The sequence below is a fragment of the Rhinoraja longicauda genome, chromosome 30 (assembly GCF_053455715.1).
Source record: "Rhinoraja longicauda isolate Sanriku21f chromosome 30, sRhiLon1.1, whole genome shotgun sequence".
Lineage (NCBI taxonomy): Eukaryota > Metazoa > Chordata > Chondrichthyes > Rajiformes > Arhynchobatidae > Rhinoraja > Rhinoraja longicauda.
Window position 1 is genome coordinate 20,687,003 of NC_135982.1, and position 267,076 is coordinate 20,954,078.

General features: G+C 42.6%; 1 protein-coding gene across 1 annotated transcript; it reads left to right on the forward strand.

The window, feature by feature from the left end:
- Positions 1 to 67,512: 67,512 nt before the first annotated feature.
- Positions 67,513 to 231,271, forward strand: LOC144607934 (ski oncogene-like). The gene is made up of 7 exons (XM_078425084.1): positions 67,513 to 68,929; positions 210,328 to 210,456; positions 211,361 to 211,485; positions 212,482 to 212,750; positions 213,413 to 213,711; positions 220,654 to 220,884; positions 226,868 to 231,271. The coding sequence occupies exons 1-7, from the start codon at positions 68,021 to 68,023 to the stop codon at positions 227,054 to 227,056; spliced, it is 2,151 nt and encodes a 716-aa protein (XP_078281210.1). The 5' UTR covers positions 67,513 to 68,020; the 3' UTR covers positions 227,057 to 231,271.
- The last annotated feature ends 35,805 nt before the right edge of the window (positions 231,272 to 267,076 follow it).

Sequence of the window (267,076 nt, forward strand, 5' to 3'; positions counted from 1 at the left end):
CACAATTCTACAAAATAGCACATGAATCGAGTCTCACTAATTGAGTCAATATAAAAAGCACTGCATTGCAATAGTCAGTTACAAGGTTTGCCAGAGTTATTGGCATATAAGCAGGGTTCTATGATATTTCAAATCATCCTCGCTATTTATGTCTGACTTTTTCATTAATATGAACAGTTTTATTTCTTAGAACTGGATCAAAGTCTTCAGGTACTCATAATATTGTTCCGCAGACGCCAATCACCTTGAGTACTGATAATACCATAATAATAAAAAGAAAACAATTAGCCTTACGGATCAAAACTCTAACATTTTGCAGAGTATGAAATCAATACGAGAACAAGTGGATTGAAAGATGAGTCAAAATATGCCAAACTATGGGAGTGAACCAATTTAGATCAGAATTTCAATCACACCCAACATGAATGAGCATTGATTTTTTTCACAGATGAAATGCAAAATTGAATCTTTTCAGATTGTTTCATTTCATTCCAGAAATTGGACTTGCCACTACAAGCATAAGTCACTCTTGCAACTCAGTGCAAGTTCCTCTCTAACCCTGCACTGCAATATCCACCCCCACTTCCCTCTTCCACCAATCTCCATCATGCCACTGAGGTGGTTTCTTGCCGTAATGAACTTCAAGTCTCTGTAGTGAAGATATTCCCTCACTGCTATTGAATAGGGATTTGTACCCAGTGAAGATGAAGAAGCAGTGATATACCTCCAAGTAAGGAGGCCATGTGACTTGGAGAGGAGATACTGTTGGTGGCATCCCCTGGTCCTTCCAACATGTTCTTGAATTTGAGACATGCTGTTGGAGTAGCCTTGGAGAATAATTGTGGATGATGCACACAGCGTTTATGGTACAGTGGTAGGGAAGGAATTAATTGCTTAGGAGTATGGATGAGGCCCCTACCTTTTTATGAGAAGCAGCAAACAGAATTGAACATTTTGCAATTAAACAATGATCATTTGCACTTCTGACCAAATATATATGGAAAACCTGTGCTGAAGCAGATGAGGATGGATGGGCCTAGGATACGGCACTCAGGAGCTCATAGAGTGATATCTTTTATCTGAGATGATTGACCCACAACAACAAGCATCTGTTTTGTGCAGTGTATGACCCCAACTATTGGAGTGTTTTCCTCAGGATACCCATTGACCAACTTTACAAGGGCTCATTGACCCATATCACAATAACTGTGAATAAGACACTCAGTCAAAAGCTGCATTGATGAATCACCGATGAGGTAGTGGACCTAAATGAAAAAATGTGCCACGACACTATTGAGCTTATCTCAGTGCCCATCACCTTTTTGCCAGGGTGCATTGTGTTCAAAACTATCCACACCAAGATGGAGAAGATCACTAACTGCAGGATTCTGAAGGATGTTCACTGAGCATTTTACCTTCCCATTTCTCTCAGAGTCAAGCAAAAGAATGAGAACAGATCTTACATTTCTTCGCACCTCTCATGACCTCAGATTAATTGGCTACTGTAAATTTTCCTGAGGGTCAGTGGGTGGCAGAAGAGCCAGGAACACTTGGTGGACATGAGAGTGAGAATGGATTGCAGAAAATAAGTGGGAGATTGGGATGGACTCATTGGCCCTCTCTCTGTGCCTAAAATGCCATCTCAAGTATGTTACAGCCTAGGAGCTAGTTTTGAAGTGCTGTCGTTTTTGCAATAAAGGTGAAAATCAGAGAATAGGTTTGGCCTGTCTGCACCAAAGTTATCCTCATGCTATACTTCTGTAGCTATTTCAGATTGGCATTAGTCACACCTTGGTACCTCGTGATTAAAATACAAGTTATTATTAGATCTGAAGTGTTATATGTGGCCCAAGCCTATATCATCACTGATCCTATCCCCCCATTATCAACCTCATTCCCAACCACTCAACCCTTTCCAATAAATCCCCATCACCCAACTGATCTCCTATCCATTGAGTGTGTAGGAAGAACTGCAGATGCTGGTTTAAACCGAAGACAGACACAAAAAGCTGGACTATCTCAGCGGGTCAGGCAGAATCTCTGGATAAAAGGAATAGGTGACATTTTGGGTTGAGACCCATCTTCATCTGACCCCTACCCATTGATCCGTCCAACACTCACACCGACCAGAGCCTATCTGCCTACAATCCCCCGACCTACTTGCACATGAAGAAGGGTCTCAACCCAAAACGTTGCCCATTCCTTCTCTCCAGAGATGCTGCCTGTCCCACTGAGTTACTCCAGCATTTTGTGTCTATCTTCGATTTAAACCAGCATCTGCAGTTCTTTCCTTCACAACACTAAAGCTGGTCACAGCACCACCTAAATTTGCTCTGCATGTTCCTTATGGCTGAGTCTACAAAGTAAAGGCTTTCAATGTACATCCCAGTTGGGGATGATACTACACCTTAGGCCTCAGGCATCATTGAATTTTCCATGATGGATCTTAGCAAACCTTCTGACCAGCACTCCTTAGAGGGGTGGCAAAATGTGGAGGTAAATTTAATGTTGATGACTTGGTAAAATCTGCGCAATGAATCACCAAGATTATGAATCAACAACTCTTTCCATGGCATTGTATGGACTGAAGTGGTTACTTTGAAAGGGGGAGGGAGAGGAGCAGAATAAAAGGAACTTACAGAAAAACATAATTGAAGTGTTAAAAGTGGAGAATCAGTATCATTATGAGTAAGCTTGAGTTGGGTAGAAAAGAAGAGAAATCGGTTACATTTTTTTAAATAACCTTGAACAGGAAAAAAAACAGCATTGCTAATACTTTTGAAATATTGTCTGCGTAGGTTGATCACAAGGGACAGAATCTGTTTCGCTGGTGCCAGTTGGAAACAGTCCTGATATGTGATTCTGCATTGGGAAAAAAAAAGTAGAAGGACAGATCAGGAAGGAAAGGTTATATCATGATGATTTGTGGTTCAATGTTATGATCGGTTGTCATGGTGATAGGAAGGATGAGGGCAGGCAAGAACTGTACAACTAGCCTGGCACTGTTTCCAAGAGTGCTGCTGAAAAACAGATGTTCAACAGAATTTCTCCTTCTCTTTCAGGGACTGGAGGAATAGTTCACCGATTCCAAAAAAAATGAATTTGTTATGGTTACAGTTTGGGAAATTTTTCCTTGTCTGCACTTAGCATTTTTACATGAGCCGCATGTAACACTTCAGATGCATTCATCGCTTTGATTTTATTCCAGGTGGAAAACACATGCATCAACTATGCTGAGCTCACTGGGCATAACTGGAAAAAATATATAATGAGCCGTATAACTTATGTTAGGTAAGCTGGGCTTAGGGCCATGTACAAAAGAAGAGCAGTTCAGGGGCATTCAGAACTAGTCAGAAGTCTTTTAACAACCTAAATGGGAACTGTTTTCAGGTTTGAGATGTGGTTATTATGCTTAAAGATTACTAATTGTTGCAAGATTTTCCTACATTGCATCGCTCCGTGTGACTTGTATTTTGAAGCTAGCTTTCAAAGGAATAAAGAAGACTAAGGGAATGCATTTCTTCTTGATGGCCTGCATACTTTACTCTTGAATACTCTGAAACCAGAGCTGTTGAATCCCTGATCTGCTGTCAGTCTGACACAGTTGGGCCTCCAGAATGCCAAAAAAAACTGCAACTGAATCCCAATCCCACTAATGACTCAGTCCTGTTCCCAGGCAATGACTGAATCTCAGCAGACCTTGGCTGGATTGTTGAACAGAGTACCATGTGGTTTTGTTTTGAAGTGTGTTTCTACAAAATGCCTGGAGTTACTGAGACATCTGCATCTGGCAAATTTATGTTTTCGCATCTAATGGCAGGATAACTAAAGTGAAAATATTGAAAATATTTTTAAAGCTGATTCTCACTGCTAAGCAACAGTGACTATCCACTTTGGTTTCAGTCCCACTCCAGAGACATGAATAGACACCAGAGATTAATACCTCAATGCAGTCTGATAGCACCCTGCACTCTCACAACTGCCCCTTTTATTGATGCAGACATGAAGAGCCAGTCCTCTCAAGAAAACACAAAAAGATCTCACTGAGGTGGCCAATATTTCTCTCTTTATGATTAAAAATAACAGATTGCCCGGTCATTTATCCCATTACTCATGACCTTGTTGGGTGCAAAATGGTTGTCACTGTGGAAGTATCTCATTGGCTGTGAAGCACTTTAGGATACCTTAAGAACATCGGCAAATGTAAGTTTTATCCTAAAGAAAGCTATCAAGTGGCTCGGCAGTCACTGGACCCTTTCAAATACCTCCATATCCTTCCTGCAATGGGGCAACCAATACTGCACGCAACACTTCAAATGCAACCTAACCAGTCCTGTAAAATGACATCATGACTTCCTGAATCTTATTCTAAATGCCCCGACCTATGAAAGCAAGCATACAATGTGGCTTCTTTACTATTCTAACTAGTTGTGTTGCCAGTTTCAGAGAGTTGTGGACTTGCACCCAAAGGTACAAGTCAATAGTGTTAAGGGCCATGCATTAATTGTATATTTTCCCCATACATTTGACTTCCCAAAGGGCAACACCTCACACTTGCTTGGATTAAACTTTGTCTGCAATTTCTCTGCCCATTTCTGTACTTGATCTATATCCTGCTGTATACTTTAACAACATTCCTCACAGTCCGCGACCCCAGCAATCTTGGTGTCATCTGCAAACTCATTAAGCAACCCATTTACGTTTACGTGCAAGTCATTTCTATACACATATTACAGACAGAAGATATCCCAGCATAGATCCCTGAAGAACACCTCTGGTCACAGACCTCCAGCTTGAATATTATCCTTCTATCACAACCATCTGTCTTCTATCAGTAAGCCAGTTCTGAATCCATACCACCAAGTCACTGTTAATTCCGTGGATCTTAATCTTCTGAATCAACCTACCAAGGGGGACTTTATCAAATGCCTTACTAAAATCCATATGGACAACATCAATCACTCTACCTTCATTGATCACCTGCGTCACCTCCTGAAAATCAAGTTAATGCAACACGACCCATCATGTGCAAAGCCATGCTGACTGTCCTTAATATGCCAAGGAAGGATTTTACGAAAGGAGGAAAATCCATCCCCAAGAATCCCTCTCACTGAGGTGAGGCTCGTACACCTATAATTACCCAGATTTTCTTTACTTCCCTTCTTAAATAAAGGAATAATATTAGCTACACTCCGGTCCTCGAGTGCCTCACCTGTAGCTAGAGAAGATGCAAAGATCTTCGTCAAGGCTCCCACAATCTCCTCTCTTGCCTCTCTCAATAACCTGGGATAGCTCCCATTAGGTCTGGAGGATTCATAATAGTACAGTAAATAGTACCAATAAATTAATAACAGTAATACTAAGTAACAATAATAGTACAAAACTAAAGTCTGTAGTGCAAACAAAGATACCGTTCATTGAAGATCATAGTTGCTGAGGTTAGTGTTGTGCAGTGTTCAAGGGCCGGAGAGCTGTCGGGAAGCAGCTGTTCTTGAAGCTGGTGGTCACAGTTCTCAGGCTCCTGTACATTCTTCTGAAGGCATGGTTTCCGTTGCCCGGGTTCCATCATTCTGGAATTCCCACATTCCTACCCTTATACTCAATCCCCAACCATTAGTTGAAGAAGGGTCTCGACCCAAAACGTCACCCATTCTTTCTCTCCAGAGATGCTGCCTGTCCCGTTGAGTTACTCCAGCTTTTTGTGTCTGTCCCCAACCAATGAAGGCAAGCTTACATATGCTTTCTTTATCACTCTATCTACTTGTGTCGCTACTTTCAAGGAGCTGTGGACTTGGACCTCAATATCCCACTCTACATCAAAACTGTTAAAGGTCATGCCATTAACTGTATACTTTCCCCTTGCATTCAACCTCTCAATGTGCAACACCTCATAGTTGTTCAAATTAAACTCCACCTGCTATTTTCCCCGCCCATTTCTGTAGCTGATCTATATCCCACTGAATACTTTGATAGCCTTCTCCACACCAACATTGCTGGTCATTGCAACTCCAGCAATCCTGGTGTCATCTTTATCTACGTTAAAAAAAGGCACAAAGCGCTGAAGTAACTCAGCAGGTCAGGCAGCATTTCTGAACATGGAAGAAGGGACCCAACCAAAAAAAATATCATCTATCGATATTCTCCAGAAAGGCTGCCAGACTGTGAGTTTCTCCAGCACTTTGTGTCTATTTTTGTGAACCAGTATCTGCAGTTTCCTTGCGTCTTCATTTAAGTCCAAGTCATTTATATACATCACAAACAACAGATGTCTTGGCACAGATCTCTGCAGAACTCCACTGGTCGCAGACCTCCAACCTGCACAGAGAGCCCTTCTACCACAAGCCTCTGCCTTCCATCAGTATGCCAGTTCTGAATCCAAACAACCAAGTCACTGTGAATTCCGTGTCAATGAGACTCAGTTTATAGCTATCTGAAATGCAACGATGTTATAATTAATTGTAGTGTCATCACTGAAGCCCAGCCTGTGGTTAATAAATTAGCACACACATTGAAGATCAAATGTAGGGTGTTCTCTGGTATGTGTGGGAAAGAACTGCAGATGCTGATTTACATCGAAGATCGACACAAAATGCTGGAGTAACTCAGTGGGACATGCAGCATCTCTGGAGAGAAGGAATGGGTGATGTTTCGGTTCAAGACCCCTCTTCAGACTGGTCAGGGGAGTGGGCGGGACAGATAGAATGTAGTCGGAGACAGTAAGACTGGTGGGAGAACTGGGAAGGGGGGAGGGGATGGAGAGAGAGGGAAAGCAAGGGCTATTTGAAGTTAGAGGTCAATGTTCATACTGCTGGGGTGTAAGCTACCCAAGCTAAATATGAGGTGCTATTCCTCAAATTTGCGCTGGGCCTCACTCTGACAATGGAGGAGGCCCAGGACAGAAAGGTCAGATTGGGAATGGGAGGGGGAGTTAAAGTGCTGAGCAAATGGGAGATCAGGTAGGTTAAGGCGGACTGAGCGGAGGTGTTCAGCGAAACGATCACCGAGCCTGCGCTTGGTCTCACCGATGTACAGGAGTTGACAATGGATACAGTAGATGAGGTTGGAGGAGGTGCAAGTGAATCTCTGCCTCACCTGGAAAGACTGTCGGGGTCCTTGGACGGAGTCGAGGGGGGAGGTAAAGGGACAGGTGTTGCATCTCCTGTGGTTGCAGGGGAAAGTACCTGGGGAGGGGGTGGTTACGGTGGGAAGGGCGAGTTGACCAGGGAGTTGCGGAGGGAATGGCCTCTGCAGAAAGCAGAAAGGGGTGGAGATGGGAAGATGTGGCCAGTAGTGGGATCCCGTTGGAGGTGGCGAAAATGTTGTAGGATTATATGCTGTATGCGACGGCTGATGGGGTGGAAGGTGAGGACAAGGGATCTCTGTCCTTGTTATAAATGGGGGGAGGGGGAGCAAGAGCGGAGCTGCGGGATATCGAGGAGACCCTAGTGAGAGCCTCATCTATAATGGAAGAGAGGGGAACCCCTGTTTACTAAAGAATGAGGACATCTCCGATTAACTGATATGGAAAACCTCATCCTGGGCGCAGATGAAGCGCAGATGGAGGAATTGGGAGTAGCGGATAGAGTCTTTACAGGAAGCAGGGTGGGAAGAAGTGTCGTCTAAATAGCTATGGAAGTTATATGGGAGAGATATTTTCTGGTATGGTAGGCTCATGTATATAACTGATAAACTTCTACAACATTAACAGATGAATTGAGTTTTCTATAGGCTAAGCAGTGTAGATTATTAAATTTAATTCTTAATAAGGAGACACCACGAGCACAATCAGAGAGAAAATTGATAAAAAGGACATGCAATTTAAAATGCATGATCTGGGAGTGCTGTCATTTGATGGCTTGGCCACTAGGTGGGGTGTTTCTTCAAACCAAAGGCTGACCACACTACGGCCAATTCCAAGAACCTCAAGCAGTAATCATTGTTTTCATCGTAGATTACTAAGAGTTAAAAATTGACAAGAGGGGATTTTGAGCCATTTGTGTGTTGTTTCAATAATCCCTCCTACCCACATTACTGGCTACAGAGACAATGAATGGACTCTGCAGGAAAATATATATATATTTGTAGAATGCTCAGCAAGGAAAACATTTCAAAACTAAACTAATGACATTTAACAATTTAGAAATTGGATTCTGAACAAATAAATGTTTCATCTTTTCTCAAATAAACAGTTGAGATAAGATGATGTAGGTCAAATCACTTGAAGTAGTGAAAATCTTTACAGAAAACAATAATGTAAATTATAAATAGATTTAAGTGAATGAAACTGGGTTTATATATTTCACAGTAAGTCACATGGATGTTAGTTTTTCGGAGCAAAGCTGTCGCAGCCACCAGAAATAACTAATAATTCTGCAAGTCAGCAGCTTAATCAAGTCAAAATTTACATAAATTGGGTATTCACAAAAGGTTTATTTGCAATCCATGAGGATGTAATTGGGAGTAGCATTGCTGTGAAATTCAAGATGACGGAGTTTACAATTCTTCCTCAAGGAGTCAGACCACCAAAAAGCAAGGAGTAGGTTGTTACTTTGCGAGAACTATGCTAACATTAGTACCTGTGCACCAAGCATGGCAAAGGAACGAGAAACCAAAACATGAACTCTGTTCTGCCTGATAGCAGACAAGCCAGGAAGAATGGGGAGCTGGCGCTGGCTGAAAACTTGTACGATTCAATTTAAAAGATACAAAGAGTGCCTAAAGACCTATCTTAAAATAACATAGAACATCAACTGAGAGCATAATCTTTGTGACAAGAGATTGTGGCAAACAGTGATCACCAACAGCACAAGAAAGCTTAAAGCAAGTTGTCTCACGCCTGTCAAGCATAGAGTGCTCAAAGACAACCAAAGAAATATCAGTCCCAGGTTAATCTGACATCCAATTGCTAAATGTGCAGAAAAACTTTCTTCTTGCAAGAGAAATGATGAATTGGATTACATTGGAGGTGCGTTAACGGCTACCATATCTGCTATATGGTTCAAGCAATCACAAAGGACATGTCATTGTGCATAAATGATCTGTACAAATCACTGGTAACTTGATTTACTGAAAGAAACTAACAATATGTCTGTTCTTGAACTAGCAAACAGCTCCTTTGATCAGGAGTGGCAGAATGAAGATTTCCTTTCTTTCCTCTGACCTTGACAGGGCACATTGCAGAAATTTTAGAACATAGTGCACCTTTAATGTAGCAAATCACTTCCCTCGCCTTTATGCACCTATCACTTGCCAGGTTTTGCCCCATCCCACCTCTCTTTCCCAGCTCCCAGCTACTCTATCGGTCTGAAGAAAGATTCTGACCCGAAATGCCATCTGTCCATTGCCTCCACAGATGCTGATTGACCCACCGAGTTTCTCCAGCCCTTTGCATTTTGAATACAGAAAGAAAGTTCATATCCTCAAAAGGTCTGCTCACCATTGTTTACACATTGAGTGGCGATCCCCACAGGAAAATGGATTTCATATGAGGTGCCATTCTTCAGGAAGTATTTAATTGGAATGGGGATTCATTCAACGTTGTATTTATAATCAGTGCAGGTGGATTGCAAAACAGGATCCGAGGGATTTTGTGAATCATCTGGGCCTCCGCCTGATTATTAATGAATTATGTTGGTTATGCTTAGAGTATGGAGAGATTTGCATTAGGGACGATAGATTTTTCGAATCATAGTAGCACGCTTATCTTACAAACAGTTAAAAATATGAATGTGTAAATCAAGCTGTAGATGTGCACGATAAATACATGCTGCATGTTGATGCTATGAATTTCTAGTCAATGCTAATTAATGCCATTTGCTGGGGAGTATTTCAGAATGTTCATGTAAAACCATAATTACCAGGAGACATTTTCTTGATTATTTACTTTCCTGGTCAAGTAATAGTTTGTGGGTTATTCTCAGACTAAACACAAACATTTATCTATAATTTCCGGTTTAAAAAAAAAAGACCGATCTGATTTTCTTTCTTCGCCATTTTTGGGTTGTTAAATCTTATAATCCACATCCCACATAAGAGAGAAAAGAAAACAAGAGACTCAGACCCAATTATCCACCAATATCACATTTCCACTTCATTTGCTTGAATATTCTTTGGTTATCAGCAAGTTTTTCAGTTACAGACATCATAGTCAAATGTAACTTTATCCCAATACAATGTTTATAAAAATATATTTCAAACACGAATAACTAACAATAGCACATGTTTATATAATGCGTTCAATGTAAACGCATGTTCCCAAACACCAGTGAATTTTTAAAATGGCAGAAATTGACTCTGAGGCAAAGAAGGAGGAAGTAGAGAGATAACTAAAAGGGACAGGTTTTAAGGGGCATCAGAGTAGGGAGAAAATTGCAGAGTTCAGACTCTGGTAGACTGAAGGCCAATATCACAAATGTCAGAGTGAAGTGAACAATGAACATGTTTAAGTTTATGGTTATTATTTTCACTTGTACCGTAGGTGCAGTGAAAAGCTTTGTTGTGCATGTTATCCAAATGCTATCCGCATTAGATACGCTATACCTAAATACAATAAAGTTCAACTCAAGTACAATAAATAGAGCAAAAGGGAAGATACAGAGTGCAGAATATAGTTCTCAGCATCGTAGTGTAACAGTTCCACAGACAAAGGCCAATGTCCACAATGGAATAGAGGTAAATCGGGCAGTACTCTGGCTTATGGAAGGACCAGTCAGCAGCCTGATAATAGAGGGGAAGAAGTTGGTCTTGAGTCTGGTGGTGTGCACTTTCAAGCTTCTGTACCTTCTGCCTGATAGAGGCTAGAACTGAAACAACACAGAGTTCCTGGAGCTGGAAATCTGGACAAAAGAAGTAGAATGAAGGATAAGTATGAATTTGAGGAACAGAGTGATTAGAGAGTCCGAGTGTGTAGAGGAACATGGTGAGGTGTGGTTGTAGGGCTACAAAGGTAAGGAAATATGTTGAGGTCAGAGAGTGGTCATCAATAGGAATTGTGGTTATGTTTCCACTGCATGGCCTGGGTGCATTGAAACTTACAGTGAAACAGCCATCAGCACACTCTTGCTATGGTCTGCTATCTCTGTTAACTTCACTAGTTTCCATCACTCAGTTCCATATGTGGAAGTCGCTGTAGCCGTTAGCCATTCCAGGAGCTCAAGGCAAAATGTGAAGCGACTTCTGAATTGTATGAGAGATAAAGTGGATTCAAACACTTGGCCGAGCATTGTGTATTTCAGTGCCACAAGAATGAAAATGCACTTTGGATGGAGTGAAACATGATAACAAAATTTTCCAGATCATTTCATGTCTCTCTGGCAACTCGACCAGGCGCTGACCGGCATAAGTTGCATTTGAGGATCTGTTGCAATTTCCGTGTCATGTGGGCATCAAGTGATATAGTTGGCCTATTTTAACAATAAACTTTTCCAGACAAATTAAGCTGCATTGTCCCAGGGATGATCATTATTAGTCACTCTGGGAACAACCCTAATTCATTCTGCAGTGCTGGAATGGGATCTCAAGAAATATCTGTCCCAGACACAGGAAAAGTGCAGGTTTGATCAATACTATTGAAATCAATACTGCTTGGATCAATGCTCTTGAAATCGACTTGGATCAATACTACTGAAATTTGCCATGGCAAACGAATGACAATATTACTCACAACTGTTCCACACAACATCTTAATAGTGTACCTATAACAGCATTCAATAATATATAGGCCGTAAACAATTTAGATCTAAGTAATATCAGCAGGGTGAAAAGACCTCCTACGTTACAGAAACTGAAAAATCTTTTGTGCAAATATTTAGACAAATTGGCAGCTGCGGTTCAATGATGTAGACTTCAAAACAGATGCAAGAAAAATATTTTCGACAAAGTGCCTAAAAGTTTGTGAAGTTCATCCATATCATTGAAACACTAGATTTTCCTCACATTCTATGTCCCTATTCTCCAATGACTTCTTTGAATATATTGTCTGCCGCTGATAGTTGGTATGACCAGGCTGAGAAGTGACAATGGCATAGATGTGGACTTCAACAATCATTTTTGGATACTATTCTGAGATGCATATAATGTAAAAAAGAGAGAGCTTTTTTGCACCAGCAGTTGTCTGTAAACAGTTACATTTTATGCCAGGGATACCAAAGACAAGTCATAAGTACTGCAAAATCCATTGCTACTTCAGTTCTTTTCTTTTTTTTAAATTCACACGCAGCAGTAGAGTTGCTGCCTCACAGTGCCAGAGACCCAGGTTCGATCCTGACTATGGGTGCTGTCTGTACAGAGTTTGTAGGTGGGTTTTCTCCAGGTGCTCCAGTTTCCTCCCATACTCCAAAGACGTGCAGGTTTGAAAGTCAATTGACTTCTATAAATTGCCTCTAGTGTGCAGGATGCGATAGTGGAATAACACAGACCAGGTGTATGGGTGATCGTTGGTCGGCGGAGGCCAAAGGGCCTGTTTCACGCTGAAGAATATCTGATGAAGTGTTCTGACCCGAAACGTCACCTATTCTTTTTCCCCAAGAGATGCTGCCTGACCTGCTGAGTTACTCCGGCATTTTGTGTCTATCTTCGGTATAAACCAGCATCTACAGTTCCTACGCATCTTACAATAACAGTATATGACTACATAACAAAATCAGAAACATTACTGGCTGTGAAATGCTTGTTGATGCCAGTAATTGTACTTACTGGACTGATTGACAAAGCTCTAAGACATTGCTTTTGAATATTTTGTGTCCACAGAACAACTCACCCTTAAGGCCCTGTCCCAGTTCGGCGATTTTTTTGGCGACTACAGGCGACTAGGCTGTCGCCGCACGGTCGCCGGGGTGTCGTGGGCATGGTCGTGAGTTGTCTCCAAAGAGTCGTAGCGTTTTTCTGGTCGTCGCAAGAATTTGTGAAGGCATGACATTTTTTGGCGACTGTTGGTTTGACGCCAATGGGCGTAGCTTGACGTCTCCTGACGTGGGCACTGTCGTAGGTTGTCACCAGGTTGTCGCCTGGTGAAGTAGGTTGTCGCAGGTTGTTGCCAGGTGATTAAGGTTGTCGCCGGTGCTGACTTCAGCGAATTCCAAGTGTGGACTTGATCTGATCATCCATCATTGTAATGTGTCCATAAATGATGTTAGGTTTTGTATGTTTTTGCACTTGTATTCTGTTTAAAGTTTGAATTTTAAAAGTTTGAAGTTTGAAGTTTATTGAAATTTATTGAGGTTTATTACAATATTTTTGTATGCAATGTTGTATGTTCTTACCAACCTTTTAAAAAATAGGGAAAGTGAGTGAAACGTGAATTGTCTTCAGTTGTCTTCAGTCTTCAGGGTCATAGCTTGTCATAGCTTGTTGCGGGTGGACGTAGGTTGACTTCGGTTGTCAGAGATTGTCGCCTCTGTGGTGGTAGGTTGTCGTAGGTGCGGTTGTAAGTGGACGTTCCACTTGCGACGATTGGGTCGCTGGTTTTCGGTAGCTTGCCGTAGCTTGTGTTGACTAGGTGGTAGGTTGTTGTAGCTTGTCGTAGACATTGTCGTTTGGGGGGTCCAGTCACCGTTTTTTTGGCGACCTGCTACGACTATGACAGTCGCTGGCAGTCGCCTTAAAAAACGCCTAACTGGGACAGGGCCTTTAGTCTTAAGAAAGTTGTATATGGACTTAGAATCTCTGGTGTACAACAGAGGGAATGTGTGAGGTCAAACCAAGAGTGATCCCAAACTATAACAAAGTAATTGAAACTAGGATGTGCCATGATTTTCATTTACAGAGGAAAATTGTGCCTGAAATTTGCTTTGCCACTGCAGCATACCATTTGGCATGTGTTGGTTGCAGAACAATGTCCTTCGAAGGAAATATCGCCTTTAGTAAAAGAGTAAGAAAACTGATGTTAAAATGAAATGAGTCCTCTTTTTTAAAGCCTGACAAATTTTATCAGTTCTATTTTTTCCTTTGTTGCCAAACTGAAATGCTAAAGCTGTAGTCCTGATGGTGGAATGCATTATGGGACAGGACAGATTATCCCTCTGGCACTATGGAGAGAGACAGAGCCGAGCTTGAAGGGACTGATAAAAAAAAGGATTAAGATTATTGGGACATGTTTATTTTACCATGGGTTTTAGATGAAGTGTCAGAAAAGAATGTTTCCATTTTTATTTTTCAATGTTTCCTGAGTGTCTCCACAATATGTCCAAACATAGTTATTTACTGACCACCGGTCAGAATTAGCAACAATGAACATGGAGTCGTAAACTAATGGAGGAAAATCTGACAATAATTTAAAAAAGGTTCATTCGTATGATACAAATATGATGATATAAATAAATTAATTTGGCAATCATACTTAAGAGATGGCGGAAAGAAGACTAGAGTAAAAACTCGAATTATGCATGATATTGGAGTGAGTTTTTTTTAGTTACTATTCGAAGACCATATTAAATGCATATAATGTCAGAGAGAGGGGGCTTTTCTGCACCAGCAGTTAGCTGTAAGCAGTTAGATTTTATACCTGGGATTCTAAAGAGAAGATATATGTACTGCAAAATCCATTGCTATTCAGTCTTTCTCTTTCAAACAAAAATTCACTCACACAACTAAGTATACTTGATTTCCACAGCTGAAACCTATTGGAAACTGACAAAAAGTTTGAAAAGCCTCTTCAGCAGGGAATAAACAAAAGAAAATTTAAAACATAAATTGACAGTGTTTACTGTGTTATGAACGTAATGCCTTAAGAAGGAGACATTTTCCAGGAAACACAATGGCCCAGTGAAGAGGGACTGACATATGACCGGAAACATTTTGTGAGAAACTGTGAGTTGTGTAAAATGGTCTCTGTTTGAGAAAAGCTTATGAAGCAGAATTCCATTCTTGAAATGTAACCCACACTTCCCACTGCAAAGCTCCCCGAAAAAAGGCTAAGATAACAGGAAGCCAGGTTTTTTCCACCATGAACAGATTCTTCTGTTCTGTAAAATTGGCCTCTCAGTTACCTTAGATACTTTACAGTGCCTGTGTAATTTTTAATGTGAATCGAATTATTCACACTGCACATGTAATCTCTTCTTGTAAGCAGTGAGTGTTTATTCTGTGACACAGCAAAATTATAATGTTGTGTTTCCAGGAAAGAACTCAAGTGGGCAATTGGAAGGGCCAAAATGGAGCTATGAAATGCCATTGGTGAGTCAGAATTTTACAGCAAATTCCTAGGGTTTTTATACCTACATTAAAAACAAGCGAGTAATCAGAGACAAGGTATGCTTGGATCTGAGGATGTAGGCAAGATACTAAATTAGTACTTTACATCTGTATTCATTAAGGACAATTAAATCAGTGTGAGGAAGACTGATATGCAAAGGCAGTTTTAGATCAAGAAAGCTAGTGGTGTTGGGGCCTGAAGGGATCTATCCCAGGTTATCACAAGGGGCAAAAGAGGAGATGGGGTGGCTTTGATAAAGATCTTCTCTTGCCACATGTGAGCTCCAGGAGGACTGGAGAATAGTCATATTGATCCTTTGTTTCAGACGAAAAGTAGAGGGAATCCAGGGAATCATAACTGGTGAGCCTCAAGTCTTGGAAGCCATTGGAGAGGATTTTTCGGAATGGGATTTACTCGTATTTAGAAGAGTAGGGGCTAATTAAAGACAGTCAGAATGGCTTTGTCCATGGGAGGTCATGTCTTATGAACGATTGAGTTTATTGAGGGGGTGATGAAGATGATTGATGAGGGTCGAGAAGTGGATGTTGCCTACATGGATTTTAGTATGGCATTTGATAAAATCCCTCATGGTAAGTTGGTCCAGTTTATGATGCATGGGATCCACGGTGACCTGGTCGTTTCGATGTAGAACTGGTTTACTCATAGCAGACAGAGGGTTAGAGTGGATGGGTATAATTCTCGCTGGAGGTCTGTGACCATTGCAATTCTACAGGGATCTGTGCAGGGACCTCTGTTATTTGTGATATATATATATAAATGAACGTGGACGTAAATGGAGATGGGTTCGTACCTTTGCAGAAGACCAAGAATGGTGGCGTTGCAGACAATGAGGAGGGTTGTCAAAATATACAACGGGATATAGATTAACACTGAATGGGGCAGCAAAATGACATATGGCGATATGGATATGACACATGATAATGTCGATGGCTGCAACAGGCCTTTTTGGCCAGCTGCAGCTGGGACTTTGAAAATGGTGCCAAAACCTGGCGACTCTTACATATGGACTCAGTGGGCTGTTTCTATGTATTCTATACTTAACTGGGGATTGTTCTTATGTATGGCAATAATCTTACCGATCTGCACGCAAAAAAAAAATCACTGTACCTTGGTACACGTGACAATAACTAACCATTGAACCAGGAGGAGTTGGCTGCGCCTAACGGCTGCGGCTCTCTGGCAGTCTGTTGTCTTTTTTTCTTTTTTTTTGTTTGTGTCGGTGTTGGGATGGTTTTTGTTTCTGTTTTTGGCTGTGTATGTGTGGTGGGGGTGTGGGGTGGGGGGGTGGGGGGGTGGGGGAAACCTTTCTTTTATTGGGTCTCTTCCCCGGGGCGCGGCTCGGCTGCGGGCCTTAACATCGCCCGGCGCGGCTCGGCTGTGGGCCTTAACATCGCCCGGCACGGCTCGGCCGCGGGACGTTTCAGTGCCCGGTGCGGCTCGGCCGCTGGACTTAACATCCCCCGGTGTGGCCGCGGGACGTTTCAGTGCCCGGTGCGGCTCGGCTGCGGGACGTTTCAGTGCCCGGTGCGGCTTGGCCGCTGGACTTAACATCGCCCGGTGTGGCTGCAGGACGTTTCAGTGCCCGGTGCGGCTTGGCCGCTGGACTTAACATCGCCCGGTGTGGCTGGGGGACGTTTCAGTGCCCGGTGCGGCTTGGCCGCTGGACTTAACATCGCCCGGTGTGGCTGCGGGACGTTTCAGTGCCCGGTGCGGCTCGGCCGCTGGACTTAACATCGCCCGGTGTGGCTGCGGGACGTTTCAGTGCCCGGTGCGGCTCGGCCGCTGGACTTAACATCGCCCGGTGTGGCTGCGGGATGTTTCGGTGCCCGGGGCGGCTCGGCCGGGGGGCCTTCCATCCCCTTGCGGGGGCTGTGCGTGTCGTTTGCCTCGGTAGGGGTCGAGCTGCCTGTCCGTGGGTGCGGGGGGAGGAGAGGGGAAGTTTTGTTGCCTCCATCACAGTGAGGGGGTGTTTGGAGTCACTGTGATGGATGTTTGTGTTGGGGTCGGGTGTCCTGTGTTCTTTTCTTTTTTGCTGTGTTTTGTGTGACTGCTGAAATTTCGCTCGGTGTTGTGCCGAGTGACAATAAAGTGTTGTTATGTTATGTTATGTTATGTTATATGGGGTTTAATCCAAGCAAGTGTGAGGTGTTGCACTTTGGGAAGTTGAATGTAGGAAAATCTACAGTTGATGACAAGACTCATAAAGGCATTGTTGTATGAAGGGCACTAGAGGTCCAAGTCTATGGTGGCAACACAATTAGATAGAGTGGTAAAGAAGGCATATGGTATGCTTGCATCAGTCGGGGCACTGGGTATAAGAGTCAGGAAGTCATGTTGCCGCTTTATAGGACTTTGGTTAGGCCATATTTGAGGTATAGTGTGCAGTTCTGGTCGCCCCATTACAGGAAGGATGTGACTTTGGTGAGGGTGCAGAAGAGGTTTACCAGAATGTTGCCTGGATTAATGGGTATTAGCTATAAGGAGAGGTTGGACAAACTTGGATAATTTTCTCTGGAATGTCAGAGGTTGAGTGGAGACCTGATAGAAATTAAGACAGGCATATATTGGGTAGACAGTCACAATCTTTATCCCAGGGTGAAAATGTAAAGACTAGCTTTTAGGTGAGAGGGGCAAAGTTTGAAGGAGATGTGCAGGACAAGTTTCACACACGGAGAGTTGTGAGTTCCTGGAATGCACTGCCAGGGGTGATGGTGGTGGAGGCAGATATGATAGTGGCATTTAAGAGGCACATGGGTATGCAGGAAATGGAGGGAGGTGGATTATATGCAGGAAGAAGAGATTAGTTTAACTTGGCTTCCTTGGCAGCACAGACATCATGGGCTGAAGGGCCTGTTCCCGTGCTGTACTGTTCTATCTCCTTGTGGTCATTGGTCATAAATGCTCGTGGGCATAACTAGACTGTGATTAGCTATAATGATTCCTATTCTGAATGGAACTGTGTCATTTGATTTGTATAAAACAGTCTTCTCAAACATGGTCACATACCTGTGGTATGGGAAAGCATGACTGTACAGTAGACTAGTTGATCTGACTGACAGTAAAAATACATGCACAGATTATATCTCTCTATGCTATGTTACTGAGGTTTCTCCCGCAACTGCTTTAGGTCATGAGAGTCTTTATTGTCAAGATAAATCTTCTGAGATGAGACATTTGAATAGCTGAAATTATGCAAGATGTAAAAAGCACCTCTCTGACCTAGCAAGCTGCATTCACTCCAGCATACTTCCTGATTGTTACTAGCTCCCAAATCCCACTTTAGACTTTAAAGACCCAGTGCAGAAACAGGCTTGTCAGTCCATCGAGTCCACGCCAACCACCGATCATCCCGTATACCAGTACTATCTTGCACATGAGGGACAATTTACAATTTTTAAAAATTAAAGCTAATTAACCAACACACCTTCAAAATCTGTACGTTTTTGGAGTGTGGGAGGAAGATGAAGCATCTGGAGAAAACCCACGCGGTCATGTGGAGAACATGTGGATAGCACCCGTAGTCAGGATCGAACCTGGATCACTGGCGCTATGAGGCAGCAACTCCACTGTGCTGTCCACACATTTAACAAGTCTTTAGTGGTGGTATGGATCTTATTGCAGTCCACAGCTGGAGTCGTGGGGGAAAAGCAAAGGTGTTTTCAGCTTTGGCTGCATGACTACTTTCTCAGCAGCTACTCAAGAGCTGCTTCACTGCCACGACAGGCATAGTTGTCGTGTAATGCCTGCAGTTAAAATGCTGGCTTGTGGGAAAGTCAGATCTTCTTGTGCTGACACAATACTGGCTATTGATAAAGAGTATACATCGTAATTATGAGTGAGTCATTTTGGATCTTAAGGAATTATGGCATCTAGAAAATATATAGGTGTTCCATCATGTTAACACTGGCCCTCTATAAATCGAGGATGAAAGTATTAGGAATGGAGAACAATGATTTGATTGATACAATTGTGTATGACTAGCTGATTCATGTGGAAAGATTCCATGGTAGAGACGTTTGCTGGCGACGTTAACATTTATTAGTACAAGTAAATATGAAGAAATTAGCTTTGGGAAAAGAGTACGAGAGTGAATGAAGAGTCCTCTTGAGCAGGTGGCACTGACCAAATAACCTTTCTCTTTTTTATCGGAATTTCGTGTATTTGCTGAAACCGTCCTGCTGTGCAGAGCAAAATTCAGCGACAGCTTTCTCAGTAATGCAAAATCTCCCGCAAGACACAACTCATCAGCAAATGCAGGCAGGAGGATGGCTACAATGTCTCCATGGTAGAGCCTCACCCATTTTAGTCTAGTTTAGTTTAGTTTAGAGATACAGCGCAGAAACAGGTCCTTTGGTCCATTGAGTCCCCACCAATCAGCTATCACCGCAGATTAATACTAAACTACACACACAAGGGATAATTTACACATACCAAGCCAAATTAACCTACAAACCTGTACATCTTTGGAGTGTGAGAGGAAACTGAAGATCTTGGAGAAAACCCACACAGTCGCGGGGAGAACGTACAAACTCGGTACGGACAACATCCGCAGTCGGGATCGAGCCTAGCCCTCTGGCGCTACAAGCGACGTAAGGCAGCAACTCTACTGCTACACTATCGTGCTACCCAGTTGCTGTCTGGCTCAATCTAGAGTGGAGAAGAAGAGCCAAATATATATTTTCTCTCAAGTGAAGGAGAGTGGTAAATAATAGCTTAACAAGTATGACAGAAACAGTTGGAAAAGTAAGTGGCAAGACTAAAAAACATCAATCTGAACATCAGGTGATGGCTTTAATCGTTCCCTTAAATTTAGCCCCACGACAGGTTGTTTCATAAAAATCATGAATAACAGTCTGAAACAGGAATCATTACAGATGACTGCAAATGAAGCTTGAATTGTAAAATGATATATTTCACACATCACACATTTTCTGCTTATAAAATCATACAGAATGAAAACAGGCCTTTCGGCCCAACTTGCTGATGGCGACCAACTTGCCCCATCTACATTAGTCCCACCTGCCCATGTTTGGCCCATATCCTTGTAAACTCTATGTTATTCATGTACCTGTCCAAATGCTTTTTCAACATTGTGATAGTAACTGCCTCAACTACCTCCTCTGGCAGCTCGTTCGATATACCCACCACCCTTGGTGTGAAAAAGTTGCCCCTTAGGTTCCTATTAATCTTCCCCCCCCCCCCCCCCCACCTTAAACCTGTTGTTTAATTATTGACTCCCCTACCCTGGAAAAAAGACTATGCAGCTACTCTATCTATTCCTCTCATGATCTTATACACCTCTCTTAGTTCACCCTTCATCCGCATGCAATCCAAGAAATAAAGTCCTAGCCTGCTCAACCTCTCCCTATAGCTCAGCCCCTCAAGTCCTGACAACACCCTCGTAAGTCCTCTCTGCACCCTTTCCAGCTTGATAACATCTTTCCTATAACAGGGTGACCAAGTCTGAACACAATACTCCAAATGTGACCTCACCACTTCTTAAACCTTATTAACAAGCACCTCTCCAAAATTAGTCGGGTGGATCTGCCATCTGTGGAAAATTAGCCAGGCACAAAAAAGACTATGCAATATAGAAAAACGAGCCCAACAAACCAAGTGCTTGGTAGGAAATCCAAGCCATATGTAAAGAATGTCATTTTAGGCGAGGTCCACTCGGTGGTAAAACAACATTGCAAGAATTAAATAACTTCAGCAGGACGTAAAGCACTTCACAACGAATTGAATAATTTTGGAGTGTATGTGTCAGTCTTGCAATAACGACAAACAAACTTGAGGGATTAACATTGTCAGAAATAGAGAAAAAATATAAGAAAATTGGCAGTGAGTGACCATCAGAAAGTTGTTGCACAGTGATTTGTGGGAATCACTGCATCTTGAACTCAGCCTTTCCACTGCAGCTGTTTCAAGAACTTAACCTGCCCAAAACATATTTTAGATTTCCCTGACCTCCACCAGAAAAAAAAAACAAGGTGACCAGAGAGGAATTTCCAGTTCAGAAAAAATAAGCAAAATGATGGTGCAAATAATTTTAAAGATGCAATAATCTAAAAGACATGCGTCTCTTTCTCAATTCCATCTTGTTGCCGCGGAAGACAGTGACTTAATTGGTACCACATTGAAAAGATGTTTCTTTAACTTTCATCAATTTTCACTGCCAATTTTTTTCCAGGGATTGTGAAGGAGTGAATGGAAAGGTTGAAGGAAATTATTCCATAAAAATAAATTGGAAAAACTGGGTGATTCTTGCGCAGAACTGTGTATTTCAGTTGATATCTAGACAGTGTCTCACAGTGGCTTGACATAATGCCTAGTGCAATGGACATGAGGATTTCAATTGTGAAGGTATGATTGGTGGCTAAAATGTGGATCACACAATACCAGCGAAGGGAGGAGCAAAATTAATATTTCAGGTCAATGGCTTTAGAGTCACAGAGTCACACAGCACAGAACCAGGCCCTTTGTCCCAATTTACGCATACCGACCAAGATGTCCAATCCACACTAGTCCCACCTGCCTGCATTTGCCCTTATCCCTCTAAACCTTTCTAATCCACATACCTGTCCAAATGTCTTTTAAATGTTGTTATAATAACTGCCTCAACAACCTTCTCTGGCAGCTCATTCCATATACTTGGTGAGACCGCACCTGGAGTATTGTGTGCAGTTTTGGTCTCCTAACCTGAGGAAAGACGTTCTTGCCTTAGAGGGAGTACAGAGAAGGTTCACCAGATTGATCCCTGGGATGGCGGGACTTTCATATGAGGAAAGACTGGATAGACTGGGCTTGTACTCGCTGGAATTTAGAAGACTGAGGGGGGATCTTATAGAAACATATAAAATTCTTAAGGGGTTGGAGAGGCTAGATGCGGGAAGATTGTTCCCGATGTTGGGGGAGTCCAGAACCAGGGGTCACAGCTTAAGGATAAGGGGGAAGTCTTTTAGGACCGAGATGAGAAAACATTTCTTCACACAGAGAGTGGTGAGTCTGTGGAATTCTCTGCCACAGAAGGTAGTTGAGGGCAGTTCATTGGCTATATTTAAGAGGGAGTTAGATGTGTCCCTTTTTGCTAAAGGGATCAGGGGGTATGGAGAGAAGGCAGGTACAGGCTACTGAGCTGGATGATCAGCCATGATCATATTGAATGGCGGTGCAGGCTCGAAGGGCCGAATGACCTACTCCTGCACCTATTTTCTATGTTTCTATACCCACCACCTTATCTGTGAAAGGTTCCTATTAAATCTTTCCCCTCTCACCTTAAACTTATGTCCCCTTGATTCGCCAACCCTGGGTAAAAGACTTTGTGCATTCATCCTATCTATTCCCCTCACGATTTTATACACCTCTAAAAGATCACCTCTCAGCCTCCTGCCTCCAAGGCATAAAGTCTTAACCCTACCCAATCTCTCCCTATAGCTCAGGCCCTCAAGTCCTGGCAACATACCTGTAAATCTTCTCTGCACTCTTTTAAAATTAACAATATCCTTTCTATAGCAGGGTGATCAAAACTGAACACAATACTCCAAATGCGGCCTCGCCAAGGTCTTGTGCAACTGCAACAGAACATCACAACTTCTATGTGTAGGAAGGAACTGCAGATGCTGGTTTAAACCGAAAATAGACGCAAAATGTTGGAGTAATTCAGCAGCACAGGCAGCGTCTCTGGATAGAAGGAATGGATGACATTTTGTCATAGTTGTCTATCACAACTTCTATACTCAATACCCTGACTGATGAAGGCCGATGTACTGAAAACCTTGACCATCCTATCTACCTGTGACTTCACTTTGAGGGAACTATATATCGCTACTCCTAGATCCCTCTGCTCTGCAAAACTCCGAAGGACCCTGCCAATCACTGTGAAGTTCCTACCCTGGTTTGATTTCCTGAAATACAACACCTCACACTAAACTGTATTAAAATCCATTAACCATTCCTCATTTGAAGGCTCCCCGTCAGTTTTCTCTGGAGTTTAGAAGGATGAAGGTGAATCTCATTGAAACGTACTGAATAATGAAAGGCCTAGATAGATTGGATGTGGAAAGGATGTTTCCAGTAATAGGAGAGTCTAGAGGATGGCACAGCCTCAGAATAAATGGATGTACCTTCAAAATGGAGATCAGGAGAAATTTCTTTACCCAGAGGGAGGTGAATCTGTGGAATTCATTGTCACAAATGGCTGTGGAGGCCAAGACATTGGGTATTTTTAAGGCAGAGATTGACATATTCTTGAGGGTGTCAAAGGCAGGAGCGGCACGGTAGCGCAGCGGTAGAGTTGCTGCTTTACAGCGAATGCAGCGCCGGAGACTCAGGTTCGATCCTGACTACGGGTGCTGCACTGTAAGGAGTTTGTACGTTCTCCCCGTGACCTGCGTGGGTTTACTCCGAGATCTTCGGTTTCCTCCCACACTCCAAAGACGTACAGGTATGTAGGTTAATTGGCTGGGTAAATGTAAAAATAAAAATAAAAAAATTGTCCCTAGTGGGTGTAGGATAGTGTTAATGTACGAGGATCACTGGGCGGCACGGACTTGGAGGGCCGAAAAGGCCTGTTTCCGGCTGTATATATATGATATGATATGATATGAATTGGGTTGAGAGTGGAAAATAGATCAGTCATGATTGAATGGCAGAGCAAACACAATGGGCTGAATGGCCTAATTCTGCTCCTATGTCTTATGATCTAATATTCTGGAGGGTTGTCATGGGTTACAGTTTACAGAAGTAGGGAGAGGTGAGGCCATAGAGATATTTCAAAATAAGGGAAAACCTTTTAAGATCAATGCATTGCTTATTGGGGAGCACTTGGTAGTTTGACAAGGTGGCGATAGTTGGGCAAGACATGGTGCACGTTAGGGGAGTTTGAATCACTTCAGGTTTCCACAGCGTGGGAAGACAGCCAGACGTTTATTAGAATATTCATGGCTACATGTAACACATGCAGGGATGAGCATTTCAGAGCAGTTCCTGAAATACAACAGGTGGGTGGAGTGGGTTGGTGGAGGGGATAGAGTTGGTCTGATGTTAATGAAACTAGGCATGACACTAAGATGGCAATAAAACTAGTTCAGCCACAGATAATTTCCAGAAAGAGGGACTGAGTCAGTGGCTGGGGAAGAAAATTTGTAAAAACCTCAGAACATGCCTTTAATCTCAATATTTAGTTAAGAGCATATTTCCACTCAAAGTTTTACAGGCAAGCTAATCTGACAGTTTGGAAGTGCGTGTGTGCGTGTGTGTGTGTGTGTGCGTGTGTGTGCGTGCGTGTGTGTGTGTGTGTGTGTGTGTGTGTGTGTGTGTGTGTGTGTGTGTGTGTGTGTGTGTGTGTGTGTGTGTGTGTGTGTGTGTGTGTGTGTTTGCATGTATGAGTGTGTGCGTCCATGTGTGTGTGTGCGTGCAGAGGGTGTGTGTTTGATTGTGTGGATGTATGTGTGTTTGTCACTCCCGCGTTGGTCTCTTCAGCTACAAGCGACGCTGCTCTAGCCGAGGTTTGGAGCAAGCAGCCAACAACTAGGATGCATCACCCATGGTCAGCCATGACCGAGGGGGCCTACTGCTACTACTGCTGTGTGTGTGTACATCTATGTGTGTGTGCATCTGTGTGTGTGGATCTGTATAATTTTGTGCACGCGCGGGTGTGTGCAATTTTGTGCACATGCGGGTGTGTTTGTGTAATTGTATTCATGCATGGGTGTGTATGAATGGCAGTACTTCTGTGTGAATGAGCTAGCACGTGAGCATGCGGTGGAATAGGGGTTTACATGTGCAACTGTGCGTGTGTATATCTGTGTGTGTGTGTTTTCCTGGGGAGAATGGGCCTGTGTGTGTGTGTGTGTGTGTGTGTGTGTGTGTGTGTGTGTGTGTGTGTGTGTGTGTGTGTGTGTGTGTGTGTGTGTGTGTGTGTGTGTGTGTGTGTGCGTGGTTGCGTAAATGTGAGTGTGTATGTATGTGTGCTGGGGAGGGGGCTAAACATTGCTGATGGTGGTGATGGAGTGTTGAATGGCATCAGTCTAAATATACAAAATGAAGCTTTATTTTCATGTGATGCTTCTGAGAGACAGCGTGTAGATGAGAATTAGCAGAAGGTCAAAGATAGATCTCTAGGAGGACACCTGAGGTCACAGTGCTGATGTGTGAAAATAAGGCATTGCAGGTGTTCCATTGGCTGCAAGCAGATAGTTACAAATAACTTTGGTGTGTACAGTTCCACCCATCATGATGATGGTACTGGATAAGGAAGCACAGTCAACCACTGATAATTGCAATCACCATGAGAAAGGTGAGGAGGTATAGTTTTTCTTTCTCACATTTACATAGGATAAACTTTGTGATTTTACCAAGAATTGGGGCAGCATGGTGGTGCAGCGGTAGGGTTGCTGCCTCACAGGGCTAGGGACCCGGGTCCAATTCTGACTATGGGCAGTGCCTGTACGGAGTTTGTACATGCTCCCTGTGACTGAGTGGGTTTTCACTGGGTGCTCCCATCTCCTCCCATATTCCTGAGACTTACAGGTTTGTAGTTTAATTTGGCTTCAGTAAAAAATGTAAATGGTCTGTAGTGTGTAGGATAGTGCTAGTGTAGGTGATCGCTGGTCGATGCGGACTGGGTGGGCAGGTGCCTGTTTCTGCACTGTATCTCGAAACTAAACTAAATTACTTCAGAACTGTGATAAAATAGAAGCTTGTCAGGTAGGTCTGAGCATGAAGGTAATTCTACACTGGCACGTAGGCTGGATGGGATGTGGTGGGCTGGTTGTTGGTCACGCTAATTGGTTAATAAATGAGAGGAGCAATCAGTGGCGGGAAGCCAGGGGACGCTTGGATAGCTCATTGTATAAACTTGTCGTTTCCAGGGAGGTTGGGATGTAAACATTATTTGGCATGTCTCAAGATCAATTATTGGCAGAGATTAGGATCAGAGCCTTCGTTATAGGATGTACAATGACTCGGGAAGGAGTTCTGGAAAGAAGGAAGGAAGTTGAAGAGTACATTAGAAAATATGACAATTTTTGGTACAAATCGTTACTAGGCAGGGGTAAACCTCATGTGAAAGGTTGCTGCTATATCATTGTTCTGTAGGGGGCACCATTCTTTAAAAAATGGGTTTAAAATTTCACTGCAGACACTACAAAGAGAAAATCTCCCACTAAACTAAGAATTGCTATACTTTTATTATTTGTGATATTCTTTGTAATGAGGGTCAATTTACCCTTATGTAATCTGGTTACTTATATAGAGTAATACCAACTAAATGCAATTTTTGACTGTAAATTTAATTTCACTATTTTGTTCTCATGTTTCCTCCACAGCTAGCTAATATAATAAAGTGAAACAAAAACTGCAGATGCTAGTTCACAAAAGAAGACTCAGGTCTTTTGGAGTGCAGGGGGCACTCCTAAGGACCTTCTACAACACTGTGGTGGCATCAGACATTTTCAATGGAGTGGTCTGCTGGAGCAGCAGCATCTCAGCAGCGGAGGGGAAGAGACTTGACAAGCTGATCAGGAAGGCCAGCTCTGTCCTGGGTTGCCCCCTCGACTCAGTACAGACGGTGGGAGAGAGGATGATGATGGCAAAGATAACATCGCTGCTGGACAACGACTCCCACCCCATGCAGGACACTGTCACTGCACTGAGTAGCTCCTTCAGTGACAGATTCCTTCACCCCAAGTGTGTGAAGGAGAGATATCAGAGGTCCTTCCTTCCCGTGGCTGTGAGACTGCACAACTGCAAATTTCCCCGGTGTGGGACAAATAAAGGAATATATATTATTATTTTATTACAAAGTGCTGGAGTACCTCAACGGGTCAGGCAGCATCTCTGTTCTCCAGAAGGATAGATGAAGTTATGACTTTAATCCTTCTGTAGACTGATTGGAGGGGGTGAAAGGAGGGGCAGGACAGAGCTTGGCAGGTAATAGGTAGATACAGGTGAGGGGGGGTTTTGATAGGGACATTGTTCTCAAAGGCCAGAGATGAAAAGATATAAGGTGTGAGACAAAAGTATTGAAGAGTTGCAAATTGTGAAGAGAAAGGAATGTAGGTGGAAGGAGTTGGGGGGAGGGGAGAAATAGATGTTGGTCAGGTGGGGCAGATGGGCGAAGGAGAAGGGAGCTGTTATATGGGGGAAGAAGGTGGGACCCTGGGGAAATGGTGGTGAATAAAGGGGTGGTTTTATGGGGGAATCCTTTGGCCCTTCTTTCTCCCCCCCCCCCCCTGTGTTTCTCCTTTCACGTGGCCTCACCAATTTCTCCCCTCCCCCTCCCCTTTCACCTACATTCCTTCCTCTAACAATTGTTAATTGCTTCAGAATTCACAACTCTTCAATCCTTTTTGTCTCACACCTTCTGTCTTTTCATCACTAGCTTTTCTCCAACCATCTGCCTATCAAAAAATCCTCCTCACCTGTATCAATCTATTACCTGCCAGGCTTTGTCCTGTCCCTCATGTCTTCCAGCTTTCCTTCCTCCCCTAAAATCAGTCCAAAGAAAGGTCCTGACCCGAAATACCACCTATCCATATTCTCCAGAGACGCTGCCTGACCCGCTGAGTTACTCCAGGCTTTATGTATTTTAATATAGTTCGTGACTTGTTTCAGCCCATGTGCTACAATGTCACTTGAATAACATAAGGAGTATTTTTTAAACAAATTTTCAGAATAAAAAATATATGCAAAACGAAAACTGTGCAAAAACTCTTCAGACATTCTCAGTGTCTATGCATTTATTAGTATCATATTAAGTAATGTTTGCATGTACCTTTAAACACAACACCCTTGTCACATCCATGCCTCCCTGGAGTGATATCCCTCCCTTTGACGGGTGTTCCCATCGGACTCTGACCATCCTATCAGTGGAAGGACCCTGCTACAGTCTGGAATGGGCCAGTCAGTAACATTCCCTGATGGACATCTCGCCATGTTGGGAGGCGATGAGTTTCGGACAGACCAAAGAGCGTTGATCATCTTCCAGCAAAACTTAATGTGCATCTTCAAATGTGTCCCTGGGAACAGCCTGTAAATCAGAGAGTCCTGTGTTATGGAGCTGTTCGGGATAAACTGTGACAAGGACCCTTGCATCATTCTCCAGACCCTCTTCACAAATCCACACTCTAAGAGGTGGGCAACCATCTCCTCTCCATAGCAGCTGTACCAGGGATTGCGTGCATCAGTGGTAAGATTCCGACGGTGCAGGAAGGAGCTGACTGGGAGGGCTCAACGTTAGCCCAGCGAGGTCTTAGTGCTTGTTGGTGAGTTCTGGAGATGAGGTATTTCGCCAGACAAACTGGGCAGACTGCTCAGGGAACCATGCCGTAGGATCCATTGAGTCCTTGTCCTGCAGTGCCTGCAGGATATTCCATGCTGACCGCTGCCCGGTGGACTTGAGCTGAAAGGTGTTGGTCTGGAAGAACGTTTCCTCAAAGAACAAGTAGTGTGGCAATGTCCAACTGACTGGCACATTGCCCGGCATTGGTGCCAGGCCCACCCTTGGCAACACCAGGAACAGGTAGAATCTCAGCAGGTAATGACACAGTGCCCACATGCTTTGGCTCTACGCACAGCCTGATGCAGTCACACACTAAGGTGGCCATCAAAATGAGGGTGACATGGGCACGATTTTGTGCATTTTGACCCATTTTGACCCATCGGACCAGCTCCATCTTTGATCCCCAGATGAACTGGATGACAGCCTAGATGATCGCCGTGACAGAGGAGCGGGAGATGGGCCACATGTGCGCCAAGTACATCAGCCCCATGAGCCCCTCACAACTGATGACCAAATTTTGCCCGATTATCAAGAGAGAATGCAATTTGCACTGTCCCGATTTTTGCTTGGCGTTGGCTATGCACTCCAGCCAATTCTTGCTGCATGCCTCAGCCCCTCCGAACCATATCCCCACCACCTTCAGGTAGTTAAACCTGATGGTGAAAGGGATAGAAGATTGGTCAGGACAGTTGCGGTAGAGCATGGCCTCGCTCTTCCTGCGGTTCACTCTGGCTCCCGATGCCAACTCAAACAGGTCACCAATGCTAATCAACCTGTTCAACGATCATGGAGCCTAGCACTAGACAGTGACAGCGACATGTACAGAGAGGTTTTGATCTGAGTGTTCCCACTGCCTGGCAATGTCACCCCTCCTTATGCTCTCGTCCTTTCTTATGGATACAACATAAGGTTCTATACTTGGTGCCCACATGCACACAAACAGGACAGGGGAGCGTGGGTAATCCTACCTGACTCCACTCCCTGCCCTAAGCCCATTTTGGAGAGCATGTCCATCATGCATGTGTGCAATATCCTGTCAAAGGCCTTTTCCTGGTCCAAACTGACCAGGCAAGCATCCACCCCTCTGTCCTGCACGCAGAAGTGGTATCCTTGAGCATCGCTTAGGAAATATTCCTGGTTCTCACTGATGTCCCAGATGGAAGGGCTCTGTGTGGACAGCTTTGTTCTTGCATCTGATGGCCTCATGATTGGCACCATATGCCCAGGCCTGGAAGATGACATCTTTCGTGGTGCCAAAGTGACTGACCATCTGTGAAACCACAACTCAGCGAGAACTGGCACCTTCTGAATTATTTTAATTTTCTGTAACAATTAGAGATTTACTACAAGATACGATCAATGCAACTGAAAATCTACTTAACATTTCACCAATGCAGGCGATAAAAATACTCTTTTATTTTGCAGCTAGACTTTCATTTCACCAAAATTTAGATGAAAGCTGATGTAACAGCCTCTGTCGTAATGACATGAACGAGCCTTGCTGCAGGGTTGATAATGTTCAAATACTGGTCGTGTTATCTCATCTTGAGTTTAATGTTAGTTTTTCTATGAACACCACTAACTCTGATCATGAGCTTGACCACTAAGCGACTTTATTTTGCTGATTAACGCCCCACCAGTGCAGGATCTAAATGTGCTTTTCTTGGATAATAAGGGAGTTCTCTCGCCCTATCACATGACATTGCTACTAATAAGCTGCACAACGGCACAAAAATAATGCTAATTATTTCAATAGTAATAATACACATCAATTATTTCCTATAACCATATAATGTTAAATAAACAGTTTATTAAAGTGAATATTATAGCCACAATCATAGATTATTAATATAGTGTATACGTTACATTTGTACAGGAGTTTAGGGCCCCAGTGTGATTGCATATAAGTCATACTGGAATGGCACATCAAGGTAGCAATATTTCTGGTATAATGGTGCTGGGGATGAGGGGTTTAGTTTAGTTTAGCTTAATTTAGTTTTCAGCTAGATTTCAGCCGTAAGGGTTACCTGGACAGGTTGGGGGTTGTCCTCCTTGGAGAAAATCCTTGGAGATTTGACAGAGGCGTGCTTGCACCAGTTGACAATACCCTGGCCATGATCTCATTAGGATATAGGAGCTTGTAAACTGTAACGTCCAGGAGCAGCTTCTTCCCGATAACCATCAGGTTATTAAACACAACAACCTCCAAATGGGCTCCAAATTATATAGACTTGGGGGGCATTTATTTATTTGTCTGTATAAAAAGTTCAGTATACATACATTTATATATATAACTTTTTTGGTGTTTATTATTGGTTTCACAGAGTACTTTGTTTACATATCTGTTGTGCTGCTGCAAGTAAGAATTTTATTGTTCCGTTTTGGGACATATGACAATAAAACACTCTTGACTCTTGAGACAGAATAAATAAAGGAAGGATGTTCCCATTAGCAGATGGTTCAAAGGGGCAAAGAAGCATAGGCTGAAAGCAAAGGGCTAAAGACTGGGGAAGTCAAGCAATTTTTTTTTCATATATGATTGCAACTGTAATGTACCAAGTCGGTCAGGGGAATTAGATAAGCAATTATGGGAAAATAAGTTGCAGGACTTTTAGATTACTCTATAGTTCACTGGCATGGATTGGTTGGGCCAAATAGTCTCCTTCTGCACCGTGGTGATGCTCTGATTGCATATGGTACATTGAACAAAAAATAAATAAAATGTGCCTTGTGCTACTGTGACCTTTGAAGTTCCACCATTGTTCTCCATTGGTACTGCCACTCGTCATTTCATAAACACTCTCAAACTCATAATCCAGGTTCCATCAACTCTCTTCAGTTGCTGACATAATACTGACCAAAGTTTGCACCAAATACATCCCTGTCTCCCCACCCTTTGGTCAATCACAGCCCAGCCAAGTAACAGGCCTATTTAACTGTATCTCTATTATGGCTGAATGTACATTAATCACAAAAAAAACCTCAAAATGTTAGAGTAAATCAGCATCTCTGGAGGACATGGATAGGTCATGTTCCGGGTCAGGACCCTTCTTCAGAATGGTTGGCTTGTTTCTTCCTTGTTTCAACTTCCTTAGAAGATCGTGGAAACAAAAACTCTTGAACCTCAAACCTCCACAGGTGTACAGTAGAGAGCATATTGACTGGTTGCATCACAGCCTGGTTGGTAACTCGAATGCCCAGGAATGGAGATTACAAAAAGTGGAGGTCACAGGTACTGACCTCCCCACCATCTAAGTGATCTATAGAAGGCACTGCCTCAAAAAGGCAGCCAGCATCATCAAAGACTAATACCACACTGGCCATACTCTCATTTCACTCCTGCCATCGGGACAGAGGTATAGGAGTCTGAAAACTGTGACCACCAGGTTCAGGAACAGCTTCCTCCCAACAACCATTAGACTCTTGAACACTACAAAACACTAACTAAACTATGAACTGTCTTGATTGCACTCAGTATATCACACGGACTTTCTTCACTAGTATTGAAGTTTTTATTTATTTGTTTGTTTATCATGTTATCTATAACTAATGTATTTACTGGCCTGTTGTGCTGCTGAAAGTAAGAATGTCATGGCGGTTCCATTGGCAGTACATATGACAATTAAACACTCTTGACTATTGCAGTTAGACAGGTACATGGATAGGACAGGTTTGGAGGGATATGGACCAAATGTTGGCAGGTGGGTCGTGTGTGGGACATGTTGGCTGGTGTGGCAAGTTGGGCCGAAGGACCTGTTTCCACACTGTATCACTCTATGACTCTCTGACTCTTGACTCTTGTTTCTCCTTTGAACATCAATGGTTTCATTGCAGACACACCAGAAGACAAGATCCTACATTGTAATTGTATTGTAATTAATTTATTGTATTGTAATCAATTAGCCAAGTATGTAAACATACAAGGAATTTGATTTTCCAACAGTCATACAAAGAAGCAACAAGGTACATAACCACATAAAAGGTAAACATAGACTTAAACAGCCACCACACGGCATGTGAGAATCCCCAGGGCACACAGCATAAGCGGAGACTCACAGCCATCAGTTCAATGTCCGGGCCACACGTGCGCTCCTTCACCGTGATGTGACTAGAGTTGTACCGACCGCTGTCACTCTCTCTGCAGTCCCTGTCCACCCGAACAGTGAGAAAGCCGTCCACACTCGCACTAGACTCCGGGATGTCCTCATGGAGCCATGCCCCGGAAAACACCGAGATCACTGCACTCACAGCATTCCCTCCGAGTCCTCACCAGTGCAGGCAGCACGCCCATCTTGTTTTTTCAGCGACCTCACATTCCGCACTGTGATGTAAGGCAAATAACTTATACCTTCTTTCCTCCTTTTCTCCCGCGGTCAGAGCGATCGAAGCTCCCGCATCGGGGCGATCGAAGCTCCCGCGATCGGGGCGGTCGAAGCTCCTGCGGTTGGAGCTCCCACAGTCGATCCCTAACAAAGGGACCGCCAGCTCCACGGTGTTAAAGCTGCAGTGCAGACGGAGATACGATGGGAAAAGTCGCATCTCCATCGAGGAAAGAGATAAAAATGGTTTCTCCCCAATCCCCCCACATAATACAAAAATTAAAGGTACACTAAAAACACACGTAAACAGTAAACACAGACCAAAAACAGCAAAAAAAGAAAAGGACGACTCAAGCTGTTAGCACGGCTGCCATGTACGGCGCCACCTTGATGATATATATGATATATTCAATGAAGATCATGTACCTGTCAAGTTTGGAGCAAATTCTGTCCTGGGTCATTCAACCAGGAATCAGACTTTACTGTTTCTATTTTGGGATTCAAGATGAATGGTAAGCCTACATTCAGGAATGAAATTAGGAAGCATCTTTGCACAAAATGGCAGATGGGGTAAACTCGTAACTCTTCATTAATTGAACATTTTCAGACCAAGGAGGACAGATTTGTAATGAGGTAATGGTACCAAGGGATATGATCAGAATGAGATAACTGAGACTATCTGAAGAATGGAGCAGCTCAAGGAGGTGAACAGCCTCAATCTGTTCCTAGATTTCAAGCAATACCAGCCGTGGTTGCAAGTCAGATTACTCCAGCAGAAACTGACTTGCACACATAAATATCTAGTTTGAGAGCAACCAACTGATAAACTGGAATCACTGGTTTCCCTAGGTCAACTTGCTAGTATTTGAGTAAAGTATATGCATGCTGTGATTATGTTGCTTCTCAAGATGTCAGAGCTGTGCCAGGGGTATTCACACGTGCAAAGTGCTGTATAACTCAGTTATACATTCCAACTGTTTTGGAATTGAATATCATTAACCATGTATCGCATGGCCTTTTAGTGCAGAACAATTCGAACAAAGGATGATGGAACATTAACCAGCACAGGCAGTGAATAAAAATGATGGTTAACTTTTTGAAGTGAAGGCAGACTGAAAGGTGGTATCAACTCAGATGATTTTTGTGTTTAATGAATTACATCTCACCCTTTCTGATTATCTGCATCACTTTTTAATTTCCTCTCCACTTTCTTTTCCCTTAATTCTTTGAAGGCATGGCTGTGCTGGGATAATCTCCATGGCTGCAGATTTCCTCATGAATTTCACCCAAGTGGCCACGTATCACAAGTGAGTTTAGACAGTTGGTGTCAGAAAGTGATTCAATCGTGGGGAAATCAGCATCCACACATGTACAATTCCATCAGGGATCGCTGTATAGTAACTAGGAATATAAACCTGGCTACTCTTTATGGACCCTACATCATGCCTTTGGCCATTTCCCTAGACTGCCTTCATGTGAAATATGAAATATCAAACTGCCATAAAAATCAATGTTTCTTCCTGTGCTCCAAGATGCCTCAATGAACAGCACCCTCTCCCTGGTGTCCTGGTGTGATATAATTTAACGATAAGAGCAACAGTTCTGTACTTTCTTTAACCAGAATAGATTAACTATCCCAAAAGGACTCTCAAGGGAATTGAGGATAATTGATAATACAGAATTGCACAGGGTTGGGATGGGGGAATGGAAGGGGATGCTTTAGAGAAATCACCCAATTTCCTTTGAAGCCAGTTATTTTAAGGTGTTTAAAAGAAAAAGGTAATCTGAAAAAGGAGACTAGTAATGGTGACCTAAACCGTACAGAGGAGTGTAAAGGAATAGAGGAAGGGAAGGAGAGCAAATCTGGATAAATCAATTAGACATGTGGCAAAGTGAGAGTGGAATGTCTCGGAAGGATGCAGAATGTGGGGAGGAGGGCACAAAACGAATATATTGAAATAGCAAGATGAAAACCATATATATTTAATACTATCATATTTAACAAATGTAACTCTATAATGTACAGTACATTCAGAAAGTATTCAGACCCCTTCACATTTTCCACATTTTGTTATGTTACGGCCTTATTTTAAAATGGATTAAATTCTTTTTTTTAATCATCAATCTACACACAATACCCCAGAATGAAGAAGCGAAAACAGGTGTTTAGAAATGTTTGCAAAGTAATTAAAAATAAATAACTAAAATATCACATTTACATAAGTATTCAGACCCTTTACTCAGTACTTCGTTGAGGCATCTTTGGCAGTGACTACAGCCTCAAGTCTTCTTGGGTATGACACTACAAGCTTGGCACACCTGTATTTGGGTAATTTCTCCCATTCTTCTCTGCAGATCCTCTCAAGCGCTGTCAGGTTGGATGGGGAGCGTCAATGCACAGCTATTTTTAGGTCCCTCCAGAGATGTTCAATCGGGTTCAAGTCGGGGCTCTGGCTGGGCCACTCAAGGACATTCACAGACTTGTCACAAAGCCACTCCTGTGTTGTCTTGGCAGTATGCTTAGGGTCATTGTCCTGTTGGAAGGTGAATCTCCACCCCAGTCTGAGGTCCAGAACGCTCTGGAGCAGGTTTTTATCAAGGATCTCTCTGTACTTTGCTCCGTTCATCTTTCCCTCGATCCTGACTAGTCTCCCAGTTCCTGCCACTGAAAAACATCCCCACACTTAATGCTGCCACCACCATGCTTCACCGTAGGTATGGTATTAGCCAGGTGATGAACGGTGCCTGGTTTCCTCCCAACGTGACGCTTGGCATTCAGGCCAAAGAGTTCAATCTTGGTTTCATCAGACCAGAGAATCTTGTTTCTCATGGTCTGAGAGTCCTTTAGGTGCCTTTTGGCAAACTCCAAGCGGGCAGTCATGTGCCTTTTACTGAGGAGTGGCTTCCGTCTGGCCACTCTACCATAAAGGCCTGATTGGTGGAGTGCTGCAGATATAGTTGTCCTTGTGGAAGGCTCTCCCATCTCAACAGAGGAACTCTGGAGCTCTGTCAGAGTGACCATCGGGTTCTTGGTCACCTCCCTTCCCCCCCGATTGCTCAGTTTGGCCGGGTGGCCAGTTCTATGAAGAGTCCTGGTGGTTCCAAAGTTCTTCCATTTAAGAATGACGGAGGCCACTGTGCTCTTCGGGACTTGCAATGCTGCAGAAATTGTTTTATACCCTTCCCCAGATGTGTCTCGACACAATCCTGTCTCAGAGGTCTACGGACAATTCCTTCATCTTCATGGCTTGTTTTTGCTCTGACATGCACTGTCAACTGTGTGTGCCTTTCCAAATCATGTCCAATCAATTTAATTTACCACTGGTGGACTCCAATCAAGTTGTAGTAACATCTCAAGGATAATCAATGGAAACAGGATGAACCTAAGCTCAATTTTGAATGTCATAGCAAAGGGTCTGAATACTTATGTAAATGTGATATTTCAGTTATTTCTTTTTAATTACATTGCAAAAATTTCTAAACATCTGTTTTCACTTCTTCATTCTGGGGTATTGTGTGTAAATTGATGATTAAATTTTTGTTTTAATCCATTTTAAAATAACGCTGTAACATAACAAAATGTGGAAAAAGTGAAGGGGTCTGAATACTTTCTGAATGCACTGTAAATCTTCCATGAAAATATATGACAAATCACTCAGCTTCTGCAAAGCGAGATCAATGGTAACATTTTAATGTTACATTTCTGTTATTTGATGTTTTTGCATTCTTTTCCATTTCAAGACAAAGTAAATGAAGAATTGCCTTTGCTTCACTTACTTGTAATGTCCCGTTATAGTGTATTCTCAAATTTTCAGTAATACTCCCATCTTCCTCCACCTTCTTCCCCACCCCAACCCCTCCCCATGCCCCACCACTCCCTCCCCCTGCCCCGCCACCCATAGCCCACCTGGGCTTGCACTGAATTCTCCCCTTCCATTCCCTTCCACCTATATTCCTTTCTCTAGCTTCACAATTTGCAACTATCCAATACTTTTATTTCACACCTCTGTCTTTTCATCTCTGGCCTTTGTCCAACCATCTGCCTATTAACCCCTCTCTCCCTCCCTCCTCCCCACCCGTAGCAGCATATTACCTGCTAGACTCTGCCCTTTTTTTGTCCCACACCCCTCTACAATTTGTTTGAAGGGTCCCGACCCAAAACGTCATCTATCCATGTTCTGCAGAGATGCTGCCTGACCCGCTGTTATTGCACCACTATGTGTATTTTACTACTGTAAAAATGACTGTTCTTCCTTCAATATTACCACGATTTCAAAGAAAATGCAGCAAGTGACCCATTTGTTGGGCTGATCTAAAAGGTAGTCTTCATGTGACAAACTTACATGGGAAAATGGAATTTGCTCCCTCAAATATGTCTTACTTTTTTTTAAATGCAAACAAAATATCCTGGACAGAATAGTTTAGGGTTGGGTCGCCTGTAATCGCCTGTATCTGCTGTAATCGTCGGTAGACATGTTTTGACTACCAGGCTATTTGCCTCACTGACATCATGTAAAAGCCATCAGATAAGTCTTCCTCCACCCACGCCAGCTACTTTTGCAGAATAAATAAAAAGTAAATTCGTTTCGTTTGTGAAACGAACTTGCACAAGACCGAAAATGCAAATTAGCGAGTTAATGAGTGGGTGGATGTCGCGAAAGTTCAGCCCTGCAAAAGTACAAACGTCTGCTTTTTCATTTAGTTCAACAGTTGAGGGGCGTGTTACTGTTTAAGGGTAGCCTTGAGGCTACGAGAAATATTTAGTTTGTCGTCCATGCCGACTCGGCAGCTGGGATGAATGTTTCGTTGTGTAATTTGTTCTCCCGCACCACCCCCATCCCCAGGCATGACCTCCCAAAAAAACTTGCCAAAGCTTATTGTTAGAAACATAAATAAGTTATAAAGAGATATATAAATTATTTTAAATTGATATTTATTTATTCTTTACGGACTATGATTAGGAATCAAGCTATTGGGCAACATTTTCTGAATTTCTTCACCTCTTGAGTTCTATCACATACTTTCAATCGAGGATGCCTCCTTACAAGGGATATTATGTTTTCTGTCATCGCCTACCTGATTTTTATGTAGTCAAATAAAACAGATGTAGGTAAATTAATCTAAAATTCAATCACAATGAAGGGTTTGTACAGAATAATAATAATATTCATTTATTGTCATTGCAACGAGTACAACGAAATTAAAAAATAGCCAATCCTGACGGTGCGTAAAAACATATGCAATAAATGCAAAAACAAATAAATACAATTATATTAAGTACAAAAGATTTTTTAACAGTGTTGCCTAGTGCAGAAGGTAGTGTTCAGTTCTCGTATGGCCCTGGGGTAAAAACTGTTCTTAAGTCTGTTCGGGATTTGATCGACCTGAAACGTCGACCAGAGGGCAGATGAACAAACAGACGGTGGCCGGAGTGGGATGGATCTTTTATTATTTTGCCTGCTCTACTGAGGCAGCGTAGGCTGAACAGGTGCTCCAGGGAGGGCAGTGAGCAGCCGATGATCTTCTGGGCCGTCGTGATGACCCTCTGAAGGGCCTTCCTGTCCTTTTCTGAGCAGCTGGCATACCATGTGGTTATACAGTATGCCAGCACACTCTCGATGGAGCAGCGATAGAAGGACATCATGAGCTTCTCCTGCAGGTTGGTTTTCCTGAGGATCCTCAGGAAGTGGAGTCTCTGCTGTGCCTTCTTCACTGTGGTGATGGTGTTGGTAGACCAGGTAAGATCCTCTGCGATGTGCGTACCCAGGAACCTGAAAGCGGGTACCCTTTCCACACAGACCCCATTGATGTAGAGTGGGTCGTATTCTACACTGGTTTTCCTGAAGTCAATTATAAGTTCCTTTGTTTTGGAGGAGTTCAGGACAAGATTGTTCACTGAACACCATGCTGCCAGCCTTTGGATTTCATCCCTATAGGCTGTCTCATCTCCTCCTGAGATGAGTCCATCTCCAGTTTGCATTAAAGGATGGCATTTGACCAAAGTGAGATAGGAAGGCAAGGTTCAACGAGAAGTCTTTATTGAGTCACAATCTCAGTTAGACAGTTGATACTACAAGAACTTCAATGCATGCATAATATTTTAAAATATTGTTTTTTAAAAAGAAAATTTAACTGACCTTTTCAAGGGTTGGGGTGATTAGGGGAAATGCCTAACAGGTAAATCTAATTAAATTTTTACAAGACTTCTAAAAACTGAGTGCGACCTAGCATGGGTTAATAGGTTAATTGGCTGTTGTAAATTGCCTCTGGTGTGTAGGTGAGTGGAAGAATGTGGGAAGAATAAATATGATTCGTGGATACAAACTAAAGGGCCTGTTTCTGTGGCAGTATGATTCTATTAGGGAGCTGCAAGAAGAGGATTCTATACAGTAACTGGGATAAATCTGCCATGGGGGACAGGAAATATGCATGGTTCCAAGATTAGGATATGAATTGGAACATATGGTTAGAAAAGATTGCAGTGATAGGAGATGGCAAAGGCCAATAATTTATTTAAGAGTAATTTTGAATTTGCTGTGAAGAGCCAATAGATAAACTGTACTGAAGCAGATTTCTGTATCAGCATTGAATGAGCTCAACTTTGTGCAGTTCTGAGAGACCAACCACTTGTGTGCAAAGAATGTCAGATCTCAAGGGTACAAATGCATTTACCTTCAGCAACTGCAGATGTACAAGAGGATAAATATAACCTTCAGAATTTCCCCAACTTATCGCGATTCACTAACCTTGTTACTGGGATTACCCAACGGCTGAGTAGCTAGTGACAGTTATTGTTCAGACTCCTATGCGAAGAGGTGTTGTAATTGTAGTACTATCTATTCACTTCTTTTGAACTAGAACCAGGCAACTTCAAGTGTATGCCAATTGAACAGAGAATGTCACATGCCTGATTACTGTATGCAAATATTGTAATGATTTTGCAATTATGTTCCAGGTACACATAGAATCATGAGATTTATGTTATGTTTGCAGTATGAACTGAAGTTTTCTTATTCACAGAGCTGAGAATCAGAATCATAGAAATGCAGAGTTCAGAAAGCAGCAATCACACTAGGTCTCTCGCAGCCACTTCTACTCTCCATCTTTGGGTATCTGTTTTAAATTATTTATGGGTTCAGATTCCCCCTGTTTTTATAAAACTTTCCAGATCCCAAAAAGTATAAAGATGAAAAAATTTCTCCTTAAGCTTTTAAATCTGTGGCCTCAGTTATTAACACAATTGCAAGGAGAATAATATTTCTCTATTTATTCTGTGAAAACCTTTGATAATTTTAGAAACCTGTTTTAAGAAGAGTCTTAGGTTATCCTACCTTTCCTGCAACTGAAGTTCCCTGACCTTGGTAGTATCCTGGTAAATCTCCACAAAAAGCTTAGCGTCTTTGCTTTAGTTTGGTGCCAACATCTCTGCTGAAACATGGTGTTGAGAATGGTCCCCACTGGTGATTTATAAACTAAACATGGTGCTGAAGTAACTCAACGGTTCAGGTAGCATTTGTGGAAAGAATGTATAGGCATTGTTTTGGATTGGGACTCTGGAGGTGATTGGAACCTTAGATATGGATGGGGAAGTAGTGGTGGCTGACAGAGGATATGACATTTGTGAGGGAGATGGATCTCAATTGGTGGAGGAAGCATGATGGAGAAGTGGTAAGTAAATGGACATCTGGAAGGATTGCCAGCCTGGAGTATCATTATTAAAATATAGTTGTTCCAAGAATGTCCAAATAAAATTATAAACAGACACCCTTTGGAATGAAGATAGGCACAAAAAGCTGGAGTAACAGCAGGACAGGCAGCATCTCTGGAGAGAAGGAATGGGTGACGTTTCGGATCGAGACACGTCTTCAGAGGGTCTCTTCAGACCCTTCTTGAGTCTGAAGAAGGGTCTCGACCCAAAACGTCACCCATTCCTTCTCTCCAGAGATGCTCCTGTCCTGCTGAATTAATCCAGCTTTTTGTGTCTATCTTTGGTTTAAACCAGCATCTATGGTTCCTTTCTACACCCTTTGGAATGACCTGCACTAATTTCTCTATGAATTCACTGACTTATGAGGCATAACGGTAGCGCAGCGGTAGAGTTGCTGCTTTACAGCGAATGCAGCGCCGGAGACACAGGTTCGATCCTGACTACGGGTGCTGCACTGTAAGGAGTTTGTACGTTCTCCCCGTGACCTGCGTGGGTTTTCTCCGAGATCTTCGGTTTCCTCCCACACTCCAAAGACGTACAGGTATGTAGGTTAATTGGCTGGGTAAATGTAAAAATTGTCCCTAGTGGGTGTAGGATAGTGTTAATGTACGGGGATCACTGGGCGGCACGGACTTGGAGGGCCGAAAAGGCCTGTTTCCGGCTGTAGATATATGATATGATATGATAGTGCCATAAACATTTCTGAGGCCATCAGATCAGCTTGGAAATGAAAGTATTTTCATTACAGTTCAGTAAAAAATATTATTTTTAGACATTTGGAGCTGAAGAAAACCCTAACATTATGTGCTTTAATTGCAGGATGTCAAGGTAAAGATACTGAGTCAGGAATTATCATTGGCAGGACACTACTCTTTGTCAAAACAATGCCTTCTATCTGATAAAGCACATGAGGCATTGGTTAAAACACATGAGGCATTGGTTTAACATTCCTCTCCCTCAGTATTACATTGAGGGAGAGTTTGCTGCTCAATTCTCTGGAACAGGGCAGAAAACCATTACTCAGTTGAGATGCTCCTAACTGAAACATGGATGACAATGTTAAATCATGGTCTCCTGATGCAATAACGATATGACTGTTGCAGTAAAATTCATCAAATAGATTGTATTATCACCTGTGAAGATGAGGGTGTACTTCACAATTATAATTGATTGTAGTTGCGTGGCAGTAGGACTAGAGCAACAAATTGGAACATTGAGCCAATTGGCGTCGTAAGCTTTAGTTTGGTTTGAACTCTGCCTGATAAATTGAATCTGAAATAGAACTGAACCAGAAACTCAAAATACAAGCAATAAATACTTTGTGACTTTATCACGGGTAAATGCACTATTGTTCATTATCAAGCAGTATTGGAACACTGGTTTAGAAGGGTGATTCATCACATGATGGAGTTTCTCCTCCTTTAACAACTTGGTTCAACTGATAACCATCAAATCTCTGAGTCAGAAGGGTGTTCATTATGTCCCAACCCTGGTTTTATAATCTAGCCTGATTCTCCCACTCATTTATACATTGTCAGAGGTAACTTCCTTTGAATGAGACTGAAACACCTGTGACACCCCCCCCCCCTCCCCCCCAGGTATTTTATCCAGGTTTACAGTCACACAAACATAACTATATTTTAAGATCCCAGAATTTTCCAAATACACCTGCCAACCTCCCACAACCAAATTCACCCATCATAAAATTTACCACATTTCACAAAGTGTAATTCATTCAATGTCTGGCACTTTACAGCATTTCTAAGAAGAGGCTATTTTTTTTCATTTGGCTCCATGGGACAGAGGTTAGGGTGGTTGGTGGGAACAGAAGGAAAATTGAGACCTTAATTAAAACAGTTCTCCACATAGCTTTCAAAGTATAACTGATGGGAAGCTACGCAACAGATGTCCCCCTGTCATTTCATAGGAAAATTATAATGCACTTTTCCGAATTGTATTAATTATTTCCCATTTGAATAAAGATGACAAAGATGGAGAATGGGTATCACAGTGGCTCAGCTGGTAGAGCTGCTGCCTCATAGTGCCAGAGACCTTGGTCAATCCTGACCTTGGTGTGGAGGTTGCACATTCTCCCAGAGACCACATGGGTTTCTTCCCACATCCAAGACACATGGGTTGGTAGATTAATTGGCCTCTATAAAATTGTCCCTTATCTGTTAGGACTGACTTAGAAAATGGATTAACATGGAACAAGTTTGAATGGGTAATCAATGGTCGGTTTGGACTCGGTAGGCCAAAGGGCCTGTTTCCATTGCTGTATTTCTAAACTAAACTATATAAAGTGTGCGAGTAATTTACTTTCAATGCTTTATGATCACTAAATAATGGTGAACGCAATGGACCAGGAAGCAATCCTTTCATTACTAAATCATTTATTCAAATTCACCGATGACCAAAAGAGGTTCAAAGAAGATGGTAGCCGAAACAGAATAAGTGTATCATTGTTAAGAACAAACAAATGTTGTCTGTATAATCTCATATACATATATTAAAATAATTTTACCTATGTACTCTCCTTTCAAATGATTCATGTCACATGTTTACATTTATAACCCATCATACACAATGCACACTGCCAAGTTCATATTCCAGCCAAATGACTACGTATTACATGGTGCTTCCTCTATTTCCTGAACTCCCATACATTTTCCTGTTCAACTATAGGGAATACTTTAGGCAGTAATATTTAAATAGGGACAGAATGAATAGTATTACAATAGCTATTCCATGAGGTCTAGTCCACCTTGTCCAAAAATAAGTCTCTAATCTTGTTTGTCTGACAGCCACATTTGCTCATGAGTCTGTGTGAAATCCTGCAATCAACCTATTTATATTTAAAAGACTATGCTTTAAAAATGTATACTTGCACACACATGCAGCTATTGGCATTCCCAGACCACGATGGTCCTTACTGATGGCGCACATTTGCAGTTCCAGTATCTTCTCCGTTTTTTTCATTTTTCAGAATCAGCCCAATATTCATTGCCTTTCCTAAACAACCTTTCAGAAGGTAGGTATGCACCTCTGATGTATTCATGATGAAGGTATGCCAAAAATGCTGCTAGGTAGGGGGTTTAGGATTTAGATGATGAAGAAATGGTGATATATTTCCAAGTCAGGATGGTGGCAACATTTAGGGCATCTCTTGCGGTGGTATGCCAATTAACTTGAAACCTTTATCCCTCTTGGTATATGACTTGGGTTTGAGAGGTACTGTGGAGGCAAGAACTGCAGTATATTTGTAGATATTTCAGCCAGTGAGTGCAAAGGCAAAGAAATATTTAAGGTGGTGGATGAGGTGCTAATCAAACTAGCTACTTTGCCTTGGATGCTGTTGAGCTTTTGGAGTGTTTATTGGATCTACACTCATTCAGGCAAGTGCAGATGAATCCATCACACTTCAGATGTGCTTTGTAATTTATGGAATGACTGGACCAGTTGAGATTCTGTTTAGCCTTGACACCCAGGATGTTGATGTTGTAGATTCAGCAATGGTAATCCTGGATAATGCCAGAGGGTCTGTGGTTGCACACTTCTTTTCAGAGATGGTCACTGTCTAGCCCTTCAATGGCAAGAATGTTAATTGTCATTTATCGATCTGTGTTGTCTAGGTCTTGCTGCCTACTGATGAAAACTAGGTTATTTGCTGTGGAATTGTGCACAGAAGTGAACATTGTATAATCATCAGCGAGCTTATGGTGGAAGGTAGGCCATTGATGAAGTAGCTGAAGATGTTTAGGTCTAGGGCATAGGTCTGAGGAACTCTGGTATTGACATACTGGAGCTGAGTTGATTGATTTCCAATTGTAGACCCACATACCTTTTTACAAGATATGGCTCCATCCATTAGAATGATTTCCCTTTGATGCCCATTGGTTTCACTCTTTCCAGGTTCCTTGATGTCATACCAGGTTAAGTGCTGATTTAATTTCAAAGACATTCACTTCCTCCTTACCCGCTGTAATTCAGTTTTTTTGTACGGATTTGGACCTAAGCTGAGGTGAGGTTTGGAGCCGTCTGGCAAAACCCAAACAAGACATTGGTGAGCAGGATATCAGTGAGAATTTTCACTTGACAGGACGGTTGATGGAATATATAAATCATTTTACTGATGATTGAAAGTAGAAGAATAGAACAGTAAATTACTGGTCTGCTTTTTATGAACAGGACACACCCGAGTAATTTTCTACGATGTCAAATAAATTACAATGCAGTGTGCAATTTGACTAGAGGTGCTCAGATATGTGCAGCATTGACCCTCAAAACTATAACTAGGTGAACCAAATATCTTTGAATAGATAAAAAATTATAGTACATAAACAAACTAGCAAACCTCAAGTACCCATGTAGGTATTTATGCTCCTACTATGGACAATCATCTCACTAATTGCTTTCCCTTTTATTCTATTTTCCTTGTATTTATTTAGTTTCTTCTTAAGGGAATATCGAAAGAATAAAATGAAAGAACAAATTGACAGAAGTGTCAATGGATGAGCCATTTTGGGACCAGCACCCACAGTTCTATCAGCTTTAGAATAGTTATGGATCAGGACAGGGCGGGCCCACATGTTAAAATTCTAATTTGGGCCAAAGCCAACTTTGATGGTATTAGTCCGAAACTTGCTAAAGTTGATTGGAGTAGGTTACTTGTGGGAAAAGCATGATAGACAGTGGGATTTCTTGTCACTGTCTATCTTTGTCACTTTTTTCATTATATTCATTTTTTTTATAGTGTTTGTCTTTAAATATTTCTCAGATCACTCTTGGACATTATTAACTCATCTTTTCACTTATGGCCTTGCCACTTCATAGGGGAGAAAATGCTGGATATATTCAAGAGGTCCTGCACCTTTCATGGATTAAGCAAGGAAGCCCACGTTTCAGGTTGTCACTTAGTTGCCTGGTTATTTTCGCACAATGAGCTTCACACAAAAACACATACTCTCAAAACCTGCATCTGCATATCTGTATTGTCAACGAGATACAGTGGATAGCTATCAGGAGACAATGATCTGGAATAATTTGTCCTTCAGTAGTGCAAAGATGCTGTAATTAATTGCAATGTCATCACTGAAGCCCAGCCAGTGATTAGTTATCTCAACACACACATTGCAGATCAAATGTAGGATATTCCCTGGGAATAGGCTCAGGTATATAATTGATAAACTCTCTGCAGTATTTATTTTGGTGATTAATTCATGGTTATTAGCAAATCTATGAAATTGGTCCCATATCTGTACTTAGCATAGGTTTACTGCGAAATATTCCTTTCTCGAATGCAATATTTTCACTTACATAATGGCAAAAATGGATAAATGCAACAACATTGCTAACCACACAGTCCTAGTTCGGGAGACAAATGGTGTTTATGGAGTGGAAATCAGCGTTCTGCTCATTATTCCTATCAGGTATTGAATGGAAAGTTCACTTCAGTCGGCTGTGAAATCAAAACAATATCCTACAGGTGAGAATGGGAGAATATTCATGTGAAAAACTGGGAATGCCACATGTACATGTTACACATACTCCCTTGGTGCCTTCATAATTAACAACTGGTCCCATCAAGTATGTGACTATACATATGGAGAAATTGTTCAACAAACCTGCCTGTAAACTCCATATGCATCCACCATGTAAATGCTGGTCTCTGTGCAAGCATTATTCAACTTTTGTAAACTTCCAGGGAAGCTAAAATGTTAAATGATATCAATCTACATGCACACCCATCTCCAATGTAAATCTTCATAATTATAGATACAACATGGGTATACATTTACACAACCTCTTGCTCCTTAGTGCCTTTTAAATTTGGTTGACATAGAATCAAACCTCTGGCATTCAAGAGATTTCATATTTAGTTTCCTGTTGCAACCTTAGACTTTTCACTTTGTTTTTCACTGATGGGTTGTCACTTTGACACCTACTAGTTAAAGTATACAGTCCTTCTTTCAATATCTAAGTGCCAGTGCTTCTCCTCATATTACACACTAGCAAACCAACAAAATTATAATTAGGTCAGGTCAGATAAAGTTGATAATATGCCATTTTAAGGTTATACCAACAATGACCACCAGTATGTTAATTTAAGTTTTACACTATAAAGTTTATTTGCTGTCTTTTCCATTACAGTAATTGTGCTCTGAAGTATTGTATTTAGTTTAGAGAAACAGAGTTAAAACAGGCCGTTTGGCCCACCGAGTCTGCCTGACCATCGATCACCCATACACTAGTTCTATCCCACACACCAGGGACAATTTGCAGAATCCAATTAATCTACAAACTTGTACATCTTTGGAATCTAGGAGGAAAGTGAAGGACTCAGGGAACACTCATGCAGTCACAGGGAGAACTTACAAACTCTGTGCAGACAGCACCCATGGTCAAGCACGAGCACGGGTTTGCGGTGCTTTAAGGCAGCAACTCTACTGCTACACCACTGTGCCAACCTTGATTGTTGACTGCAAAGGTAAATTGCCCTCATAATAAAAATAACTACAGTTATAATCAATTCAGTGGCTCAAAATGATAAGATTAAACATTTAGAATTGACTGTGGTCTTGTCTATCGGTTCTATTACAATAATTATTTAATAAAATTAAAATATCAATGTTGTGTAACATAGAAAAATTATTTTCCAGGCACTAACCTTACATTCCTTGAGAAGATTTTAATGAAGTAAATGAAAGATAGTCATAATGAAAAATAAAAGGAAAATTAAATTAAGTATTTATCGCTGCCACTAATAATGAAATGTGCAGTTAATTAGTTAGCCACGTGAAAAAAAAAGTGTCAGCAAGAGCAAGGCAAAATAAAAATGATTTGCACATTATGTGATGAAAATAAAGACCCCAAGGCAATTTGTAGAAGAGTGATGTGGGGGTTCGGCAGACTGGTGGTGGTTGTGGAGGATCTCATCAAAGTTATGGAGATGGGAAGGAACAAGAACACCAGGGGCATTTAACACACTGTTAAGAATTTCAAATTTCTAACACAGGGGAACCAGGGTACAGTGTGGGTCAGCAAGGAAGGAGGTAATGAGAATGCGGAATGTGGTGAGCGATAGGATGTAGACAATATTTTTTTGGATGAAAGAACACAAAGTGCTGGAGTAACTCAGTGAGTCAGGCAGCATCTCTGGAGAACATGAATAGGTGATGCTCTGGGTTGGGACCAAACCAGAGATACTGCTTGACCCACTGAGTTACTCCAACACTTTGTGTCCATATGTGTAAACTAGCATCTGCGGTTGCTTGTTTCTATATTTTTGGATGAGCTGAAGTTACCAGAGGGCAGTTAAGAAAGCACTGAAGGAGGGCTGTCTGGAATTAGTAAGGATTCCTTATGTTTAAGAGAGTATGAAGGGGAAGCTCACTCTAAGTCTCATAACTGGCAATAATATAAGATTGGTCAGAGAGAAAGGAATGAAGTCATTGGTATGAGTGTGGAATTGGTGGATATATACTATTAATATAGTTTTAAACGTTCATTGGCCTAATAGCAAAATACTACATTTCTTGGTGGGATTAACAGTTTTCCATTCATGAAAATTGGGTTATTTTAGCCTCATTTTTATGCTAACTTTAATCTTCAAACGGATGTCCTTATCCAAAATCAATGACCCTTCCTGTAATAGCTTCTTTCTCATGAGGTAATTGATAACTCTGCAGTGGGCCATAATAAAATATTGCAATTAGTTGGTATATCGATGCCTGGAAAAGATTACAGTATTATTATTTAGAATTGTTACTCTACATGAAGTAAGATAAGATTATAGTATTTTTATTTTGAATAATTAATAGTTTGCCAAAGGCGCCAACCAGTTTGTGAAAATGGTCATTTGACCAAGAGTTTGACTTGCGATTGAACTGTGGTTCTGTGTGTAATTACGTCTTGAAGAGTGAAATAAGGTACGAAAAGGTTTGAAAGTATCACCCTGCTATTGTAAGGGAGCATGTACTGGTGAGTTTTGCATTCATGAGAATTGAATGTCAGGTTCAATTTACAACTAACAGGTTCTACTTCAGCAATTGAACACTACACACAACCTCTTGAACGACATAGATTTTTTTCTCATTGCTTTATGCACTGAATTTTTTTTGGCAGTCTTTTATTCTTTTTTCTGCCTTCCAGACTTTTTGTGTAATTTATATATAATTTATGTTTTTGTGTGTTGCCTGAGTTTATGTGCCTGTGATGTTGCTGCGAGCAAGAGTTGCATTGTACCTGTACCTCACTGCGCTTGTGCATGCGACAATAAATTCGACTTGACTTGACTTGAGCGTTTCATATAGTTAAACTTTGCAAGGTTTGAGGGAGATACGTCATGATATGCAGGTTATTCTACCCTTTCATGCTTCCCATTTTGACTTTAAGGTGAAGAAATATTGTTAGGCAAACAGCCAAAGAGCAGTTAAAGCAGATAATCGTTTCAGACTGACATTTTGAAGCTCCAATGGTTTTTCCTTTTTCCCATGAGAATAAATTACTGAGACATTGAGTCTACTGACCTCACATACTCCTTGACATTTCCTAAAAGCCATCATTTACTTTTAAAAATAAATACTTGATTGTTTGTGGTTGTTTATTACTTCAATTAGACGTTTTAAGCTTTCCCAGAACCTCTCATACAATTCCTATAAAAATAACTATTTATGCAGACATGGCACTGCAAATGCAATGAAAAATATAATTTGTACCCTGCATGTATCCTTTCCTATTCCTGCTCATTTCAGTTTTGCAAGAGTGTAGCCAAAAAGCATAGACCTAAAACTCAAGGGCAGCCTCATAGATGGATCACCCATTGGGTCTCTGCTTCAAACTCAGAAAAAGTTCCACCCAGTACCTTTTGGGGGGTGGAGTAGAACATGTCAGATAGATGGTCAAGGCACAATGAAAGCAAATATCAGAGGAGATGGCAGATGGTCATCGGGTTAGAGGAAATTCATACAGCGTGGGTCAGGCCCAAAGGGTGAAGGGAATTTAGTTGTTGGGAGTCCCAGCCTTGCAAAGAGCTGGCAACCAAGGTTGCCCTGAGAATGACACAAAAAGCTGTAGTAACTCAGTGGGACAGGCAGCATCTCTGGAGAGGAGGAATGGGTAATGTTTCGGGTCGAGGCCCTTCTTCAGACTGAAAGTTACGGGAAAGGGAAACGAGAGATATGGAACAATGAATGAAAGATATGCAAAAAAGTAACGATGATAAAGGAAACAGGCCTTTGGTTAGCTGTTTGTGAAAATGCCCTGAGAATGCCCAGTAATGGCCACATTGGAAGAAAAGGAACATTGTATGTGGAGTGGAGTGGAGTGGAGTGGAGTGGAGTGGAGTGGAGTGGAGTGGAGTGGAGTGTGCATCAGTTTGTAGTTGAGCTGGGGCACGATGACTCACTTCTATATTTGATCACATTTCTGCGGTGACCCAACATGACCCAGAAGTAGTTGCACTCACATTTCCCTCAAGAAGATGTCTTTATTTTAAATCATAGAACTCTGGAGTGAAATAACACCATTGTGTAATTGCATTTCCAGACAACGTTGATCCAGTTAATCCAATCAACCTCCAAACAGAGGTCTATGGAAGCGCTTATTTGTAACTCTTGAAGGTGGATAAATTTGGCATGGAAGACTTTGAAAATACTGATCACTATTAAAATTGAAAGATTTATTGATGTGAAATAACAATGTCACCAAGCAAGTAGATACCAGGTTAACAGGATTTAATGCAACACAAAGAGTTTTAGATGGTGTCAAATTTACAGAAGGTTGAATGAGAAAGGCCAGTAAGGAATGCGTTGGAATATGTAATGTACATAAATAACAATGGCAGAGTGAAGGGTTACCGCAGCACATGAACTGAGGCAGGGTTGGAAATACATCTTGCTGTTTAAATCCATTGTTTCTCTTAATTAGACCTCAAACATTTTTACTTGGCATACTTCATAACATTTTATGTGATTTATTATTTTAAATGATGTGGGTGCATAGGTGGTTATGTAAAAAAGAAAGTGTTCTGTGACGTTGAGATCACTTTTACCACAACACACGTCAACTGTGGGAGTAAAATAAGAGTTTTTCCAGTGTGATGAGTCAGAAAGTAAAAAAGAGACTGCTGTTTAAAGAGGAAAAATAATACTCCTTCAAAGCACTTGCAAGGTGTGTACATTCATTCATTGCATCTCCAAACTGAGGATTAAGATGTGTTGGCCTGGAAACTAGGCTACATGGCGCAGTTTCTTTCAGTGTGTACGGTGCCAGGTTTCCTCGTGATTTAATCTGCAAATCCAGATTGCACCATTGAGACATTCCTTATGATACCAATTGGGTGGAACAGCCGGGTTTCATGGATGTTGTGCCTGAATGACAGAAGAATAAACATTTGATAGTTGGTGACGTCAGTTCTCTTGCGCGTCAATTTGATATTAATTCTGTCTTTCGACTTTAGAGATACAGTGTGGAAACAGGCCATTCGATCAAAACGGACCGCATCCATCCAGCTAGTGCGTGCATGGGAAAAGCAGGAAGTACCTGCAGCACATGTGATGTGAACAAGTACTCAATTATTTGCAGATTTATTAGTGTTTGACAAGGTTGGGGTGTTCATTAGAACTGTACCATGTTGCTTATTTTAAGGAAGACAAAACTTCCAAGGTGCCAGTGCCTCCTTTCTGACCAAGAAATGGAAGCTTCCATTATAGAGCTGCTAATAGTTTACCGTGACCATAAGGAGTAGGTGTTTAGCATCTCCTTATTAAAAATGAAATTTCGGGATGACAATACCAAGCAGTGGAGAAACTCCGATCAAAGCCTTTCTGTAGATGGACGACATCGCAGTTATCTGGCTACATCCAAGGTCAGTCCGTACATTCATCAGTTTGAATTGGTATAAGGGCAAGAGTCAACCTCAGGAAAATGAGGCTATGCTTTTCAGCAATTGGCCCGATTGTTCCACTGTCCCCTTCACCGTCAGATCTGACTACCTAAAGGTGCTGAGGATCTGGTTCAGAGCAACTGAAGAAGATAGGCAGGGTTAAATGAAAACTGGGAACTGTGAGGTGGTGCTCTCTCATGAAGCAAGAGTCTGGTTATCAGTATTGCTGTACTTGGTGCTGGTGGGACCCATTCCCTGCTCCTTTGCTACGCAGTCACCTGAGCTGTTTTCCGTTTCACCCGGGGACCCAAGATGGAATGTGTTTGCGGGTTGTAATAATAATAATAATAAACATTTATTTTTTATAGCGCTTTTCCAAATGCTCAAAGACGCTTTACAATACAGTCAAGACATAAAAACAAACAAACGAACTGTCCTGACGGAGAAGCGGCGAACAAATAGCGCCAGCGTCCTCTCACGTCAGGGTCCGGCAGTAGACAATAAAGAACACAAGACACACAATTACAATTTTAACACAAACAGCCATCACAGTGATTGCTCCAGGCACACCCTCACTGTGATGGAAGGCAAAGAAAAGTCTTATCTCCTCCTCATTCTTCTCCCGTGGTGCCACGAGGCGATCGAGGCTCCCAATTTTTGAAGCCCCCACCGGGCGATGGAAAGTCCCAGGGCCGAGTCGAGCAGGCCGATGAAGGTCCTGAGCCCCCACCGGGCGATGGAAAGTGCCGCGGCCAGGCCACGCAGGGCGATGAGGGGCCTGCGAGCGGGTCAATCAAACCTCGCGCTTCGGGGCGGTCGAAGCTGCTACGGCTGGAGCTCCCGAAAGCCGGTCACCAGCCAGGGACCTGCGAACTCCCGATGTTGCGGTCTGCAGGGCCCACGGCCGAAGCCTCCGAGATGGTAAGTCCAGGCTCTGCGACCGGAGTCTTCAAGGTCGATCCCAGCTGGAGGCTGCTCAAGTGCCCAGATAACAGGGCTGTAAAAGTATACCCAACATCTCCCTTGATGATGGCAACCTGTATCCACCTATTACCTGCCTACTTTGTCTTGCCTCTCCTCTCTTCCAACTCCCCTCACCTCCCCCTCAACAATCAGTCTGAAGGATCCCGACCAGAAACATCATCTATGCATGTTCTCCAGAGATGCTGACAGACCTGCTGAGTTACTGCAGCACTTTGTGTCTGTTTTTGTAAACCAGCATCTGTTGTTTCCTCATTTTATCCTCTCTACATTCCCTTCAACTTCCCTTTGATTCTACCACTCACCTGAACACTAGAGCAATCTACAGCAGCCATTTAATCTACCAACCAGCAAATCTTCATAATGTGGGAGGGAACCGGAGAACACAGAGGACACAGCTGTACAATACATTGGTGAGGCCACATTTGGAGTAATGTGTTCAGCTTTGGTCACCCTGCTATAGGAAGGATGTAATTGAGCTGGAAAGAGTGCAGAGAATATTTAAGAGGATGTTGCCACAACTCGAGGCTTGCGCTATAGGGAGAGATTGCGCAAGATAGTACTTTAATCCTTGGAGTGCAGGAGACTAAGTTGATTTTGTAGAACTGTAGAAAATTATGGCGGCAATTGATAGGGTGAATGCACAGAGCCTTCTACCCAGGGTAGGGAAATCAAGAACCAGAGAACATGGGCTTAAGGTGAGAGGGGAAAGATTTAAAACAGAGAACACTACAGCAAGAGCAACAGGCCCTTCGGCCCTCAATGTCTGTGCCAAATATGATGCCAAGACCAACTCTAATCTCCCTGCACATAGTCCAAGTCCCTCCATTCCATACATATCCATATGCCTATCCAAAAGTCTCTTGAATGCCACCGTTCTATCTGCCTCCCCTGGCAGTGTGTTCCAGGCACTTACCACCATCTGTATAAAAAAACATCCCATACATCTTCTTCAAACTTTACCCCTCTCACCTTGAAACTATGCCCTCTGGTATTTGATTTTTCCATCCTGGGAAAAAGATTCTGAATATATCCTATCTATATTTCTCATAATTTTGTATACTTCTATCACTTCTCCCTGCAGCCTCCCTCGTTCCAGAGAGAACAACCCAAGTCAGTTCAACCTCTCCCTGTAGCTAATACCCACTAATCCAGACATCATTCTGGTAAGCCTCCTCTGCACACTTTCCAAAGCCTCCACATTCTTCCTATAATGGGGCAACCAGAACTGCACTCATTACTCCAAATGCAGCCGAACCAAAGTCCTATAAAGCTGCATCATGACTTCCTGACTCTTATATTCAATGCCCCAAACTATGAAGCAAGCAAACCATATGCCTTCTTTACTACTCTATCTACTTGTGTTGCCACTTTCAGGCAGTTATGGACTTGGATCCCAAGATACCTCTGTACATCAATACTGTTAGAGGTCATGCCATTAATTGAATTAAATAAATTGAATTGAATAAAAATTTATCAGCCAAGTATGTATACATACAAGGAATTTGCCATGGTGTTTTGCTCGCAAAAGGACAAAAACACGATATACAGCAGACAATTAAAAATAAAACATTGTGTATTTTCCCCTTACATTTGGCCTCTCAAAGTGCAATACCTCACACCTGCTTGGATTAAACTCCATCTGCCATTTTTCTGTCCATTTCATGCAGCTGGATTTATATCCTGCTGTATACTTTAGTACCCTTCCTCGCAGCAATATATAGAAAATTGCACACTGAACCATTTTTTCTTGCACTAATGATATTCCTAAGCACTTATCTTTGAAATTGAACAATCCAATACTGATTGTTATCAGGAACACAGTTCCTGGAGTAATGTGTTCAGCTTTGGTCACCCTGCTATAGGAACACAGTTTAAAATAACATCTCAGGAGAGAAGAAAGAAGAGGTAGAAAGATGTAGACAGGGAATTCAAAAGCAAAGGTAAGCCAGCTAAGGCCACTGTCTTCAGTTATGAGTGATTACATTCAGGATGGAATAAAAGGCCAGAATTGGAATAGGGCAAAAACCTTGAAGGGATGGAGGAAGTAATGGACCAGGAGAGCTGAGATGAGTCAAGTTAAGAGTGTTTAATTGGCATATGCACTGGGAATGGAACAATTATATTCTTCTTGGTATTGGAGGATTTTGAAAAGAAGGGTGAGAATTTAAAATGTCAAGATGCTGCGAGACACGGAGTCAATATATGTATGCCAGAATAATCACTGACAGTGTCATTGATAGAATCCATCAGTCAAATGATAATAATCACCAACAAGAAGGCCCCAGGTTCAATTCTCCAACATGGGCTGATTAGTGTCTCTCAACTAAGGAGATTAGGGAAGAAAAATAAATGTCAGCCAGTGTTCTGCTCATGATGGTCATTTAATGAATTGTGTTGGAAATGTGCAGATGTGGACATTCAGTGAATGAATCTTTGAGTTTGGCTGTGCTGCCTTCCCGAATTAACTAGTTTCCCAATGCAAACTGTCTAGGTTCATACCTGGATAAGGCATGGATGGATTCCTATAGACCTGCAACCCAGAAGAGAAGGGGGAAATTGGCAACAAAAAAAAGAGAAAATAAAAGAATACAATGTTTATGTTTATTACAATGTTTATGTTTATTAAAGAAAAACTTTTCTGTAAGCAATCACCTTATGGAGGTTTTAATATTTAATAAACTGCCAGTTTTAGTGTCTGCATTTATGATTGTTGGTGGCATAATGATACACAGATCCTCCCTCCTGGGTTCAATTCTGACCTTGGGCGTTGGCTGAATAGAATTTACACATACTCTCTGTGACTGTGTGATTTCTGCTGGCATATTAAAGAGGTTGATCGCTTTATGAGCCAATGTAAATCAGTGGACGTGAGTGGGAGGAGGATCATGGAGAATTGATAAGGATATTTTCTTATTTCTAAAAATAAACTTTATTCAAAATAAAAAATATAAACCAAAATCTGTGCAAAAACTCTCCAGACATTCTCAGCTACTACACGTTCATTAGTGTCATACTCAGTTGAGTTTGTGCCGATCTTTAAGCAAAACAAAATACCCTTGCCACTCATGAGGCACCCCTGGGATGATATTCCTTCCCTTATTTGAAGGGCGTTCCCACCATTCTCTGCCCCTCAATGCCCAGCAGTGAAGAGACGCTAGACTATGGTCCAACCACACAGAGCCTTGGTGTTGGCTGCACCAAACATCAATGAGTCTCTCAGCATGTACTCCTGCAGTCTGGAATGGGGCTGTCGGCAAAGTCGGCCAGAAGGTACCAATGATATTGGTAGAAAAAGGAATAAGGTCCTGCAATGTGAAAGCTGAGTTAGGCAGAAGACTAAAAGAACCTTAAGGGTTGTAATCTCTGGATTACTCCTGGCGCTATGTGCTAGTGAGGGTAGGAATTGAAGGATAGGACAGATGAACACATGGCTGAGGAAATGGTATAAGAGAGAGAGAGGGTTACAGGTTCTTAGACTATTGGAATCTCTTCTGGGGCAGAGATTACGTGTACGAGAGATTGCACCTGAATTGCAGGGGAACGAATATCCTGGCAGGGAGATTTGCTAGAGCTACTCAATAGATCTAGGTCAACTGGGAGTGGGCAAAGGAATGACAGAAGGAATTTAATATAGACAAGTGCAAACTGATTCATTTAGGGAATTTAAACCAGGGCAGGGCTCATGTAGTCCCCTGAAGAGAGATGTGGAATAGAGAGATCCAGGAGTACAAGTACATAGTTCTCTGAAAGTGACAACAAAGTGATGAAGAAGCCATGTGGCACACATGCTGTCATTGGATGTGCATTGTGTGCAAGGATTGGGACTTCATGTTACACCTTTTTAGCAATTGGTGAAACTATACCTGGAACATTGTGTGCCACACCATACTATAGATAGTATTTGTGTTTAAGCTAGAGGTGGTGCAGAAGAGATCACAAGGATGTTGCCGGAACTGGAGGGCTTGAGTCATGAGGAGAGACTGGATCAGCTGGGACTTTTCCCTGGAATAAACAAAGGTGAGCAGTGACCTCAAAGATGTTTGTAGACTCATGAGGGTCATATGGGGCATATGGAACAAACTTCTAGAGGAAGTTATAGAGGCAGGCACGATTATAATGTATAAAATACATTTGGACGGGTTCATGCAGACACTGAAAATCTGAAATAACCAGAAATGCAGGCAAGGCACCATTTTCAGTAAGAACAAATTGGGCCAAAGGGCCTGTTTCCATAACACATTACTTTATGACTTTGTCAATGTAACTGATTGGTGTTCTGAGAGCTGGCATTGACTGGGTGGACTGAATGGCTTCCTTCCGTGTCACAAGGAAATATATGAGAACTCATTCTAGTCTGAGTGTTAGGTACAGTTCAGACATTGTTTTTCCTAAAACCAAGCCGTAAAATTGAAAATGTTGCAGATGATCAGCAGGTCATGTGGTGAAAGAAAAGCATAATGTCTCAGGTTGCAGTCTTTCATTCCAACTGAGAAATGCTAACTCTGAGTCTGAAACACTAACTATGTTTCTCTCTCCAATGATACAATTTGACTTGCTATTTTCTGTTACTTCAGATTTCCGGTGTCTGCTGTATCATGTTCTTTAAAAAATGCATTTTTTTAAGCATTATCGTGATCAAAGATATCACCACAAGGAATTGGAACTATTTCCATACGTAGCACTTGGCATCAGCATCAGGGACACATCAGAATTATCAACAGACTGAGTAAAATTATGGTGGTTCAGAGCAGATTCTGAAGGAATGCAACTGGCTACTTGATTGTTGTCCTCTTGCACTAGTTCAGTGAAAAGTAAACTTTATGAGTTCAATTTTCCAAATGCATACATTTACTTGTATGTGTGTTAACATTAATTATTAGTCACAACTGAGTAAATTGCTACTTATAGCATTTAAAAAAAATTAAAGCACAAATGTACTTTTAGAATTGCAGCACATTTCCCAAGCACACTGGTGCCAATGGTTGAACTTCTGCATATTATGTGTTGATTTAAAATCTTTGACTATTTTGCTTACAAATATGACGTAATAAAAAATTAACATCTGTCCCTGTTCTAGCTGGAAATGTAGAGATGCATAATAGGATAGGCATCATCTGTGAACTGTGGAGCAGAGTTAGTGTTCCAAAAAGATATTAAAGATAAATATTAAAAAGCTGTTCTTAAATAACATCCATGTGTTCTGGTTAAGGAACATTAATTTGACACTTTGGCTCCAACATTTGCAATGAAGGTGGGGTGGGGAGTGGGGGAAATAGCTGAATGCATCCTATGAACCCAGTAACCCTGGGGATGTATATGTCCTACTGAGCAATTCAAGAACTCATTATTTCAATTTCTCATCTCGCCATTTGCATGAAGAAATCAGCAATTTTGGCTTGAAATTCAGAATATTTCCAATTTCTGAAAAGGTAAAGAAGCCCAAGAGGATTTGAATGTTGAGAGAGAGAGATTTGGGGCTCAAGAATGGAGTTAGGAAACACCTCAATGGGTAGAACACATTAATGGGAGGAATAGTGATCAGGAGAGTGCTTCAAAACATCCCTGAGAGGATGACAGGGTACTGGGGATGATGTCACATTCTAAGATTTAATTTTTAACTTCATCTTCTCCTGTCTCTTCTTTTCCAGTTCTGATGATGGATCATTGACCTGAAACATTAACTCTGCTTCTCTCTCCTGCGAAAATAGTTCTAACAATTTCTGTTTTTATCTCAGATTTATCACATCCGCTGTTTCATGATTTTCTTCAGTCAGTCATTGGGTTGCCGTTAACTTTATTTCTTGCTCCATGGATGCTGCATGACCTGCCAGGTGTGTTTTATTTTAGTGATTTCTGCTTATTTCAGATTTTTAGCATGTACAAATTTATAATAAAACCGTTAGTGAAAATGTCATGTGGCGGTTACACTTTCCTGAGTGTGGAGAGGGGGAAGTAGAAATTAAACAGATGCTATTAACAGATGCACCATATCATAAAGGTGAGATGCGTGCACCATTCTCATCTTCCATGACTGGCTAACTGATGTTTCTCTTTGGTCTCTTGCAATGGAAAATATAGGACTCAGAAACAAGAAATCTGTAGTGGATCCACAACTAAATATACCATGAATTCTGATCATTGGATTACCAAGAGGGTTCCTAATTCAACTGAAATTCAGTGAAAAGTAAAATTTATGAGTTCAGTTTTCCAAATACATACATACATTTATTACGGGTTAACATTAATTATTAGTCATTACTGAGTAAATTGTTACTTACAGAATATTTATTTCTAAATTAAAGCACAAATGTACTTATAGAATTGCAGCACATTTTCTCAGCATACTGGTGCAAATGGTTGAACTTCTGCATATTGTGTGTTGATTTAAAATCTTTGATTATTTTGCTTACATATATGACATAATAAAAATTTAGTGTATGTTAGCTGATCTTAGTTTGGGCCACACTGGAGAAAATACAATTCATTCGATGATTGTGGGCAATGAATCATAAACAAAATGAACCAGGGTTCATGTACCTAATTGCTATCCAATGATTATTTAATGTGTACAAGGGTAAAGAGAAGCTAGACACATGCTTATACTACTTACAATCACTGTTGCTATCAAAAATATATTATACCAAATTTGCAAAACGCCTCGGAATGCTTTTATACCCCAGCAGGAGTCACTGTTTCAAAAGAAATATTTGAGAAAATTTGGAAAAGTGAAAGTGGGAAGAAAAAGTGTCTTGATTATAGATTATTTGTGACATCCTAGCAAATCTTTAATTGTTCACAGATGCAGATGGATCTGCTATGTGTTTTCAGCAAGCTTTGTGTTAGTGATTGTGCATGCTTGTTAAGGAGGCTGCAAAATTGATCTCCTAAGTGTCTGTTTCCTTGATGTTGTGGCTGTTGATTTGCCTTCACTTCAGTGCATTTCTCAGATACATCAGATGTATACAATCATAAACTTATTTCTTGTGTAATGCTGATTTAATATCAGTAAATTAAATTATTCCAATAGCGCATTGTTTCTTTGATGCATGTTGCTCATCGATGTAATCACAAAAAAAGCTCACAAAGCCTCTATAGACAATAGACAATAGGTGCAGGAGTAGGCCAATCGGCCCTTCCAGCCAGCACCACCATTCAATGTGATCATGGCTGATCATTCTCAATCAGTACCCCGTTCCTGCTTTTTCCCCATACCCTCTGACTCCGCTATCCTTAAGAGCTCTACTTCCTCAGACGTTTGAGGAGATTCGACATGTGGCCAACTATTCTATCGAACTTCTGCAGCTGTACGGTGGAGAGCATACTGACTTGTTGCATCTTGGCTTGGCTCAGTAACTCGGACGAAGGCACAAGAATGAAGGAGGCTGCAGAAAGTAGAGAGCATTGCTCAGTCCCTTGGGCATTGACCTCATCATCAAAGGGATCTACAGGAAGGGCTGCCTCAGGAAGACAGCTAATATCATCAAAGATCCACATCATTCCGTCTGCATTCTCTTCTTCTGCTACCTTCAGAATGAAGGTAAAAAAGATTGGAAACCATAACCACTAGGTTCAAGAACAGATTCTTCACAGCAACCATCAGGCTCTTGAATCACCCTGCACAATTGTAACCAAAACCCTACCTCAGCATCGATCTACTACAGACTTTGTTTAGGTGGCACTCTGTACTTTAGTTTGCACTGTTATGGCCTGGTTACTTAGAATTACTGATAATGTATTGTATATTTGATTTATTGTATTATTGATTTCTGTACATTTATTAATTGTCTTGTGTCAATGTTTGTGTAAAGCTGCAGCAGGTAAAAAAATTATTGTTCAAATTCCTATGCATGTGCCAATTAAACACTTTTAACTCTTGTGTTACTCATATAAGGAAAACCTGGTGTTTAGCAGTAGAAGAACCCCTCTGCTTCTCTGTTTGAAAGATCCTCAATAACTTGCAGTTTTGATGAATGGTGGATAGATTATGCACATTTGCTGGTTTTATTGTTAGACATGGCTGGAATTTCAAAAATAACTCAAGAACATTCTTAAATGCATAAGTTTCTAAGAAGAAGCAAGAAGTTTGGTGGCAATACCTCTCCTCTTTCATTATGACAAGAACAGGTGAGAGACTTCACATTGTGGATACATGCCCCAGGAGGTGGAAGGAGGAGTTTGTAGGTGAAGAGCTCTGAGGATCAGGCCTTATCCACAGTGAATATTCGAAGGCCACTTCTCCTGTCTTAAAATGACAGAGTGATACTACCGCTAACTTCATTTGTCCAAATTAAGCTCTATGGAAAACAGCCACATATTGTAACATACCTGCAGTAACCCAACAGGTCCCGAATTTGCTTTGACAGTCAAGGTAATGCTGATTCTGAATTTGCATGCCTATGGCTCTTTCCAAACTGGTGCTGAGCCAAGTCACTTCGACAAGTGTGCAATGTATTGCAATACATTTGCAATGTAAGGAAGATTATGGTAGTTCCCAATAAAAGGATAGATGAGTTCATTTTCATCTATTTGGGTAAAACCTTCAGGCAGAGAGAACAGAGTTTGGTTGGTAGCATGGTGGCTAGGATGTGGAATTTAATCATGCTTTTGTTGATCTTGACCAAGCATGAAGTTGTGCCTATCCCTTCATGTTATTAAGGTTTCTGCTGCTCTAAAACTTGATTATGATCTACACCCCTCCCTCCCCCTCTCCCCACACAATATCCCCATCCCCTCAGAGCCCTATACTTCTAACCACTGCTGCTTTGCTGTGGCCTGCAAAGGCTTTCTGCATAGGAATCCTTTCCTCTGTCTTATCAACCTAGATATTCAGGGCCAAGGCTTAAAATTCAGAAACATGCTCATATCTGCGCTCCTCCGTGGCATCCAGCCAGCTCACAACATTTAGGGAATGACTCGCACAAGTGGTCACAGGGAATTTGGATTTCTACTTTAAGTGGCAGTGATGTAAGTTTAATCAGTACTAACCTTTTTCAGTTGCTGCTAGCTGCTCACACCATTGGATTCCACAGCCGTGCACCAAAGTTTGTCACAGTGCAATTGGTGGTTGACACCAAAATTATGATGATGAGATAGGAGTAGTAATTTTGAATCCAGGTGAATCCAAGACAAACAGGCCACAGGCATAGGTGGATCCACACACTGTGGGTCAATGCTATGCCAGACACAACTCCCCTCCAGCCTTTAACTTTAACGAAAGACTTTAATGAGATATACGTCATGCAATAATGCAAGCACCCTATGTTCTTGTGCAGAGCAAGAGAACATAAAATACAAATCAGGCACACTGACATCGATCTTGGTTTTCTACTCCCTTTGTTTGGTGCTGGTAGACAGGAGCAGAATTTCAACCTCTTTATAAAGGATGTTGGATTCGTATGCAAGCTCTGCTGAATCCAACACCTGTTTAAATATTAATGAAGTCATACACAGACATTGAATGTTGCTTTATCTCAGAGGGTCATGATTGTTCATATGCTAATGTATTCATGAGAATAAGGAGGGTAATTCACATTTAAAGCTAATTGTGAAAAGGTGTGTTGGTATATAAAATTCAGATTGACAAAATTACGTAATGCATTTTAATCTAGATAATAATGTATCCAATTAACATGATCAACTACATTTGAATGTAAGATAAAAAGTTACATACAAATTATTTAATAAAATGAAATTTAAATTTTTTGATAATATGCACATGAACTGATTCCAGTTGTGGATGTGAGTAATAAGTTTATAACTAGAAGAATAACTAAGTTAAATGAAAAACTTACAAAATGATGTTCAAGCAACTTATGGATACTATTATTATTGCCATTATACCTGCACGTTATAATCTTTTGATGTGTCTCCTCTCTGTGGTATCGCAGCCTCAGAATATGTGTAGCTAGAGTTCATGGTATGTGTAGTTGGAAAATGAATTTCAAAAGACAGCAGGATTTTCACATATATCTTATTTTTTTAAATGTGAACTCCCTCCTTTGTTCAATGATTTCAAAACTTTTATATTTCCCCCACCTCCTACCAATTAAACTGAAATGGGAACTATTAGCAGAAACAACTAATGGGTATCTTCAAGTTGCTAAGCAACAATACACATACTACGATTAGCTTCAGGTTCCAGATTCCTTTCTTTGCAAGTGTTATCTTGAAGATTATTCTGGCACTCACCTTGATTGCAATATACATGGACTCAATTGAATGTAAATATAGTCCACTTAGATACAGACAATTGTGGCAAGGTTTGCATATGCTATGAGGGGCTACAAAGTGAAGTCATGCAGAATTGCTGGCAACGCACATTCCTCCTTGACAAACTCAATGCGTTCTATGCTCGTTTTGAACAGAAGGTCGGCGGAATGACAACACTCATTCCAACAGCTGTGGGAGTACCTGTACCCACGGTCACCATTGCAGTGGAAGGCAAATGGCCCGAATGGAGTCCCTGTCCATCCTTGAAACTTGCATGGACCAGCTGCAGGAGTATTCTCAGTTCTTTAAACCAGTCCCTACTCCAATCTGAGGTTCCCACCTACTTTAGGAAAACCACTATCACCCCAATGACATATGTAAGACAAAGTGGAATACCATTACAAAGTGCCTCAAGAGGCTAGACATGGTGTCCATCGATTCCAGCATCCTGGACCACTTTGATACACTGCACCTGGAACATCTGCATAACATGGACACCGATGCCAGGCTCCTATTTATTGACCATAGCTCTACCTTCAAGACCATAATTACAATCAAATTCATCTCCATACATCTGGACCTAGGAGTCAGCAAGCCGTACTACAACTGGATCCATAACATGCTGATACATATACTGCAATCAGTAAGGATAGGTGACAAATTATCCCCCACATAATACTCGACACTAGTATCCCACAAGGCTACTTTCTCAGCCGCATACCAATACGCTCACAACTGTACAGTCAAATTCTGCTCTAACTCTATTTTCAGATGATACCACTGTGATGAATGAGCCAATTCTCAAACAATGATGAGAGAGAGTACAGGAAGACGAATAAGACATCAAAATGAGGGAGCTAGACATTGACTTCAGGAAGCCTCAGTCTGTATCAATGGTGCCAAAGTGGAGATGGTTGAGAGCTTCAAGTCCATTGGTGCAAACATCACCAATGATTTGGCCTGGTCCACTCACATTGACACTGTGGTTAAGAAAACGTACCATGCCTCTTCTTCCTCAGAAGCCTAAAGAAATTCCAATGACATGCCAATTTCAAGAGTCAAGAGTGTTTTATTGCAATATATATTCCAGATAGAACAATGAAATTCTTACTTGCAGTAGCAATTTCTACAGATACACACCATAGAAAACCTCCTATCAAGATGCTTGACAGCCTGGTTTGACAACTGTTCGGCCAAGACTGCAACAAATTAAATATAGCCCAGCCCATCATGCAAATCAGCCTCCTCCACCATCCCCCCCACCCCCCTCCCCACCCCTTTCCATTAACTCATACTACACATCACACTGCCTCAGAAAAGCCACTAACATAATCAAGGTCACTCACACCCTGGTAATTCTCCCTTTTCCCCCTCTCCTGTTGGGAAGAGGAATACAAAAGCTCAAACGCACATACCACAAGATTCAAGAGTAGCTTCTTTCCCACTGCTATCAGACTCCTGAATGCATCTCTCATATGCTACCTCTCATATCTCTGTAGATGTAACACTACATTCTGCACTCTATTTCTTTCTTTCGCTCTGCCTGATGTACTCATGTATGGTATGATTTGCCTGGATAGCTGCAAACCAAAAAAAAATTCTGTACGTTGGTACATTTGACCAGAATAAACCAATATCAAACTAATATCAGTGAGGGTTCCCAATGAATTCATGCTTTACTGATCTAGCTCATGATAGCATTCCAAGATCAGGGAAGTAGACGTGAATGACGGAACTGCAGATGCTGGTTTAAACACAAACCGCAGATGCTGGTTTAAGATAGACACAAAAACCTGGTGTAACTCGACAGGACAAGCAGCATCTCCGGAGAGAAGGAATGGGTGACGTCTTGGATCGAGACCCTTGTTCAGGGAAGTAGATATCAGACTGAACTTCCAATCCTAATTACCATCCAGTGACTCTTATTGAAACGCATATGAGTGAATATCAGGTGAGTTACAAATAGAAAACAATAACTTATCCAATCTTTCCTTATGGGTCAATTTTTCTAATTCTGGCAACATCCTCATTAATCTCTACACCCTCTCCGATGCAATTACATCTTTCCTGGAAAGTGGTGATCAGAAATTTATGCAGTATTCAAAACCCTGGCTTAACAAGTGTTATATGCGGTGCTCACATAAACAAGGGTCAAAAGGCTTGTATTCACTGGAGTTTAGAAGGATGAGAAGGGATCTTATAGAGTCATATAAAATTATAAAAGGACTGGACAAGCTAGATGCAGGAAAAATGTTCCCAATGTTGGGGGAGTCCAGAACCAGGGGCCACAGTCTTAGAATAAATGGGAGGCCATTTAAAACTGAGGTGAGAAGGAACTTTTTCACCCAGAGAGTTGTGAATTTGTGGAATTCTCTGCCACAGAGAGCAGTGGAGGCCAAATCACTGGATGGATTTAAGAGAGAGTTAGATAGTGCTCCAGGGGCTAGTGGAATCAAGGGATATGGGGAGAAGGCAGGCACAGGTTACTGATTGTGGATGATTAGCCATGATCACAATGAATGGCGGTGATGGCTCAAAGGGCCGAATGGCCTCGTCCTGCACAAATTTTCTATGTTTCAATCTTTCTAAAATAACTTACTGGTCAAATTTTTCATGGATGGAACATTTGAGGAAGAAACTTTAGTGACATGTTGACATAATGAAAATATTATAAGTGAAATGCGAGGACCTGATTGGTTCCATGAGTGAAGATAGTGCATAGCATGGTGTATAACTATATATTATGTGAACAAAGGGGGTGGGAGATGCTTTACGTCCTCGTCGTCCACCCTGGGTAGTTCTACAGAACTGGCAAAGTTTGCAGCAAAGCGTCATCTACAGTACTCTGAAGCACCAATTACCACTTTTGATTGTTGTAGTTGACATACGAAAGAAAGAAGAAGATGTGAACAAAGCATATTTGGGAAAAAAAAGGTCTTCCATTTCTTCCCAGCACAGTTACATCTGAAACACATCTTCTGTCATTTTCTCCTCAGTACACTACCAGCCATAACAACTCACTTTCATCTAGGAGCAGAACCTCTAATATTATGTCATGGTTAATAAAGAAAAGCCTTCCAAAAATGCTTTTCCATGACATCTGGCCTACCACCTTTTGAGGATCTGTGGACCTACACTGCAAGGTCGCTCTGTTTAACACCTCACAGAAAATTCCTATTTATCGGATGTTCCCTTGTGCTGTTTTTCCTCCTGAAATGAGTTACCTCACACTTCTCCAGACTGAATTCCACTTGCAAATGCTTTCTTTCCTTCTTTTATTGTTGTTACATCCCACATGTTGAACAAAAAATCTTTACTCGATAGACCTGTGAAATGTATAAAGTAAAAAAATAACAATGTGTTAATCACACCAATTCAAGACAGACTGTTTACACTTCAGGGTGAGGAAGGAACAATTAAACAATCTAAATGCAGCAAGCTATGTGCTGCATTTTCACAATACTCTGATAGATCACTCTGGGATCCATATCAATTATATTATATACTGTGTCCTCAAGAAGATATCAGTGCTGATACCAGTGGAAACGATTGGTTGCAGAGACCCAGTGATGCAGTCGTTTGGACACTGGTCTTTTGGCTTGGCATTCTTGATGCAAATTTAGTTAGATTGACGGGGTGAAATATTTTTCTAACAGCTGAAAAGTGAAGTTCCTTCATAAAATATAGTTATACCGGCCTTGAAGACAAACTGATACTGTTTGAGAATGTTGCCAAGAAGCCCAAAATGAGCAAATATGGGAAACGGAAAAAACAATTTTACTTTGGGAAAATGCTAGAAGCTATTATTAAGAATGAGATAACAAGACACTCGGAAAATATAAACAGGATTGGATGAAGTTAACACGAGTGAGTGTTCCATTGAGCCAAATGCAGGCAAATGGGACTAACTTAGATAGGCATCTTGGTTGGCACATATGAGTTGGTACTATTTCTGGAAAGCTATTCAGGTGCTTCATATTTGCCATATACTTGACATACGACTTTAAAACTCCTGGACTTGGTAAAGATTGGGTAAAAATAAAATCCATTCTGTTACTTTCCCTGTGGTGAGGTTTAATGGCTTCTGATAATGCTAAACAGCCAGATGATTGAAAAATAATTAAAGAGCTTGGACTGATACTTCCCTCCCAAACCATGGATCATGAAGGATTTTGTTACATGAATGGGATGAGCTGAGAGGAGAATGCAGATTGAAATGACATATTCTTGATGTACTATCCACTGTGCTACATTCACCAAAGCCCAATAAAAATTCACAGGAGCTGATAAGTATTTTGTCTATGGCATTTGTGATGGAGGAATTGGCCTGGACGTCTATGTGATATTGGAAATGGGTTTTATGACATGCAAAATAACATATCTAAATGTTGTAAATATGATGTAAAGTCTGGTTGGAATGGCGATACGGGTGCTTCTTGAGAGTTTAGAAGTGACAATGCTCCATGGATTTCCAGCAGACATCTTAAATCATTCTGAAATTTTGGACATAAAGTATCTACAAAATATATTATCTTTATTAGTATCATGGGATGGGCGACTTTATTCAGTTTATATCATCCTGACATTTCTTTGCTGAAAGAGCGCAGAGGCAGTCGAACACACATATGTGTAATAAATGGGGTTTATTTTATACCTATATATATATATTATTTTTTTTAAGTTGTTGATTATCCATGAAAACAATTTTGTTTGATCACATCACTATTGTTCGAATTGCTGAAACAAAAATATTTCCCTCTCACGTTGTGTTGTGCAGACTGATGATCTACAAAACACAAAATAGCGTGTTGTGTAAAAAACTACTGATGACTAATCCTGAGAATAAATGATATCGAATGAACTTTGGGGCAAAAAAAACCCTCCTCCCTCTGCCTTGTAGATTTCACCGCGAATGATCTGTGAAACCAGTTATTGCATGTTTGTAGGCTGCTGTTGGAATCGGTGGGCAGTGTGCTGGTTCCTGGAAGAGCCCTGGGGGAGTCAGACGCATTCTTGGCTGAGATTCAATGCCTGACCTAGACGCCGACAAACAGAGGGGAGAAGGCAGTCTGAGCTGCAAGGTCGTATTGTGTGGATGTGCTGGGTCTTCACGCTTGCAGATTGTGGAGCGCAGAGGAAAAAGGAAACAAAGTGCAGACTCTGAAACAAAATTGGGGACTGGATTTCGGGAGGACTTGTTTACTGACCGTCTGTTTGAAGAAATCTTTTCGAAAGACCACGGTTGTGGGTATGTTTGAAGGCAAGAATACTGCAGAAACACAGCACGCCTGAGAGACTGGATTTCATGAGCTACTTTAATTCCGTCTGTGCTGGTGGGGCAAACTTGGACGCCGCGGCTTTTTAAAGAAGGGTTTATCTGATTTTTTTTACAAAACGGGTCTGCTTTTGAGGGTCCGGAATCATGGAGACTCTACCAAGATCTAGTTTTCAGCCTCATCCAGGGCTTCAGCAAACCTTAAAGCAGTTTCATCTCAGCAGTATGAGTTCGCTCGGTGGACCGGCGGCTTTCTCTGCCCGATGGGCTCAGGAGATGATGTACAAAAAGGAAACTGGGAAAGAAACTGATCAGATTATACATCTACCCATACAGCCCCCTCCTGTAATGCCGGGCCCCCTCTTTATCCCTTCGGACCGATCAACGGAGAGATGCGAGACCATTCTGGAGGGGGAGACCATTTCTTGTTTCGTAGTTGGTGGGGAAAAGAGGCTTTGCTTGCCTCAGATTCTAAACTCCGTCCTGAGAGATTTTTCTCTCCAGCAGATCAATTCGGTATGTGATGAATTGCATATTTACTGCTCTAGATGCACGGCAGACCAGCTGGAGATCCTGAAAGTCATGGGGATTTTGCCTTTCTCAGCTCCATCCTGTGGCTTGATCACCAAGACAGACGCAGAGAGGCTTTGCAATGCCTTACTCTACGGAGGAACCTACCCTCCCCATTGCAAAAAAGAATTCTCCAGCACCATTGAGTTAGAGATCACGGAAAAAAGCTTCAAAGTGTACCACGAGTGTTTTGGGAAGTGCAAGGGACTCTTTGTGCCTGAGTTGTACGGCAACCCTCATGCTGCGTGCATCCAGTGTATGGACTGCAGGCTGATGTATCCTCCTCACAAATTTGTAGTGCACTCGCACAAATCATTGGAAAACAGAACCTGCCACTGGGGTTTCGATTCGGCCAACTGGAGAGCCTATGTTCTGTTGAGTCAGGATTACACAGGAAAAGAGGAGAAAACTCGATTGGAACAGTTGCTGGATGAAATAAAAGAGAGATTTGACTACAGCAATAAATACAAAAGAAAAGCACCCAGGGTAAGTATTTCTTCTAACTTCAGACGCATCCCTTACTAAAGATAATAATAGTGGATGATTTCCCACTGTCGTGTAAAAGAAACCAGGTCACAATAGCGTTAAATGTGCTTAATTAAAATAACTCAATTCAAGTTTTCTTTAAACCCATTATGGTGAGTCATGGGTTGGTTGAGATAATTCTCAACCCTTTCTGCAAAAGTTTCCACATTTCACGACGAAAAAAGTCACATTATTTTCGGTTTCACAAGCAGCGAAACTGGACACGCTTGTACTGAACACGCTTGTGCAGTTTCTTGCATTTTGTTTAACATTAGCTCCGTAGTAAATAAGCATACATCTAAAAATACTTATTTTTCTTCGCTTGATGGGGACATTTTAAATCATGAATGATATCTTTAAATACTCGAAGGTGTGTATTTTAATCACTTCCCATTATAGATAATGACGTGCTAAGTTGAGGCATTAAGTTGACTACAGGCTGCTCAATATGCAGGTTTCTGAGCTGGGTGTGTTTCCCTCTTCACTAATATGTGGGAGGGGTTTTGCGTGATGTGTATAGGGAGAGCTGTCGGTTAACTCCGGGCATGTCCTGTGCAGAGCAACGCTTTATCCAATCCACATCCACCCAGCAGATTTCGAGGAGATTTCTTACCGAAGGGCTATTTATAAAGCGAATTTGGAAGCTGCTTAAGTTGATCTTTGTTCAGTGTGAACATAGTTGTGATCAGATTCGTACACGTTTCAACTAGAAATTGCACACGCATTTGTACTGTCTTTGACTGGGGACACCCGATTCCGGGTAGTGAAACTTTGAAAGCATGCTAACGTTGTAGTTTAAAAGTCTCGAGTTCCAGTCAGTTTCCCTTGGCTCACTTAAGATCTCGATGTTGATGTAAAAAAAGACGGCCATCGGGTTGGAATTAATTACATTATTTGTTTGCGCGATGCCTTGTTTTATTGCATTTTTAGATTGGGACTGGCGGATCCTGCGCTGATATGTAGCTGGGTAAAGGTTACGGCCGTGAACCCAGGGCTGCCTCTTTACTGAATGGAAAAGGACTGTTCATTTGCATCAATTGTTATGAATTAAATAAAAGCAGCGGAGCGGGTATACTTGGGACATTGTTTGACGAGAGCACTGTTTGACTTTCAATGGGCTAATTCATTCCCTTGCGCCTTTCGGGGGTTGCCACTCTGAAGACTGTGCATATTACACGGGTAATTACAGAGCCTCTAGGAAGCTGAAAGCCAGCAGCTGAGGCAAAGAATGCGTCGGGTGTGTCACTCAACACTTTTAGAAAACAACAGTATCCGAAAGGAGAGAGCTAACTTAAAAAAAGAATTAAGTTACTGCAGTGTATTTTCCATGTTTGAAAGTTGTAACTTTTAAAAGGAGTGATTAAAACCAAAGCAATCTATTTGCTTGAAAAGTAAAATATTACGCCTAAACATTACTATTTCAATACTGTGACCCATCTTGTATACTTGTTCAAAACTATGCTATTAAATAACCCATTTATAAACGCACGATTGCGGGGAAATGACTCGTCCTTTGTGCCACCTGACACGACTGAACTTTGCATCCAGTTTTAAAGGCCATAGGAAATGTTTTATAGGAAATTACTCACACAGATAATTGTATGGAGAAATCAGTTACACCTTTTCTGTATCCTTCGTGTCCTTTCTACACACTCATGCAATTTCGTTTCGTTTGTGTGTAATCTTCAATTTGCTGTTTTGTAATTACAATTGAATCGCACCAGCTTCACATTGCTGCACAAAATCAGCCAGAAATTATGGGAAAATCACGTGCAATAAAGACAGGAAGTTGTGGCTAATGAGATTTGACGGGATATTGTTACAAAGCCTCGTGTTCAGACTTTGTCAATATTAGACTTGAGTTATAACTTTCACCTATTTAATAGATTAGAGTAGATGTCTGTTGAAAATAGTTTCCATCCCTAGTTGTGAAATTTGATGGTGGGAATATGTAAAATTGCAATATTTTCCCAAGTCTTTTTTTGGTACCTATTTAATGCAGGACCCAATGTTCTCTTGAGTATTTCAACAACAGTATTTCACACTCTGCAGTATACATTGGCTGGGAAGACAAAATTCTGGAAAAAACGCTGCACATTTGAAATTAAAACAAAAAGTGCTGAAAAAATTAAATAGGACATACAACACTTGTTTTCTGATGAAGGCTCCTACCCTGAAACATTAATTGTTTCCTCCTCCACAGATGCTGCCTGACTTGTTGAGTTTTCCCAATATTTTGTTTCTAAAATAGAAATTTGTGTAGTTTTAGTACCACATCTCTGAACAATTGATATTTTGAATAAAGTGTGGCCTAGAGATTAATTATCCAGTATAAAAACGTTCAAAATTTTTATACTAATTTCTGAATGCTATAGCTTCAGTAGACATTTTAAGCTGCAGGTTTCTACATGTGTAAGTACTCAGGCAGGAAAGTTAAAAGTGACTTTTGAATGCTCCGTCTCACAGTTTGTCTTGTCTGCCTTACCAAGCCTTTACTGTCTGGTTGTAAGAACAGATATACACCCAATAAGAGTTGTTTCAATGAGCAATGTGCCAGATGACCTGATGGAAGCTATGTGCTTACTCCCACTTACAATTAACATGTGTCCAACCTGATTCGTAAGGGTGTTCGGGTTATGGGGAGAAGGCAGGAGAATGGGGTTGAGAGGGAAAGAAAGATCATTGAATGGCAAAGTAGACTTGATGGGCTGAATTGCCTAATTCTGCTCCTAGAACCGGGGAGCAGAATTAGGCAATTCCGCCCATAGCTCATCATGGCCATGAGGTACCACGCCACCAGAACTATCTCAAGAGTCAAGAGTGGTTTATTGTCCTATGTCCCAGAAAGAACACTGAAATTCTTACTTGCAGCAGCACAACAGAATATGCAGACATAAAAGACAGACACAGAATGCTGGAGTAACTCAGATACTGCCTGTCCCGCTGAGTTACTCCAGCATTTTGTGTCTATCCTCGGTGTAAACCAGCATCTGCGGTTCCTTCCTCCACAGAATACGTAAGCATAGTACTCTATAAACAATATAATAAGCGAGGGGAAAAAGTTCAGTGTGTGTGTATGTATATATAAACATATACATAAATATCGCGTCATCGTTTAGTATTAGTATCAGTGTTTTGAGATTCCACGTTTTCCAACCTTTGGGGCTGTTGTTCGGGAGGTTTTGTTCGTGCTGTGAATATTTGTCATATATGCCCTCTGCCCGATGTTCTCGGTGAAAGTCAAAGTTGATTTTTTTTTAACTCGCCGCTCGGTTTGAGGGGGGCGCCCGGCGGCCGTTGGGGAGCGCGGTTGCCGTGGTGACGGGGCCGCTGGTGGCGGGGGGGGGCGCGCGGGGCCGTTGGTGCCGGGGGGGGGGGCGCGCGGGGCTGTTGGTGCCCCGGGGGGGGGGGGGGGGGCGCGCGGGGCCGTTGGTGCCGGGGGGCGCGCGGGGCCGCTGGTGCCGGGGGGGGGGGGGCGCGCGCGGGGCCGTTGGTGCCGGGGGGGGGGGGGGGGGGCGCGCGGGGCCGTTGGTGCCGGGGGGGGCGCGGGGCCGTTGGTGGCGGGCGAGCGGGCTGTCGAGGGCGCCGTGGAATGGCCGCAGGTAGTCTGGCAAGTGGCGCTGCCTCAGCCGCCCCCCCCCCCCCCCATCCTCATCAAACACGTCGGGAAGGCTTGAGTATTTGCTTTAAAACAAAATGCTTTGTGGCTCCTTTTTGAAGTGTCAAAGATAGTAGACGCTTTTGTAAACCAAGAAGGGACAAGCGGGTCTCTCTCTCTCTGGGGAAAATCCCCATCTCTCTCTGGGGAAAAGTTAGTATGAGTTTGTCTGAAGAAGGGTCTCGGCCCGAAACGTCACTTGTTCCTTTTATCGAGAGATGCTTTCTGAGCCGCTGAGTTACTCCAACTTTTTGTGTCTACTGTTTAAACTAGTATCTGCAGTTCCTTCCTAAACGGGGACATTTTGGGTGCTTTTCCCAGGCAGCGTGAAGTGTAGTGTAGATGGAGTCAGTGGTGGGAAGTCTGTCTGTGTGATTGATTGATCTACAACTCTGCTTTCTTGTTGGCTTGGTCAGAGGGCGGCACGGTGGCGCAGTGGTAGAGTTGCTGCCTCACAGTGCAAGAGATCCTGGTTCGATCCTGCCGACGGGTGCTGACTGGAGTTTGTATGTTCTCCCGGTGACCGCGTGGGATTTCTCTGGTTGCTCCAGTTTCCTCCCACACTCCAAACATTTACATGTTTGTAGGTTAATTGGCATGGGTAAAATTGTAAATTGTCCCTAGTGTGTAGGATAGTGTTAGTGTGTGGGGATCACTGGTCGGCGTGGACGGTGGGCCGAAGGGCCTCTTTCCATTCTATATTTCTAAACTAAACTAAGGGGCAAATTGCTGCGCTGTATTTAGCATTTAATGAAAGGGTGCCTATTTTGTTTGATTTTGTCATTGCACAGATAAAGGCCTGTGAATTTTTAGCACTGTTCAAATAAAACTAAATTATGATGTTGATACCGTTAGTTTTATTAGGGGAAGAAGTCACCATGCATTCAAAGCAGTTCATTAGTCCGAAGTGGTTTATTTTCACACCGCCCACAAGAAGATCATCAGACATTAATATATCATTCAATGTGACTGGATTTACTTTCATAATTTAAAGATCTTTTCATATTGTAGCAAATAACTTCACAAAGTTTGTGTCTTCTAGAGTAAAGAGGAGACTTCGTAGATCCACCCTTTAAACCTTTGAATGAACCATATTTGAGGGTGGGAACTATTTTCAGATAATTTTATTTAAAATTAGTTAATACAACTTATTTGCATTGATTGGTTTGACCATTTTGTAGAATATTGGACTTCTCCCAACATTTCACCCAGTCCATGCTGGTTCTCTGTAACAGCAATTAAAATCCCATGACCTGCACCTCGGAGCCCCACCATTTTATCCCCTTCAAATACTCAGTTAAATCTGAGTATAGTTTATAGTTAAATCTGCTTCCATAACTCTTTTCAAATAATAAATTCTGGATCCTGACTATTTGCCAATTGAAAATTTATTCCACAAGTCATTCCCTGGTTTCAAAAAGTGCTTTGTTCAAAGCATTATCCAAAGATTGGTACAGACAGTTGGAATATACAATGTTAAAATGTTTTATTCTACGAATTAAAAGATTTAATTCCTCCTCAACTGATATTATAGTATTTTAAAATACTATTGAACAATTTAATGCACACTTTGAAAGACAACTCACTGCTCTTAAACTTATTAGCTACAATTAAGGTACTTAAAAAAATAGTGTTGAATAACATAATAGAAAGGATTGTTTTTAATATTGGAGTTTCTTTCAATATTCATTTGATGATCTGAAGTATAATTCGTGACTTTAAGTTTACATCCAATCTTAAATGAGATACTGTATGCATTGCTCTAAATATTTAGTATATTGATGTGTCTATAAAGAATTTTTAATTGTTGGAAAGCTTCAATGATATGTAAATGAAGTCAATTATATGTAGGGTTTTAATTAGCAGCTAGGTTCATGTGTGAAGTACATCAGATTAATTATGTGGCACATCTGCTAATAATTTACTACTTTTCTGCAGACCCATCAAAACTGTGAAATTTGCATCCTTAGGTAGTTTGACAAGAAAGAGCAGAATTTGCCAACAAATAAATGATGTAATGCCTCTGTCTATGTTATGTTTGAAATTGTTTTGGTTTTGTAATAGGTTAAATAAATTGCCTCATTAAATTGTAACTTGCTTAATTTCAGGAGTAATTTGTGCACAATTTACCTTGCACGTTGATGTGGATTATATATATTTTTGAAAATCTATGTCCTTAATATACATTTCTCATACATGATGTTTGGGTGAATAAAATACAATTGATTATATTTCACCTCTAAAGTAAATTTGACCTAACGTTTTTAAGTGAAAAAGTTAAAAGTTGCCTTTTCAGGTTTTCTATATATTGATTAAGTAACACCAATTCATTTTGTCTTGCCTGTGTGTGTTTTGCAGGAGTGATGGGGACAAATTTAATCTGCCCCTGGGAAATAACTGTTTTTGCACAAGGGAGAAAGATATGAGAGGGATGGGATGTTACCAAGTGGATTGATCCAAAGGGAGTAAATTTTAAACTGATATATACAAATGGTGAATGTGGATGATTTTCAAAAACTTGTATTTTCTATTAGAATTACGTCTAGAGTAATTTTAAGTGCTGTCTATAATATTTGTAGTAGAATAGCATTGTAATTTGAATATGTGAATTTTAATCTCTTGAAAAGGAGTGTCATTGACAGCAGCCCAAAGTGATAGCCGCAAGGGAATTTGAAGATGTAACAGAGTGGACATTATGCATTAGATTGTTGACTTGCCTGAAGTCTTTCAAAATTATATTACGATATGCCATTCCTGGGAGCTCAGTATCTAATCAAATTATAAATTCATTGTTTGATGACAAGATCATGTGCATTTTTTTAATACTCTGTATGAACGCGCTGTTATGACATTGACCAACAATAGCAGTCTTTGCTTAAAATGCACAAGATTATATCATTTTAAGTTTTGAATTATATTGACGGCTTTGTTAGTGTCATTCACTGACACCTGTCCGAGGAAACACCAACTCCTCAAGTAGTTCAAATAGCCCGTCAAGTTTTCCACTCTTTATTGTAACCCTGGTGGAATTAATGTGTTGATGTCAAATGCAAACAGGCCTTGGCACAAATAATGGTCACTCAGATGGGTAGCAGATAGGCACCCTATCTGTAAACCTCTTCCTTTCCATTAGAAGAGGAAATACCTAGCACATGATTTTTGGTGCACTACAATTTCTAGATCACTATATGTATAAAATACATTTCAGTTCCAAGAATCTAGACAAGAAATCAATATTTAATTTGGTTCCTTTCTTCCTTAAATTGGCATAAAATCTAAATAACTGACAATGCAGTTGAATGGATTATTTGTACAAGGAAGTTGCAGATCTGATCTTATTAAGCGTAGATGTTGTTTCAAAGTTTAACCTGTAATTCATGCCAGTGGTTCTCAATATTCGTGAGTGAAAACCAACTGGTTCACATTCAGTAAAATATGTGCACCCCCTGAAATTACCGAATAACATCATGGGCCACTCCTTTTAATGAATTAGGGCTGCCCTGGGTATTCTCAGGGATTGTTCATGGTGCTACAGCTGGGGCAGCTGTTGTACCAAGTATATTTTTATATATTTGTACTTTTTGTGAACTTTCTTACTAAATTACCTCAATATTGTTAAAGGCTCAATGTGGCTCTTCCTGAGCGGTTGTCCATCCCAGATTTGGGGGAAAATGCTTTATAGGTTGTGTCCAGGGTAACTAAAGATGATTAAAGTGAGCTGACATTTTCTGCCAACCTTCAATAAAGCAAGCTTTTTTTTTGTCTTTCACATTTTGGTGTATGTTTCTATTTCAGCTTTTAAAGAAACAACTCGGGTTTCTTGGGAAAGGATTGATATTTGAATGAATTTAGTGTACAGGAAGGATTTATTTTTCAAGTATTTGTTTATCTTCATAACTAGAATTGATGGTAAAAAAATTGCACTGGTCAGAATTTTAGGAAAAGCTGTTCAGTTTGTGAGATTGAGGGGGTAATCTTTTCATGTTTTGGGATGATTGGTATATGTATAGATTTTGTTTTCTCTGCCTCATGCCAATATTTCTTAAAGGAAGTACATTAATTGTCTTTTTATAATTCAAACCATAGAGATTTAAAAGAATTGTCTGCAAGCATAACTTCCTGCACATGTGTAGTCTGGTGAAATGATTTTTTTAAATCAAACAACTTTTGCCGGGTGATCAAAGTTATATAGCAGTCATATTTAGAATTGATAGATTTTCAAGATATTGAGGGGAAAGTAGACGTGAGTTTGTGCAGGAAAGTGGCAGTAAAAATAATAATCATCTTTAATCCTATTGAATGATGAAGAAGGCAGGTGGGCTGAATGGCCTACTACTTCTGTTTATGTTCTCATCTTATCTCTGGTTGTTATGATAAGGACAAACAATTCTTGAATGATTTTTGTTTTAAATAGTGAAGTATCTTGATATTTATTAGCTGTAATACAGGTCCTCCCAGGGTTACAACAGCGATCCATTCCTGAGAACTGGTCGTAACCCAAACAGTTTGCAAGTCAGAAATGCAACCATCCAGCAATAGATTCAAATAAAAACACCCAGCAGCCAACGGCAATTGCAGTTAAACCATTCAGATGTTGCTGTGAACAGAGTTCCCACACGGCTAAAGACGTCTGAAGCCTCACAGCAGTCAGCACAATTGGCCCGCCAGTCTCCCATGCACTCCCTCGATTGTCCAGGCTGTACATAGCCTGGGTGTTCATTACCTGGGAAAGACCTGTATAAACTCTTGAAAACAGTTTCATGTGCTTTTATTATTTATATAATTTAAAACCAATTAGGGCAGTAAATAAAAGTGCAAGTGAATGGACTTCTGTGTGTATATACATCTCTTTGTCCAAGATTATAGCAGTAATCATACAGAAAATGTGGTGTATTTGTTACTGCAACACTTTTTTTGTGAGTTTGTACTTTTGGCAGGCTGTTGTTAAAGATTGATTTGAATCTGCAGTGGTGTAGTGTCTGCCAGGGACAATATTATGAACTCTAGTCAGTAGCCAGTCTGTCTAGCTTGTAGAAGATATTCAGTAAGCTTCTAAATCATATGTTGTTTTATGACTAGTTGGTAAAATCCTCTTTCTTGACTGCGGCAGCTTGCTGACAGTATGTTCCAGACATTCTGTCAGAATTTTGCTGTTTCAGCCACAATGGCTTTTGTGCACTGATGTCAGTTTTGATTCCCATGTCTTCCTGGGGCCATTGACATATGACCTGAATGATACAGTTTCTCTCACCCCCAAGGTGCCTGAATATCCCAGATGGTAGTGTGGTGGGGGGAGGGGTGGGGCAAAAGATCAAAAACCTCATGAGAAAAAAATGCTGGGATCATGTGGTAGCTCCAAGATGAAAGTAGCCATGTCTTTAATCTTAAATTTAGTTGCTTTATTTTCAAGAAAAAAAAGTGACATTGAATGTTGTATATTTCCATTGTGGTAAAGATCTCCTTATTAAGACTTCTTATTATCACAACATGAATTGTCATGCGCATTCTTTTACTTCTTTCTTTATATCCTTACCCTGTCAGTTTGCAAGACAAAACTAAATTGGAAGAAGAAAATGGCAGTTTTGCCTTGTTTATTTTTCATTGTGATCATGTTTGTGATGGTAAAATAACACAAAATGAAAGTTAAATAGGGATGAGGATGCTCAGTTACTCATATTAGTTCATTCTCCAGAACTTTCTCGTTTGCTCGCATTATTTGTTTGAGGAAATCCCTAGAAGTCCTAGAAGTATCATTACTAGCTTGAAACTGGGTCCCTGTGTTTTCTCTCCTGCTTTTTCCTTTTTTGGTGACTTTTTTAATCTTACGAGACCAAGTGGACCCATTGGGCCCATTCCTCGTAGAAGGGGGACAGGGAAGGGGAGAGGGTGCCACTCACCTTAGCCCCGTGGCGCCAGCGCTGCAGCCAGAGCGAGCCGTGGACCTAAAACCTCTCCTGTATTGGTGTAGGACCCTCACCCCCACCACTCAATCCCCCTTATCCCTTCCCCCCACTCATCCACTCCACCCCCCTACCCCACTCCCCTCCCCTACCCCCTCACCCCCATCCCCCTCCCCTTCCCCCCCCACAGTCCCTCATCCCGGGCATCAGTCAGACCCCCCACCCCTGCAAGAGATTAATATATATTGAAAGATATACAATATAGCATTTAATATTCTTAAATTATTGTTTTTTAAGTATTATTATTATTACCCTGTGTGTGTGTGCGGTGGGGTTGTAGTCCGGTGATTGTCCGGTGCGCTGGGGCAGGGGGTGGGGGGAGCTGGGACTACACCTCCCGGCGGGCAGCCCACTCTCCAAGACCCCCTTTCCCCTCTTCCCCACCCTCACTCTCCCCTGACCCCCACTGTCCCCCTACCCCCCACTCTCCTCCCCCCACCACCACCCCCTTCCCCCACACCCCCTCTCTCCTCCCCCTCCTTTCACTCTCACTGTCCCCTTCCCCCCCACACCCTCTCTCTCCTCCTCCCCTTTCACACTCACTGTCCCCTCCCCCCCACTCTTCCCTGACCCCCACTGTCCTGCTGTCCCCCTCCCCAGTCCCACTCTCCCTCCCACCCCCACTCTCTGCTCCTCCCACCCTCCCCCCACTCTCCCCTCTTCCCTGACCCCCACTGTCCCCCTTCCCACCCACCTCCACTGTCCCCCCCTCCCCCCCACTCTTCCCTGACCCCCACCCTTCCCTCCACCCACTCAGCCCCCATGTCCACTCCCCTCCGTGGAGCCGTTGGCGGCGAAAGGCACTTACCGAGCGTGCAGGGAGGAGGTGGGAGCGCCGGACTACTCAAGTCGGGCAGCGGAGGTGGGACTACACGAGGCGGGCGGCGGAGGTGGGACTACTCGAGGCGGGAGTCGCCGCGAGAGTGGTGATTAAGGTGGCGCAACAAGTGTGGCGCTATGGTTTACCGTTTTGGCAAAATCACAGAAAAACTTATATTTACATACGGATATATAGATATATATATATACAAGGTCTGAGTTTTAGTGGTATGTATGTATATACTAGACCAAGTGGACCCGTTGAGTCCAAACTACCCCTGCATTGGTGCAGCACCCCCTTCACCCCTCCCCCATTCCCTTCACCCCTTCCCCATCCCTCCCTCCCATCCCCCATCCCCTCCCCCCCCATCCTCCCCCGCCCTCCCCTCCCCATCCCCCCTCCCTCTCCCCCCTTCCTCCCCTCTCCCCCTCCCTCACCCCCCCATCCCTCCCCCCTCAGCCCAACCGTGGAGCCGTTGCTGGGCGGGGAGTACCCCCGTGGGCGGGCAAGGCGGCTCCGTTTCTCCTGAGGGCTTCTCCTTTGTGGAGCCGAAGCGTCTCCTGCAGCTCGGCTGCAATCTGCGACGGGGAACATGGCGAAGGCATGGACCGGTTGCTGGGCGGGGAGCGTCTCCTGGGGCTGTGGGTGGGTGAGATTGAACAGGGAGAAGTCACTGACTTTGGCCCCATTTCTCCTGCTGCGAGCGGCGGGTGACGGCCATCTTGTTAGACCCTCTACTGCCGCCTCTGCAGCGTGCTGCAATATGGGAGGAAGAACAGTCTCGGGGTACACCGGGATGGGCGCCGGTCCTCCTGCTGGTCCTCCCGGGGGAGGGAGGGAGCGCATTTATTAAAGTTTATTAGGTAAATTGTTTTTAAAAAGTAACAAAAGTGGGTTTATTCACACCACAGGGGAATGGTGAGTAGGGTGGGCCTAACATTGTCGCGCTATCGTGTACCGTTTTGGCTGTGTAGAGGGCAAGGTACACACATAAACACAAACAAACAGAGTTTTAGTAGTAGATATATATAAAGATAGATAGATGACCATTTTTCAAGTCTTAGCATTAAATTATTTTAATGAAGTACTTATATTTGCTTTTCAGAAAACTACTTTATGCCAACAAAATATGAGAACAAATACTTCACTCTATGTACAAAGGTTATAAAATATGAAGATTATTTTCTAAAAAAGGCATTTGTAAAGATAGAAGGATAGGAAAAGTTTTGTCTGTGGGCCAAATGCAGGCAATTGGGACTAGTACAGTATGCCAAATCGGAAGCATGAACAAGGTAGGCTGAAGGGCCCGTTTCCATGTTGACTCTATATAATCTTTAGATTTGTCTTTTACTTTGCTTCCTACATGATATTTCTATAATATGACAAATGTGTACATTGCTGGTTCACTTACTTTTCAAAGGGAATTGGAAAAAAATATATACTTGGAAAATAAAAAGTTTGCAAAATTGGGATGGGGGGATGGAAAAGAAAACAAGGGATGAGATATTCTTATTAGAATTTGATTGAACAAGCAAATATAATGGGCCAAGTGACATCTTTCTTTCTTGTATATATTTTGGAGTTCATAATCAAAAGCCAATGTTAAACTTAAATTTTCTGCTGCAGTTAGGAGAATTTTGTAATTAGTTTCATAAAGCTCGATATGATTTATAAGCTTATTGAATGCCTTCCCTGAAACTTTTCCAGGGCAACACCAACCTAAAGAAATGAAGTAGAATTGTTTTATCTTAATTCTGGTGATTATTATAGGAATCATTTCTGCAGGACATTCTGTATCAAGTTTTGTAATTTCTGTTCTCCAGCTGTCATAAAATATAATAGTGCCCAGATTGCTGGAATATAAAGACCAGAAATTAATAGGCTGGTATGCTCCATTTGAGTTTAACCCTTTTTTCCAGGAAGAGTTGAGAAATTAATTGATTTCATTGGAATTATGTTGATGATACTGTTTCTGAGTCGATTGCATTTCTTTCCAAAGATTATTTCAAAGATTTCACTCACATTTTTGGCTGAGTCAATTTAAAATTATTTCGTTAACTCAGTATTTAAATATAGCCGATACACATGCTCAGTATAAAAGTGATTGTTAAATTTAAGTGTTCCTTTCACTTGTTCCCCCTTACAAAGTTCAAACATTTTCTCTTATAATCTTAGAAAATTACCATTGAAGAACTGAAATATTGAGAGAATGATTGAATTCCCAGGGATACCAGTCTCCTATTCTTTCTTTGTCTGCTTGTTTGAATATTAAAGAAGTGAAGAGGAGGGGTAGCATTTCACATGCAACTCTTGAAAGGTTCCCCATTCAGAGCATTGTGTTAGGACTGTGATGTTGCCAGGTTTCTGCATGGCTTTCCAGAGCGATGTCTTAAGAGACCAGTTTAATGTCGAGGCTTGGATTTAACTGTTTCCTGCTTTGAACAGCGAAATATTAGTAGCAAACAGCCTATGTGTTTGCAGACACTAAAACTCTTCCAGATGCACAATCTAATAATTAACACAACTTTTAAAATGTATTTATCATGGATTTTTTTTCATGACCATTATTCAGTTTGCTTTGCAGATTAGATTCCAGAAATTGCTATGATCCTTCATGAAAAATATCAGGTTATTTCAATTTCCATGCTATGAAAGTAATTCATACTCATTGTGCATTATAAGGTCTAGGGAAAATGGTGGACCACAAAATCTGATGCAACCCAAATTGTATTTTAAACTGTTAGAGGAACAATAAAGGAGCATAACATGGAGATTAATGAAGACTTGGAATATAGGATAACCTGACTGAAAGACCATTTGTGAAGTGCCGACCCCACTGCCATAGAATGGAAACAAAATCAGGGTTCTTATGGTCTTATGGTTCTCGTCTTATTTAGTGCAACATGGCTTATGAGCCATGAGTGAAGATGGTAATGACTCCTATCGTAGAAAATTATGCCTGGACAGCCCACAGAGCATGGTGCTGGCTGACAACTTTTAAAAGACTTGGTATCATATAATCATGAGTGATTATAGACCATATCATATTAAAAGATAACCTAAAAGAACATGTGATGGTCCATTGCCATAGTCAGTAATGGCTTACTTTACTTTAATTACCTGACTTGGTTTAGTGACTGAGCTGGAGATGGTTAACAGAGAAAATTAGTTGCAACCCATCCCCCATCACATACTTATTTACTTGTAGTAGCTGGAGGGAAGGGGATGTAGTAAGACTTTAGATGGTTGGATAGAATAATGATTGTTGTTGCTAAATGATGTATGCTTTCCTATATTCCGTATTAGTTGTGTTGATTCATGAGTGTTTTGAGTCTGACGAAAAAATGTGATGGCATTGTCCATTTAAGAAGTGAGATCATTTATAATGATTGACAGACTTTTTTTAAGGGGGGGAAGGTTGTAGGAAATTATAAATGTTAAAAAATGATTATGAAGTTTCACTATAAATGTAATGCTCAGCTACCATTATATGTACCATATCTTATGATTTCCCTCTTAAACCCAGGATAATAACCTACTAAAACATGATTTCACCATTTTTTTAAATAGCACATGAAGTTCTATAAATCCTATGATGCATTTGTATGTTTGATTGCAATCTGTATTAGTGGAATAAACCTTTTGGTTTCCTGTGATATGTTTTTCTAGAAGAGCCTGAGAGGACCCAACTATATTTTCTAATTTGATATAAAAAAAGTCCCCATGCTTGACTTTGGTTTGGGTCAGATCATAATTTATATGCAAACAGATTCCTACTTCTTGGAATTAGTGGGTAATTTGCTTTCTCTGCCCATTACATTTTCAACCAGTCACGCCTTTGTGAGATGTAAAATAAGGGTTAAAAAAAACTCAGTGTGACTAGTAGTCCGAAGAAGAGTCTCGACTCGAGACGTCCCCAGATGCTGCCTGATCCGCTGAGTTCCTCCAGCACTTTGTGTTTTGCAGTGTGACTAACTGTACGAATCGTATACTACCTTACCTCCTGATAAAGAACTACCTGGCGGGCACTCAGACTCTGCTGTAACCCCTTGGTGTATAAGTGAAACAACTAGGTTAATTAAATTTAGTTATTGGAATTTATAATAATCAGACACACTACCCTGTACCAGTTAGATTTTTTAATTAATTGAGGCTCGGGATAAAAAGTGGTATACCTGCTAGGACTTGGCACAGTTCTCACAACCTTTCTTAGTAACTGCGATCACAGAAGCAAGAGTACTGGTAAGTTTATAATATTTGCCTCAATTCAACAAATGAAATTAACAAGGAGCATTTTATGAATGAAAAAGGAAAATGGTGTAGTAAAAAAGAAAACAAATCCATTTGCAGGTATAAAGAAATAAAGGAGGTGCAGACTAAAGGGATAGTAGACAGATGGGGAAGGAATATGAATGTAAGATGGGGGAGGTCAGTCTACCAGCAGTCTTTAGTGAATAGAGGGGGAAATGCAGGCAGAAAACAAAAGCTGACAGGCAGCCTTCAACTCCAGTCTAACAAGAGTGTATGCATGAAAGATTAAGCCTATTCAGAGTTTTGAAGGGAAATCTCTGGAGGACCACCTGAAAGATTTGGAGAGGACATTATCTGCAGCTGGGATTTGAATTAAAAAAACAATTTAGAAACAAATGCCTAAATTAGGAGTGAGAACAAGAGGATTACAGTTCATTGATGCACAGCTACTTTAGGGATGTGTTTACATATACCAGAAATGACATTTGCAAACAAATGTCTTAGGCAAGATTTTTAAAGCAAAAATAAACAATATATTTTTCTAATTCATCTGTGACTATCTGGAACAACAGAAAGTTATTTAATTTTGATCTTTATTATTTGGTGTTTAAAAGGATCCATGCAATAATTTTGAAAAACGAGACAGCTATTCTATGCATTTGAATCATTTCAAGAAAGGGATTTTTTTACTTTCTAGAGAATTGAGATCAAAATATGAGATTTGGATAAAATTTGTGGATGTTTTTAAAGGACTGAAAATTGCCAACGAGTCTTCACCAAGATGTTTATGTTTAAAAGATACTTCTGGTTATGGAAAACAAATTTGAGTTTTCCAAATATCTTTTTGCAGCTATTAAATATTAGATCAAGGTCATTCCTGTTGCATTAACTTACAACGTGGATTCCTAAGAGATGTTGCACCTTTTTACAAATGTACAGTCCATCGATGTCATAAATTGATGTTCTTTTTATTTCTTGTCAATCAATAAACCTTGTTCCACATATGCCCTTATAAAGAGAACAGGAAAAGAAGAGTAAATTGATTAGCTAAGAAGAATACTGGCAAATTTGTTGAATATTTAATCTTGCAGAAAGGAAAATACAATCATCACTTTGTTTTTTGTCAAACTTACTTTTGAAATGATTGCTGGATATTTCAAGACATGTATATTGTGGAATTGGTTTATTATTGTCATGAATACTGTGAGACAGTGAAAAACTTTGTTTCACGAGTTATCCAGGCATGTCATATCATCTGAGTTCTTTAGTTGAACTAAGGAATTGTGAGATGCCTCTTAACAGTATTTGTGAAATAAATAGCAGATTTACTTTTCTCCCAAATTGGGATTCAGTCGGTGACCAGAAAGTAGAAGTACACTGCAAACTGCTATGTGATTATGACCTTGCTTGGCTGCATTCAGCTGCAAAATTGAGCAATATTTATGTGTTGGGTGCCCTTAAAGCTGCTATTAATTTTAGAACAGCCAAGTTTTTCCAAAGCTAGATGATAATTTCATACAAAGTGTTAAGACATATCCAGTAACATTGCATAGAAAACGGAATTTGTGGTAATAAAATGCCTTTATAAGGCAGTCTGCTGTTTGTTTTATTCATTCTGTTGTAGAAATTATCTTGGGCTTGTAGCAACTTGTTTTTTAAGTTGTACATTTTAGAAGAGTACCAGGGAACAATTTAATATGTGACAACTATTGAACTTGCATAGATCTGTTCGTGCATTGAAGCTTTTTTGGCTGACTGTGCTGAAATTGAAATTTTAAATTGCAATGTAAAAAGCATTTAATTATATCACAAATTTTTTTGGCTGTGATTTTGTAAATGGAATTTAGTATTTGCTGTGAAAATAGATGTAAAATATCTTGGACAATGTGTACAAGTTAAGTTAGCTTATTCCTTTTAACCATTTAAAATCTGTAGGCATGTCATTAATGCTAATGAAACATAATGGAGTTTCAGCTGTGTTTTTGAAGTGAATTTTAGCTTTATTATTGAAACAATTCCTCCTCTGTCAATTCTATAATTTTTGTTACCGGTATATACCTGGGGAAATACCTATTGATACCTGGGGAAAAAAACTGCATTGCTTGTGCCAAATAATAAAGTTTGTATCATCTTGTAGATTTTTATTAAATAACTGCAACAAAAGTAAACCGATATGGTAGGATGTTTTTTAAATAAAAAGTCTTTAAATAAATATTATAAGGCATATGTTGCTGAAAAAAATCTGATTTGAAGAAAGGGTAATGAAATAAGTGTATTTGTTGCAAAGTTGTTTTTAGCATTTTTTTAAAAGAGTTCAGTGATTTGGTTGGGTAATGCAGGAGGAGAGGCTGCTTGCTGTCCTTTCGGTGCAAAGGGCACAATGTCTGTTTGCATTATTCATTACTCTGAAATATACACATCTTTGGCGTCTTCTCGTTCTCTATATGGCCAGTCACACCGTCTGCGCTGTCTGACATTGGTCGAATCAAGCTATGGTGATGAGGCTAGACACATGCAATATGATGCTGCAGTTATATTAAGATTTGTTGTAATCTAGACTTGGTCTATTGAGCAAATACAAACAGTATAAGATGTTATTTAAAAATAACGGCCTTGCAATGTAGTGTGTCACAAAGACATGGAACACTTCAATAAAAAGTGATAACCTGGTAGTTATAGTCGCTGATGGAAATTTTAACTGTTACATAGGAAAGCTGTTCATTGCACAAGCAGCCCATCTGGGAGCAGTGATGGGAGGCCCAGCCGATTTTTAACTGCTGGTTCTCATTAATGAGCCCCTGACTGAGTTAGGCTGAGAAGTTAGCAGGAATCAGATGGCCCGGAGGCTGCCCATCAGGCTTTGGATAAATGTGCGGATGTGGATTCTGAGCAGCCAGGGATTCTGTAGGGGGTGGGAGCCAGGCAGGAGCCAACGCCCCTGGAGGACATGAAGGGGCACTCTTACTCCTAGCCACACAAAGGTTTGATAGACTCACTAAGTTCTTGGTGTTTAGACTGCACAGATTGACCGGATAACTTACCAGCCCCATTCTTGGTATGCATATGGGTTTTTGCGGAATGAGGAAAATTAAAATTCCACAGAATTTAACTTTCAAGACTTTAACCTGAAGGAGCGAATTGGCCACACAGTAAGAGTGAACAGCAGTAACTGGAGGAAGAGAATAAATAGAAATGCTGCAAGTTCGATGGGGAAAAGTAGCTTCAGGGCTGTAATGAAAAGGACTTGGACTAAAGCAGAATAAGCAATTTAATTACCAGTCCAGTGCATAGGTGTTTGGGGGAAGTTAATATTAATTTGAGTTTCCATTATCTTCTAACATTTGAAGTAGCGTACCTTTCTTAATCTGTTTGCCGACCACATTATTTTAGTAATAAGAATGTTGACGCTTCATAGAGCCCACGATCTGCAATTTTCTGATAGAGTTTGACTTTTGAAAATTTTGTATAAATTTATATCCTTATGGTAGACAAAGTTTAAAGTTGGAGTTGTGCATGATCATAGCCTATACAGCATGGAAACAAGCCCTTCGACCCAACTTGTCCATGCCAACCAAGATGCCCTATCTTCGATAGTCCCATCTGTTGCCATTTGGCCCATATCCCTCTAAACCTTTCTATCCATGTACTTGTCCTTGGTAATATAACAGATTTTTATTTTGTCTATTGGAATTTCAATCTTTCCCTTTCTCAATGTATAATGTTGAGTTAACCAAAGATAGGTATTCACCTTTGAATATAACCCTTTGTATATAATGAATATAATTCCATGCAGTAAACTTAACAGTCTGTTTCATAATAATAATTTCTCATTTATCAATGGAAAATTCTTCATTTCCAAATCATTCTGATATTGGTTCCTAGTTTTAATAAGTGTTATCAAAGAAGATTACAGAGCATCATTCTGTAAGCAAGACATAATTGAAATGAATTGTATTAAAGTAGATGAAATAGTTTTAAAAAAATCAAAATTTAGTTCCAGAAATATATTTTTAACTCAGAAATTTAAAATGACACAGAGGAACTGTGGATTTAATTGCTATTTTTAAAAATCCAATATTTGATTCTGTCAGAGGAATTATTGCTGGAAGTTACTTGGATTTTCTTTGTTTATTCTCTGGGTATTTTAATAGATCTTGCAAAGTGCATAGTAAATATAGATAGACAGTAAAGAAAGAAGCTGGTCATGACTGTCAACCTAAGCAAAGGAAGGGGGTGGGGGGGAGAACTTTTGAAAGCTCTCAATGACAAAAGGAACCTTGTGCTGTTTTGAAACTGCTTTCAAGACACACAGTGACGTCTAATTGGTGTGGCCCAGCTCAGCAAAGAGACCTCTGTCTGCTCTGAGTAAAAGCAACACTGTTGACAGCGTAACACCTGGCTGTGCTCCAGAATCAGTCTGGCCTTGGAAATGGGAGCACATTTTATCGCTTGATTTTCTGCTGCATCGTAAGTATTTGAGCCTTGTGAATGGCTTATGATTATTCCTCAATGCCAAGTGACTGCTGGAGTTCAAGTGAAGAACAGAATGTACAGAGCAACAATCGATATACTAAGTAATCACCCAACACTGGGGAAAGGGGTGGTGGTGTTTTTGTAGGTTATGGTGAACTTTGTAACATGACCCTGCTGTTTTATCAGTAATGCACTTGTAAACATTCCACAAATATACGAGAAAAACACAAAATTAGTTTATTTTGTACACTGGCTAGAAAGTGAAGTGAAAAGTAATATTCTGAAAATTCTGCATGCGGTTGTATTTGAGGGTTGAAGAAGATTTAAACATGTATTGTAGGCAATATGATATTTGCAGCATTATTCTGTGGTTTCTTTGTTTTTAAATATTTCTATGTTTTGGACAGTGCTGTCACTTTTCCAAATCTCCTTGGTTTTGGTTGGTTTAATGTACAATTAAAAGCAATGAGCATTCTTTGGAAACTTTTTTTTTAAACCAAATTGGTAGAGTGAACAAAGCAATTGAAAAATACCATATATATAATTCATTAGTATTATTTGTGAAATTAATATAGGCTTGGAATAGATTATTTCACACTGAACCATTCAAATGCTATTTAACCCTTTTTTTGTTTTTGTTAAATTTGTTTTGTTGTTTGAAGTTTCCAACAGAAAGATTAACCCTGCTACAGATATTTTTGAATTTTGTATGATTTTATCACTTCTGCTGATTTTTTTGTTGGTCTCATTTTGAATACTACTTTGAGCAGGTAAGTACAGATGAGGAAATGGAACAAAGGACAGTGGTAACATTCTAGACTTCCCAAAATTCTCCAAGCATCTGAAGAAATTATTGAAAGCCACAAATTGTACAACACTTAGAAATTAGTGATGTAAATTAATCTAGAATAATATTTTCCCCAAGTCACAATTTTATTGTTAATCATTATATAGGTTTGAATGATCAGTCTATTCAGGTATAGTGTTTTGTGTCTTTACACTACATTCTCTGTTGCATGAAATTATGGGTTTGATTAGTTCATTGTCATATCCTCAAACTCAACTGCAACAAATCTGAAATCATCATCATTGGTCCAAAAACGCTCACCAAATCCACCCAAAACTTCATCCTCAATATTGATGGTCTCCCAGTATCCACCTCCCCTCACATCCGGAATCTTGAAATCATCTTTGATCAAACCCTCTCCTTCGACAAACACATCAAACACATCACAAAGACAGCCTTCTTCCACCTCAAAAACATTGCCCGTCTCCGTCCATCCCTCTCCTCCACAGCTGCAGAAACCCTCATCCACGCCTTCATCACCTCCCGTCTGGACTACTGCAACAGCCTCCTCTATGGCGCACCCTCAAAAATCATCAGTAAACTTCAATACATTCAAAACTCCGCTGCCCGTCTACTCACCCACACCCCGATCCGTGACCATATCACCCCCGTCCTTTACAAACTCCACTGGCTCCCCATCCCCCAGAGAATCCAATACAAAATCCTCCTCATGACCTACAAAGCCCTCCATAACCTGCCCCCATCCTACCTGACTGACCTCCTCCACAGGCACACTCCCACCTGCACCCTCCGCTCTGCTGCTGCCAATCTCCTATCCCCCCCCATCCGGACCAAACTCAGATCCTGGGGGGACAGGGCTTTCTCCATCGCTGCTCCCACCCTAAGGAACTCACTACCCCAAACCGTCAGAGACTCCTCCTCACTCACCACATTCAAAACATCACTGAAGTCTCACCTGTTCAGTACTGCCTTCAACCACTGAAGGTCACCTCACCTTCTGTCTCCTTTCTCTGTTCGTTTACTTATTTATCTATTTATTCACTTCCCTATGTTCTTTAAATCCCTGTAAAGCGTCTTTGAGTGTATGAAAAGCGCTATATAAATGTAATGCATTATTATTATTATTATATATGTGAATGTGCAATGAAATTCCTTGTTCACATGAAACTCACAAAGTAAGCAAAATACATACAGTAATGACAAACCAGCAATAAATAAATGACGTGAAAATCACCAGAATGCAGGGCAATTGTAGTGTAAAATCCAATGAGTGCAAAAAATGATTGAAGTGCATAATGGAATAACTGAATGAGGTTCAAGTTAAGTATAAGCATATGTGACATACCTCCAGGAATGAGGTGCGAAAGAGGTGATTGGTTCAGGAGACATAGGAACTGCACATGTTGGAATCTTGAGCGAAAAACACAAAGTGCTGGAGTAGCTCAGGCAGCATCTCTAGAGAACATGGATAGATGATGTTTTGGGTTGGGACCCTTCTTCAGCCTGATTGTAGTTGAGGCAAAAAAGCTGGAAGAAGGCTGGATGCAGGACAAAATCGCCGCACTGCTGTTGGAGATGGATCCCTCACCCGTGTGTTCTCTGTGTCCTTTAGTTCTGCTCTCACTCTTCCCCCCAACAGAATGGAACGGAACAATGGTAGAATTCCCCTGGTCCTTATCCTTATCTTTCACCCTACCAGCTTCGGCATCCAACACATCATTTTCCAACATTTCTGTCACCTTTAACGTGACCCACCACATCTTCCCATCCACACCTCTTTCCGCTTTCCACAGAGATCACTTCCTCCACAACTCTATGGTTCACTCATTCATTCCCACTCAAACCAACTCTTACCCAGGTCCTGTCAGTACAGAACTGATCAGAGCAAACTTCATTGGTTTTATTGCATCGCTGAGGAGGCCCCAGAAAGCTGAGTTTAAAACTATTTTGGTCCAGCCGAGAAAAGAAGGATATTCTTCTCTTAATGTTTTTTAAATTCATTTATTAATTCATGGATGTGGACATTTCTGGAAATTCTGACATTTATTGACCACCCCTAATTGTTCCTGATCTGAGGAGACAGTTAATGCTCAACCTGATAGGACTGGGATCACTTATGGGCCAGACTGGGTAAAGACAGCAGATTTCCTCCTCTGCAGGACATGGGTAAATCTGGTATTTTTGCAACTATCCAGGAGATTCCTTAAAAACCCCCCAAATTACTTCTATTTCACAGCTGCTTTGAAGAGATTAAACTAATGTCTCTGGCTCCAAGAACTGTGGCTGCAAGACCAATAATTTAATCACAATGTGCCAGATTGCAATTTTGGTCACACAAAAATAATCTGTCCTCAGACCTCACCAAAAATTTGACTAATTCCTAGTTTTTCCTAATTCTTTAATATTATGGTACCCCAAGGCAAATGGGCATTACCAGAATAATTACAGGAATCAAGAATCAGTCTGAAGAAGGGTCTCGACCCGAAACGTCACCTGTTCCTTCTCTCCCGAGATGCTGCCTGACCTGCTGAGTTACTCCAGCATTTTGTGAATATTTCAATTATGGGGTTCAACTGATAAACTGGGGTTAGTTGTTTACATTGGAAAAGGAGGATATGACAGGGTTATTAAAAGGGTATTGACAGGGTCGATGAAGAGAAACAATCCCAATGGGGCAATTATCTCGGGGACATGAAATGAAGGTGATTGGTAAAAGAATCAGAACTAACATGAAAACCTGTTGCATATAGCAAGTGGATGGGGTTTAGGGTTGCTTTGCTAGGGAGAGTAGTGGAGACAAGCTCAAATGTGACCATTCAGAAGGGAGCTGGATAAGTATCTGAAATGGAAATATTTCCAGAACTAAGTGCAGTGGATGAGATAATTGGGGCTCTCTGGTTGAATATCCATTAGTTAAACTTAGGATATCTTGTACTTCTGGAATCATTCATCAGAGTGAATTTTTTTTGTTTTTGTTTTCCAAGATTCTATTTTGCTTGAACTAATGTGGGAATGGGCATGGATGTGGGATCATAAAATCAATCATAACCTCTGTGGGACACTGCAATATTGGATACCTCACTACCAAATGGGATATGGCTTTTGTTTTCCTGTTATTAATTTTCAGACTTTTAGATCATATATCTTGCATCTGCTAATACCTTTTATATAGGTTCACCCACTAGGAAAGGAGATGAGATTCTAAAAGGCAATGGATACTCGTGGAATCTATACACCAGTGGAAGTCAACATCATTAACAGAGGATGAGAGAGAAAATCATCAAAAGCGTTCTCAGTGTATCAAAGAGCCTCCTTCACAACTGATTTACATTCATTGAGATTTAATCCATTGCAGGAATGCAGACAATAGGGATTTCCTAGCCTGATAAAGTTTCCCTGATAAAGAAAATCACTATCTTTTAAATGAAGAAGATCTGTTGTTTTCTGTTTTCACTGTTTAATTTTGATTTTGCATTTGACCAATTTAAACTAAAGCTAGCAAGTCTGACATGTCCAGACATAAAGATATGAGTTCTTGTGACCAGCAGTTTGCACTTTGGCCACAATCATCAATCTAGGTGCAGTTTACATCCGCAATAGTAATAATTTGGAGAGTTGTTCTTTTCCTCACTGAAGTATCTACTTAACTTGTATGTAATTTAATATGTAACATATGTAACAAAGCAATGCAAATTGAAGGCTTTGGGCGTAAATGGGGAAAAATATCTACATTTAAAAAAATACTATTAAGAGTAGCATTTTGGTACAGTTCAACGTGAAAGTGAGACCGTTGCAAAAAAGAAACTTCTTAATCAGAGTTTCTGTGAGTAACTTAAAGTTATCTTCAATTGAAACCCTCTTTTTTTTAAGTATCCCCAATGGAAATTCCAGACACAGTTTTCAATTCTGTATTTTATTAACTTTGGATGACCTGGTTATTTTCATTATTTAACCGTTTTTGAATAGAAGAGACACCAACAAATACAGAGTTAGTTTGGTTTTAATTTAAAAGATCTATATGGAAAACTAAACAGCTTCTGTTCAGTGCATGTTATCTATACTGTATTAACTAAATCTGCCTTGGAGTGGTCTTTACTAGCAAACATGCCATTTTAAGAATTCTGATGTCACCAATATGGTTTTCATTGAGAGGAATAAAATAAGTATTGATAAACACTAGTAACCTGGCAGTCTAACATTTGGCATTTGTCCTTTGATTTAAATGGAACTAAATGCGAGATGTCAGCAACATTTAGAATTTTAGGAGTTCAATTTATGAGCCAGATGAATCATTCAACCAGCCTAATCAAAGCAGATCAGATGGTTATGTATTGAATAGCGGGATTATGCTGTGTCAGGTGATTGCTGTATCTGGGCAAATAAATCATTATTTCTGGAAGGCTTAAGATTGGAAAAAGAAAACTATATAAATGCAAGTTCTTGTTTTTATAATTTTTTTAATAAAATTGTATTTGCTAATGGTCATAAAGAATTTAGCCATGCTATGCAAATAGGCAACATGGGCTTCATTGATTTGTGTGTTATAGACAGCATTCTGGTTCAAATTTAATGCATGTACAAAATGTTAATGCACCTTTGTCTGACTGCCATTTTAGTAAAGGACTCTTGATAGTTTTTACGCATCAATGGCCCATGCGATGTTAGGCCTGGACTTACCCAAGTTCATTGTGATACAAAAGCACGGAAACAGGTCCTTCATCCCACCAAGACCGCACTGACCATCAGCTACTCATTTACCCATACCTAACACAGGCTTTTGGATGAAGTCTTGAGTTCTTTCTTCCCAGCATTGGATGGAAGATATCTACAGCAACACAAATAGCATCTTCCAGCATTCAAATGCCACAGCATGTATCCCCATTTTTTAAATTCACCAAGCATTCTTATCAACTACTCAATATTCTACCACTCTCCCATATACTAAGAGCAAATTACTGTGGCCAATTAATCTACCAATCCCATCTGCTCACCTGTAGACCTGCCACGGCATCAGATGTTCAACTGTGCATGCGCATCTATCCCCTTCTATGGCTGCGTCATATGTGTTACGCTTGACTCATGTCTTGGCTGCAGGCCACATGCGACCAGTTACTTCGCTATGGAGATCCTATCCATATAAATCTTTGGAGGAAGAAAAGTGTTAATGTCTGGGCTGGTTACTTCAGCGTGAGTGATAGTGTCATCGCAGGCATTTCACTCCTTGGTTGTCACCACCTGGAATAAGGTGGAATTTTTGTCCATGTTCAGGTAAGTGGTGGAAGACAAATGAGAGCTATGTACTTGCGTACTCTGGTTTGCTTTGTGTAAATTGCATGACTATGAGATGTAGATGAAGAGAAAAAGGATGAAATTTGAGCATTCTTTCGTCATCTCAGCTTTTCAGCTCGTCACATACATCGTTGTGATGAGTTGCATTCCTTGGGGTTAACAATTGTCGTGCTAGTTCACAACTGATTATCTGCCACAAGTGTCATTTTGAAAATAAATTTCATTTTGCATTGTGTAAGCCTCGCTGCCAAATTGCATTGATGGCGCATATCTAATTAGCTTTGAGGAAGTGGTGCTGATCAGCTGTCTGGAGATGCTGCATTCTGTCTGAACCCTTTGCCAACTTTGTATCTCTTGTGGCTAAAAGGGCGGCAAGTTTTGGTGAGTACCTTTTGATATGTTTGAATGTTGTGTCTGTCTTATTGTGTGTTCAGGTTGAGAGGTTGAAGCTTGGTATATTGGTATATGTATGTGGTATATTGGAATGAATATGCATTTGAACATTTGGTCAGAAGACTGCAGATAAATCATGTATGGCAGCTGCAGAGGAAATTTGCTGACCTCTTCTTGTTTTGGTCCCTGTCAGTTAAGGGTTGCTGTTTGAAATGCAATCAGCAAAGGTCTGGACAGGTGATGCCAGTTCTTTTGGAGCATTGCAAGGACAAGCTAATCTGCATGATCCTATGACTGCCAATCATCGGCAACACTTGGGAAGACAACGACAGCACAGCGGCACAGTTTAGTAGAGATAGTCAGAGAATGGGTGACCAGGGTCAGGAAAGTGGGGGGAGGGAAAAGCAAAAAAATGGGATGCAGTGTTTCCTAGAATTGGACAATTCAATGTTCATTCCATTGGGTTGTAAGCTACCCAAGCGGATTATGAGGTACTGTTCATCCAGTTTGTGTGTAACCTCACTCTGGCAATGGAAGGGGCCCAGGATGGAAAGATATTTAGCAACCGGGAAATCCAGCAGGCATTGGCAGACCAAGCCCGAGTGGACATAGGGTGCAAGTTGAATCAGGAGATAAAATTGGCGTGTCAAAAATGTAATGCTACGGTGGTTATGGGAGATTTCAACATGCAGGTAGACTGGGAAAATCAGGTTGGAAATGGACCCCAGGAAAGAGAGTTTGTAGAGTGCCTTCGAGATGGATTCTTAGAACAGCTTGTACTGGAGCCTACCAGGGAGAAGGCAATTCTGGATTTAGTGTTGTGTAATGATCCTGATCCGATAAGGAGACTAGAGGTAAAAGAGCCATTAGGAGGCAGTGATCACAACATGATAAGTTTTACTCTGCAAATGGAAAGGCAGAAGGGAAAATCGGAAGTGTCAGTATTACAGTATAGCAAAGGGGATTACAGAGGCATGAGGCAGGAGCTGGCCAAAATTGACTGGAAGGAGGCCCTAGCAGGGAAGACGGTAGAACAGCAATGGCAGGTATTCCTGGGAATAATGCAGAGGTTGCAGGATCAATTTATTCCAAAGAGGTGGAAAGACTCTAAGGGGAGTAAGAGACACCTGTGGCTGACAAGGGAAGTCAGGGACAGCATAAAAATTAAGGAGAGGAAGTATAACATAGCAAAGAAGAGTGGGAAGACAGAGGATTAGGACTCTTTTAAAGAGCAACAAAAGTTAACTAAAAAGGCAATACGGGGAGAAAAGATGAGGTACGAGGGTAAACTAGCCAATAATATAAAGGAGGATAGCAAAAGTTTTTTTAGGTACGTGAAGAGGAAATAAATAGTCAAGGCAAATGTGGGTCCCTTGAAGACAGAAGCAGGGGAATTTATTATGGGGAACAAAGAAATGGCAGACGAGTTAAACCGTTACTTTGGATCTGTCTTCACTGAGGAAGATACACACAATCTCCCAAATGTTCTAGGGGCCGGAGAACCTAGGGTGATGGAGGAACTGAAGGAAATCCACATTAGGCAGGAAATGGTTTTGGGTAGACTGATGGGACTGAAGGCTGATAAATCCCCAGGGCCTGATGGTCTGCATCCCAGGGTACTTAAGGAGGTGGCTCTAGAAATAGTGGAAGCATTGGAGATCATTTTTCAATGTTCTATAGATTCAGGATCAGTTCCTGTGGATTGGAGGATAGCAAATGTTATCCCACTTTTTAAGAACGGAGGGAGAGAGAAAACGGGTAATTATAGACCAGTTAGTCTGGCATCAGTGGTGGGGAAGATGCTGGAGTCAATTATAAAAGACGAAATTGCTGAGCATTTGTATAGCAGTAACAGGATCATTCCGAGTCAGCATGGATTTACGAAGGGGAAATCATGCTTGACAAATCTACTGGAATTTTTTGAGGATGTAACTAGGAAAATTGACAGGGGAGAGTCAGTGGATGTGGTGTACCTCGACTTTCAGAAAGCCTTCGACAAGGTCCCACATAGGAGATTAGTGGGCAAAATTAGGGCACATGGTATTGGGGGTAGGGTACTGACATGGATAGAAAATTGGTTGACAGACAGAAAGCAAAGAGTGGGGATAAATGGGTCCCTTTCGGAATGGCAGGCAGTGACTAGTGGGGTACCGCAAGGTTCGGTGCTGGGACCCCAGCTATTTACGATATACATTAATGACTTAGACGAAGGGATTAAAAGTACCATTAGCAAATTTGCAGATGATACTAAGCTGGGGGGTAGTGTGAATTGTGAGGAAGATGCAATAAGGCTGCAGGGTGACTTGGACAGGTTGTGTGAGTGGGTGGATACATGGCAGATGCAGTTTAATGTAGATAAGTGTGAGGTTATTCACTTTGGAAGTAAGAATAGAAAGGCAGATTATTATCTGAATGGTGTCAAGTTAGGAGGAGGGGGAGTTCAACGAGATCTGGGTGTCCTAGTGCATCAGTCAATGAAAGGAAGCATGCAGGTACAGCAGGCAGTGAAGAAAGCCAATGGAATGTTGGCCTTCGTAACAAGAGGAGTTGAGTATAGGAGCAAAGAGGTCCTTCTACAGTTGTACCGGGCCCTGGTGAGACCGCACCTGGAGTACTGTGTGCAGTTTTGGTTCTCAAATTTGAGGAAGGATATTCTTGCTATGGAGGGCGTGCAGCGTAGGTTCACTAGGTTAATTCCCGGAATGGCGGGACTGTCGTATGTTGAAAGGCTGGAGCGATTGGGCTTGTATACACTGGAATTTAGAAGGATGAGGGGGGATCTTATTGAAACATATAAGATAATTAGGGGATTGGACACATTAGAGGCAGGAAACATGTTCCCAATGTTGGGGGAGTCCAGAACAAGGGGCCACAGTTTAAGAATAAGGGGTAGGCCATTTAGAACGGAGATGAGGAAGAACTTTTTCAGTCAGAGAGTGGTGAAGGTGTGGAATTCTCTGCCTCAGAAGGCAGTGGAGGCCAGTTCGTTGGATGCTTTCAAGAGAGAGCTGGATAGAGCTCTTAAGGATAGTGGAGTGAGGGGGTATGGGGAGAAGGCAGGAACGGGGTACTGATTGAGAGTGATCAGCCATGATCGCATTGAATGGCGGTGCTGGCTCGAAGGGCTGAATGGCCTACTCCTGCACCTATTGTCTATTGTCTATTGTTTGGTGCAACAATCGCATACTCTACACTAAAGAGGGAAGACGATTAGACTTTACTGCCTTCCATCACAATGAGGAATGTGGAATCTGCTGTGGTGGATGTTTATGTTAACTTTTATGTAGTTGTGTGTCTTGTTGCTTTTTTCTGGTATGACTGTATGGTAACTCAAATTTCACTGTACCTTAAATGGTACCCGTGACAATAAAGGACTGTTGAACCGTTGGTCTCGCCGATGTAAAGGAAAACACATCGGGAGCACCGTGTGCAGTAGATGAGATTGGAGGAGGTGAACGTGAACCACTGCCTCACCTGGAAGCACTGCTGTGGTCCCTGAGCTGAGGGAGGAGGTGTACGGGCACCTTACTAGAGCTGCTGCCTTCACTGTCATGGGCTGGTTGTCCGAGAATAACGCATAATTCATTGGAAATTCCTTGTTATGGTATTGCATTTAATGTGCCTGCCAAGCTGTAACAAATAGGATTTAATTGTCTTGGTGCATACAACATTTGAACATCTTGACGACTTGACTAAGTATGATCAAATAAGACATTTTGTAGGACTGGTATTTGCTGCGCAATGCAAGTTCTAGCTTTGGAACAGTAGAACAGCTTGTAACTTCTGAAATTTTCCTGTAATTTCTTATTTTTATTTTCCCCTCCACTCTGACACCACTCTTCAATGTCATTCTAAAACTTTTCTTTGAGTAGAAAGTCTTAATTTTTAGGTGTAGTTGGTTGATTAATGTCTTTTACCATGTTGATTCATCTGCTAATTGATTTGTGATCCAAAGGCAAAAAACCATTACCTGTATTTTTTGTTTTGCGGAGCTTAATCCTTTTGTGGAATTTAAACTGATGCTGAGATAGTTTTGTGGGCACTTCAAGCTGACTCAAATGTCTTTTTTTCCTTTAGATGTACACAATGGAAAGTTCTGTGTCTCTTCCTGATTATATTATATTGCCTGTGCATTATAAAATGTTGATTTTTCGGTCAAAGAACTTAATTTCACTTTCTCATTGGTGAAGAGGGTATTCAGGCTGCTTTGCTGGTAGAGGTCTTATCAAGTATAAAATTAAAAACCTGATCATAGTCAGTCCTAACCCAATCTCAGCCCAAGGACATGTATAATGGGTTCAAGACTGGACCCAAAAGCATTTCCAGAAAAATGCTAAAAAGACTCGCCATACTGCATGTACATTGCTGTATATGCTGTTGATCAAAAACAGAAGAACCCTACTATTATAGTGAGCATAACTCTGATCTGAATGAAGCTCTGAGCTGCACTGAACCTAGATGTTTTATCAGAAAAGATGCTTGGAGGGAGTCAGGTCACATCAGACACAGGGCGTGCAGCCAGATTCTAATTCTTTGCATGTGCAGAATGGCTGTGGTCGTTCCACAAGTTCTGGTGCTGCAGCAATGTTGGGTAATGCTATTACTAGTAAATGCTCTTTTGCTGAGGGAACAGCATGCTTACTGCTCCCAGGATGTTGGGAGGACCTGGTTTAAATAAAGTTATTTTGGATTACAGACTTAAAGATATTCTATGTTATATATAGCTCGCAGGTGCTCCTGGGTGTAGAAGATGTTCATCTCAGAAACTAATAGAACAAGAAAGAGGTGTATACAACCATCAGTAAAAAAGCCCAATCTTATTTTACAGCAATACACTTTCTAACAGAAATATTAAGGGAATTGAATCAGAGTTTTTGTATTCTTTGCCTTGTGGGGTGGAATTATAATCACAGTTCCAACCTAGCTGAAATCAGAAACTGAACAAGACAGGGTATCCTGATTGGGCTCTTCTGTTTGTGTGACTTGTCTCACAAACAGAAGAAGTCTGTAAGATTGCATCTTACAAAGTCATTCACTTGTATTTTCCCTTTTAAAATTGAACTATGTTGGCATTATTGTTAATAATGTTATGCTATTTGAGCCCCAGGTGTCAATCTTCTAAAATTTAAGTATACATGTCTTCCTTTTCTAACAAGGGTTAAAAATTCTCCAGATGTTTTTGACTAGAAATAGTGCTGCCTTTCTTGGTCCTTTTTGCTGGAATAATGGCTCCTTATTCTAAATAAAAACTTTGCAAACCCCACATACCCAGAAATATCCCCACTCGCATTACAGAATCTTTGTATTATTTACTCTAGATTAGCGTCCAAATTTTTCCAGTTTGCTCCAAATTAATGAAATATTGATTCAACTTTAAAATCCATTGCTTATTACATATTTATCTTAACTCATTTATGCGTAAAAAGGTGGGAATATTGCCTCCTCGAACTCGTCACTTGAATAAACAGCGTACCTTTTTGTGAGTCATGTAAATGTTAACTGTGTGACAGTCATACTACATAACCAGCAGTTCTAAAGCATACAACTCAAGAAATGCAAACAGTTACATTAAAGTGTTAATACACAGACCTGCACAAGCATTTATGAAACCAATATGTTTTGTTTTCCTGTCAGGTTTTATTAGTAACAGGATGTGGGCAGTTGAAGGCCACATGAGGGTCAGAGGAACAAGATTATTACATTGGGTGTTTGAGAGGAACCTATTGGTACTGTTTTGATTAGCACAGGAATGCATTCAGGATTACGCCCTGTTTCAAGAAAAACAGTAGATGGTTTCACATGAAGTGCAGAATCCAGTGTACACCGATCCTTAGAAATTGGATCCATTTGCCTGGAGTTTTTTTTGTGCGCAAATCATGACTCCTTTTACCACGGCTGACATTTGCTTGGCGTCAGTCAGCTAATAATGTCATAGGTCGCCTGGCACACATTTCCTCCACTGCCGGCAGAAAATGAATTTTTGAGGGGGAAACCTATGACCTTCACTGTTCACTCACTAAAAAAGGAACACCAGAGTGTGATGGCAGTGAAAGGTTCTGCATTGTTGCATCAAACTCTGGTACACAGTGCTTCCCAGACTCATTTTTCAATGGGCAGCATTCTACTACAGAATTCACTGGAGCTGTGATGACTGCCTCATTCTTCAGCTGACAGTGGCGGTGGATCAGTCACAATATGATAGTCGATAGGACGGTATCTCATGGGGTGTTGGGGGAAGAGGCCCCAGATACACCCCCAGTTCTGTGTCTACCCTTAATCCCCAAACCACTCATTTCCTTGGAAGCCTTTTCCGTGCCTGCCATGTGGAATGTTCTTTTTAAATGCTTTAACATATAACATATAACAACTACAGCATGGAAACAGGCCTGTCCGGCCCTACCAGTCCACGCCGACCATTCTCCCTGACCTAGTCTCATCTACCTGCACTCAGACCATAACCCTCTAATCCCCTCTTATCCATATACCTATCCAATTTACTCTTAAATAATAAAATCGAGCCAGCCTCCACCACTTCCACCGGAAGCCCATTCCATACAGCCACAACCCTCTGAGTAAAGAAGTTCCCCCTCATGTTACCCCTAAACCTTTGTCCCTCAATTCTGAAGCTATGTCCCCTTGTTGGAATCTTCCCCACTCTCAAAGGGAAAAGCCTACCCACGTCAACTCTGTCCGTCCCTCTCAAAATTTTAAAAACCTCTATCAAGTCCCCCCTCAACCTTCTACGCTCCAACTTCTGCAGTCAGTCTGACAATAATGCAGCAGCTGCAAATGTGTGTGCTAAATGCACTCTTGCCGAATGTGATGTTTTTGTTTAATAAAGGAACCAGAGTGAGCATCAGCGCTATACATTCTAAAACGCCAAACTCCATGTCGCCGCAAAATATTTTCATTTCTCTGGTTGGTTTTTAGTCTACGTGCATTTTACCTTTGAATTGAATGGAATGCAAAATTGGATCAGGATTTTGAAAATGATAGGTATTCGGTAATAATAGCCATGAAATAATAACATGTTAGCAATATGAATCAAACAAAAAAAGGTACAAAGTATTTTTAAATTATACTAAATTAATGACCAGTGAAGTCAGTAATCTTTTCCACATTTTACTAATGCTGCAGGAGGAAGTATTAAGCCGTTGTGAAGTCACTTATAGTGAGCATAAGGTGGTGTGGCTAAAAGTAATGGGGATAATGTTTTTAATAATGGTCTATTGTTGAAGAACTTTACAATTGCTCTGCTGTCAGAATCTTAATTGACAATGTGTGTTGCTCCTAACAGGTTGGGAATATCTTCACAGCTTTATTTCTTGTAACCTGCAAATTCGTATCTCTGGAATAATGTAATGTTGTGCAGTAGTGCATTGTCCATCCAGATTTTTTAACCTTAAGTGCACATTTTGGCTTCTTGAATTGGCATAAAGTTCAAACTTAGAATTGGTATTCATTTACTGCAGGGATTGTTACAAGAATCTCCCAGACTGTTAACAGCAAGTGCCAAGCAGGACCTCTGGAGGGTCTCACTAGTACCAGCCTGTCCGTGTCCCCAATATCCCTCTTTTCTTTTTGCTGCAGCATCCTTTCAATGGCAACTCTGTCCTGTAGTAGGAAGAGTGTTGATGTGTTGTGGTGTATCACTATATATTGTTTTGGGTTAGGTAGGGACCTACTAGCCTACATGCTTGCAGATGACAAAAGCTGTTCTGTGAAGTTCAGAATTGCAGTTATTTTTATGCAGCTTTTATAAAACCGGTCGGTGCCAGAGTAACCCACACTGCTGTTTTAATGTTTAAAAACTGGCAAATTATAATTTTGAGCCAATTTTCTTTAAGCATGTCCATGAAGATTGGTTCAGTTGAATGAAGCACTGTAAGATTACTGAAATAGGGAAGGAGAAGTTGGGGTCCAGATGCAACTATACTGCAGAAATGAAGACAGACTTGCTTTTGTAGACATTTTGTTGAAGAAAGAGGTATACTATTTCCACCAATAACTTACTGTTTTGGCAGTGTTATCTGTAGTTCTTTCATCTGCCAAACCACTGATCAGATTTAATACTGTCATATTAAAGATGGGACAGTATCTTTTTTGTTAAAACTGGATTTTATAAATCTTTTAAAGAATCAAATGGTTTTCTCTTGATTTGAAGTTGAGTTAAATAAGCAATCAATTGGTTTTAAACTTCAGTTTGTTTTTCTTAGTTGGAAAGAACAATAAATTAAAATTGAAACAGTATGAATATTGAATTCTCCAATTTTATGTAACCCCCAAATCACCCTCCTTTTCTCCCCCCCCCCTCTTTCCTCCCTCTCTCCCTATCCTTTCCAGGGCCCCACTGCGACTCTCACCTGTTTCTCCCCTCCAACCCTTCTCTCTACCACTACTTTCCTCCCCCTGGGGTCACAATCCGCAATTCTTCAAACCTGTTCACACCTATTGTTCTCTGGCCTTTGTTCCAACCATTTAGTTGGTGGGAATGCAAGGTGCAACATTTGTGATCTTTGGGAATTGAATCCAATTGATTGCATTAGGAGTACATATTCTGATGTAGCATTTGAACTAGATTAAAAATTTTGATGTCTGCCATTGTTGCCTTGTAACTAGGTAAGAAATGTTTACTCAGTTTTACTCAGTTTTTCATAAATGCCTGCAGACCTTTGCATACCATGGCACTCTGTACCCCTTAATCTCAGTCTGAACGGATTACTTTGAAATACTGGCTTCTTATCCAGGAGAGGGATAGTTTTCAAAACACCTAATTGAAAATTGTCATGAGGAATTCACCATGAGGAATTCATGTTTTGTTGGGAAATGCAGCAAAATTTACTTATTGTCAGAGTGTTGTAGTCTGGTTGGAGCTATCCATGGAAAAGTGGAAAATAAAACTGCTAAATGGTAACACGATAAATTGTTTGATCCAGATGCACCCAGACCAGGTTATTCTGGGCTTGGTTGCTGTTGCATGCTGAATTACCTGATCATAGAATAATTTATGGCAAAGAAGGCATCTATGCAGCCAAAAAAGTTAGCAAATCTCACTTTCCAGCTCGTGTACTTGTTTGATGGCTCCTTAGGTGAAAATAAAATTCCTCAATCCCCCCTTCTAAATCTTTTGTGCCCCCGCTAAGTAATAGATCTGACTGGTGCTATGAAATGACAAAGAGGGCAGACTATGACTGACCTCTGTGACTGAAGAATAACATTGGGCATAGTGGGCACCTTGTCACCACTTTAAGACCATCATCCTTGGTTTAAAGTTGAATAGCTAAAGGTATAGACTTGCTTCTTTTTCCACAGATGTTGCCTGACCTGCTGAGAATCTCCAGCAATTTTTGTTTTTAATTCAGTTTCAAGTGTTGGTGAAGACAGGTTTTAGCTTACTTAAGCAAAAATAGCTGGAAGAAGTCAGCCTGATGCATCGACTTTCCCCTGGCTTCCACCAATGCTGCCTGACCCACTGTCTGGCAGTTTCCTGTACCAGATTACAGTTTGTGCAATCTCTTAAGCCTCTGTTAGGCTAAAAATGGTCCAACCTTTTACACAGCTCATCATGGGTCACTTCTGAAACCTCACTGTAAAGTTGGGCAGGGTACAAATGGGCTGTGGCTACTCTCGAACACAAAGGAGAAACTGAGGGAAGTGTGTTTTGAAACAAAATTCTGGTCAATCAATTGTTTTCATGTTAAATATTTTGATTAAATATTTATTGTATTAATTTTTTTAAGTATTGCATTTGTTCATCTTGGGGGGGAAAAGAGTAGGATGTTGATTGTGTTGGAGGTAAACAAGAGGATGTAGAAACTCTTCTGTTTACCAGATGTGAAGTAAAATGGCAGAAAACCATTTGAGCAAGGAATTTACTGCTGGGCTTAGGCGGATTTATAGTGACTCTGATAGAAGCCTTTGTAGAAGTGGTAGAGCAGTGTGGGGGAGGGAACTGGTGAAGAATGAAAGATAACACATTCAGATTTTGTGGCGGTTTTATGAAAAACCCAGGGAGCTTAGCGGTTGGGTCCCTTTGATTTATTAGCCAGACTACAGGGGCTGTTAGCCAGATCTCCCTCCATTTAACTCTATTCTGCCTCTATTTAGGATAAAGTAAAATTAAAATATTGAGTTATGTTATTTGTCCAATGGTTGTTGTGACAGTATCTTGTGTTAATTTTATCACATTCAAATTCTGATTTAATGGTCAAAAATATAACCGAAAAAGAGAAAGGAAGTAGACGTAAAGTCTAGTATGGATGTAGTTAAAAAAAGTTTTGACAACTTGCATTTACAAGTTCAAGTTTAACACTAACTGGTGTAAAGACTACTTTTTTGAAAGTGAAAACAACTTTAGATTTTCATTACAAACATCAGTGTTGGTAGTTTATAGAACTAATTATATTTGAAAATGTATCTTTAACAGGAATCAGTATAAAGACTTTGTCTACCTCAGAATGAGATTTGATATAAGGCAGGTTAGTATAAGAAAGATTCCTAACAGCACTATACAATGCAAACGGCTGTGGATTTAAAACCGGTTTCGCCCCCTTGATGACCCTACTTTTAGTACAGTTTAAGAGTTTGGAAGCAGTCATCTGCCAACCAACTCCCAATCCCCTCCTCCTCCCGCCCCCTTCAGGGTCATGTTAAATTCTCTGCTTTCTGGTCATCACAAAAACACTGTGACTGTAATCATTAAGGGGCATTCAGGGCAATTAAAGCTAACCATTCCTGATGATCACTTTTCAAGATGGCAATTAAAGCTTGAACGAATTATAAAAAAGGGGCCAGACAGGATTTTTACAGCTGCATGGTGACTTTCTTTAATTTCTTCTCCCTTCACAGCTGGGGGGCAGATATTTGGATTTTCTTTTGTGCTTCTTCGGGGTTGGTTGTGAAGTTATAAAGTTGCCAACAAAAGTTTAAAAGGTAGATTTAGAATTATTTTCTACTTTGGTTCAAACATTGAATCTTAGATGTATAGTGAAGTTGGAAAGCATTGTTAGATTGTTTAAGATGGTTGTCTTTTTGCCTATTAAATGCATACTAAATGTAATTGGGTCACTGGCTACTTTTAACAGTTTCTTTTAAACTGTCGTGATTTAATGAAAGCAATGTATGGGTGATTTTTTTAAATTCCAGCGGAAAACTATAATTCCCAATATATGTGTAGAAATCAAAGTATAAAACAACACTAATTAAAAATCCATCCATTATTTTGATAACTGAGTGAGTGAAGTTCTGTGCTTTTATGTTTAAAACAGAGGGAAAAAAATCTTCATCGTGTTTGTGGCTATGTGCTGGGTTTGTTTTTCCCATCGGAGTACTGATAATGTACTGCTAGTTACCTTATGGGGTCATGAGGTCGGATTCAGAAGTTAGAAAGTCCACAGTCACTAGGGACTTTACCATCTGGTGGTCATAAAACAGGTAATGGTCAAAGTTTCTTTTTTTGGAAGGGGGAGGAGGCGGGGAAGGAAGACATGGTCCAGACTGTTGAAATGAGGCCGTGCCCTGAAGCAGACGGTGTTATGGCCATACTTTTTTCTGCTTGTGTGTCTGTTGAAGGGTCAAAAGTTCAGCCTGTCCAATTTGGAGATAGGAGCAGGCAGGAGGGCTGGAATGCAATGCTGTAAAACCGCTTCTCCTCCTTTCCCTTATGACCCGCCTCTCTGCCTCCACATGCTGTGAGGAGGATCAACTCTACGGCTGGCTATGTGTACCGAAGACTGCCATTGTCTCTCTCTGCCAGTCCTGATTATCCTTTCCATTGAGAGGTTAAAACCCCTAGTGGGGGGGCTTTTATATATGCCGCTAATAGTACAAAAAACTTTTCCTGGATCTAAGTATTCTGTTTTTTAAATAACAATTAGTCATCTATTTACAATAAAATCCACTACATAGTAAACATTATTGGAGTCTCAATTCGATCCAATTATTCGCATTGGATTTCTACTGCAAAGTGAAATTCATCTGCAGTTATAACAGCAACATAGTGATGTATAGTGATGCAGTAATGTGTGCTATGCTGCTTTTATTTTTGATCTATAACGCCTTTGTTTTCTTCCACAATAATACATTTCATTTAGAGTTATTGCTATGTTCATGGACAAGCCTGCACGAGAACCGTGGCTGAATAAATGCAAAGTTTCCTCCGATAACAAGTTTAGATTTTGGTGTGCCAGTTAACATTTCCTTGCAAGGAAAAAGGAACATTTTGAGAAAAAAGTTTGTTGGGAATGTTTACAGCATCTGCAATTTTTTGTTTCTACTAACACAATGATACTCTTACTCAGTAATCCCTTACTCGGTTATAGTGGACAATTGGCAATAATGGACGTCGTCGTGTCCGTCCCCCCCCCCCCCCCCCCCTCCCCCCAGGTCCTTTGTAACAAAGGTTTACTGTATGGACCAGTCCTCCAACTCAAAGCAGTTGTAAAGGGTCTTGTATGTTTCCTCAGACCAGTATTGCATGACTTTCTGTACCAGACCCACCTGCTTCAGTTTCTGATTGTAAGCGGGGAGTAGAAGCTCAGCCAAAGCATCAGATTTACCAAAGTGCAGTTGAAAGATGAAGCGGTAGGCGTCTTTGATGGATGTGTAGAGTTCTAACAATATTTTGGGAGAGTGGAACAACTGATGTGTTTAACAAAATATTATGCGATTGGTTTCTTTCTTAATTGACTTGGCATAATCCAATGGTCCAAACTGCCTATCCAATGTAGTACCTCTCTGATTAAAAATCACTAGTTTTATATAGAGCAAGGGTTCTGTTCTGCCAAGTTTCCTTATTGAAAGTTGTCCACATTTACTTATGTTTGCAGTGAAGTTTGCTGTGAAATGCTGTTGAAAATTAAAGACCCCTCATCAGATGCATGCCATCTCCTCTGACACCTGTAGGTAAATAATTGGCTGCTATAAATTGTCCCCGTTGTGTAATTGAGTGGTAGAATTTGTGAAGAGTTGATGGGCATGTGGGAGAAATGGTTACAAAGAAAATTAGGGGCAAATGAATTTTGTCAGTGAGCCTGCTTAATTCAAAGGTCTGAAGTGATTTCCTATGTTGTAAGGAAATATCAAAATAAAAAGTAAAGGGTGAGATGTTGAACTACCACTTGTAAATGGTTCTGGAATTCTACCCTCTAAATGTTTTATCCTAAAGGGCAGGGAATTGCTTGGTAAAAATTTACCTAGTGAGAGGGGAGTCAGTTCATGATGTTCACTTGTGAGACCCTGGCAAGCTGAATTTAAATCACATGGATGAAAGGCAGTGGCTATGGAGATTTGACTGCGGACTCCATCTTTTTAAGTCTGCCCTCTGAAATTAAGAAGTTTGTGAGGTGGATAGAATTTCTGCTCATCTTGGGATTCAGGGGAAATTCACCTCATGCTGTTCTGAACAAGGAACCAAGCATTACTGAGTCACTGGGTGAGCTTCATCCATCACTTTACTCCCTGCTCCATCGCACTCAGCCCCTGAAGAAATGTTAGCTTTTGACTTCATTTCCTTTTTAGCTTTCATCGCTGCCTTCCTGTCCATGCACCAACTAATATTCAAGGTCTCCATTGTGCTAGCTCTCTGTTGAAACATTCAATAAGGATATCACACTTCAGCCCGGAAACTTAAGTGGGTCCATTGAAAAGAAGTTTAGGAGCACCCTGAATAGGAACTGCTATAAATATCATTTTCCCATGAAGAAATCTGTATAATTGAGGCAGACATTTTGAATTTAGGATACATGAAATAGACAGGTAATTTTTGCTAGTTTGCTGCTATTATAATTTGTGGATTTTCAAGTTCCCTTTGATCAATCATTTAATATATATCCAACTTGGAGTTCCATACATTGTTTAGTGTAACATAGTTATGATGCTGGTTGATTACCACAAAGTCCAAATGATTAAGCAATTCAGTGAATTAGTTAAGTTATGACTGAGGATAAGACGCTTATTCAAGTTGTTATCTGTTCTCATGTGAAATGAGGCAGAGTCCACTGGTTCAAAAGGTCATAACCTTTTCTCTACTGGTCACTGCAAATTCTTGGAGCTCAGATGTGGAGGTGGGAGTAGAATAGTATTAGCAACAAAGGAAGTGTATATCACTTTCAGAGCAGCAATGGCCTTATAGCCCTTTTACCTACTGTACTTGTACCTATTTCTAAGCATCAGGCATAACAAAGCTTTTGGAACTATGTTAGGACTCCAGAATGAATGCAAATTTAATTAGATTTTTATTTCTTGGGAATTGTGTTCAGATCTTTCAGTTTTACTGGCCCTAAGGATTCAGCCAGTGCTGAGCACCTTCCTTAGGGTGATAATTGTGGCACTGCTCCATGCAGCCGACATCTTCAAAGTGTTTACGTGAGAAATATCAAAAAGTTGCAGCAGCAAAAAATATGGGATTCATTATAAAGCTAATTAGGCCTGGGAACAAATATTTCCTGGGCCAATTTTGAGAAAAGTAATTCCACAAATTTATGTTGCATGACTACGGTGTTTATTAATATAAACCCTATATTGTAGTTTGCACACATCTCACTGAATCTGTAAGTTTTTAACTGCCCAGGTTATATTTTCATCTATATCCTCTCAAAACATCCTGCCTAGATGCTGATTGTGAGCAAAAAACTGTATGACAGAAAAACACCTTGCTCTTTATACTTTAGGTGAATTAGATAATATGTTTTGAAAGTAGTTTGAATTCATTAGCTTGATGTCTACTGTATATACCTACACATACCGGATATGTGGGAAAATGGTCATATTGATTAGAACGTGAGCAGGTCTGTTCTGTTGCAGCATTTTCCGCATCCTACGATATGAATGAAGTGCAAATTGCCCCAGCTTATAAGGTGGATATTCACTGTACAGTTAGTTAATTGCTTTATGTTAAGAATAAAAAACGATATGGAGAATACGCCACAGGACCATAATACGTCATGCTAACTTTTGGTACCTGTGCAAGTTTCAAGATCGCAGATGGCTTTCTGCTAAGCTGATTTATTTTCTTCCTGAGCCTTTGAAGACTGTACGAGCAGTAAAAAATACGAAATCAAAGATGTAATCCAAAATGGTAGAGGACTGTTAAAATTAAGCAATTCTCTGGCATGACCATCCTTAGTCATGCATGGGTTTAAATATCAACTGCACGAAGGAGGATTTGACCAATCATCTCAGTGTCTCAATAATTCTGTTTGATATCTGGAAGATATGCAAAGAGCAATATAGTTAAGAGAACTGTTCATGCATGTTGTCATACTTTCTTTAAATAGGTTTGTTTAAAAAAAAAAATGCATGTTAAAATAAAGCCATATAAATTCAAGGTTGTATATTTTATGGTCTTGCACAGTAATTTACAGGAGTTGTTTCTCTTCACACACTGTATTAAATACAATGGCATTTTGGAAAACATATTTTATGCAGGTGTATATTTTGTTAGCTGTGACACAGTATTGAGAAACCTATCTTTGGTTCAATGAAGCCCTTGTTTATCAATCTCTAAAACAACATAATGTTTTCTTTCTTAAAAGCTTGGGTAGATGTTTTCCAACTCTGTCTAATATTTGTGTCCAATGTCTGAATGAAGGAATGTTTGATAACAAACTTGTTAACCTTGTTTTATTCAAATTATTGATGCTGTAATAAACATTAAACATTTCTTTTTGTGGATTGGTTTTGAGCATTATATTGTTAAACATCTGAAGCATGATAATACGTAGGAAAATAAATTGGCATGTCTCAAACCAAGATAGAAGAACTAAGCAGATGTGGCAATGCATGCTGTCTTTGTTATTATACGGATGCAGCTGATCCACAACCTGTTTAGAAAGCTACAATCTGAAGCTTTGGAGTTGAAACCGGATAGGAAATGACAAATTGGTAGTTGCCTGACCTGATCTGTCAATCTGAATGCAGATGCCTGGTCCTTATCCACTGCTCTAATACTAATGCCCTTTGTAAGAACCTTGTATACTTTTATTAACATAGTTTCAGAAAAGTAACTAATGGTGCCATTTCCTTTCCTTCCATGTGCTGTCAATGTCTCCTTTGGTGGATGTTCTCAGGTAAGGATTTCAGTTTGTTATTCTGCATGTTATTTCACAAAAGGAAACAGATTTCCTGTAGCAGTAGTAATGTAAACTCAGTATTGAAGATATGGAGTTCAGTAGTTTTCATTTAAAGAAACCGTTGTTCCCAACTGTAATCAGCTGTGCATCATTCCTGTACAAACCGTACAAATTCTATCTACTTGATTTTGCAGAATGTTCATCTTTCAGGACTGGAAATTAGTAAGATTCTATGTAGACACAAAGAACTGCAGATGCTGGTTGCAAAAAAAGATATAGTGCTGGAGTAACTCAATGGGTCAAGCAGCATCTCTGGAGAACATGGATAGGTAATGTTTTGGGTCGGGACCCTTCCTGAAATGCCACCCAGACATGTTCTCCAGGAATGCTACCTGACCCACTGAGTTACTCCAGTACTTTGTGTCTTTTTTTATAATCTATGTAATTATGTATTTGCATCAAGAAGCACTTTGAAACTTAATCACAACTGCAATAGTATCTAGAAATTGTATTAACATGTTTTCTGTTTTTTATGTACCGATGGAGGCCAAATTTGTTTTTTGGTGCTTTGTGCTTTGTTGTGTATGGTATTGTGAATTGAGCATCATGTCACTTTGGGGCAGGAATGGAAGTTGGATTGTGATCATTTAGAAAAAGTAGGGGAAGCCCCGCTATCTAAATCATCAACTTGCAGGGATTCCATTTGCAGTCACGACCAGTCCATTGCTGTTCCAACCACCGGATGGTATTTTTATTGTAGCTGTGCATGGTGGCAGTATATTTATTGTTAGTGAGCTGAAAGGTTAGGACAATAAAGCTGCAGTTGAAAACCTAGTGAGAAGTGGTGAGGACAGGTCTCTGATCTCTAAGTTATTGTGGTAAGTATTTGTAATAAACCATAACAATCAAGAAACAAACACATTTTTAAAAAGTACCTTCCATAAAATTAAAAAAATTATGTCAGGTATAAAAAAACTTTGATAATGGTTACATACAAATAATGAAGGCATAGAAAGATTAGTAGACAACTTCCAAACTCATTTAAAAAAAAAAGATTCAAAGTTTCCTTTTTGCGGAAACACTTTTGCCCTATAAGTCAGTAATGCTTTAAGAACATAAAACGTAAGAAATAGAAACAGGAATGAGGTAAGATCATGTCTGATATTTCATCTTAGCACCATTCGACTGCACTAATTCCATATCCCCTGATTGCCTTCATATCCAAAGTACCATTGCTCCTTCTCGACTGTAATTTTATAATCATTCATTTTCCTCTCTATAAACTGTATGAGGCAATAAGTAGGATCCTCGTGGATTTGTTGGGTACAGGTCTTGTTTGTAGCAAGCTTGTCATGCTTTCCTTCATTCCTTTCCCTGCTGCCTCTGTCCATCGGAGCAGTACATTGCTTTCTCTTGCTAATGTGGTGTAGTACCCACTCTGCAGTTGTGGTCGCATTGCACAGTGAGGGGTAAGAGAAAATTTAAACATGGGAGGAAATTCTAAGGATTGTTATTACTATTTTCCTCCTTTGCATCAGTGGGAAATGGGGATTTATAGGAGTCATGAAGGAATTGCATTGAGACTTTAGCCAGTCACATTGGATGCCATCTCCTGCCCTGCTCCCTCCTCCCACCTTCCACATTGTAACGGGGACAACTCCCTGCACTGGTGAATGCAACCACTTGCCAGCAGGAAAATGAAACCTCAAATGTACCGTTGCTTTCAAACATTGTTCTGTGTTGCAAGCTCGTCTAGAAGTAAGAGTTAAGACCGTGGTCTGTGGTCTCTGGTTTTAGATGAAACCATTACTGGTGGTGTCTGGTTTTAATATGGTTGACTTGTCTCCCACAATATTGCAATGGCTGTCTTTGGGTTTACCACTAGGATATTTTTCACCTCTACGCACTTTCAATACAGTTTTTCTTTTTGAGATAATAGAAGCCTGCTAATGCAAACTAAATTGTCTTTTTTAATTTCATCTATTTATGAACAAAGATAATATGTGTATTGTTCATAATTTATTTTGATTTGGATAAACCTTTGTGTCCTCATTTGGTTCTAATAATGCCTAGTCATCAAAAAAAATAAAAGATCTGAAGTACTTGGTTCTAGAATTAAACTCTAATCTTATAGCTAACATGTCTGTACCCAAAGTGATCGGAGCTTATTCGCTTCAAATCATTGTGCATGCTGTCAGAAAGGAAGCCTGAGCAGGGATTTCTCAGTGTGATTGAGGTCTGAACTGAGCTATTTTCAGTACTGTGTGGCTTCTCAGTCTGTTGTCAGTATTCCTTTGCACCAAGTTGTGACTTGGAAAGCACAAAGGAAATGCACAGTTATTTAGGTCCAACTCCCTTTTCATTAAACATGCAGAATCACCTAATTGTTGTTGACTTTCACAGTGAAATTACCTAGCCATCAAAAGTAAAACCTCTCACCAAATCAGAACAGAAAAAAACATCTACAAAACCAAAAGGCAAGTTTGATCCTTTTTTTTCTAGGCTGAGTAACTGTCCCACACTTCCTGATCACACTTCCCCTACTGTTAAGTGAAAATATATAATGCCAAGAATTCTATCCTGAGATTCCCACCCACTATGCTGTGCAGTGAGAATGTGGGCTTAACCATCCATGATCAGGAGGAAATCCTTCCAGTTTGCTCCTCACTGTGGTTTATATGCAATTAGAGTTACCGAGACGATCGCTGTGTCATAGCAATTCAAACATCGCTTTGTGAAGAATTCACATTTTATTCTGAGATGTGTAGAAATTCCCTTTTTGAAACTTGTCATTTTTACATTTTGTCATTTCGATATTAGATACAAATATGTTTTCCCATTTAATTATGTTGAATTATTGGAAATATGAAGATTTTATATACCATATACACGTCTACCCATCATTTACTTAAAGGCACCGTTGTTTAACTCAATCGTGGGAAAAATAAAATAATTCGGAGTAGAGTGGCTGCAGCTGCTTAAACTTGTTTTTTTAATCTTTTCTAAATACATAATCTGCTTATCAGGAGTGATAACAATTTTAGGTAATTAAATGACTAGCCATGTCTCATGATATAAATGTGGAGTTTAATTGTTTCCTGGTTCTATAAACAAATAGATAGGTTGAAAATAGAACTGTCACTGCAAACCTTACACATCCACTGCCACTTTGATTCCTGTGACCCTCATTATAGTGGAGATTTGTATTGCCTCTTTCAAGGAATTATGAACGAGCACCCCAAATTCCCTTTATATATCAATGCTTCTAAAGATCCTGCCATTTACTTCATACCTCATACATATGACTTCCCAAAGTGGAACATAGTCATATAGTATAGAGACAGGCCCTCCAGCCCAACTTGTCTATGCCGACCAATCATAGGATTTCAGCAACAAGGAACGTTACATTAAAAAAAGTACCAGCAGGTGAGTTGGCTACACAGTCATGGGGTATAGAGAGAGTGTCTGTGAGGAAGTGTGGGATGACAGAGGTTCCTCCAACACTTTGATTTTTGCTCAAGAATCCATATCTGTTTGTTGCTTTGCTTATTCATTCGACTCATTCGTTGCAAAGTCTGATCACAGCATGATTCGTCAAATAGGATTTCAAAATGTGCTGCACAGATGATCAGCCTCCATACAATGTGTGAAGCAAGCATTCATAACAGAAGGGAGCTAGAAAAATGGGATTAAATCTTGTACAATGAGCTTTTGTAATCAAGTGATTCTTGGTGGCTTGGAGACGATGAATCATTGCTTACCTACTTGTGCAGGAGGGAAAATTCAAAAAGTCCTGTTTGAAGGGGTTCGCTTCTATCTTTGATTGGAATAATCAATTTTATTGCATGTCCATGAGCTAGGTTGTAGGGGCAGGAAAGCTGTTTTACACTTGGTCTTTATTAGATTTACTTGGACATTTAAGTTATTTGTGGAAATAAAAATCAACCTTTGTTTTAAACAACCACTGAAGCAATGCATGGATATCCTGAATCAATATAGTCGAAGATTTTTAAATATAAGTCTAATCTGCAGGGTGCACTGACACATCAGAATATTGTTAGCTATCTTCTCAAAACAGATGTATTATACTGCAGCCTTTGTCCAGTTACTAATCTTTGCAGTCTTCCTCCATGGGACTGTTTTAACACAATGTGCATGAAGGTGTATAAAATCATGAGGGGAATAGTGTGAATGCACGGAGTCTATTACCCAGCGTAGGGAAATCAAGATCCTGAGGGGCAACATTTTCACACACAGAGCGGTGGGTATATGGAATGAGTTGCCAGGGAAGGTAGATGAGGCAGGTACTCCAACAACATTTAAAGGATATTTAGAAAGGTACATGGATAGGATGGAAAGGTTTAGAGGGATATGCTCCAATTGTGGGCAGGTGGGGTTGCTGGAAAATAGAAGAAAAGTATTTGGTGGCTAAGTTCATGCAGAATTCTGTTCACCGTTCGAGCAGAGAGTGCCTATAAGCATTAAGATTTTCTGGAAGAGGACTATGCATGATGAAAGGGCACTGGAAGGAGGGCTTTTGAATAGAAGGCATGCCATGGCCTTCACTGGACTTAACAGAAATCTTGGCTCCTTAAATCAATGAACATAACTGTTATGATACTTCAAGCGTCACAGTCTTTAAATTAAGGCTAGCCATTCCTGGAGTAGAAAATACTCTCTTTGAAATGTTATCAGTGTTTGGAAACAACATTCTCCTTGCCTGAACACTTTTGAAAACCATGTCCTGCGAGATGATCTAGTGTGCAATGGCTTCTCCATCAATTGTCGTATTCAGTTTGGAGGTAGAACTGCACAAATTTCTGCTTAATGGTATTAGAGGGATAAGCTGTAAAAGAACAGAGAAAAGGAAGTGCAAACAGTATCAGTAGTTATGAGGATACTATAATAATAATAATAATAATAAGTTCTGTCTACATTGTACTTAAGAGCTGAAACTGACAGAAAGAAAGATTTCTCCTCGATCTGACTTGGTGCAGTGCTCTGATTGCTATTAGAGGGTGCCCCAGTTGCTTTATGGGACTGATTTCAGAGGATGGGCAATTGGATAACTGGTAACTTTTCATATGCTGTTTCCTGTCCAATACTTTTAAACTGGTCTGGGGAGGAGGCTGCTGCTTTTGCAAATGCACAGATCAGCTCATTTCCTTGTGTAAAATATTGTATGAATGCTGTGTTATTTTTGAAGAGTATAAAAAATAAGATTTGTATTGATTTTATTCATTTAATGTATTTTTAAATGATGATGATTGAGGAGAGAAGTAGAATGTCCAAAGGAGAGGTGAATTGAATTTATCTGATAATTTGTGAATCATGTAACCTGCAAAAATGTCTGCTTTAGCTATCATTAGTCTAGTAATTTGTGATTGATTGTTCTTCAAAGCTGTACTTTTGAAGTTTATTATGGTTCAGTGTTTTTGGTGGTATTTCTGCTTGTGATGAAACCAAATTTTAGTTTTGTTTATTGGCGGAATAAAGAACATTTATTATGTTTCAGAGGCATGTTGATGGTACTTGAATAGACAGGGCACAGAAGGATACGTTCCTAATGTGGGCAAATGGAACCAGTAGCAGAAAGGGACATGCTGGGCCGAGGGGCCTGTTTCTGTGCTGTGTAACAATGTCCATGCTCTTGCAATTATTTTAATATTAATGAAGTTGCGCTGTTTAATTTTTTTCTCTGAATAAATTTTTCAACATTATTCATAATTTCTAATATTCTACCTTTCATTTTGGATATTCTACCTCTCCCTTGAAACATCATCAATTTAAAATACATTAAATTAATAACATCATTGCACATCTTATTTTTCAATTTTTGATTATAACAGCATTCATCCAATATTTTACAAGCACATGAACAGATTTGAACATTTGCAAAAGCAGCAGCCTCTTCTCCAGACTAGTTTCTTAGAGACAAAAACAGGACCTGAAAAGTCGCCAAATAGAGCCCAGCCTCTAAAATCGATCCCTTTAAAGCAACTGGGGCACATTCCAAAAGGCAGGCTGATGTATGATTGTGAGCTTCAAAGACATTCGCAATCATTCTGTTTACGCAGCAAATTTGATGGCAGGTGAATTTTTGTGTTGATGATCCTTTATCTAAAACATTTAAAGTCGCAAAGAAAAGGAGGTGCACAAGGGATAATTATGTGAAATATCCAAACCATCATTTCAGAGAGTACAGTTAAGTTTCATGTTGGTTTAGTAGATATAGATCTACTGTATCTGTTGTTCAAGATGTGGACTGTTATACATCGGTGAGACCAAACGTAGACTGGCCGATCGTTTCGCTGAACAGCTTCGCTCAGTCTGCCTGGACCTACCTGATCTCCCGGTTGCCAAACACTTTAATTCCCCTTGCCATTCCCACACTGACCTTTCTGTCCTAGGCCTCCTCCATTGTCAGAGTGAGGCTAATTGGAATTGGAAGAACAGCATCTTGTATTTCAGCGGCTTACAACACAGTGGTATGAATATTGATTTCTCTAACTTCAAGCCACCCCTGCATTCCCTCTCTCTCCATCCTTCCCCCACCTAAGTCGCACCAGGTTCTCAGTCTCACCTAGCAAACAGTTAACAATGGTCTGTTTCCTTTATCATCGTTACTTTTTTGCATATCTTTCATTCATTTGCTCTATATCTCTCTACATCACTGTCTGATGTGATTTGCTTTCCCCTGACTAGTCTGAAGAAGGGTCTCGACCCAAACCATCACCCATTCCTTCTCTCCACAGATGTTGCCTGTCCCTCTGAGTTACTCCAGCATTTTGTGTCTATCTTCGGTTTAAACCAGCATCTGCAGTTCCTTCCAATTCAAGATCCGATAGTCTGAGTTCCAGTAAATATCACACAAACTGTAAAATAAATAAATACAGGCTTGGATGTAGACCCCAAAATTTAACCGGTCTCATTAGGTCTTGGAAGTGTACTGTTTCAACCACAGCCAGCGACTGAAGGCATCGTGTTACTTTGTTTATAAGCAATTTGGATAAAGGTGTTGCATGGCTGCCATTCAGAGACTGTCACCATGACAACATTCTTGCCTGTTCCCAGGCTTTGCTTGTCAATTATAGTCATCCTGCAATCAGCCTGTGACATGAGAATCTTCTAGGCCTGATTTAAAAAGCCATTTGAAGTACAAAGAGTCCTTTGGTTGGTTGAGAGGAATCTGGCAAAGTCTGTGTCAGTTTAATATGAATACTACAATTTGTAAAAGGTTTTGTGCAACCCTTGTTTTGAAAAAAATTCATAGCGCATCAATTCTGTTGACAGCCAACAATAATAAGAAAGTTAATGTCATCTCTGACCATGTGTTGTTTAAAGTGTTGGAGTAAAAGCAACCAGATGGTGCAAAGAAAGTAAAATGGTGTGTTTAGCAAAAGCTGTCCCTAATTAACAGCTTTGTTGTAATGTGTCGCTATTTTAGGTATATTGGCATATTGCTTTTAAGTCTACATCTTAAGCACTCCTTGAAAAGTGAGGGCAAAAACATTCCTGAAGTGTGAGCCCCTGTCACAGAACATAAAGGACACTTGGCAACGATAGTGCATTCTCCCACAAGGAGAGAAAAATACAGAAGATGCTGGATCATTGAGATGCACTTAGTATCCCTCATTGAGATGAAGGATTATACCTGGAAATAGACACAAAAAGCTGGAGTAACTCAAGCGGGACAGACAGCATCTCTGGAGAGAAGGAATGGGTGACGTTTTGGGTCGATACCCTTCTTCAGACCTTGTACCTGGAACCAGAACTTGCCTCTGCTCACTTCATATGATCACGGACAAGCTTGGTTTTTCTTCTTTAAGAATGAAGCTTGGATTTTGAGTAAAGCTAATAAAAAAGATGGCAACTTTAGTTTAGTTAAGTTTATTGTCATGTGTACAGTGAAAAGCTTTTTGTTGCATGCTATACATGGTCACAATCGAGCGTGTACAGATGCAAGATAAACGGATCAATGAGTAGTGCAAGAGAAAGTCTGATTAAAGATAGTCCTAGGGCCTCCAATTAGATAGATGATAGCTCAGGATCGCTCTCTAGTTGTTGTGTGGCTTGGCTATACAATGGAAATATGGATGGGTTGAAAACAATATTTCCCCCCTTCACTTGGGCCATTGTCTTCGGGGGAATTTATTATGGGAAACAAGGAAATGGCAGACGAGTTGAACCGGTACTTTGGATCTGTCTTCACTAAGGAAGATACAAGCAATCTCCCAGATGTTCTAGTGGCCAGAGATCCTAGGGTGATGGAGGAACTGAAGGAAATCCACATTAGGCAGGAAATGGTGTTGGGTAGACTGATGGGACTGAAGGCTGATAAATCCCCAGGGCCTGATGGTCTGCATCCCAGAGTACTTAAGGAGGTGGCGCTAGAAATTGTGGATGCATTGGTGATCATTTTCCAATGTTCTATAGATTCAGGATCAGTTCCTGTGGATTGGAGGGTAGCTAATGTTGTCCCACTTTTTAAGAAAGGAGGGAGAGAGAAAACGGGAAATTACAGACCAGTTAGTCTGACATCAGTAGTGGGGAAGATGCTGGAGTCAATTATAAAAGAAGAAATTGCGGAGGAATTGGATAGTAGTAACAGGATTGTTCCAAGTCAGCATGGATTTACGAAGGGGAAATCATGCTTGACTAATCTTCTGGAATTCTTTGAGGATGTAACCAGGAAAATTGACAGGGGAGAGCCGGTGGATGTGGTGTACCTTGACTTTCAGAAAGCTTTTGACAAGGTTTCACATTGGAGATTAGTGGGCAAAATTAGAGCACATGGTATTGGAGGTAGGGTACTGACATGGATAGAAAATTGGTTGACAGACAGAAAGCAAAGAGTGGGGATAAATGGGTCCCTTTCAGAATGGCAGGCAGTAACTAGTGGGGTACCGCAAGGCTCGGTGCTGGGACCGCAGCTATTTACAATATACATTAATGACTTGGATGAAGGGATTAAAAGTACCATTAGCAAATTTGCAGATGATACAAAGCTGGGTGGTAGTGTGAACTGTGAGGAAGATGCTATGAGGTTGCAGGGTGACTTGGACAGGTTGCGTGAATGGGCGGATGCATGGCAGATGCAGTTTAATGTGGATAAGTGTGAGGTTATCCACTTTGGTGGTAAGAATAGGAAGGCAGAGTATTATCTGAATGGTGTCAAGTTAGGAACAGGGGACGTACAACGAGATCTGGGTGTCCTGGTGCATCAGTCACTGAAAGGAAGCATGCAGGTACAGCAGGCAGTGAAGAAAGCCAATGGAATGTTGGCCTTCATAACAAGAGGAGTTGAGTATAGGAGCAAAGAGGTCCTTCTGCAGTTGTACATGGCCCTAGTGAGACCGCACCTGGAGTACTGTGTGCAGTTTTGGTCTCCAAATTTGAGGAAGGATATTCTTGCTATTGAGGGCGGGCAGCGTAGGTTTACTAGGTTAATTCCTGGAATGGCGGGACTATCATATGTTGACCAGGCTTGTATACACTGGAATTTAGAAGGATGAGAGGAGATCTTATCGAAATGTATAAGATTATTAAGGGGTTGGACACGTTAGAGGCAGGAAATATGTTCCCAATGTTGGGGGAGTCCAGAACAAGTGGCCACAGTTTAAGAATAAGGGGTAGGCCATTTAGAACTGAGATGAGGAAAAACTTTTTCAGTCAGAGTTGTGAATCTGTGGAATTCTCTGCCTCAGAAGGCAGTGGAGGCCAATTCTCTGAATGCATTCAAGAGAGAGCTGGATAGAGCACTTAAGGATAGCGGAGTCAGGGGGTATGGGGAGAAGGCAGGAACGGGGTACTGATTGAGAATGATCAGCCATGATCACATTGAATGGCGGTACTGGCTCGAAGGGCCGAATGGCCTCCTCCTGCACCTATTGTCTATTGTCTTTCATGTTTTAAAATGTAATTTGAAACTTTGTAAAATGTGTTTTGAGCACTGTTCATATAAGTAGTACCAGTTTGCAGACCTGTGTGCTTCCAGCTTCGTTCTAGTTGAAGTTTCTTAGCCATCAACTGTGATACGGGAAAGTTTTTTAAATTAGCAAAGCGGCAACAAAACACACAACAAACAGGCTGCAAACATTCATTAACATCTGCCTCAGGAGAATACTAAACATCTGGAGGAGAGACAAAGTAAGCAATGTGGACCTGTGGAAAAGAACAAGCCAGGATGCCATTGACTTACAAATTCGAAGGAGAAAATGGAGTTGGAGTTGGAGTTGGATTGGACACACCCTCAGAAAACCTGCCACAATCATCACCCGGCAAGCCCTGAAATGGAACCCCCCAAGGAAAAAGAAAAAGAGGTCGCCCCAGGAACAGCTGGAGAAGAGGTGTCCAGGCAGGAATGTCTGGGAGTGGGCTCAACTGGGGAGATCTCGAAAGAACTGCCAACAACCGAGTGAGGTGGAGGAGCAAAGGGCTTAAGAAGAAGAAGAAGAAAGCGGCATCACTTGCTGACATTGAAGGTTTGTTTCACGACAGGTTATTTATTTAGAGGAGAGCATTTTGATGTTTGTTACTGTGTAAAAGATTTTGTATCATTTTCTTCATGTTAGTTCCACAACAAAAACAATTATATTCCTTTTCCGGAGGAATTAAGTGGTGCAATAGATTTTTATTTATGCAATATATGCTGTTATTACAAGGAAGACTGCAGATGCTGAATTCTTGAGTAAAAAACAAAGGGCTCGAGGAACTCAGTGGGTCAGGCATCATTAGTGGAGGGAAATGGGCTGACAGAGTTTCTGGTTGGAATCCTTTTTCAAGACCAGAGTGGAGGGATGATACCTGGTAGAAAAAGATGATGGGAAGGAGTGGGGCAAGAGCTGGCAAGTCAACGCGCGCGATAATCACCAATCGTGTATCCACCAGGGCCAGTTGGAGCTCCCAGTTGCCCACCACTTCAATTTGCTTTCCCTCACCAATCGGTCTGTCCTCTGCCTCCTTTATTACCGGCGTGAGGCCACACGCAAACTGGAAGAACAGCACCTCAGATTCCACATGTAGCCTATAACGCAATAGTATGCACATTGAATACTGCCAAGTTCAGATAACCTCCAACCCCTTCTCTCCCCTGGTCTATCCAGGCATCTCATGCACACCTCCACCCACTGTTCAGCACCCACCCCTGCCCCCTCAGCTCCTCTATTTCTCCCAACCCCCTATTCCCATCTACTCACCATGCCTCCCTCTTGTTCTATATTTCACTTGCAGGCAAGGTTTTCAGTGTACCTGTACCTCACTGTACTTGTGCATCTGACAATAAACTTGACTACTTGATTTTTCTTTCTTATCAAATTCCACATCTGCGACCCTTTATCTTCATCCTTTCCCCTACCTGACACATCTACTAATCACCCTTCACCTCTTTCTACCAGTTCTCTTCTTTCTACTCCTGTCTTGAAGAAGGGCTCTCACCTGAAGCATCATCCATTTCCTTTCTCGGATGTTTCCTGACCCACTGAGTTTTGCCAGGTTTTTTTTGCACTAGATTCTCAGATCAGCAGTCTCTCATGTCTCCATTTCACTGCTGAAACTTATTATGTTTTCCTCACCAGTGCCTCTGTCTCTAAACTATTGGCGGGTGTCCATGCCCTTTCAATGTGACCTTGCCTGGAAATAGAACAGAGGAATTTTCAAACTGGATGCCCGTTGTGTGCTCTGTACAGGCCTCCCTTTGCTTCAGATTTGCATGGACGTGTCTTTGCCCTAGGGTAATAAAACTGGAAAGAAAAAAAAGAGTAGTTATGTAAAAACATTTGTAATTAAATCTTGTTTTTCCAGTCTCTTATCATTGTTTATGTCCACTGGAGTCTATTCCTTGAAGTTGCATTTTCAGAAGCCTCCTTTTGCAATTAAAGTAATTGTTCACTGAAGATTTTTATCTGTGTGGTATTGGGGTTTTGTGTGGTGTGGGGTTGTGGATTTGCGTAAAGGTTATGTGGAAAAGCTGAACAGAAAAATTGGTATACTGGTCCCATGCAACCGTTACTCAATAAGATTCTGCAAAAACTGTGGTTCTTAACAAATCCCAATGACTGTAAAGCTAGAAATGCTGTATAATGTTTTCCAAACTTTCCAAAAATGACCTTTCATAACTGTAAAGAACATTTTATTTAGGAATGATAGTAAAAATTATGAGGTGCCTCTCCTTGTACTAGGGTGCAGTTAATCCCACTGTGGTGTGATCATTCTAAATGAATTCTGTATATTTCATTTTGCTTGACATTGTTTCTCCCTCAGTTATTCTGTGCTTGTGTTTAAAAAATGAAATATTAACCCTGCTGTAGATTTTCAACAATTCAATTTATTAATCTCATGTAAATCCTACTGCACTTTATTACACATACTTTAATTATTCTCCAGCCTCATTTTAGCAAGATGTTCTAGCAATGGCATACAACTGACACCCTTTAAAGTGCTGTGCCGCCATATTGTGCATTCTGTTGATGAAACAGATGGTTTGCCTTCAGCTGGGCCATTTTCTGAACAAGCAGGCATTGGGCAGGAGAAAGAAAGGCAGACGACTTAAAACAGGATAGGTGATAGGAAGGTGTTGCTTCCACTGCGCAGTCCCACCTGGCTGCCACCTGCTTCTGTAGCTGGAATCGATGCCTGCTCTTGTTTTTCCTTCTGTTATCTACTTGGTCTCCAACAGGTACGGGACAAGGGCAAAACAACGATTTATTTGAACATAAAGGATGCAGAAAGTGGAGTGTTGGCAGGTGATAGTGCAAGTTAAATATTGTACTTTTAAGGAATACGTATCTTATAGAAATTAAAGTGTGTCTGGCAGTACCCCCTTAAAAAAAACTTTTATTCATTTGAGTTCAGGGTTTTCTCCTTGATTGTATCTTGAGGGCATGTGAGATCTTAAATCAGAAGAACAGCAGTTTTAGCAATTGATCTAAACATGAAATACATCCTTGAAGTGATCTGTTTTTTACAATGAGCTTCAGTGTTGTTTCTTTCCACATTTAAGTTTCTCAATTTCTAAATTTATTTTCCCTCCTTTAATTTGTCTCCTCAAAATAAACTGCTCCTTTGATCTGTTCCAAAACCCCCTTAGGTGATTTGGTTTGATAACTTGGTTGCCAGCCTCCTGTGAAATGCCTTGGAATGTTTTGCTTTGTTGGAGGCAATACTTGAATAGATTGTTCTTGTGGTTAGGTTCCCTTTGAGAGTGTTAAGTCCCAACATGCAGTCACTGCAAATTCATGAGCTGTCCTCTTGAGATGATGTTGGTCAGTGGATTAATCAAGGGGAGACTATGGGGAAAACGGGAGGTGGGGAGAAAATAAGTGCATGTGTCTTGCCAGTGCAACAATGTGGGCTGATTAAAACCCAATGCTACTGTGCCCCCAAACTTTCCGATCCTCAATCAAGGAAATTGGAGCAGGAATAAGCCACCAAGCCCTTGGAGCATGCCCCACCATTCGATCTGATCTGTGTTGGCCTCAGTTCCTATTCTGACTTCAGGCTGATGGATCAAGCGGTTAGCTGATCACAGACTCTTCCATCCTTGTGGGAGGCGTCTGCCAGCGATTTTGTTCTTGATTAAATTTTTACTGGCCATTTTTATTTTAAACATGTAAAAATGACATCCCTGGGGAAACATTTTAATTTACGAATATTTCACTTGTTTCAGCCTGATGTATATTGTTTTATGGCAAAGTGTTTGGGAAGATCATAAGTCATGACCTTTTAATTCCATTTTTGCTGTTGAGTAATAAAACAAGATGTCATCACATGAGGAAATGTGATGAGGAAATGAAAGCACCACAAGGATGAATCGTTACAGGAAGTGGCTGGTCCATATTTTTCAAAGAGAACTTCAACAGAAAATGGGCGTAAATGCTTGAAAATGGGCACAAAACGGTTTTCATGTGCAACTTGCATGCAAATGAAGGAACAACTGGGTCCATTTACTTAGGCATATATAAGGGGATTTGTTTTCTCTTAGAGCAGCTTTCACTGCCCTTTAAAGAACAGAGTTTTCTAATATTTCTAAGGCAGTGGTAGATAGCTACTTGATAAGCAAGGTGTGAAAGGGTGCTGAGATAGACAGTAATGCAGAGTTGAGGATTTGGTCACACCAGCACTGATCATAATAAATTATAAATATGATGGACTGAATGGCCTAATTTATGTATTCACATCGCAAATGCTGCCTGACTTCCTGAGCTTGCTGAATTCCTTAGCAGCTCATCCTTTGCCTCATATATTCAGCAGTTTACCTCTTGGTGCTCAAGCACATGGAGCAGGAGGCTTAGGCTGGAGATGAGTTGATGAGTCTTGCCCAGGCAGGAATTACAATGGCATAATTTGGTCTTATTGGGAAGAGAAAATTTGTTTGGATTTCCACTCTTTGTTAATTATTGTTTGGGCCCACGTATCGGATCAGGCTTGGATATGAGGATCGGAATAGATGAAAATCTATGCTAATGTGTACTGAAGGATCATATTGTTACCTTTCACCTGGCAAAACTACTTGATGGTCTCCAGTGGTAATCGGGGAGATATCCATCGCAGGCCCAGATGCTACAGGCAAGGGTAAGAGTCACATCTACTCACTCTACCCAATTATGTTCATCACTATACATACAGTTATATTATAGTAGAATCAAATATTTGAGGCAGGTACAATTACGTAGAACAGTATAACACAGGAACAGGCCCCTCAGCCCATGATGCTTGTGCTGATCACAATTCTGGTTCTAACTAATCTCATCTGCCTGCACATGGTCTGTATCTCTCCAGTCCCTGTCTGTTCACGTGTCAAAAAACTGCTTATTTGCTGTTCTATCTGCTCCTGTCTGCGCTCCTGGCTGTGTATTCCAGGCACTTCCACTCTGTAAAAAAAAATACATGCCTCATAAATCTCCTTCAAACTTTCTCACTCTCACCTTAATTTTGCAGAAAATGGTCTCGCGTTCATCTAGTACAAGAAACTCGATGATTTTCTCACTTTAATTTTTCATAAAAAGAGGCTGCTGAAATTTATATCATTAAGCATGGAAACAGGCCCTTCAACCCAACTTGCCCTTACCAACCAAGATGCCCCATTTACACTAGTCTCATCTGCCTGAGTTTGGCCCTTATCCCTTTAAACCTTTCTGATCCATGTACCTGTCCAAAGGTCTTTTAATTGTTGTTAAAGTACCTACCTCAACTGCATCCTCTGGTAGCTCATTCCATATACCCAACATTCTCTGCGTGAAAAGGGTACCCCTCCGGTTTCTATTAAAAAAGTTTCTTTTTCTCCTTGAACCTATGTCGTCAGGTTCTTGGTTCCCTTGCTCTGGGTAAAAGACTGCATTCACCCTATGTATTCCCCTCATGATCATATAGACCTCAATGAGATCAGCCCTCATCCTCCTGTGCTCAAGGAATATAATCCTAGTCGGCCCAGCCTCTCCCTATAGCTCAGGCCCTCAAGTCCTGGCCACATCCTCATAAATCTTCTCTGCACACTTTCTAGCTTAACAACGTCCTTCCTATAGCAGGGTGACTAAAACTGATCAATACTCCAAATGTGATCTCACCACCATCTTGTTCAACTGTAACATAACATCCCAACTTCTATACTCGATACCCTGACTGATGAAGGCCAATGTACTGAAAGCTTTATTGACCACCCCTAACTACATGTGGCACCACTTTCAATAAACTGTAACTGCACTCCTAGATCCCTCTGCTCTACAACACTCCCCAGGACCCTGCCATTCACTGTGTAGGTCCTGCCCTGGTTTGACATCCCAAAATGCAACACCCTGCTCTCATCTGCATTAAACTCAAATAATGATTCCTCAGCACGCTTGCCCAACTGATCAACATCCTGCTGTAATTTTCAATAACCATCTTGTCTATCTATGATACCGCACTCTTTAGTGTCAAGAGTGTTTTACTGTCATATGTCCCGAAATGGAATAATGAAATCTTACTTGCAGCAGCACAACAGATATGTAAGCATAGTAATCTGTAAAACCCATAATAGACAACCAAAAAAATGTTCGGTATGTACAGGTTCACCACTGATTTTCTGGCACCCTTGGTTCCAGAGCCTTGCATTTGAAATAACTTACTATTCATGCCTTCTACATTCTCATCCAAATCATTAATATAAACCACAAGCCGCAACGGGCCCAGCACCAATCCCTGAGGCACACCACTAGTCACAGACCTCCAGTGTGAAAAACAACCTTCTATCATCACCCTTTGCTTCCTTCAATGAAGCCAATTCTCTATACAGTCGGCTAACTTTCCCTGGATCCAATGCAATCTGATCTTCCTGAGCAGCCTACCATGCGGAACCTCATCGAAATGCCTTGCTGAAGTCCATATAGACAACATCTATGGCTTTGCCATCGTCAACCTTTTTGGTTACTTCTTCAAGAAGCTTTGACTGATATGATTTTCCACGTACAAGACAATGCAGACTCGCTTTAATCAGCCCACGTCTATCCAAATGCATTTATATCTTATCCTTCAGATAAATTATAAAACATTATGAAATTTGTGCTGTTTGGAATTTTTTTAAATAATCAAGTAAAGGGGCATTAAGGGATAGATCAGATAATCAACGACTGAGGTTTGTGAGCTCATTGTCAAGACCTGGCAATGTAACCATACCTGAAACCTTATTTTGTTGTATCTTTTCCACAAATGCCGAATAATGTGCTTTTATTTTTGGCATTTTGGATTTCAGCATTTGCAGTATTTTGTTTTTTGTTCCATGATTCAGCTTATCTATAGCTCTCTACTTTTTGTTAGCACATGGCTTTGTATCATCATCTCAAACAAGAAGAATTCCTAAAATGTTGCTATTTTAACTGTTGGATTAGGAGTGCCGGTGTGACTGTGCCAAGATTACTGGCTACAGAGAGTCATTTGCTAAATTCTACTTGAACAAAGTGTGTTAAGCTGTTACTAAGCACTCTGCCAAGCACATACAATTGAATCTATAATGACTAAAGTAGTTCACAGATAAAGAATGATTAATACTCTCAAAGGAATCATATGACTGCCATTGAGCATAATTATCAATATCAATGTGAAAATTGTCATTCAAAGAAGAAAGAAAACAAATGAGACGGGAAGGCTCTTCAGAAGGATGAAACTGAAATTATAGCAAAATTCACAAGAAAAATCTTTGGCTCAGAAATTGGATTGCATGGTTCTGGCTATTTCAGCCCTGTGCAATGAATTATGTACTTCCCTCAAGACCATTTCTGAGTTGTCTTACATCAGTCTTGAAATTTTGCACTAATTGAGATTGTGTTTTTAATGCGATTTCTGTATTAGACCCACATCAAATAACTATTCACTGTTCAAATACTCCTGTGATGGTAGCCAGGGAATTAAGCCCATATTGACCTTTATCGACTTCTTCTGCTCATCCCCCCCCCCTCCACCACAACAGTGCCAATATTTATTCCTGGCCCAAAATAATCTCATTCCTCCTCCCTTCTCCCTCTCACCCCTGATTTGGTATTTTTTTCACCAAACTTGCAATCCAACCTGAGATCCAGACAGAACTTCTGGAGCATACAAGGAAATGGTGCAATGGGGGTTCAGAACTGGCTGACTATACTAGCTTGTAGTGCCATTCAATTTTACAATAGCAGAGCATGATAGAAATGACCCCTGCCATGCTACCCATGGATCCTGTACTGCCGCTGTGCCAGCATAATCTCTAGACCATTATAACAAGAGTAATGGGTAAGTGGGCTGAACACTGGCTAATGGAGATTATTGCAGATAAGTGCGAGGTGGTCCATTTTGGGAAGTCAAAACAGGGAAGGACCTTCACAGTGGATGGTTGCGCCCTAGGTGGTGCTAGATGAGTTGGGTCAAAGGGCCTGTTTCCCTGACTATAAGTGAAAAAACCTTTGAGCGTTACAAAATCTGACCCATCATAGAAAGAGTTCCCAAATTTGATCACATGACTTTATTTTTGCTTTTAAATAATCAGATATGCATTCATGTAATTTGTTTGTAAGATGTTCAGACAATGTATGGAGTTTAAAATCTGCACTGTCTGTTTGTATGTTCCCTTCATAATCACCTATAAATTGGTACAAATCCAGTTAAATTAAAGTGTCTCAAATACACTTCCTCAAAATCATGTGGAATTTATTTATTGCAACACTTAATTGCATGTCTGAACTTCATTTGAGTTGCCTAATTGTAGTCTGAAATAATATGTCTGTTTCAGTTCAGATTACCACAAAAATACAAATTCTACTGAACTAACCCTAGAGTTACGAAAAATTGTCTTGTTAGGTGCCTTGATCTGTCCTAATGACAATGGTGGAGCTGAAACCACAGCGGTATAAGGTTGCGTGTTACACATTGCCTCTGAGGTCTGCAGGCTTATTCATCTAAGCATTGAGCTTTGGCTTACAATCAAGATTATCTTACAGTCCATCCCTTTAGCATGCCAAGAATGTACAAAAAACTCAAACACAGGAAATGCCTCCTCTTTTAACAGCTTTCCCAGCTGCAGAGAGGGGAGGAGGGACCTTGGGGAGGTAAATTCATCTTTTGCATGAATGAAAACCAACCTCTGCCAGCGTGGCATTAATATCTTGTGAACTGCTGCTCGGTTTTATTTCCAAATTCTCTTCTTGATATTATAACTTTCTTGGACAGTGTTCAGGCCACGGACAGTTAACCTATTATGTGAACACTGCCCAGTGAATACTAGCAGATTGGGACCGCAGGTGGCATTGCCGCCAAGACTCTTCCTAATTTGTGTGAGCGGAAGCACGACTGTGTTCTGTCCCTTCCTTGCTTCCCTTCTGTCCCGTACATGTACAAAACTATCGTCACTGCCCGGAGAGTGAATAGTGGCCCATTTTCATTTCCTAATCGTAGATCGTTAGGAACAATAGGGCCCTTACTTCAATGTTTTCGTACAATGTTGATCACTACAACTGCAATCTCATCACGTAATGACCAGCATATCTTATTTGGATACTTGAAATGATTTCTAGAATAATGTAAATTCCTGACTAGTAAGTTGGGTAAAAAGAATTATTGAAACATAGAAAATAGGTGCAGGAGGAGGCCATTCGGCCCTTCAAGCCCGCACCGCCATTCATTGTGATCATGGCTGATCGACCCAATCAATACTTCTCCCCATATCCCTTTATTCCACTAGCCCCTAGAGCTCTATCTAACTCTCTCTTAAATCCATCCAGCGATTTGGCCTCCACTGCCCCCTGTGGCAGAGAATTCCACAAATTCACAACTCTCTGGGTGAAAACATTTTTTCTCACCTCAGTTTTAAATGGCCTCCCTTTATTCTAAGACTGTGGCCCCTGGTTCTGGACTCGCCCAATATTGGGAACATTTTTCTTGCATCTAGCTTGTCCAGTCCTTTTATAATTTTATATGTTTCTTTAAGATTCCCTCTCATCCTTCTAAACTCCAGTGAATACAAGCCTAGTCTTTTCAATCTTTCCTCATATGTCGGTCCCGCCATCCCAGGGATCAATCTCGTGAACCTACGCTGCACTGCCTCAATTACAGGGATGTCCTTCCTCAAATTAGGAGACCAAAACTGTACACAATATTCCAGATATGGTCTTACCAGGGCCCTATACAACTGCAGAAGAACCTCTTTACTCCTATACTGAAATCCTCTTGTTATGAAGGCCAACATTCCATTAGCTTTCTTCACTGCCTGCTGTACCTGCACGCCAACTTTCAGTAACTGATGTACAAGGACACCCAGGTCTCGCTGCACCTCCCCCTTACCCAACCTAACTCCATTGAGATAATAATCTGCCTCCTTGTTTCTGCTGCCAAAGTGGATAACCTCACATTTATCTATATTATACTGCATCTGCCATGCATCTGCCCACTAACTCAACCTGTCCAGGTCACCCTGGTACCTCCTAACACCCTCTTCACAGTTTACACTACCACCCAGCTTTGTGTCATCCGCAAACTTGCTAGTGTTGCTTCTAATTCCCTCTTCCAAATCATTCATATACATGGTAAACACTTGTGGCCCCAACACCGAGCCTTGCGGCACTCCACTCGCCACTGCCTGCCATTCTGAAAAGGACCCGTTTAATCCTACTCTTTGCTTCCTGTCTGCCAACCAATTTTCTATCCATGTCAACACCCTACCCCCAATACCATGTGCTGTAATTTTAGTCACCAATCTCCCGTGCGGGACCTTATCAAAGGCTTTCTGAAAGTCTAGATACACTACATCCACTGGCTATCCTTCATCCATTTTACTTGTCACGTCCTCAAAAAATTCCAGAAGATTAGTCAAGCATGATTTCCCTTTCATAAATCCATGCTGACTTGGACTTATCCTTTTACTGCTATCCAAATGCACCGTTATTACCTCTTTAATAATTGACTCCAGCATCTTTCCCACCACCGAAGTCAGGCTAACTGGTCTTTAATTCCCCGTTTTCTCTCTCTCTCGCTCCTTTCTTGAAAAGTGGGATAACATTAGCTATCCTCCAATCCACAGGAACTGATCCTGAATCTATTGAACATTGGAAAATGATCACCAATGCATCCACTATTTCTAGAGCCACCTCCCTGAGGACCTTGGGATGCAGACCATCAGGCCCAGGGGATTTATCATCCTTCAGTCCCATTAGTCTACCTAATACTATTTCTCGCCTAATGAAAATTTATTTCAGTTCTTCTACCCCTCCCCCCCCTAGATCCTCTGTCCTCCAGTACATCTGGGAGATTGTTTGTGTCTTCCTTAGTGAAAACAGATCTGAAGTACCTGTTCAACTCTTCTGCCATTTCCTTGTTACCCATAATAATTTCACCCGTGTCTGCCTTCAAGGGGCCCACATTTGACTTTGCTACTCTTTTTCTCTTAACATATCTAAAGAAGCTTTTACTGTCCTTCTTTATATTCTTGGCCAGCTTCCCCTTGTACTTCATCTTTTCAGCCCGTATTGCCCGTTTTGTTACCTTCTGTTGTCCTATGAAAGTTTCGCAACCCTCTGTCTTCCGGCTACTCTTTGCTGTGTTATACATCTTTTCTTTTAGTTTTATTCCATCCCTAACTTCCCTTGTCAGCCACGGTTGCCTCCTACTCCCCTTGGAATCTTTCTTCCTTTTTGGAATGAAATTATCCTGCGTCTTCCGGATTATGCCCAGAAATTCCTGCCATTGCTGTTCCACCGTCAATCCTGCTAGGATCCCTTTCCAGTCTACCTTGGCCAGCTCCTCTCTCATGCCTTCATAGTCCCCTTTGTTCAACTGCAACACTGACACTTCTGATTTAACCTTCTCCTTCTCAAATTGCAGATTAAAACTAATCATATGATGATCACTACCTCCAAGCGGTTCCTTTACCTCGAGTTCTCTTTATCAAATCTGGTTCATTGGACAACACTAAATCCAGAATTGCCTTGTCTCTGGTAGGCTCCATTACAAGCTGCTCTTAGAATCCATCTCGGAGGCACTCTACAAACTCTCTTTCTTGGGGTCCATAACCAACCTGATTTTCCCAGTCTACCTGCATATTGAAATCGCCCATCACCACAGTGGCATTACCTTTCTTGCATGCCAGTTTTAACTCCTGCTGCATCTTACACCCTACATCCGGGCTACTATTTGGGGGTCTGTAGATAACACCAATTAGTGTCTTCTTGCCTTTACAATTCCTCAACTCAATCTACAGTGACTCTACCTCGTCAGTCCCTATGTCTTCCCTCGCAAGGGACTGAATTTCATCCCTCACCAGCAGAGCTACCCCACCGCCTCTGTTATGGTGCAAATAAACCATGATCTAATTAAATTGTGGAATGAATCTTGTTTTATTTCCGCATTCTGATCTATTATATTTAAAATGTTTCCTCTATGTATTTGTTTCTTCTCATTTTATTCTGTGAGTGAAGCCAGCCTCCTCCTGTGCTGTCACTGGAATTAACTTTGTCTGGTTTGGTTCTTGCCTGCTCAGTTGTGGACTGTAGGTGCTGATACATAACTGGTAGAGTGGAGGGGCTATGATGGGTGCAGGATCTTGTTTGAAAGGTAATAATCTTTAGTGTAAACGATGGAATAGGATTACTCTGAAACTGGCATATGGTGGTGTATTAAATATTTCAGCTATCAAGGCCCCAAACTGACTAGACGATAAGCAACAGTGCACTGATGTGAGTTTAACTATATATTTCACTGCAAATAATGGTTACAGTTTTTGACAAATACATTTCATGTTTCCTTCTTAGTATTTTTTGGGGAAAAAACAAAGAAATCACCATTATAGATCCAATTAGGAATTGGATGAATTAGCATCCATTTTAACATAGAAATAATGATTGAACCCTAGTCTGGGTAGTTATTAGGAAACTGAACATTCATCATAGTAGTATGATGTTTCCCTGGTGCCAGGCCATGCATCTCCTATCATCCATGTGTATATCGTGTCCGCTTCTGTTCTTAGCCATGTGAATTAGAACTCTAGCACATAACGAGTAAGGCAACCTTTTCACACAGAGGGTAGTGGGTGGGTACATGGAATGAGCTGCCAGGGGAGATAGTTGAGGCAGATACTATAACAACATTTAAAAGGCACATGGACAGATACGTGAATAGCAAAGGTTTATACGGATATTGGCCAAATGCAGGCACATGGAACTAACATATATAGGGGCATCTTGGTAGGCATGGACAAGTTGGGCTGAAGGGCCTGTTTCTATCAAAGACAGACATAAAAGGCTGGAGCAATTCAGCAGGTCAGGCAGCATTTCTGGAAAGGAATGGGTGTTTCAATGCTGTATGACTCTCTGACTCTAATGGTGGCATAGTGCACCGGAAATAAATGAAACCCAATTTCTAGGTATGGTAAATATTGATTGGTGTGATCATAGCCTGATTTTGATTTATCTTATGTTGGGGACATCACATATCAGGTTTTTTGGACAATATGAAATATAATGTTTTGGAATATTTGGACCTGGCCAACTTGCATACACACCGTAAAATTCATTATGTGTAAGAAGGAGCTGCAGATGCTGGTTTAAACCGAAGATAGACACAAAAAGCTGGAGTACCTCAGTGGGACAGGCAGCATCTCTGGAGAGAAGGAATGGGTGCCGTTTCGGGTCGAGACCCTTCTATGTTTGTGTGATAGCGCCGGAGACCCAGGTTCGATCCTGACTACAGGTGCTGTCGGTATGGAGTTTGTACATTCTCCCTGTGACCTGCGTGGGTTTTCTCCGAGATCTTCGGTTTCCTCCCACATTCCAAAGACGTGCAGGTTTGTAGGTTAATTGGCTTGGTAAATGCAAATATTGTCCCAAGTGGGTGTAGGATAGTGTTAATGTGCGGGGATCGCTGGTCGGTGCGGACCTGGTGGTCTGGAGTGCCTGTTTCTGCGCTGTATTTCTAAACTAAACTAAACTAAAAATGTCCAAGTATAAAACCTCCACCGAACATCAGATAATAATTTGCAGTACCATGCCAAAAGCTTGGTTTAAAGGGAGTTACAGTCGGTTAAAAGATCAACCTTTAGTTTTAGTACATTCTGCCTTTCCAACATATTTGATGAGACTGAAACTGGGGCCAGTGAAGAGATTGTCTGCTATCATCTGAACAAAAGCTCTAATGGCTGACATTCTCTGCCAAGTGGAAAGTTTCATCTCCTGTGGGCTCAGAACAATTGTAGGTGTTCTGTATTTAGGGTATTATCCATAACTAGACTCTACTGAACTGTACATACCTTTTGTTATCTGAATGTGTGGCTGCCGTATTCCAGAGAGTGAGTTCAATGTGGAACCGTGACCTTTTGTTTGTGCTCACATTTGTCTGTAAATGGATCTATTCAAATTATGTAGCAAATCATTAATGCTATCAGCGATTTAGTTGAAAATCTTTTGGAATCAACCCATTATAATGTCCAACATAGATTATGAAAAAGGTAATGTTTTATGATTAGCTTTATTACAAATTAGACAACATTTCAAAGTTTTTTTCCCAGAAATTCAAAAATAATTAGATCAGAGTGACAAAAGAGGTCAGTTAAATTATTTTTAATTTCAAAAGAAAGTTAATTTATAGAAACATGGAACTGCAGATGCTGGTTTACACAAAAGGACACAAAGTGCTGGAATAACACAACGAGTCAATCAGCATCTCTGGAGAACATGGATAGGTGACTTTTCGGGTCGGGACCCATCTTCAGTTAACTTATGTTTGATAAATAATGTTTTTAAAAAAATGTTCAATAGACTTCTGTCACTTCAAAAGGAAGCAATTTCCAATAGTACAAAAATTTGCTGTAGTCCTCCTTATGCAAATGTTGTTGATTGTTCGGTGCTAAGAGAATTGTGCAAAAGCAGATTTTGCATTGAGTTTGCACTCATCGCCAGTGTAATGATCAGTGTTGCCCCTGTGAAGTATAGACCTGTCACAGGAACACATTGCAGTTATGCAGCTGATCAGTGTAACAATGCGTCAATGTCACTACTGTAGAAATCTGACCATGTAAAAAGATGATAAAATCCTCTAATCTTGTGCAATGCCAGGCAACTGGGAGGACAATTAATATCATAGCAGCCTTGCATTACTGGAAAATGGTTGGCTGACAGAGTAGTTTTCAAAGTATTAGCAGTTTTAAGGGTTTCAGATAGTGTGGTGAGCAAGATTCAAGCAGACAGTTAGGATGCTCTGAATGTTTGATCAAATCATAGCGCTGAATTATACTCAATATTAATATCCTTCATGTGAATATGTAGGTTTGTTTACTAAAGTAGTTTACTGGTTTGTATATAACAATTGTAAATCTGGTGAATACTGTTTTAAATAAACTGGAGGAGACACCTAGAACTTAAGAACTCTTTATTGAGGGCTAACAGCAATACCATATGAGTTTATGTCAAATGTACACTTAAATAATTACATATTGTGCACACATTTGCGTGTAAATTTGCTGCACTGCTTTCCCTCTTTGAAAGGATATTTCAAGCAATTATCAGTTCAGCTGGTTGACTGGCTTTCCTGGAGCTTCATAGCTTTGTTTGGGTTCCTGGTGCTGCAGTTGTTTCCTGATCCACAGACCATGCCACTTTCCAACTCGACTCACTGTTAATCCATGTCTCCTCTTCAGTGGCTGCTCTTCTATCTATTTTTGGAATAACCTGTCATCACATATTTCTTCAATATGTCCTGGCATGTCTCTCAAAGCAGCCGGTCAACCAAAGTGGACATATCTGACTTTCCCTCCAATGTGAACAAGACATTGTTTAGAGCTGTAGATTTGAACTATCTTGACAACATCTCATTTTTGGGCCTGTGTTTGTTCAGTGGTCTATAGACTTTCACTTTCTCTCAATGCTCCAATTCTTTCTCTTTACCTCTTCCTAACGACTTGTTAGAATGTGAATCAAGCCTTGCCTTGGTGTATCCTCAGTGGGGCTGTAGTAAGTTTGAGCTTGTTTGCATCTACAACATCAGATGTACAGCACTTTGGTCAACGTGGGTTGTTTTTAAATGTGCTATACAAATAAAATTGACTTGACTTGACTTGACTTAACATATCAACATTTAGGGCTCGAACAGAGAGGATGGACAAAAATAAATACTATTTATTAATTTTTCTTTCTTCCACTATTGACCGGAATTTAAAAAATCCAGACAAGGTAACAGTCCAAGCAGACAAAACACCCTCTGTAGTGGCATAGGCCAAAGGATTTATTTTAAGCTGTCTTTTTTATATTCTCCAAGCTGCCTGAATGCCAGCTGTTCTTGGACTGTGGTTTTTGTTTCACAGGGTCATTGTTTTTGTTCAAAGCTTGCACTCTAGATGCAGAAAATGAGGGATGGGGACCAGTGGATGAGCTTAACTCCTTAGTTACCAGATCGCATCAAATGTAGGGTTTGGTTAAGAACCATGAAGGGACTTTGTTCCAGTAGAATTAAGGTAGCTCGCATGTTTTGAAATTCCTACTTCAAAATAAAACTGCACGAGTAAAATTTCAAGTGTCAGGGTACCTTTTGCGGTTAAGGAGGTTTGGGGGGGTTACTTTGACATCCCTGAACTGGGGAACAGGGATCAGAGTACAATAAGCCACCATCCTCATTGAAATGCAGGTGGCCACCAATAGTGTGCTGCCTATTAATTATAATGCTGTAGCATCCAGCCCATGTTGAGCATGATGTTCATTGTCAGGGGAGCTACATTGTACTGTCTGGTCAATCTGCATTGCTTGCAGCTAGCCAGAACAGCTTAAAGGGTTATAAAGGCATTATAAAATGGAACAGGTGCTGCCACCACTGAACCTGGCCCAGGAAATGCTCCAGAACAACATAATATGGGAGAGGCTGAAGCTTGGTGCACATGTGGAGAAAGGCAACAATTTACAACCTTCTGCCACTGGATTCTTGGGGAGTGGGGCTTAGTGTAGCCTGTTAATGTGTAAAATAATCTGTTAAACTTATTGCTGTTGGCATGTTGACATAATGTAAGTATTGTAAGCATATGTATTGATCTGCTTGTTGTCATGAATTGAGACATTGCAATATTCTATTGTTGCTTTATAATGCATGTTTCCATAACATGCATTGAATATAATGCAATTGATGAATTTGGGAATGTTATCTGTTTTACATGGGCCAAATTGGTAATAAGATGATTACAATTGGGAATTAGGAACCACTTAAATATTACTTTGGAAATTGACAAGCAGGAAAAAAAAAGGTTTCTTGGGGTGGGGGAGAAGGAAGGAGTCTGGGGGGGAAAAACTGTTTCCATGTAACCTCCCCAAAGTAATCAGACTCCATTATCAACTGATAGTTTCACCATAGGCGGCCAAGGAAGTTGATAAGTAATCACTTGTGTTGACATGTATGTAATGATACTCTATTAAACAATGTAACAATGACTTCACCAGAATGATGCTCTATTCTCTGCTCTGCTCAATTTATCACATCTTTGTCACACTCTTACCAGCTATCTATGACGGAACTAATGTTCAACAATCACTTGCTCCACCACATCTTCACACCCAGATCTCACAGCTTACACCACTGCCTGAATACATATTGCTCCCCTTTTCTGCAGGCCAAATGTGTGCACAAGGACTGTTGTTACTCAGTAGTCACCCCGTAGCTTGCTGTGGAGGCTCAATGTAGCTGGCACAAAATGATTTTTTATTATCACATGTACTGACGTACAGTGAAATTCTTTTTTGTTGCATACAGTTCAGTAAACAATTGCCCTACCTAAGCACAATCCCCGATTAATGCAAAGTACACAGAAATAGTCCACTGAAACCGCATGCAAGTGTCGTCAGCCTTTGGCGCTATTTTCAAAGTCCAGCCCAGTCCACGTGCTTCGTCTTCTGAAGAGGTTTCTGTTCCAGGCTGCTGCAGGGACTAAAGACGTTGTCTCAGATCATCCAGCAAACCGTTACCCCTTTCCTCGCCTGGCCGCCTTTAGCCTTTGTGCCCCGGGCGAACCTCCCGCAGCTGACCTTGAGGGTGCAGAAGATAAGACCGTGGTTCACTCTCTTACCAGCCCTTGCTCTTGTGTCTGCTTTTGTCGGCTCCCTCCATCTTCCTCTCCGGTCCTCGGAGGATAAGCAGGGGGCAGCTCGGTGGCTTCCCTCTACAGGAAGACACTGACTGGCAGCACTTTACTGAAGGAAAAACTGCAGATGCTGGTTTAAATCAAAGGTAGACACAAAATGCTGGAGTAACTCAGCGGGCCAGGCAGCATCTCAGGAGAGGAGGAATGGGTGACGTTTCGAGTCAAGACTGAAGAAGGGTCTCGACCCGAAACGTCACCCATTCCTTCTCTTCTGAGATGCTGCCTGACCCGCTGAGTTACTCCAGCATTTTGTGTCAGCACGTTACTGAATACTGATTTCCACCACTCACTGCAACTGAGTGTTGAGGCACTGCCAGCAGAGAATGAGGTTGAGGGGCATTCCCCTCGATGGATGTAAATGCAGTTTGTGGCATTCCAGCATCTTGAGAAGCTCGCAGTCCACTCTGACTCCTGTGCTTGCTCTGCTGCTTGCTTGTGGCAAGGAATGATGAAAAGTGGTCAGCTCTATGAATAGAGAGTCTCAGTGATATATTTGGGGGGGGGGGGGGGGGGGAACATTTATTGCAGCATTGAGTTCCAAAATGGCTTCCCTGCCGATGTCCTCTGATGGATGATTTGCACACTATGCAAGCTACACGTGTATGATGTTACTCTGTGTTCCCTTATTTACACAATTGACAATTTTCCACCTGTAGCAGTGTGAGCATGTCACAAATACATTTTAAGACTCTATGGGTCTTTTAAGGCGCCAAAAAAATATGGTAGACCAAGACTCGGTTTGATCTGTCAAGCTCTTATAACTGAAGGTCTGAAGAAGGGTCTCAACCTGAAACGTCACCCATTCCTTCTCCCCAGAGATGCTGCCTGTCCTGTTGAGTTACTCCAGCTTTTTGTGTCTACCTCCAAGCTCTTATAACTTTTCGATATCTTAATTCTTGAGTTTTCTTTCCCATTTACCAAAAGCAAATCTGCATGTTAAAACAACATGTGACCTTTAGGAAAATGCATACAACAAAAGTAAATGTTTTAGAATATATTTGCACAAATGTCATGATGAATGCTTAAAGTTTACGGTGATTTCTGTGCTTAAAGCAAGCAAATTGTGCAGCGTTACAGTGTGGTGTGATTTTGCAAGCTTCCCTGCGCTGTGTGGAATTAAAGTATAGGCAATTATTACCAAAGTGACTAATTAACCCATCCCTTTATCTTAAGGAATAAGATGAAACTGGTCTCCTTCAGCTATTCCTCTGCAACATTAAATGATACTTATCGAAAAAAATGATGTTGGAAAGAATTAATCTTCAATTTCCTTTTATTTACTTTTGCCCTAGTTTTTTCAATTTATATTGAATGTGATGACATTATTGTCTGGTGTCTTTTAATACTGTCCAGCTCCCTCACAACATTGGGGCTGTGTATATTGTGCATGGCGGTTTCCCGGTGACAACATCACTGCACTGTTTAAAAACTCAAGTATTCTCAACCGCATCGATACAGCAAACTCTTTCACCTGATTGATCTTTAAATGTTGGCAAGACTCCCTTCCTAAAAGCAGAAAGCTTATTGTGTGAAGTTGTTTGGTTAGTACAAGCTGGCAGAGATAAATCTTAACAGAAGTAACATAAACATTTTAACAGGAGTAATCCTTACATATGTCTACAGTGCAAAGAACTGATGTCCTCTGTTGTGTTGCTCATAAAATATTTAAAAGCTCTGAGATATGTCTCTTGGAGTTTAAAAAGAATCCAGGGCAGATGCATTAAATGATTTCTGTAACCAAGTATGTTCCTTTAAAATTGCTCCTGCTCAAACATTTATGAGTTGGTGGTGTGCAAGGTAAGCACGTGAGTGGGTGGTTAGGGGAGTGTGCAATGTTGAAATGTGCTGACAGCTGGGCTAGTAGAAGCTTCTTCATGAGGTGGACTCCTAGTGCATTCACTGGTGATCAAAAAGGTCCAGAAGTCAAACACTAGATTTAAAAAAACATGCTGGAACTGATCAGTGGGTCAGGCAGCATCTGTGGAGAGAGAGTTAACTTTTTAAGTTGAAATCTTTTATGTTTTGATCAAGATTTCAGCATCTGCAATTCTTTGTGGCTCCATTTTACATGTGTTTTATATAGTCATGATGATCTGACATGATCAAGCAAAAAGAAACTGCTGGAGGAAGTCACAGGGTCAAGCAGCATCCGTGGAGGGAGAAAGACCTGACTTGATGCAGGTCCTGACCTGAAACATCAAATGTCCATTTTAATCCACAGATACTGTCTGACCCATTGAATTCCTCCAGTTTGTTTGTCTTCTGCAGCTTCTAGTAGTGACTCCAGAATTAGATATCTGTCTTACTCATGATCAGCAAGGTGAAAAGCCACCACTGGAAACAGCTGATTTTGGCTAATCTTAATATGACTTTTATTTGACTGGATAGCACGCAAACAAAAGCTTTTTCACTGTACCTTGGTATATGTGACAATAATAAACTAACCTAAACTGAAGACATTTCTGAAGGAATATGACATTATTGGTATTGGTTTATTATTGTCACGTGTGATAATAGGGAGAGAAAATGTTGGAACAACACCACACTGCTGGGTTGGCAGTGGCAACGTGCTGGAACCACTTGAGAATATGCTTTTTCAATGGCTATTCCATGACCTCTGTTTGAAACTGTACCTCTTTATTCAGTAGTCAGCCCAGGTTCAGCACAACTAAAGGCAGGAGTGAAGCCCATGTTCAGTTTGCTGTGTGCCCTCCATGATAACACAATGCTTGGGGTGATTCCAAAGGGTTGCAAAAAGAAGATTAGGATGGCTGCACTGTACCACTTTCTGTCCTTGCTCTGGCCTGAGTTGTTTTGAGGTTTCAAGCCAGCTCACGTGGGCATTTTGTAAGTTTTCTACCACTGTTGCAGGCTGGCAGTATAACTCTTGGGATCCTAAAACAAAAGAAGATTTTGTGGCCTGGAAGAGAAATGATATTTAATGAGCACGTTTTAATTTGCAAAATTAAAATTTTATCTCATAGAAAACTTAAGCAATTCTTGCAGAAAAACACATTACTATCGTCAATATATTTCCAATCAAATATGGTACAATCAATGATCAAAATTTACACCTTAGGAGTCTGTTGGATCTCAGGAATTTGGTTAGATGGGAGTGGCATTGCACTGTATCCTCTGAGCAGGTTTGCGTTGTCTTGCCACGCCCGTGTAATTCTCCTGAACCTTGCAATGTATTGTTGAGAACACCTGGTTACAAATAGTTCATTCTGCTGGAAGATCAATGCCTCTGTCAGACTGCAGAGTCACTTTCACTGAGTGAGTCTTCTGGCAGCAGGTGATTCTATACTTCCAGTTTAAAAGTTGAGCAATTGGCATCATGCTGTGACCTTGGTTCACTGCCCTAATGCAAATGGAGCTGCAGACTGTGTTGGTGCCAGTGCTACATGCCACACCTCTGCAAAGCTGTTGCTGCCACTATTACTCATAGCAACTTCTTTCCTACTTTTCCTGGACCTGCATGGGAGGTGCTAGCCAGTTACAAAGCAACTGTGCAACGGGTGCACACCACCCTTGCATGGGTGCTTCCAGTAGGACTGTGATTGTTCCAAATCCAAATTAGATTCTCTCCTGGATATGGTGATCGGCACACTAATTTGCAAGCACCGGAGGCAAGCTGGCCTGAGGCATTCAAACTGGGCTCTTTAAAGTGGAGATTCTGGATGAGGTGGCTCTTTGTACCTTTACAGATGAGACGACTCTTCCAAACAACGCAGAACCGGAGGGAGTGGCTTCAGCAAATATGCTGCTAAGAGCCAGCCCATAAAGACCCGACCAATGCAACTGGTTTGGAATGTCTGCCTGCTTTATGTCGAAGCCACATAAAATGGATTAACTGAAGCCTTTTTTACTTACTATTTCTGTTTCAAAGCAGAACTTTATGCAATGTACCCCCAAGCATGTTTGGAATGCCCGAGAATGGTTATCTATTTTACCTTGATTGTTTATGGGGTTTCTTTTCTTGGATTACTGTCTAGCTATATTGCTGTACTAAATCTCACTAGGACTTTATTAATCTGGTGGACTACCATGGTTTAATTACAAGCTGCATTAACTCCATCTGAGATACAAGCAATTGTTGCAGGGTGACCTGGACAGGTTGAGTGAGTGGGCAGATGCGTGGCAGATGCAGTATAATATAGATAAATGTGAGGTTATCCACTTTGGCGGCAAAAACAAGGAGGCAGATTATTATCTCAATGGTGTTAGGTTAGGTAAGGGGGAGATGCAGCGAGACCTGGGTGTCCTTGTACATCAGTCACTGAAAGTTGGCGTGCAGGTACAGCAGGCAGTGAAGAAAGCTAATGGAATGTTGGCCTTCATAACAAGAAGATTTCAGTATAGGAGTAAAGAGGTTCTGCAGTTGTATAGGGCCCTGGTAAGACCACATCTGGAGTATTGTGTACAGTTTTGGTCTCCTAATTTGAGGAAGGACATCCTTGTAATTGAGGCAGTGCAGCGTAGGTTCACGAGATTGATCCCTGGGATGGCGGGACTGTCATATGAGGAAAGATTGAAAAGACTAGGCTTGTATTCACTGGAGTTTAGAAGGATGAGAGGGGATCTTATAGAAACATATAAAATTATAAAAGGACTGGACAAGCCAGATGCAGGAAAAATGTTCCCAATGTTGGGCGAGTCCAGAACCAGGGGCCACAGTCTTAGAATAAAGGGGAGGCCATTTAAAACTGAGGTGAGAAAAAATGTTTTCACCCAGAGAGTTGTGAATTTGTGGAATTCTCTGCCACAGACGGCAGTGGAGGCCAAATCACTGGATGGATTTAAGAGAGAGTTAGATAGAGCTCTAGCGGCTAGTGGAATCAAGGGATATGGGGAGAAGGCAGGCACGGGTTATTGATTGGGGACGATCAGCCATGATCACAATGAATGGCAGTGCTGGCTCGAAGGGCCTCCTCTTGCACCTATTTTCTATGTTTCTATGTAATTATTGTTCTGTATTAGATTTCAAAATGCGCAAATATGTCATTTAAAACAATATTATTTGTGATGGGGGGGAATTGGGTTATGCAGATGTCAATATTGCAAACCAATTAATTTTCTATTCTATTTTTAATAATGGCGGTTAAAATAAAATATAAACTTCAGTGTGTCTGATCCTACAAACTGCACTGCTGCAGACAGCACTGGTGCCGATGTTGGGTGCAAGAGCTCTCACTGCCACCATTGTCAAATTGAGGAGAAATTGAGTCTGAAGAAGGGTCTTGACCCGAAACCTCACCCATGGGAGTCTTTATATTTTGGCACTGTCCCACCAATTCGGGATGGAAGCTCATTATAGCCTTTGATAACAATTTTGCTGAAGGTCTTTTTGAAGTGTTGAAAGTGTTCCACAGATCAGAAAATGGCTCTTTTTACACCAGACTTAGAATTACTTCAGTTAGATCAGCCTTTAGGAAACTTTGCAATATCGCAATATGTTCTCATGTTAAGTACAGTTGTGTGGGTATTTCTTTCCCACTGGAAGGAATGTTTAGCCTAGCTACTGGGAATTTCTGTTAGCAATGCCCTCTTTTTAATATAGACTGGATGAGGGGGTGGTGGTGGGAAGGAATTACAAAAAGGTGTTTGTGTTATTTTTGCATTGCAGCAGGAGTTCTTTCAGGATTAAAAAAATAAAGTTATTTTCAAGCCCAGTGAGCTGGCAATCTTGGGGCAGTTCCTTTTATATATTGTTCAGAAAAAATCCCAAATCATCTGCTACTGGGCGATGTGCACTATTTGTCTGGCTACGCTTTGGCCTAGACCCACTGTTATGTCGGTTGCTATGGTGAGAAACATTTCAAGTGCCAGATTAAGAAAGAAACTGAACTGAAATGGGCAGAAATATGATCTGTGTTTGAGGGTGTGAATCAGAACACTACTTCAGGATTGGGTTGGCTGTATTAAACACTTTCTTTCCACCCCCACCACCACAAAAAGAAAGTATTGACTGACACCTTCCTGTTCCTTTCAACCAGAATTCAGGTTTCAGACCTTTATAGGGTCTGTTTACAGATCAGTCAAAAAAGCAGCTGTACATTCAAAGCAGGTTTCATATCGGAATGTGTGTTTTCCTGCCTGCCTGCCGGCCTCGGGCATTGCCAAGTGTTGGCTGTTACAGTGGTTGTGTTTGCTCAACACATCTCAGACAGGCTGGCAATATGATAGTCTGACACCATGAAAGCATTACACTCAGTTTGACCTAATAAGGACGTAAAAGTTTAAGAAGGAAAATAAAAGTTGCCTTCAGGTGGATAGTGTTTTCATTTTTAAGGAAAGATAGAAAAAGAGAAAAGCTCACTTCAAACTTAATTCTGAATTTAAAACAGGGCGAGAGGCCGATTTAATTGCATTAGTTCTGTCCAATACATAAACGGTGTGTATCATGTTGACATATTGAACCGTTCTTACTGGCATTGCCAATAACATTTCAGAGAGTTTTAGATAGCAAAAAATTGTACTATTTAAATACTGCAGTCACATTCTAACTAAGGTACATGTTGTAAATTAATGTAATAATGAATTGCATTGTATGATTCTGACTAATCACCTACTGTTTGGTTTGCAGTCTTGACGTGTTAGAAAAACTCACTTGTTTTTGTTTCCAGAGAAAGTGTCTCTCAAAAAATATTTTTTTGCAAAATAAACTTGTGTAGAACAATATAAATTGCATCTTTTGTGAAACGTTCAAAATGTTCAGTATTGCTAGAGGTCTTTCTATTAAGCCTTGAAAAGTACTATCTCACCCCAAAATAGTTCTGACCCTTTAATCTAGTAACCTTAAGGGACTTGGATATGGTTTCAGGTTAGTGCCAATCACTACTTCATTTAATACTGATGGCATTGAATATTAAATGCAATTGATAAAGAATTAAAATAAGGCCAAATGCTGTAAATATTTGAAAAATGTCAGGTTTCTTTCTGATCAGATTAGGCAGCATCTGAGGGCAGTCGCACTCTTTCCTGACTTGGAAATGTTGCTCTCTTCCAGTGAAAGGGCTATACTCATGTTATTTGTTCAATAAGAACTTCAGCTGACTGTAGATTTTTTGAAAATGATATGGATATGTGTAAAGAGGATTTTGCTTGGGAAAATTAATGGGAAGAGCACTGCTAAGAAATGGACAAAGCGCTATGGTTTATTCACACAGGTCTTTTTTTTATTGTGCATGGTGCCTTTTGGCCCCATTCAGTAGAATATTACTGCTTGGGGGGCCCAGCACAAAGTCTTTGAACAATTTATTTGGACTGACGAATTTCTAAGTTTTGATGTCAGTTTGATGAGGAGGTTGGCAGAAATTAATTCTGCTTTTGCAGAAATTGAATATGCTTGCATTCATTAATGTGTGTTCTTAGGCATTAATAATAGATTTGAACACTGGATGAAATACCTCCTGTTGATATCTTTACTGGGAGAGAAGCCAGCCGTACAGCAGTCCAGTTTGTGTATCATTATACAAGCAAAAGTGTAACTTTCAATCCCCGAGTTGCGGGGAAATTTGCAACTTGCAAATTTTAAGATGTATCTGCATATATATATTCCTTGTACAATGGGGAAATTATAGTATTTTGTCCAAAAAGTAAATCTCAGCTTTGTGCTGTACAATGCCTCTGATCTTGACTGTGCTCATGCTTATAATGGGTATGTCTCTTGACATTTAGCCATTGAGTGCATTTGAAGTACAGTCACTGCTCACAGGACACTCTGTCCACAGCAGTATACAGATAAGCTATTGAGTAATCCTCCTCCCACTCTCTCGGCCCTTTGTGTGACATTAACTGCAGAGTACACTTCTTAGTGATTGGATTTTGAAACATGAAAGAACGGAGTAAATTTCCTGGAAAGTGAATTCCGTGAATACTATGATGGTGCCATACTCAGAATTGTTGCTCTCTGAGCTACATAGTTCTCTTTCATACATAAAGGTAAATATGCAGTCCACGTTTTTTTTCTTAGCCACAGTCTCCTTCCAATTAACACCTATAATGGGCTGTCTGAAGTTTGACAATGGACATACAGTCTGTAATTTAAACCCATAGCTAACATGTGGAACCTTTTCTTTTTGTTCCAGATAGACCCATAAAAACATATTACTCCATCATTTCATCTGGAAAAATCAACATTTTTCTTTTAATGTGAGAGTTTAGATAGGCATCGGTTCGCCCACTTTCACTTGTAGCATCTTCTTTGTAACTTCTTTGTCGCATCTCCTAAAGGTCATTGGGGACCAGCCTCTACTTCAGTGCAAAATGGGGAACTCCAAGATGGAATAGGATGCTTGATTGCTTCTGCTTCTCTGTGGCTATTAAACCTGTCCATGATACTTCCCTATCATTGAGCCCCACATGTACCATTTTCAGGCAGTGTTGTTCTCCACATGTCCCCTGCCAGGTACTAACTCACATTACAATTTCTTCAGACGTTTCTGTTACTGCTGTATTTTAGTTTAGTTTAGAGATACAGCACAGAAACAGATGCCCCACCAAGTCCATGCCGACCAGCAATCGCACTATCCTACACACTAGGGACAATTAACAATTTTACTGAAGTCAATTAATCTACAAACCTGTAGGTCTTTGGAATGTGGGAGGAAACTGGAGCATCCAGAGAAAAACCCCACAGTCACAGGGAGATGATACAAACTCTGTACAGACAGCACCTATAGTCAGGGTCGAACCTGGGTGCCTGGCACTGTAAGGCAACAACTTTATCGCTGCACCACCATGTCGTCCCTCCAATTTTTTTCCTCCAACGCTATCTCGCGCTTGACAGTTCATCCCCAAGAGACAGCATATCGATCTTTGGAGGGGCATTTGCTTCTTGTTCCCTAACCACAGTACAACCAAGCAACTGGTTACAGGACTTATTTCCTTATAATTGACCCAGCCACGCGCAGCCCAGAGACCGCTATCTTTACTTTCCCATTGCTAATATGCACTTCTCTCTTTGTTCATCCTTCACTGTATTCTTTGGTTCAGTATTCTCGTGTGTCCTGCGTACACACTTCCAGGACCACATCAACTATGCCATTACGACCCAGCAATCTCCCACAATCACATGCACCGTCCTCGTCACATCAGATGCACAAAGGTGAATTGCGTCTGAATGTGTCCGATTGAATTTCTGAAGCAGCCTGATCTTTCAATCTAGAAATGGCTGAAATTATTCTCCTTCCAGATTTAAAAAAATATATATGTATAGTGTGGAAGGTAACAATGCTACTCATCCAAATTTTTATATCATGTTGTTTTCTTTTTGCCACTTTAGTTGTTCTGTGATTCTGAACAGTTTCCACTACTCTGGAAATTTACACTCTGTCTCTATGTTGAACAATTTTCATAGATTTTTTATTGTTATTTTGGAAGCATTTTAAATTGGAGATTTGTCTTTCGTGGGGTTGAATATTTTATTATTGGTTTTTTTTTTAAAGCCACTGTCACTGTTGAACAATTCTGGTGACAAGCAGAGATGGAGCTGTCTAAACTTGTACATTGGCCAAGTTTTGCAAGAGAATGTCTCCCCACATTAGCATTAGTAACCAGATATGCCAAACAATTTAAGTTTTGTAGTCGAGTATTCAAAATAGTATGGAAGTATTAGTGGGAATTTGGATACAGGTGAATCCAGTATTCAAAGTATTCTCGGTGTTCTGTTACTAAGAGCCCTGACAACCTCATTCTCAATCTTTATGTCATCTTAGCTAATCAATTATAAGCTAATATTAGCTAATCAGCTATAAAGGAGGATAGTAAAAGCTTTTTTAGGTATGTGAAGAGGAAAAAAATAGTCAAGGCAAATGTGGGTCCCTTGAAGACAGAAGCAGGGGAATTTATTATGGGGAACAAGGAAATGGCAGACAAGTTGAACCGGTACTTTGGATCTGTCTTCACTAAGGAAGATACAAACAATCTCCCAGATGTTCTAGTGGCCAGAGATCCTAGGGTGACGGAGGAACTGAAGGAGATTCACATTAGGCAGGAAATGGTGTTGGGTAGGCTGATGGGACTGAAGGCTGATAAATCCCCAGGGCCTGATGGTCTGCATCCCTACATCCACCGGCTCTCCCCTGTCCATTTTCCTAGTTACATCCTCAAAAAATCCTAGAAGATTAGTCAAGCATGATTTCCCCTTCGTAAATCCATGCTGACTCGGAACAATCCTGTTACTGCTATCCAAATGCTCCGCAATTTCGTCTTTTATAATTGACTCCAGCATCTTCAAATGTAGTGTACCTTGACTTTCAGAAAGCCTTCGACAAGGTCCCACATAGGAGTTTAGTGGGCAAAATTAGAGCACATGGTATTGGGGATAGGGTACTGACATGGATAGAAAATTGGTTGACAGACAGAAAGCAAAGAGTGGGGATAAATGGGTCCCTTTCAGAGTGGCAGGCAGTGACTAGTGGGGTACCGCAAGGCTCGGTGCTGGGAACGCAGCTATTTATAATATACATTAATGACTTGGATGAAGGGATTAAAAGTACTTTTAGCAAATTTGCAGATGATACTAAGCTGGGTGGTAGTGTGAACTGTGAGGAAGATGCTATGAGGTTGCAGGGTGATTTGGACAGGTTGTGTGAGTGGGCGGATGCATGGCAGATGCAGTTTAATGTGGATAAGTGTGAGGTTATCCACTTTGGTGGTAAGAATAAGAAGGCAGATTATTATCTGAATGATGTCAAGTTAGGAAAAGGGGACGTACAATGAGATCTGGGTGTCCTAGTGCATCAGTCACTGAAAGGAAGCATGCAGGTACAGCAGGCAGTGAAGCAAGCCAATGGAATGTTGGCCTTCATAACAAGAGGAGTTAAGTATAGGAGCAAAGAGGTCCTTCTGCAGTTGTATAGGGCCCTAGTGAGATCGCACCTGGAGTACTGTGTGCAGTTTTGGTCTCCAAATTTGAGGAAGGATATTCTTGCTGTTGAGGGCGTGCAGCGTAGGTTTACTAGGTTAATTCCCGGAATGGCGGGCTGTCATATGTTGAAAGACTGGAGCGGCTAGGCTTGTATACACAGGAATTTAGAAGGATGAGAGGGGATCTTATCGAAACATATAAGATTATTAAGGGGTTGGACACGTTAGAGGCAGGAAACATGTTCCCAATGTTGGGGGAGTCCAGAACCAGGGGCCACAGTTTAAGAATCAGGGGTAGGCATTTAGAACGGAGATGAGGAAAAACCTTTTCAGTCAGAGTTGTGAATCTGTGGAATTCTCTGCCTCGGAAGGCAGTGGAGGCCAATTCTCTGAATGCATTCAACAGAGAGCTAGATGGAGCTCTTAAGGATAGCGGAGTCAGGGGGTATGGGGAGAAGGCAGGAATGGGGTACTGATTGAGAATGATCAGCCATGATCACATTGAATGGTGGTGCTGGCTCGATGGGCCGAATGGCCTACTCCTACACCTATTGTCTATTGTCAATTATTACATTGTTGGAGAACAACAGGGGTGCTTCTAGATTAGAATCTGAACCACTGTAACAAATAAATGCTCAGTAGTTATCCTGTACGTGCTAACCGTAGGTCATTTTGCCATTTTTAAATAGCTTCTGATCACTGTTTATTGGGTGGGAGGGAAAGTAACACACAATGAGCACAAATGAAACACCTACAAGGCAGAAACTTTCAATACACCATCGAATTCCTAGCCCCTTCCAATATAATGGCCAATTTTGCGCCCAATGATTTCAATAATTGCCTTTCAAATGAAACATCTGTGGCATTGAAATTTTAGAAAATTATAAGTTCAGTCAGAAATTGGCTGAAGATTTAAGAGCAAAACATGCTAATAACAAAAAATTTCTGCGCGTTATCAAATTGATGGGGTAATTTTCTTCTCCATTCTCTTCCCTCCCCGTGGACGGAATCTCATTAGGGTTTGTTTTGTTGATGCTGATTGTGCTTCACCAGCTGGCTTCATTCAACGGTGAACCTTGTCAGTGAGTGTTGGCAGGCTGTCAGATGTGGGGACATTACAGATGCGTCCAGTTCTGTTAGTTGGTACTGCCTCAATAGCAATCAGGAGCTCTGGTCAGCTTTTTTTTTTCCCTAACCCAAAGCTGTTAATGTAGCAGCTCTGACTAAAATCAGTGAATCAGTACCGACCAATGCTCAGTTCCTGATCTTCATAGATGAGAGCTGGGAGTGGGCATAATTTCCTTAAATTAAAAACCAAAATTAAGAGCAAAAGCCTTTTGTGTAGAGTATTGCTTGCCCCGGTGGAATTTAGTGAAGGTAAGAAAGGAACAATCATTTTGTTGCACATTTTAAAGATTTGTAGGTTGTTGGAGGGAGGTAAAAGTCTTTAATTTTGTCTGGGAAGACGATGAGTTTGAGCATGAAAACTCCAGTACTTCTCCCTGGCGAAAGCTATTTCTGCTGAATGTTTATGGGTTTTATTTGAGAGCACACTCAGGGAATAACTTAATTCCTATAACAGCTATTAATAAGGCTGCATTAAATGGTCAAACTCACTGTTAAACACTGTGCTGGTGTAACACAGATGGAGTTTGGCTTCTCTACCAAGCTAGAAATATTTCAAATTTTCAAACGATTTCCTCGCTCCCTCCACGATACCAAGATCTTTACAATGATTTTTAAAGAATTCATTAGACAATGTACATAGAGAAAACTTTCCCTGCTTAAGTTACATCTCAAATGAGTGTTTTTAAGTTGTCCCTGAAGATTGTGTTGGAGGGTATGATTTAGCCAGTGGAGTTTCAGTATGTGCAGAATAAAATAACAAGAGTTTAATGTCTAAACAATGTCAGTGACAAAGCTGCAATCCTAGCACCAGAGTGGTGAGTTAGGGGAAACTACTGTGCCATAAGCAGATGAATATAAGAGATCACAGGATCTACACTGTGCGTTGCGTAATTCTGCTCAGTGCTCTTGCATATTACAGACAGCATAGCCATTTAACCTAAAGTATTATTGCGGATCCTGCTTTTGAGGGGAATCACTCTCTGTAACTGAGTGTTAAGGTTAGTTCTGGGTTCAAGCTATTCTTTGGAGTCTGAACCAATGTTATAGTCTGGCGTTGAATGCGCATTGCACTCTTGGGTGCTGTCTAGAACCTGATCAGAATCTGGAAAAACACTTTAAACTCATGGTCTCTGACGGGCTTGTTCCTGCAGAATTTTAAAGCTTGCTAGGTCCAAAGCACCCCCAGCCTTGTGTTTTTAATGGATTCCCAGTACTTTGGTCCACTATAGCAGAACTGCTGGAGAATCCCAAGGACCCAGATCTTGGCAGAATGGTGGGGAAGAGGCACAAGTTTGGATGAGGAGGGCTGAGGGCAGGTGATGGAATCTTGAGTTGGGTTGTGATATCAGTGGGGAAGAGAAAAACGGGTCATGTCTGCATTCAATTGCTGGAAGCAGGATGGGACTTGGTTCATCTGCTAATGGTGCGACCCTAACTATCGTGAGGATGGGGATTTTGGAATTATAATTGAATTGAGGGATGGGGAGGAGTATAGGTGACACCAGGGAATGGGACTATCGAGGCATGAAATGGGTACAAGAGGAATAGTGCCGTAGTGCTGGAATCCAGGGAGAAGCAGCTCTGGCTTGTGCTGTTAAGAATTACATCTGCATGAACAGTTCATGCCATACCTGGAAGTGCCATCCAGGGGTTGAGTAACATGAGGTGTTGCAGTCTGTGCCTTGGAACCTCCATGTTTCAATGTTGACCATGGCCCCATTTTCTCCTTGAATAGAACATTGCTGTTCTCTGCCCTGCCCATCATTTGTGCCCAAGTCTGCATAACTGAAACCATCTCAACATTTATCCTGGTGCAATTTAGGATAAATGGCTCTACTTAAATTGGAAGTAATGTTTCACCACCTCTGCAGTTAGCAAATCTCAGGCTGTGAAACATTTTGTGATATTCCAAGGTTGTAAAAGGCACTGAATAAAATTGGTACATTTATTTTCTCATTTATTAAGAGATGTGCACCAGAATATGATGCCACTTGAAACATCACAGCTAACTCTGCTTGTGTTGAAGAGTTCTCTTAAAGTTTTTAACTGTTTTCACAAAGTTTTTCCAGAGGGGTGTACCGAAGGCATTACAGTATTCAGGCAGCTTTGACTTATGACCAGTGGAGCTAAAGAAGATTCAATATTGCTTTATTCAATCTTTTAAATATTCATGATTTTTCTGTCGCAAGGAGAAGCGCCAAAAAATGCAGTTGCTAAACGTTGTTCTTTCCTCAGCTCTAGGTTGAGATATAGAAAATAGATATTCAACACCCCCCCCCCCCCCCCCCAACACTGTAACAGTCCCACAAAAGCGACACACGATGATGATTACTTCCAGGTGGTTTCACGTCTCTTGGTAATTTGAACTGATCCACTGTAGGGGAATGCCGACCAAATTGCTCCAGGGTCCAGAGGTGGGTTTGCTTCTTTGGACACAGGTAGGACAGTCTGGTCTTAATAGCAAAGCACCAACTTTCATCCTTGGGCACACTAACCCCAACAATTACTGTCCTCTCTTCACACATTTTCTTTCCTGACACCATTTGTCTCCTTTTCACCTATAATTTTTGTCATTGAGTCCACGCTGACCATAGCTCACCCGTTCACACCAGGGAGCAATTTACAGAGGCCAGTTGCCTGCATGCCCGCAAGTTTTTGGCATGTGGGGAGAAATTTGAGCACCCGTAGAAAACCCACGCGGTCTCGGAGAGAACATGCAAACTCCACACAGACAGCAACTGAGGTCAGGTTCGAACTCGCGCCTCTGACGCGTGAGGAACCTGCTCTACCAACTGTGCCACTGAGCCGTCCCAACCTCTTACCAGGCTTTGAAACACCTCCACTTCTCTTTTCCAGCTTTTTCTGCCCAACTCCAATCTGTCTGAAGAAAGGTCTCAAAACATTATATGTTCATACCCTCTCCGCCTGACCCGCTGAGTTCCTCCAGAACTTAGTGTTTTGTTCAAGATTTCAGCGCCTGCAGATCCTTGTGTCTCCACTACTCTCTCTTCATCTATTTCCCCTCTATTCCTTATAAGGTCATGTAATAGTAGAATTAGACCATTTGGCCCATCAAGTCTACTCTGCCATTCAATCATGGCTGATCTATCTCTCCCTCCTAACACCATTCTCCTGTCTTCTCCCCATAACCCTTTACATCCATACTAATCAAGAATCTATCTATCTTTGCCTTAAAAATTATCCATTGACTTGGCTTCCACAGCCTTCTATGGCAAAGAATTCCACAGATTCGCCACCCTCTGACTAAAGAAATTCCTCCTCATCTCCTTCCTAAAGGAACATCCTTTAATTCTGAGGCTATGACCTCTAGTCCTAGGCTCTCCTACTAGTGGAAACATCCTCTACCACATCCACTCTATCCAAGCCTATCCACTCTATCCAACTGATTTTCTTACGAAACCCAAAATCCATTCCCCCATCCCCATCCTCTGCCCACTTTAAAATTCTAAATGCTGATTCCTTCCAATCAGACGGGCCTCATGCAAGTCCCATTCTCTTCCCAGTCCCAACATCACAAACACTCCATTGTTTTATTGTGCATTGCCCCCAGGCACAGGCTCGCTCCAGTGGGCATCAACGGATGATGTATATTCTGTGCCAAACATTTGTAACTTAAATTTTGGATGATGGCCAATGACCAACACTTTGTCATTGGATGTCCCTCATAGCGCACAAGAATTTCTCGTTAAATGTCTGATATGGTGGGCACATGGATCGAGCTGCCAGAGGCACGTGCAATAACAGCATTTAAAAGACATTTGGACAGGTACAGGGATATGAAAGGTTTAAAGGGATACGGGCCAAACACAGAGAGGCAGGACTAGTGTGGATAGGGCATCTTGGTCGGCATTGGCAAGTTGGGCTGTAAAGCCTGTTTCCTTGCTCTATGACTAAGTGATTAGCATCAGGAAGATTTTGCGTTCCTAAGGGTTTAACAGGCTGATTTAGTTATAAGCAAGTGTTATACTCATTGAAAAGAAGAAGAAAAAACAATCTTTGCAAGTAGATGGTGCTTATTTTCATGCACAATTTTTTTTTAAATGTTTAATTTGGCTTCCATTCGAAGCTGTGAATTGTGCACATTTCTATTTTTTTCTTCTGCCCCAAACAATGTGTTATTTTCCTTTTTCTTTGAGTACACTCTGACTTGTACAGATTACGGTACTCGTATTGCAGGTCCCTGGCACTCCCTCACAACAGCAGTCGACGATAATACATAATTCATGGCATTTTGCTGCACCATAAGGCTTTTGTATAGGCGACCACAACGAATGAAAGGGTCTGGCTCCAGATGGAAACTTGGCATGATCTTCAATCGCAACTCTTCCCTCCCAATCTGTGCTGTATAGCTATTGAGTACTTTTTTTTGGAAGCAGGAGAGGAAAGCTGAAGAAACAGAATACTACATTAAAGAACTGGCATTCCTTTTGTAGGCATTCATTGGCTGTACTTTAGGGATCACACAGCAGTTAGTCTCTTCTCTCTTTAAGCAAATTGAAATGCTCAGGGTGGACATGTTAGACTGCAAATAATAGCAGTATTGATTTTGTCTGAGTGTCCTCAATTTCAGTTTAAAACAAATGACTCATTAAATAGTTTGTGAGAAAAGGATCGTCATCTTTTAGTTCATCCCTGACCTCCGCTCCATCCACCCCACTCTCTTTTATCTATCTCTCTCGCTGGCTCTTTCTCATTCATACAATTATCCAGTGTAACTGTATAACTATAATTTTACACCATGATGTCAAAGCCAGGTGGTTGTACTTTGGCTGGCTGAATGCACTCCCTGATACCTCCTCTGTGCTCATGGGTTGCAGATTGGGTTATTCGGTGTTCTGTGGTCTTTTCCTGATGGCTACAAAAACATATTGGACGAGTTCATAATTTCCCTTGGGTCCTATTTGTGACCTCTTGTGACTTCTGCTCGGTTTTGCAAATAGGTGTAGGATCCAAAAATGCAAGGGGAACAGAGAATGCTGGGGACACTGAGTTCTAGAATATTAATAATGTTCCTTTCTCCTCAGAGGATGCCTGATTGGAATCTTCTGTTTATCGTTCAGATTTTCGGCATTTGTGGGTGTTTTCATTTAAATCCTGAAAGTGTAACTGAGATGCAAGTGAGCAGAATCAGGGACCACTTTACCCTGATCCAAGCAAAGTTTGGTTCGCAGAAACGTAAGGCCTCAAAATATTTCCAGCCTGCTGGGATTTCCAAACCCCACTGACTGGCTACAGGTCAAAACCCCTTCACACAATGAGCACGGGCGGGGTCAGCTACTCATTCAGCACCTCACATTTGTGTTGGACCAGCATGCAGAAGCTGCCAGACTGGCCACTTTGTCGAACGGTAGAAACAACCCGACCCAAACCTGCTCTGACCCGAAACATCATCTGCGAGTCTGAAGAAGGGTCCCGACCCGAAACATCCCCTATCCTTTATCTCCAGAGTTGCTACCTGATCTGCTGAGTTACTACAGCATTTTGAGCTGACTTTCTCTGTCTTGCAAGTGGCTTCGTGGCAGTGTGACTGCATCTTAGAAAACCAAAATTGCACATTTCTATGGAGTATTTGGAGAAACAATCCTTTTGAAAGACCTAATGTGCACTGACCTATGGGAAATCCAGATGTTACGCTTGTACCCTGTTCATGGTTTCACTACGACCCTTCTGTCTGCTGAATGTCTGGAAGTTTCCCCAGTAGAGATGTTCCCAGCAGTGTGATCTGTTGAAACCACTACGATAACATCACACGGAATTCAAATTTCCATGATTATGGAGCTTTGAATGTGACTGTGAATGACATTCTTTCATGTTGTGTTCTCGTGCATACAAATCCATTTATATTAAACTGAATAATATCTGTTTAAAAATGTTATGTAGAAAAATATCACAGAGCAAGTGAGTATTTGTAAGTGAAGTCTGCTGATCAATATTTCTTCTATGTCATGCTAAATACTCCAGATAATGCATCCCTCTGGGGCTAATGCTGACTGGGAAATCCATTATTGATCATGTTGATCAACTTTGGTAGCAATGCCAATGATAAAATGTAGTATCACAGAGTGGGTTTCATAAAGGCTGAGTTGTATGTCTGTATGGCTACCTGTTGAATGAAATCTATATATATATATATATATATATATCTCACTCACAAATATATATATAACTCACAAATGCACACACAGATTTTATCTCCCTTTATCTAATTTTGGCTATTAATTGATTTCCATTTTAACAATTTAGTTCCAACATTATAAGTCAGCGAGAGAAAATTTGCCCATTCAAATTATTTATAAAACAAACTGTGCATAGTCTCTGTGTTTTATTTAGGCAATATTGCGTTTAAGATGTATTGTAAAACAGGAAAGATACAATAATGTTGTTCTAAAAATATTTTTCTCTGCTTCTCTTTCATGTCTCATCATATTTATCTACATTGAACATTTTGCAGGTAAGTGTTTTAAATTTTCCATGAATGGCTTTATATCAGATTGAATCTATTATAGGAAGGCTTGTTAATGTTGAAAATAACATGAAAATGTATTTGAAATGGAGAATTCTGTTTTCATTTTAATTAAAGTCACATATCTTGTAACTTTCATGTGAATGTTTAAGCAAGCCAGAGAAGTGGATGCACTGAAGTATTTTTCTGGGAAAGCTAACTAGACTAGGATTTAACAATACTATTTTGTAAAAGTATTAATAATAAATAATAAAAGACCATTTCTTGCATTGGGCTGATGGAGACATCGGGCTTATCAGTTTAAAATTACTGCAAAAAGACTGAGGAGAGAGATGATTTGAGTTTGTTTACACAACGGCTCTTGGACCCTGGCATGCTTTGCTTTGTGACTGGCGAGTGGAGATTTATAATTCTTAAGGGAAATTTGGATAAATATTTAACACAGGAGGTGGTACCGGCTATGGAGGGATAGCAGAGCAATGCAGTCAGTTTCAGAGTTTTTGTGTTGCAAGCTTCTGAAGCTAGGTGAGGTTTGCTAATGGTCAAGAGATTTTCTTAGCACAAAGTATAATCGGGTTAATAGATTTAAACATGGTTTCTAATATTTAAAAAAGCACAAATAAATTGCACCAGTAGAGGTGAAGGAGATGAAAAGCAGCTGTCTGTAATAAAAGGGAACATTGCTCAATGGGATCTTGGGAATTTGAAACTGCACAGCACCACGCATGTTACATGTGAGCAAGTGTACTTTGCTGCGTTTAATTGAAATTCTCCTACTGCTATTCCAGACGCGTACAACGTTGAAAGTAAATAATGGAACACTTGGAGTGTAGGTGTTTAAATGTATTTGTACATGCTTCTCATTCACTGCTGCTGCTTAACGCAGCCAGATTAACAAATGCTGACATTTGGCAGTGTGTCTGTTAGTTTTAAATTGAAACAAAATTGCCCAGTTGCACAATTCTGGCTTGCTGCACTGGTAGTTGGTTCAGAATGAAACTAGTGTTTAGTGCCAATGTATAATTGGGCAAATTATCATCCATTTATATATAAAGAAACACATGCCATTTTAAAAGAAAGATGTGGGCTTTGTACAGTGCAACCACAGTATCCTGTTTTCTACTCTATGCACTTATAGTTTAGTGACATTTTCTGTAATTATGGATGGGAATGTTTGTATGTCTTGCATTGATCTGTTTTGATGAATAACTGGTGGTAGGCGTCCAGTGTGAATACCCCTTCCCCCACCTCCCAAACTCCCTCCTTTCCCCCCTCTCTGTGGTGCTGAATGAGTCAAGCCATCGGAATGTCTGATGCATTGAGAAAAAGCAAAGCTTGTCTGGGAAAGTACTGTAATTTCTCTGGGGCATTGGAAAAGTTCTTTGCTGTTTCAAACTGTCCATTAAAATTCACGGCTGTGGCTTTATTAGTTTGACTTAGTTTTTATGTGTGCAAATTGATGTGTGTGCCTGCGACAGTGGAGGTTACCAGAAGGAAGAGTGAAGTGTATCTTATTTACCTTTGCCGGTACCATGTGCTGTAACTCTCAATTTAATTGTGGTGTACTTGACACAGTGCATCACAGCAGAATTGTCTTTCTTTAATTTGATGTAGTCTCCTTCAGGGAATGACCAAATTCAAATGCATTTTGCAGCTACCCCTATCTCTGCAGATAGAGTTTAAAAAGCAATTTAAATTTTTTGGTGGAGCAGCAGAAAACTTTGTTCTGTTTTCTTGTGTTATAGAAATTTACAGCATAGGAAGAGGCTGTTTGTCCCTTCAAGTCTGTCATCTGAAAAGCTGCTCAGACTATGTATACACATGCTTTTTACTAATCTGTAAGCAAAAAATGAATGTCACTACCATGGTGCATGTGACAATAAAGTGGCATTGAACGATTGCTCTGTAGTCTCGTGGCTCTTGTACATTGAGAGCATAGCCAGGCTCTAAATGTGGTATGGGTTGACATGCTTTTCTACCTTTTCTGTGCCGCTTTTAACAGCAAAATCAATCTTCCTGGCATCTGTTGGTCAGGCACCCATTATTTCCACGTGTTTTTCTCAACATTCTCAAAAGATGCTGATGCTTTTAACATTTTCTCTTGCGACACCTTAGTTGGCCATGGTGGGGGAATGTGGATGGTGTTTGGGGGAATCTGATACCCTTAAACATCTGCCCTATTGCTCCTGGGCCACACTGTTCAAACATGTTCTACCATCTACCCAGTATTGGCAACCTGGCTTTTGGCATTAAGGCCCAGCCTGGCAGTGGCAGGGTTGCCATGGTGCAAACAGGCCACACGCAGAATTTGACTTCCACTGCCCCTCACTGCCCGGAACCAGGCACCGAAGTTGTGACAGGGTTACTGAACATAGTGGTGAGTGATCAGAAGCAGTGGTGGCCTTTTAATATAATAAATAATATATTATATTATTGATATTGATATTTTTAAATAGCATTCAACATGCTAAACCGATTCACTAAAAACATTGAAATGTTTAAGTAAAAAAAATAGTGCTCACCTCTCAGCAGTGAATGACTTCCGCCGCTGGCACAAGTGACGAGGTTTACTGAAGGGAGACTTTACAGTCCTTTGTTTGCATGCCCGTTACATCTTTGTAAATCATAATTATTTCCCTTAATTTGATTTCCAATATTTTGTCATGCACTTACTTTAACTTTTTTGCTTTTTCCTGAACCTATATATATTCTTGTAGACTTCGATTGGACAGAAGCTTTCCTTTTAAGCTTTTTCTTCATGCATTATCCCACCAGTCTTTGACATTCAGCTGATCCAAATTTCAAAATCTAATGCATTTTATTAATGAGAATATGTATCTGGAAATTTGCCTAAAGTGCTGCACAAAATGTGCTGTATTCATTCCCTTCGCAAGAATTTTGGAGGCAGGGCACAGAGTACGCATCCAACAACATTTAGGCATTGATTGGAACCTACAATTGACCCTCCATAAATGACTCTTGTAAACAGGCTTGAGATGAGAAGAGGTGGTACGTGAGTGATAGACTGAATGTTCAAGGCAGTGGATGGGCTGTCTTGGGTGATGTGTTAAAGTTGCAGTTGAGCAGGAAAAAAGCACGTATTCTATCACATGCCTGTCTAGCTCTTTAGAGATGGTGAAAGGCTTTGGGGGTAGGGTGATAGTTTAGTTTATTATTGTCACGGTTGCCAAGGTACAGTGAAAAGCCTTTATGTCACGCTATCCAGTCAATGAAAAGACTTTGCACGATTACAATCAAGCTGTCCACAATGTACAGGTACAGGATAAAGGGTATATCATTTAGTGCAAGATAAAATCTGCTAAAAGATGGTTCAAACGTCTCCAATGAGGTAGATGGGTGGTCAGGACTGCACTCTAGCTGGTGAGAGGATGGTTCAGTTGCCTGATAACAGCTGGGAAGAAACTGTCTGATTCAGATGTGTCATTGATCTTTCTATCTATTGAATAATTGATTTGAATAATTGAATTGAATAAATTTTATTGGCCAAGTATGTATTCATACAAGGAATTTGCCTTGGTGTTTGTTCGCAAGTAACAACACGACATACAGTAAACAATTAAGAATAAAACATAAAACATTAAGACATTAAGAATAAAACATTATAGTTTAAACGTGCGAATGAAATAAAATACCAGAGCAAAAGGAAGGTACAAACTTTTGGTTATTGAGTAGAGGTGATTAAAACATCTTTCAAATATATTTTAAAGAATTGCCCATTACCTAGAACTCTGTAATTCTTTATTTTCAAGTTAATGAAATCCTCTTGTATCACTGCCCCTTAGAATTTGCATTTCAGTTTTCCTATAATGGTCCTTAGTGGGTCCAATGGAGATATTGCCTCTTATTCTGCTCCTCAATTCAACCATTCAATGCATCTGATGATTTTTCTGGTTCACACGACAGCAATATTTTTGGTTCTGAAAAGATGCAGCTTTGGAAAACAGTTCAATTCAAGGCTGGCATTTGAACATGGGCCTGTGTTCCTGATATCTTCTCTGCAGTGCTTTGCATGAACTTTGGAAGATCTTAGCTAAAACTGTTTTACTTGGAATTTATGACTCTGTGGAAAGCCATCCGGCCAATTGGTCGATGCCAACCTATGTTTTGAATGAGCTGCATTCCACACTACTTCATCCAACATTGTGAATGTCTGCAGTAGACAACTGTCGATCACTTTAAATAAATTTTGGGGGACAATTCAAATGAGGTTGTAATTGGTGTCTGCGAATGTGCATTTACATCAACACCACATCAGGGTCTGCACTGGTTGTCTGAGGTGTTTGGGCAGCAGTTTCCTCTCATGTACGATGCCGGAGGTAACACTGACCTCACCCAGGAAACGGTCACAAAGGTCTTTCCATGCAGTGTGGTGCAAATTGGGCCCTGTTGTGCCAGCCTTTAGCACATGAGAGGCAGCTTCAATGAGAGCCATTTTCAGTGATGAGTCCCCTCCACCCAAAGGATCTGCTGAAAGACACCATGTTTGCATCAGGTGTTCCCCAGAACCAGTGCTGCACCTCTGCACATTAGTGCCACCATCCAGATCCTGCAGATCCTGCAGATCACATTGACCAGTGAGAAATAACACACTTCCTTGAAGCTATCTGGCCAATGCACAGCATTGCAGAGATGGCCAGGTGTCAGGCAAGCTCTGCTCATGATTACAAAATAGTCCCCTTTTGTTTTACTTGAAGAAAGCAATAAAGTCATAGCATTGAGCCAGGAAGAACAGGCATACCTCAGGAAAGTATGCAAAGTCTTAGATGTACTGATTCTCCTGATGACCTGAGATGAATTTCTCAGCAAGCTGTTTCATGTTCATAAGTTATAGGTGCTGAAATAAGTCAAGTCTAGTCCGCTATTCAATCATGGCTGATCTATCTCAACCCCATCCTCCTGCCTTCTCCCCATAACCCTTACTAATCAAGAATGTTTGATTTCTTTGATTTGAATGTTTGATTTCTCCAGTGCGTTCAATACCATCCAGCCTGGGCTTCTGGGGGGCAAGCTGGAGCGCACTGGAGTGGATCACCGCCTCACATCCTGGATTCTGGATTACCTCACCAACCGACCACAGTATGTGAGGACAAAGGACTATGTTTCGGACATGGTGGTCTGCAGCACAGGGGTTCCGCAGGGAACAGTGCTAGCTCCTTTCCTGTTCACCCTGTACACTGCGGACTTCAGGCACAGCTCAGCAAACTGCTATCTACAGAAGTTCTCTGACGACTCTGCCATCGTCAGCCTCATCACAGACGACGATGACAGGGCGTACAGAGAACTGACCAGAGACTTTGTGGACTGGTACCAGCGGAACCGCCTCCGGATCAACGCGAGGAAAACCAGGGAGATGGTGGTGGATTTCCGCAGGCGCAGCCACGTCCCCCGACACCGGTAAACATCCAGGGAATGGACATTGGGAGAGTGGACTCTTATAAGTACCTGGGTGTTGACCGTAACAATAAACTTGACTGGACCAAAAATATCAATGCACTGTACAAAAAGGGCCAGAGCAGACTTTACCTGCTGAGGAGACTCGGGTCCTTTGGAGTGCAGGGGGCACTCCTAAGGACCTTCTACAACACTGTGGTGGCATCAGCCATTTTCAATGGAGTGGTCTGCTGGAGCAGCAGCATCTCAGCGGCGGAGGGGAAGAGACTTGACAAGCTGATCAGGAAGGCCAGCTCTGTCTTGGGTTGCCCCCTCGACTCAGTACAGGCGGTGGGAGAGAGGATGATGATGGCAAAGATAACATCGCTGCTGGACAATGACTCCCACCCCATGCAGGACCCTGTCACTGCACTGAGTAGCTCCTTCAGTGACGGACTCCTTCACCCCAAGTGTGTGAAGGAGAGATATCGGAGGTCCTTCCTTCCCGCTGCTGTGAGATTGCACAACCAGCGCTACTCCCAGCAGACCTGTCAACAGACCAGTTAACAGTAATAGTTTAAAAAAACACAATGATGACAATTATCCTTATCTTTATTTTTATTTATAATGAATGTCTCTTGCTATCCACTTTGCTGCTGTAACACTGCAAATTTCCCCGGTGTGGAACAAATAAAGGAATATATTATTATTATTATATGTCAATCTCCACCGTGACAACATCCATTGACTTAGCCTCCACAGCCTTCTGTGGCAATGAATTCCACAGATTCAACACCCTCTCACTAAAGAAATCCCTCCTCATCTCCTTTCCAAAGTTACATCCTTTTATTCTGAGGCTACAGCCTCTGATCCTGGACTATCCCACAAGTGGAAACATCCTCTCCATGTCCACTCTATCCAGGTCTTTCACTCCGTCTATGCTGTATCTGCGCCCAGGATGAGGTTTTCCATACCAGGTCATCAGAGATACCCTCATTCTTTAGGAAATGGGGGTTCCCCTCTTCCATTATAGATGAGGCTCTCACTAGGGTCTCCTCGATATCCTGCAGCTCTGTCTTGCTCCCCCTCCTCCCATTTGTAATGAGGACAAAGTCCCCCTTGTCCTCACCTTCCACCCCATCAGCCGCCGCATACAGCATATAATCCTCCAACATTTTCGCCACCTCCAACAGGATCCCACTACTGGCCACATCTTCCCATCTCCACCCCTTTCTGTTTTCCGCAGACTGTTCCCTCCGCAACTCCCTGGTCAACTCGTCCCATCCCACCTAAACCACCCCCTCCCCAGGTACTTTCCCCTGCAGCATCAGGAGATGCAACAACTGCCCCTTTTACCTCGCCCCTCGACTCCATCCAAGGACCCCGACAGTCTTTTCAGGTGAGACAGAGGTTCACTTGCACCTCCTCCAACCTCATCTACTGCTTCCGCTGTTCCAGGTGTCAATTCCTGTGCATCGGCGAGGTCATGCGCAGGCTCGGCGATCATTTCGCTGAACACCTCCACTCAGTCTGACTTAACCTACCTGATCTCCCAGTTGCTCAGCACTTTAACTCCACCTCCCATTCCCAATATGACCTTTCTGTCTTGGGCCACCTCCGTTGTCAGAGTGAGGCCCAGCGCAAATTGGAGGAACAGCGCCTCACATTTTGCTTGGGTAGCTTACACCCCTGTGGTATGAACATTGACTTCTCTAACTACAAATAGCCCTCTCTCTCCATCCCCTCCCCCTTCCCAGTTCTCCCACCAGTCTTCCTGTCTCCGACTACATTCTATCTCTGTACCACCCACTCCCCTGACATCAGTCTGAAGAAGGGACTCGACCCAAAATGTCACCCATTCCTTCTCTCCAGAGATGCTGCCTGTCCCACTGAGTTACTCCAGCATTTTGTGTCTTCCCAGGACTTTCATTATTCGGTAAGTTTCAATGTGGACCCCTCATCCTTATAAACTAACAAGTACAAGCCCAGTGCCGTCAAATGCTTGTTTTTGTGCAGTTGGGACGGGCTCCAACTTGCAGGCTAAGCTGACAGTGAAATCAGCTCAGGGACTTTGAGCCTCCCAGTTCATTGCCACCTTTGTGCCCACAAACAAACAATGAGAAATTTGTACCCCAGTGTGCACAAAGCATTTGTCTGCTGAGAGGTGAGCAAAGGGTCAGTCCATGATTGTAATTGCGGTTTTGTTCATTGAAATGCACTGTCTGGTTTTGGACTAACTGACCAGACAGTCTCAATAAACAGTCTGCATTTTATGGTTGGATGGCAAAGTTCATATTTTGTGACTAAAGAACTTATGGTTAGTGAGTATACTGTATTTGCTGCACTGAAGACATATGGTCATTGAGGAAATGCTGCAGAGAGGAGACCGATTTCCTACAAAGGATATTTATATGACACATGTACAGAACCTTGAACCGGTCCTTGCAACTGGATGATGCATAGATTAAAATTTTCTATAAACTATATTGCTCCAAAAAAAATGACTTTAAAGATCTCTCTCTCCCTCTCCCTCCCCCCCCCCCCCCCCCCCTCCAACTTTCCTTTCAAATAAAATGTATGCAAATGTTTTAATTTATCAGAATCTGTAATTAAATGAAATTGCATTTTATCTGATCAACCAGGAAAAGTAATGGGGTTTTCAGAGATCTCTGGCATTACAAATGTTATCAGGTCCTTTAAATATCAAAGTTTGCTTCATTATTAATCATTAATTAATATTCGTGAAAGGGCAACTGAAAAAGATGGAACAATGTGGAATCACAAAATTTTTATGTTTGTTTTGTTTTAATGTTCTTGTTCTCCAGGAAGGAGCATTCTTTATGACATATTCTTTATCCATGCGTATAATCATCAGCACTCATAATTCCCACATTCTTATCTTTAGTATTTCAAAAGAATAGACACTTAATATTAATAATGAGAGAAGGCTTTTCAGTCTCATTTATTTTTGTTAAGATCTATGCCAGGATCCTCATGGACTATTTAAGGCTTATGTTACCTGATTTCTTTAAGCACCATTCTCGTCAGCCTGCTTGATCATCGTACCCTTTAACACAACCAGTCAAATTTAGGGCAGCACAATGGCACAGCTGGTAGAGACCCAGGTTCGATCCTGACCTTGGGTGCTGTTTGTGTGGAGATTGCACATTTCTCCTGTGACACGTAGGTTTCCTTCGGGGTGCGCCGGTTTCCTCCCAAACCTCAAAGACGTATGTGTTTGTAGGTTGATTGGCTACTGCAAATTGCCCCGAGTGTTTAGCGCGTGAATGCGAAAGTGGGATAACATAGAACGAGTGTGGTCGGTGTGGAATTGGTGGGCCGAATGGCCTGTTTCCATGCTAAATCCCTAAAGATAAATAACAAATGAGACACCTCCCCCCTTGTTTCCTACCCATTTATAGTCATGGCAACCCTGGTTCTGGCTTTGCTTCCTTTCACCTTCAAAAGGCTCCCCTTCTGGACTCCATCCATTCCCTCCCTCATCTGCATGCGGCCCTTCAGTGATGTGTGTTAACCAGTATGACAGCATCCACATGTTTGTTGATATTGCTCGCCAGCATCAGCACCTCTGTCGTCTTTGTTATCGGATAGCTTGGTTGACAGTTTTGGATAAGCCTCCCAGCTGAATGATCGGACAACAAGCCAGGAGCAATTGAGCATCTAAACATGAGAAATGTGATGTGACAAGAATACATATGCAACTGAGAAACAAGTTTATTGTGTTTAGACTTGAAAGATACAGTGAGAAAACAGTCCCTTCGGCCCACCGAGTCTGCGCAGAGCAGCGATCACCCCTTCCTAGCACTATCCGACACACTAGGGACAACTTACAATTTTACCGAAGACAATTAACCTACAAATCTGAATGTCTTTGGCGTGTGGGAGGAAACCGGAGCACCCGGAGGAAACCCACGTAGTCGCAGGGAGAATATACAAACTCCGTACAGATAGCACCTGTAGTCAGGATCAAACTTGGGTTTCTGGAGCCGTAAGACACCAACTATATCGCTGTGCCACTGTGTTGCTGAATGTGTGATGTATACTCTCAACGTGTACAAATTGCAGTTTCATATCTACGAATAATTTTTCTACTCCCATTTCCTTCTCTGTGTCGCCTGGTTGACAGCCAAGATTAGACTAGGTCAGTTTCCCCTCTAGATCACCTAGTTAATTGAAGGAACCATTGTAACCCTCAAAACAACCTGAGGGAATCCAACAGTGAGTCACCAGCGAAGGCCCATTATCTGTGCCTTTTGTGTTTATTTAAAACTAAACCAAAATTTTGTCAAAACTGCCAAGATATTATTGCACTTATTCCTTGATACAAATCTGTTCTACACCCAAATTATACTTACGGTTTACTTGCTCTGAAATCTGTGTCCTTATTTACTGCAAGCTTCCAACAGATTTCCTTCAGGAAAGTATTAACCTACTTTTACATTTGCATTACTTCTTGTCTTCAGCATGCAGCTAAATCTATTTTTGTTCATCTGGTATTCTGTGAGAGAAGTTTCTGAGGAATGTTTTTTACAGGGGTCAGAACTTGCAACCAAGCAAAACAAAAATGGAGAGGGGAGTCTTTCTTTTTAGTATCATAGAGTCAGTTTCAGGAAACCACATTTGAGTCTAACATGGAGCCTTGCCCACGAAGTACTCCTTCGGAAGAATGGTCCATTTTGATGGGTGAAAAATAACAGCCAAAAGACACGCAAGATGTCAGAAAAGTTCCAATCACTATAATAATAATAATAATAATGCATTACATTTATATAGCGCTTTTCATACACTCAAAGACGCTTTACAGGGATTTAAAGAACATAGGGAAGTGAATAAATAGATAAATAAGTAAACGAACAGAGAAAGGAGACAGAAGGTGAGGTGACCTTCAGTGGTTGAAGGCAGTACTGAACAGGTGAGACTTCAGTGATGTTTTGAATGTGGTGAGTGAGGAGGAGTCTCTGACGGTTTGGGGTAGTGAGTTCCATAGGGTGGGAGCAGCGATGGAGAAAGCCCTGTCCCCCCAGGATCTGAGTTTGGTCCGGATGGGGGGGGATAGGAGATTGGCAGCAGCAGAGCGGAGGGTGCAGGTGGGAGTGTGCCTGTGGAGGAGGTCAGTCAGGTAGGATGGGGCCAGGTTATGGAGGGCTTTGTAGGTCATGAGGAGGATTTTGTACTGGATTCTCTGGGGGATGGGGAGCCAGTGGAGTTTGTAAAGGACGGGGGTGATATGGTCACGGATCGGGGTGTGGGTGAGTAGACGGGCAGCGGAGTTTTGAATGTATTGAAGTTTACTGATGATTTTTGAGGGTGCGCCATAGAGGAGGCTGTTGCAGTAGTCCAGACGGGAGGTGATGAAGGCGTGGATGAGGGTTTCTGCAGCTGTGGAGGAGAGGGATGGACGGAGACGGGCAATGTTTTTGAGGTGGAAGAAGGCTGTCTTTGTGATGTGTTTGATGTGTTTGTCGAAGGAGAGGGTTTGATCAAAGATGATTCCAAGATTCCGGATGTGAGGGGAGGTGGATACTGGGAGACCATCAATATTGAGGATGAAGTTTTGGGTGGATTTGGTGAGCGTTTTTGGACCAATGATGATGATTTCAGATTTGTTGCAGTTGAGTTTGAGGAAATTTGATTGAAGCCAAGATTTTATTTCAGTGATGCAGTTTGTCAGTGTAGAGTGTGTGGTGTTGGAGATTGACTTGGTGGAGATGAGGAGCTGGATATCATCGGCGAAGCAGTGGAAGTTGAGACCATGACGGCGGATTAATTGACCAAGGGGGAACAGGTAGAGGATGAAGAGGAGGGGGCCAAGGACTGACAGGCCTCCACTGTACGGTGTCAGAACATACACAAATGGATTAGAGATATGCGTTGGGGAATGGCTGTATCCTCGTGTCATCTTTCAGGGCAGTGGGGGTTGCTGTGGGACATGGATTGGGCCATTAAGGGTACTATTGCCGCATCAGCACATGATCGATGTCTCCTGCTGCCATTCTCTGCTGCTTAGCACTTCCTCAGCCAAGCCAAAGCGGGCCGCTCGCTTGCAACGCAGGGCAGCTTCTGCAAGTCCCTGCATTGATCGGGGGCCAAGGTTGCATTTGTTGCTGGCACCTTTAGTTTAATGCATCACACACACCGAGATCCTGGCAGTAAAATCATGAGCCGTGCCTAGCACACTCTTGTGAAGTTCCTACAGCCCACTTTGTCCATGCTGACCACTTTGGCATACTGGGCTCGTCCCATTTGCCTGCACTTTGGGTATATTTGACAGTGATAAAAATGTTATAGTTGCAGTGATGTAAGGAGGTTAATCTGCTGAACTTGCTTTTAAAAATTTGGACTGCTTCAAATTGAAAGGAGCTTAAAAAAAATGTCTTCTATAATTTCCTTAAAAAACAGCAGAAGCTATGTTATCCGTGAAAGGGAGTATATGTGTTAATCTAAATCAGCTAAACTAGAAGTCTAAACATAGGTCTTTGGCACTATGTCCTTTGTCAGACTCAGCTATTTGATTAGTGTGAAGAAAAAATGATACCGAGTTCATGTAAATCTTTGCAAGCTGCTTGTTGACAAGATTCAAAACGTAGAAAAGAGATGAGGACTTGAATCGTGCGAATGAGATTGAGGTTTGCTGAATTTTGCATTCAGAGATTACTTTGCAAGCCGTAAGGATACGATTATTCTGGCAAGAATAACCAAGAGCGGAAGGGATAAATCAGGTGGTTTATGTTTCCAGGCTAATCACTAACTTCAGTGTCTAATTCATTGCTTTTTGGGGACTCATTATTTGGCAAATAGGTGAATAATAATATTTGGTTATCAGATCTCAGTCATTCACTTGATCCAACATAAGGAACATTTACTAGAAAATCACAGTTTTTGGGCAGAGTTTAAATATTGTGTAATGAAAAATTTCGAAACAGTCATATAAATATGTACCCCAGAATTGCTCTATGAAAATTCACATTAACTTATAGACTGGTAACCTGTTCACTTTTAGTTACCTTTCTTCCCTGGCCTAAAGCTTGGTACTTATTCACTTCTAATACCCTGTCAATAATCCACATCTGACGGCTCACAGTAAATCTTTGCAACCTGCTTAATGGCGGGGTACAAAGCCAGAATCACACCTGTTTTCTACACACCCATCTCCCCAACGTGGCTTCGAAAAGCTGATCAGAAGTAGAAACCCTTGCAGCATCTCACCTCCTTGGCCCCTAGCCATGAAGCTGTTACTGTGATCTCACCATTGCATTTGCCCTAGATCAACTAACTTGGACAATTCTGAGGCCATCTTTACCCCCTGCTCTCTATCATCAGATATCAATCATCATCCAGATAGATACTGGGGTATTAGGAAGAATGCTGAATATTGATTTCATTGAAAGTACATGCATATGGTCAATATATGGTTTAAAAACATTTTCATTGCTTACGCACCATTTTATAATGGGAAGTTTAAAAATATTTTTTCAACAATTTTTATCTTTAGTTTAGAGTTACAGCGCAGAAACAAGCCCTGCGGCCCACCGAGTCCGCGCCGACCAGCGATCCCCCAACACTAGCACTATCCTAAACCCTAGGGACAATTTACAATCTTTACCAAAGCCAATTAATCTACAAACCTGTACGTAACCTACAAACCTGCACGTCTTTGGAGTGTGGGAGGAAACCGGAGAACCCAGAGAAAACCCACGCGGTCACAGGGAGAATGTACAAACTCCGTACAGACAACACCCGTGGTCAGGATTGAACCCGGGTCCAATGGCAGCAACTCTGCCACCGTGCTGCCCTAAGTTTAATATTGAATATTTCAAGAGCTCTGGGTAACAATGCAGGACAAGATCCCTTATCAATGCTGTTAAGGGTCATGCCCTTTTCCCTTTGCATTTAATTTCCCAAAATGCAGCACCTCACACTTGCTCGGATTAAACTCTGCCATTTCTCCACTCATTTGTGTAACTGATCTATAATCCCGCTGTATACTTTGACAGTCCTCTTCACAATTGTTTGAACATGAGAGGTAAGGATATTTCTCCTCCTTGCAATAAAATCCAATTGAGAATTTTTGGTTAGAATGTTCTCTCAGGCCTCTGCCAGAGGGTTTACTCAGAGATCTGCATGAGAGACATTCATGTTAATTTTCTCATCAACTTTGAAGATTGGGAGACAACAAGAGCTGAATGTTAATTGTTGTGATGGTCTGACAGGTCAGTAAGGGATTTAATCTGATGATTGAACATAAGGACACAAAGTGTTAAATAACTCGGCGGGTGAATCAGCATCTCTGGAGAACCTGGGTCACATTTCGGGTTGGGACCCTTCTTCAGACGAGACCTAAGACCTATCCATGTTGTCCAGGGATGCTGTCTGACCTGCTGAGTTACTCCAGCACTTTGTGTCCTTTTGTGTAAACCAGCACCTGCAGTTCCTTGTTTCTACACAACAATTGAACAAGTTGTTTTCTTCTTTTGCTGAAAATGATTGGTAAAAATAACTTTGACTTTGCATGCATTTTCTGTTGATTATTCTGTTTCTCTGACTTGGAAACCAAAAATAGGGTAACATACATCCCACTGCTATAATTAAAATCAGGTTGTTTTAAAATATTAATGACTGGAGTTTTTGATAGAAACATTTTTTTAATGTTTCAGTGCATATAAATGAGTCATTGGGCAAATATTCATTGAAAATATGGACAGGCCCGCATGACTTGTCTAAAGCACACTTCAGAATGAAACAGATGTGCAGTTTTTTTTACCCTTTACGGAACAGCGCTAACAGATTTGTTAAATTAAGGATAGTTTCCTTTCCCATGAGGACATCTTGGAAGCCCGTACCAGTTACTGCAAGGTTGGGTGGTTTAACCATTCAGATTGTACAGAGGAATTTAGGAGTTGATATAATAATCTCTAATAAAATTAAAAATGACCCAGTTAAGATTTGACAGATAAAGCAGGTGATCTAAGCTAAGAAACGCAAGACATTGAACAGCTGAGCTATCAAGCACATTTACTCTGTTTGCTTGAATTCCTGGGAGATCAATAAGGGACTGTGTAAACCGATAATTTAAAATTGTTCTTAAATCTGAAAAGAATTTCCTTACGGTGTACTGAAGTTGAGTCGAACAATCATTTTTTTTCATAATGTGCTTCTCTCTACATGGCTGAAAGCAATGATTGCATTACTACGCTCTGTCACCACCTAAGACTTAGCACCTCCTCCCCAGCTTGTCAGTTTGACTTGCTGCAGTACCAGACACATGAATCTGCCTGTGATGTTCAGAGCCTTGCCAGTTTTAACGTGGGAGAATATGGACAAAAATGATGATCTGGCAGAAGAACTGGAGCATGCATCGATAGAACTAGTTTATCTGAATGTTTAATTAATCTTTTTAAAAGGTTGAACGGCAACCAAGTTCAGTGAGAGGAAGCTGGGAGTCCTGTGCTATAGTGCACTGAAATCTCTCGTAGTGTGTGACGGGTTTTACTGGTTCTTGGCCCAGTTGCAAGGGGTGTGGTATCCTCTTTCAGAGAACATACAGCACTTCCTCTGTTCCACCCACTTGGAGCAATAAGTCTGCAGCAGAGTCTGAAATCTCAGGTGGAAAAAAAAAAAATCATTCCAACCAAAGAAGAAATTTGTACTTTTTAATGCCTTTGTTAGAAATTAGTAAAAGAGGTGGGATAGGTGGTAGTAACACAATGAAACAGAAAATGGTGTTTGGGTCAGAAATCCCTACTTCTCCCCATCAATAGAAAACAAAGCCTCTACTGACCATTTTCCATTGGGGCTGTGCTGATTGCCAAGACATTTTGTTGTTTTTACAATGGCCTGGCTTTCAGATAACATTGACAGCCAAAGTTCATGAGCAGTGATTCAAGCACAATGTTGAATTCTATTTCCCAGCATGATATAATGTTGGCAATCTCTTGTTCAGAATCAAATATATAGTTGAGGGAGTTCGGTCTGTTTTGTTCTTGGTATTTGGTTGACTGCTATTTGTCTTTCGAGATCCTTTTAATCCCAAGTTTTGTCCACGCTGGTCAATCTTTGATAGGTTTCTGCTGCCAGACACAAGGCTGTTAAAATCAATTGGTTAATATCACATCAGTCCTCAACAGGAGCTTCCTCTAAGGGCAGATGAGACGTATTTGCTAACACTTGGAAGAAATTGTGTAATGGTATATTTTGTTTTATTTATTGAATTTCATAACTAGGCTACTTGGACAAAGCATTAACACTGCTTATACATATTAGTATGTTTATTTCCAGGTGAGCCCAAGACTTGGTCATCTGTTGCCGGCCTTGATTTGTTCTGGCCTTTTCCTATCTCCAGTTTCCTCCCCTCTGCTTTCAGTCTGAACAAGGGTCAGACATGAAACGTCAACCATCCTTTTTCTCTAGAGTTGCTGCCTGTCCTGCTGAGCAACTCCAGAGCTTTGTGTCCATCTTGAGCCCAAGACAACATAGATGGATGAAGACAATGACATTCAACACCCTCTCCCCCAATTGCATTATAATACAATATGATTTTGTTTGTTCATTATTATTTGTTTGTTCATTATTGTCAGGCAGACTGTTTTAGTTTTGTTATCATTTATATTAACATAACGTATCTTCACATCATTCTCCACAATGTACTTGAGGTATTGTCAATACCTTTGTGTAGGAAACAACTAATAACTCAAACTGTCACCAAACGTGATACGCCTCTACTCAGATAAACAATTTCAACGAGAACACTGCTAGCAAATGCCACCATTGCTTAAGTTCTTTGTGCATGATAACTAGTACATGCATTAACAGATTAAAATATTAAACCTATATGATTGTACGTATACACCCAGCTGACAGACAAAAAAGTGTGTACGCAGTAAGTCAGGGGCTGTCAGCCCTGGATGGAATGTATGCATTTTCTGCTGGTATTTGTACAATACAAATATAGATTAGCTATAATGCCATTAAAGTAGAATTTTTGTGGAATGGACATTCAGAGATTTAATTTGACCAAAGTATTTCCACTGCCAACAAACAAATTTATGCTTTTCATATTTCCTAATCAAGAAAATAAAAAACATGGTATTTAAATTATGATGTCCATTTAATTTTCTGAATTTAAACTCTGGCTGACTTAATTTGCTCCATTTTAGTATTGAAAGTTTTAGGACATATCAACATGGAGAATGTTCTGGAATAGGATCCCAGCACATTATCTGGCTCGTTAAACTTGGTGATGTGACAGTGACTCTCAAGGAGTGGATTTAGGTCCATGGTCACCAAAGAGTAATGGAAATGTGCTCATCTGCATTTACAGTGGGATTCAAAACTCACCCATATTTGCAAGGGAGAATTTATTATCTCATGCCTGAGTCAACATCATAATTGCTGGCTTGGATTAAGAGGCTTCAAAATGGGAAGCCCTGTTACAACAGTTTAAGCAGTACATCCAGCATGAAGAGAATTTGGAAACTGTCAAACATGATCATGCCTGTCTGGCTCTATATTTAAACCGCTTGAAAACCCTCCCTGGATCCTCCACTTTAAGTAAATGAGATAGGCACTATTTGAAAGTATGGTGATGCTGGTTTGGTGAGTTTTCAGGTCACCGTACTTGGCCAAAACTTTAACAGCCAAATTAAAGCCACCTGTACAAGGGAAGATTCCTCTGCCAGGAACAGACCATAGCTTTGTATCTATGTGTGTTTAGTTTATAGATACAGCGTGGAAACAGGCCATTTGGCACACAGAATCCGCACCGACCAGCAATCACCTTTACAGTAGTTCTATCCTGCACACTAGTGACAATTTTCTAGAAGCCAATTCACTTACAAACCTACACGTCTTTGGAGTGTGGGAGGAAACCAGGGAACTTGAAGAAAACCCACGTAATCACTGGGAGAACTTACAAACACTGCAGTCAGGATCGAACCCAGGTTTCTGGTGTTGTAAGGCCGCAACATATCTTTATGTGAAATGCAGATGCTTTCTAAATTATGTTGTCACTGGAAAAAAAAAATTCTATTGGTTGCTTGGTGGAAAACTCTTCTGATCTCTCGTAATTTGAAAATAATCCAGTAACCATAGTTGTTTTGAGAAATCTAAATAGTTCTGATGTTCAAATTAATTGTACTGTGGACGACCATTTAGTTGAAGTTAATCTCCCTTTATTTCCATTTGATTTGGCAAACTAAATGTAAGGAAATGCACAGATATAATCCATCAAGAACGCTGGAGGGAATTTAATTACACCACCCGTTTCAGACTTTTTTCATGTAAGTTAATAGGCGTCTGACCCCAGCCTGCTAATTGTAATATCACCCGCAGTGACTGTAATTCTGACAGTGTTACGCATAAATTCACTTTGGTTGAATTAACTGAGCGATGCACAGATCTGACAAGTCAGTTTAAAAAATGCTTTCAAAAGGAACTATGAGAGACCTGCAGCCAAATAAAATGGTACATTCATATATTTTAATATTACTTGTGTGAGTTGCTTGTTAATAAAGGTCACATATCATTTTCATTTCTGAAGCTGTATTTTTCCATTGGAGCTGCAGCAATAGTTTTTTTAAACAAATCGGGCTACGGTTGGGGTGATCAGAGATTCTCCAGTAAGGTATATCAGTCTCAGCAGGGCAGCTAAAACTTATTCGCTGAACAAAGTTGTACGTAATGCGATTGTGAAAAATATTTATAAAATAAATCCCAAATCCAATGGCATGTATTGTACGTCTTCTCCTTCACATTGCTGCTGTGAATTCTGTGCAGGCAGGACATTGCATATGCAACTTCAATCTCATTTTGAGGACAACAAATTAATTATTTTTCAGGAAAGGCAAGATTTTCTATTTTTCCTGTTTGTTGGGGAGTCATTTAACAGTAGTCTGGGAATAAATTCCTTCACAAACAAGTTAGGGTCCAGTTGTAGTCATGGTCTGGGGAGTGTTTGATACTGCCTGTGTTAAACTGTGTGTGCCTTTGCCAGAGCAAAAAACATTCCGTGGTAATCATTGATATTGAAGGCACCACCTTAAGCTGGCATGCCAGAAATAATTCCTATGGAAGGCACATTAAGATGGTTGGCTCTGATAAGACCCGACAGAAATGCAGGATTTATTTTGCTACAGAGACACTTTCATGAAATTTTTATTTAATAGAAGAATTAGTGGAAGACTCTTAGACATCTATAATGTATTGGGAAGACAAGCTAACGATCTTTGAAATATAGAGTAGTCAGCACAGGCTGACCAAAACAAGAGTCTATGTCTATGTGCAGCTGCTTCTGGGAAGTGAAAACGCTGGTGGCTGTCGATCCTTCCATTCACTGACGCACTCACTGCCCTTGAAAGTACTGACAATGTACTTAGTGCTGCAGAACATTCTTAACAATGTTTTCTACCACCCAACAATTAAACTGTGGTTCGGATTCTTTCACAAGGTGTCCCTGGATTTTATATAGAATGTTCTGTAAAATGTAATTCAACCTTGCTGCGTATGCCATTTTTTTGTTCTCTGACCAGTTCTCTGTTCCTTGCTGGCTTTTCATTTCTCCCTACCATGGCCAAAGCAAGTATTTTTTTGTTGGAGCATGGAACTACGTGCCTTCTGTATTTCACTCATCATTCCATCAGTGAATGTAATCAATGAATAAACTGGTTGTTCCATCACAGAGATCTCTGAAATGTCATTGCTAGATGTCCAAGGGCACTTGCAGCATTGTTTGCTGAACAATGTGTTTAGAAGCATGACACTCCCGCCTGGACAGGAGACTTGCGTAGATTTGGCATCTTGATTAGACTGGAAAAGTAGGGCCATGCTGTATAAATCTATGATAATCTAGAGTTCAAGGCCAATTAAAGCAATTCATACCACCCAAAAGTGAGTTGACAATGACAGGTGCAGGCAATGAGGCTTACTCACCTCGACCTTGCTTTTGTTTTCCAAGCTGCAACCAGAATCTGCTGCTGGCCTCTATCTTCCATTCACTAGAAGGTTAGGAAAAAGCAACGTTGAATATGCAACTGGGTACCAGGTCTTTGAATTCCACCCTGGCAGGTAGCTGCTGACTCCTGAACTTGCTACGGTGAAGCGTGACAGTCCAGTTTGGTCCCTGTGCACCCTGACAGTGCTGCTAGGCTAGGTGAGGTGTCCAGTGTGACAAAGCACTTGCATTCGGATTGGGTTTGGCTGTTCCCCAGCTCAGCACCATGCATTAGAGTTAGGGCAACCGTGACCCTAATGCCTCCAGATTAGAGTGCAACAATAATGATAATGGTTGGGACAACTCTGGATCAGGTCTTGGGCAGATCTCAAATATGAGGTTTTCAACGGGATCGATATTTCAGGTGCATTTATCCTGTTGTTCTGCTATCTTAATTTCCTGTTGGTGCATATATGCTCTGCTGTCTATACTCTGCTCTGGTTTATCAGTGGTAGCAGCGGTCTAGATGCAAGCCCACTCTACATTGTCAACCATTCTATCCCAGGATGGATAGGGTTAAGGAGGAACTCCTCTGGGGAAAGAATCCACACCTTGGACTCAGATTTCGACCCTGGCTGGGTAGATTACTCAGCTGTTGCAGCATCCTGTGACTCTGATATTTAAGTAGCTTTCTACTAAATGTCTGTGGAATCCCTGGCAAACATGTGGTCAAGGCCAGTATGAGAAATTGCTTCATCCTCAGCCATATCTGCAATCAAACCATAATTAATATAAGGGTATTGATAAATCTCACCAATTCTTATTTGTGCATTGATAATAACAGGAAATTGTTGGAAATACTCTGCAGGTCAGGTAGTAACTATTGAAAGGGAAGCAGAGTTGCAGTTTCAGGTCCACAGATACGTCCTACTGAATATTTTCAGCATTTTCTGGGTTTTTTCCAGACTTTCGGTATCTGCAGTTCTTTGATCTTTGTTTTACTTTGGTTTGTTATTTTATCACGCTGGGAGCCAGTGTAAGAATGACTGTGCGTCTGTGAATGTGGGTCAGGACGCTGTAGTATGCCTCATCTCCAGGGACAAATGGGTCGGTGTGTCTGTGGGCTACTAATTTAGAGACAGATAATTAATTTTATTAGCTGGATGCAGGAAAGTGCAGTAGGAAATTGTGTTGGGAATATCAGGGCACCTTCAGTTGGTAGATAGTCCTGGGAGAACACATCAGTCAGTTCGGTGAACGCCCATCTCCTGGGTTTATACTGATCTAATTATTGTGTCATAGAGTCATCAAGTCATACAGCATGGAACAAGGCCCTTCACCCCTATTCTTAAGTGTGTCCGAGCTTTCGAGCTCCTGCATCTTCTCTCAGAAGGTAGAAGATAGAAAAGAGTATGGCCAGGGTGACAGGCATCCTCAACGATACTTCTGGGCTGTATTCACCACTCTCTGCAGGTTCAGGTGGTCAAGAGCAGAGCAGTTGCCACACCAGGCTGAGATGCACCCTGTCAGGGTACTATCCGTGGTTTCTGGGATCCAGAATTATGGAGGTTTGCTTGAAACAGTGGGAATAGTAGATTGAGAGGTTTAAAGCCCTTGCTAGATGACGAATGGCCTTCAGGAAGGATATCCTATTTCATGCTGAAGGAGAATGGACTCCCCACATGGGCTAGAAATTGCTCCAGAATATTAATTTTGTTATTAAAACAAGGTTGGTTGGCACTGTCTCTGTAATTATCAGTCCCATAAAGTGCAAGATTTGTGAGAGAGGGTATGGGCAAAAAAGTTGTTTATGCATTCAGTTCAAGTGGAGTGGAGATGGGGGAATGCAAAAGAATTGCACTATGAGAAATTTAAATCCATTTCACCCCAGCCACGCTGCACTGCAAATAACATTGCTTTTGGTTAGAGCTCCCTGGTGATGTGTTGCAAGTTCTTGCAATTCTTAGCATGTTGTTCAATAGATGTGATTGTTGCAGCCAGCCCTGAAAGGGACAAACCGCAGTGCTAGTTAGGAGGGAGGGTTGCTACAGAATTAAAGGATGGTAGTAGGAGAGTGTTCCTTGGAGGGTGCTGAAGTAAATGACCTGTATTGTGAGGAGGTGCTGGCTGAAGTCTACCAGGTTAAGGCAACTTCAACAACTACCTTTTTGTGTTGACAAATGTCTTGTTCCCAGTGGCCTGTTACTATTCAAGACAACTCAGGTTGTCCAGGTCCTAGAAGTCAAGAGGCTGATTCCTCTGGACTTGGACAGCACATCGGTAGAGTTATTGTCTTACAGCGCCAGAGACCTGGGTTTGATCCTGACTATGGGTGCTATCTGTATGGAGTTTGTATGTTCTCCCTGTGTCTGCATGGGTTTTCTTCAGGTGCTCCAGTTTTCTCCCATTCTCCAAAGATGTACAGGTTTGTAGGTGAATTGTCTTCGGTAAAATTGTAAATTATCCCGTGTGTTGGATAGTGCTAGTTTACAGCACAGATTTGGTTGGCCGAACGGGAATGGCCTGTTTCAATATTGTATCCGAAAGTCTAAAGTAAAAGACTGAAAGACCAGAACCTTGGGAATGGTATCAGGAGAAAGAGTTGGCATTCAGGACTGATTTTACGAGAAATTTCCTAAAGGGTTATAAATTTATTGTTATCTACCGCGGAGATCTGTGAATACTCAGTTATCAACAATGTTGAAGGCAAACCTGATAGATTTTTGGACACCAATAGAGTTGGGTATGAGGGCCTGTGGGAGTGGACTTGAAGTAGAGATCCACTCTTACTGGATGGTATAGTAATCTAAAGAGAGAAAATAAAATATTGCGCCACTCAATGAGAATTGGGTGTGTTGAATTAACTTCTAATCAGTGCCACTTCTAGATCACTCTGATTCTTTTGCATCCAACTCGCGAATGACTGGTGTCGGCTAACTTAGTGACTTTTTAAAATTAGAAATATGCTTCATTATCTCAATAGAGCTTCATTACTGTTGAATCAATACAATATGTGTCAGTCTGCCAATAGGAGTGAAAGCACTTTTTTTTTAAGCCTCAGGTGTCTCCCCTTACTCTTACTCCACTACCTTTGCACAAGCACCAACGAATGACTGAAGGAAACAAGAGACAGAGTGAAAACAATCAAATTACTGCAGCACCCACCCTTCAAAGATGGGTGCTACAGAACAAAAACTCAAATACACTTCCAAGTGTACAGGTTAAAATTCCTTTCACAGTGCAGCCGTGACTGATATTTAACTCTGCCAACCGAATATGTCATCAGTCTCCCTGAGTCTTGCACCACACAAAACTGTAATTCACTGAGGGGTGTTCCTTCCTTTTGTCATCACTCCAGTTGTGTGGATGAACAGTTTTCTCAAATGATTGAAACTATTTTTAACAAGTTATGAACACAGAAGCAGATTTGCAAAATGAAACACTCCTTTTTTTCCCCCCCCAAAAGAAGACAGAATTTTGTGAATGTTTTATTTTTCAATATCTTAAATTTTCTTTAACATGAGAGCAGATAGGTGCAGACAAAACTAATTTTGAATCCTTAATTGGACACTATTAATAGTGAGTCTGTGCAGACATGACATGTGAATGTTCAGTCATCCTGCAGTGCGCTGCATACACCCCAGGCAATGAATCAGTCACTTCCCATAGAAAAGACAATCTGTCTTCTCATGTCTCCTCCCACCTTTCTCTCTTTTTGCCACTGCTGCTTACAGACAGGGAAATCATTTTTCCTGATGAGACGCAGCAATCTGCTTGGATAGTAGGCTAATGCTGTATACAGCTGGTGCCGTCTTGTCAAATAAAATTAACTCCAGTCTGCATCGAGGTCTCTGGAAAGTTTTTTCCCCCCTTTTTTAATCCCTGTTCCCATGATTTTTCCAGGCTCCTTGTAGAATGCAGTTTTATTGGTGTCGATATTCATTATTCATGCATAGTCCTGGGCGGAATGGAGTCAGGCAGATCCTGGGGGCATCACATCTTCTCCCTGCCGTTAACGCACCCACGGACCAGTGTACCCAACAGTGATGGGGAGAGGGGAGGAACGCGGTACTGATTGTGGATTATCAGCCATGGTCACATTGAATGGCGGTGCTTGCTCGAAGGGCCGAGTGGCCTACTCCTGCACCTATTGTCTATTATCTATAACAGTGGATGCTGTTGGAGGGGTTCAGTTGCCTAATATGGCAAGGAATGGTTTACCACCACCTTTTATCAAGACTATAGCCTAGAAATCAGTACACAGAGTCCGTATTTTTCAGACTGTTTAGAGAGACAATTTTCAGCAACGGTTCAGTTTAGCATCTAACTGGTGTGGGTCATACTGGAGGTGTTTTGGGGTGAGATCTCACCAGATGCAGGATTACAGTGGACCCAAGTCCTTGCACTACTGGTGTTTTTCTGACATCATTATTGGCCAATACCCATTTCTGCTTAAACCGACACAAGCTGGAGCAGAAAGCTCCATGTTACATCTGCTGCACAACGGTCTCAGAAGAACAAGGAACACGCTGTTGTGTTTAAAGGGGCACAAAATGCTGGGGTAACTGTGTGGGTCAGGCAGCATCTCTGGAGAAAAGATTCCTTTTTTCAAGAGATGATGCCTGGCCCATTGAGTTACTCCAGAGTTTGTGTCTATCTTTGGTGTAAACCAGCATCTGCAGTTCTTTCCTACACTTTCCTGATGCTGGGAGACCAGACTGGACTGTCAGCAATGCCCGTACACTGCACAAACTTGGCAGATGTGAAGCAATTTGCTTTGTAATATTTAACATCAGTTTTGTCTTCCCTGCAGGATTGGACTATTGAATGGTGCAAATACTGCCTTCACTTAGTGCAGTGAATTAATCCAATTCATGTTGTATTAGTAAATGTGATGTTTAAAAAATAAAAGAGTGTATGGTCTCATGCGTCATTTTATGAAATGTGCATGCAAGCGAAGAAATAAATAAAAGGCACTCTGGCGGGAGTTACCCCATTTTACAGATTATCGTTTTGGAAAATAAGTTACAATTCATAAAATGCTGCAAACAAAATACAGATTTGTTCCTCTGAGGTAGGTTATGCCATACCATAAGTGGTGCAAGTGAGTGGATTGATTTTGTCAACTGAAAATTGGTGTAGTGTCCATAACCTGTTCCTATTATTATGTGCCAAAACTTTCTAACATGTAGTCAGAGCCATCGCCAAGTTTGCTCTAACAAATTCTATCATACTGTACTTGAGTAATGAGTCGGTGAGATGTTTTTATTCCCTTTGCACCAACATTTGGATGGGCTTATTCAGTTTGGTGAAGGGGGTTCCTGTGGAAACTGGGCCTGGCTTACAGCAGTTCCAGTAAGTAGTTGGATCACATTGCTTCCTCAACCAGAGGTGACACAGTGGCGCAGTCAGTAGTAGTGTTGCTGCCTTACAGCGCCAGAGACACGGGTTCAATCCTGACCTGTATGAAGGTTGTACGGTCTGCCTGTGACCGCATGGGTTTTCTCCGGCTGGCGAGTGAAGACTCAGAAAGAGGGGGGGGGGGGTGTGCCGTGGTGCAGCAGGTTGAGTACCCTGTCTTTTCAGCTTTGATCTGGGGACTTTATTTCTGTTTCCATTTACTAATTTCCCAGCTGTTTTACTTGTGGAATCAAATTGTTTTTTATTGTGTTGGAGGATAAGGATCAACCTTGTTTTTATTCAGCGAAACCAGCCAAAGACATTATGATTCATGTCAAGAGGCCATGAAAGACACAAGTTTGTCTGTTGTGTTCTGATGAGAAATAAACAGAGAATTAAACCACATGTGCCACATTTCCTGGATCTGCTCAAAGCATTAATAAATGTCAATGGACCAGTTTTTGAACCTAATAAAGTGCAGTCAACCTTTACTTTCGTTGATCTGTATGTTGTAGCCAAATTGAAGCAATTCGATGGGGATTATTCTGTATGTGCTGATCATCTTATGTTCCTTACAATGGTCACCAGGTTACATGTTCATGGGTCTTGACAAGATCCACGTCAATGTCACTCTAAAGTTCCAACAGATTTGTTTTGAAGTTTTCTTTCAACCTTTTCCCCTTCCTGTTGGCTGAGTCCACAGGAGAGTGGGAGGTGAAGTTGATTTCCTGGTTGGTGTTCTATTTAGCTTTCTCCGCAAGCATTTGAATTCTTTGATGTGAGTTGCAGTAAGTTTGGTTAACCCTTCTATGAGTGTAATGACTGTGTTTCTCTAAAAAGAAAGCACGAGAAATTCAAGTAGAGCTTTTTAACTTGTAATTCATTAATAGGTTGAGGTAATGGTAGCAAGGGATGGCGGGTGGGGTGTTTAGTATGTTGAAAGGCTCATGCAGGCTGCTTTATCCTATCACTCACAGGATCTGTCTGGGTAATCTTGTACATTGTTGGTGTATGCCATCGAAACCTCTTGTGTCACGCTTCTTTAGTGTCTGTGAAGTTGCGCTTATCTACTACGCATGTAGACAGTATTTCTTCATACTTCTCACTGTGCCTTGCAGATGGTGGAAAGGCTCTGAGAAGTCGGGAAGTGAGTCATGCAAATAAATGGAAGGTTATTGATGAAACAGTTAAAAATGGTCAGGCCAAGAATCCTGCCCAGAGGCATTCCTACAGGAATGCCCTTTCACTGAAAGAATTGACTTCCAGCAACAGTAAACACAACCATCTTCCTTTGTGGCAGGTTTGGCTCAAACCAGTAGAGGCTTTTTCTCCTTTATTCCCATTGAATTCAGTTTTATCAAAGCTTCTTGATGCTGGACCAGTTTAAATTTTGGCATGATGTCACGAATAGTCATTCTTACTTCAAGCCTAGAATTAATCTTCCATTTTGCCAGGTAATTGCCATCAAAACTTCTCATGTAGAGGCAAGCCCAATTATGGAACATATATATCTTCATCATCACAGCAAGGATATGCGTATCCCAGATACGCTGCATTCATTGATCCTCTTGTTTTCATCGCCCATAACAAAATTTAAGAAACAAAAAATCTATAGGTTTAAGGTGGGAAGGGAGGAGATTTGAGGGAATTTTTTTTTGCACAAAAAGTGGTTGATATCTGGACCTCGCTGCCAGAGGTGGTGGTGTCAGATACAATCAGTATGTTTAAGAGTCAGTGCTCGGGCATTTGAAAGATGTTTTTGATAATGAAGGCTGGGTGTGGTGGGTCAGAGAACCAGCAACCTATAAGTCTGATCAGAGCCTGCGCTATGGTTGAGGGTTGGAGATGTCTGGGTGGGAAGAAGAATTGAATCTAATGGTTGGTCAAGGACTAGGGAGGATTTTCAAGCTTGGAGCCAATGATTCCAGCTGAACATAAGCCTGTGATGAGGCTAGTGAAAATTTGAGGGCAGGTTGCAAATTGTGGCCTTTAGAGAGGATTGAACCTTTGGCCTGATGGTGAAGGTTTAAAGGATTGGGCAGGTGGGATTGGAGTGGTTGAAAGTCCGAGCCTTGGAGGAATTAAGGTGGAGTTTGGTGGAAGAGTGGGAGATGGTGCATTGCGGTGATTCCCAAATGATCAGGAAGTTCCCAGAGTTATGTTGGGAATCCTATTGCATTGGGGCTTAGCTCAAGCACTTCTGTGGCGCCACATTGACGACTGTCATCCTCTGAAACCCTATCAGATATACACGGGTGGAGGATAGCAGGTGTGTCCAGAGGGATATCCAGGTGAGCCCCAAACACAAGTCCTGCCATGTCCTCTCCAGGGGAAATCAGCTTTCAGCTGCAGAGCACTGACAAACATAGCCGTGCAATGGAAACCTAATGCCCAAACAAGAGTTGAAGCTCAATTAGTTGAAAATTTGAAACCAGACTGATAGATTTTTGTAAGCATGGGTAAGGATGAGTTGGTGATGTACGGATGTTGGCGGGTGCAGCAAGTCGAGATATAGGGCAGCCGCATTGGAAGTGAATCCAGTATTTGTTTTGAGGAACCAAATGGTTGGCTAGAGATCTCTTGTTTATCAGCGCAAGGAAAATTTTGGGTGGGGGGAATCATATGCACTATAGTTCTGAAGAAAAAAATATTTTAATAAAACTTTATCTTAAATTAAGTAAAAGTTAGGAAGCTGAGACAGAATTGTATTGGATTGCTTACATTAACCTGGCTGTGATGGCTTCAAGATCAAGTGCAGCCAAAACTACAACATTGCAGCGCCAGACAAATTATTTTTAGGAGGCTATCTCATAATGTTTTGAATTCTTTCACTGAGTGGAATCGGATCTGCCAGCAAGACAATCAGTATGATGTTGAGATCGATTGAATAGAAGACTTTCCAACCAGACGGCTCTATTATAATTGTTCTAAGGCGAGGGCCTGGAATTGCAATTTTTTCCATGAGAAAATCTATTTGGTTTTTTTTACTGAGAGGAGTACGTCCGCTTTGCTGATACGTACATTTCCTTATCCAGCCTGGGTCACTGCATTCTCGACCTGGAAAGCCACTAACTGCATTCTCAGACATGTTGCAAGTGCTCCTAACATTCCAGTAGTTCATGTTCTGAGAGCAGAGTGTGCATGGGCAAAGCTGTGATGACTACAAGCTACCCCAGACACCACAAAGCTTCTAGACAGGCTAAATTTGGTGATGATTTCAGGAATTCTGAGAAGCTTGCTTTGCGACTGAGTGAGACCACAAGCATAACCGGGAGTTCAAGCACAGCAGTAGTAAAGAGGAAACATTTACTGTACACTGTTTCATATACAAATAACTCCATCAAATCTTCAGTGAAGATATGCACCCAGAGGTTGCAGTGCATCATACTGTTGTTTAGTGACATTCCTTTGCAGGTACTATTGCAATGTTTAAGAAACATTTAGACGGGTACATGGGTAGAACAATTTAAGAGAGATATGGGCCAAATACAGGCAGGTAGGACTAGTGTAGATGGGAAATGGTGGTCGGTGTGGGCAAGTTGGTTCCAAAGGGCCTGTTTCCACACTCTATGACTCTAAAATGTTGGAAGTTACTGAACAGCCATTACCTTTAAAAAAAAAAGACAAAGTACTGGAGTAACTTAACGAGTCTGACTTAGCAGTTCCTTGCTCCGAGCCACTGCCTTTACCACAGTGGAGTCCAAGCTCGGCACAGTAAACTATGGCACTTGTTCCTCGGCACAATGTGGTCTAATTTCCCCACCGCATTGAAAACTGTGTTGCAGTGGGAGTGTCAGCATTTGGCTTTATCCAGTGGGGAAGTGGTATTGGGTGAGTAAGCATGTCTTGCCATTGGAGGCTGCGCTGTGGAATTTCCAGTGGGAGGGGTGGTGGGTGCGCGGGGCTTCGTACAAGTTAGGGTACACACGGAATTGTTTCAGATGACCTTGTGTTAACATCTGGATTTGAGGTGGGAGACCTGCCCCGAGCACTTTGGAAAGTGTGACGAGTTGTGCAAGGAAGAACATAAAGCGAGGTTCAGCTGAAATGGGACACTGGGGTGGGAAACGTCTCTGTGCTGAACAGTCAGTTTGCCTGCGGACACAAGAAACCGCAGCTGCTCGAATCTTGAGGGGGAAAAAAGTACTGGAAGAACACAGCGGGTCAGGCTGCATCCGTAGCGGAAACGGACAGACGATTTTCCAGATTGAAAAAAGGATCCCAACCTGACTCATCGTCCATCCATTCCCTCCACAGTTACGACCTGACCCATTGAGTTTAGTGGCCCTCCAGCATAGTGTTTTAGCCACTTAACCTGATGAACTAAATGCCCTTTGCTACTGGAAATTCAAAGTAATTTTAAGCCTGCCATGCAGTGCCTTTCATGTTCCGAAGTGCAGGTGTATTTTTAAATGTGGCTTTGCAATGAGCTTGTTATATTTCATTTGACACTAACTCAATCTGGATTTGGATGCTTTCTTTGAAGACGGTTGTGGATTTGAAACGAATAAAGCCAAGGCCGAAACAAAACTAAGATTTGACACCTGCCTGTTTCAGACATCCTGACGCTTTTACATGAGAACCGCTCATATTGACATGAAAGTGGCAGCATCTCAGCAGGCTTGCAGCTCCAGAGTCTCTGTTTGCAAAGCAGTTAAGTTAACAATCATGGGATGGGGCTGATGCACGATAGAGGATGGATTTGGGGTGCATTATTTTCTAATTAAATATCCCAGAAACTAATTATCAGATTACTGAACCATGCTGTTGACAGTTGCACATATTTGATGTAATTATTTTCCTGTTGACTGAAGCAGCCAAGCATCACTTAGCAGTTAAGTATGCTTCAACCTTTGTGAACATTTGCAGTGTAATCATTTCAGAAGATGTAATTTTATTAGTTCTCATCAGAAGCTTTTGGGATATAGCCTCGCCATCTCCTTTACATCTCAACACCAAGTTCTCCCTGTCTTTGCATTCCATTGTTTGGTGCTTCTGGATTTTTTTACGCACAACACACGGCAGTCATTTTTGCATGCTTGCGTTATTTTATTTTCATTAAGCAAGCAAGAAATCAGTGGCTTCTGCATCATTGCAGTATTACAGCCAGTAATGCTATGGGGTAAATGAGCAGATGGTTGGCATGGGAAAGTTGGGCAGAATGGTCTGTTTCCATGCTGTCTAGCTATGTGACTCTATGTCAGGCTGAGGGATAACTGTACACCAGGACACTGAGAGAATGTCATTGTGAAGGTTGTGCATTTCACTGAAAGAAGAACTGCCTGAAGTGTCCAGGGCTTCTCATGGCTTTGTCTCTAAAACAGAGGTTTCCATGTGTTGTGAGGTTTACTCTGCCCGGGTGGCATGTATTCCTGGGTGGGAAGCAAAGAAGTGGAGACAGAGGAACATTCTATTTTATCATATACCACTGAGCATGGCGAGTGCCTCCATTGGGAGCCAGTATGGATTTGGACACACTGACAATCGGAAGGTGAACAGTAGTCTCCTCGCAGAAGACAGAAAGTCCTTAATTTTTCTTCTCCAAGCATCTGTCGTGCAGTTTATTTGGTGAACCATTCCAAAATGGTGCAATTGAATTTCTAAGCTATTACTTTTAAATTAATTTCTCATTTAGAGAGAAAAAATGCTACTTTATAGTCATGCAGCACAGAAACATGCCCTTTGGCCCAACTAATCCATGCCAACCAAGGAGCCTCATCCGAGCTAATCCCATCTATCCACATTTGGCCCAATATCCCTCTCAACCTTTCTGATCCATGCAACAATCTTTTACATGTCGTCATTGTACCTGCCTCAACCACTGCCTGTGGCAGGTCGTTCCATATACTCACCATCCTCTGTGTGAAAATGTTGCCCCTCAAGTCATATTTATTCTTATCTGCAATGCCTTCTTCTAAGTGGAATGAGCACCTTGCCTTGGAGAGTTACCCGTCCTGCAGTCAACTGGTTAGCCATGGACTGGACATGGAGAATGACTCCTGGGCCTAAGCTATCAGAAACCCACTGATATTTCAGAGAATGATTCAGCTCCTCCAGAAAGGATAGAAACAGCAAAGGCAGTCCATCAGATAAGATTGCAGGCACATGGTATCATTGCAACCTTTTCTCTGTAAAGTTTAAACAATTTCAGAGTAAACGGCACAGTCTTTGCAAAGGTTATTTTGTCTATGTTTCAGTTTCATACTGAATTTTACAAAGCCTACTTGAGTTGTACATGACAAATCCCAGTCCATGGCCCATTTTGGTCTGAATACATGAAGCTTATTCTCGTGTGTATGGTGCTTTTTCCAATTTAGGAAAGGCAATTGTGTTATAACATAACAAAGTTGACCCAGAGGAACAGAGTGGGTGACAGACAATGCTCCCAGAGGTTTTAAGGTGGAAACAGCAGCCTCAGTAACATGAGATTGGTCTTGTGCCAGCTCTGTCATCTTGGTGCAGGAAGGAAGAGCCAAGCAGTGCTATCAGCACTTTAATGCTGTAATCCTTGCTGTGTTGGCAAACAGCCAGAGGTTGAGACTAGGCAAAACCAGGCCTGCGAATTCTATAGAGAAAGCTCTTTTTCCCCTCTCCAGTTTTACTTGGCAGCCCTTGTGTGGGAACACTACAAAGCAGAGGCTGATAAAGAGGTGGGACCTGGCACAGCTCTCCGAATCTGAACTGTCTCCAAGCTGCAGCTGCAAAGACTGTGCCATTTACTCTGCGATTAAAGTACACGGCTCACAAAGCCAATGTTTCAGCGGGGCCTGGAACAAGCACAAAACGTTGATATGTACTTTCAGAGATTAAAATGCTTTGGAAATCACAGGTTTGGCAAAGTAGGGACTGACAACTGTTTACTTATTTGAAATATAATAGCCCTTTGCCAAAATGCAGGAAAAAATATAGCAACCTTGGATTTAGCACTTCCACTAATATCTTCCCACTAACAGATTGGAAGTATTTTAACCTAATCTGATCAGTGGACAGATTGGGTTGAAAACTGATTATATGCATGGGTGGGTGGGTGGGGTGGGAAGCTCATTGAAGGTGCTGGAAATTACCCATTTCACCCCTCTCCCTTACCGTCCCCTTGCTCCTATATTCCTTCCTCTGACTTCATTTTTTGCCTCCTCGATCCTTATCTCCTTATCTCACATCATTTGTCTTTTCATCTCTGGCCTTTGTCCAACCATCTGCCAGTCAAAAAAATAAACCCTCATCTGGATCCACCAATCACTGGCCAGACTTTGTCCCTCGCTCATCTCTTGTCCAGGTTTCTCCCCCTTACAATCAATTTGAAGAAGGGTCCCAACCCGAAACATCGCCTGTCCTTGTGCTCCAGAGATGCTTCCTAACCCACTGAGTTACTCCAGCACTTTGTCATTTTCCCCCAGGAGTATCATGGTGGAATCACCTCATTCATTCATTGCTCTGCCCGTTGTCCTGTTAGTCTAAGATGGCTGCAGCCATACACCATCAAAGACCCACTGACAATGTTAGAAATGTCAACAACAATGATTCTCTGCTCTCGTATTCAGTTCATTTTGAGTCAAGACTACAACAAAGTCTGGCACTAAGCTGCACTGTTCAAATCTGTCTTGAGCACTGGTGGGCTTGCCATTGTTGAGGGGATGTCTCTACAATTGATGAATTGCCACCACTGATAAAACTCTTCCTGTGCCATTGCTGAGGATCGGGAGAGAAAGGGTGGAAAGCGATCATTTGAGATTTGCTAATTCTTTATCAGTGGAACGCGAATGAAGCATGCGGTGTTATGTCTCCTGAGGAATTTGCTTAGTTTGAGACTTGGCTTATTTTACCAGAAATATGGAAACCATTAGTTAACTCTCTAATCAGCAAGTTTAACAAAATGAGATTTTATACTGTTTTAGTTTAATTATGTTGTGCAGTCCAGATGTGTGGTAAGTGCAGTGAGAACAGGTATGAATGTATAACATTTCTTTTGCTCTTGTACATTGTTAAACATTTGAAATATGAGCTGGAGTGGAGCGCAGCCATGTCCAGACTTGCCTCCATCTTCATCAACTGAGATGCAGACAATCTGTGGGCTGAGTTTCCTATATACCAGATGTAGTGTACTTTTGCAGACAACATTTGCAAAATTATGAAGGGCATAGATAGGATAAATAGTCAAAGTCTTTCTCCTAGGGTAGGCGAGTCTAAAACTAGAGAGCAAAAAATTAAGACAAGAAGGGGCAAATGTAAAGGAGATTTGAGGTGCAACTTTTTCCACACATTAGGGTGTTGGTTATGTGAAACAAGCTACCAGAGGAAATGGTAGAGGTGGGTAGAATTACAGCATTTGAAGGACATTTGGTAAAATGCCCGGATAGGAAAGGAATAGAGAGATATAGCCCCAATAAAGGCAAATGAGATTTGTGAAGGCATCATTTTGACATGTATGAGTTGGGCTGAATGGAATTTGTGTATGCTGTATATCTCTATGGCAGTGACTTTATTATCATGTTTTCAGCAGACCTTCCAGTCCCTTATCCTTGGAGCAATGTCTCTGGTTTACCCCCCACCCCACTCTGCCCCTCCAGTATCCCGGCTGCACCCTCTGATTTAGTGAGCATTCCTCACAGATTTTTGCTGCACATTTTATGCAATAAAAGTTTGGCTTTACTTTCTTCATAGTCTTAGATTCCTGAGATTATTGAACTTGTGTCCTTCTGATGTAAAAAAATAGGTTTTTTTTTCCATTGTAGCTCCAGGTTTGCCATAGGTGAAGAAATAATGGGAGAGTAGGCAAAGAAAAGCATTGTGCATCTTTTCCAAGAATAACTTCCCAAATCAAATCCAATTCCAACAGTGCCACTTCCTCCTTTGGGGACAGTAATTGGTTGGCTCTGTTCCATCTGCACAGACAAGCTAGCACGAAACCCCCTTTGCATGCTCAATCAAATGAATTATCAACGCGTTAGACAAATCACACAAAATAGCACAGTTCGGGCCACTTATTACAGATTCAGTATTTTTTTAAAATCAACGTAATGTTTTTCCGGGTGTGAGGATTACTGTGCATTTTAACAGCTGTTTATTGCCCAATTACTTTATCTTTAAACATTCCACATTTTGTCACAAAGTAAATTAAACAGAATAATATGTAGATGTACATGCTTTTAATACTGCTTTCTCTGAATATAAACAATCATGCTTCCGGGTCAAAGAGGCCCCCACGATACATTTTCTTTCTTTGCTGCCAAAAGATTAACTCTAATAAATACTTTGACTGGGCATGATAGAGGAAGTAGGGTCTCATTTTTCCTGTGTGTAGATTTTATAACACTAACCAGGTGCCTGCAGTCTGGGTTCAGAAACAGAACGGTATTGATTATGTCTGGCTGGATTATTGTGGAGCCCGACTTCTGTCTTGCTGAACATGAGCAAAGTGGTCTCATGCACAGCAATCTGGACAGTTGTTCCAGTTTGAAGGCAGGCGCTATAGGGAGATAGAGCAAGCATGGAGCTGAGAGACCTTGTATGTTTCCTTGTGTTCTGAAGTATTTCCCAGTTTTATAAATTCAAAAAAAAAAAAAAGCAAATACTAGAATTCTAAAAATGAGGAGGCATGAAGAAACAGCCAAACATTTGCCTTTGTTTCTGCCTAAAATTATGACATGTCTCTGAGTCACAGGCTGACAACTGTCCCCACATGGTCTCCCCTCTTCATATAGTGTGCTGCAATGGGTTCTGTCGCTATCTATATCAGTTTTTGAACAATGTTCCACAAGATCACTTTTTGCCGCAGCAGGATGTCCTGGCATGGCCTCCAGACCCTGCATGCTTCACACGATCAGCTCCAGCTCTAGCTTTGGAGCCTGCTGGCAATTCCCATGTGTTCCTGGAGGGCTTGGGGAGGGGGGCGGGGGGGGGGGGGGGGGGGGAGGGAGGCAGGAATGCTGCTGCAGATTCCTTAAAGCCAGCCTGGCTCAGAGTCTCTGATTTCTACAGCAGTTGCTTGCTAAACGCCTGGACTCAAAGAGGAATGAACTGCACCAGTATTATTGGAGATGGACACAAATTGCTGGAATAATTCAGCGGGTCAGACAGCATCTCTGGAGAACATGGATAGGTGACGTTTCGGGTCGGAACCTTTCTTCATTTATTATTGGATGTTTGGTGGGCATGCTCCCAATAATGGTATAAAATCTGCAACAAGGGAGCTTCCATCTCATTTAATCATTTGGAAGAGTGGTATTGTGGCACTGAAGCAAGTCACCGTGAAAATTAACTCCAGAAACATTTGTTCCTATAATGGTGGTGTTCCTTTAAAATAATCATCACATCACATAATCTAGAGCATTATTGGTGAATGATTAGAGTTACCCTACAACAGCATTGAAACATGAGTAAATGTTAATTCGTCCCAGTAGTTTATTGGACTGTTACATCTACCCACAAAACACCTCAGATGAAGCTTCTAAATTAATCAGCTGTCTGGAGAGTCTGTTCAGCCCATCTTGACTTAAGATAGCTTTAAGGCCTTTTTTACATTTTGTTTGATCGAATTATTTCCAGTAATAAATGTTAAAACTTAGGAACATGGAAGCTCACCTGTCATCCTTCCTAATCAGTCCTGCCAGCTGGCTCCCTGGACACACAAAACCAAGCACGTGTGAACAATGCAGGTCAGGGAACAGCTACAGATGCAGGCTTCGTCTTGTTAAACTTTAGGCTCGTCTGATCCCATTATAAAGGGTAACATCAAAACAGGAGAGTGCACAGACAGTCGCCAAAATCCCCAAAGGGCCTAAAAAGCTGCAAGACCTGAGCTTTTTTTCAAGAACATTTATTACTTATGAAACCTTCCAAGCTCAGAGACTGCGGATGAAGCCAGACAGCCAATTACTGTATTAGTGTTTCAAAGCCTCTTTAGCTGTCTGTAGAAATCACCATCACACTCCCCTCATAGCACATGTTGTTGCTGCAAAGCTTCGGGCCATACTGTTAGTCGAAGCATGCCCCTGCGATCATTCCCAGACTCACATGCTGAGCGCCCTTGAATCTTTTTCTTTCTGAAGCTCCAGCCACAGGCCTAGAAATTGAATTCTTTCTTCAGCTTTATGCAATTGAAAATTGTGCTTTTGTTTTCTGGAGTGAAATGCAATAATGGCCATTTTAGTTTGATTTCAACCGAGTTGCCCTTGTACCAAAACATGGGGTAGGGGCTTGGGATGGTACAGTTGCCTATGTGACCCATTACAGGAGATGAGACCATGTTGTCTTGGGAGCACCCATTGTTGTGCAGTCTTCAGTTTAGTTTAACTTAGTTTGGAGATACAGCGTGGAAACTGGCCCTTCGGCTCACCAAGTCCGCACTGATTAGCAATCACATTGTACACTAGCGTTATCCACTAGCGTTATCCTGCACACTAGGAACAATTTAAATTAGTATTATAACGAGTTAAATTAGTATTATTAAGGGTTGGATTTAGCCCTTCGGTGTGGACAAGCTGACCAAAACATCATAATTCTGCCAGCTCCCCTCTCAGCTCTGGCCAATTTTAGCTTCATGTCATTCTACTTGCATTGCTAATTATATTTTCCAAACCTGCATTGTAACTCTTCACTGAAATCTTATCAATTAAAGTAACATCACATTGCTATTCAGTGCAGAAGACTTGAAAAGCTAGCAATTGAGTAAAAAGGAAAGCCACTGCTGGATTTTCTAATGCTCATTCCATCTCGCGTTTTAATCAACAGGAAGTGAAAAAAAAATGCAGAGCATCATTTAATCCCCAAAGTGCCTTGCCCTCCCTGGTGCCCCAGCTAAAAGCCTTCAGGAAAATAACACCGCAGGACTGAAAGTCAGACTTGCAGTAAAAATCTTATGTGGAAGTATTGTTGTTAATTGATCACCGAAATCAGCAATTCCTAAATATATAGGCAGGCAGATAAAATCACGACAATGTTTACATTGTACCTTGTTGGCCAATCTTGCTGCTAAGATCTTTATATATTAACCCTTTTGTCAGGATCATGCTAGAGTTGAGGCTTGAATAGTGTTTTTAATGTTAGGATTGTGATCAACCACATCTGGCGGTCCATCAGCGCTGTTGTAACGTTCTGTTGGGTATGCACACGTATCTGGCCCTTTCACCAGTGCAGATTGGCTAAAAGAAGAGAGACTATCTTTAAATAATTCTACATCCCTGCTGAGTTATACGGTCATCTGAAATTGGGGTTACTGCTGGTTGCACGATGCAGACATAGTTTGTAGGCAGCACAAAGCATGCATTGAGCGCACCAATCCCAGGTACACGCCATAGCGATCCTCAATGCCATGTCTCTCCTTCACATCTTTCTGTGGCATGTTGTTGTTGTGAGAATCCTTCCAGAGCAGCATGTGGGTTCTTTCTTGCTGTTGCGATGGAATAATTGCACCCACTCGCTAATAACAATACAACGGCAAGTCGACCTATGTTAGGAGTTTTGGTGATTCAGCTCCTGATCAAACCACGTGGACCAGCTGGCCTGGTGATTCACCAGCTAGTCTGACTTACTCATGAAACCTGAAGTATGACCTGTCATTGATAGCTAGACGTCTCGTCTGTCGGCTACAGATATTCCGGTAAATCAATGTCTGAATACATACAGTGGGCTTGCTTGGTGAGCTGGAAGCTCAACATCTTTGTATCTTTATTTTGTGAGGCAACATAGTTTTAACACTGTAAATACAGTACTATTTGGGTAGCACAGCAGTAAAACTGCTGCCTCAAAGAGCCAGAGATCTGGGTTCAATCCTGACCTCAGCTACTGTCTGTGTGGAGTTTGCACGTTCTACATGTGACTGCATGGGTTTCCTCTGTATGCTCAGGCTTTCCTCCCACATCCCAAAGATGTGTGGGTTTTTAAGTTAATTGGCTTCTCTAAATTGCCCCCCGTGTGTAGGATACGAAATTGGGATGACATGGAGCTACTGCTTGTTGGCGCGGACTCAGTGGGCAGAAGGGCCTGTTTCCAAGCTGTATCTCTACAAACTAGGAGACTTAAGATTATCATTTGGTAAATTTCCCACCCCACGACGGGTCAATGGGAGAGCTTGACTCAGTTTGATGAATGATGATTTCTTTTTAAGTTTCTGAAAGATTTAAATATACTGCGAGCCCAATAATAAAAACCAAATGTTAATGCCACAGTTACATAGAGTGGAATGGTTGACCACATGCTACAGCTGAATAAGATTGTGGACTGACTGGCAGGTGGTTGGTTCCATCCACCACCTGCCAGCCCCCACCTCTCCACTCTCAGCCCTAATGCAGGCTCTTGACCCAAAACGTCAACCAGCCTTCTGACCCACAGAGTTCCTCGGCACCCTGTTTTTTGCTCCAGCTTCCAGTTTCTGCAGTCTCTTCTGCCTCCATGTTTGTGACTTGGTACTTTAAATTCACACTTTGTGGAAAGATAGAATTGAGAACTGACAAAAGAAACCGAATGCAACCAAATTTTTGTGAAAATCAGTAGGAAGGTGAAAATAGGTGTTCACTAAATGGAACAGTTTGTACCAAAAATGTAGCTCAATGTCAAAAGCATGAAGCATTTACTTTCGTGTGGTTGCACCCATCGCCTCAGACGTTATGACCTTCTGTCGACTCGGTTTGACTTCCTTCCTACTGTCGTCTCTGCTTGTTTTTTGTACGACTCGCGCTCGGAGACCAGTTTGTCTGAACAGCTAGTCCTTGAAGTCTAAGAGTGGTAACAAACACAACCCACTTCTTGTGGCTTCTTTCACTTTGCATAAAAGCCTTTATCAGAACTTGTAGCCATTAGTTACACTGCAGAGAGATGCAGAGGAAGTGCCACCCTTCCCCAGTTTAACCACCCGCGTGAGTGGAAATGTGAGGTGGGGGCCTGTGGGTGTCAATGTCTCGCTGATATGGAGTTTATATGAACACTTTATGCAAGTGCAAACAGTAAAAATATTTATAATATTGCTGATTCTAGGTCATGATAATTAATGTAATTTTAACATAAGCTATTGCTTGATTGAAAATACATTTTAAAGAAAATACATTTTAATCAACAAATTTTTCTTCTGAGGATAAAAAAATTATAGATCTCAGCAAAAGAGCTGTTTAAACAGTAGAGTTTTTGCCATGTAAATATCAAAAGTCAAGATGTTTAATTGGCATATGCAATGGAACTGGGTGAACAATGAAATTCTTACTGTAGCCTTGCAGTCCCATTAATGCAATAACACCACAAATAAATGCACAATAAATGATCAATTATAGCAGGTAAACCAATATCATGCATGTGGTGAGGTCCGGTTATTTAGAACATAGAACAGTACAGCACAGGAACAGGCCCTTCAGCCCACAATGTCTGAGCCAAACGTGATGCCGTTAACTAATCACCTCTGCCTACAAATGATCCATATCCCTCCATTCCCTGCCTATCTATTTGTCTATCTGAAAGCCTCTTAAACAACACTCTCATATCTGCCTTCACCACTACCCCTGGCAGTGTGTTCCAGGCACCCACCACCCTCTGCAAAACAAATCGCCTGCACATCTCCTTTTCTTAATATGTGGACGAATATTACTAAATATTCAGTAGTAATATGAAATAATTCAGTAATAATAGGAAATAGTTTTCCTATTTTTGTTTATAATTTTCACACATAGATAGTAATTGTGTGAGGTATAAAATTGCCTGTCATCTTGGTGTTAAATATTTCATGATTCTACTTTCATTGTTCATACCACTGATATTTAAACGGTATAAAAATGCTTCACTTTTTTGCATCCTTTCCTCTATGGCAAAGTCTTTCTGATGGGGTATTGTGCAAGTTTGACTAGTTGGGAAACTCTTTAAAATGAATGTCAAGTAGTTTTCATACTTGATTCTGACATCCTTTGACTCAGACGTTTTGAGGTAATCTAATCATGGCCTTTAAAATCATTCAGGGATCTGAGGAGGTAGAATTAAATAAACTATTTGCTGCAGTGGTCGTAATCGTGCCATTCGGAACACCAAGCTGTGCTCTCGCAAGCCCAATTCTAATGCATGAAATGAGGGTGCAACTTGAGGGAGCAAAAGGATAATGGGAATGCATTATCTGAAGAAGGGTCTCGACCCGAAACATCACCCCATTCCTTCTCTCCAGAGATGCTGCCTGTCCCGCTGAATTACTCCAGCATTTTGTGTCTGTCTAATGGAAATGCATGCTGGCCCATCTGATATATTGAAAACGTGATCAAAAGTTTGCTTTAGCCGAGGGTATCAAGGATTGTGGAATAAAGCCAGGCAAATAGAGCAGAGATACAGGATGGCAAAGATCTAATCGACTGCAGAGGGTCTAAATGACTTTATTATTTTTATTATATTGCTGTCTCACTTCTTGATGAAGCAAGTTCTTTCACTGGGATCACACAGCAAGGCTAAAACTTCCAACATTGTCAAAGAGAACATCCCACTCTCTGCTTCTAGATATGCCTCTCTCATCTGGACAGCCAGGGGGGCTATGTGAGGATGCTGTTCATTGACTTTAGTTCAGCATTCAACACAATAGTCCCCAGCAGACTGGTTGAGAAGCTGCTGGAACTGGGGCTTAGCACCCCTCTGTGTGCCTGGGTCCTGGACTTTCTCACTGCCAGGCCCCAAGTAGTCAGGATGGGGGAACACACATCTAGCTCCCTCACCCTGAACATAGGATCCCCCCAGGGCTGCGTCCTTAGCCCCCTACTGTACTCCCTGTACACACATGACTGTAGGGCCAGGTTCAGCTCAAACTCCATCATCAAGTTTGCTGATGACACTGTGGTGGTGGGCCGGATCTCCAACAACGATGAGAAGGCCTACCGGGAAGAGGTGGCTGATCTGGCACTCTGGTGTCAGGACAATAGCCTCCTCTTGAATGTCACTAAAACAAAGGAGCTGATTGTGGACTTCAGAAGGGCTAAACATCCAAGGACATACACGCCACTGGAGATAAATGGGTCTATTGTGGATAGGGTGAGCAGTTTCAAATACTTGGGAGTCCGCATCGCAGAGGACCTGACGTGGGCAACGCACATTGCCGCACTGGTGGGTAAGGCTAAGCAGCGCCTTTACCACCTTAGACAACTGAGGAAATTCAGAGTGTCGCTGAGGATCCTTCATTGCTTCTACTCTGGGGCTGTAGAGAGCATCCTGTCCGGCAACATTACAGTCTGGTTTGGGAACAGCTCTGCCCAGGACAGGATGGCCCTGCAGAGAGTAGTGCGTTCGGCAGAACGCACCATGGGAACTACACTCGTCCCCCTGCAAGACCTATACATCAGGAGGTGCAGATCCAGAGCAAGCAAGATCATGAGGGACCCCTGCCACCCCAGTAACGGACTGTTCCAGATGCTACGGTCAGGCAAACGCCTCCGCTGTCACGCTGTGAAAACGGAGAGGATGAGACGGAGCTTCTTCCCACAGGCCATCAGACTAAATTTTTGTCGACACTTTTTGTGCTATGTTTAGTAACTTATTAACTTTATTTATATGCTGTAACTGTAATTCTTTTTGTGCACAACCCGCAGGCATTGCCACTTTCATTTCACTGCACATCGAGTATGTGTATGTGACAAATAAATTTGACTTGACTTGACTTGGTGACTTCACCCTGACTCAACCGTGTGGTGAATCAGCAATGTATCTGTTGCCTTTCCAGAGAGCAGCTTGACAGAATTGAAAAACAAAATGTGCTGAAATTGTTTGCCAATGATGTTTATTGTTGTAGAATTAATTTAAATAACAAGCTGGGACTCTGGGGATTGTTACTGCTGAGCAATAAACACCGTGGAGCTAAAATTCCATGGCTTGCCCATTCTAACTCAGATGGGAGACTGACAGATCTCCAGGGATGAGATGGTTAGGACATGGTTACAGCAGAAGATCAATGGAAATCATGCAGACTTCTACTCTCTGGTTACTTCCAGAGTTATTATAAGAAAGAACTTTGGGTATTGAATATATCAAACTACACACAGCAAGATCCTGCAAACAGTGCTTATAATACATGTCCAGTGGTTGAAGAATAATTGTTGGGTGAGATGCCTGGGTGGCTTCATAGCAGGAAGACCGCAACCCGGCAAAAATTTCTAACATGAGAAATAGAAGCAGCCACCTTCACTAAGATCATGTCATATATTTTACCTCAACATCCCTTTCACACAATAATTTCACACCTTGTGATTCCTTCTGCAGATCTATTGATCCCTGTTTTGGGTGTTCTTGGCTACTCAGCCTTCACAGCCCCGGGCAGTGAATTTCAAAGATTCACTACCCTCTGGGTGAAGAAATTTATTTTTACCTCTCTTAAATGGTTGTGTACGATTTTGAGATTGTAAACACTATCATCCCTGTCGTTCCTTAAGAATTTTGTATGTTTTAATAAGAATATTCCACAAAAATGGTAGATAATATTGTCAACGTAGCCTATCCCACAGCCCACCTCAATCACTCGTCCCTTCTTACCCAAACCACCCCATCCCCGGGCACTTTCCCCTGCAAACGCAGGAGATGCAACACCTGTCCCGTTACCTCCCACCTCAACTCCATCCAAGGACCCAAACAGTCTTTCCAGGTGAGACAGAGGTTCACCTGCACCTCCTCCAACCTCATCTATTGTATCCGCTGCTCTAGATGTCAACTTATTGACATCGGCAAAACCAAACGCAGGCTCGGCAATCGTTTCGCTCAACACCTTCGCTCATTCCGCCTCAACCAACCTGATCTCCCGGTGGCTGAGCACTTCAACTCCCCCTCCCACCCAGCCTTAACCTTTCTGTCATGGGCCTCCTCCAGTGCCATAGTGAGGCCCACCGGAAATTGAAGGAACAGCACCTCATATTTCGCATGGGCAGCTTGCAGCCCAGCGGTATGAACATTGACTTCTCCAACTTTAGATAGTTCCTCTATCCCTCTCTTCCCCTCCCCCGTCACAGTTCTCCCTCTATCTTCCTGTCTCCACCTATATCCTTCCTTTGTCCAGACCACCTGACATCAGTCTGAAGAAGGGTCTTGACCCGAAACGTCACCCATTCCTTCTCTCTTGAGATGCTGCCTGACCTGCTGAGTTACTCCAGCATTTTGTGAAATAAATACCTTTGATTTGTACCAGCATCTGTAGTTATTTTCTTACATTACTCAATCAATTCTGTGATCTTTTGTTGCACTGCTCCCCTAGTATATGCTTCCTTTGGTATGGAGAACATCCTGCATACAATGAAATAGAATTATTACTTCTGTTCATGGGTAGGAAACGATGTAATGGAATATGGGCCAAAAGCAGGCAAATGGGCCTAGCTTAGATGTGACATCTTGGTTGGCTTGGATTAGTTGGGCTGAAGGCCTGTTTCTGTGTTGTATGACTCTAAGCTAAAGACCTGGGGTAAGTTTGGACCATTTTACTATTTTGTTTTTTTAGTTTTAGAGATACAGCCTGGGAACGGCCGTCTGATTTAGAGAAACGGGCCCTTCGGCCCACCGTGTCCATGCCAACCAGCCAGCAATCACTCGTACACTAGTTCTATCCTACAAACTAAGGACAATCTACAGAAGCCAATTAATCCACAAACCTGCATGTCTTTAGAGTGCGGGAGGAAACCAGAGAAAACCCACGTTGTCACAGACAGCACCCATAGTCAGGATTGAACCTGGGTCTCTGGCACTGTAAGGCAGCAAGTCTACACTTGCGCCACTGTGCAGCCCGGATCGCAAGAAATCTGCCAGAGCTGCAGCTGTGTTTCCATTAAAATGTCATTTTGGAACGGCCTAACATGGTGATGTTGTTATGGTAATGGCTCTTCAGAGTCCTTATTACAATCATGGTTGCATACCTCCTCCCAAAGGATCATGTCTAACTGCCAGTGTGAGAAGTGAATGCCCCATTTTCCTTCAGCGCAGAGGTCTGCTCGGGAATAAAATGAAACCCTGGTGCAGCCCAAGCCTGAGCAACGTCAGGTCTTTCAACCTAGCCCAAGCAACCTGACCATTGTCACTGCAACGCGGCCTGCCCCACACAACGCAGCCCGTCCACACTGCTCGCAAATGTACCACTGCTCTGGGGTTTACTTAGAAAGATCTGCCTAGCCCAATTGCACTAGAACTTGAGGATTTATAATTATTTTTTCGAAGCTAACCTGGCCCGAATTTCACAGATATTTGTGTCCTGACAGTTCGGAGTCAGGAAACCAGCCACCAGCCATGTTTGTTTCTATGTGGCAGCAGAATTAGAATTACACAGAATTAGAATTACACAAAGATTAGGGTCAGGAATAGGCTGCTCTATCCTGCAAATTGCTCCTCCGTTCGATAAGATTGTGATTTTTAGCCTTAACTCTACATACCTATCCACACTAACTCTTCACTAGTCCCTTCGTTATCAAATAATCGTTATTACGAAATGGTACGGTGGCGCAGCAGTAGAGTAGCTGCCGTACAGCGCTTGTCGCACCAGAGATCCGGCTTTTATCCCGACTACGGGTGCTGTCTGTACGGAGTTTACACCTACACTCCAAAGAAGTACAGGTTTGTAGGTTAATTGGTTGGTATGTATAAACAATTGTCTCTAATGTGTGTGTAGGATAGTGTAAACGTGCGGGGATCGCTGGTTGGTGCGGACTCTTGTGGGCCAATGGACCTGTTTCCGTGCTGTATCTCTAAACTAAACTAAAATAATATTTATAAAGGGAAACATGTATCCTTATGAATACGTAATATTCAAGGAAACGATACAAAATTAAAAGTACTAGATTTTTTTTTAGAATTGTGTCTATTAATGTACATTTTCCACTTGTGGATGGATTGAATTGCTGCCATGTTGTTAGGGTTTAAGTGCTTGATTGGATGTTCATCTTTATAGAATCAAACCTTGTCATAACAATCCAGCTTTTTAGCATACAGCACTGGATGGATAATAATGCATGATTGCCTTTAAACTGAAGAGTGATGACAATTTCAGCCATGGACCTTTTGAAAAGATCACAATACAAAATCTGAAACTTTAACTGCCTTACACTGAGGATTGGATAGTATTTTCTGTTATCATTTTAGTATTATGAATGCTTTCCCCAAGAGCATTGTAAGTATTTCATTGGTCAGACGGAGTCCCGTGAATGGCTTGTCTTCCTCTCCAAGGGGTGGCGATTACTCTCAGCCAGGGGTATTCTGAACTTTGGCCTCACACCTATCCCAACTAACAGGCGATTACCAAGAGTCGAGAATGTTTTATTGTCAAATGTCCTGAAACGGAATAATGAAATTTTTACTCGCCGCAGCAGCAGCAGCAAGGCAGGTTTGTAAACAAATCCTTTGCTTTAGAGGCACAGAGCGGAAACAGGCCCTTTGGCCCTCCGGGTCTGCGCCAACCAGTGATCACCCGGTACACTATCGTTATCCTACACACTAGTGCCAATTTACAGTTTTATGGAAGTCAATCAACCTACAAACTTGTACAGCTTTGGAGTGAAGGAGAAAACCAAAGCACCCGGAGAAAACCCACGCGGTCACAAGGAGAATGTATAGATGGGACCCATAGTCAGGTTCGAACACGAATCTCTGGAGCTGTAAGACAGCAACTCTACCGCTGCGCCACTGTGCTGCCCTGAAGCTACAGCTGTTGTGCTGCTGGCAAAATGTCACCACAGACCTGGAGGCTTCATGTTGGTTTTTTGTCATCATACATTGGAAGGCAAAGTAGCAAATGAAGGGGAGCCTTTGAATTAGTAAGTTTATGTCGTGCCCCTTCCCTGACCCTGTTTCCTTCTCATCTAATCAAGCAGGACTGTCCATTAGCTCCTCCTTCATGCTGCATCCCCCCCCCCACCTTCCAGTTGTAAATGATGAGCACTGCTGTCACTGCCTTCATCGCAGGGAAGGGGGTGGGGTTGTAATGTACTAAGCAGCTGCAACTCATCTGAACTCTCTTGACCGTCTCGAGCTTTCCCCCAACATCCCCCTCCCAAAAGCTCACTGGTTTAAAATTTCTTTCTGGCCTCAATGGTAAATACAATAAAGAGGTCAGTCCCTTTTTGTGGGCTTCTCCCCTTTGCTTCACCTCCTGGTTGTCAGGAAGGTGCTGACTCTGAGTGGGGCAGGACTTGCACGTTCTGCCTTAATCTGACCAACCGCTCCAGCTGAGGTGAAAGATAAATCTCAACCTAAGCCTTTGATGTTGTGGGCCCTGGGTTGTCAAACAGCGAATGGCAGGCACAGGGAGTAACGCAGTGACGTTCAGAGCGGGGAGCAGCAATTATAAAAAGACTGGTTTTGTTCAGCAGTTACAACTAGAATGGAACCTGTAGGGAGCTGGGTGTAAAAAACAGCTCTGTGATGGCGTGGGGACAAGTTTGGGGCCCCCTGTATAATTTCTGATAGCAACACCGCTCCTGACATCACCACTGCAGATGTCAAGTTGAAGGTTTTAGGATAATTTTTGAGGTGCTGTAATCGCTGTGTGCCTTTCTCTCTCTCTCTCTCTCGTCAGGAATTCCAAAGGAAATTATAATGCCCTGAACAATCACGCCTACCCTGGCCGGGGTTTATTAACCCTGACTGTACAAATCCGGGGTCGAATCTGTATATTCCTGCTGTTATGCCCTTAATCATTCGAAGCGTTTGAAGAAATATCAATGCAAATATCTTGTAAGATGCCTGTTAGCTCTCCCTTTGCTTCCTACACACACTGCATTCTCAAACTATTTAAACTTTCTCAACTTGGCACTTGTTTACGTCTGTTTTTTGGATGGTTTGTTAATGGATTTACGATCTGTGCTTAACAACTTTTGAGACAACACAGTGAAGATCAGAATGCATGGTAGTACAACAAAATCAATCAAGCTCTGGATTTTAATCATTAATTCAAAAGTATTTGGAGTGCTGCGCTATAATGCTTTTTTTTTAAGGGGCTTGGAGTTTTCAGATGAGCTGAATTGCTGATTTCACTGGGGTCTGCAGGCAATGGCCCCCTGACCACATTGTAGTAAACACGGTGCCTATCAATGGCACTGTTTCTCCTTTTGATTTGTAAAACTTTGTCCAGATGCAAACATGTCATCCCGTCAAAGATGAGATCACTGTACAAGCCTCTTGTTGACAGACTTTGAACAGTGCCTTGCAGGGCAGACTCCAAATCACAGTGGCGCTTTGAAGCTTGAGCAAGTCAACTTTTCATTCATTGAAAACTGTGGATTGAACTTTAACCCGAGCAACAAAAAAAATTCTAAAGAGGAATAGAGAATGTTTTAATATTGATGGGATGCTGAGTGCCTGTGAAATCCCGGAGAGGATCACAAGGACTGGATGTGTGCAGGAAGAGGGAAACTGCTCAGATTTGAGAAGGGGGAATGCAATGCAGCTTGAAACACGGGCCCTATTGTCTTATTTTCATCCTATAAACACAGACTGTTGCTTCTGCTGAGTAGTTTTTCTCCAACTTTGAGCTGCATATTGGAGAAAGAAAAAGGGTGAGCCACTAACCTTGCAATGCATGGGTCACTGATTCCACGAGAGACCCTTGGTTGTTCCCTCGCACTATAATAATAGCCTTTATCCTGGGTCAGATTTAGCTTGACGCACTCACACAACAAATCCTTTCATCTGAAAGCATTTTTAGAAATGCCACTTACAAAGCAACTCTTAAGACAATGCCTGCCAATGAACTGCTGTGGTGTAGAAATGCAAGGCTCTGGTCTTCTGATTTTTGAGCTGATGGAACTTATTCTGATGAGTTGCTGCTCAAGTGGAGAACTCAGATGGGATGAGTGTTTCAATTGTTCGGTGCACAGAGCTCTCTGTTTTCCTATTTCTCCTGAGCCAAAGAATAATGCTATCGCAAATAAATCCGACTGATTAGTTATCAAATCAATTTTATTTAAGGAGGAAATGTCTTTGTTGAAGAGTCTTTTGCATACTGTATGGTTGTTTGTCAAACAGCAACACCATGATGCAGTCTACTCAGTTGTAAGGTTTGTCAGTGACAGAAATTTCCCAGATCACCCTCCCTGTGAGGTAAATGATGCTCCATTCTTTTCTCCATTATTCATTTCATTCAGTGGGAGTTCACGGATTGCTGCGCTAGAGTTGGTTGGCCATTTGTGATTACTGAACATCCTGAACAGCTTCCCAGTAGGATAGGGGTATGTGTGTGATAGCAATCCAAAACTTCAGAACATTCCATACTTGGCTGTTTTTTATTGAAACCAGCCGTAAGCTGCTTGCTTAACTTCAGAAATGTAGGTGCACTTTTCAAAATGTGGTTCCAGTAATTTTGTCAAAGTTCAGATGCACTCAAATTCACATTAACTCAAACCGTTGATGGTTTGCTCCAACTGAGTTTCGGTCAGTAGCCAGCTCCCTCAATAACTGATAGCCCTGGCAGCTGTGACTTTAGACTTTAGAGATACAGCGTTGAAACGGCCCTTTGGTCCATCAAGTCCCTGTCGACCAGCGATCACCCCGTATACTAGAGACAATTTACTTTTTTTTACCGAAGACAATTAACCTACAAACCTGTACATTTTTTTGGGAGTATGGGAGGAAACCGTAGCACTTGGAGAAAACCCACAGGGTCACAGGGAGAATCTACAAACTCCTGTTTGAAAAAAAAAAGTGGTGTAATACACTGGAATTTAGAAGGATGAGAGGGGATCTTATCGAAACGTATAAGATTATTAAGGGGTTGGACATGTTAGAGGCAGGAAACATGTTCCCAATGTTGGGGGAGTCCAGAACCAGAGGCCACAGTTTAAGAATAAGGGGTAGGCCATTTAGAACAGAGATGAGGAAAAACTTTTTTAGTCAGAGAGTTGTGAATCTGTGGAATTCTCTGCCTCAGAGGGCAGTGGAGGCCAATTCTCTGAATACATTCAAGAGAGAGCTAGATAGAGCACTTAAGGATAGCTGAGTCAGGGGGTATGGGGAGAAAGCAGGAACGGGGTACTGATTGAGAATGATCAGCCATGATCACATTGAATGGCGGTGCTGGCTCGAAGGGCCGAATGGCCTACTCCTGCACCTATTGTCTATTGTCTATTCGAACAGGAGTGGTGTGGCAGCCTGTGTGTAATGGAGAATGCACACAGACTACACTGCTGCTGTATTTATTTGGACAAATGAACGGTTGTATTTCTGAAATAAACAGCCTTTGTATATCTTGACTGCAAAGCCAGTCAGACACTGGTGCTTGAACTTGGTGTAGAAGAGCGGGACTTTCAGCAAACCTACTTGTAGTTTCTAAAGACTAGGTTTAGATTTGTCATTGCCACATATACTGAGGTGCAGTGAAATGCTTTGCTTTGCATGCTACCCAAACAGGTCAGATACACCATATATAGATACAATCAGTTCAAACTCAAGTACAACAGATAGAGCAAAAGGGAAGATACAGAGTGCAGAATATAGTTCTCAGCATTGTAGCGCATCAGTTCCTTAGACAAAGTCTAATGTCCTCAGTGTGGTAGTGGTGAATCAGACAGTACCCTAGCTTATGGAAGGATCACTCAGAACAGAGGGGAAGAAGCTGTTCCTGAGTCTGCTGGTGACTTGTTCACCAGCTGGAGCATATTCTGCCTCACAGCCTGCCTGCTGGGATCAGTGGCTTCTCACGTCTCTTCCCGGCGGCGCGGTTCTCCTGGCTGTTGGTGGGAATGCTGAATTTCTTGAGGCCTTGCGTGACCTTGCAATTGTATGGAAACATTGGCCGTCCACTGCTCTTGATTTGGGGCCTGGCCTCTGATCTTTAACGTGGCTCTCATGTGTCCTAGCCAGCTGAGCCCACCAGCTCTGGGCTCTAAGCCGCTTCTCTTGTTGGTTTTCAAATGGTTCAAAAGGCCTCAGCAGCAGCAGGCATACAACTCGGTCGGTCGGCAGCCTAAATGTCCAAGTTGCAACAAACCCTGGCATTCTTTCTGTGTTGGGATTAATAATCTTAGTTTAGTTTATTGTCACATGTACCAAGGCACAGTGAAAAGCTTTTGTTACGTGAAAAGCTTTTGTTACAGCGAAAAGACAATACATGATTACAATCGTGAGAAATGGTTATGTTTAAATGCTATCAAGACAACTTGAGAATTTGATATTTTTTTTTAATGAAAGTCCAGAATGAGAAGGAGCTATCAGTCTGAGTGGCCGTTAAACCAACAGAGTGTCAGAACCCCCATCTGCTTCTCTCCTGTCCTTTCGGGAAGGAAAGCCATTGTCTCGCATGTGTACTGCTCCACCCCCCTCCCCCATGCTTGCTTCAACTGCCCTCCCAGTGAGTCAAACCACCACTTTCCCAGGACATATAAAAATGAGCATCAATGACTATATCCCCAAAACTGTTATAAAGTGTTAATGAGCAAACCACAAGCATTTGCTTATAATGTACAATATCTACATGGTGTCCTACACACAACATGAAAACCACCCTCTGATTTTTCATAGTTTCAAGGATCCATATTTAAAATGTGTTTTTGTTCCAATAGTTTTTGTTCTAATTTAGTTTTAATAACTAAATAAAATGTAGTTATTAAATGAGGATGGAATTCCAGATGAATCCTGTTGATCAGTATCTGAATTACTTTCAAAATGTCATCAGAAATACACTCTGTCACACAAAGGGTTACTGATTTGTAGAACACAAGAGTTTTGGCCCACTGTGCCTGCTTCACACTTGACCCACAATAGAGACCGTGTTTGAGCAGTTTTTCCAGCATTCACTGCGAGCCTCAAATTGATGTCTTGCCGAACAAAATGTTCTGTGTGCTGACAGAAAAATAACAGCCTCCCTTTGGCATTGTCACCTGTTGTGGTTTTAGTGTTGGAACCCCCAACTGAGGTTTGCAGCAATGGAGGGGCATTTGCCAAATACCTTACTGGTGCTGTCATCACTGCCGTTCCAGACACAGTCCTGTTGTTGATCAAATCTTTGCAGGCTGGAGCTCTGCCTTGCATCAGGGTAATTTACATGCCCTGTCCTGCATTCACGGGGTAGACAAAGCAAAATCTGGCAACTGACCCAACGCATACCACAGCTGCGGCCTCTGAAACCAGCAACGCCGCCTCTTGCAGGAAAACTCGCTTCCTCTGCTTTTCTACTGCCAGGGAGGAGAGAGGTTTCTCACTCCCTCGCCCAACCTCAGATCTCTTGACTTCTCACTCCCCCCCCCCAACACAATCCCCAGTTTTCTCTCCCCACTTTCCTCCCTTGTCTCCTCCCTTACCCCTTGCTCGCAGTCCCCTCTTCCCACCCCCCCCCCCCGCTCAACCCCCAGTCCTTCCCTGCCCCGTCTCGTCCCCCCACCCCAGACCTCTCTCCCCCGGCCTCTGTCCTCTCTCCCCAAACCCTCCCCGATCTCAGTCCTTTGTCCCTCACCGCCTGCCTAACCCCCAATCCTCTCCCCCCTCCGCTTAATCCCCAATCCTGTCTCCACCCAACTCCCTGCCCCTGTCTCTTCCCCAGGTCTCCTCTTCCGATCCCTGTATTCCCACATCCATGTTTATTCCTATTCATTTGACTTGATTTCAAAATTCTTTGTTTTTCGGAAATTGCCAAGCAGATTAATTGTGCTCTGTTGCAACTTGAACAGGAATTGTCGCTCTGTCTACAAACCCTTTTACTCAGCAACTTATTGTCGTGACTCCCGAACTTTGTTTGCATGAAGGACCAACATGGAAGTCAACAAAGTTTTTCTTTTGATTTTAATAACGAAGAATGATTTGAAGGGGAAGCACATAGTATAGGGAAAGGCCTCTATAAATGGTGCAGCACCACCCAGGGGTACAAGCAGGGACCCGGCTAAGCTGACCAGACTACACCCAGACTGTGGCACTCATTTAAAAAATAGTTCACAAATAAATAAAATTTACTATGGACAAACCCCATAGAAATGAAAAACATTTTAAATTTATTTTATTATAACATGGGAGCGGCACAGTGGGGCAACGGTAGAGTTGCTGCCTTATAGCACCAGAGACCCGGGTTTGATCCTGACTACGGGTGCTGTCTGTACGGAGTTTGTATGTTCTCCACGTGTCCACATGGGTTTTCCCCAGGACCTCCGGTTTCCTCCCACACTCCAAAGACATACAGGTTTGTAGATTAATTGGCTTCAGTAAAGATTGTAAATTGTCCCTAGTTTGTAGGATACTGCTAGTGTATGGGGATCACAGATCAGTGTGGACTCAGTGGGCCAAAGGACCTGTTTCCATGCTGTATCTCTAAACTAAAGTAAAATCTAAACTAAAAATAATATATTTTCTTCAACACCATAGAAACAAAGAATTGTAGGTGCTGGTTAATACACAAAAGAACACAAAGTGCTGGAGTAATTCAGCAGGTCAGGCAGTATCTCTGGAGAGAAGGATCCCGACCCAAAACGTCCCCTATCTGTGTTCTGCACAGATGCTGCCTGATCCGCTGAGTTACTCTAGCATTTTGCGTCTTTTCCCCCTAAGCTTCAGGCCTGGAATTTCCATTCGGGTCAATGGAATCTTTGGTCTAGAATCAGGGAGGTAGACTCCACGGCGTAATGCTACCAATCAGGCCTCTCTACAGTGCTGGCTCCAGGGACAACCTGAGGTCTCCGTGCTGCAGGACTCACTGCTGAGGATGGCTGAATATCAATGGCACCAGCGACCACACCTTGTCGTGGCATCTCAGCCCATTCCCTGAGCTTTGAACGCTGAGTCCCATTGAGCCAGATGCAGGGAATTACTGATAAAAACAGAAAATGCCAATGTAAGATTGGGGACTTAAAACAGTTGTTGTTTTTATATCCAAGAATACCAACTGACCTACTGAGGGGTTCCAGCATTTTCTGCTTTTATTTTACATTTCCTGCACTTTGCATTTGTGTGGAACTGTATTTCTGTTGCTTTGTAACTTGTAATGGTTCATCCAATTTCTGCTATTCACATTTTTCAGTGGATGTAACAGGGACAATTTTGACACAATATTGTCTTTAACTTCTAAATCCCAGAGATATTTCCATGAATTACAACATGCCATTATCGTTCCCATCTACATCAAGTGCATTCACTTTTATTCACTCTTAATACTTTGGCTTTGGAACCTACTACTTTGGTCGTTAGGAAGCTTCTTCTTGTCGTTACCATTAACAGTTACCGTTAACAGTTGCCGCACAGCCTCAAATCAAAAAAGCCACTCGCAGACTGAGAACATTGGGAGGTGGATGTCAGTGGCCAAGCTAATGTTTATTGCTTATCCTGAACTGCCTTCGAAGGTGAAGGCAGTCCAGCTTCTGAGCCATCTTTTTGGTGAAGGTGCACCTGTGATGCTGTTGGGAAGGAAGTTTGAGGAATTAAACCCATTAACAATGAATTCCAAGTCCAGAAACGTGCATGTTGGAGATGGTGTCCCAGGTGGTGGCCCGTGTGCATATTGCGCTTCCTTGGTGCTCTATTTCACACGGTATACAAAGTAGCCACTGAATGAATGTTCAGCGTGGTGTATGGGGTACCAGTCAAGCAGGAGTTTTGTCTGAGATGGTCTCATCTTGTCTGCCCCAACAGTGACGTTTTATTGTCTTGCACCATCAGAGGCAATTTCCATCACTTCACTTTTATTTGCTCTTAAAGCTTTGGCTTAGTGACCATCACTTTGGAAATCTAGTGTCCCCCATTTGGTTCAGTTTTCATCCATATATTTAGACCTTGCAAAAGCTTCAGTTCCTCAAAGCAACTTAATTTTTTTTTAAAGCTAAACCGGTTATCATGTTCCTAACTAAAAAAAAATTCCTGTTAAGTGCCTTTGCATTGCACACCATCAAAAAAAATCCTAATTTTATTCTGTTTTTTGCCTTCTATGTAGGTCCCTTTTGACCAAACAGTGTTTAAAAAGTTCAAGAAAGATGAAACTACTTCAGACCATCTGACTACCATCGAGAAGGAGAAACAGTCCGAATGGTGGAGGTCCTTTTCCTCTCCTTCTGGCGCCAAGGTACAGTACTCAATAATAACTTGAACAAATAACTTCTGTAAAAGCAAAGGAGGGAGGTAAAAGAAGATGCTTATTTTTTGTCCTTTGAAAAGTGAGTGGCTTTTGCTCATCTTACAAGAAGTGTATTTAGCATCAGGGTTGTTGTGAAATTTGTGATATGGACTGGAGTTGAGCAGAACTGAAGGAGGAACTGGCTACTGGAAAGTTGACACACATGCTCCAACTGAGAGGAAAGATTGTGGCAACAGTGTGAGGAAGGGGAAGGTTCTTAAAAGAGGAAACACGGTGGAGCAAGTTTTATTTTAGCAATCAGATGAAGTTCCTTAAACTTGTTGACATGTGTATATTCTAGACATGCATTGATCAAGTCTGTCGAAACTGCTTTTATTTCAGAAATAGACAAAGGAAAATCCGCTGGTCCGTGGGCTCCCAAAATAAAGGGACCATCTAATCAGAGCTAATCTAAGTTTCCACATGGACCCCAAGAGATATGGGTCATTTTGTTCTTAGCAGCATTGGCTGGTTTCGGCCATAGCATTGCCAAGGACACTACACCTGGCATCTGGATTGAATAGGGAGATGAAAATTTGTGCAAGGTTCTGGTCATTGATGTTGAAGGGTATTTATTTGAGTTTGAACATATGTAATTATGCATGTACAAGACTTTAGTGCCCAGCATGGTTAAATATCAACAGTCAGATATGAATACTGGTTACTTAGGAATTGACAGTAAGGTCTGTCAGCATCTCTGAAGTAGCTTCCTAACTTTGCCACCTTAAAGAGAGAAGGGAGGAAGAGTAGGACAGCTAAAAAGGCAATCTAGTTGGTAAAGAGTTGATGCAGAATGATTGTAAAGAAACTTGTATGAAATGAAGAAAAAAACGTAATATTTCTCTTTGTGCAGAATGTTCTAAGCAGCAGTTGTGTACATTCTCAGCAAAGACTTTCCGCCTTCAGACCATGGTCACCGGCCACTTCAACAGTTGAGAAAGAATCTCTGCCTCACCTTCCTGCACTGTCCCGAGACAGGTACAGTATCTGACTGAGCTCAAAGTGAAATAATAGCACGTTTATTAAATCTGAAAGGGATGTTAGCAAAGCTATTGTTGAATCTGTCACTTAGTTTACATGTTGCTTTAAATAATGATGGGGTGAAGCATCTTCCTTCTGAAGATTGTAATAATGAGTTTGTTATGTGAAGTGAACTGTTTGTTCAGATTCACTTCTCTCTGAGGGACAGAACTGATGACCAGTTGGAAGGCAGCTTCCATATGATCCGACCATATTGGCACTCCCAAGTCCTAGAGCCTAGAAAAGATAGTTAATGTCACCGTTTGTGCATCCTTTTGCAGTTTTTATTCTCACTCAGAGGGCTGTGGGTACGTGAAACAGGTTACCAGAGGAAGAAGTTGAGGGGCAAGTACAATGTCACATTTAAAAGACATTCGGGAAGGTACATGGATAGGAAAGATTCAGAGGGATATAGGCCAAACGCGGGAAGGTGGGACGAGCATCAATTGGGCATCTTGGTCAGCATGGACAAGTTCGGCCGAAGGGCCTGTTTCCTTCCTGTATTATTCTACAATTCCCAGTCATTCCATTCCTTTCCTGCCTGGCATCTTGTGCACTCTGTGCAGATATGCTCATCTGCTACTCTGTGTAAAAAGGAACTGCAGATGCTGTATATACCAAAGACAGACACAATGTGCTGGAGTAACTCAGTGGGTCAGGCAGCATCTCTGGAGAAAAAGGATGGGCGACGTTTCGGGTCGGGTCTGAAGAAGGGTCCCAACCTGAAACGTTACCTCTCCTTTTACTCCAGAGATGCTGTGTGACCCGCTGAGTTACTCGAGCACTTTGTGTCTATCATCCAACACTTTGGCAATTTTAAGGTAGGAAGTCTGAACATTAGTCATACAAAAAGGCAGATGACCCAATTTGGGTGGGGGCGGTAAGATTTGATTGTATTTCGAGGATGGATATTAATTCTTGTCCGTTCTGAATAGTTTTGTGCTCTCTCCATAGTTTCTATGCATACAAAAGTTACGAAAGTTCAGTGGCACCAAACGTGGCACTAACACCACTGCCCCAGCAGAGGAGTGGACGACAGTCACCACTGGCCACTGCCGTCACACAGAACATTGGGACACCAAATGAAGTTAGCAGATCTCGGAAAAGGAGGGTAACTGCGGAATCAAGCCTTGAACAGGAAGCAGCTGCTCCCCTTGCTACGACGTTTCCTTCTGAAGACAAAGAATCCGATGCTGAAGTGGAAGTTGAGAGCAGGGAAGGATGTAAGTTTAATTTACACACGGCTTATAAATTTACTCCCACTCTCCCCACCCCCAAACTCCTCTCCGTATCGATAAGCCTGATGAATTGACTGCCTCCAGACCTCTGCGGCACAGCTCTAGAGTCAGGGCTGATTGGTTTTACATACTGTAGTTTAGTTTAGTTTAGAGATACAGTGTGGAAACAGGCCTTTCGGCCCCCTGAGTCTGCACCGACCAGTGATCCCTGCACACTAACTATCTTACATACACTGGGGACAATTTACTATTATACCAAGCCAATTAATCTACAAACCTGTATATCTTTGGAGTAAAAACGCCATATAGGCAGCACCCATAATCATGATAGAACTCTGGTTTCTGGCACTGTAAGGCTGCAACTCTACCGCTGCACTACCACGTCACTCCTGTGATGGAAGTTTTTAAAACAAGTATGACAAAGTCACTTTGGTGTAGACAGCTTTCCTTCCTTCTTTCTGGGGCAGGGTTTAATTTGTACTGCAGGGAGTTTAGGAAGAGGTAAAAATCAACAATCTTTGAGCCAGCTCATCTGTCCCAACCAGTGCCCTGTTTCCCAAATGAAAAAGTGACCACAAGGAGAAATCGTGTCAGGTACGATTATCCATGCACGAGCAATAATGCAATTTTTTTCTTCCTTTCTACAGTCACATCGTCATTGTCATCACTTTCTTCTCCTTCCTTCACTTCATCTGGCTCATCAGCAAAGGATCTGAGCTCACCTGGGGTCCAGGTCGCATCCAGCGGAAACCTTGAGACTTCAGGTCACACAGAGACCCACAACGGTGGACTGGAAGTGGAGCTAGAACAGTTAAGACAGGCCTTGGATGTTGGAATTGACACCAAGGAGGCAAAGGAGAAATTCTTACATGAAATCATAAAGATGCGAGTGAAACAAGAGGAAAAGCTGACTGCTGCTTTGCAAGCCAAGCGCAGTTTGCAGCAGGTGAGATAAGAAAGTGCATGAGAAGAAAGATTGTATTCCATGACAGAAAAAAATAGATTAAATTAGCTAACTTGGTGCACCCCTACATTAGCGGTCATCAGGTAGATTAGCAACTGACATATAAACAACCAATTAAGTTATGTGGATGGATTGATGATTGTAAATATCAGTTTTACTGTTTCATTCTCCACTGTGGAGGCTTGGTTTATGCAAGTTCCAAACTTGTGGCCCTCAAAATTAATTAGCAAGGACTGCATTTCTATGAACGAGAAACAAGGGAGTATTAATTATAAAAGCCCTTACAAACAAACGATCTCGTTTGGCTGAAATGTGAAAGGGCTGAGAAGAAAGTAGGCCTTTAAGTTGGCACCTGCGACAGGAATGAGTTCACCTATCAACAGAAATTCATACTCACCGTGTCCAGACTTGCATCTGGAAGTGTCTCTCATTTCTCCATATCCCCACCTGTTCAGTCTAGTCTGCTGTAATCCATCATATATTTGGATATTAATAAAATAGAACATGGCTAAGAATAGCCAGGAGCATATTTATCTTAATCCCTCCATTCCCTGTTTATCTATGAGCCTATATAAAAGCCTCTTAAAAGCCACTATCGTATCTGCCCCCACCACCATCCCTGGCAGCATGTTCCAGACATTCACCACCCCCTGTGTAAATAAAACTTGCCCCACACTTCTCAAAGAACATAAAGACTTTAAACTTTGCTCCTCTAACCTTAAAACTGTAGTCTTTGATATTTCCACCCTGGGGAAGAAGGTTTTCACTGTCTACTCCACCTATGCTTCTCGTAATTTTATATACTTCTATCAGATCTCCTCACAAAGAAAACAATCCAAGTCTATTCAACCTTTCCTTACAACTAATACTCTCTAATCCAAGCTTCAATCTGGTGAACCTCATCTGCACCCTCTCCAAAGCCTTCATATGCTTCCTATAATGGAGCGATTTGAACTGCAGGCAATACTCCAAATGCGGCTTAACCACGGTTGTATAACCTGCAACATGACTTCATGACTCTTATACTCATTGCCCCGACCTATGAAAGCAAGCATACCATATGCCTTCTTTACTATTCTACCATTCTACCTACTCGTGTTGCCACTTTCAGGGAGTTATGGGCCTGAACCCCAAGATCTCTGTACATCATTGCTGTTAAGAGTCATACGATTAATTGTTTATTCTCCCCTTACATTCAAGCTCCCAAAGTGCAACAGCTCACTCTTACTCAGATTAAACCCCATCTACCATTTCTCTGCTCATTCTTGTAGTTGATCTATATCCCGCTGTATACCCTGACAGCCATCCTCACAGTCTGTGACCCCCAGCAATATTGGTGATGCAAATTTACTAACCAACCCATCTACATTTACGACCAAGTTGTGTGTGTATATATATATATATTATATATATAAATATATATATATATATATACACATATACATATATAATGACAAAAAGCAAGGGTCCCAGCACAGATCCCTGCAGAATTCTATTGGGCATAGACCTCCAGCCCGAATATTGTCCTTCCACCACAACCCTTCAATCAGTAAGCCAGTTCTTAATGCATATGACCAAGTCACTGTGGATGCCATACATCCTAATCTTCTGGATCGGCCTACCGCGAGGGACTTTATCAAATGCCTTACTAAAATCCATGTAGACAACATCCACCGCCCTATCTTCATCAACCACCTTTGTCACCTCCCCAAAAAACTCAATCAAGTTAGTAAAATACGACCTACAACCAACAAAGCCATGCTGACTGTCCCTAGTTAGCAAAGTCTCTTCCAAATGGGAGTAAATCTTACTGTGAAGAATCCTCTCGAATAACTTCTCTACCACTGACATGAGGCTCATTGACTCCCTGGATTCTCTCTACTTCCCTTCTTAAACAAATAATTGCCAGATTGTAAAATTAATTCTAAACTATTGGTTCTCCAGTAGTACAAAGGCCAGCATAAAGCAGAACACAGCCCTTGTACTTCTTCGATATGATTTTTAATCACTGCTTTGAGCCTTGTTTTCAACATAAAAGCTCTTTTAGATTAAATGGCAGTCATGGCTGCCAATCAGTATAATGCCTCTGGACTCCAGACACAGAACTGAAAATAGCAAGAAAATAGTCATCTGGATCATGCCTAATGCATGTGATTCACAAGGGAAGAAGGCATCTTTGTGTTGATATGAACGTTTTTAAGAAAGGAATTTACAAAGAATGATGGGTCACGTTAGAAAACTACACTTGGGTGTTGCCGTAAATTAGGGTACCAACTTGTGACATGGGTGGCTAAATTGAAAGTTATTAAATTATAATAAAATACCAAAGCATTAAAAATGGGCCTATGGATGATCCTTTTGAGCTAAATTGTGATCAAAATGGTCCAAAATTTAATACTTTCAAAATTTGAAACAAAAATGAGATTTTTTTAAAATTTATAATTTATTTATTTTTAAAATATACATGAATGAGAATTAACATAATAACCTTTCATCGAATTCAATGTTAATTTACTCAAAATTTGCCCAGAACCAAAAGCATCTGTGTAGACAGAAGCATACTTTCAACGAGACATGGCGTTATCTGTGATCAGATCACTTTCAATTCCCTTCGCTACATTGCACACACTTTACAACAACACAGCAAAAAGCAATGAACGTTTAATGGAATTTTTAAAATTTCTATAGTAAACAAGAAGCAACATTTACGAGAAAAGAACAAAAAAGTGCAAAAAGATTTTTACTAACCAATGGTTCCGTGTAAAAAAAGTGAACACAGTGTTATTCAGAGCACAGCGTGCCCACAACGTGACCACTGGGACACTATCTCTTATACTGATTTCTAAGCTCCCTTACAAAATGTCGGCACGTAACCCACCTCGAGGCCCGTAGTTCAGATCAGGGTCATTACAACCGCGTTGTTTGAAATTTTTTGTTAATCGCAACGTGCAAAAAAAAATGTTATAGCATTGACAACGTCAAAAAACGGGAGGGACAGATCACTAACAGCAAACTAGATTTTTATTTCATGATTTCAAGTTCTATTCATTATTAAATATTTCAATGGAAAGCTTAAACATAAAAGAAACAATTTTTTTTTTAAACAATAAATTAAAAAACGGTTACTCTGCTTTTAATTCACACATTTCACACGTGACCAAATGGATACTGCTCCTCACGTTGTGCTGCAAAAACTTGGGGCATCAGAAAACCATCTAATCAGGTGATAAATCATCAAAATCATAAGCATAATAGAAATTTGGCTTATATAGAGTTATTTAATTCCAAAATTAATGTAATCTTTCTGGTATAAATTAGCCTACGGATTTGATGGAAATCCTGCTTGAAAAAAGTCACAAAAAAAGCAAGAAAACACAGACATCTGATATTTTTCTTTGTAAAAACAGATTTATTTATTTTTGCTTCATCTCATTATTTTGGCTATACACCATGATCTATGCTACTTAAAATATGAAACAATGGGAATATTACATAAAAAATAGGAAAATAACCTGGAAGTTTGGAGACATAGAAACATAGAAAAAAGGTGCAGGAGTAGGCCATTCGGCCCTTCGAGCCTGCACCGCCATTCAATATGATCATGGCTGATCATCCAGCTCAATAGCCTGTACCTGCCTTCTCTCCATACCCCCTGATCCCTTTAGCAAAAAGGGCCACATCTAACTCCCTCTTAAATATAGCCAATGAACTGGCCTCAACTACCTTCTGTGGCAGAGAATTCCACAGACTCACCACTCTCTGTGTGAAGAAATGTTTTCTCATCTCGGTCCTAAAAGACTTCCCCCTTATCCTTAAGCTGTGACCCCTGGTTCTGGGCTCCCCCAACATCGGGAACAATCTTCCCGCATCTAGCCTCTCCAACACCTTAAGAATTTTATATGTTTCTATAAGATCCCACCTCAGTCTTCTAAATTCCAGCGAGTACAAGCCCAGTCTATCCAGTCTTTCCTCATATGCAAGTCCCGCCATCCCAGGGATTAATCTGGTGAACCTTCTCTGTACTCCCTCTAAGGCAAGAACGTCTTTCCTCAGGTTAGGAGACCAAAACTGCACACAATACTCCAGGTGCGGTCTCACCAAGGCCCTGTACAACTGCAGCAGAACCTCCCTGCTCCTAAACTCAAATCCTCTTGCTATGAATGCCAACATACCATTCGCTTTCTTCACTGCCTGCTGCACCTGCATGCTTGCTTTCAATGACTGGTGCACCATGACACCCAGGTCACGTTGCATCTCCCCTTCTCCCAATCGGTCACCATTCAGGTAATACTCTGCTTTCCTGTTCTTGCCGCCAAAGTGGATAACCTCACATTTATCCACATTATATTGCATCTGCCATGCATTTGCCCACTCGCCTAATCTATCCAAGTCACTCTGCAGCCTCCTAGCATCCTCCTCGCAGCTAACACTGCCACCCAGCTTTATGTCATCCGCAAACTTAGAGATGTTGCATTCAATTCCCTCGTCCAAATCATTAATATACACTGTAAATAACTGGGGTCCCAGCACTGAGCCTTGCGGTACCCCACTAGTCACTGCCTGCCATTCCGAAAAGGACCCGTTTATTCCTACTCTTTGCTTCCTGTCCGCCAGCCAATTTTCTATCCACCTCAAAACTGAACCCTCAATACCGTGTGCTTTAAGTTTGTACACCAATCTCCTATGTGGGACCTTGTCGAAGGCCTTCTGAAAGTCCAGATATAACACATCGACTGGTTCTCCCTTATCCACTCTACTAGTTACATCCTCGAAAAATTCTATAAGATTCGTCAGACATGATTTGCCTTTGGTAAATCCATGCTGACTTTGTCCGATGATTTCACCACTTTCCAAATGTGATGCTATCACATCTTTAATAACTGACTCTAGCATTTTCCCCACTACCGATGTTAGGCTAACTGGTCTATAATTCCCTGTTTTCTCTCTCCCTCCCTTTTTAAAAAGTGGGGTTACATTAGCTACCCTCCAGTCCTCAGGAACTACTCCAGAATCTAAAGAGTTTTGAAAAATTATCACTAATGCATCCACTATTTCTGAGGCTACTTCCTTAAGCACTCTGGGATGCAGCCTATCTGGCCCTGGGGATTTATCTGCCTTTAATCCATTTAATTTACCTAACACCACTTCCCGACTAACCTGGATTTCCCTCAGTTCCTCCATCTCATTAGACCACCGGTCCCCCGCTATTTCCGGCAGACGGTTTATGTCTTCCTTAGTGAAGACAGAACCAAAGTATTTGTTCAATTGGTCTGCCATCTCCTTGTTCCCTATGATCAATTCACCTGTTTCCGACTGCAAGGGACCTACATTTGCCTTAACTAATCTTTTTCTCTTGACATATCTATAAAAGCTTTTGCAGTCTGTTTTTATGTTCCTTGCCAGTTTTCCCTCATAGTCTATTTTCCCTTTCCTAATTAAGCCCTTTGTCCTCCTCTGCTGGACTCTGAATTTCTCCCAGTCCTCTGGTATGCTACTTTTTCTGGCTGATCTGTATGCTTCATCTTTTGTTTTAATACTATCCTTGATTTCCCTTGTTAGCCACGGATGCACTACCTTTCCTGGTTTGTTCTTTTGCCAAACTGGGATGAACACTTGTTGTAGTTCATCCATGCGACCTTTAAATGCCTTCCATTGCATGTCCACCGTCAACCCTTTCAGCATCAATCGCCAGTCTATCTTGGACAATTCACGCCTCATACCCTCAAAGTTACCTTTCTTTAAGTTCAGAACACTTGTTTCTGAATCGACTTTGTCACTCTCCATCCTAATGAAGAACTCTACCATATTATGATCACTCTTGCCCAAGGGGCCTCGCACAACAAGACTGCTAACTAACCCTTCCTCATTACTCAATACCCAGTCTAGAATGGCCTGTTCTCTCGTTGGTTCCTCGACATGTTGGTTTAGAAAACCATCTCTCAAACATTCCAAGAAATCCTCTTCCTCAGCACCCCTGCCAGTTTGGTTCACCCAATCTATATGTAGATTGAAGTCACCCATTATAACTGCTGCACCTTTAGTGCATGCATTTCTAATTTCCTGCTTGATGCCATCCCAACCTCACTACTGCTGTTAGGTGGCCTGTACACAACTCCCACTAGCGTTTTCTGCCCCTTAATGTTTCGTAGCTCTACCCATATCGATTCCACTTCCTCCAAGCTAATGTCCTTCCTTTCCACTGCTTTAATCTCCTCTCTAACCAGTAACGCTACCCCACCTCCTTTTCCTTTCTGTCTATCCCGCCTGAATATAGAATATTCCTGGATGTTGAGCTCCCAGCCTTGGTCACCCTGGAGCCATGTCTCCGTAATCCCAACTATATCATAATCATTAATAACTATCTCCACATTTAATTCATCTACCTTATTACGTATACTCCTTGCATTGAGACACAAAGCCTTCAGGCTTGTTTTTACAACACTTACCCCTTATACAATTATGTTGAAAAGTGGCCCTTTTTTATTTTTGCCTTGGATTTGTCTGCCTACCACTTTTACTTTTCACCTTGCTACCTGTTGCTTCTACCCTCATTTTACACGCCTCTGTCTCTCTGCTCCTGCTCCCATCCCCCTGCCACATTAGTTTAAATCCTCCCCGACAGCACTAGCAAACACTCCCCCTAGGACATTGGTTCCATTCCAGCTCAGGTGCAGACCGTCCTGTTTGTACTGGTCCCACCTCTCCCAGAACTGGTTCCAATGTCCTAAAATTTTGAATCCCTCCCCCTTGCACCATTTTTCAAGCCACGTATTCATCTGAAATATCCTCCTATTCCTACTCTGACTAGCACGTGACAGCAGTTTCACTACTGAATGCTGTATTTATGGAAACACTCATTTACAAATTGTTCGGCGTCTTTCAAATTCCACTTAACTGAATCTTCCACGCATCATGGCTTTGCAGGAACTTGAATTTCTCCGTGTGGCCAAGAAGGAGAAACTACGTGAAGCCACAGAGGCCAAGCGCAACTTGCGAAAGGAGATAGAACGTCTTCGCACAGAGAACGAGAAGAAAATGAAAGAGGCAAATGAGTCTCGGATAAGGCTAAAGCGTGAACTGGAACAAGCGAAACAAATCAGGGTCTGCGATAAAGGCTGTGAGGCTGGGAGACTGAGGATTAAGTATTCGGCACAGGTAGGTCTGCTGAAGTGACTGAGCTCAGTGTCATGCTCCATGCATAAATACAGAACTCACAGCTTGACACTGTTGTACATTGCAAAAGTACTGCTTTGCCATTGTATCATGTGGTGACTGATAATTTGGGTTATGAGAACAGGAAAGCCAAAATCTTAATAATTGCAAGAGGTTAACTAAAATGTGCTGGGCAGAGGGTGTCCTGGTTGTGAACATAAGATACACCTCAATGGTCAGTGATGTGAGAGATATGGCAGAATTAGAGGCTGAGTTCGGGGAGATGGGGTGCAGAATGCAAGATGTGATTTCCATAAGACATAGGAGCAGAATTATGCCATTCAGCCCATCGAGTCTGCTACACCATTCGATCATGGCCAATCTATTTATCCCTCATAACCCCATTCTCCTGCCTCTCCCCGTAACCAATGCTGGGTTACATTTCCTCAAAGTGATCCAGCACCTTTTTGAATGGTAGCCATAAAGCTGAATCAGACTGAAGTGAAGACGTTCACTGCTTTTCTGCTTGCAGCCTAAATTTGGCCATACAGTCCGAACCTGCAGACAGTGGTGTTGGTTCAGGGCCACCTTTGCATCTGCATTAATGTCATTATGACAGGGGAGCTGCAAATGGCAACTGTCCTTCCCAGTTCCAAGTCCGAGCAAGTTTGATCATCTCAAACTGTGAATTGTCATGGTTAGCACCGAGGTGTCCTGGTACAGGGAGAAGGGTGGCAGTTTTCATTTCCAAAATTTCATATTCAGTTTATTAACCAAGCATCCTTGAAGCCTCCTTATCCAATGTAACATAACCGTTGCGCTGCCTTCTCCACAAGTTCATAGTTTTGAACAGATGCGAGTTATAATCCTGATTTTGTCGCACGGTTAGGTGTATAACATCGATGCACTATGTTGCTTTACCAAAATTAATCTTGTCTATTATGTATGCAGTTACTTGTTGAATTTCACTAAACTGATAGGAATAGATCGGGTAGATGGAGGAATAGATCGGGTAGATGCACAGAGTCTCTTGCCCAGAGTAGGTGAATTGAGGACCAGAGGACATAGGTTTAAGGTGAAGGGGAAAAGATTTAATTGGAATCTGAGGGGTAACTTTTTCACACAAAGCGTGGTGGATGTATGGAACAAGCTACCAGATGAGGTTGTTGTGGCAGGGACCAACATTTAAGAAGCAGTTAGACAAGTACATGGATAGGACAGGTTTGGAGGGATATGGACCGAATGCTGGCAGGTGGGACAAATGTTTGCCAGTGAGGGCAAGTTGGACCGAAGGGCCTGTTTCCACACTGTATCAATATGGACTCTATGATACAGAAACAAGTTGCCTATAATGTGAAAACATCAGTATAACAACAGCTACTGCACTTCAGAAGTAGGAGATTAGACATGGAGTTCACTATATTGCACTAGCAATAGTAACTCCATGTCAGTTTCTGTATGGAGGAGTGGGAAAGGGTTAAGTTTGCAAGATTCAACAATACTTCTCCACTTCCAAAATTGGGCAGGAAGATTAAGAACAGGGAAAGTCTCGCAGATTCAAGACATCAACAATCAAGTGAAGGAAGAGGAAATGATGTAGACTTCCGTTTCAACATCAGGAGAAGTTGCAGAGAATTACTCTGGCAGACTAAACAAAGCTGAGTGGGAACTGCAATAGGGGCGTTGGCTGCAGTACGTTCTGGTTCAGGGACAGGGCGGACCTAACCTTGCTGCACCCAAGCAGTGCAGTGTAATAGGAACACACTTTTTTCATTTAGGTGAGACATTATAGCCGTCATGGGGGATGGTGTGTGTAGGAAGGAACTGCAGATGTTGGTTTAAAACAAAGATAGACACAAAAAACTGGAGTAACTCAGCGAGACACGCAGCATCTCTAGAGAGAAGGAATGGGTGACGTTTCGGGTCAGGACCATTCTTGCGATGGTGTCATTGTTTCTAATGTGACATTTTCACAGGGTTTTAGCTAGTGAAACAATCAAATGACATTGTGTGTCTTTAGGTGTAAAATGTGTTGAAACCACCATCACAGCAGTGTGAAACCTTTTACAATCGAATCACCATTCAAAACACCCTCTACTCCATGAACACAAAGTGCTGGAGTAACTCAGCAGGTCAGGCAGCACCTCGGAGAAAATGGATAGGATAGGCGATGTTAAAGTTTTACTGAAAGGGAGATGCTTGTGTAGTTTAGTTTAGAGATACAGCGTGGAAACAGACCCACCGAGTCCATGCCGACAATCAATCACCCGAGTTCTAGAGGCAATTTACAAAAGACAATTAACCTACAGACCCGCTCGCCTTTGGAATGTGGGAGGAAACCGGAGCACACGGAGAAAACCCATGCGGTCACAGGGGAGATTGTAGAAACTCTGCACAGACAGCACCTGTAGTCAGAATCGGACCCGGGTCTCTGGCACTGTGAGGCAGCAGCTCTGTGCCGCCATAAGGGTCGGGTTATTGTTTTTTGGCTGTTGAAGCGACGGTGGCTCCAAAGCGAGGAGTTGGAGGGAGGGCAGCATGTCGATAGGGAGAAGGGACGCATGGCTTGTCTACTAACTACATGCTTCCTAAGAGCTGCTCACAGAGCAGTGGCAGCCTGCTTTCTCTAGTTTGGGTGGGCAATGATGTGTGCTCCAAATGAACGGGGAAATAACAATAAAGCAAAATTAGGAGAGAGATGAAATATTCCAGTGGTGACTTCCCTGACATTATCTGCACGTGTCAGCAACACTTAAGGTTTTCTGTCATCTCTTCATAGTACAATTTTCACCTATTTCTTCCACATGTTGCATTGGCTGCTGTCTTTAATTAAGATGTAGTTGTCAGACTTGCGATGCTCGAGTGCTCAGGCATAAACCTGACCTCTAGTTATAGCTGAGCTGTGCTGAGGATTGTTCATTATACTCCACTAGTGTTCTCAGTTGAAGCCAATTACACTTCTCCGACAAATAAATTATCTTCTGTGAGAGGGAACTTGGTAAATATAGCAGGTGAAGAGGGGGTGGGAAAGCAGCTAACAAGAGTCCAAAGACGACTTAAGCTGAAGCTGTTAACTGGGCTAGGACGAGTATGTCAGAATGAATTTGGTGCATTTTAATTTTTCATCAGCCTCGTCTCCTTTATCTCTTCTTCACGTTTGTGAAAATAGATTAATTTCCTACACAGGGAAAATTATTTCCCTCTCTGCTGACTCTTATTCTGAAGAAGGGTCTCGACCCGAAACGTCACCCATTCTTTCTCTCCAGAGATGCTGCCTATCCCGCTGAGTAACTCCAGCATTTTGTGTCTATCATTGGTGTAAACCAGCATCTGCAGATCCTTCCTACACTCTTTAAGTTATTTCAAATGCTGAAATTACCTTGTGAACGCCAAGACAAGCAAATTCTATGGCACCCCTAGAACATAATCATTCCTTTTCAATTAAATGCTTACTAAAATATTATCAGTTTTGAACCTCAAAAATATAAATGGCTTATCTGTTTATAGCTGATTAATGTGATTATGGCCCTTCAGTAGGAATCATCTGTCAGGGACTTTACTACTCAGAATTTCTAAAATAAAATTAATAAGGGGAGTACCTTGAACTCATGTTCATCTTAGCAGCATACCATGCATTGGAGTGTACCTACATTACATTGCAACACTTTTATTCATCAAATTATAGTTACATTTGTGCTAAACATAAATCTAAGCCTTCATTTCTACAACAAGGTTGTTCAGAATTTCACCAAGTGAAATAAAAAAGAATATTTCTGGAAACACTCTGTGGGTCAGGAAGCATCTCTGGAGAGAAAAACAGAGTAAAGTTGACGATTTTTCATCAAAACTATACTGCTGCAATTACTCCCCACAGTACCACTGAGATACACCAACCCTGGGATAAGTTATTTCGAATCCAGTATTGTGGAATTAATTAGCTAATAATATTACAGTTAGAGAAATAGGAACATAAGATGCTGGTTTACAAAAGCCTGGAAGGCCTATCCATGTTCTCCTGAGATACTGCCTGGCCCACTGAGCTACTCCAGCACTCTGTGTCTTCTGATGGTTAGAGAACCTTTGGGGAAGAGTGAAACCATCAATGGCCAACAGTTAATTCATATATAATTTGCAACGTCTACATCCTTTCAGGATGCAAAAGCCTCAGGTAAAGTTGTACACCTGTGGCTGAAAGAAGTTAAAATTCGTGTGCCTATTACAGATGCCACTCACAGCTCTAAACACCCCACTTCAATCCAGTGCTGACTATGTGCAGTTTGCACGATCTCCCAGTGACTATGTTTGTTTCTTCCTGCTGCTCCAGTTTTTTCCCACATCCCACAGACATATGGGTTGGCTGACTACTTGGCCACTGTAAATTGATCCTGTCGTGTAGGTGAGTGGCAGAATCTGGGAGGAGTTGCTGGGACTGTGGGGAGAACAAAAAATGGGATTAGTGTAGGATTAGCATGAATGCTGCTAGATGGTGATGTGGGACTCAGTGGGATGAAGAGCCTGTTTTCATTTTATATGACTCTGTGACCCTATGACAGGAAAAGGGTTTTTAATGTTGCTTCTGATGTTGCGAACATTTCAGAATGCAGCAAAGGAAGTCCAAGACGTTGATGAAGAATGGGAAAGTAAAATATAGAATAAGTTGTAAAATCATGTAAAAAGGAAAAGGTTAGTGAGAGCGATACAAAATCCAGAGCAAATAAAGAAATATAAAATAGCATCAGGGAATTTCTGTGGACTGAAACCTGTAATTCCCAGGACTTGATGACCTGGGTTTTGAAGTAATTGGTGATGATGTTAGTGATGTACTCATTGTCAACTTCCAAAATTCCAGTTTCCAAAATAGTGGCGACAGAAGGAGGAAGTTAGAGAGGATACGGAGCAATCAGCTTGACTTCATTAGAAGCCTTAAGTGCTAGGAACTATGAGTAAAGAATGGTAATAGAGCAGTTAAAATACACTAATAGATTGGGCAGTGTTCGTATGGAGTTTTGGAAGGGAAATATTTTTGATTTTTGTGAGATTGGAACAAAGATAAGAAAGGAGAAGACCATGACCCTCGGTGAGGGTGATGCTGGAAGGAAGCTAATGGTACCACATAGGACTTGCTCTAAAACTCTCTTCTTAGTCTGTTATAATTTAATGGTCATTATCAGAGTCACTGAAAGGAAGCATGCAGGTACAGCAGGCAGTGAAGAAAGCCAATGGAATGTTGGCCTTCATAGCAAGAGGAGTTGAGTATAGAAGCAAAGAGGTCCTTCTGCAGTTGTACAGGACCTAGTGAGACCGCACCTGGAGTACTGTGTGCAGTTTTGGTCTCCAAATTTGAAGAAGGATATTCTTGCTATTGAGGGCGTGCAGCGTAGGTTTACTAGGTTAATTCCTGGAATGGCGGGACTGTCATATGTTGAAAGACTGGAGCGACTAGGCTTGTATACACTGGAATTTAGAAGGATGAGAGGGGATCTTATCGAAACGTATAAGATTATTAAGGGGTTGGACAATGTTGGGGGAGTCCAGAACCAGGGGCCACAGTTTAAGAATAAGGGGTAGGCCATTTAGAACGAAGATGAGGAAAAACGTTTTCAGTCAGAGAGTTGTGAATCTGTGGAATTCTCTGCCTCAGAAGGCAGTGGAGGCCAATTCTCTGAATGCATTCAAAAGAGAGCTAGATAGAGCTCTTAAGGATAGCGGAGTCAGGGGGTATGGGGAGAAGGCAGGAACGGGGTACTGATTGAGAATGATCAGCCATGATCACATTAAATGGCGGTGCTGGCTCGAAGGGCCGAATGGCCTACTCCTGCACCCATTGTCTATTGTCAATTAATATGTTCATTTTTAAAACCCATGGATGCTAACAATGTTCTTCCACCCTTGCATGAGCTTCAGCTCTGCAGTGCAACCTTTTGAAATGCAATAGTCCGTTTTTTTGTGGAAGCTCGTTAATACAGCATCTTATTTTGCTTTTCAGATTGAGGAGCTGCAGGTGAAGTTGCAGCATGCCGAGGCGGATCGGGAGCAGTTGCGGGCAGACCTGCTGCGAGAACGAGAGGCACGGGAACACTTGGAAAAAATGGTGAAAGAGCTTCAGGAACAACTCTGGCTGAAACCAAGCCACTCCACCTCCAGCAAAGTGCTCTCAAAAGACAGTGAGATTTAAAAGAAAATACACAAAACTGCGCGCGTGTGTGTGTGTTTGGCTGCGCGTGTGTTTGTGTGAACGTATGCGTATATATTCACACATACACACGGAGGATACGAGTTGGTTGTTTTCGGAGAAAGAATGTTACTTCAGACACACCCACTGAAACTCCCGTCCCCTGATGACACAGTACAGCACAGGAAACATGTGTCTGCCATCCTGCCAGACTCAGATACTCGACGCTTTCTGAAATACTTTAATACGGTTAGTGACAGCACCGAGGATTTCTTCTCTGCTACTTAAGGGTTTTTTTCTACAACTCGTCACATGATGTACAGGACTCCTGGAAGTCTGTCTAATATTGTACCAAATAAAATAAAAGGGAGGAGGAACAAAACAAAAGGGCAGGGAGGGTAGTCAGTGCTTTCTCTGGTTAATTTACAGAACTCTTCAAATTCTACTTTTGTAATAAGCTATTGAAGTACAGAAACAAAGACAAACTGTTTTGAAAACAGATGACAATTTTAAACCAAGTTTGAAAGATGTGCAGTCGTTCTGACAACTCGCTTTCTCCTTGACACGTCCCTGTGCTTTTCCCAGGATTGGCCGCTGTTGTTACTGCTGTTGCTCTCCACTTCTTTTCCTCTTGATTTAGAGAGCACCATGAGTCAAATCGGAAGCCATGGAACAACTTTACTGCAACATCCCTCCTTTTAAGAAAAAGATAAATAGCTCATGGAGCCTTTCAAATACTTTTTTGTTTCCTCCCTTCCCACCCTCCCCAGCCACCAACTCCGTTTTTAGTTGGATTATTTTCAGCTGGATTATTTTCAGGGGATGTCAAATACTTGCTTGGCCTTATCAGCAACAGAGCATTCTCTGGAAAGACTTGAAATGTTTTTTGGTTTTATTTTTGTTTGAGAGATGTTATCACAATGTGATTCTAACTCCAGAACACTTCAGTGAAAGAAGCAAATGGATGGAGAGAGAGAAATATCACAAAGAAAACTGGGACAGTTGTTAAGAGATTACAAGCAACAGAAGAAAATCCAGTATAATTGGGACACCATTCCAAAATATGTTTTGCAAAATTTAGTAAATTTTACCACAGCAGCACTTTGTACCAGCTGCATTTCTCTGTTCACAGTATTTACAGAGCTCTTTTGTTCATCAATATTATTGTATCTTTTATTCGGGATTTTTTTTTTTTTTTTTCCGCATTGTACTGTTCAATGATTCATTGTGTATGCTGAACTAACATTTACAGAGTACAGGATCAATTGGGTACCTTGCTTAGTCAGATACCTATGCGCATGCATGCATGTGTGTATAGGTGACACGATTACTGGCTTTAAACATACTGCGTTATAGCAAAATTCACTTTGTCACAACTTCTGCACGAACAAATCTGGCTTCACTCTGAATTCTTCTTGACACAGAAGACTGATGTGTTTTAGTTCACTTTCTCTGGGGGTGGTATGGTTCTGGGCCTTGTTTTGGTTATGTGAACTATCTCAATTCTTTATTCAGACGTCTAGATTTACTACCAGATGCATCTGAACTGTACCATTAAAGAAAACAGTCATTTTGATTTTGCTGGTTGACTGCGTTTTTCCGTCCCCTGCCTCTAACTCTCTCCAAAATTCTTCCACAATAAACCCCTCACCCCCCACTGTCCACTGTAAGACTATTACATTCTCTCACTGACAATGCAAGAAGATAGTCCATGTACAGACACCTCTTCCATCCAAAGTGAAGAACATGGCATAAAGCCAAACACACTGAGCTGCCCACCTTGGCTTGTCCTGCCAGCAGTCCATGTACCTGCCTCAGATGTTGAATGGTGTGGGGTGGGGTTGGTTGAAACAATGATGACACAATATATACATCATGCACGCTGCGTTATCTGACATGAAGGCCAGAACCCAATAAGATCTTGTAATCTGATGTTAGTAGAATGCTCTGGTGTAAACTACATTAATGTTTTCTCTCTTAATACTTAAAAGACACTTGCTGCTGTGTTTCATTAATAAGGATAAAAAATATATTTATCACACGGAATGAATAAAAGCAACAAAAAAAAAAAGTGTTTTAAACTATTCTGCATGAATCCAGTATAATCGCCATTGTTACTGTGAGACTACGACGCAGGTCTTCAGAATTTAGGTACAAGTGAAAGCTAAAATTTGGAAGCGTTGAGAGGGCATCTCCAGACTTGAGGGGTGTGTACGATGTAAAGAAAAAATCTGGAGGAAATGGGGTGAACATTGTAACCATTTTTAAGGCTGCAACAGTGGATTGTGATAACCGCGCTACACAATGGGATCCAGATCCGCTTTAGCGAATACAAAACTTTTAACACAAATACATAACAATTCCCCTGTTACAAGTGCAATGTAAACGGAACATAGATCACGCTTATGCAATTATGTGGGATATTTCTGCTTTATCTGTTTTTGTAATAGGAAGACTCGATATCTTTCATATGCATGGAGTTACAATATTTCTACCATACAGTACTCTTTAATGGGCATTAAAACTTGTATATTTAAAGGGTTTTATGTTTATATAATATGCAAAAAAATCAGCCTTATATGTCATTATTCTCTTTCTTGGTGTCTCATATGATGTTTTATTGACTTTTCCTTGTTTGATACAGTAATGCAAAGCAGGAGGGCCAGTGCAATGACAGCACTGACTCCCCTGGCAGAAGATGTCTTTCTGTTCTGTGTTCTTTTTGTAAGCGGCTTATTGTTCAGTCGGGAGTGATGATTTATGTTACTTTAATACAAAAGTTTCAAATAGTTGGGGGGATAAAAGGCAACAAAAAAAAATTCAGGAATTTTTTTAAAAAATGAATACATTCTTCAGCAATAATGCTTTATATCTGAGGGGCAGCTAACTACAACTGGGTTTTTGCACCAATAATGTCCAGAGCTACTTGATGGAAAAAATGTTCAAATAGTTTTTAGTTCAATCTTTTTTTAATGGAGTTTTGCATGCAGATGAAAGGAGAGTACAGAAGAGGGTTGATCACAGTAATAAAAATAGTTTTCATATTTTTATGTTAATGTAGTTTTTTATTTGTAATTTTTTTATACCAGTTAGTTTTTTTTGTGTGTGGCGTGCAAGGGTTGTCTTTTTAAGTAATGTATACATAACACATAAAGCAGTATTTAATCCTTTAACACACAGTAACACAATAATCTATTATTTTATGGTGCGCTCTTTGTTTAGACTCTGCTGTCCCCTTTGCTATTGTTTTATGGTCAGCCGGTGCCATTCTTGTCCATACCACAACAAGGGATTTTTTTTATGAAAACCAAACTCATGCTTTGAATAAGAGATATGAGCCTTCTATTCAAGAGGACGTATTGGCTTAAAAACCCAGTAATCATTTTAAACTGCTTCACTATGAACTAGCCAGTGTACAAAAAAACCCTGTAAATACTTTTTTCATTTTATGCTCTGTATTATAAGTGTATATTGTGCTCATCTCCAATATTTTTTTTTCTTTTTGATCCTTACTATGTCATATTGTCTTGTTATATTGGGTTGTGTTATTGCCTGAATTACTGCAGTCAGTAACTGCTCCAAAGGAATCACTTAGTAAAGGATTCCTCTTTTATGTGCACCCTCCCAACCTTTCTTTTTGATGTTTGATAAATTCAACTTTAATCTTTTATGCCCCCCCTCCACCACCAATATTAAGGCTGTTTTTCTTAAAACTAAGTGTCATATTTTTACTCTCCTAAGAATGATTTTCAATTAAAAAAAAGAATGAGCAGTTATGTGCAACCGTTGATCTTGAGTGACACTGTACATGGGCCTGGTTACTGTGCTCTCCACATCAGCAGCAAGGCTCACGGTCGCATTACCTATGCATTTCAACATATTTATATTTGATTTTCTTTCATATGTAAGCTGCTGCTAAGATAAGCAACTTAATTTCCAATCTTTAGAACTATTTTTATGTAATAATAAATGTATGCTTTCTTGTTTATAAATGCCTAAACAAAAAAAACTGCTCGGCCTATTTATCTACTGCGCTGTGTACCTGTCTGCCCCATCCCCTCTCCTCTCCACCATTCCACTCCTTAACCCTCCTACCAGTCATGTAAAATAAAGGACTTGATGAGATATGTAAGAAATAGCAATGCAAAACCAGTTTGCAATGAACACAGTGACTGAATGTACAGTGTATAGATGGCATTACCATAAATAAAAAATGTTTGCCCAGAACATGGTTTTGCATCTTTCTAGCACAATCCAAATCTTTCTGCAGCCGTTGCCACTGAGATCTATGACGACTCACCCATGTAAATATCTTTCTTTTACATTGGGTACGGGCAGGTCAAATCAACTGTGTTTGATCCCTGGTGTACAGGTGACAATCTGAACAAGTACAAAGTTTAAAAAGAGTAAACAGAGAGAGAGAGAGAGAGATCAGTCAGTGTCAGATCACCCAGTTCCTCCAACCCCCACAATTTTCTTTTGCCTCTTGTTCAAAAGTGCAGACAACCTTTGATGTTTTGGCTGTTAGGTCTGGTTTTTCAAAGGATGCATGGCAGCATGGCTTCTTCAGGCAAGAGTCTGAAGGGTCCCAACCAGAAACGTCACTTATCCATGTTCTTCATAGATGCTGCTTGACTCGCTAAGTCACTCCAATTGAGCACATTTCAATACTGACCCAAGTTGCACACTGCTGGATTCCAGCTTAAACACCATAGCGTAGGGGGAACTAGAATTATAATTGGTTTCAATCTCTCCACCCGAATGATACTGGAACTGATGGGAGGATGTTGGTTGCTGGCCGATCTAACACTGGATTCTTTGTGAGTATGTTGAAAACCTTTATTGGCAGCTCCTTTGCCAACTGCACCTTAGAAAGGGAAGCTTATCACTGATTCCTGCAATGTTTGAGTTTAGTTTATTGTCACGTGTACTGAGGCACAGTGAAAAGCATTTGTTGCATACTAGCCAGTCAGCGGAAAGACAATACATGATTACAATTAAGCCATCCACTATGGAAAAGTGAGAGTCCTGGATTCTGATGCTCTGATGAAGCATGAATCTGGAAGGCCGGAACAATCAATTTTATTCTGTGCAACAAAACAAATGCTGGAAGAACTCAGCGGGTCAGGTAGCATCCGTGGAGGGTATGGACAGGCAACGATTCGGATTGGGACCCATCTACTTGCGACCTAAAACATCACATGTTCATACCCTCCACAGATGCTGTCTGACCTGTGGAATTCCTCCAGAACTTAGTCTTTTGCTGAAGATTACAGCATCTGCAGTCTCCTGTGTCCCCAAACTTTACAGAAACCCTGTCAGACAAAGCATTCTTTTTTTAATGGCCTCGGCATTTCTTTGCAAGGAAGGAAAACTGCTCCTTCATTCCAGTCCACGTAGAAATCTTGGCCACCATTCCGTGTTTGTAGGCATAATTCCAAGCTAAGGTGTTCCCAGGGCTGAGTTTGCAGTGTTAACTGATGAAATTTACTTGCACAAATATCTCCAGGTTGGCCTAATTAGTTGGAATCCCAGAGGAGCTCGTAGGCATATCGGGAAAGTTTGCTTCTGCTCCTGGGTGTCTGTGGTGCAACAGTCATGTTGCTCACCAAGCAACCTCACTCCCTTAAAAAGGATTTGAAATTCTCTCGGGGGCGGAGATTAATTTTACTTGCGGATTTTTAATGAAAGGCCCCTCGAAAAGAAACTTCCATTAATGTCACAAGGTCCCAAAGGCCTGCACGGCTGCTGAAGTATTTTCAAAATGTAAGCACTGCTGGAGGCAGGTGGCGACCCTCAGTATTTCGCTGGAACACCAATTAGGTTTCCAAGCAGACGGGGGCTTGTACACACAACCTTGGGGCTTGGAGTCAGGACGGTGCCGCAGCCACTGATGCTCCTGTTTCCACGACAGGAACAATAGGAACAACCATCGGCGAATTATACCGGCGATCTTTCCCCTCCTCTCACAGTCCTGATGGCGAGTCTCAACCCAAAATGTTGATATACCCCTTTTGCTTCCACCGATCCTGCCTGACCCACTGAGTTGTTCTCGCCTTCTGATTTTATACCACTGATGATTTACCCTGTTAAATCTGCTCCTATGCACTGTCTATTACATCAGAAAATCACAATTTTCATTAGTTATAGGAGCAGGATAAGGGCATTCGGCCCATCTAGTCTACTCTGCCATGCAATCATGGCTGATCAATCTTTCCCTCTCCACCCTATTCTCCTGCCTTCTCACCATAACCCCCGACACCCGTACTAATCAAGAATCTATCAATCTCCGCCTTAAAAATATCCTTGACATGGCCTCCACAGCTATCTGTGGCAATGAAATCCACAGATTCAGCAGCTTCTGACTACCGAAATTCCTCCTCATCTCCTTTCTAAAGGTACATCCTTTTATTCTGAGGCAATGGCCTCTGGTCCTAGACTCTCACTAATGGAAACATCCGCTCCACACCCACTCTATCCTGGCCTTTCACTGATGGATAAGTTTCAATGAGATCCCCCCCCCCCCCCACCTCATCCTTTTAAATGGTTTGTGTCACACTCAAGTTCCATAGAAAGTAGGAAAAATACCTGCAGATGCTGGTTTAAATCGAAGGTAGGCACAAAATGCTGGAGTAACTCAGCGGGTCAGGCAGCATTTCTGGAGAGAAGGAATGGGTGATGTTTCGGGGCGAGACCCTTCTTCAGACCTGCTGAAGAATCTTCTGAAGAAGGGTCTCGACCCGAAACGTCATCCATTCCTTCTCTAGGGGAGATGCTGCATGACCCGCTGAGTTACTCCAGCATTTTGTGTCTACCTTCCATAGAAAGTAGATTCATTATTGCAATTGTACAAAAACAATATCAGCCTAAACGTGGTTGTGTTTTTTAATGCCCTTTTTGAGCAGCTCCACTAGATCAGGCCACTGCATACCAGTTGATTAACTGTTAATTCCCCATGTGCATATAGAATGAGGTGAATCCTGGTTGCTCTGAATCTGATGGATGATGGAAGTTCTGCTTCTGGCATCAAGTAGCCCACTCTCCTGGAAATATATCCCAGTTCATTCACCAGTGCAGAGTCTAACACCCTGCACAGTGGGGTATCTGACAAAAACAGACACAAAGTGCTGGAGTTCCTCAGCAGGTCTGGCGGCAACTCTGGATAAAAAAGATGGGTAACGTTTCGTATCGAGTCCCTTTTTCAGACTGTTTGAAGGAGGGACCCGACTGAAAACGTCACCCATCCTTTTCCTCCAGAGATGCTGCCTTACCCGTTGAGTTACTCTGGCACTTTGTGTCTATCCCTCTAAGCCTTGCCTATCCATGTACCTTCCCAAATATCTTTAAAATGGTGTTATAGTACTTGCCTCAACTACCTCCTCTGGCAGCCTGTTCCATACACCCACCACCCTCTGTGTGGAAAAGCCAGTCTCTCAAGTCCCCTTCAGATTTCCCCCCTCTCACCATAAACCAATGCCCTCTGGTTTTACTCACCCGTACCCTGGGGAAAAGACTGACTGTCCACCTGGTCTATGCTCATGTGTTTGTAAAATGTGGAATATTGCAGCCAATGTACTCCAGCAAACTGGCAAAATGGCACTCAGTAATGGGCAGGTCATCTGCCTGCAGCGATTCTGGTGAAGGGTAAATTCACTCATGAGAGGAATAGATTGGGTAAACGCACACAGTCTTTTGCCCAGGGTAGCGGAATCAAGAACCAGGGGACATAGGTTTAACATGAGGGGGGAAAGATTTAGTAGGAATCCGAGGGGTAACTTTTTTACAAGTTAAAGGTTGGAGTGTGGAATGAGCTGCGGGAGTGGGTAGTTGAGGCAGGTACTATCACAATGTTTAAGAAGCATTTAGACAGGTACAGGGATAGGATAGGTTTGAAGGGATATGGGCAGAACACAAGCAGGTGGGACTAGTGTAGATGGGGTATGTTGGTCGGTGTGGGAAAGTTGAGACGAAGGGTCTGTTTTTGTAGCTCTATAACTCTATGACTAAATCGTGGCCAGGATACTGAGGAGATCTGGTGGGCACAAGATCTGCCTTCAGCTCGTCTTGCTCCAATATTTAATCTGAAAGACAACACTTCCACCAGTGCAGCACTCCCCTTCACTTGACTTCTCATGTTGCTTAAGGCTCTGATGTTGAACTTGGACCTGTGACTGACTGTGCAAAGACTAACACCTTGGTTAATATTTGCCCACAACACCCAGGAACAGAATCTATTCATTCATTACATTAGTTGTTTAGTTTAGTGTTTAATTTAGTTTAAAGATACAGCATGGAAACAGGCCCTTGAGCCCACTGAGTCCATATCGACCATGATCACCCGTTCACACTAGTTCATAAATCACAGGAGCAGAATTAGGCCATTCAACCCATCGAGTCTACTCTGCCATCCAATCATGGCTGATCTATCTTTCCCTCTCAACCCTATTCTCCTGCCTTCTCTCCATAACCCTTGACACCCTAATCAAGAATCTGTGTTATCCCACTTTCTCATACACTCCCTACACACCAGGAGCAATTTACAGAAGCTGATTAACCTACAAACCTGTATATTTTGGAATGTTGGAGGTAATCCACGCAGTCACAGGGAGAACGTGCAAACTCCACACAGACAACAAAAGGTTCCCGAGGTCAGGATCAAACCCGGGTATCTGGCGCTGTGAGGCAGCAGCTCTACCAGCTGTGCCTCCCTTGTGTAATTTAATTATAACAATTGTATAATTTAAATCAAAAGATGTCTTCTGAGATGCAAAGGCCAATGTTGTGGACCTACATTGATGATGTATGATGGCACAAAATGCTGGAGTAACTCAGCGGGTCAGACAGCATCTCTGGAGAAAATGAATAGACGTTGTTTCGGGTCGAGACCCTGCTTCAGACTGGATATTTGGTTGTCTGGAAGAACGACGAGTGTCCCTGCGGCCCCTCGGTCTCTCTGAGATCTCTGAACTAGACTGCACCAGCTGCTCCTAGGCTAACGGTCGCGCAGACAAACGCCAGCCTGGCCCCACATGACCTCCAAATCTCAAAGGGTTGATTGGAATCAATCCTGGCGGGCAGGCTGATGCACCTGTTCGCAGAAGCCCTTGGTTTTAGCTGCTCCATCTGTGGCCGGGGGTGATCGGCTTGGACGTCAGACCACTGCGAGATACAGCAGGAGTTACAGCCAAGATAATAGATACAAAATGCTGGAGTAACTTGGCGGGCCAGGCAGCACCTCTGGAGAAAAGGGAGAAAACCAGAGACCCTAGTTTGACCCTGAACCTGGGAGCTGTCGGTGTGGACTTTGCATGCCCCCCCTGTGATCGCGTGGGTTTCCTCCGGGTGATCCGTTTCGGGTCGGGACCTTCAGACTCAAAGGTTTCAAGAGTTTCAGGAGTTACACTCATTCAGCCTGTTAAACCAGTGTCTGTGTTTTGTACCCCCACGAGCTGCTTTGTCTACGCAGCCTCCTCCTGCTTCCTCTTGACGACCCTTTGCCTTTTCCAGCTCTCCCAATCCCGAGTCCCATTTCCACTGCCCCGGCCACTGTGTCCACATCAGCAGCACCCGGAGCAGTCCCCGAGAACCTGACCCCACTCTGCCTCCTGAACGGGCACTTCACTCCCACACCCGCCCGCACTGAACACAACTCACTGACCGCAAACCACGGCTTCACAGCTTGACAAAGGAGAATTCCCAGTGGAAGGAAATGGATTGACCTCCTGGTAAAATTAACCCGTGCAGCCCACCCTCCCGATCAGCTGGATTTCACTGTGAAACACAAATTTAGAAAATACAACTCTCCTCCCTTCGCTTAAAAAGACAAAGTGCTGGAGTAACTCAGCAGGTCAGGCAGCATCTCTGGAGAAAATGGATAGGTGACATTTCGGGTCATAGACCCATAGAGACTTACAGCGTGGAAACAGGCCATTCGGCCCAACTTGCCCATGCCGACCAAAGCGACCAGACCTTTCTTCAGACTAATTGATTTATTCACAAAATGCTGGAGTAACTCAGCAGGTCAGGCAGCATCTCGGGAGAGAAGGAATGGGTGACGTTTCGGGTCGAGACCCTTCTTCAGACTAAATGTGTAGGAAGGAACTGCAGATGGTGGTTTACACCGACAATGCTGGAGTAACTCGGCGAGTCAGGCAAACAAATAGGTGAAGTTTCGGGTCGAGACCCTTCTTCAGGCTGGTTGTAGTGAGGTGGCGAGGGGGGTGGAAAGCTGGAAAGAGGGAGAGGCAGGACACTAAGGAAGTGTGCCTGCCCCTGTGATCGTACACACGTGCTTTCTCCTCTCCACATTCAAGCGACTGCCCTCGGTTCTATGCTGAACCCAATTAAAATAACCATATCTGTTTATCCCAGGAGTCGGTGCAGTCGACCGGCGTCAAATACAGGGATCTGGAAACTTGAAACCACAACCACGGGAGCCCATTCGGCCCAAAGTGCCTGATCTATTAACCGGTCTGATCATAGCTGTTCTACGTGCTGTTTATCTTCTGCAATCACCAGTGGCCAGGACAACTGACGGAGGCCATTCGGCCCATTGAGCCTATGCTGGCTCTATGTAAGAGCCATCCAGCTGGTCTCGCTTCCCTGCCTTCTTCCCTGCAAATTCCTTCTCTTCGAATTTTACCTAGGGTCATTTTGAGCTTCACAGTTGACTACTTGCAATCGCGGTGAATTCTGGGCCTACCACACACAGTCCTTCACACTCTTCCCAAAATGAGCACCAGGTTTGGACACAGTCGTCCAGTTGTGCCTGTTCTATAATCACCAAAAGTGACTTTGTTTTTGTATGCTGTCCTTCGATATGCAAAGCTACTGGGCCTTCTCAATGCCCTGACTCCCAACAACTTCTGCCCATTAATTCCAAGATATCTCTGTCATAGAGTCATACAGCTTGGAAACAGGCCCTTCGGCTCAACCTGCCCACACCGACCAAGTAAAAAAAAGTATTTTAAGTGACAAACCGGGTGATGGTACACTAGTCCCATCTGCCTGCGTTTGGCCCATATCATTCTAAACCTGTCCTATCTCTGTCTTTCTGTCTCCCTCCAAGAACGAAGATAGACACAAAATGCTGGAGTATCCAGCATCTCTGGAGAAAAGGAATAGGTGGCCATCTTCAGACTGACAGCCAGGGGGAGAGGGAATCTAGAGGTACGGGACAAACCAGAGCCGGCACCGATGACCAAGGAAAGGAGGAGCCCACAACGGTCCCTCTTAGAACAGCGCGGTCTCATTTATTTTCGGTATCTGTGTATGTTTCAGAGGTTTTAGTGGTTTTAGTGGGTATCTCGCCGTGGTGTCATTCACACTGTTAATGTGCAGCCTCTGATTCAGAGAATCGGCTGGAGGTCAAACTAATCACGGGCACAGATAACGTATTCCTGTCTACTGAGAATAGCTGTGAGTTTCGGCTGAACTCGTGTCAACGCGAGGCAACTCTCCGCGATAAACGGCAGAGTTTAAAACATTGTACTAAAACATCTCTACTCGAGGGCCTGAGCTATAGGGAGAGGTTGAGCAGGCGAGGACTCCATTCCTTGGAGCACAAGAAGATGAGAGGTGACATTATAGGGGTGTACAAAATCATGAGAGGAATAGATCTGGTCCACACACAGTCTCTTGTCCAGAGAGGGCATATAATTATATCCGGGGGGGGGGGGGGAGATTTAATAGGAACCTCAGGGGCAACTTTTTCACACAAGGAGTGTTGGGTATATAGGACGAGTTGCCGGAGGAGGTGGTTAAGGCAGGTACTATCACAACGTTTAAGAAACATTTAGACGGGTACATGGATTGGACAGGTTTAGAGGGATTATGGGCCAAACGCAGACAGGTGGGACTAGTGCAGATGGGACATGTTGGTCGGTGTGGGCAAGTTGGACTGAAGGGCCTGTTTCCAGCTCCATGACTCTACGAGTCACGTTCTTCCATCCCCTGCTCCTCTACACCTGTACGGGCGACAGCTCTGTATACAGGGTTACATGGGTGGGGTTGTAGCACTAATCCGCCATCACTCTGCCACCGACTGATTACTGAACCAACTTCAACAACATAGCCTGGCATAGTCAAATAGTTGGCCAATACACAGCCCCTACAGGGATGAAGAAAGGATGGGTATCTGGACAAGGAACACTGGGTGTAAGTGAGGTTCAATTATCCAAAGATCCCGCTATGGTCTGTGGCGTCAGGGAGATAGATCGAGGCTGGATCGAGTGGCCTCGGTGTGTAGAAAGGAACTGCAGATGCCGGTATATACCGAAGGGAAACACAAAGTGCTGAAGTAACTCAGCGGGTCAGACAACATCTCCAGGTGGAGATTCTGCCCCTCCTCTCTTCTAGCTTCCTCCCCCTCCACCGTAATCGTACATTTAGAAAGGAGACGAGGAGGAATTTATTTAGTCAGATGGTGGTGAATCTGTAGAGTTCATTGCCACAGACGGCTGTGGAGGCCAAGTCAATGGATATTTTAGAGGCGGAGATTGACAGATTCTTGATTAAGGGTGTCAGGGGTTATGGGGAAAAGGCAGGAGAATGGGGTTGGGAAGGAAAGTTAGAGCAGCCATGACTGAATGGCGGAGTGGACTTGATGAACTGAATGGCCTAATTCTGTTCCTAGAATTAATGAACCATAATCAGACTGAAGAAGGGTCTGGAGATGCTGCCTGCCCCGCTGAGTTACTCCAGCACTTTGTGTCTATCTTGGAGCGACCTCCGTGTAGACGCGTGTCTCGGCAGCAGCTATCAGGCGCACAGCCTCACAGCTGTAGTCTAAACAGGGCTAAAGATTCTGACCCTCCCTCAGGTCGACAGGCGCCCTGTCTCGGCACCGCACTCTGCTTTAATGTGACTGCAAGCGATGGAGCTTCGCTTGAATGCTTAGTGACCCGCAAGCTGTTCGGCAGACAGAGGTTCCCCTGAGCTGAGCAGAGATTGAATATTCCCGTCCCCTGCCCGATCCCTCAGCACCGATGATTGATATGTTTTATATTAATCAGAGCGATGCAGTTCTATTAATGTGCAAATTATATGCGACCGCTCCGTGAGGATCAGAGAGATGATTGTTCTGTGGGTTCACTGGCGATGTTAACGTGAGAATATTGCTGACAAGCCAATGCCCGCGGCACCTGGTAGCAGCACCTCCAACATCGCTTCGCTTTGTTTTAACGCTGCAGCCAATTTCCATTAACGCAATAAGTTATTCACCACAAAATGAGGATTGCTTATGATCCTCGGATCATTAGTGATACATTACCTTGGCGGGACCGCTACCCGCCTGGGTATTTGACGGTCCCTGACGTATTTGACGTGCTGCCACCTTAGATGGGCAGCAGACTGCTCAGCACACAGCCCATTCTACCAGCAGATCGACACAAAACGCTGGAGTAACTCAGCGAGACAGGCAGCATCTCTGGAGAGAAGGAATGGCTGACGTTTCGGGTCGAGACCTTTCCTCAGTCTGAAGAAGGGTCTCAACGCGAAACGTCACCCATTCCTTCTCTCCCGAGATGCTGCCTGACCTGCTGAGTTACACCAGCATTTTGTGAATAAATCGATTTGTACCAGCATCTGCAGTTATTTTCTTATACAATAGGTACAGGAGGAGGCCATTCGGCCCTTCGAGCCAGCACCGCCATTCAATGTGATCATGGCTGATCATTCTCAATCAGTACCCCGTTCCTGCCTTCTCCCCATACCCCCTGACTCCGCTATCCTTAAGAGCTATATCTAGCTCTCTCTTGAATGAATTCGGAGAATTGGCCTCCACTGCCTTCTGAGGCAGAGAATTCCACAGATTCACAACTCTCTGACTGAAAAAGGTGTTCCTCATCTCCGTTCTAAATGGCCTACCCCTTATTCTTAAACTGTGGCCCCTGGTTCTGGACTCCCCCAACATTGGGAACATGTTTCCTGCCTCCAACGTGTCCAACCCCTTAATAATCTTATACGTTTCGATAAGATCCCCTCTCATCCTTCTAAATTCCAGTGTATACAAGCCTAGTCGCTCCAGTATTTCAACATATGACAGTCCTGCCATTCCGGGAATTAACCTAGATGCTGCCTGTCCCTCTGAGTTACTCCAGCATTTTGTGTCTACCTTCGGTATAAACCAGCATCTGCAGTTCCCTCCAACACACCTTGTAAGGCGGAGACATTCTTCCCCCCCCCCCCCCCCCCCCCCCCATCTGCTGAATCCAAAGGTGGAAGCCCTTTGTTTCTGCAGCACCTTGTCTTCCCTCAGGCTAATCAAGGACTTAACAAGCTGCCTATCAACCCCCTTCCCCATCTCACCTGTATCCACCTATCACTTGCCAGGCTTTGCCCTGTCCCTCCTCTCATCCAGCTTTCTCCCCCTCAACCATAATCGGTCTGAAGAAGGGTCCTGGCCCAAAGCATCACTGATCCATGAAATCCAGAGATTCTGAAGAAGGGTCTCGACCCGAAACGTCACCCATTCCTTCTCTCCAGAGATGCTACCTGTCCCGCTGAGTTACTTCAGCATTTTGTGTCGACCTTCGATTTAAATCAGCATCTGCAGTTCTTTCCGACAAATTCTGACTGGCCCACTGAGTTGCTTCCAACACTTTATGTTCATAAGTCATAGGAGAAGAAGTCGGCCATTCAGCCCATCGAGTCTACTCCACCAATCAATCATGGCTGATCTATCTTTCCCTCACAGCCCCATTCTCCTGCCTTCTCCCCAAAACCCCTGCCCCCCTTACCAATCACGTATCTGTCAATCTCCGCCTTAAACGTACCCAATGCCTTAGCCTCCGCTGCTGTCTGTGGCAATGAATTCCACATATTCACCACCCACTGACTTTGTGCTTTAAAAAAAAAAGAACAATTACCTGCTTTTTGAGGTGCGGTTGCAACCATTAGGATCAGTCTGAGGATGAAGCTGGCTGTTTGCAGGATTATGTTAGACTTGACCCAGTACCTGGGCCTAAGATCCAAGATCGAAGATCGCCTCTCTCCACATGGAGATATCACCCAGCTCCCACCATCAGCTAGACCTTCCACAGAAGGGATGGGGGAGGGGCAGAACAAAGGAGAACTTGGCAAGGATACTTTGTGTAGGAAAGAACCTGGTTTAAATGCTGGTTTAAATCAAAGGTAGACACAAAATGCTGGAGTAACTCAGCGGGACAGGCAGCATCTCTGGAGAGAAGGAATGGGTGGCGTTTTGGGTCAAGATCCTTCTTCAGACTGATGTCAGGGGAGTGGGCGGGACAGATAGAATGTAGTCGGAGATAGTAAGACTGGTGGGAGAACTGGAGAGAGAGAGGGAAAGCAAGGGCTATTTGAAGTTAGAGAAGTCAATGTTCATACTGCTGGGGTGTAAGCTACCCAAGCTAAATATGAGGTGCTGTCCTCCAATTTGCGATGGGCCTCACTCTGACAATGGAGGAGGCCCAGGACAGAAAGGTCAGATTGTGAATGGGAGGGGGTGTTAAAGTGCTGAGCAAATGGGAGATCAGGTAGGTTAAGGCGGACTGAGTAGAGGTGTTCAGCGAAACGATCACCGAGCCTGCGCTTGGTCTCGCCGATATACAGGAGTTGACACCTGGAGCTGACACCTGGGACAGCGGATACAGTAGCTGAGGTTGGACGAGGTGCAAGTGAACCTCTGCCTCATCTGAAAAGACTGTTGGTGTCCTTGGATGGAGTCGAGGGGGGAGGTAAAGGGGCAGGTGTTGGCTTCTCCTGCATTGCAAGGGAAACTACCTGGGAAGGGGGTGGTTTGGGTGGGAAGGGATGGGTTAACCAGGGAGTTACAGAGAGAACAGTCTCTGCAGAATGCAAAAAGGGGTGGGGATGGGAAGATGTGGCCAGTAGTGGGATCCCGTTGGAGGTGGTGAAAATGTTGGAGCTGCGGGATATAGAGGAGACCCTAGTGAGAGCCTCATCAATAAAGAATGAGGACATCTCCAATGACCTGGTGTGGAAAACCGTTTTCTCCAGAGATGCTGCCTGATCCAACTCTACCTCAACTACACCTGCTCCTATCCTGCCTCATGCAAGAATTTCATCCCCAATCTCAATTTCCCCGTCTCCACCACTGCTATTGTAAACAGCATCTCCTTTGTGTTCCGTAGTTCTGCCCTCGCTACCCCTCCCCCCAGAAGGAACAAGGGTAGAGTTCCCCTGGTCCCCACCTTTCATCCCACCAGCCTCCACATCCAACATATCATCTCCAACATTGCGGTCATCTCCAAAATGAAACCACCACCAGTCACACCTTCCCATCCCTACACCCCTACTGTTTTCCGGAGAGACCCCTCCCTCGACAACTCCTTGGGTTCACTCACCCCTCCCCACCCACTACCTCCCCTTTCCATTGCCAGAGTGAGACCACACACAAACTGGAGGAGCACCACCTCATATTCCAGACACATTGAATTCTCCACGTTCAAATCACCCTCCTCATCCACCCCTTCCCCACCACTGCTGCACACATTTCTTTTCATTTCCCCCGTCCCCGTCACCCAGTTCTTTCCCCTCGTCCTTCCACTCATTGCCCACCCCTCCATTATCCCCCACTTATCTCACCCCCCTCACTCCCTCCACCCTCATCCATCCCTCCCTACAGCTGCTACGGTCAGGCAAACGCCTCCGCTGTCACGCTGTGAAAACGGAGAGGATGAGATGGAGTTTCTTCCCACAGGCCATCAGGACTGTTAACAATTATAACTCCAGGGACTAAATTTTGTCTTTTCTGTATTAACTTTAATTTATATGCTGTAACTGTAATTTGTTTTTTGCACAATCCGCAGGCATTGCCACTTTCATTTCACTGCACATCGTGTATGTGTATGTGACAAATAAATATGACTTAAATTGACTTGACTCTCTCTGGTTCTACATTTCACTCCCTGTCTTCCTTATCTATCAGATTCCACCTTCTACACCCTCTTGTCTTCTCCACTTATCTCCTCCAGCCCTGGTTACTCTCTCCACCCATCGCTCCCCCACCTGACTCACCTGCTGATCGGCCCCTCCACCAGGATCCACCCATCACTCTGCACCTCTTGCCCCGAATCACCTCTCTCTACCAGCTATCTCCCCTCTACCCCAGTCTGAATAAGGGTTCTTACCCAAAACACCAGTTGCTGCCTGACCCGCCGAGTTACTCCAGCACTTTATATCTCCCCTATACTCCATCAGTCTGAAGAAGGGTCCTGACCCGGAACATCACCTAAAAGGCTGGAGTAACTCAGCGGGGACAGGCAGCATCTCTGGACAGACAGCATCCTTCTCTCCAGAGATGCTGCCTGTCCCGCTGGGTCACTCCAGCATTTTGTGTCTATCTTCGGTGTGAACCAGAATCTGCAGTTCCTTCCTCCACCGGAACATCACCTGTCCATTTTACCCCACGGATGCTGACTGGCCCGCTGAGTTACTCCAGCAGCCTGACCTTTGCAACAATGGCTCTCCCTTCTGTTTTCCCTGCTCCTTGTCTCTTTGTCCCTGTCCCCATCTGGGATGGCGCTGAGACATGGTTAACCTCTCACACAGTGCCAGCACACACTGCATGTGATTAATTCAGGAGTTCCGAGTTAATTAAAGTGGGTCCCAGTTGTCTGAGTCGCGTTATTTCCCCGTGGCAGGCTGCCGGGGACCTGAGAGAAGGGCTTGTGTGTGCGTTAACTGCCACTGTCCCCAGGCTAACCTATGGGTGCGGCAAGAGTATAGGCGACAGAGATGGGGAGTCCATGGGTTGTGTAGGAAGGAACTGCAGATGCTGGTTTAAATCGAAGATCGAAACAAAAAGCTGGAGTAACTCAGCGAGACAGGCAGCACCTCTGGAGAAAAGGAATAGGTGACTTTCCGGGTCGGGACCCTTCTTCAGACTGAGAGTCAGGGATAAAGGAAACAAGTGATATAGACGGTGATACAGAGAGATATAGAACAATGAATTAAAGATATGCAAAAAGGTAACGATGATAAAGGAGACAGTTAGCTGTGGCCTAGGTGAAAACAAGCTACATGTGTTGCTTTATTTGGCATTCCATGGAAAATTAAACTTTTTTTCAGTTTAAGACACAAAGTGTTAGAGTAACTCACACTCTCCAGAGATGCTGCCAGATCCGCTGAGTTGCTCCGGCACTTTGAGTCTTTTTGGGGGGTAAACTAGCACCTGCAGTTCCTTGTATACCCTATTCTCAGTTTGGCGTTGTGTGGTTGGCATTACCATGTGAAGGCTGTGGAGGACGTCAATGGATATTTTTAAGGCAGAGATCGATAGATTCTTGATTGGTATGGGTGTCAGGGGTTATTGGGAGAATGCAGGAGAATGGAGTTGAGAGGATAGATCAGCCATGATTGAATGGTGGAATACATTTGATGGGCAGAATGGCCTAATTCTGCTCTTGGAACTTACGAATCAGCGTTGCATAAGAGTGAGACATTGACTAACAGCTGGGGTCCAGACTCAGCGGCTGGGCCAGATGTTTTAGGTGCCACAGCACATCTGGAAGAGCAGAGGTGGCCGCCAGGTGTGCAGCAGTGAATGTCCATGAGCAGGAAGGGTGATGGTGGGAGCAGGCAGTGCGGGAAACGTAGAGCTCACACTATAGGGGCGAGCAGCGAGGCACACAATGTGCGGGGAAACCAGCATAGGACAGACACAGGTTCAAGCGCGGTTATCAGATTGGGCCTACGTCAAGAGTTGCACCAGAAACAGAGCAAGGCAGTGTGGAGAGGACAGGGTGGTGCCACTGGGATAGCACAACAGGGAGGGCCGAATGGCCTCCTTTTGTGGCTGCAGCAACGCAGGTTGGGTGAGAGCAGAAGCAGTCACTTGCCCTGGGGTCAGTGTGCAAAATCTGCCCCCTCCCCACAATACACCCACATCTCCTACGCAAGCCCTCCCTGTCCCACCTTCCCCACCCCCTATCTCACCCCTCTGCACTTCCCCTATCCCCTCCCTCACTCACTCACACCCCAACCCTTCACACCCCAATTTCCCCATCCCACCTCCTACCTTTGCCCAGCCCATCCCTCTTCTCACCAGTGTCTCTCCTCTAGTTCCTTGTCCCATTACCTTCTGCTTCACCATCGCCCCTTCATCACTTAACGTCATCCATACAATAACCAACCTCCCCATTCAGTAACCAGACTCATTCTCACAATAACAAACCTCCATACCAAACCAGACCTCACCACACAATAACCGATCTCACCCATACAATAACTTACTTCACCCATGCAATACCCAACCTCTCCTACAATAAACGACCTTATCAATGCAATAACCTACCTCTCCCATACAATAGCCTAGCTCTCCCATATAATAACAACCTTACCCCTACAATAACACCCCTCCCATCCAATAATAACCTTACCCATACACTGATATACCTCTCCCATACAATAACGTATCTCGCCATTTAATAACCTACCTCTCCCATACAATAACCTACCTCTCCCATACAATAACCAACCTCGCCATACAATAACTTAGCTCTCCCATATAATAACAACCTTACCCCTACAATAACACCCCTCCCATCCAATAATAACCTTACCCATACACTGATATACCTCTCCCATACAATAACGTATCTCGCCATTTAATAACCTACCTCTCCCATACAATAACCTACCTCTCCCATACAATAACCAACCTCGCCATACAATAACTTAGCTCTCCCATATAATAACAACCTGACCCATCCAATAACCTACCTCTCCCATACAATATACTTCTCCCATACAATAACCCACCTCTTCCATACAATAACCTACCTCTCCCATACAATAACCTACCTCTCCCATACAATAGCCTACCTCTCCCATACAATATACTTCTCCCATACAATAACCCACCTCTTCCATACAATAACCTACCTCTCCCATACAATAACCTACCTCTCCCATACAATAACCTACCTCTCCCATATAATATACTTCTCCCATACAATAACCCACCTCTTCCATACAATAACGTGTCTCGCCCTGCAATGATATACCTCTCCCATACAATAACCTACCTCTCCCCTTGTACTTTGCCATTCTCCACCCTCCCATCTCAGCAGTTTGAGGCTTAAAATCATGGAATAGGTGCAGCACAGAAGGAGACCATTCGGCCCACCATGTCTGTGCTGGTTGAAGGGAAGCGATGTCGCTGTTCCCATTATGTTTTGTGTCTGACCCTGCGGATGCGAGATCAGTGTTTCACTCTCACAGAAAGTGTCCGGTCGGTCGAGCGTTCCCTGCCCTCCCCCACTCTGGAGATTTGGCTGGCTCTCTGCAAATGTGAAGTTATCGGTCGGGACATCAAGTTCCCTTTTCTCTTTCAGAGGATTTCCTGAACAGAAACGGAAAGCTGGGCTTTTTTTGTTGAAGGTTGAGTCAGAGGAGAGTGCGGAGAGAAGTTGCAGACACTTGGCAGGGAGCTGTGCTTCCTGCTGTCTGTGTGGGAGGTTTTCAGGGGAGGCTTCATGCTGGGTGTGTGGGTCGGGCAACTATTTCCCTTTTGCCTGCGTCTCCGTGAGATTGTGGAACAAACATATCGAGGTTTAATTCCCAGGCAATTAGTTGGTGTACCGCACACAACAAGGCCAATCTGCCCACCGTGCCATTGTTGACCAGCGCAACAGCAGACCAGGCTAATCCCACCTCTGGTCCTAAACCCACTGTCCTGGCCGTTGTGGAATATTGAGTCCTCACCCCAACAATTTCCACAGCAGAGAAGAATTTCCGTAATGCAGTTAGACAGGCACAAAATGCTGGAGTAACTCAGCGGATCAGGCAGCATCTCTGGAGAAGAAGGGTGGGACCCCTCTTCAGACTGAAAGTAGGGGGTGGGAGTGAAGAGCAGGAGGAATGCAGTTACTGGGAGAGTTGGTTGCCAGGGTGTAGTTGGTAAGGTTTATTCCCCGAGGGTCCAAAGCCATGAATTCACAACCCACCCACCACAGATTCTGGCCCGCCCCAAACCCGTACATGGACTCTGGGGATTGGAAGCAGATTCTCACCCCTCACCCCTCACCCCCTCCCACCTCCGAGGGTTGGAGACTTCCACCTACCTCCCCCCTCCCCCCTCCCTCCTCGCATACAAGGGACCGAACCTCACCCTTCCCGTTGCCTGCTTCTGGTCCTTCTTACCACATAGAACCAGGCTCTTCGGCCCATCGTGCCCATACTGACTTTCAAGTGTGCAGCCATATTGATCCCATTTACCAGCACTCCACCGTTGACTCAGGGGTCTCGTCATAGATAAGGGAACAAGGCGTGGGGCTGGAGCGCTGTGGGACGGGGCAGGTGTGGTTCCCTGAATCTCACTCATGTTCTGAGGCCATAAGAAGCATAATTGCTGTTCCCGGGGAGGAGAGAGCCTTGAACTGAGGCCCTCCTGCTTATTGCAGCCCGGCAGCGTTATCTGAAGTCCAGGGTTATTGCTCACAGAACATGAAGCCATAAATAGCTTATGGACTCACTGCTATCAGTGAAAGGCTTGGTACATCTATCTCCGACACCACAGCAAGAGGACTTTATTGTGGTTCTGTTATGTGAGAAAAAACCTGAGTGTAAAAGAGCTGTGTGAAGAAGAGGCACCTTGTGAGACTTGCGAGGGTGTTACATAAAGACTAGGCTGATCTAAAGGCAAGCGTGTGGGGGGGGGAAGATCCACGTGTGGGATGGGGAAGTGGGCTAGTCCCGTGTGACTCAGTGTATGGGTTAGGTGCCACTGGTGGGATGTGGCGAAGGTGTGTGCGTGTGACCGACTCGCGATAATGGGGAAGTGAAGCTCACACTCCGTGGTCAAATTGGTTGAAATCATCTTTATTGCCTTTTTAAAAACCCAACGCTTGATTAAAACTGTGTTGTCAGCATCCGGAGAAACTCCTCACCGTCACAGAGAGAACGTGCAAACTCCGCACAGACAGCACCCATAGAAACATAGAAAATAGGTGCAGGAGTAGGCCATTCGGCCCTTCGAGCCTGCACCGCCATTCAATATGATCATGGCTGATCATCCAACTCAGTATCCCGTACCTGCCTTCTCTCCATACCCCCTGATCCCTTTAGCCACAACGGCCACATCTAACTCCCTCTTAAATATAGCCAATGAACTGGCCTCAACTACCTTCTGTGGCAAATAATTCCACAGATTCACCACTCTCTGTGTGAAAAAAAATGTTCTCATCTCGGTCCTAAAAGACTTCCCCCTTATCCTTAAACTGTGACCCCTTGTTCTGGACTTCCCCAACATCGGGAACAATCTACCTGCATCTAGCCTGTCCAACCCCTTAATAATTTTGTAAGTTTCTATAAGATCCCCCCTCAATCTTCTAAATTCCAGCGAGTACAAGCCGAGTCTATCCAGTCTTTCTTCATATGAAAGTCCTGCCATCCCAGGAATCAATCTGGTGAACCTTCTCTGTACTCCCTCTATGGCAAGAATGTCTTTCCTCAGATTAGGAGACCAAAACTGTACGCAATTAGGATCCATGATGGGGATCGAACCCGGGTCTCTGGCACCGCAGCGCCTGGTGTAGATGCTTTTGGTGATGGGAAGGTGCTGTACCAGCGGTGGAAAGAGATGCTGTGTCAGTGAGGAATCGGCAACTGTGCCCCCCAGATCTGAGTAACGAACAGAGAGACAGAAACTAACTCCCAACAAAGCAGGCGCTCGGTTCATGTGCCTGACTGTGGGATCTTGCTGTGTAGTTTTGTCAGCTGCGTGCAATAGCAGATACACCTAGAAACTCCCTCGTCGGCTGTTTTGAAGAAAGACACACAATGCTGGAGTAACTCAACAGAGTAGGCGGCATCTCTGGAGAGAAGGAATGGGTGACGTTTCGGGTCGAGACCCTACTTCAGACGTGCAAAGCGTACACTGGCCCTATCCCCAAACTCTATCTCATGCGTTGATTAGTCCCTGTTCCAGGCGTACACTTGCCATAGCCCTGAACTCTATTTCAACGGCACTCATCGGCTGCTTTGAGTGCTTTGAGCTGAAGGTGTTATAGAAAGGCGAATATTTGTGCGTGTGTGTGACAGGGCGGAGGTAGAGAGAAGAATCCGTGGGTATTAAAGAACATTTACCTTGGTGGATTTTATTAACGTTATAAAAGTGCAGAGGCGGAGTGGGGCCGGAACAATAGCAGGTTGAACTGGCAGTCGAGTTGTGTGGCAAGCACTTGTACCTCTCTCTCCATTTGCCCAATTAACAATTTAACCTGCATGGCCTTGGCTATTTGACCGGTTGCCTTGGCGACAGCTGTAATATCTAAATGAGTCGGCACGTTTGGTTTTACACATGCAGGAGGCCCTGCTCTCCGGTCTCCACACCCTCCACACCCTCACTCCCTTCCTCCCTCCCCACCCCCCACGGCCAAGCCAGAAGCCATAGGCAAAGCTTGGCTCGGAGGAAGCCACGTTTGCAGAATCTTCCACTCTGGGGAGCCTTCTGCTTCCGCTGCTGGACATTGGGGGGTCAGGGTGTGGTGGAGGCGCCCCTTAAACAAGGGAATGGAGTAACTCAGCGGGTCAGACAGCATCTCTGGAGGAAAGGAATGGGTGACGTTTCGGGTTGAGACCCATCTTCAGACTGAGAGTCAGGGGTAAGGGAAACGAGAGATAGAGACGGTGACACAGAGAGATATAGAACAAACAAATGAAAGATATACCAAAAAAAACAACAATGATAAAGGAAACAAGCTATTGCTAGTTGTGGGCTAGGTGAAAACGAGTTACAGACAATGAAACTCACCAGGACGACAGTGAAACTAGCACACTGCCTAGGGTGCAGGTTGTAATGATATTTCTGTGAACACTACCAAATACAATGCTAATGAATGTATGTATAGCCGCTGAAAATGTTGGAGGAATCTTTATACAGTTCTTGCTTTGTATAGAAGATAGACACAAAATGCTGGAGCAACTCAACAGGTCAGGCAGCATCTCTGAAGAAAAGGAACAGGTGACATTTCGGGTCGAGAATAGACACAAAAAGCTCATGTAACTCAGCGGGACGGGCAGCATCTATGGAGAGAAGGAATGGGTGATGTTTCGGGTCGAGACCCTTCTTCAAACTGAACGCCACGGGAAAGGGAAACGAGAGACATAGACGATGAGGCAGAAAGATAAAGAACAATCAATGAAAAGTATGCAAAAAAGTAACGATGATAAAGGAAACTGGCCATTGTTTGCTGTTTGTTGGGTGAAAATGAGAAACTGGTGGGGGAGGGATGGAGATAGAGGAAATGCTGGGGTTATGTGAAGTTAGAGAAATCAATTTTCATACCATATGGGATTCTGTTCCACCAATTTGCTTTTAGCCTCACTCTGACAATGGAGGAGACCTTGGACAAAAAGGTCAGTGTGGGAATGGGAAGGAGAATTAAAGTCTTTAGCAACCGGGAAATCAGGTAGGTTCAGGCGGACTGAGCGAAGGTGTTCAGCGAAATGATCATCCAGTCTACGTTTGGTCTCGCTGAAGTATGGAAGAGGGAAATCAGAGGTATGAAAAGGTACAAAACAAATCAGAGCTGGCACATATGACCAAGCAAAGGTGGAGCCCACAATGATCTATTGTTGGCTGTGGAAGAGGTGATAATGAAGGGATATGAACAGTGAAACTAGCAGGATAACTGGAGGACAGAGAAAGGGAATGCAAGAGTTATTTGAAATTAGATAAATCAATATTCATACCGCTGGGTTGTAAGCTGCCCAATCGAAATATGGATATTCTTTATTCTGAATAAAGTTTATTTTAGGGCCATAGTCATACAGCATGGAAACAGGTCCTTTGGCCCAACTTGCCCACACTGATCAACATGTCCCATCACACTGGTCTCACTAGTTTGGCCCACATCCCTCCAAACCTCTCCTATCCATGTACCTGTCTAATTGTTTCTTAAACATTGCGATAGTCCCTGCCTCAACTACCTCCTCTGGCAGCTCTTTCCATACACCCACCACCCTTTGTGTAAAAAAATTACCCCCCAGATCCCTATTAAATCTTTTCCCCATCACCTTAAACCTATGTCCTCTGGTTCACAACCCCCCTATTCTGGGCAAGAGGCTCTGTACATCTACCCGATCTATTCCTCTCATGACTTTATACATAATTTATTACTTTTACCACATTTTATACATTTTGATTAAAATAAAGATGACGCAGCTGAACAATTTCCAGTTAGGTGAAAGTTTCCCAGTCCAACATTGAGATTCTTCCATTTGCACCCTCTAATGTGTCTGTATGGAGTTGAGTATGGAAGTTGGGAGGTCAAGTTGCAGTTGTATAAGGTGTTGGTGAGGCCGCATTTAGACTATTGTGTTCAGTTTTGGGCACCATGTTGTGGAAAAGATGGTGTCAAGCTGGAAAGGGTGCAGAGAAGATTCATGAGGTTGTTGCCAGGACTTGAGAGGCTGAGCTATGGGGAGAGGTTGAGCAAGCTGGGACTCAATTCCTTGGAGCGCAGGAGGATGAGGGGTGATCTGATAGAGATGCATAAAATCATGAGAGGAATAGAACGGGTAGATGCACAGTCTTTAGCCCGGAGTAGGTGAATCGAGAGCCAGAGGAGATAGGTTTAAGGTGAGGGGGGGGAAGATTAAATAAGAATCTGAGGGGTAACGTTTTCACGCAGTGTGTGTATGGAAAGAGCTGCCAGAGGAGGTAAATGAGGCAGGTTCTGTTTAACGTTTAAGAAATATTTGGACAGGTACATGGATAGGAAATGTTTGGAGGGATATGAGCCAAATGCAGCCTGGTGGGACTAGTATAACTGGGACATGTTGTGGGCAAGTTGGGCCGAATGGCCTGTTTGCACGCGGTGTGACTCTATGATTCTATTCTATGTCCAAGGCCTCCCCTGCGAATGGCTCTGGCTGGCTGCCTGTGCCTGGTTATAACAACCTCGCTCGATGCTGTCTGCCATTTCCCTGCACTGCCTGCAGTTCCTCTGAATTATTGATCTGGCTTCGCAATGGGTGTTGCTATCAGCAAGAGCAGATAATCTGCTATCGACAAGAGCAGATAATTTACGGTAATGTGGCACAGACGTCAGCACGCCTGAGTCGGGCTGCAGAGAGAATCCGCAGAGATATTGTGTGGGCACATCCGTCGTTCTTGGTGCTTCTGTTTGCACTCAGTAAAACAAAATGTTACGTCCTGGATATTGTTGCCGCAGTGTGAGTGGGGGGATGATTTTTGTGGAGCTGGTGTTTGGGGTGGGAGTGGTTTATGGGGGTGAGGTTGAGGGATAGGGTTTGATGGAATGGGGCGGGGATAGGGTTGAGGGTGGGGATGAGCTGGGAATGGGGGTAAGGATCCTTGTTTAAGTTTTTTAGTTTTAGATTTAGGGGTACAATGTGGAAACAAGCCCTTTGGGCCTATTCCAACATTTAACAAACAGTTAGACAGGTACATAGATAGGACAGGTTTGGAGGGATACGGGCCAAACACAGGCAGGGCAGGTGGGACTAGTGTAACTGGGACATGTTTGTTGGTGTGGGGAAGTTGGGCCGAAGGGCCTGTTTCCACTGTGTGTGACTCTTTGACCCATTTGATTAGTACGGGTGTCAGAGGTAATGGAGAGAAGGCAGGAGGATGGGGTTAGGAGGGAGAGATAGATCAGCCATGATTGAATGGCAGAGTAGACTTAATGGGCTGAATGGCCTAATTCTACTCCTTATCACTTATGATCTTATGAGTAAGTGTTCAGTGGGCCAGAGGTGGGGATGGGGGTCAGTGGGGCTGAGGGGGACTAGGCCGGTCAGGGTAACGGGCCTTTCAGCCACCCTGGCTGCAGGTTATACGATGGGATGTATCTGCCACATCCTGGCAGTGCTGCCTCTGGGCAGGGTGACCTCACTGAGGCTTGCTCTCGGAATAACTTTCCATTCAAGCTGCGAATCCTATGGGGGAAGAAACCGAACGACAAATATTTATTCTGTGTCTAACCCAAGATTCCGTGGAAAATTACACAGCCTTTCCAGGAAGTGGCCTGGGCCTGAAATCCGTCATGGCCTGGGCCTGAAATCCCCCCACCCCCCTCCACGCGCATCCCCTGTGGTGGCTGCTCCCTGTCCCGCCGTCCCGCTCTCCCTGCCCCTCCCCCGCTGCAGTCTCCTCCCTCACTCACTCCCGATCCGCAGACACCCGCAGGAATTCTGCCTACCCAGTCGGGACATTCATCCTCGTGGGCAGTCCGGACCCAGGAGATATCGCATGTCTCGCTGCGCTCTGCCGCGGAAAACACCGCAACGCTTCCCAGCGAGCTCCTGCCAGGTCTCCTACGCCCAGCCTCATTTACAACCCGCAGTCTTACCCTGCACCGACTGGTGCCAACGGACAGTCTCCATCATATGTTTCTCATGTTAAATCATGGGAGGAATAGATCGGGTGGATGCGCAGGGTCTCCTGACCAGAGTGGGGCAAATCGAGGACCAGAATTCAAAGGTTTACGGTGAAGGGAGAAAGATTTTATAGGAATGTGAGGGGTAACTTTTTCACACAAAGGGTGGTGGGTGTATGGAACGAGCTGCTGGAGGAAGTAGTTGAGGTTGGGATGGTCGAAATGTTTAAGAAGCAATCAGACAGGTACATGGATAGGCCAGGTTTAAAGGGATATGGGCCACACGCAGGCAGGTGGGACTAGTGTAGTTGGGACATGTTGGCCGGTTGTGGGCAAGCTGGGCCTGTTTCCACACAGCATGACTTTATGACTCTATTTTGTAAAGGTGCATGACATGCCTGCTTTCCTAGGTCCTTGTATTGAGTCCAAGAGTCAGGAAGTCACATTGCAGATTCATACAACTTTGGTTATGCTGCATTTGGAGTATTGCATACAGTTCTGATCGCCCCATTTCAGGAAAGATGTGGAGGCTTTGGAAAGGATGCAGGGGAGGTTTACCAGAAAGATGCTTGCATTATTGGCTGTTAGCTACAGGGGGAGATTGGACAGACATGGACTGTTTTCTCTGGCACACTGGAGGTTGTGGGGAGACCTGATGGAAGTATATAAAATTATGACAGGAGTAGATAGGGTAGACAGTCAGAACCTTTTTCCCAGGATGGAAAAAACAAATGCCAGAGGGCATAGTTTTAATGTTTTAAAGTTTAAAGGAGATATGCTGGCAGGATTTTTCACACAGAGGGCGGTGAGTACCTGGAACGCTGCCAGGGATGGGAGTGGAGGCAGATACAAGAGTGATATTTACGACATTTTTGGATAGGCACATGGATATGCAGAGAATGGAGGGATATGGGTTACATGCAGGCAGATCAGAGTTGGTCTTGGCATCATGTTCGGCATAGATTGGGCCGAAAGGCCTGTTCTTGTGCTGTATGTTCATCAGTGATAGGAGCAGAAGTAGGCCATTCAGCCCATCGAGTCTACACGGGGGGGGGGGGGGGGGGGGCTGGAGTGAGGGTGTGGGAGCTGCTGTGAGGGAGGGTGAGGAAGGGGTGGAGTGTGGGTGAGGTTGAGGGGGTGAAGGTGAGGGTGACAAAGGTCGGGTGAGACTGTCTGGGGAGGGGTGTGGTAGTGGGGGGGGGGCTGGAGTGAGGGTGAGGACGCGATTGGTGCGGGGAGACAGGGAGAAGGTGAAAGAAGGGGGAGAGACAAGTGAGGGTATGAGCCTAGATAGTGGTTGGCGGGAGGAAGGAGGGAGAAACAGGGAGCCAGGGAAGGACACATGAAAGAGCGAGAGACAGACAGACCGACATACAGAGAGGAAGACAGTGAGAGAGAGAGGGACAGAGAGTAAGGGAGAGAGGAGATAGAAGGAAAGAGAGAGAGATTGGGTGAGATCAGAGATGGTGTGAAAATGCAGAGAAAGAAAGACAAATGAAGCAAGTGAGAGGAGGGCGTGAGAGAGAATGGGATAGGTTCAGTGGGCGGAGCGGTCTCACATGGCGAGAGTGCGAGCAGACAGCTGGAGAGAGGCAGAGAGTGAAGTGGGAGGAGACGAGGAGAGGGCAGGAACCAATGGGGGCAATAACCAAAGCAAGAAGCCCAGGCTTCATAAAAAAAAAAAATATTTATTGAAAGCTTTCATATAATTTTGACCTTGTAATTGCAGAATGATTTAAAATCTGGTTAACACATACACTCTTTCAGCTGTAATTTGAATGTGTGTTAATTTTATGAGCTCTCTATCACTGGGAGATGTAATAGGGTTTCAGTTGGATAATTTAAGATTGAATTTTTTTTTTAATGCTGACTGATATGTGGATTATTTTAATATTGGTCGGCTGGAAGTCGATTAGCTCCAGCCTTGCTTTTTAATTAGATTCTTCAAGGTTGACACTCAAAGAAACAGGTAATGCTGTCGATCGCGTCGGTCTGTCGGAATTCTTGGATCGATCAGTTGAAGGAGTTGAATTTCGGAGTTCATCTCTCGACGCCCCCACCACAGTCCCCTCGTCCGTGAAGCTTCTTTTGTTTGCCTTTTGAGACTTTCCCCTCTCCTGCTGTGAAGTGTGTGGGGGATGAGGGGGTGGGCTGTGGGTTAGGAAGTGGGTTTGGTCACTAACACAGGAGGTGGTGTAAAACCCAAGAGGCAGCTGGTCTTTGGCAGCAACTCTTTGGCTCATTCAACTTCTCATCGTGAGGGCTTCTCGCAGCCATCGCTGCTTCTCCTGACCCCATCGAATCAATCCTGGAGAACTAATTACGAATCATTGAAAATCTGAAACCAAAAGCGCCGGCTCTCACACGCACAGTGGCCACAGTGAGAGGGAGGGAGAGAGGGGCAGAGAGAGAGAGAGAGAGAGAGAGAGAGAGAGAGAGAGAGAGCAGAATAACATTTTGGGATTTAAAAACTGCGAGACAAATAATCATTTCTGTGCCATTTCTAGAGAAGATGCGGAGAAGAGTCTATCTTTTAACCAGAGGAATTTTACTGGGTTCAAACGAGGGCCAGCATTTAATATATACAAATATAGTCAGTCGTAAACACAGGGACAGACAGCGGCAGCAGATGGGATCTGTCGGTGGTGTTCCAGTCGCTGAGAGTGGAGGTGAGGCTCTACACACAATGTGGCCGGGCCACCGAGAGGAGCCAGCGACAAAGGCTCCTAGCACAGCCTAGGTGTGTTGGGTCAACGGTGGATTCTGCTGTCGTCCCTCTGTCAGAAGGCGGGGGTTCAAATCCCGCTCCTGGCGTTAAGCTGGCGACCCTATCTCAGGGCAAGGCAGACCAAGGGATTGAGACAATAGACAATAGGTGCAGGAGTAGGCCATTCGGCCCTTCGAGCCAGCACCACCATTCAATGTGATCATGGCTGATCATTCTCAATCAGTACCCCGTTCCTGCCTTCTCCCCATACCCCCTGACTCTGCTATCCTTAAGAGCTCTATCTAGCTCTCTCTTGAATGCCTCTCTTGGAGGCATTCAGAGAATTGGCCTCCACCGCCTTCTGAGGCAGAGAATTCCGCAGATTCACAACTCTCTGACTGAAAAGGTTTTTCCTCATCACCGTTCTATCTGAGGATAGACACAAAAAGCTGGAGTAACTCAGCTGGACAGGCAACATCTCTGGAGAGAAGGAATGGGTGACGTTTCGGGTCGAGGCCCTTCTTCAGATCTAACCTGGGCAATACAGGCGACCAACCATAAGACCATAAGACATGGGAGCAGAATTTGGCCCACTCTGCCATTCCATCATGGCTGATCTATTCTTCCCTCTCACCCCATTCTCCTCTCTTCTCCCCATAATCTTTAACACCCTTTCTAATCAAGAACCTATGAATCTCTGCTTTAAAAATACCCAATGACTTGGCCTCCACAGCAGTTTGTGGCAATGGATTTCACAGATTCACCACCTCTGGCTAAAGAAATTCTTCTTTATCTCCGTTCTAAAGGTACATCCTTTTATTGTGAGGCTGTGCCCTCTGGTCCTAGACTCTCCCGCTAGTGGAAACTTCCTGTCCACACCCTCTCTATCCAGCGCCAGTGCCAACCACTACTGCTTCAAGTCCCCCCACTCTCTGACCATTCACTAGGGTTGCCCACTGTCCCGTATTAGCCGGGACATCCCGTATTTTGGGCTAAATTGGTTTGTCCAGCTCGGGACCGCCCTTGTCCCGAATGAGTAGGGTTGCCAACTTCCTCACTTCCAAATAAGGGACAAAGGGTGACGTCGCCACCCCGAGCCCCACGTTACCTCACCCAGCCTGCGGCCACGTGCTCCCGCTCCACCAATGGCGGCCGCCATTGATGGAGCGGGAGCACACGGCCGCTGGCTGGGTGAGGCCACGTGGGGCGCGGGGCGGAGACGTCTCCCTTTGTCCCTTATTTGGGAGTGAGCAAGTTGGCAACCCTACCTTTCACCTACAAGCCATCATTGAGATCTCTGCAGCTTCCTTTCCATGGAGCCACACCCTTTGATGCACGTTCGCACTGAGCTACAGTGACACTCTGCTCTTCATCTGATCTCCATTCCTTTACGTTCCAGGCTGCACATGTGAACATTATTGCAACTCGCCCTCCGCTGTAAAATCCACTCACTGTTCAAAGATCAGCCAATAGTTCAAACCCATCCCCTGCCTCTCCCCTTCACCACAACCTCGTCAGCAATCATCCCTCTCTCCTCGTCCCATTAGGGCAGTGACTTCACCAGCTGCGCCAATGTGCGGGTTAAAAGGTTAATTAACCCCTGTAAAATCTCCCCCGGTTCTCCTGAGGCTCAACTGCTGAATACGTTGAAGACACAAAGAACTGCAGATGCTGGTTTATACCAAAGATAGACACAAAGTGCTGGATTAACTCAACGGGTCAGGCAGCGTCTCTGGAGAAAAAGGATGGGTGGCATTTCAGGTCGCGACCCTTCTCCAGACTTCAGAAAAATATATTGGAGATAGAACATAGAACATAGTGCATGGAACTGCATAGCTCAGGAACAGGCCCTTCGGCCCACAATGTCTGAACTGGACATGATACCAAAACTTAATTTTATCTGCCCACACATAATCCATATCAATCTGCGTTTAAACCGAAAATAGACACAAAAAGCTGGAGTAACTTATCAGGACACGCATCATCTCTGGAAAGATTCCTGGAAGCATTCCTTCTCTTGAGATGCTGTCTGTCCCGCTGAGTTACTCCAGCTTTTTGTGTCTATCCTTATCAATCTATTCCCTGCAGATCCATGTGACCCTTCAAAAGTCTCTTAAATGCCAGTACCACATCTGCCTTTAGGCACTTCACTGCCCTCTGTGTATAAAACGTAGCCCGCACATCTCCTTTAAACTTTGCCCCTCTCACCTCGTATTTGATTTTTCCATCCTTGGAGAAAGGTTCTGACTGTCCACCCACCCATCTGCATCAGTATGAATAGTTGCGGATGAATAGAGTCACATAGCGCGGAAACAGACTCTTTGGCCCAACTTGCCCATGTCCCATCTACAGTAGTCCCGCCTGCCCGTGTTTGGCCCACATCCCTCTAACCCCTTCCTAAACATGTACCTGTCCAAATGTCTTTTAAATGCCATTATTGTACCTGCCTCTACTACCTCCTCTGACAGCTCATTCCATATACTCACCACCCATTGTGTGAAAAAGCTGCCCTTCAGGTTCCTATTAGATCTTCCCCTCTCACATTGAACCTGTACCCTCTGGTTCTTGATTCCCCTGCTCTTGGTGTTGACTGGCTAATGATCCCAAACTCATGGGCTGAAAGGGTGGTGGAGGGAGAGACTCTAAGCATACTGTGCTCCTGATGTCCTGTGATCTACCAGGCTACCGACCATGGACGGGAAAAGGGATTAACTCAGATCGCACTGCTCTGGCTGCATGGATACACTGGGTCAACATCTGCTCTGTAAATCACTGAACCTCTGTCACCCCCTCCAACCTACAAGTCTCAGAGATTTTACTGCTCCTCCAATATTGGCCAGTGTGAATTACTCTCGCCAATTTTGTTCCTAATTTGGAAGTCCCTTCCTGAACCTCCCACCTTCCTCCCTTCCTTAAACCGCACCTTAAATGCACCACGTTGACCAAGTGTTTGATCCTGACTTGCAGTGCCAAGCCACAACAGGAAATGTTTGTATTGATCTTTCTCAAACTGAGGCCCAGGGGGTTTTGCTACAATCAATGCGTTATTTGAAAGAGAGTTCTTGCTGTAATGTAGGAAGCTTAGCAGCCAATTCACACTCTGCAAGGTCCCAAAAACAACAAGAACACAGGTCATCGGTAATGGATTAGCGCACTGAGTGTGCAGCAAGGAACTGCAGATGCTGGTTTACATTGAAGATAGACGCAAAATGCTGGAGTAACTCAACAGGTAAGGCAGCATCTCTAGAGGAAAGGAGTGGGTGACTCCTTGGATCAAAACCCTTCTTCGGACTAAGAGTGTACTTATTTTTCCAATACTTCCTGCTCTACCTCGCCCCCACAGGGTGAGATGGGTCTCCATTCTAATGGGAAACTGCCCATCCGTAGAGACATGGTCATCCAACCTCAGTAGTCCCACTGCAGATGAGTTGCCCTTGCTTGTTCATGAAGTGTGAGGCCAAAACCATCACTGAAGCAGGAGATGGTTGTACTCTCAACGTCTGCGAAACCAAGGTCCTCTACCAACCTGCCCCACCACACAACAACTGCCCTCTGACAACAGAGGTCCAGGAAAACATGGGATGTTTCCCATCCAAGATGGTACCTGCACCAGGTGACTCCCTGCGTGCTGGTCTCAGAAATGGATCTGCAATCACCCATTACAATCACTCCACTCTTTTAAACCTCTACTCCAACAGTATGTTTCTGTACACTGTTTGGAATCATGTATCGTCTTTCCACTGACTGGTTAGCACGCTACTAAAGGTTTTTCACCGTTTCATATTTTTACGCTAATATGAAACTAGTATCTCGGGAGCCACTGATAATGAAAGCTACCTTTGGAAAAGAGTGTTTGCTGATCAAGACATTGACCAGACATAGATCTCCACTGGCAACAGACGCCCTCGATTTCCGTATGTTGCCGATACCTTAATTATCACGAACAGGCTGGGTGAGATACGACTGATATCATCTTCACATTCTCTTCCAATGCCTCTGACGACACACAGTCAATGGTTATTTATGGTCCAATGGTTTTTCATTGTCACGTTTGCACTGCACAGGGAAATTCTTTCTTGCAGAGATCACACCTGCATCGCTCGTCATATGTTGGTTCATTTTGCACGTCCTCGATGTACTGGGGTGGATCCCGATCTAGGTAAGCCCCATGCTGCTGTAGGGCCTCCTCCGTCGCCCTCGGTCCACGAACCGACGTCCCACCCCTCGCCCCGCCGCCTCTGTGCGCCTCCTGCAGCCGACCTCGAGGGCGCTGGAGGTCCCTCACCTACTGGCCCACTCCTCATGTCCGTCGTCACCAGCGGCTCCCTCCTCCTTGTCTGTCCGGTCTTCGGGGCTGAGCTCGGCGGCTTCCAAGTTCCCCACTGCGGCCCTGGTCCCACCTGGTCCTCCAGGCTCTGGGGCAGTCAGTCAGTCAGTCAGGCGAGTTGGGTTGGGTCTTCCTTCACTGCCTGGGCCCAGACCCCAGACCCCCTCCAAAACAGTATTGGAGCTCTCTCAGGGGAGGAGGTTACCAGGTGGCGAGGGGACAAGTTGCAGACATGTTCTCAAAGCCTCCTTTGGCGACCATGGAGCGAGGAAGGCCACCAACAAAACTTCAGTTGGCCAACTCTACACTTAAGGAAGGGTCTCGACCCGAAACGTCACCCATTCCTTCTCTCCCGAGATGCTGCCTGACCTGCTGAGTTACTCCAGCATTTTGTGAATAAATACCTTCGATTTGTACCAGCATCTGCAGTTATTTTCTTATTCTACACTTATAACAACAGGCTTGAATCGTGTAACATGGCGGCTGAGCATGGCGACTCTTGCATACCACCTCAATGTACTCGCTGGTTAGCAGCCTGCAAAAGCTCTTCACTGTACCGCGGTACACGGGACAACACAACTAAACTGATGACTACTGTTCCTGTGCGTAACTATGAAAGTGCTTTGGTATAGGAATGTGGGAGGAAACCGGAGCACTCGGAGAAAACCCACGCGGTCACAGGGAGAACACGCAAGCTCTGCACAGACAGCACCGGAGGTCAGGGTCGAACCTGGGTCTCAGGCGCTGTGAGACAGCAACGGGAGAGCAGAGAGGTGGGTATGACTGACAGTAAAGGGGCATCCTTGCCGCTCATTCCTTGCCCGCTGGTGTGGTCTCAGGGTGCACTGACTACCTACAAGACCCCCCCCCCCTCCCTTCCCGTCGATGTCTGTCACCAGGACAGGGTCACCACCACCTGCAGGTTCCCCCCATTACTCTGCCATTACTTAGACCGAAGAAGGGACCGGACACAAACGTCACCCATCCTCTTTCTCCAGAGATGCTGCCTGACCCGCTGAGTTACTCCAGCTCTTTATGCCTGTCCGCCATTGATCACCGGGCCTAACTCCAGGGTCCCAGTCCTGAGGGTATCTTCAGCAGAAGGATGCAGGACTATTGCCCAGCGCTCTCTCTGGGAGAGCAGGTCCCATCAATCTCAAGCATCAGTTTCAACAACTTTGCTCTCCCGTCTCCCACAGCCTCTGTGCCTCCAGTCATTCATTACAAATCATTCCCCATCCCACCTCCCTCCCTCTCCCTCCTCCCACTCCCTCCTCAACCTTCTGTTGTGTGTCTGCGTTGCCGGCGGGACTGCTTGCTGGGAGCCCGCTGCTCCAGCCTTAGACCAAAGCTTCGGCATTTAGCGGCGATTACCCCTCTAGTCTGATGTTACCCTGGCGAGGGAGCGCCCCCAACATCCGCCACCCCACCTCCATTTCCCCACCTCCCCCTCCCTGTTTCCATACCATTCCCGGTCATCCTGTACCTCCCTGCCCCCTCCCCTCCATCTCCCCTTCCCTCCCTGCCCCCTCCCCTCCATCTCCCCTTCCCTCCCTGCCCCCTCCCCTCTCTCTCCCTATTTCCCACACACTCCTCCAAACACCTTGCTTCTTCCTCTCCTCTCATCAGTCTTGTCCTTCCTTTTTCTCATTCCCTCATTCCCACCCCATTCCCATCTCTGCCCTCCCTCATCCATCCCTCCCCGCTGGCGCCTCCCCCATCGTCCTCTCCCCCCCCCCCCCCCCACTTTACCCTTTGTCCCCTTCTCTCGCTCACCTTCTCCCCCTCAATATCCACCCACTCCTTCTTCCCATCTGCCTTCCATCGCCCACCCTCTCCTGCCTCATTCCTTGCCCCCTATTCCACCCTTCTCTCTCTCCCTCCCGCCCCCACCCTCCCCGTTGTCTGCACGCCCCCGTGTCCGAGATCCCAGAGCAATATACCACGCCGAGCGTTGACACGACCACCAAGTTGCCCATTCCTTGCCTTCTCAATGAGAGCGGTGTGGGTAGGGAGGGGGGGAGCTCTGTGCAGTCAACCCTCCTGCACCCCCCCACCCTCCCCCCATCCCTCCCCCCCCCGCCCACCCCTCCCCCCCCCCCCACCCCCCAATCTGCTTCAGAGGGAGATCGATATCTCGGCGGTTGGATCATGGCGAATGTGTAGCAAGGAACTGCAGATGCTGGTTTACACCGAGGATAAGACACAAAATGCTGGAGTAACTCAGCGGGACAGCCTGCATCTCTGGAGAGGAGGAATAGGTGATGTTTCGGGTCTGAAGAAGGGTCTCCACCCGAAACGTTATCCATTCCTCCCATGCATAGATGCTGCCTGACCCGCTGAGTTAATCCAGCACTGTGTGTCATCTTCGTATCATGGGGAACCCTGACCTACCTGGCAGTGTGTCAGAGACAGCGGCGACAGGGAGATCAACCTCGGAGACATTTATTGACAACTCGCTGATTGCCAAATGCCACAGGGTCAGGTAGAAGGTACACCCTCCCAGCCGCGTAGACTTGGGCAATAAATACTTATGCAAAAACAACCTCAAAAGAACACAATGTGCTAGAGTAACTCAGCCGATCGAGCAACATCTCTGGACAACGTGGATAGGCAATGTTTACCTGTCCTGCCTCTCATCTCTCTCAGTTTCCCCCCTCCCTGCCAGTCCTAGTCAGTCTGAAGAAGGGTCCCAACACGAAATGTCGTCACCTATCCATGTCCTCCGGAGATGTTGCTTGTCCCGCTGAGCACTTTGTGTCTCTTTGTGTAAACCAGTCCCTGTCCCTGACTCTCAGTCTGAAGAAGGGGGTTCGACCCGAAAAAGTCACCTATCCATGTCCTCCAGAGATGCTGCCTGACCCCACGAGTTACTCCAGCACTTTGTGTCTCTTTGTGTGAACCAGCATCTGCAGTTCCTCCTGTCTGCATGAGGGACGCCACGTGTTTTAAAATTTAATCTCAATGGTCAATCAATAGTCATTTATTTGTCACATACACATAAATGTGCAGTGTAATCTCATGTTTAATTTGTCTGGTGTCGCTGAGGCGGCGGGGACACGCTCACTGTCTCTCTGCCCCGCGGACGCTGCTCGCCGCTTGGTGCTTCTGATGCCTCATGGACACCCCCACTATCCCGCACAGACAGCGTGGCGGTCCCCGAGCGAGGCTCCACTCGCCCAGGATGAAGTGGCCTCCCTCATCCTCCTCTCCCCTCCATCCCTCCCCTCCCTCCCGAGTGTCCCCCCCCCCCCTTGCTCATTGTGAAATATTTACAGGCCCGGCTAATGTAAAACAGGCCAGGCAGCAAACTTCAAAGAGAATACTGAGTTCACCTCAGCGCTCACTGCCCGCGCCGTGACTCGGCCATTGATACAAGACAACCTGGTCAAAGGGTGCGCTCTGGCAAACTCACACTGTCCGAAGGAGACGGGCTCCCAAAGGGAATTAAATGGCGAACGAGTGTCGAAGGGAGGGAGGGATCTGGTGTAAACTCGGCAAGGATGGGGGTTGTGGGGGTGGGGGTGGTGGGGGGAGGAGGGGGGGAGAGGTGTTGTAAAGAGGTTGAGAGAGGCGAGATGGGGGTAGGAGAGGCGGGGATAGTCTGAGTTTAGTTTATTGCCACGTGTATTGCCAGGTACAGTGAAAAGCGTAGAAGAGGCGAACGGTGGGAGAGTGTGGGATGGGGAGAGGGGGGTGGGGATGCTGGGGTTGGAGAGGCCAGAGATGGGGGGGGGGAGCGTGAGGGGGGGAGGCGGGAATGGGGTGTGGGTGAGGCAGGGTGGGGGGGAAATGTGAGAGAGGCGGGATGCGGAAAGACATAGGGGTTGGAAAAGGCAGGAGTGGGGAGACGAGGGGAGAGGCGGGGATGGGAAGAAAGACATTTCACACGCATCAGGCAGACACAAAAAGCTGGAGTAACTCAGCGGGTCAGGCAGCATCTCTGGGGAAAAGGAATAGTGACGTTTCGGGTGGAGACCCTTCTTCAGAGTGAGAGTCAGGAGAGAACTGAAACGAGAAAGGGAAACACACACGTGTTCTGTACACAAGGAACTGCAGTGTACTGGAAATTGGAACAAAACACAAAGTTTTGGGACAGGCAGCATCTGTGGATGGGATGGACAGACGCCGTGACGGTCGTCTTTTTCAGCCTGGTCAATGTATCCGCTTCCCTGAATGTTTCTCCAGCCCACCTACTCCCCGGGAGACTAGCGAGTCCATTATGTAGACCCCCGTGTCTGTTGGGGTGGGGGGGGGGGAATGCCTGATGTGAGATAGTGACTGTAACTGGAAGTTGAACTATTGGCTCCAACATTGTGAAACACAGTGGGGAAGGCGAAACACAACAGAGGATGTCTTTGGAGTAAAGAATGCCAGAAATATGTTCCTGCGGTTGAACATACAAATGATAGCGTGCGTGTTGAGGCCGACGCGAAAGAGATGATTCACTTCAGACAGAGCACCGCGAATCCACCCTTCATCCAGAAACATTGCTCAACAGCAGGTGTGGGAAGGAACTGTAGATGCTGGTTTACACCGAAGACAGACACAAAACGCTGAAGTAACTCAACGGGTCAGACAGCGTCTCTGGAGAGAAGGAATGGGTGACCTATCGGGTCGAAGCCTTTCTTCAGACTGAGGGTCAGGAGAGAGAGAGTCTAGAGATAAGGAAGGGTAAGGAGTGAAAACGACAGATCAAAGGAGACGTTGCTCAAGGAAATGCAGAATGGATGATTGTTAGCCGAGGGGAATGTGACAAGGAGGCGTACATTCAGTCTGAAGAAGCCAGCACCGCCATTCAATGTGATCATGGCTGATCATTCTCAATGAGTACCCCGTTCCTGCTTTCTCCCCATACCCCCTGATAGCGGAGTCAGGGGGTATGGGGAGAAAGCAGGAACGGGGTACTCATTGAGAGTGATCAGCCATGATCACATAGAATGGCGGTGCTGGCTCGAAGGGCCGAATGGCCTCCTCCTGCACCTATTGTCTATTGTCACCCATCCCTTCCCTCCAGAGACGCTGCCTGACCCGCTGAGTTACTCCAGTATTTTGTGTCTACTTTCGATTTAAACCAGCATCTTCAGGTTTTTTCCCCTACATTCATTAAAATGAATCAGGAGGACAGTGAGACTAGTCGGAGAACTAGGGTTGGGGAGGGAGGGAAAGAGAGAGAGAGAGGGAAAGCAAGGATTACTTGAAGTTAGAGAGATCGATTCTCATACCGCTGTGTTTGAGGCCGCCCAAACATCAGGTGTCTGGGTGATCCGCCCTCTCCTTAGATCCACGTTGCAAACTAATGGATAGACTCAATCGGGGCCTTCCCCCCTGCCCGCTGAGTAAGTACGGGGTGATACTCCGGAATGTTGGACAGAGGCGATACAATTACCCCCCCTCCCCTCCCCCCCCCCCCCACTGTTAGGAGGCAGAGATCTTCTGATTAATACGGGTGTCGTGGGGAGAAGGCAGGAGAATGGGGTTAGGAGGGAGAGATAGATCAGCCATGATTAAATGAAGACCCTTCTTCAGTCTCGACCCGAAACGTCACCCATTCCTTCTCTCCAGAGATGCTGCCTGTCCCGCTGAGTTACTCCAGCTTTTAGTGTCTATCTTCGGTGTAAACCAGCATCTGCAGTTCCTTCCTAGCAGCCACGATT

Bases quoted from the DNA above. Each gene is read 5' to 3' on its own strand.
- LOC144607934 (XM_078425084.1), top strand. From the start codon at position 68,021: ATGGAGACTCTACCAAGATCTAGTTTTCAGCCTCATCCAGGGCTTCAG. The intron at 211,486-212,481 runs GTACAGTATCTG...CTCTCTCCATAG, and splicing joins CCTGCACTGTCCCGAGACAG to TTTCTATGCATACAAAAGTT. The intron at 212,751-213,412 runs GTAAGTTTAATT...TCCTTTCTACAG, and splicing joins AGTTGAGAGCAGGGAAGGAT to TCACATCGTCATTGTCATCA.